This window comes from Hyperolius riggenbachi, chromosome 10, assembly GCF_040937935.1.
Source record: "Hyperolius riggenbachi isolate aHypRig1 chromosome 10, aHypRig1.pri, whole genome shotgun sequence".
NCBI classification, from domain to species: Eukaryota; Metazoa; Chordata; class Amphibia; order Anura; family Hyperoliidae; genus Hyperolius; species Hyperolius riggenbachi.
Window position 1 is genome coordinate 271868429 of NC_090655.1, and position 250282 is coordinate 272118710.

Here is a 250282-nt window from a genome sequence, read left to right on the forward strand (position 1 = left end):
TAGGAAGATGAGATGCCAGCACTGGAGGGACATGGCTATATTCCATATACCTATTCTGTTGTCTCAGTGATGTGACTGAATTATTACTTGGAAGGTGAGATGCCGGCACTGGGGGGACATGGCTGTATTCCATATACATCTTCTCTTGTCTTTGTGATGTGACTGAATTATTACTAGGAAGGTGAGATGCCAGCACTGCAGGGACATGGCTATATTCCATATACATCTTTTTTGTCTCTGTGATGTGACTGAATTATTACTAGGAAGGTGAGATCCTGGCACTGGAGGGACATGGCTATATTCCATATACAGTGGTGTGAAAAACTATTTGCCCCCTTCCTGATTTCTTATTCTTTTGCATGTTTGTCACACTTAAATGTTTCTGCTCATCAAAAACCGTTAACTATTAGTCAAAGATAACATAATTGAACACAAAATGCAGTTTTAAATGATGATTTTTATTATTTAGTGAGAAAAATAATTCAAAACCTACATGGCCCTGTGTGAAAAAGAAATTGCCCCCTGAACCTAATAACTGGTTGGGCCACCCTTAGCAGCAATAACTGCAATCAAGCGTTTGCGATAACTTGCAATGAGTCTTTTACAGCGCTCTGGAGGAATTTTGGCCCACTCATCTTTGCAGAATTGTTGTAATTCAGCTTTATTTGAGGATTTTCTAGCATGAACCGCCTTTTTAAGGTCATGCCACAACATCTCAATAGGATTCAGGTCAGGACTTTGACTAGGCCACTCCAAAGTCTTCATTTTGTTTTCTTCAGCCATTCAGAGGTGGATTTGCTGGTGTGTTTTGGGTCATTGTCCTGCTGCAGCACCCAAGATCGCATCAACTTGAGTTGACGAACAGATGGACGGACATTCTCCTTCAGGATTTTTGGGTAGACAGTAGAATTCATGGTTCCATCTATCACAGCAAGCCTTCCAGGTCCTGAAGCAGCAAAACAACCCCAGACCATCACACTACCACCACCATATTTTACTGTTGGTATGATGTTCTTTTGCTGAAATGCTGTGTTACTTCTACGCCAGTTGTAACGGGACACACACCTTCCAAAAAGTTCCACTTTTGTCTCGTCGGTCCACAAGGTATTTTCCCAAAAGTCTTGGCAATCATTGAGATGTTTTTTAGCAAAATTGAGACGAGCCTTAATGTTCTTTTTGCTTAAAAGTGGTTTGTGCCTTGGATATCTGCCATGCAGGCTGTTTTTGCCCAGTCTCTTTCTTATGGTGGAGTCGTGAACAATGACCTTAATTGAGGCAAGTGAGGCCTGCAGTTCTTTAGATGTTGTCCTGGGGTCTTTTGTGGCCTCTCGGATGAGTTTTCTCTGCGCTCTTGGGGTAATTTTGGTAGGCCGGCCACTCCTGGGAAGGTTCATCACTGTTCCATGTTTTCGCCATTTGTGGATAATGGCTCACTGTGGTTCGCTGGAGTCCCAAAGCTTTAGAAATGGCTTTATAACCTTTACCAGACTGATAGATCTCAATTACAGTACTTTTGTTCTCATTTGTTCCTGAACTTCTTTGGATCTTGGCACGATGTCTAGCTTTTGAGGTGCTTTAGGTCTACTTCTCTGTGTCAGATAGCTCCTATTTAAGTGATTTCTTGATTGAAACAGGTGTGGCAGTAATCAGGCCTGGGGGTGACTACAGAAATTGAACTCCGGTGTGATAAACCACAGTTAAGTTATTTTTTAACAAGGGGGGCAATCACTTTTTCACACAGGGCCTTGTAGATTTGGAGGTTTTTTTTCTCACTAAATAATAAAAACCATCATTTAAAACTGCATTTTGTGTTCAATTATGTTATCTTTGACTAATAGTTAATGGTTTTTAAAGAGCAGAAACATTTAAGTGTGACAAACATGCAAAAGAATAAGAAATCAGGAAGGGGGCAAATAGTTTTTCACACCACTGTACATCTTCTCTTGTCTCTGTGATGTGAGTTATTACTAGGAAGGTGAGATACCAGCCATAATCTATGGCACATGTAGAAAGGGGGGGGGGGCAACTGGAAAACTGGCAAACAAGTCACAGCAGTTATATAAAAAGTCTCTTGTATGGCAATTACTTTAAGGATCAGGATAGTTACAGGTGTACTATGACCTCCTCTGTAACAAAGTATGTGCACCCCGACCCCTGCTCTGCTCAATATATAACAAGTATGTCCACCCCTACCTCTGCTCTTCCCAATTTAAAACAAGTATGACCACCCTGACCTCTGCTCTGCCCGATATATAACCAGTATGTCCACCCCGACCTCTGCTCTGCCCGATATATAACCAGTATGTCCACCCCGACCTCTGCTCTGGATAATATATAACAAGTATGTCCACCCTGACCTCTGCTCTGCCCAATATATAACAAGTATATCCACCCTGACCTCTGCTCTGCCCAATATATAACAAGTATGTCCACCCCGACCTCTGCTCTGCCCAATATATATAACAAGTATGTCCGCCCCAACCTCTGCCCTGCCCAATATATAACAAGTAGGTTCACCCCGACCTCTGCTCCGCCCACTATATAACAAGTATGTCCACCCCGACCTCTGCTCTGCCCAATATATAACAAGTATACCCACCCCGACCTCTGCTGTGGCCAATATATAACAAGTATGTCCATCCCGACCTCTGCTCTGCCCAATATATAACAAGTAGGTTCACCCCGACCTCTGCTCCGCCCACTATATAACAAGTATGTTTACCCCGACCTCTGCTCTGCCCAATATATAACAAGTATACCCACCCCGACCTCTTCTGTGGCCAATATATAACAAGTATGTCCATCCCGACCTCAAGTACATTTGAAATCGGCACCGGTAGACTTGGGCGCAGTATACAGCTGTTATATGGCTGATCCTGCTTCTGCACCTGTCCTGGCCAATTTAATTACTATTCCCCCTCCAGGCCGCCATGGATAGTGGGGAAATGAAATAATTCGGCTTCCAGAGATTGCTGGAGGCCAAATTATTGTGTTTTTTAAGCAACCTCGGCTCCGTCTTCTGACGGTGCCGACGTTACTCAGTGAGCGCTGCAATAGGAGTGATTCCTATTGTAGTCCATGGAGGCGCCGTCTGCTCCCAAATCTAGCAGCGCTGAAAAGCACTGCTCCGCCGACCCTCTGCTCTGCCCAATATATAACAAGTATGTCCACCCCGACCTCTGCTCTGCATAATATATAAGAACAATCACACAATTACCTCTTCCAGCCGTGTGTTCCCTCCTGCAAATTCTCTTCCTGTGTTACATCATTTCCCCCCTGTGGCTCCACTTCATCTTGTTTGTGCGTTCCACCTGGGAGACGTGAGGTCGCCATCTTGTGGTGGATATGCTAACTGCAGCCTCTGTTTGTGGAATTTCCTGGACTCAACTGCTACTACTTATTATTATTATTATTGTTACCCCATTCTTATCTACAGACACATCACATCCCATTATTATTATAATAATTATTAGTCCCCAGACAGTTGCTGAAGATGTAGAGCTGCCATATGGATGTGTCTTCATAGTTACAGGACATGTCAGTTTCTTGCACCAGATTGGGTAGAATTACTGGAGAAATGTTCTGAACTGGGATGTCCACTTAAACCTGACCTGGGGCTTCTGCCAGCCCCCTGCAGCCGCCCTGTGCCCACAACGTTACCAAACAATCCTCCATTCCCCCGCTGCGGCTCACTTTCACTTCTGGCAGTTGCAGTCCACTGCGTCTGTGCTGCCCTGGCCACGAGCGTCCTCATTTACACTCCCTTTGCCAGGAGCATACTGCGCAGGCACATTAGATTTTTTTTTGTACTGCGCCTGTGCAGGACACTATTTACCCCACCTGTGAATTTTTGTGGTTTTCTGCAAAACGTGCACTGATGGTGGTACTGAAGGACAGGGTGGGAAGCCCTGCACCAGAGCACCAGGAATGCCATATGGTGGATGGATATGGGATCTGCTTGACCACCAGGGAATGTTATATGGTCAGGGATAGATTAACCACTAGACACCAGGAAATTCTACAAGGTGTAGCAGGGGGCGGGGGGTACTAAACCACCAGGGAAGCCATATGATAGAGGTAGGCAGAAACCACTAGACACCAGGGAAACAATAAGGCGGGGATAAAAACCATTAGACTAACAGCAAAGCCATATGTGGAGGGGGGTGGCAACTACTAGACCCCCAGGGAAGCCATATGGGAAGGGAGGGGGGAAACCACTAGACACCAGGGAAGCCATAAGACGATAAAACAATCACTAGACCAATAGCAAAGTCATATGGGGAGGGGAGTGGCAACTACTAGACCCACAGGGAAGCCATATGTGAGGGAGGGGGTACCAATAAACCACCAGAGAATCCATTTAGGGAGGGAGAGGGGAACCAATAGACCACCAGGGAAACCATATGGTCGGGGGGGGGGGGCTCTACACCACCAGGACAGCCGTATGAGGATTGAAGGGGCAACCACTAGACACCAGGGAAAGCTATATGGGAAGGAGGAGCAACTACCACTAGACTACCAAGGAAACCATATGAGTAGGATGGGAGGAACCACTAGACCACTAGGGAAGCCATATGGAAGAGGGTGGCATCAATAGACACCAAGAAAGCTATATGAGGAGGGAGGAGGAACCACTGGATACCAAATAACACTATATGGGGGAGGGAGTGGGTAACTACTAGACACCAGGGAAGTTATATTGGAGGAGGGGCCACTAAACTATCAGGAAAACTATATGGGTAGGGGGAACCACTATGTTACAAAGGAATCCATGTGGTGGATGGAGGGGAAGCCTCTAGGCACCAGGGAATGCAATACGATGGAGGGAGGAGGGAACCACTAGACACCAGGGAAGCCTTGTGGGGGGGGGGGGGAACATTAGACCTCCAGAGAAACCATATTGGGGAGGGGAGAGTGAATACTAGTCCACCAGGGAAGCTATATGGGAGAGGAATGGGTAAGCACTGGACCACCAGGGAAAGCTTTATAGAGGTGGTTGGGGGACCACTAGACCACCAGATGAAGTGATACGGGGAGGGGAGACCATTAGTCTACCAGGGAAAACTTTAAAAGGGAGCAGCCTCTAGATTACCAGGAGATACTGAAGAGTAGAGGGGAGCACTAGACCACCAGGGAATACTGTTAAGGGAAGTAAAGACTGCTTGACCAACAGAGGAAATTGTAAGGAGCACAACATAAGGACTGCTATAAGGCTGGGCTGCAGTCCAGAGGCCATTTTATTAAGGGGCTATTCCGTATACAGGTAGTCCCCGGTTTACAGACGCCTGACTTACGAACGACCCTCCAATACGAACAGTCCGATCCCGTCGCAATAATGTCATTTCCGTGGGGGAAGTTTGAAGAAGCAGTTTCAAATGTCCCGACTTAAGAACGGATTCAAGTTAAGAACAAATCTACAGTCCCTATCTCGTTCTTTAACCGGGGACTACCTGTAATTATCTTTATAGTGGACCTGAACTCTTGCACAGGACAGAAGAAAAAACATAGATAAATGCACCCTGTATGTATTTAGAGAGTTTAGCCTGTCTATCTCCCACACATGTGACTAATCATAACTGTAATTCAATCTCTCAGCTTTGTCGGCTCCGAAATTCAGCAGCCTCGGCAGAGAAGCTAATTTGTAAACACAGGAAGTTAACCCTATGTCTGCTTCCATGAAAACAGGAATTAGAAACAGCAAATTTATTGCAAGATTTCTATCAGCTGTAACAAAGAAATGTTTTCTTTAAAGGTTATCGAACTGTTGCTTATCTATTAAAGCAGACAGGAAGTTCTGAGTTCAGGTCCGCTTTAAGGGGACCTTTGCTTATTAATGTGAAATTCTCTCTTTAATAATACCGTATGTGTGGGGAACATGCTGCCTATGTTTCTATTAGGTAGAAAAGCTGCATTTTTGTGTGTGTGTGGGAAACACTGACTAGCTATATTGATTGGGGCTGACACCCAAAGGCTCAAAAAAGGCCTCACTCTCTCCTGGATATTTTCCTATCTCTCTGGAAGGTCTCACAGTCTCTTACTCAGATCAACTCTCATCTCCCTATCCTTTATATGTGGGGGTACTTCAAGGCTCTGTCCTTGGTCCCCTCCTCTTATCCATCTACATGCACGGTCTTGGCAACTCAATCAGTTACTGTAAGGATCCGCTCAGCTGGCTGCACAGGCAGACAGCTGTTTGACCATTCCGCGGGCTCTATTCATAAAACGTTTCCGCAAGTTTTCCACTCAAAACAGCGGACTTTCCCGACCATTTAGCAAAGTGGGCATTCATAAAAGCTGTTCCCGCATGAAAATCTGCAATCCCCCAGCAGAGCGAGACATTTCCGCCTTCTACAGTGTTTTTCTAGATTTATCTAGAAAAAAGTAACAAAATGGCCATTCATAAAGATTAGAGGAAGTGGTATGTGGACGGGAAATACCGCTTCCTCGAAGCCTGCGGATTACATACAAGTGAATGGGACAGACCTCCCAGAGAGAGCAGTGCACGGAGGGACTCTGCCGGAGTAAGTGTTTCCGCAAGCTTTCCAACAGCTTACCTCCAGCCTTCAGCGGGAGATCTCCGCACTTGCATCGCAGCTGCCAACATTTTTATGAATGACCACCCAGAAGTCTAAAATACCGCTGCGGTATTTTCCCACCAGGAGTTTTTTCACCACAATTTTTTTATGAATAGAGCCCCTTGTGTCTGAGGGATGCAGGTCTCTGGATAAGAGAGCAAAGGAAGGATGGAAGTTCCGCACAAAATCCTGTGTAGAATGTAGTCCCAATTTTATTGAAGAATATAAAAGCTGAACAGCCTGGTAGCTACCAGGCTGTTCAGCTTTTAGATTCTTCAATAAAATTGGGACAACATTCTACACAAGATTTTGTGCGGAACTTCCATCCTTCCTTTGCTGTTTACTTGGGTTTAAGTCGCCTTGTTCCGGCACTATCCTAGTTTCCAGGGTGCAGTGGATTTCACCTACTTGTATCTGGATAAGAGACCTGGCTTTGTCTTGCAAGTTCCAGACCTGCTCTGCTGCTGAGAGATTTGCATATATTGGTTATGCAAATCATCTAGCTGCTGGCAGTATAAAGGTTGGGATCACCCACAATCCTTTGCTGGTCATTCCTTCAGGGTTTGTTGAAACACTCCTAGAGTGTCAGCCATGCTATTTTCTTGTTAAAGTTATCTTAGAGTAATTCTTGGAACTGTACTAGGAAGTTTCCTTGTGCAGTTAGATTTCATATCTGTTTTGTCTGTCTGTTGCGATTGTCCTGTCCCAGCGGTGGTCGACAGGAAATCGTTCTGTTTGTCTGGGTGCTAACCGGGGCAGCGATTGCTACCGGTAGCCCCTTCTGATCTGTCTTGCTTGGATCACACTAGCCTCTAGCGGTAGTGGCAGTGGATCCTTCTGATCTGTCTTGCTTGGATCGCACTAGTCTTGCGCTAGCGCTGTGGATCCTTCTGTTCTGTTTTCCTGGATCGCACTAGCCTCTAGCGGTAGTGCTGTGGATCCTTCTGATCTGTCTTGCCTGGATCGCACTAGCCTTGCGCTAGTGCTGTGGATCCTTCTGTTCTGTTTTCCTGGATCGCACTAGCCTTGCGCTAGTGCTGTGGATCCTTCTGATCTGTCTTGCCTGGATCGCACTAGCCTTGCGCTAGTGCTGTGGATCCTTCTGTTTTCCTGGAGTATAGCTGGAGCAGCGGTTGCTACCAGCTATCTCATCTGCCTGTCTTGCTTGGATCGCACTAGCCCCTAGCGGTAGCGGCTGTGGATCCTTCCTAGCTTATTCCTGTTTTCCGTTTGTCTGTCTTGTCTGATACGAACGCTTGCTGTAGGCTCGGTGAGGTAACCGTTAAGCAAGCGCTCGCGTTCTTTGTTTCGTGTTTGTCTGTCAGTGGTTAGTTAGGCGTGCTTGTCTCTGTTGTGCTTATCATGCGGAGACCGCGCTGTAAACGCGTTCGCATTTGCGAATGAGTGCAGTGTTCGCGTTTAGTTAGCGTTTGTTATTTTCGTTACTTCTCATTGTCGTTTGCTGTGCCTTTGCTCCTCTCGTGTTCTGTTTTGACCTGTCTTGTGTCACTTTTGGCGATCGCCCTTCTCGCGATCGCGTTCCTACTTTTGTTTCTGCTGATGTGTGTTCACTGTCGCAGGGTCGCGACTAGATTGGTGAACACACATTCATCCTGTACCTGTGCTCTTTCTCTTTAAGGGCTGTTCAGCCCCGCATTGTCTTGATCTGTACAATCCCCATCTGGAATCTGTGGCCGTGTAGCGGTTGTACTCGTCTGCACTCCACAGCGCCATCTGCCGGTGGGAATTGCCCTCTACTGGTGCTTGCACCAAAGCTGGGTTCCCCCCCCTTCATACGCTTGTGGAGGATTTCCGCCGTGTCAGCGCACGCCTAGTGCGCTGAACACGGAGATATCCCACAATCGTTACAGTTACCATATTTTTCGGACTATGGGCTTGATTCATCAAGCTGCATAGCTAAAGCAGCGCAGCTTAATGTTGTGTAGTGCATGCAATGCATGCCTTAAATAGCTCGCTGCCATGTAAGGAGATTGCCTTCCTTAGTTACACACGTTGCTTCTTTAGCAATGCACCTAACCAAGGGCGTAGCAATGGGGATAGCAACCATAGCGTTGCTATGGGGCCCCTACGTCAGGGGGGACCGCAGGAGGATGCCCCACTAGGTGCTGGAGGGGTCACAGCATGAGGGGAGAGCTTGGTGGCACGTCGGTGGGGAGGGGGGAAGGCCCCCCCCTCCCTCACCTCGGGCTCTCCCCTCTGCGCTCTCCCCTCCAGCATTAAACAAAGATTGTATGCAGGCGGAGGCGGCGGGGCAGCGGCGGCAGATACATACCTTCCGTGCGCTCCACCGATGCGTCTCTCTCTAGCCTCTGACGCGACTTCCTGTTTATACCGGAAGTCGCGTCAGAAGCTAGAGAGACGCATCGGTGGAGGCTGGAGCGCACGGAAGGTATGTATCTGCCGCCGCTGCCCCGCCGCCTCCGCCTGCATACAATCTTTGTGTAATGCTGGAGGGGAGAGCGCAGAGGGGAGAGCCCGAGGTGAGGAAGGGTGGGCCCTTCCCCCCTCCCCACCGACATGCCACCAAGCTCTCCCCTCATGCTGCGACCCCTCCAGCCCTCAAAAACGGCCCTGAGCGGGCCCGGGGGGAGGGGGAGGGGCGGCCTAACCTGGGGGTCCCTGTCACTCACAATCTAACCTGGGGGTCCCTGTCACTCACAACCTAACCTGGGGGGCGCCTGTCACTCACTACTTAACTGGGGGGCACCTGTCAATCACAACCTAACCTGGGGGTCCCTGTCACTCACAACCTAACCTGGGGGCGCCTGTCACTCACTACTTAACTGGGGGGCGCCTGTCACTCACAACCTAACCTGGGGGTCCCTGCCACTCACAACCTAACCTGGAGGTCCCTGTCAGTCACTTCCTAACTGGGGATCACCTGTCACTACTTACACTGGGGGTCACCTGTCACTACTTACACTGGGGGGCTCCTGTCACTGCCTGAACTGGGGGGGCTCCTGTCACTACCTGAACTGGTGGGGCTCCTGTCTCTACCTGAACTTGGGGACTCCTGGCGCTACCTTAACTAGGGTGCACCTGTCACTACCTAAACTATCCAGGCCAGCCAGCCTAGCATCACCACCAGCCAACCAGCCCAGAATCACTGTCAAAAAGGTCACAGCATCACCACCAGTCAGGCCAGCATTTACTTCAACCAGCCAAGCACAGCCCAGCATCACCGCCAGCCAACCCAGCCACAGCATCACCGCCAACCCAGCCACAGCATCGGCCACAGCATCACCGCCAGCCAACCCGGCCACAGCATCACCGCCAGCCAGGCCACAGCATCACTGCCAGGCCTTTCAGCCCACACATTTTACCCAATACAGCCAAAAACAGTATTGCCAGGCACAGCAGCCAGTACAGGAGAATTCAGAAGCCAGGTGAGAGGTGTCTACCATATTAAGGGGGCATTCTGCCTATTTATGTGAAATGCTGTCTATTTATGTGCCTCATGACTGCTGAATCTGTCTTGGTGGGGGCCTCATGATTGCTGAATTTGTCTTGTTGGGGGCCTCAGGATTGCTGAATTTGTCTTGTTGGGGGCCTCAGGATTGCTGAATTTGTCTTGTTGGGGGCCTCAGGATTGCTGAATTTGTCATGTTGGGGGCCTCATTTTTGCTGAATTTGACTTGATAGGGGTCACATGATTGCTGAATTTGTCTTGTTGGGGGTCACATGATTGCTAACTGCGAGACTATGGGAAAAGCTGAATCATCATCATATGAGACAATAGCAGTAAACCTACTTTTTTAACTTTTTAAAACAGAAAATAAAACTGGGAGGTTCTAAAAAAATGAATACATTTTTCAGGAGTAGGATGGATGAAATTGTTTATCTTCACAGTTTATTTTCAACTTGGATTTTCCATAATGTTCATGTATGAGTTAAAACGTTTGTACAGTATTTAGGTTAAATTGCTGTTGCCACAAGGGGGCCCAGTGATTTCTAGTTACGCCCCTGATTACTACCTAAACTGGGGACACCTATAGAGCTGGCTACTGTATACTGTACTTAGAGGGGTGTGGGAATGTTGGGGTGGAGGGTCCTGGAGGAATGTTTGGGTGGGAGGTCCGAGGTTCGTGGGGTTGGAAGGTCGGGGGGGGGGGGCATAACAATTTTTTGCTATGGGGCCCAGTCATTTCTAGCTACGCCCCTGCACCTAACATTAACTGCGGGTGGTCCTGCTCGAGTGAATTACCGCTATCACAATACTTCACTCGCGGCTGCTTCTGTGTTAATTATTCACAAGATCAGGACCACCCGCAGCTAATGTTATGTGCATTGCTAAGGAAGCAACCTGCATAACTAAGGAAGGCACTCTCCTTACATGGCAGCGAGCTGCTATGTAAGGCATGCATAGTGTGCACTACAGAACAAGCCCTATAAGACACACTTTTTCTCCCCTAAAACTAGGGGGGAAAAGTCAGTGCATCTTATAGTCTGAATGTGCCCCCACTAGCAGATGCAGATAGAGCAGCGGAAGTTCGTACATATCCGCACTCTCTTTGTCCTTCCTCTCCAGCAGGTTTGATGATCCCAGGGCAGCAGCAGCGCGATCCCGGCATCTCATTATCCCATCTGTGATAATCCACTCTTCCTGTACTTGGCTGCACAATCCCAGCCGTGGCTGAAGTGTCTGTTCTCCAATCTTCATGTGTTGTGGCGGGGGCCAGAAGAGGGGCGATCCCAGGCTAGCTGCAGTGGCTGTCCTCCAGTCTGCATTTACTACAATTGCAGCAGCTGTGGGGCAGAAGAGAGCGATCCCAGCTGTACAGATCAGGGATGAGCAGAAATTACGCCAGTGCGAATTTACGCATCATACTTCGTAGGTGAAGTTTCAAAACTACGCTTATGAATTTACACGTAGCAAAGTACCGCTACGCGTAGCTTACGCCCACTATGCGTAGCTAACATGTGTATTGCGTAGTGTGTACTACAAATGCGTTACTCGTGGCTAATTTTCCGTGTGCAATTGTATGCTTACAAATTTACGTATTGGAAAGGGGAATGTACGCATTGAAGAGTTCCCTTAACAGAGGAATGAATGCGTACAATTTTCTGCATACGGGCATAATCACCCGCATACACTATGCTTCATGCTACTCGTAATTGCATATTTTAATGCGTAGTCTACGAAATGCATACCAAGCGAATATTTGATTTTGAAGCCATACTTTGGCGAAGCGTAATTGCGTAAAACTACGCGTAGTTCCAGTGTAGCGAAGTTGGCTGACTACGACCATCCCTGCCTCTGTACTATCTTGTACTGCCTTCCCCCATCATATCAGCCACACCGCTCCACCTCCATGTAAGGAATCCATATATCCAATCAGACGGGGGGCGCTGCCCCAAACCACCAATCACAGCCTCACTACTTCCTGCTCAGTTGTTAACAGGATGCGATGGTCTTGAGGGCGGGACCACTTCTCCTTCATTGGGGCCAATTACCCGCACTGTTGCACCTATATTCTGCAAGGGGACACAAGAAGGGGGTCCACGGTGAGGGAGGAATGATGCCAGCTCCCCTCCCTGCGTCCCCACATTATGCATTAGCACCAGAGCCGGTGCTAGCTACAATAGGGCCTCGGGGAAAAAGTAACTTGGGGGCCCCCTTGAGAATGGGTTGAAGGAGCCAGGAAAGTGGACTGGGTGCCCATAGGAGGCAATGTTTATCTGTGTCCCAGTGCCCTGTCCCACATGTAATTGGACTAGAGGTAGAGCCAGACGTGCCACTAACGCCCCCCCCCCCCCACCAGCAAATTTGCATGCATATTCCCAGTGCCCACCCCAGGAAAAGTTGCATGCTTATCCCCTCCCCCCTGCAAAGTTAAATGCTTATCCCCATCCCCTCCCCCCCCAGTATCCACCAACTAAGTTTGATGCACATCCCCCCCCCCCCCCCCAGCAAAGTTGCATGGGTATCCCCAGTCCACCCCACCCCTCCCCAGCAAAGTTGTATGGGTATCCCCAGTCCCCCCCACCCCTCTCTGGCAAAGTTTTATGGGTATCCCCAGTCCCCCCCCACCTCTCCCTGGCAAAGTTGTATGGGTATCCCCAGTTCTCCCCAGCAAAGTTGTGCACTGAGCACATGCTGTCAGGAACCTGCCCACGGCACGCCTGCGTATACGGTTCCCGACTGCGGGTTTGACCAGATCAAGCGGGGAGCAGCCTTATTTAAGCTACAAACAAGGCTGTGACCCCCCCAGAACACTTCTCACTGCCACTACTAGCGATTTGCTAGACACGTCCACTCGGCTGTTGAGTGCTCAGCGCGCAATCCGCGTTTTCGTATTCGGGTCAGCTTTGCGCTTTAGGCCGAATACGGGAACGCCACGTACACACACACAGTTGCAATCTTACACTGTAGTGAAGCAAAACCACTAACAGTCGTTCCGAACGATACTGTTAGCCACTCTGCTGTCGCTACTCACACTGGCGTTTTCATACGTTGGGTCAGCTGCGCGCTTTAGGCCAACGTATGACAAACGCCCCCATACACAATGCAATTACAATTGCATATGGTAGTATTGCTCAAGCAAACAATTAGGCATGGACTTATACACACTTCAATCTCTTCTAGGCTATGAGTGTTAGTTTAGTACGGCAGAAGTCAAGCTTATTAAATAATAATTTAATATTCCAGGGAAAAAAAGTGGAACAATGCAGAACAGAATATATACAAAAGATTACAAAAACAAAGTAAAAATTTACAAAGATAAAAGTACAAAAATACACACAAAGCGATTTTTCTTACCAAAATAAACGGGGAAATAAACGTACCAGCGTATCGATCTGGCATTGTTGCGGGAGTACGCACTTCTGGTCAGGAACCAGGTTAGTTCTAGCCGTGTGTGCTACCTCCAAGAACTACAGGTTGTGGCTATCCTAGCTGCTGTTTTATACTGTGAGCTACGCCTGGAGGCTGCAACTTCCTTGGGGAGGGGAGGAACTAGTTTTTAATTAAATCTCAGACATATTCCATTTCCAGGTAAAAGTCTATACATCAAAAGATTGTGAAGTGAGGCTTTTCAACTCCAGGTGAAAACTTGATTAAGGCTTTTTCCTGTCTCCGTTTTTAAAGTCTGCAGAGATTTCCAACCTCTTCCCATAGATGTGATTTACAGGGTATAGTTTGCACCTCCACCAATAATTCATTTTCCTCACAATGAAATAGTGTTTAACACACATGTCAACTTTTGGTGAAGAGACTCTTCCTGACTTAGTCTAGAGTTCTTCACTTCCTCAACAGAAGTGTAAATGTTTCAAGTGTCAATGACTTCAACACTTCACTTCTGCCATTGTCTGATTACCCCAGCTCTATTCACTGAAGTCCTCTTTAGATGCAAATGTAGGTCTAGTGACCCACCCACACAATCACATGAAAAGTCCATGAATCTAGCCTGCATATCTACACCTTTGACATAATACAGCGGATATAACAATGGGAAAATGAAAATATATTACTGTATTATCCTTAACAGCATCAGCACCCCAATATATCACCACACATGCCATCCCCAGTCGTCATCCCTCCAGCAAAGTTGTATGCACATGATATCCCCAGTCCCCCCCTCCGAAGAGTTGTATGCACATGACATCCCCCCCCCCCCCCAGTAAGGTTGTATTCACATGATATCCCAAACCTACAGTCCCAGCAAAATTGTATGCACATGACATTCACCAACCCCCCCCACAAAGTGTTGTAAGCGTATACCTAGGCCCATTCCAAAGCTATATGCATATGCCATCCCCAGTCATCCCCCCTCCCTTTCCAGCAAAGTTGGATGCACATGAAATCCCCAGTCCCCCCCCCCCCTCCAGAAAAATTGTATGTGACATGACATCCCCAGTCTCCTCTCCAGCAAAGTTGTATGCACATAACATCCCCCAAAACTACCTCCCCTCCCCTGAAGAGTTGTATGTATGTGACATCACCAGCCCCCTCCCCCGTAACGTTGTATGCACATGCACATACCATCCCCAGTTACCCCCCCCCCCAGCAAGGTTATATGCACATGACGTCCCCAGAACCGCCCCTCCCTAGCAAAGTTGTATGGAAGTGACATCCCCAGTTACCATCCCCCCTCCTAGCAAAGTTGTATGCACATGATATCCCCTTCGCCACCAGCACGCCGGGACATGCTCACGTGCCGTCCATACCTGCATCATATCGGGGGGAGTGCCACTGCGGCTGGCTGCGTGTGATGCAGCGTAAGGAGGAAACCATTGAAACTGGGATGTGTCACTCAGAAAAAGGTAATGTATGATTCCAGCCTCCCTCCCCTGCATGTTTCTGCCTCACCTGCACCAACGCCGCCCCTCCGCACCAGAGACCACACACAGAGACACGCAGGCCAGAGCATCCAATGGCCGTGGTGAAGCATTGCGTGACTGGGCTGGTAAATTGAGAGACAATAGGCTAGGGATCTCCAGGGACTTTGGGGCCAATTGCTCCCTTTGCCTTACTGCTAGCGCCGGTTCCGATCAGCGCGACTGGTGCCTCGATCATTTTTCTCCCCCTCCTCTCTGCCCAGCCGAGACAGAAGAGGGTGCTGCGGAACAGAGCCCCAAACCCAGGGCAGTCCCACAGAATTCGGGACGGTTGGGGGGTGTGAATGTCAGATCTGACAAGATAAGAAGAGAACTTGTTTCAGGTGCGATCCAGACACTGCTGCAGCCATATAGAGCAATATCCCTCTCATTAAAGTTGCCCTTTAAAAAGGGTCTAAAAATCTACAATGGGAAGATAATAGTTCTCCAGTGATGTGTCCTCTTTCTCCCAGTTTGCTGCAAGAAATCACCCTTTACTCTAACTATGGAGGCACACATCCATATGGTAGCTTTACAACAATAATAATATGTAATGTAGAAGAAGAAAAGAATAGGCGGCTGAAGGCAGGTGATTCCACAAACAGACACTGCAGTTAGCCTAATTACCACAAGATGGCGAATTCACCTCTCCCAGGTGGAACGCACAGAAAGGAAGTAATTAAGACAAAGACGGGAAGCGATGTAATAACAGGAAAATAAGTTGAAGGAGATGGAGAAAATACACGTCTGGAAGAGGTAATTGTGTGATTGTTATTATATATTGGGCAGAGCAGAGGTCGGGGTGGACATACTTGTTATATATTGGGCAGAGCAGAGGTCGGGGTGGACATACTTGTTATATATTGGGCAGAGCAGAGGTCGGGGTGGACATACTTGTTATATATTGGGCACAGCAGAGGTCGGGGTGGACATACTTGTTATATATTGGGCAGAGCAGAGGTCGGGGTGGGCATACTTGTTATATATTGGGCAGAGCAGAGGTCGGGGTGGACATACTTGTTATATATCGGGCAAAGCAGAAGTCGGGGTGGACATACTTGTTATATATTGGGCAGAGCAGAGGTCGGGGTGGACATACTTGTTATATATTGGGCAGAGCAGAGGTCGGGGTGGACATACTTGTTATATATTGGGCAGAGCAGAGGTTGGGGTGGAGATACTTGTTATATATTGGGCAGGGAAGAGGTCGGGGAGGACATACTTGTTATATATTGGGCAGAGCAGAGGTCGGGGTGGACATACTTGTTATATATTGGGCAGAGCAGAGGTCGGGGTGGACATACTTGTTATATATTGGGCAGAGCAGAGGTCGGGGTGGACATACTTGTTATATATTGGGCAGGGCAGAGGTCGGGGAGGACATACTTGTTATATATTGGGCAGGGAAGAGGTCGGGGAGGACATACTTGTTATATATTGGGCAGAGCAGAGGTCGGGGTGGACATACTTGTTATATATTGGGCAGAGCAGAGGTCGGGGTGGACATACTTGTTATATATTGGGTAGAGCAGAGGTCGGGGTAGACATACTTGTTATATATTGGGCAGAGCAGAGGTCGGGGTGGACATACTTGTTATATATTGGGCAGAGCAGAGGTTGGGGTGGACATACTTGTTATATATTGGGCACAGCAGAGGTCGGGGTGGACATACTTGTTATATATTGGGCAGAGCAGAGGTCGGGGTGGGCATACTTGTTATATATTGGGCAGAGCAGAGGTCGGGGTGGACATACTTGTTATATATCGGGCAAAGCAGAGGTCGGGGTGGACATACTTGTTATATATTGGGCAGAGCAGAGGTCGGGGTGGACATACTTGTTATATATTGGGCAGAGCAGAGGTCGGGGTGGACATACTTGTTATATATTGGGCAGAGCAGAGGTTGGGGTGGAGATACTTGTTATATATTGGGCAGGGAAGAGGTCGGGGAGGACATACTTGTTATATATTGGGCAGAGCAGAGGTCGGGGTGGACATACTTGTTATATATTGGGCAGAGCAGAGGTCGGGGTGGACATACTTGTTATATATTGGGCAGAGCAGAGGTCGGGGTGGACATACTTGTTATATATTGGGCAGAGCAGAGGTCGGGGTGGACATACTTGTTATATATTGGGCAGAGCAGAGGTTGGGGTGGAGATACTTGTTATATATTGGGCAGGGAAGAGGTCGGGGAGGACATACTTGTTATATATTGGGCAGAGCAGAGGTCGGGGTGGACATACTTGTTATATATTGGGCAGAGCAGAGGTCGGGGTGGACATACTTGTTATATATTGGGCAGAGCAGAGGTCGGGGTGGACATACTTGTTATATATTGGGCAGGGCAGAGGTCGGGGAGGACATACTTGTTATATATTGGGCAGGGAAGAGGTCGGGGAGGACATACTTGTTATATATTGGGCAGAGCAGAGGTCGGGGTGGACATACTTGTTATATATTGGGCAGAGCAGAGGTCGGGGTGGACATACTTGTTATATATTGGGTAGAGCAGAGGTCGGGGTAGACATACTTGTTATATATTGGGCAGAGCAGAGGTCGGGGTGGACATACTTGTTATATATTGGGCAGAGCAGAGGTTGGGGTGGACATACTTGTTATATATTGGGCAGAGCAGAGGTTGGGGTGGACATACTTGTTATATATTGGGCAGAGCAGAGGTCGGGGTGGTCATACTTGTTATATATTGGGCGGAGTAGAGGTCGGGGTGGACATACTTGTTATATATTGGGCAGAGCAGAGGTCGGGGTGGACATACTTGTTATATATTGGGCAGAGCAGAGGTCGGGGTAGACATACTTGTTATATATTGGGCAGAGCAGAGGTCGGGGTGGTCATACTTGTTATATATTGGGCGGAGTAGAGGTCAGGGTGGACATACTTGTTATATATTGGGCAGAGCAGAGGTCGGGGTGGACATACTTGTTATATATTGGGCAGAGCAGAGGTCGGGGTGGACATACTTGTTATATATTGGGCAGAGCAGAGGTCGGGGTGGACATACTTGTTATATATTGGGCAGAGTAGAGGTCAGGGTGGACATACTTGTTATATATTGGGCAGAGCAGAGGTCGGGGCGGACATACTTGTTATATATTGGGCAGAGCAGAGGTCGGGGTGGGCATACTTGTTATATATTGGGCAGAGTAGAGGTCAGGGTGGACATACTTGTTATATATTGGGCAGGGCAGAGGTCGGGGTGGACATACTTGTTATATATTGGGCAGAGCAGAGGTCGGGGTGGACATACTTGTTATATATTGATAGCAGTAGGGTATTGTACCGTGTTAGCCATCAGTAACAGCAAGAAGTTTTAAACCAGGATGATAAATGGTATCATCCTGGTTTAAAACTTCTTGTTATATATTGGGCAGAGCAGAGGTCGGGGTGGGCATACTTGTTATATATTGGGCAGAGCAGAGGTCGGGGTGGACATACTTGTTATATATTGGGCAGAGCATAGGTCGGGTGGACATACTCGTTATATATGGGCAGAGCAGAGGTCGGGGTGGACATACTTGTTATATATTGGGCAGAGCAGAGGTCGGGGTGGACATACTTGTTATGTATTGGGCAGAGCAGAGGTCGGGGTGGACGTACTTGTTATATATTGGGCAGTGCAGAGGTCGGGGTGGACATACTCGTTATATATGGGCAGAGCAGAGGTCGGGGTGGACATACTTATTATATATTGGGCAGAGCAGAGGTCGGGGTGGACATACTTGTTATATTGGGCAGAGCAGAGGTTGGGGTGGACATACTTGTTATATATTGGGCAGAGCAGAGGTCGGGGTGGACATACTGTCAGGAACCGGCCCGCCTGCGTATACGGTTCCCGACTGCGGGTTTGACCAGATCAAGCGGGGGACAGCCTTATTCAAGCCACAAACAAGGCTGTGACCCCTAAAAAGCTTCTTACTGCCACCACTAGCGGTTGCTAGACACGTCAACTCGAGGGCTCAACACACAATCTTCGTTTTCGTATTCGGGTCAGCTTTGTGCTTAGGCCGAATACGGGAACGCCACGCACCCACACACGCAGTACAGTTGTACAGTAACACACCACAATCAGGCACTGACTTGTAATGCAAGTTACACTGTCGTGCAGCAAAACCACTAACAGTCGTTCCGAACGATACTGTTAGCCACACTTGTTATATATTGGGCATAGCAGAGGTCGGTGTGGACATACTTTTTATATATATTGGGCAGAGCAGAGGTCGGGGTGGACATACTTGTTATATATTGGGCAGAGCAGAGGCCGGGGTGGACATCCTTGTTATATATTGGGCAGGGCAGAGGTCGGGGTGGACATACTTGTTATATATTGGGCAGGGCAGAGGTCGGGGTGGACATACTTGTTATATATTGGGCAGAGCAGAGGTCGGGGTGGACATACTTGTTATATATTGATAGCAGTAGGGTATTGTACCGTGTTAGCCATCAGTAACAGCAAGAAGTTTTAAACCAGGATGATAAATGGTATCATCCTGGTTTAAAACTTCTTGTTATATATTGGGCAGAGCAGAGGTCGGGGTGGGCATACTTGTTATATATTGGGCAGAGCAGAGGTCGGGGTGGACATACTTGTTATATATTGGGCAGAGCATAGGTCGGGTGGACATACTCGTTATATATGGGCAGAGCAGAGGTCGGGGTGGACATACTTGTTATATATTGGGCAGAGCAGAGGTCGGGGTGGACATACTTGTTATGTATTGGGCAGAGCAGAGGTCGGGGTGGACGTACTTGTTATATATTGGGCAGTGCAGAGGTCGGGGTGGACATACTCGTTATATATGGGCAGAGCAGAGGTCGGGGTGGACATACTTATTATATATTGGGCAGAGCAGAGGTCGGGGTGGACATACTTGTTATATTGGGCAGAGCAGAGGTTGGGGTGGACATACTTGTTATATATTGGGCAGAGCAGAGGTCGGGGTGGACATACTGTCAGGAACCGGCCCGCCTGCGTATACGGTTCCCGACTGCGGGTTTGACCAGATCAAGCGGGGGACAGCCTTATTCAAGCCACAAACAAGGCTGTGACCCCTAAAAAGCTTCTTACTGCCACCACTAGCGGTTGCTAGACACGTCAACTCGAGGGCTCAACACACAATCTTCGTTTTCGTATTCGGGTCAGCTTTGTGCTTAGGCCGAATACGGGAACGCCACGCACCCACACACGCAGTACAGTTGTACAGTAACACACCACAATCAGGCACTGACTTGTAATGCAAGTTACACTGTCGTGCAGCAAAACCACTAACAGTCGTTCCGAACGATACTGTTAGCCACACTTGTTATATATTGGGCATAGCAGAGGTCGGTGTGGACATACTTTTTATATATATTGGGCAGAGCAGAGGTCGAGGTGGTCATACTTGTTATATATTGGGCAGAGCAGAGGCCGGGGTGGACATCCTTGTTATATATTGGGCAGAGGAGAGGTCGCGGTGGGCATACTTGTTATATATTGGGCAGAACAGAGGTCGGGGTGGCCATACTTGTTATATATTGGGCAGAGCAGAGGTCAGGGTGGACATACTTGTTATATATTGGGCAGAGCAGAGGTCAGGGTGGACATACTTGTTATATATTGGGCAGAGCAGAGGTCGGGGTGGTCATACTTGTTATATATTGGGCAGAGCAGAGGTCAGGGTGGACATACTTGTTATATATTGGGCAGAGCAGAGGTCAGGGTGGACATACTTGTTATATATTGGGCAGAGCAGAGGTCGGGGTGGTCATACTTGTTATATATTGGGCAGAGCAGAGGTCAGGGTGGACATACTTGTTATATATTGAGCAGAGCAGTGGCATAGCTGAGGAGCTCTGCGCCCCAGTGCACTCTATACATAACAATTAATACAGCCCACTAAAACATGCCAAGGACAAACACAGTGTCAGAGGTGCAAGAAGGTGATGGGAAACAGTTTTTTTAATGATTACTTACATTCAAAGTATCTATAGAATTGATAAGCACAGGACCTATAAAGAGCTAATACTGTAGTTGAGGGAGGGTCCTACGGGGCCCCTCTACAACCGCTTTATGGTGATATGAAGGGTGTGAGCAGAATCCAGCTGCATACATCTCTCAGGAGAGAGCTTGCAGGGAGTAGTAGTGTTACTGTAGGGTAGTCGGCCTTTATTCCTGAGAATGGTACAAATTATCTATATGGGGGATTAGGCTAGATAATTTCCCCTCAGGGATGGAGACATAGAGAGGAATATAAAGAAACTAGCTGAAGTTGGCGCTGAGAGGGTTAACTAAGCTGCACGTTCCAAAGAGGGAAGCCCCAAACCCTCAAATGAAATAAAACAATTTATACAATAGAGGAACACGCGCTAATACCAATCACTTGATGCTTTAATCCACAACTTTGTTAAAAAATGTAACATTAAAAACTAAAAACCACACTAGTAAATCCAACGCTTGCACACACACACACCACAATCTCACCATACCATCCGTTTTACTCTACAAAATCCACACCACAATTCATGTAAAGCCCACAGTAAAACTCTCACTAACTCCACGTAGTGCACAATGCCTAATGATTTCCTGATTCCATATATAAAAAACCAGCAGTTACCCGATCTTACACCTTAAATTGCAGTCCCAGCAGAAGCGATTTTCTAATACTGTGTGTAAAAAGATAAAAGTTGGCCCAGTAATTGCTTACGGGTTGCAGTCCCAGTAGTTGTCACATTAACTCCAGCGGGATCAGTCTATTTGCATAAGCTTGGCAGACTTGCTATGCAGTCTTATAAAATCTTCAGAGTAAAAACAAGTTCAATCACAATACCTCTGTGCAGTAAAGAAACTCCTCTCCCGGTATCTTGGACTGTGCGCACAGCCGAGCACTTCGGAGCTCTCCTATCCATTCGGCTGTCGGCGTTGGTTGGCTGCCTACGTCACTTCCTGCAGTCAGGTCCAGAGTGACGCTCGCTCCAACTTCCCATTCGCCGCAAGCAGTCTCTAGCGGTGACGTCACCTTAAAGCTATAGGAACTTTCAATGTGCGGATTGCCGCTAAGCGCTTTCACTGCTTCCCACATTCCTAAATGCTTGAGATATGGATCTTATAGTTTCATGATGAATGTATTAGCGCGTCTTCCTCTATTGTATAAATAGAGAGGAATATAATCTGTGAATAGTGTGGAGTGGAGCTGTGACTGGCTGATCCTGTATGCCATGGAATACTGAGCCCATAAGATCCTCATGGAGCAGCTACCATCTTGTGTGGCTGGATAGTGTACTGGTAACTGGGCACTGCCTTTGTCATGGGAGAGCAGGGTTGGAATCCTGGCTAGGGTCAGTATCTATTCAGTAAGGAGTCCATAGGCAAGACTCCCTATTACTGCAGGGTGGACCCTTGTGCGTGCCCTTAGTGGCTGCAGCTCTTGAGCACTTTGAGCCCAACAGGAAAAAAAGCACTATACAAATGTCAGGATTATTATTATTATTATCTTCAGCTGGTGCCTTTCACATATGCTTACTCTCTGTTTTACCTTATTTATCTTACTTATTATGTTCTAAAACAAGCATTTAAATAAACCTGTTAACATTTTGTGTTTATTACTGCAGTCAGAGAAGGTTTATGTTTATCTCAGCTGGTATGGAAGGCTGACCTGTATCTCTTCCCTGTGAAGGAGGGCATTTCCCCTGATAGCTTTCCCAGCAGCTGTTCATAGCAACAGTCACTAATGCCGGAAGCCAATAATATGTTTTACAATCAGGTTGTTGCAGATCAGTGGAGGTCTTGGGGAGGGAGGTCTCTGAAGGAGCAGGATCTGTCCATTGTGTCCATTTTCATAAGATAGTCCCACCGGATAACCATACTAAATGTGCAGAAAACCACAGCTTATGGGATATTATCACCCCCTTTTCTGTGCTCTGGTAATTACTGCTAATACCTTACTGCAATAATATGTGATCATTTTTAGAACTAAGATCTGACCTCAAAGAACAAGAGACGTATGTGAGGAGTGAGCAGATGTTTACAACAGGAGTGACTACCAGTCTATGGAGGAGGGTGGCATGATGGTGGCAATTAAAGAGGAAGAAGAAGAGAAGTATGTAAGGATTGATCAGCAGTCTATGGAGGAGGGTGACATGATGAGGACAATTAAAGAAGAAGAAGAAAATACATATGTGAGGAGTGATCAGCAGTCTATGGAGGAAGGTGACAAGATGGGGACAAATAAAGTGAGAGAAGAGGAGACGTATGTGAGGAGTGATCAGCAGTCTATGGAGGAGGGTGATATGATGAGTACAATTAAAGAGGAAGAAGAGACATATGTGAGGTGTGATCAGCAGTCTATGGAAGAAGGTGACATGATGAGGACAATTAAAGAGGAAGAAGAGACGTATGTGAGGAGTGATAAGCAGTCTATGGAGGAGGGTGACATGATGAGTACAATTAAAAAGGAAGAAGAAGAGGCATATGTGAGGAGTGATCAGCAGTCTATGGAGGAAGGTGACATTATGGGGATGATTAAAGATAAAGAAGAGATGTATGTGAGGAGTGATCAGCAGTCTATGGAGGAGGGTGACATGAGGACAATTAAAGAGGAAGAAGAGGAGATGTATGTGAGGGGTGATCAGCAGTCTATAGAGGAAGGTTTAATAATTAGAGTGATTAAAGAAGAGACGTATGTGAGGAGTGATCAGCGGTCTGCAGAGGAGGGTGACATGATGGGGACAACTATGGAGAAGGACCCTCTTACAGAGAGCAGAACAGGTGAGGGATCAGCATTAATATGTGTTTGGCTGCAGCTGATAGAGAATATAGTCACATGCACTGTTACACTGCACACCTCTCACCTTGCTGCTGTACTGTATGTGGAAGGCCTCTCCTTACACACAATGATAATGGCTGCAGCTGATAGAGAATATAGTCACATGCACTGTTACACTGCACACCTCTCACCTGGCTGCTGTACTGTATGTGGAAGGCCTCTCCTTACACACAGAGATAATGGCTGCAGCTGATAGAGAATATAGTCACATGCATTGTTACACTGCACACCTCTCACCTGGCTGCTGTACTGTATGGGGAAGGCCTCTCCTTACACACAGAGATAATGGCTGCAGCTGATAGAGAATATAGTCACATGCACTGTTACACTGCACACCTCTCACCTTGCTGCTGTACTGTATGGGGAAGGCCTCTCCTTACACACAATGATAATGACTGCAGCTGATAGAGAATATAGTCACATGCACTGTTACACTGCACACCTCTCACCTTGCTGCTGTACTGTATGGGGAAGGCCTCTCCTTACACACAGAGATAATGGCTGCAGCTGATAGAGAATATAGTCACATGCACTGTTACACTGCACACCTCTCACCTTGCTGCTGTACTGTATGTGGAAGGCCTCTCCTTACACACAGAGATAATGGCTGCAGCTGATAGAGAATATAGTCACATGCACTGTTACACTGCACACCTCTCACCTTGCTGCTGTACTGTATGTGGAAGGCCTCTCCTTACACACAGAGATAATGGCTGCAGCTGATAGAGAATATATTCACATGCACTGTTACACTGCACACCTCTCACCTTGCTGCTGTACTGTATGTGGAAGGCCTCTCCTTACACACAAAGATAATGGCTGCAGCTGATAGAGAATATATTCACATGCACTGTTACACTGCACACCTCTCACCTTGCTGCTGTACTGTATGTGGAAGGCCTCTCCTTACACACAAAGAAAATTGCTACATACAAATATTGTAAGCACAGAGCGCCTGGGGCTGTTCGTATCCCTAATGTCCAATGATGTAAATAATACAATGGTATTCTTGTTTATTACTTTTTTTTTTTTTACTTTTTACAAGAAAGCAAAGACACTTTTTTTTTTTTTTTTTTTTTTTTTTTTTTTTTACTCTTTTATTGCTCAGATGATCGTTAAAATCATTTTTTTTTATGATTTTGATGATCTGACCAATGATGAATCAGAATCAATTTTATTTGGCCAAATAAGTTTAAGTGTACAGTACAAAGAATTTGACTTTACGGTGACTTAACAGAACAGCAAAACAGCAATAATTCCTTGATGGTGATATAATAAAATGTAACTTTTAATCACTACAGTAAAATAAATGTTCACAAGGTTTGGCGCTTAGAATATCAGAAACAACTTGCTAGTGATGTAGGGACTGCAGTATATGCATGTTTCTAGGTTTACCAACCTAAGTCCACAATCATCACAAGATAATCATTATTTACACCCCCCCACCATAATACCCAACATGTTTCACTTCATAACGAAGCTTTTTCAAGGGAAAGTGCAAAAGTCCAAGTGCTAAGGTGCAAATAAACATTATGGATACATTTAGTATTAAGACATAGCGTGTGTGCTAGATTAGTAGCAGCCAAATAGATATGGCGTTTTATACTTTCTATCCAGGGTGGAGTCCTCCACTCCTCCCATTGATGTCTCCACCCACAGAAATGTACACAGTGATTGGATAGAGCATGTGTCAATTAACCCTAGAGCCAATCATATAGGAATCTAATCTCTTTCAGTGTACCTAAAATAGTACCGTATAACATGTGTCATATCCCAAATGAATGCCTGCCCGGATAATAAAGCATATAGTTTATCCTTGACGCTGACCACTCTCATTGCAGCCCATAGTTTTTATGTAGAAGGCAACAAAACGCTTACTCCTGAGATTCAAGCGCTTTGATTGGTCAGCCGTCGTCGGTGTGCTCTGCGTGCGCCAGCCAATCAAGTAAGGTGCACGTATCCAATCTACCGAGACGTCATCCGGGAGGGTGTGCCATTGTCCAGAGTACGCATCACATGCGTGCCAGCTGTATCAGCTGTTCACGTACAGTTGCGGAAGCTGCTTCCAGTCTCCTCACCCGAGGGCAGAACCTGCTGCAAACTGCAGCCAATCGGGTGGTGTTGCCATGGCAAACTTTATATACAAACAAAAAGTGCACACAGCCCATTCTGTAGTGATTACTGGGGTATCGCACAGCATATCAATCACCGGGGCCAGTTCTTTATTAAAGGAAAAAAGAAACTATCCTTTATATCACTTAGGACAGACAGATCACTTATATATTTGGTGAGATTCACCTACATGTATATTTTTTAACAGCAGGAATCCGCACATTAAAAGGGTTCTTATCACTATTACTATTTAAGGTGACATTGTAAAGATTATATAGCAGATAATGGGATACTACAAACTTATGTAGCAAGGAAGGGCGAGGAATAGATTGTGGGGGAGCTGAATTTCTCACAAGAGATATGGGTGTTCAGTATTACATATCAAGCAGTACCCTATATATCAGTGATGGCTAACCTTGGCACTCCAGCTGTGGTGGAACTACAAGTCCCATGTGGCATTGCAATGCTCTGACAGCTCTAAGCATAGCTCTGGGAGGCAGAGGCATGATGGGATTTGTAGTTTTGTCACAGCTGGAATGCCAAGGTTAGTCATCACTGCTATATATACTTGATGTGGTACCAACTATGGGTGGAAGCCAGAGACTACATATCTTATAGATATGGTAGAGGGAGCGATTGGAGATAGGATGTATAATATCCTTCAAAGATATATCCATCCTCCTCATAAATACGGGGAGAAGGTAAATCCCTCATTCAGGCCACCTGGGTTTAAAGTGCCCAGTCTATAGATCCATTTAGAATTAAGTTGTCTCATTTTTTGGTGCAAATTTCCCCCACGGGGTCCGAGATGCCATTGTTGTATTACCCAGAATTTTACCAACTCAGGGTTACCATCATGGATCTCATGGAAATGTCTGGACACAGATGTATTCCGTCTGTGTTTAATATCCCCCAAGTGTTCCAGGATTCGTTTTTTTTACAGCTTTCGTTGTTTCATCAATATATAATAGGGGCAGCGGCATTGTATGGCATAAATAACCCCCTCCGTGTCACAATTGTAAAGTCCAGTAGGTCAAATGACCGGCCATCTTTTGTGGAACAAAAATGTCAGCATTGCAAAACATGTGAGCAGGCCTTACATCTCCCACACCTATGTATACCATTTACATTGGAATCTAACCAGGTCTTTTTCTTTACATTATTCAGTTGTCAAATTACCTTCTTTTTCAACGGTAGGAAGGAATGCATAAGGGAATCGCCTAAATTTGAGCCCCTTCTGTAGGTGACTTGTGGATTAGAGGGTATACATTTTTGTAGTTGGGAATCAAGTTGGAGAATCGACCAGTGTTTGTTGATAATCCTTTTAATGGAGGGTGATTCTTTGGAGTAGGTACTTATAATCCTCGTTCCTCCTCCATCTTTCCCAGTCCTCTCCCTTGGTTTTAAAGAGAATCTGTACTCTAAAATTTTACAGCAAAAAGCATACCATTCTATTCATTATGTTCTCCTGGGCCCCTCTGTGCTGTTTCTGCCATTCCCTGCTGCAATCCTGGCTTGTAATTGCCAGTTTTAGGCAGTGTTTACAAACAAACTAACCAGCTTGTGATAGGCTCACATAAGCAGAGTGTGTGAGTCATACAGAGCCTGCAGGGGGCCTGCAGAGGGTGTGTATTGCTTCTATCCAATCACAAGCAGCCCTGCACATTCCACACATTCAAGCTTTAGCCCGACAGAGCCGACAGAAGAGAGAAGATTAGAACAGAAATAACACAGCCACTGTGCAATTAGGAAAGGCTGCAGTAAGCCAGAACACATTAGAACAGGCATAGGAACTTATAGGATAGATGAACTAAGGCTAAAAATTTTGTTACAGAATCTCTTTAATAACTCTTCTCTCTCTACTTCTCTCGCATTGACTTCTGCCTTATCCAAAATACTTTTGGGATACCCTCTATCCCGTAATCTACACATTCTTGATTAAAATCTTCATAATTAGAGCAGTTCCTTGGTGCTCGGAGGAATTGTCCCTTTGGGATTCCACATTTCAGGGGTTCGGGATGGAAGCTATCTCATGCCAAAAGTGAATTAGTTGCTGTTGGTTTCCGGAAGATCCTTGTGTCCAATCCCCCAGTACTATTTTACTCAATATGGACATCTAGGAAATAGATATGATGTAAATCCATTTCAGAGGTAAAAAACATGCCTATACAGTGGCTTGCAAAAGTATTCGGCCCCCTTGAAGTTTTCCACATTTTGTCACATTACTGCCACAAACCTGCATCAATTTTATTGGAATTCCACATGAAAGACCAATACAAAGTGGTGTACACGTGAGAAGTGGATCGAAAATCATACATCATTCCAAACATTTTTTACAAATAAATAACTGCAAAGTGGGGTGTGCGTAATTATTCGGCCCCCCGAGTCAATACTTTGTAGAACCACCTTTTGCTGCAATTACAGCTGCCAGTCTTTTAGGGTATGTCTCTACCAGCTTTGCACATCTAGAGACTGAAATCCTTGCCCATTCTTCTTTGCAAAACAGCTCCAGCTCAGTCAGATTAGATGGACAGCGTTTGTGAACAGCAGTTTTCAGATCTTGCCACAGATTCTCGATTGGATTTAGATCTGGACTTTGACTGGGACATTCTAACACATAGATATGTTTTGTTTTAAACCATTCCATTGTTGCCCTGGCTTTATGTTTAGGGTCGTTGTCCTGCTGGAAGGTGAACCTCCGCCCCAGTTTCAAGTCTTTTGCAGTCTCCAAGAGGTTTTCTTCCAAGTTTGCCCTGTATTTGGCTCCATCCATCTTCCCATCAACTCTGACCAGCTTCCCTGTCCCTGCTGAAGAGATGCACCCCCCGAGCATGATGCTGCCACCACCATATTTGACAGTGGGGATGGTGTGTTCAGAGTCAAGTGCAGTGTTAGTTTTCCGCCACACATAGCGTTTTGCATTTTGGCCAAAAAGTTCCATTTTGGTCTCATCTGACCAGAGCACCTTCTTCCACATAGTTGCTGTGTCCCCCACATGGCTTGTGGCAAACTGCAAACGGTACTTCTTATGCTTTCTGTTAACAATGGCTTTCTTCTTGCCACTCTTCCATAAAGGCCAACTTTGTACAGTGCATGACTAATAGTTGTCCTATGGACAGAGTCTCCCACCTGAGCTGCAGATCTCTGCAGCTCGTCCAGAGTCACCATGGGCCTCTTGACTGCATTTCTGATCAGCGCTCTCCTTGTTCGGCCTGTGAGTTTAGGTGGATGGCCTTGTCTTGGTAGGTGTACAGTTGTGCCATACTCCTTCCATTTCTGAATGATCGCTTGATCAGTGCTCCGTGGGATGTTCAAGGCTTTGGAAATCATTTTGTAGCCTAAGCCTGCTTTACATTTCTCAATAACTTGATCCCTGACCTGTCTTGTGTGTTCTTTGGACTTCATGGTGTTGTTGCTCCCAATATTCTCTTAGACAACCTCTGAGGCCCTCACAGAGCAGCTCTATTTGTACTGACGTTAGATTACACACAGGTGCACTCTATTTAGTCATTAGCACTCATCAGGCAATGTCTATAGGCAACTGACTCCACTCAGACCAAAGGGGGCTGAATAATTACGCACACCCCACTTTTCAGTTATTTATTTGTAAAAAATGTTTGGAATCATGTATGATTTTCGTTCCACTTCTCACACGTACACCACTTTGTATTGGTCTTTCACGTGGAATTCCAATAAAATTGATTCATGTTTGTGGCATTAATGTGACAAAATGTGGAAAACTTCAAGGGGGCCGAATACTTTTGCAACCCACTGTACTGTGTGTTTATACTTATAGTGTGGTTACTTAACAGACACAGATAAAATACAAGGAGAGACAGTATAGATATTACAAGAAAAGGACAGTATATAAGTTATAGTGGTAGTAAACATGGAGAGAAGTGTTCATTTTCAGTTCTATGCTGTAATGCTTTCCAGTCCTAGCAGCTCTAGCGTGGTTCTGCATTAAGCATGGCTTCTGCCTGAGGAAAGGAGCTGTTCTGTGCCTGGAAGTCTTTGTTGTGACTGACCAGTATGTCACTCCTGAAGGCATAAGCTGGAGGATGGAGTGAGCAGGGTGAGGGGATCAGAGGCAATCTTGGTCACTCTCTTTCTCCACCCGCTAGCATTAAGATCTTGCATGGAAGGTAAGGTGCAGCCAATTATTCTTTCTGCTGATTGGATGATGTGCTGCAATCTCACCTTTTCTCATACGGAGCATGAGCCAAACAGTCATGGTTGATGTTGTGATGGATTTGATGATCACAGTAAAGACCTGCAGCATTAATTTTTGTAGTAGGCAAAACGTATTCAGCTGCCGTAGGTGGTACATCCTCTCTTGCACTTTCTTGATAGTGACTTTATTGTTATCCCATTTAAAGTTGTTAGAGATTAAGGACCCAAGAAATTTGAATGCCTCTACTTGGGTCTCTGTAGATCCATGTATGATTATGAGGAGATATTATCATCCCCATGGGCTGAAGAACATTAAGTTCCAAGTTGTTGTTACTGCACCAGGAAGCTAGTCTAACCTTCTGTCTCCTGATGATGGAAGAAATGGGTCATCCATTTGTAGATGGATTCAGGTGTGCTTAGCTGGGAGAGCTTGCTGTGTAACAGTGATGGTTTTATGGTGTTGAATGCAGAGCTGAAAAGCTGAAATCCACAAATAGAATTCTGTCATATGTTCCTGAGGAGTCCAGATGCTCTAGTAAATAATGAAGACACATGCTTACAGCATCCTCTGCAGACTTATTTCACCTATATGCAAATTGCTGAGAGTCCAGCAGGGGGATCTGTGAGGGGTGTCAGATAAGCCATTATCCATTTTTCAAATGATTTTATGACCAATAATGCAACGACAACTGCCCTATAGTCATTTATACATATAAATGCTGATATTTTTTAAGAACTGTGACAATGGTTGAGCATTTAAAACAGGCAAGTAAGAGGTCCGGTGACTGTTCAAAATGTTCAGAGTTCCATCTGCAGGTGAGCCAAAGAACTGCAGTTTCCAATATGAGGTGAGACATCTGCTGGTGGATAGCGGAAGTCCATGCAAAAGTTACCCAGTGCTGCCACCAGCAGGCTACTAACAGCAAAGGTCATCACATCCGGGTTTGTCTTCGTAATACAAGTCTCTCCACAAAAAAAAGGAATATGTTTTCACAGCATCAGTATATTTATTTAGATCACTGGGGGAGTCTTTGAATATGTTCCAGTCTGTTGAATCAAAGCAGCTCATTTCTTACCTGTGGACACTACAGGTTTGGCAGTTTTTAGTCTCAGTATGTTGGGATGGGCTGTATCACAGCATGATCAGAGCTCCCCAGAGCTGCTGTGCAGACAGAGTGATATGAGTCCTTAGCCATAGTGTAACAGTGATCAGGTGTTTTACCTCCTCTAGTTGCTTGTATTGTGGAAGTTCTCTGTTTAGGTTGGCACTGTTGAAGTCCTCTAGAATGATGAGAAAAGAATCAGGGTGTCCCCTCTCCACCTCAGTGATCTGATCTGCGAGTTCCTGGAGTGCAGGCTGCATGCATGTTTGTGGAGGGATGTACACAGCAACCAGAATAAATGAAGAAAGCTCACGGGGTGAATAGGAGGGTCTGCAGTCTATGAAGAGTGTTCCCAGCCCAGCTAAGCATGTCCTCCTAACAACTGTGACATCCTTACACCACTTATCATTGATATAGAAACAGAACCCTCCACCTTTGCCAGAAATAAGCGGGTCCTGGTCAGATCTATAGAGTGTAAATCCATTAATCTGCAGAGCATTGTCTGGAATCAGCTCAGACAGTGTTACACTCACCATGGCGGCCATCTGCAGCGTTCCCGGAGATTCTCGCGTGTGCGCACGCGCAGGGGCTCATTGGCATGACTCTGTTTGTTTTCTGCACGGCGCGTGCGCGCAAAGTATTGCGCGCGCATAAGGTTGCGCGGGAGCCGCGGGGCGCGTGTGCACGCGCGCAAAGGGTTGCGCGCGTTCTGCGCATACGCAGAGCGTTAATTTTGGCACCAATCTAGAGTATATAAGCAGCACTGCCCTTAGATGCAGTGCTGCTCGTTCTGACAGCTTGTCTACCTGTTGGTGAACCGTGTTCCTGTTTATTGGATCCTGATCTTCCGTTGTGACCTTGGCCTGTGACCCCGACTACTGCTTTATCTCTGCCTGCCCCGACATCGGTTCTGTCTACTGGATATTCTCTGTCTGCTGCCTGCCCCGACCCCTGGCTTGTGACCCCGACCACCGTTGATCTCCGCCTGCCCCGACCACTGGCTTGTGACCCCGACTTCAGCAATACTCCGCCTGTCTTAGAACTCCAGCCTTCGTCTGACCAGGTCTTCTCCACAATCAGTGTCACCTTTTCTCCCGACCACTCGCTGAGGCAATCCCAGTAGTGACCTGGTAGGGCACTAGGCAGCTAAGTTCCACATCCCCCTCCTGGGGTTGTGGTCCTGCACTCCCCTCAAGGGGGTGTGGGTGAAGACCCGTGGTCACCTAGACTCCACTACTGGGTAACGCCTCTTCCTTCGTGGAAGGGTCAACAGGGACTGAAGAGAATCGTAACAGTAACGAGCAGCCAAGATGGACACTGGTGGAACTCGTTCTCCCGTAGAGATTCTATATGACCTTGTGACACAGCTACGTGTTTCTATGGATGAAGTCCAGAAGGGTTATCAGGAGATCCGGGATCAGCTCCGAAGTACAATACCTGTTTCTGATAGTGCTGCAGCTCCTCCTGCCGTTCCTGCGGCTGCCCCTGTGGTTCATCCTCCAGTCGGAGAGGGTGCTGCTGCTGCTCTTCCTGAACCTAGGTTACCTTTGCCTGAGCGTTTCTCGGGGGATCGCTCTAAATTCCGATGGTTTCAAAGTGCCTGTCGTCTGCATTTCTCCCTGTTACCTAGGACCTTTGCCAGTGAAGAAACCAGGGTAGGAGCTGTGATATCCCTTCTTCAAGGGGAACCCCAGGCATGGGCCCTTCGTCATCCAGCATTACAAAGCCTTGATACTTTCTTTGAGACCATGGCAGAGATCTATGACGGTCCCGGTAGAGCCGCTTCCGCTGAAAGCGCCCTCCAGTCCCTTCGGCAGGGCAGAAGGCCAGTCGAGGATTATGTGATGGAGTTCCGCCGCTGGGAAGCGGATGTCTCATGGAACGATTCTGCCCTGAGGTTCCAGTTTCGGCAGGGGCTCTCTGACACCCTTAAGGACGAGCTGGCTCGGGTTGGGGTTCCGGACTCTCTGAAGGATCTCATCCAGCTTGCTATACAAATAGACAGACGCCTCAGAGAGCGACGTTCTGAAAGAGCTGGAGCTACTAGACCAGCTTGGAGCCTGCCAAGCCCGAGACCTGCTGCTACTCCTCCGCCGTCAATCCCTCCTGTTCAGGATGAGCCCGAGCCAATGCAGATAGGTCTGGCCCGTCCCGCTCTCTCGCTGGAAGAAAGACAGCGTCGAAGGTCTGCCAACTTGTGCCTATACTGTGGAGCTTCAGGCCACTTTCGGATCAACTGCCCGGTCAGACCACCCGGTGAGCTTGAGTTTATAGTATGTGCAAGTGGTTCCCCTGCTCCTCCGCTTGCCTCCTCTCATATTCCGCTCACTCTTTCGTTACAGGGCCCCCAAGGAAGGAGCGTTACGATTAAGGCCATCGTGGACTCTGGAGCCTGCTCGTGTTTTTTGGACATCCAGTTGGCGCAACAGCTCCTGCTTCCTACCTGCCGCAAGCGCCAACCCCTGGTCATCCAGTTGGCAGATGGATCCGCCATTGGTTCCGGTCCTATTACTACTGAAACCCTGCCACTTCTGGTCACCATTCAAGAAGAACATCAGGAATATCTGAGTTTTGATCTATTACCTTCTCCTTTGTTTCCAGTGATCCTTGGGATGCCGTGGCTAAAGACTCATAACCCTGCTATCAATTGGGTTTCTCATGAAGTCTCATTCCATTCAGATTACTGTCTGCGTTCCTGCTTCCCTCGTGCAGGAACGTTGTTCTGTATGAACTCTCCTCAGAAAGACATAATTCCTGCAGTCTACCATGATTTCCTGGATGTATTCGACAAGTCCAAAGCGGACGCCTTACCTCCGCATCGGCCATATGACTGTCCCATTGACCTCCAACCGGGAGCTCCCATTCCCTTCGGGAGAACTTACCCTTTATCTGAGCCCGAGACTCTTGTTCTTAAGGAGTACATTCAAGAGAACCTCACCAAGGGTTTCATCCGTCCTTCTACTTCTCCCGCTGGGGCCGGAATATTTTTTGTTGAGAAGAAAGACGGTTCCTTGCGGCCCTGCATCGATTATCGGGAGCTCAATAAGATCACCATTAAGAACCGCTATCCCCTTCCATTAATGCCCGACTTGTTCCGGAGACTCCAGTCCGCCTGCATCTTTTCCAAACTGGACTTGCGTGGAGCCTACAATCTGATCAGAATCCGAGAGGGGGATGAGTGGAAGACGGCCTTTCGCTCCCGTTTTGGACACTTCGAATATCTGGTAATGCCTTTTGGGCTATGCAACGCTCCAGCTACTTTCCAACATTTTGTCAACGACATCTTCAGGGATTTTATCGACCATTTCATGGTAGTATACCTGGATGACATCCTTATCTTCTCTTCATCCCAAAGAGAGCATCACCTTCATGTAAGAAAGGTTTTAGCTCGTCTCCGTGTTCATGGATTATATGAAAAGCCGGAGAAATGTGAATTCGACCAAGTAAATATACAGTTCCTAGGTCTGAAGATCTCTCCAGGAGGAGTCGAGATGGATCCTCAGAAGGTCACGGCTATCTTAGACTGGCCAATACCTGTGGATCGTAAGTCCGTCCAACGCTTTATTGGCTTTGCTAATTTTTACAGGCGGTTTATTAAGAATTTCTCCCAGATTGTGGCTCCCATTACCCAGTTGACCAGCACGGCTCGTGCGTTTCATTGGACCCCTGCTGCCCAGTCTGCCTTCGAAAAACTAAAGTCCTGTTTCACGTCCGCACCTATCTTAAAACATCCTGATCCTGCTAAGGCTTTCGTTCTGGAGGTGGATGCCTCAGAGATTGCTGTGGGTGCCGTCTTGACTCAGCGGTTTGGTCCAAAATCCATCCTCCACCCAGTGGCATTCTTTTCCCGAAAACTAAGCACGGCCGAAAGGAACTACGACGTCGCGGACCGGGAACTTCTAGCCATTAAAGCCGCTCTCGAGGAATGGCGATATCTTCTAGAAGGGGCAGAGCAACCAATCCTAATTCTTACAGACCACAAGAACCTGGAATACCTACGTTCAGCCAAGAGGCTGAGGCCACGTCAGGCTCGATGGTCGCTCTTCTTTTCCAGGTTCAACTTCCACTTAACCTATCGCCCTGGATCCAAGAACGTTAAGCCGGACGCGCTATCAAGGATGTTTCAACCTGAGTCTGCTCCTGATCCAGCGCCCGAAACCATTCTATCTCCACAACAGTTCCTACTCTTGCAGTCTAATCTCATGGAACTCATCAAACAAGCTTCCTCTCAACTCAGTACGCCTCCGGATCTACCAATTAAAGAGGGGCTTTACTACTTTCGGAACAAGATCTTTGTTCCTACCGAAACACGTATGCTGGTACTTCAGGCCTGCCATGACAATAAATTAGCAGGACACTTTGGGGTTCACAGGACTCAGGAACTCTTACAAAGAAAGTTTTGGTGGCCTGAACTGGTCAAGGACTGCAAATCCTACGTTACCTCTTGTGAGACATGTGCCCGGTCCAAGAACCTCCGTACCCGTCCTTGGGGCCTCCTGAACCCTCTTCCTGTTCCAACCCAGCCATGGAGCGACATCGCAATGGATTTTATAGTGGATCTACCTCCTTCCGAAGGCTTCACCACTATCCTGGTCGTGGTGGATCGCTTCTCTAAGATGGCCCATTTTCTCCCGTTGAAGCAGGTTCCCTCAGCCGCAGAGACTGCCCAAGTTTTTATCCGAGAGATAGTGCGACTTCATGGTCTGCCTTCCAATATCGTGTCCGATCGGGGTTCACAATTTACCTCACGGTTTTGGCAAGAACTTTGCAAAGGTCTCCAAATCAAACTGTCCCTCTCTTCAGGTTACCATCCACAGACCAACGGTCAAACAGAGAGGACGAACCAAACATTGGAGCAATATATCAGATGCTTCACTGCTGCTTCCCAGGATGACTGGTATTCCCTGTTGGCCACCGCTGAGTTTGCCTTCAACAATTCAGTTCACTCATCCACCCATCAGTCGCCATTCTTCATTAATTATGGTATCCATCCCACATTCCTGCCTGGCCTGGATGTTTCTTCTGATTGCCCTGGGGTACTAGAAAGAATTTCAAATATCAAACGGAACTTTGACACGGTTCACAGTGCTCTTAAACAGACTCAGGAGAGAGGTAAAGGGTCTGCCAATAAGCACAGAAGAAAAGGACCAGACTTGTCTCCAGGGGATCTAGTTTGGCTTTCCACCACTAATCTTAAACTCTACTGTCCCTCTAAGAAGTTTGCTCCTAGGTTCATCGGCCCTTTCCCTGTGGTACAAAGGATCAATCCGGTAACCTTTAAGTTGACTCTGCCAGCTTCACTTCGAGTTCATCCGGTGTTCCATGTCTCCTGCTTAAAGAAAGTATTACCTAACACGTTTCCCGGTCGTTCCTCTGATCCTCCTCAACCAATTCTCGTCGAAGGTACGGAAGAATTCGAGGTGGAGAAAATACTGGATAGCAGGAGGGTAAGAAATTCCCTGCAGTATTTAATCAAGTGGAGAGGCTTTGGAATTGAAGAAAACTCCTGGGAACCCGCTGCTAATATACATGCTCCCTTACTAATAAGAAGATATCACCAGAGATTTCCTAACAAGCCAGGTCCTAGGGGCACCCGGAGGTTGCCCCTCGGGGGGGGGGGCAATGTTACACTCACCATGGCGGCCATCTGCAGCGTTCCCGGAGATTCTCGCGTGTGCGCACGCGCAGGGGCTCATTGGCATGACTCTGTTTGTTTTCTGCGCGGCGCACTGCGTGTGCGCGCAAAGTATTGCGCGCGCATAAGGTTGCGCGCGTGAGCCGCGGGGCGCGTGCGCATGCGCAGAGCGTTAATTTTGGCGCCAATCTAGAGTATATAAGCAGCACTGCCCTTAGATGCAGTGCTGCTCGTTCTGACAACTTGTCTACCTGTTGGTGAACCGTGTTCCTGTTTATTGGATCCTGATCTTCCGTTGTGACCTTGGCCTGTGACCCCGACTACTGCTTGATCTCTGCCTGCCCCGACATCGGTTCTGTCTACTGGATATTCTCTGTCTGCTGCCTGCCCCGACCCCTGGCTTGTGACCCCGACCACCGTTGATCTCCGCCTGCCCCGACCACTGGCTTGTGACCCCGACTTCAGCAATACTCCGCCTTTCTTAGAACTCCAGCCTTCGTCTGACCAGGTCTTCTCCACAATCAGTGTCACCTGTTCTCCCGACCACTCGCTGAGGCAATCCCAGTAGTGACCTGGTAGGGCACTAGGCAGCTAAGTTCCACATCCCCCTCCTGGGGTTGTGGTCCTGCACTCCCCTCAAGGGGGTGTGGGTGAAGACCCGTGGTCACCTAGACTCCACTACTGGGTAACGCCTCTTCCTTCGTGAAAGGGTCAACAGGGACTGAAGAGAATCGTAACAGACAGCCAGGTCTCTGTGAAGCAAAGAGCAGCAGAGAGGTAACAGTCCTTCTTAGTCCTGATCAGTAGTTGCAGGTCATCTAGTTTGTTGCATATTGACCTGACATTAGAGAGTATGATTCCAGGTAGTGGTGAACACAGTCCTCTATGCCAAAAGTGCACCTGGATCCCGGAGAGCTTGCCTCTTCTTCTAAGCCTCACTGCCTGATTCAGCACTGTAGCTCCACTGGTCAGAATCCCCAGAAGGCTAAGAGTAGATGAAATATCCAGGGGTAGATCAGGTACAGCTGAGTCCTGAATGCTCAGTATTTGTTTGCTGGGGAAGGTTATCCGGGTTGGGTTGCACAAGGCAATATTAAAAAACAAATAGAGCAACTTTCTGAGGCTGCCATCTCCAGGCTCCTCCTCCTCATAGCCCAGTGGGTGGGTACAGTGCCTTGCTATAGTAGTCACCCCTCCCTCCTATATCCCCCCCCCCCCCCGGCTTGGTACTTATTTTGTTAAATTCAAACCTGTCATTTTATTGTTTCTTAATCTTATTTTATGTGATGGATCTGCACAAAATAGCCTAAGTTGCTTAAAATAATGGTCCAAGGTAAAAAAATAAAATAAAAAGATCCACTTACCTGGGGCTTCCTCCAGCCCGTGGCAGCCGTCCTGCGCCTCGCTGCGGTGAGGGCGCAGGACGGCTGCCATGGGCTGGAGGAAGCGTTAGGTAAGTGGATCATTTTTTTTTTTTTTTACCTTGGATGTTTCCTTTAAGTGAGATGAGAAATTATGCATCAACTTGGAATTATCAGCAGCTCACTGACCCTCCCTAATGATAATTGTCCCTCCCCCCAGAACTAACAGGAAGTAATGATGTTTCTCTATTTGCAGGGCGGAGTCCCAGCATCAGGAACCTCCCAGAGACTAGTCTCTCTGTATCCACAGACTGTACAACGGATGATGTCACTGGACAAGAGTCTCCTGCAGATATCCTGGTTACCCCAAATATCCCCCGAGACTCCCCTCACCTGTCTAACCCTGAGGAGCCTCATACCCTGCACAGCTCTCCCCCTGTTGGAGGGTCTTATTCCTGTTCTATGTTTTGTTTGGAAATCACGTCTTTTCATACATGAGAGATCTCACACTGGTGAGAAGCCCTATTCATGTGCTGAGTGTGGGAAATGTTTTGTTCGGAAAGCCTATCTTGTCATACATGAGAGATCTCACACTGGTGAGAAGCCCTATTCATGTGCTGAGTGTGGAAAGTGTTTTGGAGAAAAAGGAACCCTTGTCGTACATGAGAGATGTCACACTGGTGAAAGGCCCTATCTATGTGCTGAGTGTGGGAAATGTTTTGCACATAAATCTCATCTTGTCACACACAAGAGATCTCACACTGGTGTAAAGCCATATTCATGTGCTGAGTGTGGGAAATGTTTTGCTCACAAATCAAATCTTGTCAGTCATGAGAGATATCACACTGGTGAGAAGCCCTATTCATGTGCTGAGTGTGGAAAATGTTTTGGAGTTAAAGAAACCCTTGTCACACATGAGAGATCCCACACGGGTGAGAAGCCTTATTCATGTGCTGAGTGTGGGGAATGTTTTACACAGAAATCAACCCTTGTCACACATGAGAGATCTCATACTGGTGAGAAGCCCTATTCATGTGCTGAGTGTGGGAAATGTTTTGGTGAAAAAAGAAACCTTGACAGGCATGAGAAAATGCACACTGGTGAGAAACCATATTTATGTGTTGAGTGTGGGAGATGTTTTATACAAAAGTCAAATTTTGACATACACAAGAGATCTCACACTGGTGAGAAGCCCTATTCATGTGCTGAGTGTGGGAAATGTTTTTGTGATAAAAGAAGCCTTGTCACACATGAGAGATCTCACACTGGGGAGAAGCCCTATTCATGTGCTGAGTGTGAAAAATGTTTTGGCGATAAAGGAACCCTTGCCAGACATGAGAGATCTCACACTGGTAATAAGTAAGGAGCAGGGAAACATAGCTTCACCTTCAGTGAACCTGAACTGGCCACAGCATACTGCTCTCCATCTCCCCAACATAGATGGAAGTAGGGAGGCTGGAGAGAGGAGTGCAGCAGCCAATAAAAAGGCTTGTCCAGCTCCGCTTATCCCTCTCTCATTGCTGGTGAGAAGCTCTATTACTGCAGTCTGGGTCGGATCTCTGTCACATTTCTTGTAGTGATATTTACAGTTGAATTGTAGCATAGCTCCACCCACATTCTGTGCCCTGACCTGCCCTGGACCACAATGGCCCCTCCTTTGGTGATTTGAGGGCTCAGCACATTTGGCCAAGTAAGGTGGAATGTGACGGTGTCGGGAGTTTTGGTCAGTAAGATGATAGGAATGAGTTACGACGAGCTTGTCCTGTGGAAGGTCAGTGGGGAGGTCAGAGCTATTGATAGATGGAGCTTATTGCTTCCCAAGGTAAAAACAAGTCTGCACTTATACCCTTTATGTGTGGCTACAGTCATCTGTTTGAGCGTATTTGCTCTGTGGTTGGTAAATTCTGGCTGATCCTGAGCCAAGATCCTACCTATGGGAATCACTTCAGTGATCTGCTGGTTTCTGAGTACAGCCGAGGTTGGAGAATTAAGAGTTGGATATGCAAATCAGATATTTTGTCCAGAAAGAAAGGGAATGTAGCTAAAGATAGAAGGGGCTCTGTACCTTGTCTCAGGTGTAATTGCTGCAATGTAATAATGAAAGGTGCTACCATTTCACATCCATCCACCAGTGAACGGTTTGAAGTAAGAGGCAGATTTTAATGCTTGAGCTCATATGCTGTGCAGTGTTCTCCCCAGAGAGCGCCCACCTGAAATTGTCCTCCGCCCGGCTGCCGTTTGCCCTGGTCTGTGGCAGAATGACTTTCCTCCTCTTCTCCTCCTCTCATTACAGCGGACAGTGCTATGTCTGTGCAGCCTGCCAGCTGTCACTCAGAGATGCTATCTCCGCCCTCCTCCCCAGCTCCTGTGTGTAGTGTGGAGGGGCGGGGAAAGCTCAGTGATGTTACAAGCAGCAGGGGAGATGAAGTTAGAAGAGGACGCACTGCTGTGTTCACAGACATGTCTGCATCTTTCCCCCGTCATGAAGTACGTGGGAAGCTCCGGTGAATTACAGCCAGCACGGGTGATATTACAGCCAGCATAGGAGCAAGGAGCTGAAGTTTGCGTTGCTTTAGTCTTTCAGGCATGTCTTCCTCTCCCCCCCCCCCCCCCCCAGTAAAGTGCCTGTAAGAGCAATAATTACCGGCCCTGCTGCCTGGCCGCTGTGTATCTGGATGTGCTGCACTCGTGTCCCTCTAGACAGGTGGGGGTGGAGATGTTAGCCTGTGCTGTCTCCTGCTGAAGAATAGATCCCAGGTCAGGTACGAGGCTGCACAAGGGTACACATTAGCACTTATCAGCCCCCTGCACAATGTGCTATATGGGGGGGGGGGGAGGGGGCTCACACTGGCTGCTGCTAATAGAGGAGGGGGGAGTCTCCCTTTGGCTGGAGAGGTCTCATAGATGCAATGCTGTTGGAGAGGGACATCCGCAGAGTGCTGCTGGTGGATAGGGGGTCAGAGAGGTCTTCCAACCCACCAGCAGCATCCTGACTGAGAATGCCCCTCCCCCAACAGCATCACTCTGTATGAGACCCCCACCCTTCCTCTATTAGCAGCAGCCAGTGTTAACCCTTTTTCTCCCACCCAGTAACACCCAACATGATTAACCCCTCCCACCAGCAGTACCCAGTGTGATCACCTCTACCCCCCGCATCACACACACAGTCCCCCTCTCCCCACCGAATAGCCCCCAGCCTGATTCCCTGCCACACAGTGTGATCCTTTCACCACCCAGTAGCACCTGGTGTGATTCCCCCACTGAGTAGCCCCCAGCGTGACCTTCCCCCACCCGGCTATTTTATCATGCCACCCAGCTGGGAAAACATTCTGGGGAGAACACTGCTGTGTGTGTGGGCTGACGGGCCCCTGTGGACTTGTTTATATTGGTGAAACAGGAAGAGCAGTGAGACAGCGGATACAGGATCAGAACAGAAGTATTGCTAATTGTACATTGGGAGAGAGAGAGTATGAGCTAATAACTCTATACAGAGGTGCGATCTATGGCAGTGCTGTACTGGGGACAGCCATGTGACACAGCTGCTCCCCTGGGGGACACAGGAGCGATCCGCTGTGATAGGCTGGCGGGGGGAGGGAGGAAAAAATAATAAAAAAATAAGCAATTTTATTAAAAAATAAAACTATTTGTAAAAAAATAAATAAACATTGGGGGGAGCGATCAGACCCCACCAACAGAGCTTAGCTCTGTTGGTGGGGAGAAAGTGGTGGTGGTGGGGGGATCACTTGTGTGCTGAGTTGTACGGCCCTGCAGAGAGGCCTTAAAGCTGCAGTGGCCCAATTAAGAAAAATGGCCTCATCACTTGGGGGGTTTAACACTGCGGTCCTCAAGAGGTTAAAAGGAAATAAACATGGCAGCCTCCATATTATTATTTAGCGCCAACATCTTCCGCAGCGCTGTACAGAGTATATATAGTTTTGTCACTAACTGTCCCTCGGAGGAGCTCACAATCTAGCCCCTACCATAGTCCTATATCTATATTGTGTAGTGTATGTATTGTAGTCTAGGGCCAATTTAGGGGGGAAGCCAATTAACGTATCTGTATGTTTTTGTGATGTGGGAGGAAACCGGCGTGCCCAGAGGAAACCCACGCAGACACGGGGAGTACATACAAACTCCTTGCAGATGTTGACCTGGCTGGGATCCAAACCAGGGACCCAGCGTTGCAAGGTGAGAGCGCTAACCACTACGCCACCATGCTGCCCATATCCCTCTTGTTACAGTTGCCTTTAGGTCAGGTGGCACATGACAGACATTTTTATTTGAAGACTGATCCTGACTGCAAGAGGTAGTAGAGGTCATGGTGGGGTGACATCCTGTGGCTGTGGCATATGTGCTAATCTGAAAAAGGGATGTGCTATTACTTCCCAAACATGTTGTAAGGCTTAGTGGTATAATTCTCGGAGTCAGCATAAGAGGTCTCGCTCTTCACCTAGCTATCCCTGCCTGGCACAGCACTAACTGGCACCCACACTGTCCCTGCCTGGCACAGCACTAACTGGCCCTAATTAGGACTTAGGCGAGCAAGGCATACAAGCTGACGTAGAAGGCAGATATACCACCAGGAGCCACTAATGAGGCTAGTAACACAGTTCAACAGTTCAGAAGTATCACATGCAAAGTTCAGGTAATAAGTAATCCAGATATGACAACTCTTCATGCAAAGTTATTCAACAGTAATGATGATTGATCTGAGTTATGAAATAGTTCAAGCAGACTTACATGCAGTATTTAGCGACAGGTAATAGTTGACGCAAGTTATGACACAGTTCCTTTTAGTCTGCATGCAAAGTTATACAACAGATAGCAGAAGTTACAGATGATATGTGACAAAGTTATGCGAGACTTTATGCACACTGTAGTTGACTGATAAGGAAAGTAGACTTATACTTATCGTCCAGTTCAAGTGGCATACAAGGAGTATCTGGTAACAGTCCAAGATCCGTCCAGGCAGCAAGCAAGGGATGTCCAGTAACTAGGAGAGGGCGGTCCATGCGGCAAGTAAGGGATGTCCAGTAACTAGCAGAGGTTGGTCCAGGCGGCAAGCAAGGGATGTCCAGTAACTAGCAGAGGTCGGCCAGGCGCCAAGCAAAGGGTTTCCAATAACAGGCAAGATCGGTCCAGGCAGCAAGCAAGGGTTTCCAGGAATCAAGCAGAGGTTAATCACAACAGAGTAGTCAAATACAAGCCAAGGTCAATATCCAGAATATCAGTAACAATTGAGTGCACATCCAGCAACTAGCCAAAGCTATGCTTATCACGGGCGATGACTGAGAGCACTCTGCAGGTTTACATACAATACAGCATCCAATCAGTGGCCGGCCACACTCTGCACAACCAATCACACGGCAAGGCCCTGCCTAGGTGTCAGCTGTGGAATCAGCTGACACCGCTCTGTCAGCTGACTGGAGTCAGCTGACTACTGTTTACCTTTGCGGAGGGTGTATTGGAATTGTACCCCCCGCCTATTAGAATGTGCGGCCTGTGAGCCACCGGCAGCATCATCAGTGGGGAACGAGCACCGAGACACTGACGCGGCAGATTCTGATTGGGTCTCGGTGGAATCAGCGTTGACAGGTATATTCCTTATACATGTACAGGCAGGTAAAGCTCAGCATGCCACATATGTAAGGCCTCTGCTACAGTGGCTGCAAATCACAGTTACTCATTTATTCAATAAAAATAGAAATTAAAAATGTAACAATTTAATTTGCCAAATATTTAAGGCCTACAGTGGGTGCAACTAAATATGGTTTAGGCAGGAAAATGCCACATGTTTGTGATGCAAATTGTTCATACAGGATGATGTAACTTCCGAATGCAAATATATGCGGCTTGAAAGTGGACCAAGGAATTTACACCTTGGTAGGACTTCATTGGTCCATTTTCCAGCTCCATAAATTGGCATACAACATTTACATAATCCTGCATGAAGTCAGAATTATTTGCATCTCATTAATCATCCCTAGTATGGGCCTTGTTATGTCTACATATGTTTTATTACTAAGAGGGTTTTTTTGTGTGATTTGTTTGTTACAAATATTTTCTAATAAACCTTTTATACTTGACCTTTGTGTGCGCTAATTCTAAACTGTCCCCGAGTCCCTAACTTCCCTTATTACCCCTCCCTTGTCCTATGGACTGTACTCCATAACCAGCCTGACACCCTATGGACACACCATAATGTATAGTAATGTGTGAGTGTGTGTATATTTATATACACCATGATGTTATATGAAAAATTCAGAACGGGATTTCATGAACAATAATCTGACTAAAGATGTGGAGTGTTTCTCCAATCTAAAGGCGGCCATAGCGGATTTCACCCGGAGTCACAAAACGCATGAGACCCCGCCCACATTAAATGGGAGGCCTTGCAATGCGTCCTTTGTGGCATTTTATTCTCCAGAGAAGGAGAGAAGCTCCCAATTAGAAGAACTGTTCAGGGAGGTCGCTACATTGGAAAACACCTTAAAAGATAAAAAGGGCAAAGATGCGGAAGTGGAACTGAAGTCATCTAATACCAGGCAGAGGCTCCATGGGACTAACAATCACCAGCTGATAGAGAGAGGTTCAGGGCTGCACTATATGACAAAGCTGGGAAATGTGACACTCTAGCAAACTGCCTACACCCCAGACAGGTGACACCTGTATCCCAGCAGCCAAAGCCCCTCTAGCCATCTAAAGTATAAACCCACTGACATTGCAGAAGATTGCAGATCCTATTACCAGGGTCTGTACTCCCTGCAGGGCAAATACCACCACCTCCCACCTGAGAAAATGCAACAGGAAATAAATACCTATATAGAGCAAACTAATCTCTGCTATGACTTTACTGACCTAGAAATTCAAGCAGCCATTAAAATCCTCAAACCAGACAGAACTCTATGCAAAAATTATAGCAGACAGACTGAAGCCCATTCTGCCCAGGGCTCTCCACACTGACCAGGCGGGTTTCACACAATATAGAAAGGCAAGAGACAACACAGGCAACATAGTGTGATAGCATGGGCAAGGAAACAGGAGATACCCCATGTATTCTCTCGATTGATGCTGAGAAGGTTTTCGATGGGAAACATTGGGGGTTCCTACAAAGAACACTAAACCAGATCGGGCTGGGACCACAGTGGATCCATAGAATAATGGGCCTCTATCATAACTCCACGACCAGAGTTAGAGTTAAAGGTATCCTTTCAGAAGCCTTTACCATCCGGAATGGCACCAGGCAGGGGTGTCCCCTTTCACCCCTATTGTTTGTGTTATGCATGGAACATTTTGCCAACACCCTCACAGCAAACACCAACATTTCAGGGATAAAAATTCACAACCTCGATTTTAAGTTAGCACGTTATGCAGACGATCTGCTCCTTTACCTCACTAAACCATTTATCTCGATACCAAACTTTCTTAAAAAGGCAGAAGCATTCTCTGCAGTTACAAACTTCAAACTGAATCTCTCCAAAATGGAGGCCCTGAACGTGATAGGCTAGAGGGGTAGTGCAGACTCTGTCCAACGCTTTCCTTCAAATGGAGATCCGATAACATTAAATACCTGGAGATACTGATCTCTTCAGAACTCACTATCCTCTACAACCTAAACTGTCCCCCACTACTTCATAAAATATCTAGAGATCTCTCCTATTGGAGCACACTTAAACTCTCCTGGCTGAGCACAATGAATGTCCTCAAGATCAACGTCCTACCAAGACTGCTACATGTTTTCCAGGCTCTTCCATTAGACATTCCAGGTTCATCCTTGCAGATACTGCGTTCCACCCTGCTTAGGTTCATATGGCTGGCCAGGAAATAGAGAATAAGCTACAATCTGCTTACTAGGTGGTGTGGGCTTCCCTGATATGCTGCGGTATCACCAAGCTGTAAGACTCCTACTTATAAAAGATTGATTTCATAATAAAGACCAAAAACAATGGGCCCAGATTGAGAGGGAGTGGGTGGGATTAGACCCCAGAGCCCTCCCATGGATGACAAAGCAAAAAAGTCCCGACCCAGACAAACTTCCCTTCTGGACCTCCAGAACGCTCCTTCTGTGGGATAAGATATTCCTCTCCAGTGGTCTGTCCTTCATTGCCGGTCCATTAACCCCTATGCTAAACAACACTGATTTCCAAACAGGGATGGACGCACCCTCAGTAGTAGGTCTAAATAGATCACTGGCCCCTTTTGAGGCAACTGCCGATGAATTCTAGACAAAAGGATTAGCCAAATCTAAACCCCAACTATAAACCTAACTTGTTGGCTAAACACCAATTAATTGAATTCTGTAACCATACCCATCCCAAGACATTGGTCCATAGATCTTTGACCTCTTTTGAAAGTCTCTGTGCACAGTCTGAGGCCCCCAGCTTTGCTTCTTGGACTGACAGATGCTCCACAATATAGCCTGAAGAAGTGGGTTGTCCCACAAAACGCGACGCAGTGGAATCTTTTACCTTTTTGTGATTGTGAACAATAAAGAGATATATATTTTCTTAAATATAAACATCCGATCCTTGGCCTATTATCTGGATGTAAGTCCACCTCTACCACACATTTAAACTGTTTTTAGTGTATTTTCTCCTACAATGCAGCATCTGTTTGCTACTTGCATGACATAGTTTTATCCACCCTTGGTGCAGCGGTGCGTCACCCTTCTTCCTGCTACAAAGAGTGACTTCTTACCTAAGATGTCTTTCCCCATCTGCTTATACAGTGGTTGCCTTGGTGGTAACCCATGTTTGTGAGTATTACTCCTCACTATACATTTGATTGTCATTTGCCTCAACACACTACACTATATTGGCCTCTTGTTTTTTTCCAACCCATCTGGCAGACAGTCTTTAGCCTCAGCAAAGCCCTCTATCTGAAGGAAAAGATTTGGTCCTTGACGGTTACCCGTAACCTCCAAGCCTCTGTGAATGAGAAAGACCCGGAGCCCAATGGTGCAGTATGGTTACAGAAAGGGATGTAAGCACACGTGTATACGTATTATGACATATATATATAGGGATAAATATGCACTCCTCAATGATTCTGGCGTGCAAGCCTCAGGATTAATACAACCATGTAATGACCAAAGAGATAGAAAGATGAAAGATGAGTTAGAAGAGATAGAAAGGTGTATACGTATTATACTCACAAGGGCGGGGTGCAGAACTTGCCACCACTGTGTGAGCCTGCGGGATATAACTGTCCGTGCTCAGTATCCCGGGTCTGTTGCTGCAGATGCTGATTGGTCGCTCTCCAATTTATGCAGCTTAAAAATGAACCAATTGAAATTTTACCCCAGCAGGATTTGATTGGTTCATTTTCAAGATGGATACATTTGCAGAAAAATTAGCGCAAATTTGCATCAACCCAAAATAATTTGCATCTCCTTGACCATCCCTAGTCCTATCTATACCGCCCTGCAATCTACTGAACTCTGTATGAGCTGAAATATATCTGTAGTCCATAAGTGTGGGCAATCTTCCAGTACATAAGATGGCACCTGACTGAAATATCCAGTGACTGTGGTGGTGATTACCCCGGAATTTTTGGTCAGCCACATCCTAATGAATCCCTCTCTGATAGGACAATATGTGTGGGGGGGTGTAGCCTGTGTGTGAGCTAGGCAGAGGCGTCACACTGATGGCTGGCGGGTAGATTGTGTCACATACAGCAGCAGCACTAGCATACATGTAAGAGGCGGAGACCTAACATAGGGGAGGGGACATATGGGCAGTATGCGAGGACAAATGCTGGGAAACTCTGACGCTTGAAGTACGTCTTGATGGTGAACCACAAGCCTATAGGAGCCTTTCTCCTTAGCCTCTAATATGTATTTATAGCAGAGAGAGTCGCCACCACTAAGGTAATGTATAGCTCTATAATGTATTATTATAGCATTACATACAAGCAAGCGCAGCAACAGGCTGCTGTTTCCAGATGTTATCCCTTTTTGTCATGCTGAGTACAAAGTGTAATGAAAGCACACACATGTCTATATATCACAAATGGCTGAGGAGTAGACCAATCACACACCTTCAAACCTTACCGGGGGCGGGGCCACCAGGGGACCTGATGGAGAACTGAACTCTTGCACAGGACAGAAGGAAAACATAGAGAAATGCACCCTGTATGTATTTAGAGAGTTTAGCCTGTCTATTCCCCCTCATCTGTGACTAATCACAAGTTGTAATTTGATATCTCTGCTGCCTCAGCCTAGCCAAAGCAGCTAATTTGTAAACACAGGATGTTAGCCCTATGTCTGCTTTCTTGAAACACACTGTAGATTTATTGCTGGATTTTTTATTTTCTATTATGATGTTGTTGCTATGTACAGCACTAGTGAAGATGTTGGTGCTGTATAAACAAATAATAATAATAATCTCTCAGGGTCTCTGGTGTTTAGATCTCTGTGCGCCTGAGTTAAAAGCTCTGCCCATAGCACAATTTATACATTTATTACACGATAATAAGGGCCTCAGCATATGGCTGCCCTGGTGGTCAGCAGCACAAGTGGCCGTGCGTTTTACAGACACTCCCCAGCTTACACCCTTCTAGAGACTCAGGCAGGGGGCACACTTGTCATGATTTGTCTGCAGCACAAGTGGCCGTGCATCTTACAGAACACCCCCCAGCTTACACCCTTCTAGAGACTCAGGCAGGGAGCGCACGTGTCAGGATTTGTCTGCAGCACAAGTGGCCGTGCATCTTACAGACACCCCCAGCTTACACCCTTCTAGAGACTCAGGCAGGGAGCACACTTGTCATGATTTGTCTGCAGCACAAGTGGCCGTGCGTCTTACAGAACACCCCCCAGCTTACACCCTTCTAGAGACTCAGGCAGGGAGCACACTTGTCATGATTTGTCTGCAGCACAAGTGGCTGTGCGTCTTACAGACACCCCCCAGCTTACACCCTTCTAGAGACTCAGGCAGGGAGCACACTTGTCATGATTTGTCTGCAGCACAAGTGGCCGTGCATCTTACAGAACACTCCCCAGCTTACACCCTTCTAGAGACTCAGGCAGGGAGCACACTTGTCAGGATTTGTCTGCAGCACAAGTGGCCGTGCATCTTACAGACACCCCCAGCTTACACCCTTCTAGAGACTCAGGCAGGGAGCACACTTGTCATGATTTGTCTGCAGTACAAGTGGCCGTGCATCTTACAGAACACTCCCCAGCTTACACCCTTCTAGAGACTCAGGCAGGGAGCACACTTGTCATGATTTGTCTGCAGCACAAGTGGCCGTGCATCTTACAGAACACCGCCAGCTTACACCCTTCTAGAGACTCAGGCAGGGGGCACACTTGTCATGATTAGTCTGCAGCACAAGTGGCCGTGCATCTTACAGAACACCCCCCAGCTTACACCCTTCTAGAGACTCAGGCAGGGAGCGCACGTGTCAGGATTTGTCTGCAGCACAAGTGGCCGTGCATCTTACAGACACCCCCAGCTTACACCCTTCTAGAGACTCAGGCAGGGAACACACTTGTCATGATTTGTCTGCAGTACAAGTGGCCGTGCATCTTACAGAACACTCCCCAGCTTACACCCTTCTAGAGACTCAGGCAGGGGGCACACTTGTCATGATTTGTCTGCAGTACAAGTGGCCGTGCGTCTTACAGACACCCCCCAGCTTACACCCTTCTAGAGACTCAGGCAGGGAGCACACTTGTCATGATTTGTCTGCAGCACAAGTGGCCGTGCATCTTACAGAACACTCCCCAGCTTACACCCTTCTAGAGACTCAGGCAGGGAGCGCACTTGTCAGGATTTGTCTGCAGCACAAGTGGCCGTGCATCTTACAGACACCCCCAGCTTACACCCTTCTAGAGACTCAGGCAGGGAGCACACTTGTCATGATTTGTCTGCAGTACAAGTGGCCGTGCATCTTACAGAACACTCCCCAGCTTACACCCTTCTAGAGACTCAGGCAGGGGGCACACTTGTCATGATTTGTCTGCAGTACAAGTGGCCGTGCGTCTTACAGACACCCCCCAGCTTACACCCTTCTAGAGACTCAGGCAGGGAGCACACTTGTCATGATTTGTCTGCAGCACAAGTGGCCGTGCATCTTACAGAACACTCCCCAGCTTACACCCTTCTAGAGACTCAGGCAGGGAGCGCACTTGTCAGGATTTGTCTGCAGCACAAGTGGCCGTGCATCTTACAGACACCCCCAGCTTACACCTTTCTAGAGACTCAGGCAGGGAGCACACTTGTCATGATTTGTCTGCAGCACAAGTGGCCGTGCGTCTTACAGAACACCCCCCAGCTTACACCCTTCTAGAGACTCAGGCAGGGAGCACACTTGTCATGATTTGTCTGCAGCACAAGTGGCCGTGCATCTTACAGAACACTCCCCAGCTTACACCCTTCTAGAGACTCAGGCAGGGAGCGCACTTGTCAGGATTTGTCTGCAGCACAAGTGGCCGTGCATCTTACAGACACCCCCAGCTTACACCTTTCTAGAGACTCAGGCAGGGAGCACACTTATCATGATGTGTCTGCAGCACAAGTGGCCGTGCATCTTACAGAACACCCCCAGCTTACACCCTTCTAGAGACTCAGGCAGGGGGCACACTTGTCATGATTTGACTGCAGCACAAGTGGCCATGCATCTTACAGAACACCCCCAGCTTACACCTTTCTAGAGACTCAGGCAGGGAGCACACTTGTCATGATTTGTCAGCAGCACAAGTGGCCGTGCATCTTACAGAACACCCCCCAGCTTACACCCTTCTAGAGACTCAGGCAGGGGGCACACTTATCATGATGTGTCTGCAGCACAAGTGGCTGTGCATCTTACAGAACACCCCCAGCTTACACCCTTCTAGAGACTCAGGCAGGGAGCACACTTGCCATGATTTGTCTGCAGCACAAGTGGCTGTGCGTCTTACAGAACACTCCCCCAGCTTACACCCTTCTAGAGACTCGGGCAGGGAGCACACTTGTCATGATTTGTCTGCAGTACAAGTGGCCGTGCATCTTACAAGTACCCCCCAGCTTACACCCTTCTAGAGACTCAGGCAGGGAGCACACTTGTCATGATTTGTCTGCAGCACAAGTGGCCGTGCATCTTACAGAACACCCCCAGCTTACACCCTTCTAGAGACTCAGGCAGGGAGCACACTTGTCATGATTTGTCTGCAGCACAAGTGGCCGTGCATCTTACAGAACACTCCCCAGCTTACACCCTTCTAGAGACTCAGGCAGGGAGCACACTTGTCATGATTTGCCTGCAGCACAAGTGGCCGTGCATCTTACAGAACACCCCCCAGCTTACACCCTTCTAGAGACTCAGGCAGGGAGCACACTTGTCATGATTTGTCTGCAGCACAAGCAGCTGTGCGTTTTACAGAACACCCCCCAGCTTACACCCTTCTAGAGACTCAGGCAGGGAGCGCACTTGTCAGGATTTGTCTGCAGCACAAGTGGCCGTGCATCTTACAGACACCCCCAGCTTACACCTTTCTAGAGACTCAGGCAGGGAGCACACTTATCATGATGTGTCTGCAGCACAAGTGGCCGTGCATCTTACAGAACACCCCCAGCTTACACCCTTCTAGAGACTCAGGCAGGGGGCACACTTGTCATGATTTGACTGCAGCACAAGTGGCCGTGCATCTTACAGAACACCCCCAGCTTACACCCTTCTAGAGACTCAGGCAGGGAGCACACTTGCCATGATTTGTCTGCAGCACAAGTGGCTGTGCGTCTTACAGAACACCCCCCAGCTTACACCCTTCTAGAGACTCAGGCAGGGAGCACACTTGTCATGATTTGTCTGCAGCACAAGTGGCCATGCATCTTACAGAACACTCCCCAGCTTACACCCTTCTAGAGACTCAGGCAGGGAGCACACTTGTCATGATTTGTCTGCAGCACAAGTGGCCGTGCATCTTACAGACCCCCCCCCCCCCCCCCCAGCTTACACCCTTCTAGAGACTCAGGCAGGGAGCACACTTGTCATGATTTGTCTGCAGTACAAGTGGCCGTGCATCTTACAGGTACCCCCCAGCTTACACCCTTCTAGAGACTCAGGCAGGGAGCACACTTGTCATGATTTGTCTGCAGCACAAGTGGCCGTGCATCTTACAGAACACCCCCAGCTTACACCCTTCTAGAGACTCAGGCAGGGAGCACACTTGTCATGATTTGTCTGCAGCACAAGTGGCCGTGCATCTTACAGAACACTCCCCAGCTTACACCCTTCTAGAGACTCAGGCAGGGAGCACACTTGTCATGATTTGCCTGCAGCACAAGTGGCCGTGCATCTTACAGAACACCCCCCAGCTTACACCCTTCTAGAGACTCAGGCAGGGAGCACACTTGTCATGATTTGTCTGCAGCACAAGCAGCTGTGCGTTTTACAGAACACCCCCCAGCTTACACCCTTCTAGAGACTCAGGCAGGGAGCACACTTGTCATGATTTGTCTGCAGCACAAGTGGCCGTGCTTCTTACAGAACACCCCCCAGCTTACACCCTTCTAGAGACTCACGCAGGGAGCACACTTGTCATGATTTGTCTGCAGCACAAGTGGCCGTGTATCTTACAGAACCCCCCCCCCAGCTTACACCCTTCTAGAGACTCAGGCAGAGGGCACATCTGTCATGATTTGTCTGCAGCACAAGTGGCCGTGTGTCTTACAGAACACCCCCCAGCTTACACCCTTCTAGAGACTCAGGCAGGGAGCACACTTGTCATGATTTGTCTGCAGCACAAGTGGCCGTGCGTCTTACAGAACACCCCCCCAGCTTACACCCTTCTAGAGACTCAGGCAGGGAGCACACTTGTCATGATTTGTCTGCAGCACAAGTGGCTGTGCATCTTACAGAACACCCCCAGCTTACACCCTTCTAGAGACTCAGGCAGGGAGCACACTTGTCATGATTTGTCTGCAGCACAAGTGGCTGTGCATCTTACAGAACACCCCCAGCTTACACCCTTCTAGAGACTCAGGCAGGGAGCACACTTGTCATGATTTGTCTGCAGCACAAGTGGCTGTGCATCTTACAGACACCCCCCAGCTTACACCCTTCTAGAGACTCAGGCAGGGAGCACACTTGCCATGATTTGTCTGCAGCACAAGTGGCCGTGCATCTTACAGAACACCCCAGAGCTTACACCCTTCTAGAGACTCAGGCAGGGAGCACACTTGTCATGATTTGTCTGCAGCACAAGTGGCCATGCATCTTACAGAACACCCCCCAGCTTACACCCTTCTAGAGACTCAGGCAGGGAGCACACTTGTCATGATTTGTCTGCAGCACAAGTGGCCGTGCATCTTACAGACCCCCCCCCCCCCCCCCAGCTTACACCCTTCTAGAGACTCAGGCAGGGAGCACACTTGCCATGATTTGTCTGCAGCACAAGTGGCTGTGCGTCTTACAGAACACTCCCCCAGCTTACACCCTTCTAGAGACTCAGGCAGGGAGCACACTTGCCATGATTTGTCTGCAGCACAAGTGGCTGTGCGTCTTACAGAACACTCCCCCAGCTTACACCCTTCTAGAGACTCAGGCAGGGAGCACACTTGTCATGATTTGTCTGCAGTACAAGTGGCTGTGCGTCTTACAGAACACTCCCCCAGCTTACACCCTTCTAGAGACTCAGGCAGGGAGCACACTTGTCATGATTTGTCTGCAGTACAAGTGGCTGTGCGTCTTACAGAACACTCCCCCAGCTTACACCCTTCTAGAGACTCAGGCAGGGAGCACACTTGTCATGATTTGTCTGCAGTACAAGTGGCTGTGCATCTTACAGAACACCCCCCAGCTTACACCCTTCTAGAGACTCAGGCAGGGAGCACACTTGTCATGATTTGTCTGCAGCACAAGTGGCCGTGCATCTTACAGACCCCCCCCCCCCCCCCAGCTTACACCCTTCTAGAGACTCAGGCAGGGAGCACACTTGCCATGATTTGTCTGCAGCACAAGTGGCTGTGCGTCTTACAGAACACTCCCCCAGCTTACACCCTTCTAGAGACTCAGGCAGGGAGCACACTTGTCATGATTTGTCTGCAGTACAAGTGGCCGTGCATCTTACAGAACACTCCCCCAGCTTACACCCTTCTAGAGACTCAGGCAGGGAGCACACTTGTCATGATTTGTCTGCAGCACAAGTGGCCGTGCATCTTACAGAACACCCCCAGCTTACACCCTTCTAGAGACTCAGGCAGGGAGCACACTTGTCATGATTTGTCTGCAGTACAAGTGGCCGTGCATCTTACAGAACACTCCCCAGCTTACACCCTTCTAGAGACTCAGGCAGGGGGCACACTTGTCATGATTTGTCTGCAGTACAAGTGGCCGTGCGTCTTACAGACACCCCCCAGCTTACACCCTTCTAGAGACTCAGGCAGGGAGCACACTTGTCATGATTTGTCTGCAGCACAAGTGGCCGTGCATCTTACAGAACACTCCCCAGCTTACACCCTTCTAGAGACTCAGGCAGGGAGCGCACTTGTCAGGATTTGTCTGCAGCACAAGTGGCCGTGCATCTTACAGACACCCCCAGCTTACACCTTTCTAGAGACTCAGGCAGGGAGCACACTTGTCATGATTTGTCTGCAGCACAAGTGGCCGTGCGTCTTACAGAACACCCCCCAGCTTACACCCTTCTAGAGACTCAGGCAGGGAGCACACTTGTCATGATTTGTCTGCAGCACAAGTGGCCGTGCATCTTACAGAACACTCCCCAGCTTACACCCTTCTAGAGACTCAGGCAGGGAGCGCACTTGTCAGGATTTGTCTGCAGCACAAGTGGCCGTGCATCTTACAGACACCCCCAGCTTACACCTTTCTAGAGACTCAGGCAGGGAGCACACTTATCATGATGTGTCTGCAGCACAAGTGGCCGTGCATCTTACAGAACACCCCCAGCTTACACCCTTCTAGAGACTCAGGCAGGGGGCACACTTGTCATGATTTGACTGCAGCACAAGTGGCCATGCATCTTACAGAACACCCCCAGCTTACACCTTTCTAGAGACTCAGGCAGGGAGCACACTTATCATGATGTGTCTGCAGCACAAGTGGCTGTGCATCTTACAGAACACCCCCAGCTTACACCCTTCTAGAGACTCAGGCAGGGAGCACACTTGCCATGATTTGTCTGCAGCACAAGTGGCTGTGCGTCTTACAGAACACTCCCCCAGCTTACACCCTTCTAGAGACTCAGGCAGGGAGCACACTTGTCATGATTTGTCTGCAGCACAAGTGGCCATGCATCTTACAGAACACTCCCCAGCTTACACCCTTCTAGAGACTCAGGCAGGGAGCACACTTGTCATGATTTGTCTGCAGCACAAGTGGCCGTGCATCTTACAGTACACCCCCCCAGCTTACACCCTTCTAGAGACTCAGGCAGGGAGCACACTTGTCATGATTTGTCTGCAGTACAAGTGGCCGTGCATCTTACAGGTACCCCCCAGCTTACACCCTTCTAGAGACTCAGGCAGGGAGCACACTTGTCATGATTTGTCTGCAGCACAAGTGGCCGTGCATCTTACAGGTACCCCCCAGCTTACACCCTTCTAGAGACTCAGGCAGGGAGTACACTTGTCATGATTTGCCTGCAGCACAAGTGGCCGTGCATCTTACAGAACACCCCCCAGCTTACACCCTTCTAGAGACTCAGGCAGGGAGCACACTTGTCATGATTTGTCTGCAGCACAAGCAGCTGTGCGTTTTACAGAACACCCCCCAGCTTACACCCTTCTAGAGACTCAGGCAGGGAGCACACTTGTCATGATTTGTCTGCAGCACAAGTGGCCGTGCTTCTTACAGAACACCCCCCAGCTTACACCCTTCTAGAGACTCACGCAGGGAGCACACTTGTCATGATTTGTCTGCAGCACAAGTGGCCATGCATCTTACAGAACACTCCCCAGCTTACACCCTTCTAGAGACTCAGGCAGGGAGCACACTTGTCATGATTTGTCTGCAGCACAAGTGGCCGTGCATCTTACAGACCCCCCCCCCCCCCCCCCCAGCTTACACCCTTCTAGAGACTCAGGCAGGGAGCACACTTGTCATGATTTGTCTGCAGTACAAGTGGCCGTGCATCTTACAGAACACCCCCCAGCTTACACCCTTCTAGAGACTCAGGCAGGGAGCACACTTGTCATGATTTGTCTGCAGCACAAGTGGCCGTACGTCTTACAGACACTCCCCAGCTTACACCCTTCTAGAGACTCAGGCAGGGAGCACATCTGTCATGATTTGTCTGCAGCACAAGTGGCCGTGTGTCTTACAGAACACCCCCCAGCTTACACCCTTCTAGAGACTCAGGCAGGGAGCACACTTGTCATGATTTGTCTGCAGCACAAGTGGCCGTGCATCTTACAGAACAGCCCCCAGCTTACACCCTTCTAGAGACTCAGGCAGGGAGCACACTTGTCATGATTTGTCTGCAGCACAAGTGGCCGTGCATCTTACAGACACTCCCCCAGCTTACACCCTTCTAGAGACTCAGGCAGGGAGCACACTTGTCATGATTAGTCTGCAGCACAAGTGGCCGTGCGTCTTACAGAACACCCCCCAGCTTACACCCTTCTAGAGACTCAGGCAGGGGGCACACTTGTCATGATTTGTCTGCAGCACAAGTGGCTGTGCATCTTACAGAACACCCCCCAGCTTACACCCTTCTAGAGACTCAGGCAGGGAGCACACTTGTCATGATTTGTCTGCAGCACAAGTGGCTGTGCATCTTACAGAACACCCCCCAGCTTACACCCTTCTAGAGACTCAGGCAGGGAGCACACTTGTCATGATTTGTCTGCAGCACAAGTGGCCGTGCTTCTTACAGAACACCCCCCAGCTTACACCCTTCTAGAGACTCAGGCAGGGAGCACACTTGTCATGATTTGTCTGCAGCACAAGTGGCCGTGTATCTTACAGAACCCCCCCCCAGCTTACACCCTTCTAGAGACTCAGGCAGGGAGCACACTTGTCATGATTTGTCTGCAGCACAAGTGGCCGTACGTCTTACAGAACACTCCCCAGCTTACACCCTTCTAGAGACTCAGGCAGGGAGCACACTTGTCATGATTTGTCTGCAGCACAAGTGGCCATGCATCTTACAGAACACCCCCCAGCTTACACCCTTCTAGAGACTCAGGCAGGGAGCACACTTGTCATGATTTGTCTGCAGCACAAGTGGCTGTGCATCTTACAGAACACCCCCAGCTTACACCCTTCTAGAGACTCAGGCAGGGAGCACACTTGTCATGATTTGTCTGCAGCACAAGTGGCTGTGCATCTTACAGAACACCCCCAGCTTACACCCTTCTAGAGACTCAGGCAGGGAGCACACTTGTCATGATTTGTCTGCAGCACAAGTGGCTGTGCATCTTACAGACACCCCCCAGCTTACACCCTTCTAGAGACTCAGGCAGGGAGCACACTTGCCATGATTTGTCTGCAACACAAGTGGCCGTGCATCTTACAGAACACCCCAGAGCTTACACCCTTCTAGAGACTCAGGCAGGGAGCACACTTGTCATGATTTGTCTGCAGCACAAGTGGCCATGCATCTTACAGAACACCCCCCAGCTTACACCCTTCTAGAGACTCAGGCAGGGAGCACACTTGTCATGATTTGTCTGCAGCACAAGTGGCCGTGCATCTTACAGACCCCCCCCCCCCCCAGCTTACACCCTTCTAGAGACTCAGGCAGGGAGCACACTTGCCATGATTTGTCTGCAGCACAAGTGGCTGTGCGTCTTACAGAACACTCCCCCAGCTTACACCCTTCTAGAGACTCAGGCAGGGAGCACACTTGTCATGATTTGTCTGCAGTACAAGTGGCTGTGCGTCTTACAGAACACTCCCCCAGCTTACACCCTTCTAGAGACTCAGGCAGGGAGCACACTTGTCATGATTTGTCTGCAGTACAAGTGGCTGTGCGTCTTACAGAACACTCCCCCAGCTTACACCCTTCTAGAGACTCAGGCAGGGAGCACACTTGTCATGATTTGTCTGCAGTACAAGTGGCTGTGCATCTTACAGAACACCCCCCAGCTTACACCCTTCTAGAGACTCAGGCAGGGAGCACACTTGTCATGATTTGTCTGCAGCACAAGTGGCCGTGCATCTTACAGACCCCCCCCCCCCCCCCCCAGCTTACACCCTTCTAGAGACTCAGGCAGGGAGCACACTTGCCATGATTTGTCTGCAGCACAAGTGGCTGTGCGTCTTACAGAACACTCCCCCAGCTTACACCCTTCTAGAGACTCAGGCAGGGAGCACACTTGTCATGATTTGTCTGCAGTACAAGTGGCCGTGCATCTTACAGAACACTCCCCCAGCTTACACCCTTCTAGAGACTCAGGCAGGGAGCACACTTGTCATGATTTGTCTGCAGCACAAGTGGCCGTGCATCTTACAGAACACCCCCAGCTTACACCCTTCTAGAGACTCAGGCAGGGAGCACACTTGTCATGATTTGTCTGCAGTACAAGTGGCCGTGCATCTTACAGAACACTCCCCAGCTTACACCCTTCTAGAGACTCAGGCAGGGGGCACACTTGTCATGATTTGTCTGCAGTACAAGTGGCCGTGCGTCTTACAGACACCCCCCAGCTTACACCCTTCTAGAGACTCAGGCAGGGAGCACACTTGTCATGATTTGTCTGCAGCACAAGTGGCCGTGCATCTTACAGAACACTCCCCAGCTTACACCCTTCTAGAGACTCAGGCAGGGAGCGCACTTGTCAGGATTTGTCTGCAGCACAAGTGGCCGTGCATCTTACAGACACCCCCAGCTTACACCTTTCTAGAGACTCAGGCAGGGAGCACACTTGTCATGATTTGTCTGCAGCACAAGTGGCCGTGCGTCTTACAGAACACCCCCCAGCTTACACCCTTCTAGAGACTCAGGCAGGGAGCACACTTGTCATGATTTGTCTGCAGCACAAGTGGCCGTGCATCTTACAGAACACTCCCCAGCTTACACCCTTCTAGAGACTCAGGCAGGGAGCGCACTTGTCAGGATTTGTCTGCAGCACAAGTGGCCGTGCATCTTACAGACACCCCCAGCTTACACCTTTCTAGAGACTCAGGCAGGGAGCACACTTATCATGATGTGTCTGCAGCACAAGTGGCCGTGCATCTTACAGAACACCCCCAGCTTACACCCTTCTAGAGACTCAGGCAGGGGGCACACTTGTCATGATTTGACTGCAGCACAAGTGGCCATGCATCTTACAGAACACCCCCAGCTTACACCTTTCTAGAGACTCAGGCAGGGAGCACACTTATCATGATGTGTCTGCAGCACAAGTGGCTGTGCATCTTACAGAACACCCCCAGCTTACACCCTTCTAGAGACTCAGGCAGGGAGCACACTTGCCATGATTTGTCTGCAGCACAAGTGGCTGTGCGTCTTACAGAACACTCCCCCAGCTTACACCCTTCTAGAGACTCAGGCAGGGAGCACACTTGTCATGATTTGTCTGCAGCACAAGTGGCCGTGCATCTTACAGAACACTCCCCAGCTTACACCCTTCTAGAGACTCAGGCAGGGAGCGCACTTGTCAGGATTTGTCTGCAGCACAAGTGGCCGTGCATCTTACAGACACCCCCAGCTTACACCTTTCTAGAGACTCAGGCAGGGAGCACACTTGTCATGATTTGTCTGCAGCACAAGTGGCCGTGCGTCTTACAGAACACCCCCCAGCTTACACCCTTCTAGAGACTCAGGCAGGGAGCACACTTGTCATGATTTGTCTGCAGCACAAGTGGCCGTGCATCTTACAGAACACTCCCCAGCTTACACCCTTCTAGAGACTCAGGCAGGGAGCGCACTTGTCAGGATTTGTCTGCAGCACAAGTGGCCGTGCATCTTACAGACACCCCCAGCTTACACCTTTCTAGAGACTCAGGCAGGGAGCACACTTATCATGATGTGTCTGCAGCACAAGTGGCCGTGCATCTTACAGAACACCCCCAGCTTACACCCTTCTAGAGACTCAGGCAGGGGGCACACTTGTCATGATTTGACTGCAGCACAAGTGGCCATGCATCTTACAGAACACCCCCAGCTTACACCTTTCTAGAGACTCAGGCAGGGAGCACACTTATCATGATGTGTCTGCAGCACAAGTGGCTGTGCATCTTACAGAACACCCCCAGCTTACACCCTTCTAGAGACTCAGGCAGGGAGCACACTTGCCATGATTTGTCTGCAGCACAAGTGGCTGTGCGTCTTACAGAACACTCCCCCAGCTTACACCCTTCTAGAGACTCAGGCAGGGAGCACACTTGTCATGATTTGTCTGCAGCACAAGTGGCCATGCATCTTACAGAACACTCCCCAGCTTACACCCTTCTAGAGACTCAGGCAGGGAGCACACTTGTCATGATTTGTCTGCTGCACAAGTGGCCGTGCATCTTACAGTACACCCCCCCAGCTTACACCCTTCTAGAGACTCAGGCAGGGAGCACACTTGTCATGATTTGTCTGCAGTACAAGTGGCCGTGCATCTTACAGGTACCCCCCAGCTTACACCCTTCTAGAGACTCAGGCAGGGAGCACACTTGTCATGATTTGTCTGCAGCACAAGTGGCCGTGCATCTTACAGGTACCCCCCAGCTTACACCCTTCTAGAGACTCAGGCAGGGAGCACACTTGTCATGATTTGCCTGCAGCACAAGTGGCCGTGCATCTTACAGAACACCCCCCAGCTTACACCCTTCTAGAGACTCAGGCAGGGAGCACACTTGTCATGATTTGTCTGCAGCACAAGCAGCTGTGCGTTTTACAGAACACCCCCCAGCTTACACCCTTCTAGAGACTCAGGCAGGGAGCACACTTGTCATGATTTGTCTGCAGCACAAGTGGCCGTGCTTCTTACAGAACACCCCCCAGCTTACACCCTTCTAGAGACTCACGCAGGGAGCACACTTGTCATGATTTGTCTGCAGCACAAGTGGCCATGCATCTTACAGAACACTCCCCAGCTTACACCCTTCTAGAGACTCAGGCAGGGAGCACACTTGTCATGATTTGTCTGCAGCACAAGTGGCCGTGCATCTTACAGACCCCCCCCCCCCCAGCTTACACCCTTCTAGAGACTCAGGCAGGGAGCACACTTGTCATGATTTGTCTGCAGTACAAGTGGCCGTGCATCTTACAGAACACCCCCCAGCTTACACCCTTCTAGAGACTCAGGCAGGGAGCACACTTGTCATGATTTGTCTGCAGCACAAGTGGCCGTACGTCTTACAGACACTCCCCAGCTTACACCCTTCTAGAGACTCAGGCAGGGAGCACATCTGTCATGATTTGTCTGCAGCACAAGTGGCCGTGTGTCTTACAGAACACCCCCCAGCTTACACCCTTCTAGAGACTCAGGCAGGGAGCACACTTGTCATGATTTGTCTGCAGCACAAGTGGCCGTGCATCTTACAGAACAGCCCCCAGCTTACACCCTTCTAGAGACTCAGGCAGGGAGCACACTTGTCATGATTTGTCTGCAGCACAAGTGGCCGTGCATCTTACAGACACTCCCCCAGCTTACACCCTTCTAGAGACTCAGGCAGGGAGCACACTTGTCATGATTAGTCTGCAGCACAAGTGGCCGTGCGTCTTACAGAACACCCCCCAGCTTACACCCTTCTAGAGACTCAGGCAGGGGGCACACTTGTCATGATTTGTCTGCAGCACAAGTGGCTGTGCATCTTACAGAACACCCTCCAGCTTACACCCTTCTAGAGACTCAGGCAGGGAGCACACTTGTCATGATTTGTCTGCAGCACAAGTGGCTGTGCATCTTACAGAACACCCCCCAGCTTACACCCTTCTAGAGACTCAGGCAGGGAGCACACTTGTCATGATTTGTCTGCAGCACAAGTGGCCGTGCTTCTTACAGAACACCCCCCAGCTTACACCCTTCTAGAGACTCAGGCAGGGAGCACACTTGTCATGATTTGTCTGCAGCACAAGTGGCCGTGTATCTTACAGAACCCCCCCCCAGCTTACACCCTTCTAGAGACTCAGGCAGGGAGCACACTTGTCATGATTTGTCTGCAGCACAAGCAGCTGTGCGTTTTACAGAACACCCCCCAGCTTACACCCTTCTAGAGACTCAGGCAGGGAGCACACTTGTCATGATTTGTCTGCAGCACAAGTGGCCGTGCTTCTTACAGAACACCCCCCAGCTTACACCCTTCTAGAGACTCACGCAGGGAGCACACTTGTCATGATTTGTCTGCAGCACAAGTGGCCATGCATCTTACAGAAAACTCCCCAGCTTACACCCTTCTAGAGACTCAGGCAGGGAGCACACTTGTCATGATTTGTCTGCAGCACAAGTGGCCGTGCATCTACAGACCCCCCCCCCCCCCCCCAGCTTACACCCTTCTAGAGACTCAGGCAGGGAGCACACTTGTCATGATTTGTCTGCAGTACAAGTGGCCGTGCATCTTACAGAACACCCCCCAGCTTACACCCTTCTAGAGACTCAGGCAGGGAGCACACTTGTCATGATTTGTCTGCAGCACAAGTGGCCGTACGTCTTACAGACACTCCCCAGCTTACACCCTTCTAGAGACTCAGGCAGGGAGCACATCTGTCATGATTTGTCTGCAGCACAAGTGGCCGTGTGTCTTACAGAACACCCCCAGCTTACACCCTTCTAGAGACTCAGGCAGGGAGCACACTTGTCATGATTTGTCTGCAGCACAAGTGGCCGTGCATCTTACAGAACAGCCCCCAGCTTACACCCTTCTAGAGACTCAGGCAGGGAGCACACTTGTCATGATTTGTCTGCAGCACAAGTGGCCGTGCATCTTACAGACACTCCCCCAGCTTACACCCTTCTAGAGACTCAGGCAGGGAGCACACTTGTCATGATTAGTCTGCAGCACAAGTGGCCGTGCGTCTTACAGAACACCCCCCAGCTTACACCCTTCTAGAGACTCAGGCAGGGGGCACACTTGTCATGATTTGTCTGCAGCACAATTGGCTGTGCATCTTACAGAACACCCCCCAGCTTACACCCTTCTAGAGACTCAGGCAGGGAGCACACTTGTCATGATTTGTCTGCAGCACAAGTGGCTGTGCATCTTACAGAACACCCCCCAGCTTACACCCTTCTAGAGACTCAGGCAGGGAGCACACTTGTCATGATTTGTCTGCAGCACAAGTGGCCGTGCTTCTTACAGAACACCCCCCAGCTTACACCCTTCTAGAGACTCAGGCAGGGAGCACACTTGTCATGATTTGTCTGCAGCACAAGTGGCCGTGTATCTTACAGAACCCCCCCCCAGCTTACACCCTTCTAGAGACTCAGGCAGGGAGCACACTTGTCATGATTTGTCTGCACACAAGTGGCCGTACGTCTTACAGAACACTCCCCCAGCTTACACCCTTCTAGAGACTCAGGCAGGGAGCACACATGTCATGATTTGTCTGCAGCACAAGTGGCCATGCATCTTACAGAACACCCCCCAGCTTACACCCTTCTAGAGACTCAGGCAGGGAGCACACTTGTCATGATTTTGTCCTGCAGCACAAGTGGCTGTGCATCTTACAGAACACCCCCAGCTTACACCCTTCTAGAGACTCAGGCAGGGAGCACACTTGTCATGATTTGTCTGCAGCACAAGTGGCTGTGCATCTTACAGAACACCCCCAGCTTACACCCTTCTAGAGACTCAGGCAGGGAGCACACTTGTCATGATTTGTCTGCAGCACAAGTGGCTGTGCATCTTACAGACACCCCCCAGCTTACACCCTTCTAGAGACTCAGGCAGGGAGCACACTTGCCATGATTTGTCTGCAGCACAAGTGGCCGTGCATCTTACAGAACACCCCAGAGCTTACACCCTTCTAGAGACTCAGGCAGGGAGCACACTTGTCATGATTTGTCTGCAGCACAAGTGGCCATGCATCTTACAGAACACCCCCCAGCTTACACCCTTCTAGAGACTCAGGCAGGGAGCACACTTGTCATGATTTGTCTGCAGCACAAGTGGCCGTGCATCTTACAGACCCCCCCCCCCCCCCCCCAGCTTACACCCTTCTAGAGACTCAGGCAGGGAGCACACTTGCCATGATTTGTCTGCAGCACAAGTGGCTGTGCGTCTTACAGAACACTCCCCCAGCTTACACCCTTCTAGAGACTCAGGCAGGGAGCACACTTGTCATGATTTGTCTGCAGTACAAGTGGCTGTGCGTCTTACAGAACACTCCCCCAGCTTACACCCTTCTAGAGACTCAGGCAGGGAGCACACTTGTCATGATTTGTCTGCAGTACAAGTGGCTGTGCGTCTTACAGAACACTCCCCCAGCTTACACCCTTCTAGAGACTCAGGCAGGGAGCACACTTGTCATGATTTGTCTGCAGTACAAGTGGCTGTGCATCTTACAGAACACCCCCCAGCTTACACCCTTCTAGAGACTCAGGCAGGGAGCACACTTGTCATGATTTGTCTGCAGCACAAGTGGCCGTGCATCTTACAGACCCCCCCCCCCCCCCCCAGCTTACACCCTTCTAGAGACTCAGGCAGGGAGCACACTTGCCATGATTTGTCTGCAGCACAAGTGGCTGTGCGTCTTACAGAACACTCCCCCAGCTTACACCCTTCTAGAGACTCAGGCAGGGAGCACACTTGTCATGATTTGTCTGCAGTACAAGTGGCCGTGCATCTTACAGAACACTCCCCCAGCTTACACCCTTCTAGAGACTCAGGCAGGGAGCACACTTGTCATGATTTGTCTGCAGCACAAGTGGCCGTGCATCTTACAGAACACCCCCAGCTTACACCCTTCTAGAGACTCAGGCAGGGAGCACACTTGTCATGATTTGTCTGCAGTACAAGTGGCCGTGCATCTTACAGAACACTCCCCAGCTTACACCCTTCTAGAGACTCAGGCAGGGGGCACACTTGTCATGATTTGTCTGCAGTACAAGTGGCCGTGCGTCTTACAGACACCCCCCAGCTTACACCCTTCTAGAGACTCAGGCAGGGAGCACACTTGTCATGATTTGTCTGCAGCACAAGTGGCCGTGCATCTTACAGAACACTCCCCAGCTTACACCCTTCTAGAGACTCAGGCAGGGAGCGCACTTGTCAGGATTTGTCTGCAGCACAAGTGGCCGTGCATCTTACAGACACCCCCAGCTTACACCTTTGTAGAGACTTAGGCAGGGAGCACACTTGTCATGATTTGTCTGCAGCACAAGTGGCCGTGCGTCTTACAGAACACCCCCCAGCTTACACCCTTCTAGAGACTCAGGCAGGGAGCACACTTGTCATGATTTGTCTGCAGCACAAGTGGCCGTGCATCTTACAGAACACTCCCCAGCTTACACCCTTCTAGAGACTCAGGCAGGGAGCGCACTTGTCAGGATTTGTCTGCAGCACAAGTGGCCGTGCATCTTACAGACACCCCCAGCTTACACCTTTCTAGAGACTCAGGCAGGGAGCACACTTATCATGATGTGTCTGCAGCACAAGTGGCCGTGCATCTTACAGAACACCCCCAGCTTACACCCTTCTAGAGACTCAGGCAGGGGGCACACTTGTCATGATTTGACTGCAGCACAAGTGGCCATGCATCTTACAGAACACCCCCAGCTTACACCTTTCTAGAGACTCAGGCAGGGAGCACACTTATCATGATGTGTCTGCAGCACAAGTGGCTGTGCATCTTACAGAACACCCCCAGCTTACACCCTTCTAGAGACTCAGGCAGGGAGCACACTTGCCATGATTTGTCTGCAGCACAAGTGGCTGTGCGTCTTACAGAACACTCCCCCAGCTTACACCCTTCTAGAGACTCAGGCAGGGAGCACACTTGTCATGATTTGTCTGCAGCACAAGTGGCCGTGCATCTTACAGAACACTCCCCAGCTTACACCCTTCTAGAGACTCAGGCAGGGAGCGCACTTGTCAGGATTTGTCTGCAGCACAAGTGGCCGTGCATCTTACAGACACCCCCAGCTTACACCTTTCTAGAGACTCAGGCAGGGAGCACACTTGTCATGATTTGTCTGCAGCACAAGTGGCCGTGCGTCTTACAGAACACCCCCCAGCTTACACCCTTCTAGAGACTCAGGCAGGGAGCACACTTGTCATGATTTGTCTGCAGCACAAGTGGCTGTGCATCTTACAGAACACCCCCAGCTTACACCCTTCTAGAGACTCAGGCAGGGAGCACACTTGTCATGATTTGTCTGCAGCACAAGTGGCTGTGCATCTTACAGACACCCCCCAGCTTACACCCTTCTAGAGACTCAGGCAGGGAGCACACTTGCCATGATTTGTCTGCAGCACAAGTGGCCGTGCATCTTACAGAACACCCCAGAGCTTACACCCTTCTAGAGACTCAGGCAGGGAGCACACTTGTCATGATTTGTCTGCAGCACAAGTGGCCATGCATCTTACAGAACACCCCCCAGCTTACACCCTTCTAGAGACTCAGGCAGGGAGCACACTTGTCATGATTTGTCTGCAGCACAAGTGGCCGTGCATCTTACAGACCCCCCCCCCCCCCCCCAGCTTACACCCTTCTAGAGACTCAGGCAGGGAGCACACTTGCCATGATTTGTCTGCAGCACAAGTGGCTGTGCGTCTTACAGAACACTCCCCCAGCTTACACCCTTCTAGAGACTCAGGCAGGGAGCACACTTGCCATGATTTGTCTGCAGCACAAGTGGCTGTGCGTCTTACAGAACACTCCCCCAGCTTACACCCTTCTAGAGACTCAGGCAGGGAGCACACTTGTCATGATTTGTCTGCAGTACAAGTGGCTGTGCGTCTTACAGAACACTCCCCCAGCTTACACCCTTCTAGAGACTCAGGCAGGGAGCACACTTGTCATGATTTGTCTGCAGTACAAGTGGCTGTGCGTCTTACAGAACACTCCCCCAGCTTACACCCTTCTAGAGACTCAGGCAGGGAGCACACTTGTCATGATTTGTCTGCAGTACAAGTGGCTGTGCATCTTACAGAACACCCCCCAGCTTACACCCTTCTAGAGACTCAGGCAGGGAGCACACTTGTCATGATTTGTCTGCAGCACAAGTGGCCGTGCATCTTACAGACCCCCCCCCCCCCCCCAGCTTACACCCTTCTAGAGACTCAGGCAGGGAGCACACTTGCCATGATTTGTCTGCAGCACAAGTGGCTGTGCGTCTTACAGAACACTCCCCCAGCTTACACCCTTCTAGAGACTCAGGCAGGGAGCACACTTGTCATGATTTGTCTGCAGTACAAGTGGCCGTGCATCTTACAGAACACTCCCCCAGCTTACACCCTTCTAGAGACTCAGGCAGGGAGCACACTTGTCATGATTTGTCTGCAGCACAAGTGGCCGTGCATCTTACAGAACACCCCCAGCTTACACCCTTCTAGAGACTCAGGCAGGGAGCACACTTGTCATGATTTGTCTGCAGTACAAGTGGCCGTGCATCTTACAGAACACTCCCCAGCTTACACCCTTCTAGAGACTCAGGCAGGGGGCACACTTGTCATGATTTGTCTGCAGTACAAGTGGCCGTGCGTCTTACAGACACCCCCCAGCTTACACCCTTCTAGAGACTCAGGCAGGGAGCACACTTGTCATGATTTGTCTGCAGCACAAGTGGCCGTGCATCTTACAGAACACTCCCCAGCTTACACCCTTCTAGAGACTCAGGCAGGGAGCGCACTTGTCAGGATTTGTCTGCAGCACAAGTGGCCGTGCATCTTACAGACACCCCCAGCTTACACCTTTCTAGAGACTCAGGCAGGGAGCACACTTGTCATGATTTGTCTGCAGCACAAGTGGCCGTGCGTCTTACAGAACACCCCCCAGCTTACACCCTTCTAGAGACTCAGGCAGGGAGCACACTTGTCATGATTTGTCTGCAGCACAAGTGGCCGTGCATCTTACAGAACACTCCCCAGCTTACACCCTTCTAGAGACTCAGGCAGGGAGCGCACTTGTCAGGATTTGTCTGCAGCACAAGTGGCCGTGCATCTTACAGACACCCCCAGCTTACACCTTTCTAGAGACTCAGGCAGGGAGCACACTTATCATGATGTGTCTGCAGCACAAGTGGCCGTGCATCTTACAGAACACCCCCAGCTTACACCCTTCTAGAGACTCAGGCAGGGGGCACACTTGTCATGATTTGACTGCAGCACAAGTGGCCATGCATCTTACAGAACACCCCCAGCTTACACCTTTCTAGAGACTCAGGCAGGGAGCACACTTATCATGATGTGTCTGCAGCACAAGTGGCTGTGCATCTTACAGAACACCCCCAGCTTACACCCTTCTAGAGACTCAGGCAGGGAGCACACTTGCCATGATTTGTCTGCAGCACAAGTGGCTGTGCGTCTTACAGAACACTCCCCCAGCTTACACCCTTCTAGAGACTCAGGCAGGGAGCACACTTGTCATGATTTGTCTGCAGCACAAGTGGCCATGCATCTTACAGAACACTCCCCAGCTTACACCCTTCTAGAGACTCAGGCAGGGAGCACACTTGTCATGATTTGTCTGCAGCACAAGTGGCCGTGCATCTTACAGTACACCCCCCCAGCTTACACCCTTCTAGAGACTCAGGCAGGGAGCACACTTGTCATGATTTGTCTGCAGTACAAGTGGCCGTGCATCTTACAGGTACCCCCCAGCTTACACCCTTCTAGAGACTCAGGCAGGGAGCACACTTGTCATGATTTGTCTGCAGCACAAGTGGCCGTGCATCTTACAGGTACCCCCCAGCTTACACCCTTCTAGAGACTCAGGCAGGGAGCACACTTGTCATGATTTGCCTGCAGCACAAGTGGCCGTGCATCTTACAGAACACCCCCCAGCTTACACCCTTCTAGAGACTCAGGCAGGGAGCACACTTGTCATGATTTGTCTGCAGCACAAGCAGCTGTGCGTTTTACAGAACACCCCCCAGCTTACACCCTTCTAGAGACTCAGGCAGGGAGCACACTTGTCATGATTTGTCTGCAGCACAAGTGGCCGTGCTTCTTACAGAACACCCCCCAGCTTACACCCTTCTAGAGACTCACGCAGGGAGCACACTTGTCATGATTTGTCTGCAGCACAAGTGGCCATGCATCTTACAGAACACTCCCCAGCTTACACCCTTCTAGAGACTCAGGCAGGGAGCACACTTGTCATGATTTGTCTGCAGTACAAGTGGCCGTGCATCTTACAGAACACCCCCCAGCTTACACCCTTCTAGAGACTCAGGCAGGGAGCACACTTGTCATGATTTGTCTGCAGCACAAGTGGCCGTACGTCTTACAGACACTCCCCAGCTTACACCCTTCTAGAGACTCAGGCAGGGAGCACATCTGTCATGATTTGTCTGCAGCACAAGTGGCCGTGTGTCTTACAGAACACCCCCCAGCTTACACCCTTCTAGAGACTCAGGCAGGGAGCACACTTGTCATGATTTGTCTGCAGCACAAGTGGCCGTGCATCTTACAGAACAGCCCCCAGCTTACACCCTTCTAGAGACTCAGGCAGGGAGCACACTTGTCATGATTTGTCTGCAGCACAAGTGGCCGTGCATCTTACAGACACTCCCCCAGCTTACACCCTTCTAGAGACTCAGGCAGGGAGCACACTTGTCATGATTAGTCTGCAGCACAAGTGGCCGTGCGTCTTACAGAACACCCCCCAGCTTACACCCTTCTAGAGACTCAGGCAGGGGGCACACTTGTCATGATTTGTCTGCAGCACAAGTGGCTGTGCATCTTACAGAACACCCCCCAGCTTACACCCTTCTAGAGACTCAGGCAGGGAGCACACTTGTCATGATTTGTCTGCAGCACAAGTGGCTGTGCATCTTACAGAACACCCCCCAGCTTACACCCTTCTAGAGACTCAGGCAGGGAGCACACTTGTCATGATTTGTCTGCAGCACAAGTGGCCGTGCTTCTTACAGAACACCCCCCAGCTTACACCCTTCTAGAGACTCAGGCAGGGAGCACACTTGTCATGATTTGTCTGCAGCACAAGTGGCCGTGTATCTTACAGAACCCCCCCCCAGCTTACACCCTTCTAGAGACTCAGGCAGGGAGCACACTTGTCATGATTTGTCTGCAGCACAAGTGGCCGTACGTCTTACAGAACACTCCCCAGCTTACACCCTTCTAGAGACTCAGGCAGGGAGCACACTTGTCATGATTTGTCTGCAGCACAAGTGGCCATGCATCTTACAGAACACCCCCCAGCTTACACCCTTCTAGAGACTCAGGCAGGGAGCACACTTGTCATGATTTGTCTGCAGCACAAGTGGCTGTGCATCTTACAGAACACCCCCAGCTTACACCCTTCTAGAGACTCAGGCAGGGAGCACACTTGTCATGATTTGTCTGCAGCACAAGTGGCTGTGCATCTTACAGAACACCCCCAGCTTACACCCTTCTAGAGACTCAGGCAGGGAGCACACTTGTCATGATTTGTCTGCAGCACAAGTGGCTGTGCATCTTACAGACACCCCCCAGCTTACACCCTTCTAGAGACTCAGGCAGGGAGCACACTTGCCATGATTTGTCTGCAGCACAAGTGGCCGTGCATCTTACAGAACACCCCAGAGCTTACACCCTTCTAGAGACTCAGGCAGGGAGCACACTTGTCATGATTTGTCTGCAGCACAAGTGGCCATGCATCTTACAGAACACCCCCCAGCTTACACCCTTCTAGAGACTCAGGCAGGGAGCACACTTGTCATGATTTGTCTGCAGCACAAGTGGCCGTGCATCTTACAGACCCCCCCCCCCCCCCCCCCCCAGCTTACACCCTTCTAGAGACTCAGGCAGGGAGCACACTTGCCATGATTTGTCTGCAGCACAAGTGGCTGTGCGTCTTACAGAACACTCCCCCAGCTTACACCCTTCTAGAGACTCAGGCAGGGAGCACACTTGTCATGATTTGTCTGCAGTACAAGTGGCTGTGCGTCTTACAGAACACTCCCCCAGCTTACACCCTTCTAGAGACTCAGGCAGGGAGCACACTTGTCATGATTTGTCTGCAGTACAAGTGGCTGTGCGTCTTACAGAACACTCCCCCAGCTTACACCCTTCTAGAGACTCAGGCAGGGAGCACACTTGTCATGATTTGTCTGCAGTACAAGTGGCTGTGCATCTTACAGAACACCCCCCAGCTTACACCCTTCTAGAGACTCAGGCAGGGAGCACACTTGTCATGATTTGTCTGCAGCACAAGTGGCCGTGCATCTTACAGACCCCCCCCCCCCCCCCCCAGCTTACACCCTTCTAGAGACTCAGGCAGGGAGCACACTTGCCATGATTTGTCTGCAGCACAAGTGGCTGTGCGTCTTACAGAACACTCCCCCAGCTTACACCCTTCTAGAGACTCAGGCAGGGAGCACACTTGTCATGATTTGTCTGCAGTACAAGTGGCCGTGCATCTTACAGAACACTCCCCCAGCTTACACCCTTCTAGAGACTCAGGCAGGGAGCACACTTGTCATGATTTGTCTGCAGCACAAGTGGCCGTGCATCTTACAGAACACCCCCAGCTTACACCCTTCTAGAGACTCAGGCAGGGAGCACACTTGTCATGATTTGTCTGCAGTACAAGTGGCCGTGCATCTTACAGAACACTCCCCAGCTTACACCCTTCTAGAGACTCAGGCAGGGGGCACACTTGTCATGATTTGTCTGCAGTACAAGTGGCCGTGCGTCTTACAGACACCCCCCAGCTTACACCCTTCTAGAGACTCAGGCAGGGAGCACACTTGTCATGATTTGTCTGCAGCACAAGTGGCCGTGCATCTTACAGAACACTCCCCAGCTTACACCCTTCTAGAGACTCAGGCAGGGAGCGCACTTGTCAGGATTTGTCTGCAGCACAAGTGGCCGTGCATCTTACAGACACCCCCAGCTTACACCTTTCTAGAGACTCAGGCAGGGAGCACACTTGTCATGATTTGTCTGCAGCACAAGTGGCCGTGCGTCTTACAGAACACCCCCCAGCTTACACCCTTCTAGAGACTCAGGCAGGGAGCACACTTGTCATGATTTGTCTGCAGCACAAGTGGCCGTGCATCTTACAGAACACTCCCCAGCTTACACCCTTCTAGAGACTCAGGCAGGGAGCGCACTTGTCAGGATTTGTCTGCAGCACAAGTGGCCGTGCATCTTACAGACACCCCCAGCTTACACCTTTCTAGAGACTCAGGCAGGGAGCACACTTATCATGATGTGTCTGCAGCACAAGTGGCCGTGCATCTTACAGAACACCCCCAGCTTACACCCTTCTAGAGACTCAGGCAGGGGGCACACTTGTCATGATTTGACTGCAGCACAAGTGGCCATGCATCTTACAGAACACCCCCAGCTTACACCTTTCTAGAGACTCAGGCAGGGAGCACACTTATCATGATGTGTCTGCAGCACAAGTGGCTGTGCATCTTACAGAACACCCCCAGCTTACACCCTTCTAGAGACTCAGGCAGGGAGCACACTTGCCATGATTTGTCTGCAGCACAAGTGGCTGTGCGTCTTACAGAACACTCCCCCAGCTTACACCCTTCTAGAGACTCAGGCAGGGAGCACACTTGTCATGATTTGTCTGCAGCACAAGTGGCCGTGCATCTTACAGAACACTCCCCAGCTTACACCCTTCTAGAGACTCAGGCAGGGAGCGCACTTGTCAGGATTTGTCTGCAGCACAAGTGGCCGTGCATCTTACAGACACCCCCAGCTTACACCTTTCTAGAGACTCAGGCAGGGAGCACACTTGTCATGATTTGTCTGCAGCACAAGTGGCCGTGCGTCTTACAGAACACCCCCCAGCTTACACCCTTCTAGAGACTCAGGCAGGGAGCACACTTGTCATGATTTGTCTGCAGCACAAGTGGCCGTGCATCTTACAGAACACTCCCCAGCTTACACCCTTCTAGAGACTCAGGCAGGGAGCGCACTTGTCAGGATTTGTCTGCAGCACAAGTGGCCGTGCATCTTACAGACACCCCCAGCTTACACCTTTCTAGAGACTCAGGCAGGGAGCACACTTATCATGATGTGTCTGCAGCACAAGTGGCCGTGCATCTTACAGAACACCCCCAGCTTACACCCTTCTAGAGACTCAGGCAGGGGGCACACTTGTCATGATTTGACTGCAGCACAAGTGGCCATGCATCTTACAGAACACCCCCAGCTTACACCTTTCTAGAGACTCAGGCAGGGAGCACACTTATCATGATGTGTCTGCAGCACAAGTGGCTGTGCATCTTACAGAACACCCCCAGCTTACACCCTTCTAGAGACTCAGGCAGGGAGCACACTTGCCATGATTTGTCTGCAGCACAAGTGGCTGTGCGTCTTACAGAACACTCCCCCAGCTTACACCCTTCTAGAGACTCAGGCAGGGAGCACACTTGTCATGATTTGTCTGCAGCACAAGTGGCCATGCATCTTACAGAACACTCCCCAGCTTACACCCTTCTAGAGACTCAGGCAGGGAGCACACTTGTCATGATTTGTCTGCTGCACAAGTGGCCGTGCATCTTACAGTACACCCCCCCAGCTTACACCCTTCTAGAGACTCAGGCAGGGAGCACACTTGTCATGATTTGTCTGCAGTACAAGTGGCCGTGCATCTTACAGGTACCCCCCAGCTTACACCCTTCTAGAGACTCAGGCAGGGAGCACACTTGTCATGATTTGTCTGCAGCACAAGTGGCCGTGCATCTTACAGGTACCCCCCAGCTTACACCCTTCTAGAGACTCAGGCAGGGAGCACACTTGTCATGATTTGCCTGCAGCACAAGTGGCCGTGCATCTTACAGAACACCCCCCAGCTTACACCCTTCTAGAGACTCAGGCAGGGAGCACACTTGTCATGATTTGTCTGCAGCACAAGCAGCTGTGCGTTTTACAGAACACCCCCCAGCTTACACCCTTCTAGAGACTCAGGCAGGGAGCACACTTGTCATGATTTGTCTGCAGCACAAGTGGCCGTGCTTCTTACAGAACACCCCCCAGCTTACACCCTTCTAGAGACTCACGCAGGGAGCACACTTGTCATGATTTGTCTGCAGCACAAGTGGCCATGCATCTTACAGAACACTCCCCAGCTTACACCCTTCTAGAGACTCAGGCAGGGAGCACACTTGTCATGATTTGTCTGCAGCACAAGTGGCCGTGCATCTTACAGACCCCCCCCCCCCCCCAGCTTACACCCTTCTAGAGACTCAGGCAGGGAGCACACTTGTCATGATTTGTCTGCAGTACAAGTGGCCGTGCATCTTACAGAACACCCCCCAGCTTACACCCTTCTAGAGACTCAGGCAGGGAGCACACTTGTCATGATTTGTCTGCAGCACAAGTGGCCGTACGTCTTACAGACACTCCCCAGCTTACACCCTTCTAGAGACTCAGGCAGGGAGCACATCTGTCATGATTTGTCTGCAGCACAAGTGGCCGTGTGTCTTACAGAACACCCCCCAGCTTACACCCTTCTAGAGACTCAGGCAGGGAGCACACTTGTCATGATTTGTCTGCAGCACAAGTGGCCGTGCATCTTACAGAACAGCCCCCAGCTTACACCCTTCTAGAGACTCAGGCAGGGAGCACACTTGTCATGATTTGTCTGCAGCACAAGTGGCCGTGCATCTTACAGACACTCCCCCAGCTTACACCCTTCTAGAGACTCAGGCAGGGAGCACACTTGTCATGATTAGTCTGCAGCACAAGTGGCCGTGCGTCTTACAGAACACCCCCCAGCTTACACCCTTCTAGAGACTCAGGCAGGGGGCACACTTGTCATGATTTGTCTGCAGCACAAGTGGCTGTGCATCTTACAGAACACCCTCCAGCTTACACCCTTCTAGAGACTCAGGCAGGGAGCACACTTGTCATGATTTGTCTGCAGCACAAGTGGCTGTGCATCTTACAGAACACCCCCCAGCTTACACCCTTCTAGAGACTCAGGCAGGGAGCACACTTGTCATGATTTGTCTGCAGCACAAGTGGCCGTGCTTCTTACAGAACACCCCCCAGCTTACACCCTTCTAGAGACTCAGGCAGGGAGCACACTTGTCATGATTTGTCTGCAGCACAAGTGGCCGTGTATCTTACAGAACCCCCCCCCAGCTTACACCCTTCTAGAGACTCAGGCAGGGAGCACACTTGTCATGATTTGTCTGCAGCACAAGCAGCTGTGCGTTTTACAGAACACCCCCCAGCTTACACCCTTCTAGAGACTCAGGCAGGGAGCACACTTGTCATGATTTGTCTGCAGCACAAGTGGCCGTGCTTCTTACAGAACACCCCCCAGCTTACACCCTTCTAGAGACTCACGCAGGGAGCACACTTGTCATGATTTGTCTGCAGCACAAGTGGCCATGCATCTTACAGAACACTCCCCAGCTTACACCCTTCTAGAGACTCAGGCAGGGAGCACACTTGTCATGATTTGTCTGCAGCACAAGTGGCCGTGCATCTTACAGACCCCCCCCCCCCCCCAGCTTACACCCTTCTAGAGACTCAGGCAGGGAGCACACTTGTCATGATTTGTCTGCAGTACAAGTGGCCGTGCATCTTACAGAACACCCCCCAGCTTACACCCTTCTAGAGACTCAGGCAGGGAGCACACTTGTCATGATTTGTCTGCAGCACAAGTGGCCGTACGTCTTACAGACACTCCCCAGCTTACACCCTTCTAGAGACTCAGGCAGGGAGCACATCTGTCATGATTTGTCTGCAGCACAAGTGGCCGTGTGTCTTACAGAACACCCCCCAGCTTACACCCTTCTAGAGACTCAGGCAGGGAGCACACTTGTCATGATTTGTCTGCAGCACAAGTGGCCGTGCATCTTACAGAACAGCCCCCAGCTTACACCCTTCTAGAGACTCAGGCAGGGAGCACACTTGTCATGATTTGTCTGCAGCACAAGTGGCCGTGCATCTTACAGACACTCCCCCAGCTTACACCCTTCTAGAGACTCAGGCAGGGAGCACACTTGTCATGATTAGTCTGCAGCACAAGTGGCCGTGCGTCTTACAGAACACCCCCCAGCTTACACCCTTCTAGAGACTCAGGCAGGGGGCACACTTGTCATGATTTGTCTGCAGCACAAGTGGCTGTGCATCTTACAGAACACCCCCCAGCTTACACCCTTCTAGAGACTCAGGCAGGGAGCACACTTGTCATGATTTGTCTGCAGCACAAGTGGCTGTGCATCTTACAGAACACCCCCCAGCTTACACCCTTCTAGAGACTCAGGCAGGGAGCACACTTGTCATGATTTGTCTGCAGCACAAGTGGCCGTGCTTCTTACAGAACACCCCCCAGCTTACACCCTTCTAGAGACTCAGGCAGGGAGCACACTTGTCATGATTTGTCTGCAGCACAAGTGGCCGTGTATCTTACAGAACCCCCCCCCAGCTTACACCCTTCTAGAGACTCAGGCAGGGAGCACACTTGTCATGATTTGTCTGCAGCACAAGTGGCCGTACGTCTTACAGAACACTCCCCAGCTTACACCCTTCTAGAGACTCAGGCAGGGAGCACACTTGTCATGATTTGTCTGCAGCACAAGTGGCCATGCATCTTACAGAACACCCCCCAGCTTACACCCTTCTAGAGACTCAGGCAGGGAGCACACTTGTCATGATTTGTCTGCAGCACAAGTGGCTGTGCATCTTACAGAACACCCCCAGCTTACACCCTTCTAGAGACTCAGGCAGGGAGCACACTTGTCATGATTTGTCTGCAGCACAAGTGGCTGTGCATCTTACAGAACACCCCCAGCTTACACCCTTCTAGAGACTCAGGCAGGGAGCACACTTGTCATGATTTGTCTGCAGCACAAGTGGCTGTGCATCTTACAGACACCCCCCAGCTTACACCCTTCTAGAGACTCAGGCAGGGAGCACACTTGCCATGATTTGTCTGCAGCACAAGTGGCCGTGCATCTTACAGAACACCCCAGAGCTTACACCCTTCTAGAGACTCAGGCAGGGAGCACACTTGTCATGATTTGTCTGCAGCACAAGTGGCCATGCATCTTACAGAACACCCCCCAGCTTACACCCTTCTAGAGACTCAGGCAGGGAGCACACTTGTCATGATTTGTCTGCAGCACAAGTGGCCGTGCATCTTACAGACCCCCCCCCCCCCCCAGCTTACACCCTTCTAGAGACTCAGGCAGGGAGCACACTTGCCATGATTTGTCTGCAGCACAAGTGGCTGTGCGTCTTACAGAACACTCCCCCAGCTTACACCCTTCTAGAGACTCAGGCAGGGAGCACACTTGTCATGATTTGTCTGCAGTACAAGTGGCTGTGCGTCTTACAGAACACTCCCCCAGCTTACACCCTTCTAGAGACTCAGGCAGGGAGCACACTTGTCATGATTTGTCTGCAGTACAAGTGGCTGTGCGTCTTACAGAACACTCCCCCAGCTTACACCCTTCTAGAGACTCAGGCAGGGAGCACACTTGTCATGATTTGTCTGCAGTACAAGTGGCTGTGCATCTTACAGAACACCCCCCAGCTTACACCCTTCTAGAGACTCAGGCAGGGAGCACACTTGTCATGATTTGTCTGCAGCACAAGTGGCCGTGCATCTTACAGACCCCCCCCCCCCCCCCAGCTTACACCCTTCTAGAGACTCAGGCAGGGAGCACACTTGCCATGATTTGTCTGCAGCACAAGTGGCTGTGCGTCTTACAGAACACTCCCCCAGCTTACACCCTTCTAGAGACTCAGGCAGGGAGCACACTTGTCATGATTTGTCTGCAGTACAAGTGGCCGTGCATCTTACAGAACACTCCCCCAGCTTACACCCTTCTAGAGACTCAGGCAGGGAGCACACTTGTCATGATTTGTCTGCAGCACAAGTGGCCGTGCATCTTACAGAACACCCCCAGCTTACACCCTTCTAGAGACTCAGGCAGGGAGCACACTTGTCATGATTTGTCTGCAGTACAAGTGGCCGTGCATCTTACAGAACACTCCCCAGCTTACACCCTTCTAGAGACTCAGGCAGGGGGCACACTTGTCATGATTTGTCTGCAGTACAAGTGGCCGTGCGTCTTACAGACACCCCCCAGCTTACACCCTTCTAGAGACTCAGGCAGGGAGCACACTTGTCATGATTTGTCTGCAGCACAAGTGGCCGTGCATCTTACAGAACACTCCCCAGCTTACACCCTTCTAGAGACTCAGGCAGGGAGCGCACTTGTCAGGATTTGTCTGCAGCACAAGTGGCCGTGCATCTTACAGACACCCCCAGCTTACACCTTTGTAGAGACTTAGGCAGGGAGCACACTTGTCATGATTTGTCTGCAGCACAAGTGGCCGTGCGTCTTACAGAACACCCCCCAGCTTACACCCTTCTAGAGACTCAGGCAGGGAGCACACTTGTCATGATTTGTCTGCAGCACAAGTGGCCGTGCATCTTACAGAACACTCCCCAGCTTACACCCTTCTAGAGACTCAGGCAGGGAGCGCACTTGTCAGGATTTGTCTGCAGCACAAGTGGCCGTGCATCTTACAGACACCCCCAGCTTACACCTTTCTAGAGACTCAGGCAGGGAGCACACTTATCATGATGTGTCTGCAGCACAAGTGGCCGTGCATCTTACAGAACACCCCCAGCTTACACCCTTCTAGAGACTCAGGCAGGGGGCACACTTGTCATGATTTGACTGCAGCACAAGTGGCCATGCATCTTACAGAACACCCCCAGCTTACACCTTTCTAGAGACTCAGGCAGGGAGCACACTTATCATGATGTGTCTGCAGCACAAGTGGCTGTGCATCTTACAGAACACCCCCAGCTTACACCCTTCTAGAGACTCAGGCAGGGAGCACACTTGCCATGATTTGTCTGCAGCACAAGTGGCTGTGCGTCTTACAGAACACTCCCCCAGCTTACACCCTTCTAGAGACTCAGGCAGGGAGCACACTTGTCATGATTTGTCTGCAGCACAAGTGGCCGTGCATCTTACAGAACACTCCCCAGCTTACACCCTTCTAGAGACTCAGGCAGGGAGCGCACTTGTCAGGATTTGTCTGCAGCACAAGTGGCCGTGCATCTTACAGACACCCCCAGCTTACACCTTTCTAGAGACTCAGGCAGGGAGCACACTTGTCATGATTTGTCTGCAGCACAAGTGGCCGTGCGTCTTACAGAACACCCCCCAGCTTACACCCTTCTAGAGACTCAGGCAGGGAGCACACTTGTCATGATTTGTCTGCAGCACAAGTGGCCGTGCATCTTACAGAACACTCCCCAGCTTACACCCTTCTAGAGACTCAGGCAGGGAGCGCACTTGTCAGGATTTGTCTGCAGCACAAGTGGCCGTGCATCTTACAGACACCCCCAGCTTACACCTTTCTAGAGACTCAGGCAGGGAGCACACTTATCATGATGTGTCTGCAGCACAAGTGGCCGTGCATCTTACAGAACACCCCCAGCTTACACCCTTCTAGAGACTCAGGCAGGGGGCACACTTGTCATGATTTGACTGCAGCACAAGTGGCCATGCATCTTACAGAACACCCCCAGCTTACACCTTTCTAGAGACTCAGGCAGGGAGCACACTTATCATGATGTGTCTGCAGCACAAGTGGCTGTGCATCTTACAGAACACCCCCAGCTTACACCCTTCTAGAGACTCAGGCAGGGAGCACACTTGCCATGATTTGTCTGCAGCACAAGTGGCTGTGCGTCTTACAGAACACTCCCCAGCTTACACCCTTCTAGAGACTCAGGCAGGGAGCACACTTGTCATGATTTGTCTGCTGCACAAGTGGCCGTGCATCTTACAGTACACCCCCCCAGCTTACACCCTTCTAGAGACTCAGGCAGGGAGCACACTTGTCATGATTTGTCTGCAGCACAAGTGGCCATGCATCTTACTGAACACTCCCCAGCTTACACCCTTCTAGAGACTCAGGCAGGGAGCACACTTGTCATGATTTGTCTGCTGCACAAGTGGCCGTGCATCTTACAGTACACCCCCCCAGCTTACACCCTTCTAGAGACTCAGGCAGGGAGCACACTTGTCATGATTTGTCTGCAGTACAAGTGGCCGTGCATCTTACAGGTACCCCCCAGCTTACACCCTTCTAGAGACTCAGGCAGGGAGCACACTTGTCATGATTTGTCTGCAGCACAAGTGGCCGTGCATCTTACAGGTACCCCCCAGCTTACACCCTTCTAGAGACTCAGGCAGGGAGCACACTTGTCATGATTTGCCTGCAGCACAAGTGGCCGTGCATCTTACAGAACACCCCCCAGCTTACACCCTTCTAGAGACTCAGGCAGGGAGCACACTTGTCATGATTTGTCTGCAGCACAAGCAGCTGTGCGTTTTACAGAACACCCCCCAGCTTACACCCTTCTAGAGACTCAGGCAGGGAGCACACTTGTCATGATTTGTCTGCAGCACAAGTGGCCGTGCTTCTTACAGAACACCCCCCAGCTTACACCCTTCTAGAGACTCACGCAGGGAGCACACTTGTCATGATTTGTCTGCAGCACAAGTGGCCATGCATCTTACAGAACACTCCCCAGCTTACACCCTTCTAGAGACTCAGGCAGGGAGCACACTTGTCATGATTTGTCTGCAGCACAAGTGGCCGTGCATCTTACAGACCCCCCCCCCCCCCCCAGCTTACACCCTTCTAGAGACTCAGGCAGGGAGCACACTTGTCATGATTTGTCTGCAGTACAAGTGGCCGTGCATCTTACAGAACACCCCCCAGCTTACACCCTTCTAGAGACTCAGGCAGGGAGCACACTTGTCATGATTTGTCTGCAGCACAAGTGGCCGTACGTCTTACAGACACTCCCCAGCTTACACCCTTCTAGAGACTCAGGCAGGGAGCACATCTGTCATGATTTGTCTGCAGCACAAGTGGCCGTGTGTCTTACAGAACACCCCCCAGCTTACACCCTTCTAGAGACTCAGGCAGGGAGCACACTTGTCATGATTTGTCTGCAGCACAAGTGGCCGTGCATCTTACAGAACAGCCCCCAGCTTACACCCTTCTAGAGACTCAGGCAGGGAGCACACTTGTCATGATTTGTCTGCAGCACAAGTGGCCGTGCATCTTACAGACACTCCCCCAGCTTACACCCTTCTAGAGACTCAGGCAGGGAGCACACTTGTCATGATTAGTCTGCAGCACAAGTGGCCGTGCGTCTTACAGAACACCCCCCAGCTTACACCCTTCTAGAGACTCAGGCAGGGGGCACACTTGTCATGATTTGTCTGCAGCACAAGTAGCTGTGCATCTTACAGAACACCCTCCAGCTTACACCCTTCTAGAGACTCAGGCAGGGAGCACACTTGTCATGATTTGTCTGCAGCACAAGTGGCTGTGCATCTTACAGAACACCCCCCAGCTTACACCCTTCTAGAGACTCAGGCAGGGAGCACACTTGTCATGATTTGTCTGCAGCACAAGTGGCCGTGCTTCTTACAGAACATCCCCCAGCTTACACCCTTCTAGAGACTCAGGCAGGGAGCACACTTGTCATGATTTGTCTGCAGCACAAGTGGCCGTGTATCTTACAGAACCCCCCCCCAGCTTACACCCTTCTAGAGACTCAGGCAGGGAGCACACTTGTCATGATTTGTCTGCAGCACAAGTGGCCGTACGTCTTACAGAACACTCCCCAGCTTACACCCTTCTAGAGACTCAGGCAGGGAGCACATCTGTCATGATTTGTCTGCAGCACAAGTGGCCGTGTGTCTTACAGAACACCCCCCAGCTTACACCCTTCTAGAGACTCAGGCAGGGAGCACACTTGTCATGATTTGTCTGCAGCACAAGTGGCTGTGCATCTTACAGAACACCCCCAGCTTACACCCTTCTAGAGACTCAGGCAGGGAGCACACTTGTCATGATTTGTCTGCAGCACAAGTGGCTGTGCATCTTACAGAACACCCCCAGCTTACACCCTTCTAGAGACTCAGGCAGGGAGCACACTTGTCATGATTTGTCTGCAGCACAAGTGGCTGTGCATCTTACAGACACCCCCCAGCTTACACCCTTCTAGAGACTCAGGCAGGGAGCACACTTGCCATGATTTGTCTGCAGCACAAGTGGCCGTGCATCTTACAGAACACCCCAGAGCTTACACCCTTCTAGAGACTCAGGCAGGGAGCACACTTGTCATGATTTGTCTGCAGCACAAGTGGCCATGCATCTTACAGAACACCCCCCAGCTTACACCCTTCTAGAGACTCAGGCAGGGAGCACACTTGTCATGATTTGTCTGCAGCACAAGTGGCTGTGCATCTTACAGAACACTCCCCAGCTTACACCCTTCTAGAGACTCAGGCAGGGAGCACACTTGTCATGATTTGTCTGCAGCACAAGTGGCCGTGCATCTTACAGACCCCCCCCCCCCCCCCAGCTTACACCCTTCTAGAGACTCAGGCAGGGAGCACACTTGTCATGATTTGTCTGCAGTACAAGTGGCCGTGCATCTTACAGGCACCCCCCAGCTTACACCCTTCTAGAGACTCAGGCAGGGAGCACACTTGTCCTGATTTGTCTGCAGTACAAGTGGCCGTGCGTCTTACAGAACACCCCCCAGCTTACACCCTTCTAGAGACTCAGGCAGGGAGCACACTTGTCATGATTTGTCTGCAGTACAAGTGGCCGTGTGTCTTACAGAACACCCCCCAGCTTACACCCTTCTACAGACTCAGGCAGGTAGCACACTTGTCATGATTTGTCTGCAGTACCAGTGGCTGTGCGTCTTACAGAACACTCCCCCAGCTTACACCCTTCTAGAGACTCAGGCAGGGAGCACACTTGTCATGATTTGTCTGCAGCACAAGTGGCCGTGCATCTTACAGAACACCCCCAGCTTACACCCTTCTAGAGACTCAGGCAGGGGGCACACTTGTCATGATTTGTCTGCAGCACAAGTGGCCATGCATCTTACAGACACTCCCCAGCTTACACCCTTCTAGAGACTCAGGCAGGGGGCAAACTTGTCATAATTTGTCTGCAGTACAAGTGGCCGTGTGTCTTACAGACCCCCCCCCCCCCCCAGCTTACACCCTTCTAGAGACTCAGGCAGGGAGTACAGTTGTCATGTTTTGTCTGCAGCACAAGTAGCCGTGCATCTTACAGAACACCCCCCAGCTTACACCCTTCTAGAGACTCAGGCAGGGAGCACACTTGTCATGATTTGTCTGCAGCACAAGTGGCCGTGCATCTTACAGACACCCCCAGCTTACACCCTTCTAGAGACTCAGGCAGGGAGCACACTTGTCATGATTTGTCTGCAGCACAAGTGGCTGTGCATCTTACAGAACACTCCCCAGCTTACACCCTTCTAGAGACTCAGGCAGGGAGCACACTTGTCATGATTTGTCTGCAGCACAAGTGGCCGTGCATCTTACAGACCCCCCCCCCCCCCCAGCTTACACCCTTCTAGAGACTCAGGCAGGGAGCACACTTGTCATGATTTGTCTGCAGCACAAGTGGCCGTGTGTCTTACAGAACACTCCCCCAGCTTACACCCTTCTAGAGACTCAGGCAGGGAGCACACTTGTCATGATTTGTCTGCAGTACAAGTGGCTGTGCGTCTTACAGAACACTCCCCCAGCTTACACCCTTCTAGAGACTCAGGCAGGGAGCACACTTGTCATGATTTGTCTGCAGTACAAGTGGCTGTGCGTCTTACAGAACACTCCCCCAGCTTACACCCTTCTAGAGACTCAGGCAGGGAGCACACTTGTCATGATTTGTCTGCAGCACAAGTGGCCGTGCATCTTACAGAACACCCCCAGCTTACACCCTTCTAGAGACTCAGGCAGGGGGCACACTTGTCATGATTTGTCTGCAGCACAAGTGGCCATGCATCTTACAGACACTCCCCAGCTTACACCCTTCTAGAGACTCAGGCAGGGGGCAAACTTGTCATGATTTGTCTGCAGTACAAGTGGCCGTGTGTCTTACAGACCCCCCCCCCCCCCCAGCTTACACCCTTCTAGAGACTCAGGCAGGGAGTACAGTTGTCATGATTTGTCTGCAGTACAAGTGGCCGTGCGTCTTACAGAACACCCCCCAGCTTACACCCTTCTAGAGACTCAGGCAGGGGGCACACTTGTCATGATTTGTCTGCAGCACAAGTGGCCGTGCGTCTTACAGAACACCCCCCAGCTTACACCCTTCTAGAGACTCAGGCAGGGGGCACACTTGTCATGATTTGTCTGCAGCACAAGTGGCCATGCATCTTACAGAACACCCCCCAGCTTACACCCTTCTAGAGACTCAGGCAGGGAGCCCACTTGTCATGATTTGTCTGCAGCACAAGTGGCCGTGCGTCTTACAGAACACCCACCAGCTTACACCCTTCTAGAGACTCAGGCAGGGAGCCCACTTGTCATGATTTGTCTGCAGCACAAGTGGCCGTGCATCTTACAGAACACCCCCAGCTTACACCCTTCTAGAGACTCAGGCAGGGAGCACACTTGCCATGATTTGTCTGCAGCACAAGTGGCCATGCATCTTACAGAACACCCCCCAGCTTACACCCTTCTAGAGACTCAGGCAGGGAGAACACTTGTCATGATTTGTCTGCAGCACAAGTGGCCGTGCATCTTACAGAACACCCCCAGCTTACACCCTTCTAGAGACTCAGGCAGGGGGCACACTTGTTATGATTTGTCTGCAGCACAAGTGGCCGTGCATCTTACAGAACACCCCCAGCTTACACCCTTCTAGAGACTCAGGCAGAGGGCACACTTGTCATGATTTGTCTGCAGCACAAGTGGCCGTGCGTCTTACAGAACACCCCCCCAGCTTACACCCTTCTAGAGACTCAGGCAGGGAGCACACTTGCCATGATTTGTCTGCAGCACAAGTGGCTGTGCGTCTTACAGAACACTCCCCCAGCTTACACCCTTCTAGAGACTCAGGCAGGGAGCACACTTGTCATGATTTGTCTGCAGTACAAGTGGCTGTGCGTCTTACAGAACACTCCCCCAGCTTACACCCTTCTAGAGACTCAGGCAGGGAGCACACTTGTCATGATTTGTCTGCAGTACAAGTGGCTGTGCGTCTTACAGAACACTCCCCCAGCTTACACCCTTCTAGAGACTCAGGCAGGGAGCACACTTGTCATGATTTGTCTGCAGCACAAGTGGCCGTGCATCTTACAGAACACCCCCAGCTTACACCCTTCTAGAGACTCAGGCAGGGAGCACACTTGTCATGATTTGTCTGCAGCACAAGTGGCCGTGCATCTTACAGAACACCCCCCAGCTTACACCCTTCTAGAGACTCAGGCAGGGGGCACACTTGTCATGATTTGTCTGCAGCACAAGTGGCCGTGCGTCTTACAGACACTCCCCAGCTTACACCCTTCTAGAGACTCAGGCAGGGGGCAAACTTGTCATGATTTGTCTGCAGTACAAGTGGCCGTGCATCTTACAGTACACCCCCCAGCTTACACCCTTCTAGAGACTCAGGCAGGGAGCGCACTTGTCATGATCTGTCTGCAGCACAAGTGGCCGTGCATCTTACAGACACTCCCCAGCTTACACCCTTCTAGAGACTCAGGCAGGGGGCAAACTTGTCATGATTTGTCTGCAGTACAAGTGGCCGTGCATCTTACAGAACACCCCTCAGCTTACACCCTTCTAGAGACTCAGGCAGGGGGCACACTTGTCATGATTTGTCTGCAGCACAAGTGGCCGTGCATCTTACAGACACCCCCAGCTTACACCTTTCTAGAGACTCAGGCAGGGAGCACACTTATCATGATGTGTCTGCAGCACAAGTGGCCGTGCATCTTACAGAACACCCCCAGCTTACACCCTTCTAGAGACTCAGGCAGGGAGCACACTTATCATGATGTGTCTGCAGCACAAGTGGCCGTGCATCTTACAGAACACCCCCAGCTTACACCCTTCTAGAGACTCAGGCAGGGGGCACACTTGTCATGATTTGACTGCAGCACAAGTGGCCGTGCATCTTACAGAACACCCCCAGCTTACACCCTTCTAGAGACTCAGGCAGGGAGCACACTTGCCATGATTTGTCTGCAGCACAAGTGGCTGTGCATCTTACAGAACCACCCCCCAGCTTACACCCTTCTAGAGACTCAGGCAGGGGGCACACTTGTCATGATTTGTCTGCAGCACAAGTGGCTGTGCGTCTTACAGAACACCCCCAGCTTACACCCTTCTAGAGACTCAGGCAGGGAACACACTTGCCATGATTTGTCTGCAGCACAAGTGGCCGTGTATCTTACAGAACCCCCCCCCCAGCTTACACCCTTCTAGAGACTCAGGCAGGGAGCACACTTGCCATGATTTGTCTGCAGCACAAGCGGCCATGCGTCTTACAGAACACTCCCCCAGCTTACACCCTTCTAGAGACTCAGGCAGGGAGCACACTTGCCATGATTTGTCTGCAGCACAAGTGGCCGTGCATCTTACAGAACCACCCCCCAGCTTACACCCTTCTAGAGACTCAGGCAGGGGGCACACTTGTCATGATTTGTCTGCAGCACAAGTGGCCATGCATCTTACAGAACACTCCCCAGCTTACACCCTTCTAGAGACTCAGGCAGGGAGCACACTTGTCATGATTTGTCTGCAGCACAAGTGGCCATGCATCTTACAGACCCCCCCCCCCCAGCTTACACCCTTCTAGAGACTCAGGCAGGGAGCACACTTGTCATGATTTGTCTGCAGCACAAGTGGCCGTGCATCTTACAGGCACCCCCCAGCTTACACCCTTCTAGAGACTCAGGCAGGGAGCACACTTGTCATGATTTGTCTGCAGCACAAGTGGCCATGCATCTTACAGAACACTCCCCAGCTTACACCCTTCTAGAGACTCAGGCAGGGAGCACACTTGTCATGATTTGTCTGCAGCACAAGTGGCTGTGCGTCTTACAGAACACTCCCCCAGCTTACACCCTTCTAGAGACTCAGGCAGGGAGCACACTTGTCATGATTTGTCTGCAGTACAAGTGGCTGTGCGTCTTACAGAACACTCCCCCAGCTTACACCCTTCTAGAGACTCAGGCAGGGAGCACACTTGTCATGATTTGTCTGCAGTACAAGTGGCTGTGCGTCTTACAGAACACTCCCCCAGCTTACACCCTTCTAGAGACTCAGGCAGGGAGCACACTTGTCATGATTTGTCTGCAGCACAAGTGGCTGTGCGTCTTACAGAACACCCCCAGCTTACACCCTTCTAGAGACTCAGGCAGGGGGCATACTTGTCATGATTTGTCTGCAGCACAAGTGGCCGTGCATCTTACAGAACACCCCCAGCTTACACCCTTCTAGAGACTCAGGCAGGAAGCACACTTGTCATGATTTGTCTGCAGCACAAGTGGCCGTGCATCTTACAGAACACCCCCAGCTTACACCCTTCTAGAGACTCAGGCAGGGGGCACACTTGTCATGATTTGTCTGCAGTACAAGTGGCCGTGCATCTTACAGAACACTCCCCAGCTTACACCCTTCTAGAGACTCAGGCAGGGAGCACACTTGTCATGATTTGTCTGCAGCACAAGTGGCCATGCATCTTACAGACACTCCCCAGCTTACACCCTTCTAGAGACTCAGGCAGGGGGCAAACTTGTCATGATTTGTCTGCAGTACAAGTGGCCGTGCACCTTACAGAACACCCCCCAGCTTACACCCTTCTAGAGACTCAGGCAGGGAGCACACTTGTCATGATTTGTCTGCAGCACAAGTGGTCGTGCGTCTTACAGACACTCCCCAGCTTACACCCTTCTAGAGACTCAGGCAGGGGGCAAACTTGTCATGATTTGTCTGCAGCACAAGTGGCCGTGCATCTTACAGACACCCCCAGCTTACACCTTTCTAGAGACTCAGGCAGGGAGCACACTTATCATGATGTGTCTGCAGCACAAGTGGCCGTGCATCTTACAGAACACCCCCAGCTTACACCCTTCTAGAGACTCAGGCAGGGGGCACACTTGTCATGATTTGACTGCAGCACAAGTGGCCGTGCATCTTACAGAACACCCCCAGCTTACACCCTTCTAGAGACTCAGGCAGGGAGCACACTTGCCATGATTTGTCTGCAGCACAAGTGGCTGTGCGTCTTACAGAACACCCCCCAGCTTACACCCTTCTAGAGACTCAGGCAGGGAGCACACTTGTCATGATTTGTCTGCAGCACAAGTGGCCATGCATCTTACAGAACACTCCCCAGCTTACACCCTTCTAGAGACTCAGGCAGGGAGCACACTTGTCATGATTTGTCTGCAGCACAAGTGGCCGTGCATCTTACAGAACACTCCCCAGCTTACACCCTTCTAGAGACTAAGGCAGGGAGCACACTTGTCATGATTTGTCTGCAGCACAAGTGGCCGTGCATCTTACAGAACACCCCCCAGCTTACACCCTTCTAGAGACTCAGGCAGGGAGCACACTTGTCATGATTTGTCTGCAGCACAAGTGGCCATGCATCTTACAGAACACTCCCCAGCTTACACCCTTCTAGAGACTCAGGCAGGGAGCACACTTGCCATGATTTGTCTGCAGCACAAGTGGCTGTGCGTCTTACAGAACACTCCCCCAGCTTACACCCTTCTAGAGACTCAGGCAGGGAGCACACTTGTCATGATTTGTCTGCAGTACAAGTGGCTGTATGTCTTACAGAACACCCCCCAACTTACACCCTTCTAGAGACTCAGGCAGGGGGCACACTTGTCATGATTTGTCTGCAGTACAAGTGGCTGTGCGTCTTACAGAACACTCCCCAGCTTACACCCTTCTAGAGACTCAGGCAGGGGGCACACTTGTCATGATTTGTCTGCAGCACAAGTGGCCATGCATCTTACAGACACTCCCCAGCTTACACCCTTCTAGAGACTCAGGCAGGGGGCAAACTTGTCATGATTTGTCTGCAGTACAAGTGGCCGTGCATCTTACAGAACACCCCCCAGCTTACACCCTTCTAGAGACTCAGGCAGGGAGAACACTTGTCATGATTTGTCTGCAGCACAAGTGGCCGTGCATCTTACAGACATTCCCCCAGTTTACACCCTTCTAGAGACTCAGGCAGGGAGCACACTTGTCATGATTTGTCTGCAGCACAAGTGGCCGTGCATCTTACAGACACGCCCAGCTTACACCTTTCTAGAGACTCAGGCAGGGAGCACACTTGTCATGATGTGTCTGCAGCACAAGTGGCCGTGCATCTTACAGAACACCCCCCAGCTTACACCCTTCTAGAGACTCAGGCAGGGAGCACACTTGTCATGATTTGACTGCAGCACAAGTGGCCGTGCATCTTACAGAACACCCCCAGCTTACACCCTTCTAGAGACTCAGGCAGGGGGCACACTTGTCATGATTTGACTGCAGCACAAGTGGCCGTGCATCTTACAGAACACCCCCAGCTTACACCCTTCTAGAGACTCAGGCAGAGAGCACACTTGTCATGATTTGTCTGCAGCACAAGTGGCCATGCATCTTACAGATCACCCCCCAGCTTACACCCTTCTAGAGACTCAGGCAGGGAGCACACTTGTCATGATTTGTCTGCAGCACAAGTGGCCATGCGTCTTACAGAACACCCCCAGCTTACACCCTTCTAGAGACTCAGGCAGGGAGCACACTTGTCATGATTTGTCTGCAGCACAAGTGGCCGTGCATCTTACAGAACACCCCCAGCTTACACCCTTCTAGAGACTCAGGCAGGGAGCACACTTGTCATGATTTGTCTGCAGCACAAGTGGCCGTGCGTCTTACAGAACACCCCCCAGCTTACACCCTTCTAGAGACTCAGGTAGGGAGCACACTTGTCATGATTGGTCTGCAGCACAAGTGGCCGTGCATCTTATAGAACACCCCCAGCTTACACCCTTCTAGAGACTCAGGTAGGGAGCACACTTGTCATGATTTGTCTGCAGCACAAGTGGCCGTGCATCTTACAGAACACTCCCCAGCTTACACCCTTCTAGAGACTCAGGCAGGAATCACACTTGTCATGATTTGTCTGCAGCACAAGTGGCCGTGCATCTTACAGAACACCCCCCAGCTTACACCCTTCTAGAGACTCAGGCAGGGAGCACACTTGTCATGATTTGTCTGCAGTACAAGTGGCCGTGCATCTTGCAGAACACCCCCCAGCTTACACCTTTCTAGAGACTCAGGCAGGGAGCGCACTTGTCATGATTTGTCTGCAACACAAGTGGCCGTGCATCTTACAGAACACCCCCCAGCTTACACCCTTCTAGAGACTCAGGCAGGGAGCGCACTTGTCATGATTTGTCTGCAGCACAAGTGGCCGTGCATCTTACAGAACACCCCCCAGCTTACACCCTTCTAGAGACTCAGGCAGGGGGCACACTTGTCATGATTTGTCTGCAGCACAAGTGGCCGTGCGTCTTACAGAACACCCCCAGCTTACACCCTTCTAGAGACTCAGGTAGGGAGCACGCTTGTCATGATTTGTCTGCAGCACAAGTGGCCGTGCATCTTACAGAACCTCCCCAGCTTACACCCTTCTAGAGACTCAGGCAGGGAGCACACTTGCCATGATTTGTCTGCAGCACAAGTGGCCGTGCGTCTTACAGAACACCCCCCAGCTTACACCCTTCTAGAGACTCAGGCAGGGGGCACACTTGTCATGATTTGTCTGCAGCACAAGTGGCCGTGCATCTTACAGAACACCCCCCAGCTTACACCTTTCTAGAGACTCAGGCAGGGAGCACACTTGCCATGATTTGTCTGCAGCACAAGTGGCCGTGTGTCTTACAGAACTCCCCCCAGCTTACACCCTTCTAGAGACTCAGGCAGGGAGCACACTTGCCATGATTTGTCTGCAGCACAAGTGGCCGTGCGTCTTACAGAACACCCCAGCTTACACCTTTCTAGAGACTCAGGCAGCGAGCACACTTGTCATGATTTGTCTGCAGCACAAGTGGCCGTGCGTCTTACAGAACACCCCCCAGCTTACACCCTTCTAGAGACACAGGCAGGGAGCACACTTGTCATGATTTGTCTGCAGCACAAGTGGCCGTGCGTCTTACAGAACACCCCCCAGCTTACACCCTTCTAGAGACTCAGGCAGGGAGCACACTTGTCATGATTTGTCTGCAGCACAAGTGGCCGTGCGTCTTACAGAACACCCCCCAGCTTACACCTGTGATGATTTGCTCAGCTGCCTGTGCAGACAGGCAGCCTTTTGACCATTGTGTAGGTTTTCATGCTGCAGGACTCTGGAAAGGAGTCCTTCTGTCAGTTTTGCAGCTTGTGCTTGCTGAGGAATTTGCATACGTTGTCATGCAAATTGCCTGGCCACATTCATTGGAGGCGTGTACTATAAGTACTATGTGTGTCCCACAATGCTTTGCTGGCCATAATGGAGTCTTCCTGTGAAACACTCTGTAGAGTGTCAGCCATGCTCTTTGTTTGAAGATCAGCTTAGAGTAATTCCTGGAAACTGTGCTAGGCGGATTCCCTTGTGCAGTTAGGATTGTTTATCTGTTTGTTTATCCGATGCCATTGTCTTGTCCCAAAGGTGGTCGACAGGAAATGGTTCTGATTTCTGTTCTTGGAGTATAGCTGGTGCAGCGGTTGCTACCAGCTATCTCTTCTGTTCTGTCTGTCTGTGGGGTGCTAACCAGAGCAGTGGTTGCTACTGGTAGGCCCTTCTGTTCTGTCTCCTGGGATCGCGCTAGCCACTTTTCGCTAGCGCTGTGGATCCTTCTGTTCTGTCTCCTGGGATCGCGCTAGCCACTTTTCGCTAGCGCTGTGGATCCTTCTGTTCTGTCTCCTGGGATCGCGCTAGCCACTTTTCGCTGGCGCTGTGGATCCTTCTGTTCTGTCTACCGGGATCGCACTCGCCGTTCGCTAGTGCCGTGGATCCTTCTGTTCTGCCTCTCTGGATCACACTGGCATCCTGCGCTAGTGCTGTGGATCCTGTCTCTCGCTTGTTCCTGTTTTCGTGTGTCTGTCTTGTCTGCTACAAGCGCTTGCTGGAGGCTCGGTGAGGTAACCGTTAAGCAAGCGCTTGCGTCCTCTGTTTTACGTTTGTTTGTCGTTGGTTAGTTAGGCGTGCTTGTCCCTGTTGTGCTTATCACGTGGGGACCGCGCACGAACGCGTGCACTGTTGCGAATGAGTGCGGGGTACGCGTTCAGTTAGCGTTTGTTGTTTTCCGTATCTCCTCATTGTATGATTTGCTGTGCCTTTGCTACTCTCGTGCTCTGCCTTGCTGTAGCCTTGTGTCACTTCTGGCGATCGCACCTCTCGCGATCGCGTTCCTGTTTCGTATCTGCTGTTGTGTGTGCGCGGTCGCGGGGTGGCGACTAGATTGGCGCACACACATACAACCTGTCCCTTTGCTCGTTCTCATTCGCAATCGCTTCTCTTGCGATTGCGTTCTGCGCTTCGTACAATTCCTGTCTGGCATTTGTGGAGGTACAGAGGATTGGTTCCTCTGCACTCCCCAGCGCCATCTGCCGACAGGAATTTCCCTCTACAGGTGCGTAGCACCTTTTGCTGGGTGCCTGCAATTACACGCTTGTGGAGGATTTCCGCCGTGTCAGCGCACACGTTGTGCGCTGATCACGGAGAAAGTTCCACAATCGTTACAACACCCTTCTAGAGTCTCAGGCAGGGAGCACACTTGTCATGATTTGTCTGCAGCACAAGTGGCTGTGCATCTTACAGAACACCCCCCAGCTTACACCCTTCTAGAGACTCAGGCAGGGAGCACACTTGTCATGATTTGTCTGCAGCACAAGTGGCCATGCGTCTTACAGAACACCCCCCAGCTTACACCTTTCTAGTAGTGTTGGGCGAACAGTGTTCGCCACTGTTCGAATTCTGCAGAACATCACCCTGTTCGGGTGATGTTCGAGTTCGGCCGAACATCTGATGGTGTTCGGCCAAACTGTTCGGCCATATGGCCGAACTAAGAGCGCATGGCCGAACGTTCCCCGAACGTTCGGCTAGCGCTGTGATTGGCCGAACGGGTCACGTGTAGTGTTGGGCGAACATCTAGATGTTCGGGTTCGGGCCGAACATGGTCGCGATGTTCGGGTATTCGAGCCGAACTCCGAACATAATGGAAGTCAATGGGGACCCGAACTTTCATGCTTTGTAAAGCCTCCTTACATGCTACATACCCCAAATTTACAGGGTATGTGCACCTTGGGAGTGGGTACAAGAGGAAAAAAAAAATTAGCAAAAAGAGCTTATAGTTTTTGAGAAAATCGATTTTAAAGTTGTTTCAAAGGGAAAACTGTCTTTTAAATGCGGGAAATGTCTGTTTTCTTTGCACAGGTAACATGCTTTTTGTCGGCATGCAGTCATAAATGTAATACAGATAAGAGGTTCCAGGAAAAGGGACCGGTAACGCTAACCCAGCAGCAGCACACGTGATGGAACAGGAGGAGGGCGGCGCAGGAGGAGAAGGCCACGCTTTGAGACACAACAACCCAGGCCTTGCATGAGGACAAGAAGTGTGCGGATAGCAATTTGCATTTTGTCGCCATGCAGTCATAAATGTAATACAGATGAGAGGTTCAATAAACAATAAACAGTAATTGGTGTTGTCCAGAATGCGCACAATGCATGGGTCGCGTTCAATGCAGTCCTAGGCCGAAGAGGTCATAGCCTAGGGTCACAAAAACCTGTTTATTTGGGCAATTTCAATGGTGGCAAGTCTGACGTACATAAATCGCAGCAATGGCCGTTAGCAACGTCTGAATCTCACGAAATGTCTCATGCAGGTAGAAGACATATTGTTAGACTTGGGCTCCAAAGATGGGTTCCCTACATCTCTGCAAACCAGAGTTACAGGGCTCCAAATTTGGTAAAATCTCCCATAGGCTTTCATTGGGCCTCCTATTTACAGTTCCAAAATCTCACATCTTTTCAAAGGGCAATTGCTCAGCAGTGGCAAATTTTCTAGCATTGTAGGAACTGTTAGGGGGATTATAACTGGTGAGTTTCGGACCCCTAGGCCGAAGAGGTCATAGCCTAGGGTCACAAAAACCTGTTTATTTGGGCTATTTCAATGCTAGTGATGCTGACGTACATAAATCTCAGCCATGGCCGTTAGCAACGTCTGAATTTCACGAAATGTTTCATGCAGGTAGAAGACATATTGTTAGACTTGGATTCCAAAGATGGGGTCCCTACATCTCTGCAAACCAGAGTTACAGGGGTGCAAAATTGGTAAAATCCCCCATAGGCTTTCATTGCCTCCCTATTTCACTTTCCAAAATCTCACATCTTTTCAAAGGGCAATTGCTCAGCAGTGGCAAATTTTCTAGCATTGTAGGGACCGTTAGGGGGAACATGACTGGTGAGTTTCGGGCCCCTAGGCCAAAGAGGTCATAGCCTAGGGGCACAAAAACCTGTTTATTTGGGCAATTTCAATGGTAGTGATGCTGACGTACATAAATCTCAGCCATGGCCGTTAGCAACGTCTGAATTTCACGAAATGTCTCATGCAGGTAGAAGACATATTGTTAGACTTGGATTCCAAAGATGGGGTCCCTACATCTCTGCAAACCAGAGTTACAGGGGTGCAAAATTGGTAAAATCCCCCATAGGCTTTCATTGCCTCCCTATTTCACTTTCCAAAATCTCACATCTTTTCAAAGGGCAATTGCTCAGCAGTGGCAAATTTTCTAGCATTGTAGGGACCGTTAGGGGGAACATGACTGGTGAGTTTCGGGCCCCTAGGCCGAAGAGGTCATAGCCTAGGGTCACAAAAACCTGTTTATTTGGGCTATTTCAATGGTGGCGAGTCTGACGTACATAAATCGCAGCAATGGCCGTTAGCAACGTCTGAATCTCACGAAATGTCTCATGCAGGTAGAAGACATATTGTTAGACTTGGATTCCAAAGATGGGGTCTCTACATCTCTGCAAACCAGAGTTACAGGGCTCCAAATTTGGTAAAATCCCCCATAGGCTTTCATTGGGCCTCCTATTTACAGTTCCAAAATCTCACATCTTTTCAAAGGGCAATTGCTCAGCAGTGGCAAATTTTCTAGCATTGTAGGAACTGTTAGGGGGATTATAACTGGTGAGTTTCGGACCCCTAGGCCGAAGAGGTCATAGCCTAGGGTCACAAAAACCTGTTTATTTGGGCTATTTCAATGCTAGTGATGCTGACGTACATAAATCTCAGCCATGGCCGTTAGCAACGTCTGAATTTCACGAAATGTCTCATGCAGGTAGAAGACATATTGTTAGACTTAGATTCCAAAGATGGGGTCCCTACATCTCTGCAAACCAGAGTTACAGGGGTGCAAAATTGGTAAAATCCCCCATAGGCTTTCATTGCCTCCCTATTTCACTTTCCAAAATCTCACATCTTTTCAAAGGGCAATTGCTCAGCAGTGGCAAATTTTCTAGCATTGTAGGGACCCTTAGGGGGAACATGACTGGTGAGTTTCGGGCCCCTAGGCCGAAGAGGTCATAGCCTAGGGGCACAAAAACCTGTTTATTTGGGCTATTTCAATGCTAGTGATGCTGACGTACATAAATCTCAGCCATGGCCGTTAGCAACGTCTGAATTTCACGAAATGTCTCATGCAGGTAGAAGACATATTGTTAGACTTAGATTCCAAAAATGGGGTCCCTACATCTCTGCAAACCAGAGTTACAGGGGTGCAAAATTGGTAAAATCCCCCATAGGCTTTAATTGCCTCCCTATTTCACTTTCCAAAATCTCACATCTTTTCAAAGGGCAATGGCTCAGCAGTACCAAATTTTCTAGCATTGTAGGGACTCTTAGGGGGATCATGACTGGTGAGTTTTGCCACTGCTGAGCTATTGCCCTTTGAAATGGTGTGAGATTTTGGAACGGTAAATAGTAGGCCCAATGAAAGCCTATGGGGGATTTTACCAATTTTGCACCCTTGTAACTCTGGTTTGCAGAGATGTAGGGACCCCATCTTTGGAATCCAAGTCTAACAATATGTCTTCTACCTGCATGAGACATTTCGTGAGATTCAGACGTTGCTAACGGCCATGGCTGAGATTTATGTATGTCAGCATCACTAGCATTGAAATAGCCCAAATAAACAGGTTTTTGTGACCCTAGGCTATGACCTCTTTGGCCTAGGGGCCCGAAACTCACCAGTCATGTTCCCCCTAACGGTCCCTACAATGCTAGAAAATTTGCCACTGCTGAGCAATTGCCCTTTGAAAAGGTGTGAGATTTTGGAAAGTGAAATAGGGAGGCAATGAAAGCCTATGGGGGATTTTACCAATTTTGCACCCCTGTAACTCTGGTTTGCAGAGATGTAGGGACCCCATCTTTGGAATCCAAGTCTAACAATATGTCTTCTACCTGCATGAGACATTTCGTGAAATTCAGACGTTGCTAACGGCCATGGCTGAGATTTATGTACGTCAGCATCACTACCATTGAAATTGCCCAAATAAACAGGTTTTTGTGACCCTAGGCTATGACCTCTTCGGCCTAGGACTGCATTGAACGCGACCCACGCATTGTGCGCATTCTGGACAACACCAATTACTAGGTTTATACCCTTCTGGATCCACGGTACAAACACAATGTTCCAAAACTGCTTGAAGAAAGAGTCAGACAGGTCAAAATGGAAGAATACCAGCAGGCCCTTGTGGAGACTTTAGAGAGGAGATTGACATCCTCCCCCTCCTCTAGCCAGTTGTACGCCGACAGACTGACTTCCGCAAACCCAGGACGACCAGGAGGGCAGCAAACAACACAAGCCGCAGCTAGTGCCCAAAAGGGAATGGTATCGGCAGTGTCCTTGGAGTGGGAAAATTTTCTGACACCCATGCAGCAGCACACAGAACAGCAAGCGTGCAGATCCACCTCCAACACCGATCGCCTGGAGAAGATGGTCAAGGACTACATGTCAGATGGCATAGCTGTGTTGAACAATCCATCTGCACCCTTCAACTATTGGGTATCGAAGCTAGACACCTGGCACGAACTGGCAATGTACGCAATAGAGGTGCTGGCTTGCCCGGCAGCCAGCGTTATGTCGGAACGCTGTTTCAGTGCTGCCGGAGGCATCGTCACAGATCGGCGTATCCGCCTCTCCACAGAAAATGCAGACCGTCTGACTCAAATTAAAATGAATCAATCCTGGATTGGAAACGACTACGCAACACTCCCGGACCCCAACCAAGTAACATGAACAATGAACATCTGTGATGGGTTAGCGTTTCCGGTCCCTGTTTATTGAACCTCTCATCTGTATTACATTTATGACTGCATGGCGACAAAATGCAAATTGCTATCCGCATGCTTCTTGTCCTCATGCAAGGCCTGGGTTGTTGTGTCTCAAAGCGTGGCCTTCTCCTCCTGCGCCACCCTCCTCCTGTTCCATCACGTGTGCTGCTGCTGGGTTAGCGTTACCGGTCCCTTTTCCTGGAACCTCTTATCTGTATTACATTTATGTCTGCATGCCGACAAAAAGCATGTTACCTGTGCAAAGAAAACAGACATTTCCCGCATTTAAAAGACAGTTTTCCCTTTGAAACTTTAAAATCGATTTTCTCAAAAACTTTAAGCTCTTTTTGCTAATTTTTTTTTCCTCTTGTACCCACTCCCAAGGTGCACATACCTTGTAAATTTGGGGTATGTAGCATGTAAGGAGGCTTTACAAAGCACGAAAGTTCGGGTCCCCATTGACTTCCATTATGTTCGGAGTTCGGCTCGAACACCCGAACATCGCGGCCATGTTCGGCCTGTTCGGCCCGAACCCGAACATCTAGATGTTCGCCCAACACTACTTTCTAGAGACTCAGGCAGGGAGCACACTTGTCATGATTTGTCTGCAGCACAAGTGGCCGTGCATCTTACAGAACACCCCCCAGCTTACACCCTTCTAGAGACTCAGGCAGGGAGCACACTTGTCATGATTTGTCTGCAGCACAAGTGGCCGTGCATCTTACAGAACACCCCCCAGCTTACACCCTTCTAGAGACTCAGGCAGGGAGCACACTTGTCATGATTTGTCTGCAGCACAAGTGGCCGTGCATCTTACAGAACACCCCCCAGCTTACACCCTTCTAGAGACTCAGGCAGGGAGCACACTTGTCATGATTTGTCTGCAGCACAAGTGGCCGTGCGTCTTACAGACACCCCCAGCTTACACCCTTCTAGAGACTCAGGCAGGGAGCGCACTTGTCATGATTTATCTGCAGCAGAGCAGGGACAAGGTCCTCCAGCACCCAAGGCTGAGACACCAAAGTGCGCCCCTCCATCCCTCCCACCTCAGCTGTCACACACGGATTGCTATTAGACTAAGAGGGCCACAGGGCCCACAACCTCCCCAACACCTTAATATCTAGTTATCTGGCTTGCAGTCACTGCTATGTATCCCCTTTTCTTATTTCTTTCTGCTTCATACACAATTAGGAATGACAGCTGAATGAATTGTGCGCCCCCTCCTACACTGCGCCCTGAGGCTGGAGCCTCTCCAGCCTATGCCTCGGCCCGGCCCTGATCTGCAGCACAAGTGGCCGTGCATCTTACAGAACATCCCCCAGCTTACACCCTTCTAGAGACTCAGACAGGGAGCACACTTGTCATGATTTGTCTGTAGCACAAGTGGCCGTGCATCTTACAGACACCCCCCAGCTTACACCCTTCTAGAGACTCAGGCAGGGAGCACACTTGTCATGATTTGTCTGCAGCACAAGTGGCCGTGCATCTTACAGACCCCCCAGCTTACACCCTTCTAGAGACTCAGACAGGGAGCACACTTGTCACAATACACAAAACAATTTTCCATAATTGTTTGTGATGTTTTGAATGTAGCAAAATACATTATAATTCAGAAAGTGCATATCATGCGATGCGGGAAGGAGCGGTAAGCTATTTAAAACCAAGGAAAAACATGACATGTGCTACTCGAGTTGTCCCTGTCTACAATGACCAGAGCAGCAGTCCGTGTATTTGTGGCAAAATGCACATGATTAAAAAAAATGCTCTCTGCCTTAAAGTTATTGGGAAGTGCTTGATAAAGAAAGAAACCAGATACTTACCTAAGGAGAGGGAAGGCTCTGGGTCCTAATGAACCGTCTGCTCTCCAGGTGCCCTCGGTGCTGCGCCGTCCCCGGAGCAGTTTTTGGCTAAATTAGTCAAATACTGCTCCTTCTGCCAGTGGAGGAGATTTCGGAAAGTCTTCGGGAGCCTGAGTACTCCTGAAGAATGGGCCGCTCCATACTGCGCACGAGCGAACGCCCTCTATAGCGCATGCGCAGTGTGGAGCCGCCTATCTTCGGGAGGACTCGGCTCCCCTGAAGACTTCCGAAGTTCCCCCCAGCGAGGGATTTGAATGGGGGAGCCAGCGCTGCACCAAGAGCACCGACAGCGGAGAAAGAAGGCTCATTAGGACCCAGAGCCTTCCCTCTTCTTAGGTAAGTATCTGGTTTCTTTCTTTATTACGTGGATCCCAATGACTTTACACAAAACATACTGTATTATTTTTTCTTCAAATCTTTTAAATGCAACAAATTTTCTTAATTGATTGTTTTATTGAAAAATCAAACAAATCCATCATACCAATGTCTGTACTAATCCCCCCACTGTAACCTATCCTACATTCTGGCAATGCCCAACAGGCATACATATGCTAATGCCAGTAATAAAAATGGGAGGCGATGAGGATGTAGTTGGGGTTGTGCAGTTATAGAGAATAATAATAATAATACAAAATACAATAGCATAGCACTGGATGGCTGAGTTCAGGTGATTCCACAAACAGATGCTGCAGTTAGCCTAATTAACACAAGATGGCGACATCACACCTCCCAGGTGGAACGCACAGACAGGAAGTAATAGTGGAGCCAAAGACAGGAAATGATGTAAACAGGTCAGGCATAAAATTATTAGGACACGGAGAGGAGACCTGGCTAGAAGAGGTAATTGTGTGATAGTTGTTATATATTGGGCAGAGCAGAGGTCGGGGTGGACATACTTGTTATATATTGGGCAGTGCAGAGGTCGGGGTTGTCATACTTGTTATATATTGGGCAGAACAGAGGTTGAGTGGACATACTTGTTATATATTGGGCAGAGCAGAGGTCGGGGTGGACATACTTGTTATATATTGGGAGAGCAGAGGTCGGGGTGGACATACTTGTTGTATATTGGGCAGAGCAGAGGTTGGGGTGGGCATACTTGTTATATATTGAACAGAGCAGAGGTTGGGGCGGGAATACTTGTTATATATTGGGCAGAGCAGAGGTCGGGGTGGTCATACTTGTTATATATTGGGCAGAGCAGAGGTCGGGGTGGACATACTTGTTATATATTGGGAGAGCAGAGGTTGGGTGGACATACTTGTTATATATTGGACAGAGCAGAGGTCAGGGTGGACATACTTGTTATATATTGGGCAGAGCAGAGGTCGGGGTGGACATACTTGTTATATATTGGGAGAGCAGAGGTCGGGGTGGACATACTTGTTATATATTGGGAGAGCAGAGGTCGGGTGGACATACTTGTTATATTTTGGGAAGAGCAGAGGTCGAGGTGGTCATACTTGTTATATATATTGGGCAGAGCAGAGGTCAGGGTGGACATACTTGTTAAATTTTGGGCAGAGCAGAGGTCAGGGTGGACATACTTGTTATATATTGGGCAGAGCAGAGGTCGGGGTGGACATACTTGTTATATATTGTTAGAGCAGAGGTCGGGTGGACATACTTGTTATATATTGGGCAGAGCAGAGGTCGGGGTGGACACACTTGTTATATATTGGGCAGAGCAGAGGTCGGGGTGGACATACTTTATATATATATTGGGCAGAGCAGAGGTCGGGGGTGGACATACACAGAGGAGGTCAGTGTGGAGCTGTGACTGGCTGATCTTGTATGCCATGGAATACTGAGCCCATAAGATCATCGTGGAGCAGCTATCATCTTATGTGGCTGGATAGTGTACTGGTAATTGGGCACTGCCTTTGACATGGGAGACCAGAGTTTGAGTCTATTCTGGGGTCAGTATCTATTCAGTATGGAGTCCTTAGGCAAGACTCCCTAACACTGCAGGTTGGCCTCCTGGGCAGGGTGGCTGCAGCCCTTGAGCGCTTTGAACCCAACAGGAAAAAAGGCACTAAACAAATGTCAGGATTAATATTCTGTTCAGCTGATGCTTCTCACATATGCTTACTCTCCGTTTTACCTTATTTCTATCTATTTCTCATATGTATTATGCTATAAATCATGCATCTAAATACACCTGTTATCATCTGTGTTTATTACTGCAGTCACAGGAGGTTTATGTTTATCTCAGCTGTTATGGAAGGCCGACCTGTATCTCTTCCATGTGAAGGAGGACATTTCCCCTGATAGCTTTCCCAGCAGCTGTTCATAGCAACAGTCACTAATGCCGGCAGCCAATAATATGTTGTACAATCAGGTTGTTGCAGATCGAGGGAGGTTCTGAAGGGGCAGGATCTGTCCATTGTGTCCATTTCCTTAAGACAGTGCCACCGGATAACCATACTGAATGTGCCGAATACCGCAGCATATGGGATATTATCACCCTCTAGCATTATGCTCTTTCTGTGCTCTGTTTACTACTGCTAATATCTTACTGCTGTACTATGTTATCATTTTCAGAACTAAGATCTGAGCTCAAAGAACAAGAGACGTATGTGAGGAGTGAACAGCAGTCTGCAGAAGAGAAAGACAGGAGTGACTACCAGTCTATGGAGGAGGGTGACATGATGAGGGCAATTAAAGAGGAAGAAGAAGAAACATATGTGAGAAGTGATCAGAAATCTATGGAGAAGGCTTATGTGATGAGGACAAAGAAAGAGGAGGAAGAAGAGATGTATGTGAGGAGTGATCAGCAGCCTATGGAGGAGGGAGACATGATGAGGGCAATTAAAGAGGAAGAAGAAGAGACCTATATGAGGAGTGATCAGCAGTCTAAGGAGGAGGGAGACATGATGAGGCCAATTAAAGAGGAAGAAGAAGAGACATATGTGAGGAGTGATCAGCAGTCTATGGGGGAGGGAGACATGATGAGGCCAATTAAAGAGGAAGAAGAAGCGACATATGTGAGGATTGATCAGCAGTCTGCAGAGGAGGGTGACATGATGGGGACAACTATGGAGAAGGATCCTCTTACAGAGAGCAGAACAGGTGAGTGATCAGCATTAATATGTCTTTGGCTGCAGCTGATAGAGAATATATTCACATGCACTGTTACACTGCACACCTCTCACCTTGCTGCTGTACTGTATGGGGAAGGCCTCTCCTTACACACAGAGATAATGGCTGCAGCTGATAGAGAATATAGTCACATGCACTGTTACACTGCACACCTCTCACCTTGCTGCTGTACTGTATGTGGAAGGCCTCTCCTTACACACAAAGAAAATTGCTACATACAAATATTGTAAGCACAGAAGCGCCTGGGGTTGTTCAAATCCCTAATGTCTAATGATACAAATAATACAGTGTTCTTCTTGTTCAGTTCTTTTCTTTTTTTTTTAGTAAGCAAACCCTTTTCTTTTTACTATTTTATTGTTCAGATGATCGTTAAAATCCTTTTTTTATGATATTGATGGTCATCTGAACAATCATGAATCAGATTCAATTTTATTTGGCTAAATAAGTTCACCTGTACAAAGAATTTGACTTTACGGTACTTAACAGGCACAGATGAAATACAAGGAGAGACGGTATAGATATTACAAGTCAAGGACAGTATATAAGTGATAGTGGTAGTAAACATGGTGAGAAGTGTTCATTTTCAGTTCTATGCTGTAATGCTTTCCAGTCCTAGCAGCTCTAGCGTGGTTCTGCATTAAGCATGGCTTCTGCCTGAGGGAAGGAGCTGTTCTGTGCCTGGAAGTTTTTGTTGTGACTGACCGGTATCTCACTCCTGAAGGCATAAGCTGGAGGATGGAGTGAGCAGGGTGAGGGGGATCAGAGGCAATCTTGGTTGCTCTCTTTCTCCACCTGCTAGCATAAAGATCTTGCAGGAAAGGTAAGCTGCAGCCAATTATTCTTTCTTCTGATTGGATGATGCGCTGCAGTCTCACCTTTTTCTCATACGGAGCATGAGCCGAACAGTCATGGTTGATGTTGTGATGGATTTGATGATTGTAGTAAAGACCTGCAGCATTCATTTTTGTAGTAGGCAAAACATATTCAGCTGCCGTAGGAGGTACATCCTCTCTTGAACTTTCTTGATAGTGACTTTATTGTTATCCCATTTAAAGTTGTTAGAGATTAAGGACCCATGAAATTTGAATGCCTCTACTTGGGTCTCTGTAGATGCATGTATGATTATGAGGAGATATTGTCATCCCCATGGGCTGAAGAACATTAAGTTCCAAGTTGTTGCTGCTGCACCAGGAAGCTAGTCTAACCTTCTGTCTCCTGATGGTGAAGAAATTGGTCATCCATTTGCTGATGGATTCAGGTGTGCTTAGCTGGGAGAGCTTGCTGTGTCACAGTGATGGTATTATGGTGTTGAATGCAGAGCTGAAAAGCTGAAATCCACAAATAGAATTCTGTCATAGGTTCCTGGGGAGTCCAGATGCTCTAGTAAATAATGAAGACACATTCTTACAGCATCATCTGCAGACTTATTTCACCTATAAGCAAATTGCAGAGAGTCCAGCAGGGGGATCTGTGAGGGATTTCAGATAAGCCATTATCCCTTTTTCAAATGCTTTTATGACCAATGATGCAACAGCAACTGGCCTATAGTCATTTATACATATAAATGCTGATTTTTTTTTAAAGAACTGGGACAATGATTGGGCATTTAAAACAGGCAAGCAGGGGCATAACTAGGCCCCACCGGGCCCCCCTGCAGAATTTCTGAGCGCCCCCCCCCCCCCCCGGGCCGTTTTGTGGGGGTTGGAGGGGACGCAGCATGAGGGGAAAGCCGTGCAGCAATTCGGCGGGGAGGGGGGGAAGGTCCCCCCCTCCCTCACCTCGGGGCTCTCCCCTCTGCACTCCCCTCTGCCTTAAATCTAAGTCCGGGCAGTGTCTGGGCAGCGGCGGGCAATCTTCGGGTGATCCGGATAGTAGTTATCCGGATGACACCCAGTACTGCTGTGCTGTGCGGGCTGGGTGGAGGATCAAGCTTACCCTTCTGACGTCTTCTCCGGCCGTCCCTCGGCGCCTCCCACGATGCGTTCCACTCGGCGCTCACGTGACTTCAAACACTTCCTCCTTCCCCAGAAGGCTAAGCGTAGATGAAATATCCAGGGGTAGATCAGGTATAGCTACAGTGCTGACCGTAATTATTCATACCCCTTGCAAATTTTGACTTAAAGTTACTTTTATTTTACCAGCAAGTAATTTTGTGATGGGAAATGACATAGGTGTCTCCCAAAAGAGGCATTATGGTGGGAAAAAAACATTTCTCAGCTTTTATTTACATTTGAGCAAAAAGTGTCCAGTCCAAAATCATTCATATCCTTCATAAACTGTCACAATCTGTGGGAAAATCCAAAGTTCTATACCATTCCAAATAGTCCAAGCCTTTCTACAGCATCCTAATTACCCTGATTAATTGGGAACAGCTGTTTTAATCAACTGAACAGGTGAAAAACGTCAGGTCTCTGCAGTTAGTTTGTGGATGGTCATGGCTAAGACAAAGGAGCTCAGTGAGGACCCGCGGCTCCGCATTGTGGCTGCTCACAAGTCAGGAAAGGGCTACAAGGCCATTTCTAAAGGTTTTCAAGTTCCAGTGGCTACAGTGCAAAGTAGTATTAAAAAATACAAGATGTTCCGCACTGTGACAAATCTCAGAGGACCTGGTCGGAAGCCAAAAGCGACACTTGTACTTGCCAGGAGGATAGTGAGAGAGGTGAAAAAGAATCTAAGGATCACCACCAAGGCCATCCTGGTGAATCTGGGCTCTGCTGGTGGCAATGTCTCAAGGCAGACAATCCAATGGACACTGCTCACTGCTGGGTTCCACGGATGCAGACCAAGGAGGACGCCACTTCTTCAGATAAGGCACACAAAGCTCACGTTGCCTTTGCAGATGCTCCTCTGGACAAAGAAGAGGATTCTGGTCTTTTGTGTTATGGTCAGATGAAATAAAAATGTAATTGTTTGGTCACAATGATGTTTCCTTCATTTGGCATGTAAAAGGAGAAGCCTTCAACCCAAAGAACACCATCCCCACTGTGAAACATGGTGGTGGGAACCTAATGCTTTGGAAGTATTTCACATCCTCCACTTGGAGCCCCGATTAGAAGAAAGTGCAGGAGGGATTTGGTGCAGACTGGAGCCTGTGTGGGTGAAGGCAGGACCGGCAGAAGCAGCTCTTTCCCCTTCACTTTCCTTTATGTCCTCCTCCCCCCATAGTGTGTCCCTATCAGTATGGGCTCTCCTGACCTCCTGCTCATAGTGGGATTATTCCTCAGACTCCCTCAGGAGAGCAGCTCTGCCTTAGTTTCCGGTGCACTGTGAGATGCATCTAATTCTGGAGAACATCTCCTCTGTGTCACTACAGACTTACGGTCCTGTAAGTGGCTCATCCATGCCTCGCTGCTGCTGAGGATGTGACTTGCTGGAACTTTACTGTGATCTTTTCTTCTCTTCCAGGTGCATGGGGGGATGGGCGACACTAATCACATACAGCTCACTGACTGTTCATCCTGCCAGTTGTCATTGTGCTGCTGTTGAACTTTTCTTAATCCTTTTGTAATGCCTGGTACACACGATGCAACTTTCCATCAGATTGACGGTCAAATCAATTTGCAGATTCCCCGTTCCTGGCTCCCCCTCTCAGTGGTAAGCTACAGCACTGGTTTTTCACTTGTTTATCACTGTATTATTCATTTGTTTTTTTTGTCCACAGGTTTTTATGGTACTCTATTCATATTGCTGCATACCCTTTCTTCATATACAGCACTTTTTTGTAGCACGAGTGAGCGCTGTGTATGTATACAGTATATACACACAGGCAGCTCTCAGATATTTGAGGGACTTTATGCTGTTCTTTACAGATATACATGTGCCAAACACGCACATATATATTTTGCACTTATTAGAGAATTTATGTGTGCATCAAACCAAGTAACACCTGACAAATCTGGCTTTGCAAATTTGGCCTAATTGGCTACTCACGAGACATAGCTCATGCAAATATGCATTTGCTTTCGCATGCCAAAGTTTGCAGGGTTAAAACCAATACCGCAAAGCGGTTGCCCTGCGGGAATTAGTTCATGCTACATTAGCACTATCCAGGAGCGCCACGGGGAGGCTTCCCAATGCCCCCATACAACCGGGGGGACTGCGGGGTCCCAGGCTCTCTCACTGCCTGGAAACCACAGCGGCATCCCAGAAGGGGAGGCTGGGAGGTGCAGGCGACCCCCCCCCCCCCCCCAAGCGTGGCCAGCGCCGTGAAGAGCCGCCCGCACCTGCCTCCCAAAATTTATAAACCGGCACTCACCTTAACGTCCATTGCGTTCTGCTACATAAGCGCGACTTGGGAGCGAACACAAGAGAAAGGAGTGAAGCATGGGCCACTCCAAGCTTTGGAGCTCAGAGCTGGCTTTCACACAACACTCTAAAGGGGGGGGGTTCAGTCGCAGACAGACTGCTCCAGGGCTCTCACCTCTTAGAACATATATATTTTGCCACAGAATAATACTATATATTTAATATATTTTTTTTCATTCCTTTTTCTGGACTTTTTACACGTTTTTGATTTTTGGGTATCTAGCAATGTTATTTGCGGTCTAGTTGACTCCACCTCTGGGCACTTAAGTTTTTTGTGCACACCTCTCAGCTTACCATTGATAGTAACTAACTATATCCACATTTAAGCTATTATTAATTGTAGGGACAGCTACCCAGGAATTCTGATTATAATCACCACTAGGGGAACATTTTATTGCTTTTAATTGTCTGTCCATGTGTGTTTTTTTTGTTTTTGTTTTTTTTTTTTTTGATGATAAATAAATATTGGAACTTTTTGCAACTTTATTTACCTTTTGCTCATAGAAGGTACTTTTCTCTGGTAATTACAACCTGATTTCCAATCGTTTTTCCAATTTGATTTTTCGATCCCTTCTATAAAAAAATGATTGGAAATCAGATTGGACCTGTTGGATATAGTAGATGATATCCTGGTGTACTGGTCCGGAACATGTGATGCCCTGAAGCAGTTTGTCCAATATCTAAATGATGGGAAGGAAAATATGCAGTTTACATATGAATGGAGTGAAGAGAAAGTTGCGTATTTAGATGTGGAATTAATGATTAGTGAGAATAAGTTCATTTCAAAGGGATACAGGAAACCTGTGAGTGGGAATCTTTTCCTCCATAGAAAAAGCTATCACCCGGAACACACTTTCAAGTCCCTACCGTATGGACAATTTCTTAGGTTGAGACGAAATAATACTGGACTTGAAGATTTCCACGGGCAAGCGGAGGAATTAAAGCAAAAGCTAGAAGGGAGAGGGTATGAGGTGGACAATCTAGATATAGCCCTTGAAAAAGCACAAAAAGTGGATAGAGATAAAATTATAAAAGGAAAAGGGGAAAAAAAGAAAAAACTAATGTGCAACCAAGCAACAGATTAACCTTTGTTTTTGACTTCACACCAATGCATAAGGAAATAAAACAGAGCATCATTGTAATGATCCGCCCAGCTGCCTGCGCAGGCAGGCAGCTTTTTGACCATTTTCCAGGTCTGTATGCTGCAGGTTCCTGGAAAGGAGACCTGTTTTCACTCTGCAAGTTCAGACTTGCTGTTCGGGTGAGGGATTTGCATTCACTTATCTGGTTATTGGTGGCTCTGCCTCTTTTGAAGGCTTGCAGTATAAAAGCGATTTTCTCCCAGAATTCCCTGCTGGTCATTAAGGTTTGATTCTGCTGGACTTACCTTGAGTTACAGCCCCTCTGCTATTGTTTGCTAATATTATCTTAGTGTAGTTAATTCCAGTGAAGTGCACCTAGCATTCCCATTAGCGCAGTCAGGTTGTATTATCTGTATTGCCTGTTCTGTCTTGTCTTGTATTTGCGATTTCACTGTCGCCAGCGGTTGGCGATGGTGAATCGTTTTGTCCGGAACCTGGATCGCATTTGCCCTAGCGTTAGTGGCAGTGGATCCTTCTAGTCTGTGTTTTGGAGTCTTACCAGAGCTGCGGTTGCTACTGGTTACTCCTTCAGTCTGTCTTGCCGTGTGGATCGCACTTGCTCTGGCGGATTGAGCAGTGGATTCTTCCTCTCCTGTTCTTGTACTTGGATCACACTTGCTCTGGCGGAAAGAGCAGTGGATCTTTCCTCTCTTGTTCTTGTACTTGGATCACACTTGCTCTGGCGGAAAGAGCAGTGGATCTTTCCTCTCCTGTTCTTGCACTTGGACCGCACTGGCTCTGGCAGAAAGAGCAGTGGATCCTACTAGTCCTGTTCTTACCTGGATCACACTCGCTCTTTCGGAAAGAGCAGTGGATCCCTCCTGTCATGTTCTTATACTTGGTTCGCACTGGTTCTGGTGGAAAGAGCAGTGGATCCTGCTAGTTCTGTTTCTGTACTTTGTTCACACTCGCTCTGGCAGAAAGAGCGGTGGATCCTATCGCTCCTGTTCTTGTTAACTGTGTGTCTGTCAGTCTGGAGCAACGCTTGCTGTTGCCTGAGGTAAGGTAACCGATTAGCAAGCGTTCCTGTTATCTGTTTGTATGTTTGTGTTCATTGTTAGGGCGGAGTGCTTGTCTCTGTTGCGCTTATCGTGCGAAGATCACGCCTTAAACGTGCTTGTCGCTGTTGCGCATAACGCGCGGCGATCACGTTTAGCTAGTGCGTTCGTTATTTTCCTTGACGTTCTCATTGTATGATTTGCTGTGCCTTTCTCACTACACCTGTGTTCAACCTTTACTGAGTCAGCCACTCTCGCGATTGCATTCTCACTTTGGTCTTCGCTGTTGTATGTCAACCGTCGCCGGGTGGCGACTAGATTGGTGGACATACATACATTCTGTCTCTGTGCTCTCTCTCGAGAGAGAGACTATCCTGCTCAGCCTTTTGTCGCTGCTGGCAATCGCCATTCTCACGATTGCCTTCTCACTTTGGTTTTCGCAACTAGATTGGGGGACATACATACATTCTGTCTTTGTGCTCTCTCTCTCTCTCTCTCTCTCTCTCTCTCTCGAGAGAGAGAGAGAGAGAGAGACTATCTTGCTCTGTATAGCGCCATTACGTACAATTCTTATCTGACATCTGTGGCTGTGCAGAGGATTTGTTCCTCTGCACTCAACAGCTCCATCTGCCGGTTGGAATTCCTCTCTACGGGTGCATTCGCACCTTAGCTGGGTTCTCTTATCCAAATGTTTGTGGAGGGTTTCCGTAGTGTCAGCGCGCAGGTTGTGCGCTGACCACGGAGATAATTCCACAATCGTTACAATCATGAAGAATTGGAGAATAATCCAGAGGGACCCAATCCTAAGGGAAATATACAAACAACCTCCATTAATTACATTTAAGAGGGCACCCACGATAGGGAATAAACTCACAACCAGTGAATTTAAGATTCCAAGGAAGTTAACCTGGCTGAATCAGGGACAATCAAGGGGAAACTATAAGTGCAGACACTGCTCCTTTTGTCCCCAAATGGAATCAGGAAATATATTGAGAGTGGGACCCATATATACAGGCATGACGACTAGGCAGATGAGGTAACGAATACGAGAACATATAAAATCAGTAGGGTAAAGGATGTAGTAGATTGATTGAGCACTTTAGGAATGAGCATGGAGGGGATACAACTTGTCTACGTTTTGCAGGTCTAGAGCAGGTACCTACCCCCAAAAGAGGAGGGGACAGAGAACGGTCACTCTTAAGAAGAGAAAGTAGGTGGATTATAAGTAGCGATGCACTTGGACCTTTGGGTTTGAACGACCATTTGGACATGGCGTGTTTCTTGGATCCTTAGTGAGAGTAGGGTATATTTCATGTGTAATGAAGTTAGTTTGCATCTTTGTCCAGAATCCTTTAATGTGTTTTTAATGTATCTATTGTATTGTATTTGTAGGGGTCAATATGGAGAGGAATTGTATGGTGCTAAATGGAGCAGTGATGGCTCAAGAAAATTTATAGAAAATGTTCCCACAATCCCACTCCCACTCTAAACAAATGAAGGAGGATGCCCCTTTAAATACTATGGTTACTTTGTTTTTTAGGTTTAGAATCTTTGAAGAATTTATATATTTTAGATGTTTCAATAAAAATGTGTTTTAATGCAACAAGGAGGAATGTCCATTATAACATCTGATGTGCAGAGCCTTTTCTTACATTAAGCACCATCTTGTGGTGAATCTGCATATGTCCAATGGCCTGGACTATGCGAGAACCACTGTGGAGCGCACATCACTTCCTGTCAGATGGTCGCGTGGCACGTGAGCAGTAGTATGTGTGCGCGCTACATTAGATGGCGGAAGTGACGTGCTGCGACGTCAATAGCCCGATAGTTAAATTTTCCCTGGGATGGGAAATTGCTTGCGTACGGAGCCTCAGAGGAAGCTTATAGTAAGGGTGTAACGATCGGTGTAACACAGAGAGGGTCTGATTACCGGTGATCTGCAGTATCACCGAGAATACAGATATACCAGGTTATTGATGATCTGCAGTATCACCGATAATCAGATATATCTCTAACCTCTGGACACCTGAGTAATAAGAGTGTTTTGGTGCAACTGTAATACTTTGAGGACTGCACCTGAGGAGCAGGTGCACTGCAGTAAGGAGTACTGCACAAGCACTTTCCTTCCGTGAGCCTGAACTCTCCCGGGGGAGGAGTCAGGCTCAGAGTGGGAAGGACAGAACGAGATTGACACCAAGGACGGGGTGTCACTAACAGATTAATTGAACTATCTCCAAATGAGGGAGATAGCTCTCGAGGTCGGGCAGGCCAGGTCGTCAACACACAGACAGATCAGGTACAGAGACAGGAGACAGATGCGGAATCCTAAGACAGGCAGAGTTTGGCAACAGGGTATCAGAATAGCGAGGTACACAATCAGAGATCAGGAGAGTAGTCAGGAAAGCATAAGGTCATAACAAATAATCAACAATGCCTAGTCTTGGGTGTGAGTTCCGTGATCATCAACACCCTGGAACTAGCCTAGTGAATAACACAGATGATGACAGATTCCTAATCTGGGTGTGAGTTCCGTGATCATCAACACCCCGGAACTAGCCTAGTAAATAACACAGATAATGCACAGAAACTGACAAAGGGTCTGAGTGCTACCACGTAGTGATCGCAACGCCAGACACCAGATGAATGACCAGCACCCAGTATATATACTAGGGCGCTCTCCAGCGCCTCCCCTAAGTGCTGGACCAATGAGAAGTGGTGGAATTGTCAGCTGACCGGCTGACTGTCATATAAACCCTGCCTCTCAGCGCGCGCGCGTCATTCTGAACCTGTGTGGACTATCAGTCCCAGCCACACCAGTCACGTTTTGCAATGTCTTTGCTAGCCTGTGCGCGGGGTTGTTCGCACCGCTATCTGTACATGCGGCGGCCTCCCCGCGTTTGGTCAGACTGTCAGCAACAGCCTCATGCGCGCAAACCGCCGCATCGGACGCGGTGGTTTCTCCGCGTTCAGCTATGCCAGCCGCGGAAACAGCCGCCTCACACTGAGTCCATGCAGCGGCTTTTCCGCGTTTCTTCACAAAGCGAAATGGTCATCAGGTGGACCGCTGCTCCCACATTGCCCCACGGCTGTCACGTCAATAGGGTATGTCAACCAATTCTGCAATGTTATTTGCTGTAATGGATGTATAGTCACGAGGACTGTTATTAAATATATGGAGTCTACAAACCTTACAGTAGTGCCGGGTATTCACTCTACTTTGCATATTGAATCATGTATACCACACATAAAGATAGAAGCTGGTTACCGGTTTATTTTGTACACACATTCTTCAGTGGGTTTGTGTAGTAAAGCCTGGTTCACACTGTGCATTTTTCACTTCTGATCCTATTCCAGCGAGTGATCAGATCGATAATCAGATCTGAGATCGATTGGATTTAGAAAGCTAGCCTACGCATGTATGCCATTTTTACAATTCCTGATCCCATTTCAGCAATTGGATATCAAAAGGGCATTTACTCGGAATGCTAGCCAGTATTTTGATTGATATTTTCCAGAGGGGGAACAAAGCTTGATTTGAAAGAAATAGTGATTTGAATCAAAATTGCGTTTTTGGACAGAAATCACTCGATTCAATGTTTTCCTAAAATCGTTCCGGCCTACTGTGGAGACATGCAAAAAGCTGATCTGCAATTATAGGAAGCGTTTGATTGCTGTAATAGCCAATAAATGCTTTTCTGTTGATTATTAACCACTTCAGGATTACAGGTTTTTTCACCTTCAGGACCAGAGCAATTTCATTTGCCAATAACTTCATTGCTACTTATCACACTGACATGATCTATATATTATTTTTTGCAGGACAAACTAGGCTTTCTCTGGGCAGTGCTTTTTGCTATCCATTATTTTATTTATATGTATTTTGCAAGGAAGAAGTAGAAAAAAATGAAAAAAAAAATCACCATTCAGTTTTCAGCCATTGTAGTTTAAAAATAAAATGTGCTATTGATGATGTAACAGACACATTTTATTTGCTAATTTGTCCCGGTTATTACAACAATTAAATTGTGTCCCTAGTACAAAGTACGGCGATAATATTTTAATTGGAAATAAAGGTGTCTATTTTTCCGTTTAGTGTTTTTTATATTATAATTATTCCAAGACTTTAATTACAAAATCCACAGTAATGACATACATATTAACAAATTCCCTAAGGTAACCATTTATATATATTTTTTTAATGGTGTATTTTTTTTTTTTTTTACAAGTGTTTTTGGTAACTATGCATTTTGGTAACTATGGGGTGCGGAAGAAGAGGTTAAAAATATTTTTTAAAAAACTATTTCATTACCCTATGGGTTAGTGTATTAGACAGTTTTTGGATGTATTTTTACTTTTTGGCCACAAGACGGCGCTATGGAGTTCTTTGTTCCGTAAATCTAACTCGGAACAAAATATTTTGTTACTTCACACTGTGAGTCATCGCAGACTCAGTGATCGGGGATGGAAGCATTCCCCGATCACGGAGGGACAGGACAGTGGCGATTGCGGACGGGAGAAGTGCGGCGATCGTGGCGGCGACGGTAAACAAACATACTGCAGACACTTATCTACTGCAGGGGCGTAGATAAGCATCTGTAGAATCTGGAAGTGGTTAAGAAGGGTATGAATAATTTTGGACTGGACACTTTTGCTCAAATGTAAATAAAAGCCGTGAAATAGTTTTTTCCCACAATAATGGCTCTTGTACATCAGTATATTATCTTTTGTGAGACACCTATGTCATTTCCCATCACAAAAATTACTTGCTGGTTCAATAAAAGTAACTTTTTAAGCCACAAATTGCCAGGGATATAAATAATTATGGGCAGCACTGTAAGTCCCGAATGCTCGGTATTTGTTTGCTGGGGAAGGTTATCCGGGTTGGGTTGCACAAGGCAATATTAAACAAAAACAGAGGGAGTAACTTGCCAAGGCTGCCATCTCCAGGCTCCTCCTCCTCATAGCCCAGTGGGTGGGTACAGTGCCTTGCAAAAGTATTCACACACCCCCCCCCCCCCCCTCCCCTGGCTTTGTACCTATTTTGTTACATTCCGACCTGTCATTTTATTGTTTCCTGATATTACGTTATGTGATGGATCTGCACAAAATAGCCTAAGTTGATTAAGTGAAATGAGAAATGATGCACCAACTTGGAATTATCAGCAGCTCACTGACCATCACTAATGAAAATTGTTCCTCCCCTCAGAATTCTCTAACAGGAAGTGATGATGTTTCTCTATTTGCAGGGCGGAGTCCCGGCATCAGGAACCTCTCAGAGACTCGTCTCTCTGTATCCACAGACTGTACAACGGATGATGATGTCACTGGACAAGAGTCTCCTGCAGATATCCTGGTTACCCCAAATATTCCCCCAGACTCACCTCACCTGTCTAACCCTGAGGAGCCTCATACCCAGCACACCTCTCCCCCTGCTGGAGGGTCTCATTCCTGTTCCACATGTGGGAAATGTTATGCATGGAAATCACATCTTGTCAGGCATGAGAGATCTCACACTGGTGAGAAGCCCTATTCATGTTCTGAGTGTGGGAAATGTTTTGGAGAAAAAAGAACCCTTATTCTGCATAAGAGATCTCACACTGGTGAAATTCCCTATTCATGTGCTGAGTGTGGGAAATGTTTTAGAGCTAAAGAATCCCTTATCAGACATGAGATATTTCACACTGGTGAGAAGCGATATTCATGTGCTGAGTGTGGGAAATGTTTTGCATGTAAATCATACCTTTTCAAACATGAGAGATCTCATGTTGTTGAGAAGCCCTATTCATGTGCTGAGTGTGGGAAGTGTTTTGGAGAAAAAGGAACCCTTGTTGTACATGAGAGATCTCATACTGGTGAACGGCCCTTTTCATGTGTTGAGTGTGGGAAATGTTTTGCGTGTAAATCATACCTTATCAGACATGAGAGATCTCATGCTGTTGAGAAGCCCTATTCATGTTCTGAGTGTGGGAAATGTTTTGGAGAAAAAAGAACCCTTATTCTGCATAAGAGATCTCACACCGGTGATAAGCCCTATTCATGTGCTGAGTGTGGGAAATGTTTTGGAGAAAAAAGAACCCTTATTCTGCATAAGAGATCTCACACTGGTGAGAAGCCCTATTCATGTGCTGAGTGTGGGAAATGTTTTGTGCATATATCTCATCTTGTCACACACAAGAGATCTCACACTGGTGAGAAGCCTTATTCATGTGCTGAGTGTGGGAAAGGTTTTGCGCACAAATCAAATCTTGTCAGTCAAGAGAGAAATCACACTGGTGAGAAGCCCTATTCATGTGCTGAGTGTGGGAAATGTTTTGGAGCTAAAGAAACCCTTGTCACACATGAGAGATCACACACGGGTGAGAAGCCATATTCATGTGCCAAATGTGAGAAATGTTTTGCACAGAAATCAACCCTTGTCACACATGAGAGAACTCACACTGATGAGAAGCCCTATTCATGTGCTGAGTGTGGGAAATGTTTTGGTGATAAAAGAAACCTTGGCAAACATGAGAGAAGGCACACTGGAGAGAAGCCCTATTCATGTGCTGAGTGTGGGAAATGTTTTGGTGATAAAAGAAACCTTGACAGACATGAGAGAAGGCACACTGGAGAGAAGCCCTATTCATGTGCTGAGTGTGGGAAATATTTTGCTGATAAACAAAGCCTTGTCACACATGAAAGATCTCACAGTGGAGAGAAGCCATATTCATGTGCTGAGTGTGGGAAACGTTTTGGTGATAGAGGAAACCTTGTCAGACATGAGAGAACTCACACTGGTAATAAGTAAGGAGCAGGGAAACATAGCTTCACCTTCAGTGAACCTGAACTGGCCACAGCATACTGCTCTCCATCTCCCCAGCATAGCCGGAAGCAGGGAGGATGGAGAGAGGAGTGCAGCTGCCAATAACAGGCTTGTTCAGCTCTGCTTATCCCTCTGTCATCGCTGGTGAGAAGCTCTATTACTGCAGTCTGGGTTGGGTCACTTTTCTTGTAGTGATATTTACAGTTGAATTGTAGCATAGCTCCACCCACATTCTGTGCCCTGGCCTGACCTGGACCCCTCCTTTGGTGATTTTTACATTTGGCCAAGTAAGGAGGATTGTGACAGTGTCTGCTGTTTCAGTCAGTAAGATGACAGAAATGGGCTATGATGAGCATGTCCTGTGGAAGGTCAGTGGGGAGGTCAGACCTATTGATAGATGGAGCTTATTGCTTCCCAAGGTAAAAACAGGTCTGCACTTATACCCTTTATGTGTGGCTACAGTCATCTGTTTGAGCGTATTCACTCTGTGGTTGGTAAATTCTGGCTGATCCTGAGCCAAGATCCTACCTATGGGAAACACTTCAGTGATCTGCTGGTTTCTGAGTACAGCCAAGGTCGGACAATTAAGAGTTGGGTATGCAAGTCGGATACTTTGCCCAGAAAGACAGTGAATGTACCTAAAGATAGAAGGAGCTTTGTACCTTGTCTCAGGTGTAATTGCTGCAATGTAATAATAAAAGGTGCTACCATTTCACATCCATCCACCAGTGAACGGTTTGAAGTAAGAGGCAGATTTTCATGCTTGCGCTCATATGTTGTGCAGTGTTCTCCCCAGAGCCTTTCAGCTGTGCGGAGCGCCCACCTGAAATTGTCCCCCGCCCGGCTGCCGTTTGCCCTGGTCTGTGGCAGAATGACTTTCCTCCTCTTCTCCTCCTCTCATTACAGCGGGCAGTGCTATGTCTGTGCAGCCAGCCAGCTGTCGCTCAGAGATGCTATCTCCGCCCTCCTTCCCAGCTCCTGTGTGTAGTGTGGAGGGGTGGGGAAAGCTCAGTGATGTTACAAGCAGCAGGGGAGATGAAGTTAGAAGAGGACCCGCTGCTGTGTTCACAGACATGTCTGCATCTTTCCCCCGTTATCAAGTATGTGGGAAGCTGCGGTGAATTACAGCCAGCACGGGTGACGTTGCAGCCAGCATAGGAGCTGAAGTGTGCATTGCTTTAGTCTTTCAGGCATGCCTGTCACCCCCCCCCCCCCATAAAGTGCCTGTAAGAGCAATAATTACTGGCCCTGCTGCCTGGCCGCTGTGTATCTGGATGTGCTGCACTCGTGTCCCTCTAGACAGGTGGGGGTGGAGATGTTAGCCTGTGCTGTCTCCTGCTGAAGAATAGATCCCAGGTCAGGTACGAGGCTGCACAAGGGTACACATTAGCGCTTATCAGCCCCCTGCACTATGTCATATATGGGGTGGGGAAGGGGGCTCACACTGGCTGCTGCTAATAGAGGAGGGGGGAGTCTCCCTTTGGCTGGAGAGGTCTCATAGATGCAATGCTGTTGGAGAGGGACATCCGCAGAGTGCTGCTGGTAGATAGGGGGTCAGAGAGGTCTTCCAACCCACCAGCAGCACCCTGACTGAGAATGCCCCTCCCCCAACAGCATCACTCTGTGTGAGACCCCCACCCTTCCTCTATTAGTAGCAGCCAGTGTTATCCCCTTTTCTCCCACCCAGTAGCACCCAGCGTTACCCCCCCCCCCCCCGCAGTACCCAGTGTGATCACCTCTACACCCCCCCCCCCCCCCCCCACACACACACACACACACACACACACACACACCACCAAATAGCCCCCAGCCTGATTCCCAGCCACACCTTTCACCACCCAGTAGCACCCGGTGTGATTCCCCCACTGAGTAGCCCCCAGCGTGACCTTCCCCCACCCGGCTACTTTTTCATGCCGCCCAGCTGGAAAAACATTCTGGGGAGAACACTGTTGTGTGTGGGCTGAAGGGCCCCTGTGTTTATATTGGTGAAGCAGGAAGAGCAGTGAGACAGCGGATACAGGAACAGAACAGAAGTATTGCCAATTGTACATTGGGGGAGAGAGAGTATGAGCTAATAACTCTATACAGAGGTGCGATCTATGGCAGTGCTGTACTGGGGACAGCCATGTGACACAGCTGCCCCCCTGGGGGACACAGGAGCGATCCGCTGTGATAGGCTGAAGGGGGGAGGGAGGGAAAAATAATAATAAAATAAGCAATTTTGTTAAAAAAGACAAATATTTGTAAAAAATAAACATTGGGGGAGCGATCAGACCCCACCAACAGAAAGCTCTGTTGGTGGGAAGAAAAGGAATGGGGGGATCACTTGTGTGCTGAGTTGTATGACTCTGCAGCAAGGCCTTAAAGCTGCAGTGGCCCAATTGAGAAAAAATGGCCTGGTCACTAGGGGGGTTTAACCACCCTGGCGTTCTATCAACATCGCCAGGGTGGATGCGCAGCAGTATTTTTTTTTTTTTTTTAAATCCCCATCATGTAGCTAGCCTAGCACTAGCTACATGATGCCCCCCTCCCTGCGCTATCCCTCCCACCTCTCCGATCGCTGCCGGCGCACTCGCCCGCAAGGAAATCCCGTTCTGAACGGGATTTCCTTGAGGGCTTCCCCGTCACTATGGCGACGATGGTGATGACGTCATCGATGTCATGACGTCATCCGGAATTCCGATCCACCCCGCAGCGCTGCCTGGCACTGATTGGCCAGGCTGCGCACGGGGTCTGGCGGGGGGACCTCTATTGCGGTGCGTAGCGGCGCATCGGCTGCGGGCGGCGGCGATCAAATCGGCCCAGCGGGGCCTGAGCGGCGCCCTCCGGCGGTAATGGACGAGCTGAGCTCGTCCATACCGCTAAGGAGGTTAATACCGTAGTCCTCAAGAGGTTAAAAGGAAATAAACATGGCAGCCTCCATATCCCTCCCATTACAGTTGCATTTAAGTCAGGTGGCACAAGACAGACTTTATTTGAGGACTGATCCTGACTGCAAGAGGTAGTAGGGGTTATGGTGGGGTGACATCCTGTGGCCGTGACACATGTGCTGATCTGCAGAAGGGATGTGCTATTACTTCCCAAACATGTTGTAAGGCTTAGTGGTATAATTCTCAGAGTCCGCATAAGAGGTCTCGCTCTTCACCTAGCTATCCCTGCCTGGCACACTACTAACTGGCACCCACACTGTCCCTGCCTGGCACACCACTAACTGACACCCACACTGTCCCTGCCTGGCACACCACTAACTGGCACCCACACTGTCCCTGCCTGGCACACCACTAACTGACACCCACACTGTCCCTGCCTGGCACACCACTAACTGGCCTTAATTAGGACTTAGGCGAGCAAGGCATACAAATTGACGTAGAAGGCAGATGTACCACCAGGAGCCACTAATGAGGCTAGTAACACAGTTCAACAGTTCAGCAGTATCACATGCAAAGTTCAGGTAATAAGTAATGCAGATATGACAAGTCTTCATGCAAAGTTATTCAACAGTAATGATGATTGATTTGAGTTATGAAATAGTTCAAGCAGACCTGCATGCAGTATTTAGCAACAGGTAATAGTTGACGCAAGTTATGACACAGTTCCTTTTAGTCTGCATGCAAAGTTATGCAACAGATAGCAGAAGTTCCAGATGATATGTGACAAAGTTATGCGAGACTTTATGCACACTGTAGTTGACTGATAAGGAAAGTAGATTTATACTTATCGTCCAGTTCAAGTGGCACACAAGGAATATCCAGTAACAGTCCAAGGTCGATCCAGGTGGCAAGCAAGGGATGTCCAGTAACTAGCAGAGGTCGGTACATGTGGCAAGTAAGGGATGTCCAGTAACTAGCAGAGGTCGGCCAGATGGCAAACAAGGGGTTTGCAATAATAGGCAAGATTGGTCCAGGCAGCAAGCAAGGTTTTCCAGGAATCAAGCAGAGGTTAATCACAACAGAGTAGTCAAATACAAGCCAAGGTCAATATCCAGAATATCAGTAACCATTAAGTGCGCACCCAGTAACTAGCCAAAGCTATGCTTATCACGGGCGATGACTGAGAGCACTCTGCAGGTCTACATACAATACAGCATCCAATCAGTGGCCGGCCACACTCTGCACAACCAATCACATGGCAAGGCCCTGCCTAGGTGTCAGCTGTAGAATCAGGTGAGACCGCTCTGTCAGCTACTGTTTACCTTTGCGGAGGGTGTATTGGAATTGTAGCCGCCGCCTATCAGAATGTGCGGCCTCTGAGCCACCGGCAGCGTCATCAGCGGGGAACGAGCACCGAGACACGGACGTGGCAGATTCTGACTGGGGTCTCGGCGGAATCAGCATTGACAGGTATATTCCTTATACATGTACAGGCAGGTAAAGCTCAGCATGCCACATATGTAAGGCCTCCTCTACAGTGGCTGCAAATAACAGTTACTCATTTATTTAATAAAAATAGAAATTAAAAATGTAACAATTTAATTTGCCAAATATGTAAGGCCTACAGTGGGTGCAACTAAATATTGTTTAGGCAGGAAAATGCCACATGTTTGTGATGCAAATAGTTCATACAGGATGATGTAACATCCAAATGCAAATATATGCGGCTTGAAAGTGGACCCAGCAGTTTACACCTTGGTAGGACGTCATTGGTCCATTTTCCAGCTGCATAAATTTGCATACAACATTTACATAAACCTGCATGAAGTCAGAATTATTTGCATCTCATTAATCATCCCTAGTATGGGTCTTGTTATGTCTACATATGTTTTATTACTAAGAGGGTTTTTTTGTGTGATTTGTTTGTTACAAATATTTTCTAATAAACCTTTTATACTTGACCTTTGTGTGCGCTAATTCTAAACTGTCCCCGAGTCCCTAACTTCCCTTATTAGCCCTCCCTTGTCCTATGGACTGTACTCCATAACCAGCCTGACACCCTATGGACACACCATAATGTATAGGAATGTGTGAGTGTGTGTATATTTATATACACCATCATGTTATATGAAAAATTCACAACGGGATTTCATTGGCGTATGAAGAATAATCTGTTGAAAGACGTGGATTGTGTCTCCAATCTAAAGGCGGCCATAGCGGATTTCACCCGGATTCATGAAGCTGATGAGACCCCGCCCCCAATAAATAGGAGGCCTTGCAATGTGTCTTTTGCAGCATTTTAATCTCCCAAGAAGGAGAGAAGCTCCCAATTAGAAGAACTGTTCAGGGAGGTCGCTACATTGGAAAACGCCTTAAAAGATAAAAAGGGCAAAGATGCGGAAGTGGAACTGAAGTCATCTAATACCAGGCAGAGGCTCCATGGGACTAACAATCACCAGCTGATAGAGAGAGGTTCAGGGCTGCACTATATGACAAAGCTGGGAAATGTGACACTCTTCTAGCAAACTGCCTACACCCCAAACATGATCGAACATGTTGGAAATAATCGAATCGATGGAATCGATCCCGCGAATTGCGCGGGAAAACGCAACGTGTGTATCCAGCATTAGCTTCTTTAACTGCAATCTCACAGGAAATCCTCTTCCCACCGCCGGCTCACAGGATATCCCCTTTTCACCCCAGGCTCACAGAATACCCCCTTCCCAACCCAGGCTCACAGAATACCCCCTTCCCAACTCAGGCTCACAGGATACCCCCTTCCCACCCCAGGCACACGGGATACCCCCCACCCCAGGCACACGGGATACCCCCCACCCCAGGCACACAGGATACCGCCACCCCAGGCTCACAGGATACCCCCTCGCCACCCCGGGTTCACAGGATATCCCCTCCCCAGGCTCAAAGGATACCCCCTTCCCACCCCAGGCTCACAGGATACCCCCTTCCCTCCCCAGGCTCACAGGATATTCTCTCCCCAGAGTCCCCACCCCAGGCTCACAGGATACCCCCTTCCCACCCCAGGCTCACAGGATACCCCCTTCCCACCCCAGGCTCACAGGATACCCCCTTCCCACCCCAGGCTACCCCCTTCCCACCCCAGGCTCACAGGATATCCCCTTCCCACCCCAGGCTCACAGGATATCCCCTTCCCACCCCAGGCTTACAGGATATCCCCTTCCCACCCCAGGCTCACAGGATATCCCCTTCCCACCAGAGTTAAAGTTAAAGGTATCCTGTCAGAAGCCTTCACCATCCGGAATGGCACCAGGCAGGGGTTTCCCCTTTCACCCCTATTGTTTGTGTTATGCAAGGAACATTTTGCCAACACCCTCACAGCAAATGCCCACATTTCAGGGATAGAAATTCACAACTTCGATTTGAAGTTAGCACATTATGCAGATGATCTGCTCCTTTACCTCACTAAACCACTGATCTCAATACCAAACTTCCTTAAAGAGGCAGAAGCATTCTCTACAGTTAGCAACTTCAAAATGAATCTCTCCAAAATGGAGGTCCTGAACGTGTCGTTGGCTGGAGGGGTAGTGCAGGCTCTGTCCAACTCTTTCCTTCAAATGGAGATCCGATAACATTAAATACCTGGAGATACTGATCTCTTCAGAACTCACTATCCTCTACAACCTAAACTGTCCCCCACTACTTCATAAAATATCTAGAGATCTCTCCTATTGGAGCACACTTAAACTCTCTTGGCTGGGCAGAATGAATGTCCTCAAGATTAACTTCCTACGAAGACTACTATATGTTTTCCAGGCATTTCCACTGGACATTCCAGGTTCATTCTTGCAGACACAGCATTCCACCCGGTTTAGTTTCATATGGCTGGCCAGGAAATCGAGAATAAACTATAATCTACTTACTAGGTGGTGTGGGCTTCCCTGATAAGCTGCGGTATCACCAAGCTGCAGGACTCCTACTTATAATTGGTTTCATAACAGAGACCAAAAACAATGGGTCCAGATTGAGAGGGAGTGGGTGGGATTAAGACCCCAGAGCCCTCTCATGGATGACAAAACAAAAAAGGCCTGACCCAGACAAACTTCCCTTCTGTACCTCCAGAACGCTCCTTCTGTGGGATAAGATTCCTCTCCAGTGGTCTATACTCCATTCCCAACCCATTAACCCCAATGCTAGACAACACTGATTTCCAAACAGGGATGGGTGCACCCTCAGAACTAGGACAAAATAGGTATCACTGGCCCCTTTTGAGGCAACTGCCAATGAATTCTAGACAAAAAAGATTAGCCAAATCAAAACCCCAACTATAAACCCACCTGGTTGGCTAAACACAAACTCAGTGAATTCTATAACCATACCCATCCCAAGACATGGGTTCCAAGATATTTGACCTCTTTTGAAAGTCTCTGTGCACAGTCTGAGGTGCCTGGACTGACAGATGTTCCACAATATTTTCTGTAGAAGTGGGTTGTCCCACGAAATGCGTCGCACTGGAGTGTTTTACCTGTATTTCTGTGATTGTGAACAATATAGAGGTGTGTTTTTGAATATAAACATCCTTGGCCCTATTACCTGGAGGTAAGTCCACCTCTACCTCCCTTTTAACCACTTCAGCACCTCAGGGTTTTTAGCTTAAAAACCAGAGCAATTTTCACATTTCAGCGCTCCTCCCATTCATTCACCAATAACTTTATTGCTACTCATCAGATGTAAATGATCTATATCTTGTTTTTTTTGCCACAAATTATGCTTTGTGAGGGTGATATTTGCTTTTAGTAATTATGCTATTATCTGTGCATTTTAAAGGGAAAAATGAGAAAAAAAAAGAAAAAATACACTATTTCTCCATTTCCATGCACTATAGTTTTCAAATAAACAATGTTACCATAGGTAAAACCCACACATTGGGCTCGATTCACAAAGCGGTGATAACTCAGTTATCACGCCTAAAAGACTTTAGGCGTGATAAGCCGTGCAATGCTGAGTTAGCACCGCTTTTGCCCTTTATCGCGCGCAAAGTCCCGCGCGCAAAGTTTTGCATGCGCAATCGCGCAGTTCCGCGCGCAGCGCCCATAGGCTTTAATGGGCACATCGCGCGAACTGCACCGTGCGCCGGGCGATTGCGCGCGCAAAACTTTGCGCGAGTTTCATTTTATCACGCCTAAACTGAGTTTAGGCGTGATACAGGGGTTTTCACAGGCGTGCAAACACTTTGCACCGCTTTGTGAATCAGGCCCATTGTATTTGCTAATTTGTCCTGGTTATCTCAACATTTAAATAATGTTCCTAGTATAATGCATGGCGATAATATATTCGTTTCTGGTTTGTGTTTTTTGTTTTCTCATTGTACTCTATCAGTAATTAAAAGCCCTTATCTTCATGATTAACAGTAATACACTCTCATGGCATACATATTTTAAAAGCTAAGTCCCTAGGGTAACTACAGTGGTGTGAAAAACTATTTGCCCCCTTCCTGATTTCTTATTCTTTTGCATATTTGTCACACTTAAATGTTTCTGCTCATCAAAAACCGTTAACTATTAGACAAAGATAACATAATTGAACACAAAATGCAGTTTTAAATGATGTTTTTTATTATTTAGTGAGAAAAAACACTCCAAATCTACATGGCCCTGTGTGAAAAAGTGATTGCCCCCCTTGTTAAAAAATAACTTAACTGTGGTTTATCACACCTGAGTTCACTTTCTGAAGTCACCCCTAGGCCTGATTACTGCCACACCTGTTTCAATCAAGAAATCACTTAAATAGGAGCTATCTGTCACAGAGAAGTAGACCAAAAGCACCTCAAAAGCTAGACATCATGCCAAGATCCAAAGAAATTCAGGAACAAATGAGAACAAAAGTACTGTAATTGAGATCTATCAGTCTGGTAAAGGTTATAAAGCCATTTCTAAAGCTTTGGGACTCCAGCGAACCACAGTGAGAGCCATTATCCACAAATGGAAAAACATGGAACAGTGATGAACCTTCCCAGGAGTGGCCGGTTAACCAAAATTACCCCAAGAGTGCAGATAAAACTCATCCGAGAGGCCTCAAAAGACCCCAGGACAACATCTAAAGAACTGCAGGCCTCACTTGCCTCAATTAAGGTCAGTGTTCACGACTCCACAATAAGAAAGAGACTGGGCAAAAACGGCCTGAATGGCAGATATCCAAGGCGCAAACCACTTTTAAGCAAAAAGAACATTGAGGCTCATCTCAATTTTGCTAAAAACATCTCAATGATTGCCAAGACTTTTGGGAAAATACCTTGTGGACCGACGAGACAAAAGTTGAACTTTTTGGAAGGTGCGTGTCCCGTTTCATCTGGCGTAGAAGTAACGCAGCATTTCAGCAAAAGAACATCATACCAACTGTAAAATATGGTGGTGGTAGTGTGATGGTCTGGGGTTGTTTTGCTGCTTCAGGACCTGGAAGGCTTGCTGTGATAGATGGAACCATGAATTCTACTGTCTACCTAAAAATCTTGAAGGAGAATGTCCGGCCATCTGTTCGTCAACTCAAGCTGAAGCGATCTTGGGTGCTGCAGCAGGACAATGACCCAAAACACACCAGAAAATCCACCTCTGAATGGCTGAAGAAAAACAAAATGAAGACTTTGGAGTGGCTTAGTCAAAGTCCTGACCTGAATCCTATTGAGATGTTGTGGCATGACCTTAAAAAGGCGGTTCATGCTAGAAAACCCTCAAATAAAGCTGAATTATAACAATTCTGCAAAGATGAGTGGGCCAAAATTTCTCCAGAGCGCTGTAAAAGACTTGTTGCAAATTATCGCAAACGCTTGATTGCAGTTATTGCTGCTAAGGGTGGCCCAACCAGTTATTAGGATCAGGGGGCAATTTCTTTTTCACACAGGGCCATATAGGTTTTGAGTTTTTTTCCTCACTAAATAATAAAAACCATCATTTAAAACTGCATTTTGTGTTCAATTATGTTATCTTTGACTAATAGTTAACGTTTTTTTGATGAGCAGAAACATTTAAGTGTGACAAACATGCAAAAGAATAAGAAATCAGGAAGGGGGCAAATAGTTTTTCACACCACTGTATGTATTCTCTTTTCAATGCTGTCACTTTTTTTTTTTTTTTTACAAGTATTTATTTAGGGGTATAGAGTACATGAAAATAACAGTTTTATTGCTTTTCATTCAGTTTTCCGGTAAAAAAAATCACATGACTTAGCCCTCAGTTGTCAAACAACACAAAATCTATTCTCTCACTTGTCACGGTTAAAATGATACCCTATATACATAATCAGATAGCTTATTGGGCATACAGCACACTGTTTACCACATGTACGCCTATCTACTCCCCTGAGCTTCAAGTAAAGTTTTGTGGGGAGTAGATAAGCGTAGCAAGGGAGGTGAAGTGGTTAAACTGTTTTTAGTGTATTTTATCCTGAACTTTCACCACTGTTTCCTACTTGCCTGACATAGTTTTATCTACCCTTGTTGGAGGATGGCTTCCCCCTTTATCCTCCTACAGAGAGCAACTTCTTACCTGAGTGAGGACAGGTGTCTTTCCCCATCTGCTTACGATAGTGGTTGTCTTGGTGGTAACCCACGTTTGTGATTATTATTCCTCACTATACATTTGATTGTCATTTGCCTCAACATACTACACTATATTGGCCTCTTGTTTTTTTTCCAACCCATCTGGCAGACCGTCTTTAGCCTTTAGCCTATTATGTTTCCTCTTCATATCAGCCGGGTCGCTCTGCAGTGACAGGCAGATCTGAACTGTGGAAGTCTTCTATGATGGAGGAGAGGGGCCTGGGAGGAACAGAGAGGAAGTGGTCACCAGCTCAGAAGGTAACAGAGCAGTGACCGCGGGGAGGGAGGGGGTGGGGGGGGGGGGGTCAGGATGCCGCCCCATGGCCCATTGCCACACGAAGAACCTGCCTCATTCGGCATCATGGGCCACCCAACGCTGCTAAAGTCCCTGACTGTCTGTCCGCTGTATCTGCATTCATGTCATTCCGTTTCCTTAAATTTAGAGAAACATGAGAAAAATGGAGATTGTGATATTTCCACCCTCACTCTCTGTTCCACCTTCCATATTCACAATCAATGTAGAAAACACCCCAATAACCTCAACTCCTAAAGCTCTCTGTCTGGGGGTAATTCTGGACTCTGAGCTTTCATTTACACCACATATTAATGCAGTAACTACCTCCTGCTAGGCTGCTACTTCCATCTCAAAAATATTTCTAGAATTTATCCCTTCCTGTCAGAATAGGCAACCAAAAGGCTTGTACATGCACTAATCATTTCCTGCCTTGACTATTGTAACACTCTACTCTGGGGTTTACCAAAAAGCAGGCTGGCACCTCTCCAGTCCCTGCTATACTCTGCTGCCCATCTCACCCACCTCTCTTCCCGCTCCTCTGAGGCAGCCCCTCTCTGCCAATCTCTCCACTGGTCACCAATTCCCTAAAGGATCCAGTTTAAACTTCTCACACTAGCATACACAGCTCTACACAAGTTATCACCTCCATACATTTCCTCAATTTCTAGTTCCCTGTCCACCCTGAACAGGAGACCCTCTTGTTCTCTAGCTTGGTCACCACCTCTCACTATCGCATCCAGGACTTCTCACGGGTGGTCCTTCTCCTTTGGAACTCTCTCCCACAGCCTGTCCATCATGCTCCAAGTCTGGAAACGTTCAAACGCACTCTGAAAACACACCTATTCAGACAAGCCTATAATTTGCTAAAGGTAGCATTGGAAGTTCACTGCTCCATCCCCTATGTTTCCTTACCCATTGTTTCTACCCCACCACCCTCCAGATTGTAAGCTCACAAGGGCAGAGACCTCCTCCTATTGTTTCTTATTTTGCTGTAATTTACTATATGAACACGTACAAATGTTGGTGATATCTCAATCCACACATTAATTTTGTATGTATTTGTACTTATATTACTGGATGTCTTCTCATGTATACATGTTCCCCAATATTTGTTTTGTACTATGTACAGTGCTACAGAAGATGTTGGCGCTATATAAATAAAAAACCATAATAATCTTTCAGGCTTTGTTCACATCTAAAATTGCAATCACTGACGCCAGCGTTTTGCGATTTTGTGCGCAATTATTTTTTAGCGCCTCCCGGCACTTACCTGCGCGTTGCGATTTATTGTAAAGTGCTTATCTAAGCGCTTTTGCAGGGCAATTAGTTTTTTCACTGCCTGACATCAGTCATGAAGTGAACCAGAGAGAGAGGCCACAAGCATGGCAAACATGTAGGAAACCGCCTGCCCCACGAAGGGGGTCTATTTGAAAAGGGCTCCTGGAAAAAAGGGCTCCTGGTGTAGCCCATATATACCAAATTCGGCTACAAAAAGGGCACGTGGTGTAGCCCATATGCCAACTTCGGCTACAAAGGGCACGTAGTGTAGCCCAAATATGCAAACTTCGGCTATAAAGGGCGCCTGGTGTAGCCCATATATGCCAAATTTAGCTACAAAGGGCACCTGGTGTAGCCAAAAAAGCTAGTTTTAGTTTATTGAAAAGGATGCTGTTATAGGCAAAATTTGTTGGGCTATAAAAGGGCTCTAGATATAGCTAAGAAAAGTGATTATTATGACCTAACTGCTCCCTACTCTCACACAGAACCCTCCCCTGATGGTGCATACCCTAACCCCCTAGGTAGTGCCTAACCCTAAGACCCCCAGGTGGTGCCTAACCCTAAGACTCCCCTGGTGGTGCCTAACCCCAAGACCCCCCCAGGTGGTGCCTAACCCCAAGACCCCCCTAGGTGGTGCCTAACCCTAAGACTCCCCAGGTGGTGCCTAACCCTAAGACTCTCCAGGTGGTGCCTAACCCTAAGACCCCTCAGGTGGTGCCTAAACCTAAGACCCCCGCTCCCCGCTTCTGATGCCTAATCCTAACCTCCCCTGCGCCCTTGAATCAAAAATCTCGGCTATAAAAGGGTCCCCTTTTGTAACAGAATCAAAAACCTTGTAGCCTAAAACCTTGTATCTGAATAAAAAAATATGGGCTACAAAGGGGCGCCCTACTGTAGCCGAAAACCTTGTAGCCAAATAAAAATATGGGCTACAAAGGGGCACCCTTTTGTAGCCAAAAACCTTTAAGCTGAATAAAAATATGGGCTACAAAGGGGCACCCTTTTGTAGCCAAAAACCTTTAAGCTGAATAAAAATATGGGCTACAAAAGGGCGCCCGCTTGTAGCCTATATCAAAACTCGGGAGCCCTTTTCACCACCTTGTAGCCCATATTTGCAGAAATAACATTGATGTCTATAGAGGAACCCTCTTCATACAGGCAGCTCAGGAGCCCTTTTCAACGGATCCCACAATGGCAACACAAAGCAACAGAGAGTAGCATCATGGCAGAAATCAGAACTTTTGCTTATCAACATACAAAGCAGATTGAGGTGACACCCACAACAGTGTCCACCCTCCCCCCGAAAATACTGAGTCCTATGAAAATTTCTGCTCATTACAAGGTAAACCGGCTCAAAATGACATCCCTTATCATCAGTAGCTGGAACATCCAAGGGCTGAACGCCTCAGCTTTTGGATCCAAAACAAATGATCCAGACTTTATAAAGAGACTTGAAAACATTGATATCCAAATCCTCCTGGAGACATGGACCCGGGCAGAGGATGAATCTTTCGTACCCATAGGGTACCGGGAATTCTCCATATCTGCCCAGAAAAACAGGAACATTAAACAGGGCCGCCGTTCAGGAGGCATACTAATCTGGTATAAGGAGGAGCTTACAGAGCACATCAAAGCAATCAAACGAGGAGACAGCCACATCTGGATCAAAATAAACCGCTCCATCCTCACCTCTCAGTCTGACATGTACCTGTGTGCAGCATACATCCCCATCTATGGAGACCTCAACGCCAGAACAGGCACAGAGAAGGACTATCTGACCTCTGAGGGAAACACATACATACTTGGAGGAGAGAGCTACTACCAGGAACCAATGCAGACAGCAAGAAATAGCTATGACAAGACAGTAAACAAAAGTGGGAAAGCCTTGCTGAACCTGTGCCGGAGCCTCGGCCTATACATAATGAATGGGCGAACTAGGGGTGACTCTCTTGGGAGATTTACTATGCACTCACATGTAGGCAGCAGTGTGGTAGATTATGCTGTCACAGATACAGACCCCATAAACATCAATGCCCTCATAGTCACCCCTGAAACACACCTGTCAGACCACAACCAAATCTTGCTGTACCTGAAATCCACTGATAAACCAACCGCACAGCAACCTCAAGAGACCGGTCTCTACAAGCTGCCACCATCCTTCAAATGGCCCAAAGAGTCTGCCATCAAATTCACCAACATGACCAACACTGCCAAAATCCAAGAACTGCTGACAAACTTTCATACCAACCTATATGAACCAAACCAACAAGGTGTCAACCGTGCAGTGAAAGACTTCAGCAACATCTTATATAACATGGCAGTACTCGCTGGTCTCAAGCAGACCAACTTTAAGAGATCCACAAATAAACAGTCCCAAAAATGGTTTGACAGTGAGTGCAAGGCTCTACGTAATTCTCTAAGGGCATCCTCTAACCAAAAGCACAGAGACCCCAACAACCAGGACCTAAGAGAAGCCCATGACCACCTACAGAGACAATACAAAGACACCCTCAGGCGGAAAAAACAAAGCCACATCTCCCACAAACTCCAACAGCTGGAGGACTCCCTCCAAGACAACTCATTCTGGGAGACCTGGAACCACATTGGGACAAAGCCCAAGAAAAGCCCTCTACACATCCAAAATGGCCACATCTGGCTCCACTACTTCAGGGACCTCTACAGAGACATCCCAGAAAATGCCCAAACCCCGGAACAGAAACAACTAGCCGCAAAGCTGAAGGACATGGAGGAGACAATCAAGGACTTTCAAAACCCTCTGGATACACCAATCACGATGGAGGAAATAAGAGAAAGAACAAAGCTGATAAAATGTAAGAAGGCTAGCGGTACCGATGGCATCCTGCCAGAGATGATCAAATACAGCCCCCCGGACATACATAAGGCACTCGCAAGACTATTCAACCTTATCCTTGAGTGCGGGCTCCTTTCCTCAGGCCTGGAGTGAAGGCCTCATAACACCCATCTACAAGAATGGGGACAGATATGATCCAGCAAACTACAGAGGAATCTGTGTCAGCAGCACACTGGGGAAACTGTTTAACAGCATCATCAATAAAACGATCCTCTCCTTCCTCACACAGCAGGACGTACTCAGCAAAAGCCAAGTTGGGTTCATGCCAAACCACTGCACAACCGACCACATCTACACACTGCACAGCCTTATCAAGACCCATGTCCACAGCTCACGCGGCAAAGTACACACTTGCTTTGTGGATTTTAAGAAGGCGTTTGACTCGGTGTGGCACCCAGGCCTTTCCCTAAAACTCCTAGAAAGCGGAATAGGAGGTAGAATCTATGATGTCATCAAGAGTTCATATACTGGGAACCAATGCAGTGTGAAAGTGGACGGAAAGAGAAGCGCGTTCTTCAAGCAGGGTCGAGGAGTCAGGCAGGGCTGCAGTTTGAGCCCAACACTCTTTAACATATTCATTAACCAACTGGCTGTAGCCCTGGAATCCTCCCCAGCACCAGGCCTCCTCCTGCATGACCACGAGGTGAAGTTCCTGCTGTATGCAGATGATCTCCTGCTGCTCTCCCCAACAGAAAGGGGCCTACAGGACAGCCTGGCAGTACTGGAGAGTTTCTGCACCACATGGGCACTGCCCATCAACCCAAAGAAGACAAAAGTGATGGTGTTCCAGAGAAAAAATCTAAAAACGCCCACCTCCTCATTTATATTAAATGGCTGCCCACTGGAGACCACAAACAGTTACACCTACCTGGGGCTGGAAATTAACCAAATGGGGAGCTTTAAACCAGCAGTAGAGGCCCTGAAGGAAAAAGCCTGTAGAACGTTTTATGCCATCAGAAGACAACTTTACCACCTAAAACCACCGGTGAGAGTCTGGGTAAAGATATTCAACAGCATCATCACCCCAATCCTGCTCTATAGCAGTGAGGTATGGGGCCCGGTCACCTACCCTGACCAATCAAAATGGGACTCCAGCCCAACAGAAATCTTCCATCTAGAGTTCTGCAAGTATCTTCTCCAAGTCCATCGCAGCACTTCAAACTCAGCCTGCCGGGCAGAGCTAGGCAGATTCCCACTATGGCTGACTATCCAGCAGAGGGTGCTCTCATACTGGGCGCATATACAGAGCAGCAGCCCCAGCACTTACCACCATAAAGCCTTACTGAGCCAGGGTGGCGAGGCCATACCACGCGCTTTGAAACAAAGCGTCAACAGCCAGCCCAGCCAAGACCACCAACACAGGCTGACAAAAGCCCAAATAAAAGGAATGATAGAAAGCTGCAAGGACCGATACCTAGAGGAATGGAGAAGTGACATAAAGAACTCCCAGAAACTCACTATCTACCAATCACTACAGAGGGAGTACACAATGGCTCCATATCTGGAGAGGCTACACCACCACAAAGACAGACAGGCCTTGAGCCTGTACCGTCTGAGCGCCCACAACCTGGAGATAGAGACAGGACGACACAGACAGACATGGAAGCCCCAGGAGGAGAGACTGTGCAGGCAATGTGACCAGGGGGTCCTGGAGGATGAGGCCCACTTCCTGCTACACTACAGCAAATATACACCGTTGAGGACCGCCCATTTCCAAAGACTCTCCGCAGATTTCACCTCCACAGATGAGGAGAGGAAACTCTATATCCTACTGGGGGAAGAGGAAAAAACTGTGCAAATAGCAGCCCGATATATCACTGCCTGCCACCAACTGAGAGGAACATGATACCACATGAACTGTATAACCCCATACTCCCCTCCCCTATGGACTGTATGCCTATACCCCCCTCCCCTATGGACTATATATCCCATCCCCCCCCATACCATCCATTACATCCTCCACCCTCCTATGGACTGTAGACATATATCCTTCCCTTATTACCCCCCCGCCCCCCCACACACACAAACACGTTAATGTTCTGTTTTGTTTTGCTTTGGCAATGCTAAATGTATTTGGTCCTACCAATAAAGCTTTTTGGATTTGGATTGGAACTCTTTGACCCGGAAAAGAATAAATACAATGTATTCTTAAAGGCGCTGGGGAAATCGCTATACAAAGCGCTTTTTCAAGCGTTTTGTAATTTCCCTATACCTTCCATTGAGGCAAATCACCCAGAAAATGGTCCAGGCAGTGCTTTGGTGAGCGAATCGGAATGAAACCACTCAGATGTGAACTCTCTCATAGGGAATCATTGCACAATCGCTTTTAGGGTGATTGTGAAAATCACCGGCGCTTAAAGCCAAAAGCGCTGTTAGTGTGAACAGGTCCTCAGGGTCTCTGGTGTTCAGATCTTTGTGCGCTTGAGTTAAAAGCTTTGCCCATACCACAATTCATACATTTATTACACAATAATGAGGGCCTAAACAAAACATACAGTGGTTTGCAAAAGTATTCGGCCCCCTTGAAGTTTTCCACAATTTGTCACATTACTGCCACAAACATGAATCAATTTTATTGGAATTCCACGTGAAAGACCAATACAAAGTGGTGTGCACGTGAGAAGTGGATCGAAAATCATACATCATTCCAAACATTTTTTACAAATAAATAACTGCAAAGTGGGGTGTGCGTAATTATTCGGCCCCCTGAGTCAATACTTTGTAGAACCACCTTTTGCTGCAATTACAGCTGCCGGTCTTTTAGGATATGTCTCTACCAGCTTTGCGCATCTAGAGACTGAAATCCTTGCCCATTCTTCTTTACAAAACAGCTCCAGCTCAGTCAGATTAGATGGACAGCGCTTGTAAACAGCAGTTTTCAGATCTTGCCACAGATTCTCGAATGGATTTAGATCTGGACTTTGACTGGGCCACTATAACACATGGATATGTTTTGTTTTAAACCATTCCATTGTTGCCCTGGCTTTATGTTTAGGGTCATTGTCCTGCTGGAAGGTGAACCTCCGCCCTAGTCTCAAGTCTTTTGCAGTCTCCAAGAGGTTTTCTTCCAAGATTGCCCTGTATTTGGCTCCATCCATCTTCCCATCAACTCTGACCAGCTTCCCTGTCCCTGCTGAAGAGATGCACCCCCCGAGCATGATGATGCCACCACCATATTTGACAGTGAGGATGGTGTGTTCAGACTGATGTGCAGTGTTAGTTTTCTGCCACACATAGCATTTTGCATTTTGGCCAAAAAGTTCCATTTTGGTCTCATCTGACCAGAGCACCTTCTTCCACATGGTTGCTGTGTCCCCCACATGGCTTGTGGCAAACTGCAAACGGGACTTCTTATGCTTTCTGTTAACAGTGGCTTTCTTCTTCCCACTCTACCATAAAGGCCAACTTTGTACAGTGCATGACTAATAGTTGTCCTATGGACAGAGTCTCCCACCTCAGCTGTAGATATCTGCAGCTCGTCCAGAGTCACCATGGGCCTCTTGACTGCATTTCTGATCAGCGCTCTCCTTGTTCGGCCTGTGAGTTTAGGTGGACGGCCTTGTCTTGGTAGGTTTACAGTTGTGCCATACTCCTTCCATTTCTGAATGATCGCTTGAACAGTGCTCCTTGGGATGTTCAAGGCTTTGGAAATCTTTTTGTAGCCTAAGCCTGCTTTAAATTTCTCAATAACTTTATCCCTCACCTGTCTTGTGTGTTCTTTGGACTTCACAGTGTTGTTGCTCCAAATATTCTATTAGACAACCTCTGAGGCCCTCACAGAGCAGCTGTATTTGTACTGACATTAGATTACACACAGGTGCACTCTATTTAGTCATTAGCACTCATCAGGCAATGTCTATAGGCAACTGACTGCACTCAGATCAAAGGGGGCCAAATAATTACGCACACCCCACTTTGCAGTTATTTATTTGTAAAAAATGTTTGGAATCATGTATGATTTTCGTTCCACTTCTGATGTGTACACCACTTTGTGTTGGTCTTTCACATGGAATTCCAATAACATTGATTCATGTTTGTGGCAGTAATGTGACAAAATGTGGAAAACTTCAAGGGGGCCGAATACTTTTGCAACCCACTGTATGTGAGGGAACACTTGTCACAATACACAAAACAATGTTTCACAAATTTTTGCGTTGTTTCAGATGTAGCAAAATACATTGGAATCCAGAAAGTGCACATCATGTGGGAAGGAGCAGTAAGCTGATTTAAAATCAAGGGAAAAAATGACATGCAGTTCTCGAGCTGAGCACTGACTGCAATGGCCAGTGTGTGTATTGCCGTTTGTGGCAATAACTAAGTGCTCTCTGCCTTAAAGAGAAACTCCAGTGAAAATAATGTAGTAAAAAAAGTGCTTCATTTTTTTACCATAATTATGTATAAATGATTTAGTCAGTGTTTGCTCATTGTAAAATCTTTCCTCTCCCCGATTTACATTCTGACATTTATTACATGGTGACATTTTTACTGTGGGCAGGTTATGTAGCTGCTGCTAGCTGTTTTGGCTGTTAGAGACAGCTGTAAACAGCTAATTCCTGTCTGTGAACATTGTTACATTGTGGCAGTTTGCCCAGAGTACCTCGGTACTCAGAGCTTCTTGTGGGAGGGGTTTCAGCACAAAATCAGTCATACAGCGCCCCCTGATGGTCTGTTTGTGAAAATCATTATATTTCTCATGTAAAAGGGGGTATCAGCTACTGATGGGGATAAAGTTCAATTCTAGGTTGGAGTTTCTCTTTAAAGTCACTATATCATTTTTTTTCTGCAGATCTTTTAAATGCAACACATTTTCTTGATTGATCCGTCATACCCATGCCTGTAATAATCCTCCCCACTGTAACCTCTCCTACATCCTGGCAATGCCCAACAGGCATACATATGCTAGTAATAAGAAAGGATGAGGCTGTAGATGTGTCCATGCAAAAAAGGCGTTGGGTAAAAAAGGGCGCGTGGTGTAATAAGCGCTAATAGCGTTTATAACAATATTGTATTGTATTTTGTGTACTATAGTGGTTTACAAATTGAAAACCTTTAATAGTGTCTATAAAATCGCAAATTGTGAATAAGATAATCTTCCCTGTTTTGAAAGTGAAACTTATAATTACGTTTGTTAAAAAACAATAATATATGTTGTGAGAGAAATGCTGGGTTAGAGGTAGAAGGTGTGTATATTTCTCCCAGATTTCTCTCTTATATATGTTAAAACTCCAGGGCAGCAAGAATTTCAGCAGTGAAAGGGTGTTCTTTCACTGCATTTGGCTTTTTGGAAAAGCCGGTAAAAGGGGCCCTGGAGTGAATGGAAGTGAGCGGGTGGGACTTCCATTCACCAGGCTATCCAGGCTTTTGAAGAAGCCTGGCTAATTAATTGCCTCATTAGGCTTCAGGGGAAACCCTTTAAATATGGTGTCTCCAGTGTTAGTCTCTCTCTCTTCCTGGGATCTGCCTGCCTGCAGTAAGGAGAGAGCCAGACACAGTGAGTAACCAAACTTAATCATACTGTTTGTAGAGCTGGATGCTAGATCCTCTCTCTTGCATAGAGAGGGAATATTTGTATGTTAGTTAGAGCCGGACAGGCTAGGGTTTATTTTTATGTTTTGTTTTTGTTGTACTCCTGTGTTTTGGATTTGTAAATAAAGCTGATGCTATCAGCTTAAAACTTGGTCTGCTGACTGAACTGTTGTTTCTGAGACCAAACTGATCCCTGCAATCTGCCTAAATCCCCTGAGACTACACAAATTGGACTCGTTCCCTTACATGTGGTGGAGGATGCTTTGGCATTAAAAAAAAAAAAAAAAAAAAAAAAAAAAAAAATTTTTTTTTTTTTTTTTTTTTTTAAAGGGCTTGAAACCTAATTGCAAAACATCATTATAAAGTGTTTTGTTGCATGTCAATATGGATGACATTGTCAAGGCTCTGGTACAGGCTACGGCTGCCCAGCAAGAGGCCACCAGAGTCCAGCAACAACAGCTGATTGCAAACAGAGAGGAACAGCGTCAAGATCATGAGCTCCTCAAAGAGGTGGTGCAGCAGCTAGCTGCAAGGAGTGCAGCAGCACCGCCTACAGAAACCGCTAAGTCAAGTGCTATTCGTGCTAGCTACTATCTGCAAAAGTTGACTACAAATGATGATGTTGAAGCTTACCTTTCCACATTTGAGAGGATTGCAGAGCGTGAGGAGTGGCCTAGAGAGCAGTGGGCGGGTCTGGTGGCCCCCTTTCTATCTGGGGAACCCCAAAAAGCCTATTTTGATTTGGATCACCTAGCCGCTAAAGATTATGACAAACTAAAAGCTGAGATTCTGGCCCGACTGGGGGTTACGCTCTCAGTCCGCGCCCAGCGTGTTCATCAGTGGATGTTTATAACAGAAAAGCCTCCCCGCTCCCAGATGCATGATCTAATTCATCTAACTAAAAAATGGCTGCAACCGGAGACTCTAACCGGACCACAGATCGTGGAGAGAGTAGTGATGGACCGGTTCCTTAGGTCTCTACCGACACCTTTGCGCAAATGGGTAAGCCATGCAGAGCCAAAAACTGCTGATCAACTTGTGGAAATGGTGGAGAGGTACGTTTCTGCTGAGGAGCTACTCAGCCTTCAACAAGTGGAGCGAACCCCTGTTCCCAAGGGAAAGCTTCCTGCATGGAAAAAAGGATCTACTACTGATAAGAGCATGCTCCAACGTGGAGAATCTACTAGCGCTAGACTCAGAGAGTACCAAAATGTGTCAGGAGGGCCCCCTCCTCGCCGAGGACCTAATAAAGAGTTAGTGCGGTGTTTCAGGTGCAATATGCTGGGACACTTTGCTGCAGACTGCAGCCTAACTGATGAACCTATGCAGTGTGATATGGCCTTAACAAATAGACGTACGTCAATGTATGCTCAGATTGTGTGTACTGCCCTTCCACAGACAGGGAATGATAAGCACCTGTGTAATGTTGTTGTGGAAGGAAAACAAGTAAATGCATTGTTGGATTCTGGTAGTCAGGTTACCCTGATGAAATCTGTGTTGGTTGAAACTCCTCAATATGTGCACGATAAAGTAGGGGTTACATGTATACATGGGGATACTCGCGAGTATTCTATTGCGGAAGTGGAAATCAAAACTGCCTACGGGACATTAATGTACCCCGTAGGGTTGGTTCCCACTTTACCACACGATGTCATTTTGGGTAGAAACTTCCCACATTTTTGGAAATTGTGGGAGACAGACAAGGTTATGAACCAATCTGGCTCAAAGGGAAGCTCCCCTGATTCCGGTACTAATGTGTCTGAGGGTGTATCGGAGGCTGGGGCTACTAGAGATTTTCCGTTCTCTGTTTTAGCAGGGGAAGCTGATGAGGTAGACATGGAACCCCAGGTTGACCAGGTGATACCAAGGGGGGAAGTCCATGTAGACTCAGTTGAGGAAGAGAATGACATGCCTGATTTGGAGATTAGGAGGGATAATTTTGCTTCAGAACAGTTAAAGGATCCCACTTTATCTAGAGCAAGGGCTAATGTAAAAGTTATAGATGGGAAACCCGTAAACCCTGACTCCACGCCCTCTTGTCCCTACTTAGCCCTCCAAAATGACCTGTTGTATCAGGTAGTAGAAAAGGGAAATGATCGGGTGGAGCAACTGGTTGTCCCGAAACCATACCGACGTATGGTACTTGACCTTGCACATAAACATGTGATGGGTGGACATTTAGGGGTAGAGAAGACAAAGGAGCGAATTTTGCAACGGTTTTTCTGGCCAGGACTACATTGTGAAGTTGAGGAATACTGTAGTTCCTGTCCAGACTGCCAGTATTCGGCTCCTAGGCCACATTTTCGTAGCCCTTTTGTCCCTCTCCCTGTGATAGAGACACCATTTGAAAGGATAGCAATGGATTTGGTAGGCCCGATAGTAAAATCTGCACGGGGACACCAACATATATTAGTAATAATGGATTATGCTACCCGATACCCCGAGGCCATTCCTCTACGTAATACCTCATCTAAATCCATTGCTAGAGAGTTGGTACATGTCTTTAGCCGGGTGGGAATCCCAAAGGAAATACTTACTGACCAAGGTACCCCATTTATGTCCCGGGTCATGAAGGAGTTGTGCAGATTGTTCAAAGTGGACCAACTTCGCACTTCTGTATACCACCCCCAGACTGATGGGTTAGTAGAAAGGTTCAATAAAACCCTCAAAAATATGCTTAAGAAAGCGGTTGACAAAGATGGGAAAAATTGGGACTACTTATTACCCTATCTAATGTTTGCTATAAGAGAGGTTCCCCAATCCTCTACAGGATACTCACCTTTTGAATTGTTATATGGTAGACACCCTAGGGGCCTGTTGGACATAGCCAAGGAGACCTGGGAGGGTCAACCCACCCCCTTTAAAAGTGTCATTGAGCATATATGCCAAATGCAGGACAGGATAACTGCAGTGCTGCCCATAGTAAGAGAACACATGGAGCAGGCGCAGGAAGCCCAACGGAGGGTGTATAATAGGGGTGCTAAAATACGTAATTTTTCCCCTGGTGATCGAGTACTAGTTCTAATACCCACAGTAGAAAGCAAATTTTTGGCAAAGTGGCAAGGACCCTTTGAAATTCTTGAGAAGATTGGCGAGGTAAATTATAAGGTTCGCCAGCCAGGTAAAAGGAAACCTGAGCAGGTTTACCACGTCAATCTTATCAAACCTTGGAAAGAAAGGATGTCACTGTTCACCAAGCCTACTTCATCCCTAAGTGCAGAACCCTTAGTGCCAGAGGTTAAGGTGGCAGACTCCTTGTCCGACACTCAGAGGAAAGAAGTACAGGCCTTTGTAATGAAGAATAGGGATGTTTTTTCGGAGGAACCGGGTCTAACCTTTTTGGTAAAACATGACATCATAACTGAACCTGGGGTAAGGGTTAACGTAAAACCTTATAGGGTGCCAGAAGCTCGACGAGAAGCCATATCTCAGGAAGTTAAAAAAATGCTGGAGTTGGGGGTCATTGAGGAGTCGCATAGCGATTGGTCCAGTCCAATTGTCTTAATTCCTAAACCAGATGGGAGCTGGCGCTTTTGCAATGACTTTCGAAAATTAAATGCTGTCTCAAAATTTGATGCCTACCCTATGCCTCGTGTGGATGAATTAATTGAGAGACTAGGAACAGCCAGATATCTGACGACCTTAGATTTGACCAAGGGCTATTGGCAGATCCCCCTGACAAACCAAGCCAAAGAGAAAACTGCTTTCAGCACTCCCGAAGGTCTGTTCCAGTATGTTGTGTTGCCATTTGGGTTACATGGGGCCCCGGCCACCTTCCAACGTACCATGGACCAAATCTTAAGGCCCCATAGACAGTATGCAGCAGCGTATCTGGATGACGTGGTTGTCCATAGCACGGATTGGCAATCCCATCTACCTAGGGTACAGGCCGTGCTGGACTCCATACGTATGGCTGGACTGACAGCCAACCCAAAAAAATGTAGCATAGGCCTGGAAGAAGCCAAATATTTGGGGTATAACATTGGCAGAGGGCTAGTTAAGCCTCAGCTTAACAAGGTGCAAGCAATTCAGGACTGGCCTAGACCATTGACAAAGAAACAGGTTCGAGCTTTTTTGGGAATCACTGATTACTACAGACGGTTCATAGCTAATTTTGCCACTATAGCGGTCCCCCTGACTGACCTTACAAAAGGGACCAAGTCTATAATGATCAAGTGGAACTCTGAGGCAGAACAGGCCTTTCAGACCCTTAAAAAAGCTTTATGTAGCCAACCAGTGCTGATTACCCCAGACTTCACACAAAACTTTATTGTGCAGACGGACGCATCCGATGTGGGAGTGGGAGCAGTACTATCCCAAATCAGAGAAGGTTCAGAGCATCCTGTGGTTTTCCTGAGTAAAAAGCTGAACATCCATGAAAGAAACTACGCTACAGTAGAGAAGGAATGTTTAGCAGTTAAATGGGCTCTGGAGGAGCTTAGATACTATCTGTTAGGCCGCCAGTTTACATTAGTTACTGATCACGCCCCCCTAAAATGGATGTGTGAAAATCGGGAAAAGAATAGAAGGGTGACAAGATGGTTCCTGGCCCTTCAGAACTACAAGTTCACAGTGGAGCATAGACCCGGGTCCCAGCTGGGAAATGCAGATGCCTTGTCCCGGGTACACTGTCTTGGGGCTAGTTATGTTCCGACCCCTACGTCGAAACAGAGGGTGAGGGTGTGTGAGAGAAATGCTGGGTTAGAGGTAGAAGGTGTGTATATTTCTCCCAGATTTCTCTCTTATATATGTTAAAACTCCAGGGCAGCAAGAATTTCAGCAGTGAAAGGGTGTTCTTTCACTGCATTTGGCTTTTTGGAAAAGCCGGTAAAAGGGGCCCTGGAGTGAATGGAAGTGAGCGGGTGGGACTTCCATTCACCAGGCTATCCAGGCTTTTGAAGAAGCCTGGCTAATTAATTGCCTCATTAGGCTTCAGGGGAAACCCTTTAAATATGGTGTCTCCAGTGTTAGTCTCTCTCTCTTCCTGGGATCTGCCTGCCTGCAGTAAAGAGAGAGCCAGACACAGTGAGTAAACCAAACTTAATCATACTGTTTGTAGAGCTGGATGCTAGATCCTCTCTCTTGCATAGAGAGGGAATATTTGTATGTTAGTTAGAGCCGGACAGGCTAGGGTTTATTTTTATGTTTTGTTTTTGTTGTACTCCTGTGTTTTGGATTTGTAAATAAAGCTGATGCTATCAGCTTAAAACTTGGTCTGCTGACTGAACTGTTGTTTCTGAGACCAAACTGATCCCTGCAATCTGCCTAAATCCCCTGAGACTACACAAATTGGACTCGTTCCCTTACAATGTATAATCATTATAATTGTATAATATTCTATTTAACCTTCATTTATTGTTTCTTCATGTAATAAAATCTGAAAATATTGTTTATAACCAGGAAAGATAGTATAAGTAGGTTCGTAATAACTGTAGTAAAGCATTAGTAAATATTACTAACATTTTACTACAACTAAACCTAACTCTACTCTCACACAGAACCCTCCCTCTACCTATCCCTAACACTACGACCCCCTGGTGGTGCCTAACCCTAATACCCCCCTGGTGGTACCTAGCCCTAATTCTCCCCTGGTGGTGCCTAACCCTAAGACCCCCCCCCCCCCGGTGGTGCCTAACCCTAAATCTCCCCTGGTGGTGCCTAACCCTAAGACCTCCCCCCGGTGGTGCCTAACCCTAAACCTCCCCTGGTGGTGCCTAACCCTAAGACCTCCCTGGTTGTGCTTAACCCTAAATTCCCCCTGGCGGTGCCTAACCCTAAGACCCCCCTTAGTGATTGCTTTATTGAGCTCTATTCATAAAACATTTGCAGGGAAAACACTGCATCGGTATTTTAGACTTTTGTGTGCTAATTCATAAAAAAGTTTACACTTGCGATTAAAGGTCGGGGAATTCCGGCAATAAACTAGCGGTGCTGCCTGAGTTGATACATTTTCTCTGTGCAGAGACAGAGTTACTATAAAGGAGGTAGCCCCAACTTCCCTTTACATGTGCATATTTTTAAAACTGCCTCTCCTTGCCCTGAATCTGCGCTGAATCTGTCTATTAGTCTTTCTAAACAATCTATTTAATTGCTGCAGCTTAGAAGAACTTCAAAAAATGTTACACATGCAGGCTTTCTGATGTGAAATTTATCTAAAAACAGGTACCCAAGGGGTTAAAAAACACAGCCTGGGTATTCTGGGATGCCTTTTTTTGTTCTGCTCTCACTGCTGCTGCCTGGGAGGTCTGTCTCCATTAGCTTGCCTGTTATCTTGCCTGTTATCGCTGGCTTATCTCCTTTTTTAAACAGTATTCTCAGTTCCCATTCCGCTTGCTCTAATCTTTATGAATTGACATGTAGTGACTAGAGATGGCCCGAACGGTTCACCGGCGAACGGTTCCAGGCGAACTTCGGGTGGTTCGCCTTCGCCAGCGAAGGCGAACTTTCCCGGAAGTTTGATTCGCCCCATAATGCTCTATGAGGGTCAAATTTGACCCTCTACATCACAGTCAGCAGGCACATTGTAGCCAATCCGGCTACACTCAGCCCTAGAGCCCCCCCCTTATACAAGGCAGGCTCGCCGGCCATCACACTTACTCGTGTGCCTTCACATAGACAGACTAAGGCGAGCTGCTGCAGACTTTTTCTCCTAGGGACAGATTAGTCAGGCTGTTGGATTGTTAGCTTGCTCCTGGCTGAATCTTATTGCTTTAATAGCAATATTTATGTTTAGGGTCATTGTCCTGCTGGAAGGTGAACCTCCGCCCCAGTCTCAAGTCTTTTGCAGACTCCAAGAGGTTTTCTTCCAAGATTGCCCTGTATTTGGCTCCATCCATCTTCCCATCAACTCTGACCAGCTTCCCTGTCCCTGCTGAAGAGATGCACCCCCCGAGCATGATGCTGCCACCACCATATTTGACAGTGGGGATGGTGTGTTCAGAGTGACGTGCAGTGTTAGTTTTCCGCCACACATAGCGTTTTGCATTTTTGCCAAAAAGTTAAATTTTGGTCTCATCTGACCAGAGCATCTTCTTCCACATGTTTGTTGTGTCCCCCACATGGCTTGTGGCAAACTGCAAATGGGACTTCTTATGCTTTTCTGTTAACAATGGCTTTCTTCTTGCCACTCTTCCATAATGGCCAATTTTGTGCAGTGCACAACTAATAGTTGTCCTATGGACAGATTCCCCCACCTGAGCTGTAGATCTCTGCAGCTCATCCAGAGTCACCATGGGTCTCTTGGCTGCATTTCTGATCAGCGCTCTCCTTGTTCGGCCTGTGAGTTTAGGTGGACGGCCTTGTCTTGGTAGGTTTACAGTTGTGCCATACGCCTTCTATTTCTGAATGATTGCTTGAACAGTGCTCCGTGAGATGTTCAAGGCTTTGGAAATCTTTTTCTAGCCTAAGCTTTCTTTAAATTTCTCAATAACTTTATCCCTGACCTGTCTGGTGTCTTCTTTGGACGTCATGGTTGTGTTGCTCCCAATATTCTCTCGGACAACCTCTGAGGCCGTCACAGAGCAGCTGTATTTGTAATGACATTAGATAACACAGGTGCACTCTATTTAGTCATTAGCACTCATTAGGCAATGTCTATGGGCAACTGACTACACTCAGACCAAAGGGGATAAATAATTATGCACACCCCACTTTGCAGTTATTTATTTGTAAAAAAAAGTGTTTGGAATCATGTATGATTTTCGTTTCACTTCTCATGTGTACACCACTTTGTATTGGTCTTTCATGTGGAATTCCAATAAAATTGAGTCATGTTTGTGGCAGTAATGTGACAAAATGTGGAAAACTTCAAGGGGGCCGAATACTTTTTCAAGCCAACCTTTGTGTTGAGTGAACTCACCTCACTGCATTTAACTACCTTTGTGTTGAGTGAACTCACCTGACTGCATCTAACTACCTTTTGTGTTCAGTGAACCCACCTCACTGCATACCTTTGTGTTCAGTGAACCCACCTCACTGCATATAACTACCTTTGTGTTGAGTGAACTCACTTCACTGCATATAACTACCTTTGTGTTGAGTGAACTCACCTCACTGCATATAACTAACTTTGTGTTCAGTGAACCCACCTCACTGCATATAACTACCTTTGTGTTGAGTGAACTCACCTCACTGCATATAACTACCTTTGTGTTGAGTGAACTCACCTGACTGCATCTAACTACCTTTGTGTTGAGTGAACCCAACCTCACTGCATACACCTAGCATCCCCCCGAGATGGATAAAATGGACAAACCAGGTAGAGGAAGAGGTAGAGGCAGACCCAGAGGAAGGCCACCTGGCACCGGCAGGTCTGCGCGAGGTGGTGTTGCTGTGATTTAGGGATGGTCGGAAAATTCTGCGGAATTATTAATTCCGGCCGGAATTAGCTAATTCCGATTCCAGTGGTCGGAACGGAATTCCTATACCTCTTAAACGGAATTCCATACTTCGGTCTGAATTTTCCGGAATAACACCCAAAAAAAATCTCTCTCTCTCTCTCCCCTTATTTCATCCAGTAGGGAATTGCAGATTTTCAAAACAGCTTATATACCATAGCTGGGATTTGAACCCAGGATGCAGTGTGTAGTAGGTATCTGTCTTACCCTCTAGACCATGAACCACACTACATGGTAAAGCTGGCCTAGCATAAACCATACTACCATTATGATCAATTCAATGGAAAAAGTAGCATGATTAAGGATTGGTACTTTTTGAAAAGCATGCTTATATACCATAGCTGGGATTTGAACCCAGGATGCAGTGTGTAGTAGGTATCTGTCTTACCCTCTAGACCATGAACCACACTCCATGGTAAAGCTGGCCTAGCATAAACCATACTACCATTATGATCAATTCAATAGAAAAAGTAGCATGATTAAGGATTGGAACTTTTTGAAAAGCATGCTTATATACCATAGCTGGGATTTGAACCCAGGATGCAGTGTGCAGTAGGTATCTGTCTTACCCTCTAGACCATGAACCACACTACATGGTAAAGCTGGCCTAGCATAAACCATACTAATATTATTATCAATTCAATAGAAAAAGTAGCATGATTAAGTAGTATGGTTTATGCTAGGCCAGCTTTACCATGTAGTGTGGTTCATGGTCTAGAGGGTAAGACAGATACCTACTACACACTGCATCCTGGGTTCAAATCCCAGCTATGGTATATAAGCATGCTTTTCAAAAAGTTCCAATCCTTAATCATGCTACTTTTTCTATTGAATTGATCATAATGGTAGTATGCAATTCCCTACTGGATGAAATAAGAAGATGGAGAGAGAGGATGGAGGGAGGGGGAGAGAGAGATTTTAAAATTTTTCCGACGGAATTCCGTATACCTCGGAATTCCGCGGAACAGCTCAGGAATACCGTCGGAATGAAACGGTAGCGGAATTTCGGTAGTGGCGGTATGCGGAATTACCGTGGAATCGGAAATTGGCTCTTCCGACCATGCCTGCTGTGATTTCGTGCGGTCCTGGCCCAAAGTACTGTGCTCAGAAGAAGGCACGTGCCATCACTTCCCAAAATTGTAAGGACGTGGTTGAGTATTTAACACAGAACACTTCATCTCCCGCAGCCACCAGCGCTACAACAAGCACCACATCCGCTGCATTTGACACTTCGCAGGAGTTATTTGGTGTGGAAATCACTGATTCACAGCCAATAATGCTACAACAAGATGAAGGGGGCTAAGCAAGTTACAACACCTCATACGTCTGAGTTAGGTGGCAATAGTATGGATGTAACGTGTGAGGAAGGGGATGATGAAGCACCTGATGTTGTGGAGGTGTCTGAGGAAAGCGAAGCTGGGCAGGAGGATTATGATGACGATTATACGGATGCCACGTATGTTCCCAATAGAGGAAATGACCAGGGGGACAGTTCAGAGGGGGAGCCAGAGAGGAGTAGGAGGATACGAGTCCATGAAAGAAGCAGAGGGAGCTCGTCCTCAGAAACAGCTGGTGGCAGTGTCCGGAGCCATGTATCGCCAGCTATGGACAGCCAGCCAACATGCCCTTCAAGGTCAGTTGCTGATGCCACCATAGTGCCATCACCCCAGGGGGGCTCAGCGGTTTGGAAATTTTTTAACGTGTGTACCTCAGATCGGAGCAAAGCCACCTGTTGTCTCTGCCTCCAAAAATTGAACCATGGAAAGGCCAACACTCACGTAGGGACAAGTGCCTTACAAAGGCACTTGGAGAAAAGGCACAAACAGCAATGGGAAGAACACCTGAGGAAAAGCAGCACCCAAAAGACAAGCCACCCTCCTTCTCCTCTTCCTCCTTCAGGTGCAGCATCTTCAGCCGCTTTCTCCCTTGCACCTTTACAGCCACCCTCCTCCACACCGCCTCTACCCTTGAGCGGTTCCTGCTCCTCTGCCCACAGCAGTAGCCAGGTGTCCGTGAAGAAAGTCTTTGAGCGGAAGAAGCCAATTTCTGCCAGTCACCCTCTTGCCTGGCATCTGACAGCTAGCATGGCGGAACTATTAGCTCGGCAGCTATTACCATACAAACTGGTGGAGTCAGAGGCTTTCTGTAAATTTGTGGCCATTGGAACACCGCAGTGGAAGATACCAGGCTGCAATTATTTTTCACAAAAGGCCATACCCAAACTGTACCGTGCAGTTGAGAGGCAAGTGGTGTCATCTCTTGCGAAGAGTGTTGGGTCAAGGGTCCACCTGACCACGGATGCCTGGTCTGCCAAGCACGAGCAGGGCCGCTACATTATGTACACAGCCCATTGGGTCAACCTGGTGACCGATGGCAAGCAGGGAGTACGTGGCTGCGCAGCGGTGACACCTCCTCGTCTTGCAGGCAGGCCTCCTGCCACCTCCTCTCCTTCTCCTCCTGCTACATCCTCTTTGCTGTCATCCTCCTCCTCCACCTTGGCTGAGTGGCAGTTCAACTCTAGTGGTGCTGCCATCTCCTCCTCTCCAGCTACACAGCCCCATCTCCCCAGAGCCTACGCTGCATGCCAGGTACGATGGTGTCACGCCATTTTAGACATGTCTTGCCTCAAAGAGGAGAGTCACACTGGACCAGCTCTCCTGGCTGCTCTTAACAAAGAGGTGGAGCAATGGCTGACCCCGCACCAGCTGGAGATCGGCAACGTGGTGTGTGACAACGGCAGCAATCTCCTTTCCGCTTTGAATTTGGGAAAGCTGACACATGTACCCTGCATGGCACATGTGCTGAATCTTGTTGTGCAAAGATTTGTGTCAAAGTACCCAGGCTTAGAGGACGTCCTGAAGCAGGCCAAGAAGTTGTGTGGGCATTTCAGGCGGTCTTACACGGCCATGGCACGCTTTGCGGACATTCAGCGGAGAAACAAGTTGCCGGTGAGCCGCCTCATTTGCGATAGCCCGAATCGCTGGAATTCCACCCTGCTCATGTTCTCTCGCCTGCTAGACCAGGAGAAAGCCGTCACCCAGTACCTGTACAATTACAGTAGAAGGACACAATCTGGGAAGATGGGGATGTTCTGGCCACCGAACTGGACACTGATGCGAAATGCATGCAGGATCATGCAGCCGTTTGAGGAGCTGACCAACCTGGTGAGTCACGCTGAAGGCACCATCAGCGACTTGATCCCCTACGCTTACTTCCTGGAGCGTGCCATGTGTAGAGTGGTGGCTGAAGCTGTGGAGGAGCGTGAACAGGAACAGTTACTGCAGGAGGAGTCGTGGGAGCGATTTTCAGCTGAACCAGATGTTTCCTCGACACCTGCGGCAGCACAGAGGGGGGAGGAGGCGGAAGAAGAGGAGTCATGCGGGGAAGGAGAGGAGTCAGACTCGGATGAGGATGAGGAAGGTGTTTCTGTGGAGGAGGAAGAGGTGGCGGCAGAAGAACAACCGCAGCAGCCGTCAGAGGGGGCTTGTGCTGCTCCACGTTCCCGTGGTATTGTTCGTGGCTGGGGGGAGGAAGAGGAGTTGCGTGACGTCACTCAGGAAGAGCAAGAGGAGATGGAGAGTACGTCTGGATCCAACTTTGTGCAGATGGCCTCTTTCATGTTGTCCAGCCTGTTGAGGGACCCCCGTATCAAAAAACGCAAGGGGAATGACCTGTACTGGGTGGCCACGCTACTAGACCCTCGGTACAGGCACAAAGTGGCAGACCTGTTACCAACTCAACACAAGGCGGAAAGGATGCAGCACTTGCAGAACAAGCTGGCAATGATGCTTTACAATGCGTTTAAGGGTGATGTGACAGTACAACGCAATAAAGGTACCACTGGCAGTAATCCTCCTCCTCCTCCCAAGTCCACGCAGGCAAGGACAGGACGCTCCAGCGATCTCGGGGTGATGTTGGACATGCGGACATTCTTTAGTCTAACACCTCGCCGTAGCCCTTCTGGATCCACCCTCCACCAACGCCTGGACCAGCAGGTAGCCGACTACCTGGCCTTAACTGTGGATGTAGACACTGCGAGCAGCGATGATGAACCCTTGGTCTACTGGGTGCGCAGGCTTGACCAGTGGCCAGAGCTGTCCCAATTTGCCATCCAACTTCTCTCTTGCCCTGCCGCAAGTGTCCTGTCAGAAAGGACCTTCAGTGCAGCTGGAGGCATTGTCACTGAGAAGAGAAGTCGCCTAAGTCACAACAGTGTTCAGTACCTCACCTTTATCAAAATGAATGAGGCATGGATCCCGGAGGGCTACTGCCCGACCGAAGACTAAGTCAGTCCCCACACACAGCATCTCTGCCTGCAGGCCGCTTGACTGCCTTCTCCGCCACCACCAACAGGGTCCAGGACTCTAGGCGGATTCCTGAATTTTTAAGGTCGCTGCTAGCAGCGGCCGCTATACTAATTTTTCTGGTGCGTGTCCATGCCTGCCTAATTTTTCTGGCTGCACTGCGGGCGGCTGCAACAAGAAAACAAAAGGCATGCACATGTGCCCATCCTCCTTTGTGATCATTACCTTGCCGCGGTGAAGGGGCTTGCGTATCACAATGAAGCAATGACCGCCGGCAATATGAGTGTCTCGGGTGGGGGTGGCACACCAAAGATAATAAGGTCGTTGTTTCATTGTGGTCAGACCAAATTTGATCAGCTGGACAGTCACTGTTCTGTCATTCAGCTACATCAGCCGGGCGACCATATGGGCTGTAAAGCCACCATCACCTGCACTCTTGTCATGGTGCGCACCAGTCCAGCACAGCCGTCACTACACAAACGGCTGTTTGCAGTCACTGCATACCTTTCACTGCATCTGTGACTGCACATTGTATTATACCTGGCAGTCAGTGCATACCTTGCACTTGAATGGATGGCAGACTTGCCCTCCATAACTGATTCTCGTGAAAGGCAAGTGGTGTCATCTTTGTCCGCCATAACAGATTCTCGTTAAAGGATTTAAAGTGAATTCATTTCAAAAATAGCAGGTCCTCCCGAGTCCCGTATTGTTATTTTTGGTCACTACCTCGGGGCGGGCATGCCATGCCTGCTGCCTTCCTTACCTGGATGTGTGGTGGTAGCTGTTCCTTAGGCTCCAACTCCGAAATGGAATAGAAACCGGATTCCCTGGCCATTACCCGTGGTCAGTCACCATGGTACTGAGAAACTAGTACCATCGAAAGTTTCACACACTTCAAGGAATGGCAGACTTGCCCTCCATAAAACATTCTTGGCAAATGCTTTCGAGTTGATTTGTCTTCCGCTGGGTCAAGGGTCCATCTGACCACAGATGCCTGGTCTGCAAAGCACAGTCAGGGCAGGTACAGCATGGGTCTCAGCAGGCTCCCACTTCGGACCGGAATCGAACCTTGATTCCCCGGCCATTATCCGTGGTGACAATGGCAGACTTGCCCTCCATAACTGATTCTCGTGAAAGGCCAGTGGTGTCGTCTTTGTCTGCCATAACAGATTCTCGTTAAAGGATTTAAAGTGAATTAGTTTCAAAAACAGCAGGTCCTCCCGAGTCCCGTATTGTTATTTTTGGTCACTACCTCGGGCTGGGCATGCCTGCTGCCCTCCTTGCCTGGATGTGTGGTGGTAGCCATTTGTTAGGCTACAACTCCAGACCGGAATCACACCAGGAAGGGTTCCCCCGCCATTACCTTTGGTCACACGGGCACACTTGCCCTCCATAATAGATTCTCGTTGCAGGTACTGAACAGCAAGTAGAAAATGTAATGTAAAAAAAATAGATGTAAGCTTTAACAATGGTAGAGAAAGAACCATCGAAAGTTGATAAGGCAGATGTAACTAACGGTGGAGCACAGAGAGGATCTGATTACCGGTGATCTGCAGTATCACTGGGAATACAGATGTATACCAGATTATAAGTGATCTGCAGTATCACCGATAATCCGATATACCAGCTAACCTCTGTACTTGAGTAGAGTGTAGTGTTTGGTGTGACAGTAACACTTAGAGGACTGAGCCTCCGTGCAGTGGGGAGTACTGCATGGCTTCCTTCCGAAGACCTGAACTCTCCAAGGTGGGAGGAGTTAGGCTGCGAGTAGGAAGGTAAGTCTGAGAATGACACTCAGGAGAAAGTGTCACTAACAGGACGGGGAACGGCCTCCAAGAGTGAGGTTGGTTCTCGAGGTCAGACAAGGCAGATCGTAACACATGGACAGATAAAGTACAGATACAGAAGGCAGAGGCGGAGTCTAGGTACAGGCAGAGTTCGGCAACAGGGTATCAGAAATATCGAGGTACAAGATCAAGAGGCAGAAGCAGAGTCTAAGGACGAGCTGGGGTTCGGCAACAGAGTATCAGAATAGCAAGGTACAAGATCAGAATACAAGAGGATGGTCAGGCAGGCAGAAGGTCATAACAAATAATCACAATCAAAGTAGTACTTTAAGCTATCAACAGAATCTAGCTAAGTGTAGGATTACAGCTCCAGCTGGTCCCGGCACACTTAAGGATCTGACTACGGGTCTGAGTGCTACCACGTAGTGATCGCAACGCCAGACAAAGAGCAAGTGAACAGCCAGTGGTATATATACACAAGGACCTCTCCAGGACCTCCCTAATTGCTGGACCAATGAGAGTAGTGGAAAATGTCAGCTGACCCGCCTGGTCAGCTGACTCCCTTCTGGCTGTTATTTAAGCTCTGCCTCTGTGCGCGCGCGCGTGTCACTCTGAATCTAGGTGGACTATCAGTCCCAGCCACACCAGTACTGTTCTGCAATGTATCCAGTGAACCGAGTGCGGATTCCGTCGTTACCAATGCGGATTCCGCCGATCCCAATGCGGATTCCGCCGCTCTGCCTATGCGGCATGCGGCGTTTTTTCTGCGTTGTGACGCCATGCTGGACGCGGAAACAGCCGCCTCACCTTGAGAGGCAGCGGCTTTTCCGCGTTTCATCACAGCAGACAGACATTACCTAACCAGACATCACTGAGTGAGGAAGAGCAATCTCGCCATGGTGTGCACTGCGCAGTAGTCCACCACGGCCGTCACAACACAGACAGCTGTTTGCGGTGCATTACACAGTGAGTTTGGTGTGTCAGTGTGAAGCAGTACACTAAGTACACTCCCTGATTGATGTATACACATGCAAGATGTTTGAAAGCACTTTAGGCCTGCAATTTAGCATTCAATGTGATTTCTGCCCTTAAAACGCTGCTTTGCATCAAATCCTGATTTTTCACTGGGACTTTTGGCATGTATCCCACTCCGCCATCTGGGGGTCCAGGTGTTAGACCCCTTGAAACATGTTTTCCATCACTTTTCTGGCCAGCATAAGTGTTTCTAGTTGTACAAGTTCGCCTCCCCATTGAAGTCTATTGCGGTTCGAGAACTTTTCCACGAACTGAACCTTCTGCGGAAGTTCGCGAACAAGGTTTGCGAACCGAAAGTCGGAGGTTCAGCCGATCTCTAGTAGTGACATGTGTTGTGATAATCGCGGCATAAGGCAGTAATTTCCCCGCACTGCTCAGGAATGTCAGCTTTTCATGCGGAAGCTTTTATGAATTGACATTTTGCGAAATGGTCGGTAGAGTCAGCTGTTTTAAGCATTACCGCATGCGGGAATGCTTTATGAATAGAGGCCTAGTGTGGATAATAATATTTTACAAATAGTGACTGTAAAAAATATATTACGATTTACTTCCTGATCACTTTATTATGTGGATAATAATGTTTTACAAACAATAAGTGATAAAATGTTAAAAAACGGTTTAGTTAAATACAATAGATATGTTTAGTATATTTGTAAACGTGATTTGTAAACTTAAATCATCACAAGCGAAGTTTGAAAACGTTAATAATCTCCGCCTTTTTTTCCTGTTGAGCGATAACGATATTTAATATGGGAGTGAATGGTGGCACCCATTTTGTCTACTTGCCTCATGCTCCCAAATTTCCCGCTTCCACTGTAGATGGAGTTGTGCAGTTATAGAGAGTAATAATAACAATAATAACAATAATACAATTTACTAGGTAATAACAATAATACAATTTACTAGGTAATGCCTAATGATGTTGATCCAGGGATTTGATCTGATTGCCATCTGGAGTCGGGAAGGAATTTTTCCCTTTTGGGGCTAATTGGACCATGCCTTGTAAGGGTTTTTTCGCCTTCCTCTGGATCAACAGGGATATGTGAGGGAGCAGGCTGGAGTTGTACTTTGTACTGGTTGAACTCGATGGACGTATGTCTTTTTTCAACCAAAATAACTATGTAACTATGTAACCTATCTAGATTTGTACCGTTTCACCTATATTGACATCACAATTATTTATAAAGCATAGGGAGCCTAGGTAATCAACAAGTATAAACCTTTTATTGAAATATAACCTAATGCCAGCTAAATCTCACAAACTTTTAAAACCATGTAAAACTCTCTTGAATATAGCGATGCAATGATAGGGGTGACCCAGAAGCTTTCCATATCGGTGCACCTATTGATAACAGTCTACCGGTATTCAGTTCTCTTCAGGCCCCTTTAGGCTGGGCTCACATATGACATAGCGTGAAAAAGGTTTTATGGGGGTGCGTTTTCGTTTTTGAATTGCTTTTTTATTGCTTGAACTCGATGGACGTATGTCTTTTTTTCAACCAAAATAACTGTAACTATGTAACAATAGCACTAGATGGCTTAGTGCTGGTGATTCCACAAACAGGCGCTGCAGTTAGCCTAATTGACACAAGATGGCGACATCACACCTCCCACGTGGAAAACACAGACAGGAAGTAATGAGGAAGCCAAAGACAGGAAATAATGTAAAACAGGCACAAAGTGATGCGACAGTCACAGACGTTACAGAGGTTGCAAGTGGTGGAGGGAACGTCTGGAAGAGGTAATTGTGTGATTTTTGTTATGTATTGAGCAGAGCAGAGGTCAGGGTGGACATACTTGTTATATATTGGGCAGAGCAGAGGTCAGGGTGGACATACTTGTTATATATAGGGCAGAGCAGAGGTCGGGGTGGAAATACATGTTATATATTGGACAGAGCAGAGGTCGGGGTGGACATAATTGTTATATATTGGGCAGAGCAGAGGTCGGGGTGAACATACTTGTTATATATTGAGCAGAGCAGAGGTCGGGGTGGACATACTTGTTATACAGTATATTGGGCAGAGCAGAGGTCGGGGTGGGCATACTTGTTATGTATTGGGCAGAGCAGAGGTCGGGGTGGACATACTTGTTATATATTGGCCAGAGCAGAGGTCAGGGTGGACATACTTGTTATATATTGGGCAGAGCAGAGGTCAGGGTGGATATATACTTGTTATATATTGGGCAGAGCAGAGGTCAGGGTGGGCATACTTGTTATATATTGGCCAGAGCAGAGGTCAGGGTGGACATACTTGTTATATATTGGGCAGGGCAGAGGTCGGGGTGGACATACTTGTTATATATTGGGCAGAGCAGAGGTCAGGGTGGACATACTTGTTATATATTGGGCAGAGCAGAGGTCGTGGTGGACGTACTTGTTATATATTGGGCAGAGCAGAGGTCGGGGTGGACATACTTGTTATATATTGGGCAGAGCAGAGATCGGGGCGGGCATACTTGTTATATATAGGGCAGAGCAGAGGTCGGGGTGGAAATACATGTTATATATTGGACAGAGCAGAGGTCGGGGTGGACATAATTGTTATATATTGGGCAGAGCAGAGGTCGGGGTGAACATACTTGTTATATATTGAGCAGAGCAGAGGTCGGGGTGGACATACTTGTTATACAGTATATTGGGCAGAGCAGAGGTCGTGCTGGACATACTTGTTATACAGTATATTGGGCAGAGCAGAGGTCGGGGTGGGCATACTTGTTATGTATTGGGCAGAGCAGAGGTCGGGGTGGACATACTTGTTATATATTGGGCAGAGCAGAGGTCAGGGTGGATATACTTGTTATATATTGGGCAGAGCAGAGGTCAGGGTGGATATGCTTGTTATATATTGGGAAGAGCAGAGGTCGGGGTGGACATACTTGTTGTGTATTGGGCAGAGCAGAGGTCGGGGTGGACATACTTGTTATATATTGGGCAGAGCAGAAGTCAGGGTGGGCATACTTGTTATATATTGGCCAGAGCAGAGGTCAGGGTGGACATACTTGTTATTTATTGGGCAGGGCAGAGGTCGGGGTGGACATACTTGTTATATATTGGGCAGAGCAGAGGTCGGGGTGGGCATACTTGTTATATATTGGGCAGAGCAGAGGTCGGGGTGGGCATACTTGTTATATATTGGGCAGAGCAGAGGTCCGGGTGGGCATACTTATTATATATTGGGCAAAGCAGAGGTCGGCGTGGACATACTTGTTATATATCGGGCAGAGCAGAGGTCAGGGTGAACATACTTGTTATATATCAGGCAGAGCAGAGGTCGGGGTGGACATACTTGTTATATATTGGGCAGAGTACAGGTCGGGGTGGACATACTTGTTATATATTGGGCAAAGCAGAGGTCGGGGTGGACATACTTGTTATATATTGGGCAGAGCACAGGTCGGGGTGGACATACTTGTTATATATTGGGCAAAGCAGAGGTCGGGTTGGACATACTTGTTATATATTGGGCAGAGCAGAGGTCGGGGTGGACATACTTGTTATATATTGGGCAGAGCAGAGATCAGGGTGGACATACTTGTTATATATTGGGCAGAGCAGAGATCAGGGTGGACATACTTGTTATATATTGGGCAGAGCAGAGGTCAGGCTGGACATACTTGTTATATATTGGGCAGAGCAGAGGTCGGGGTGGACATACTTGTTATATGTTGGGCAGAGCAGAGGTCAGGGTGGACATACTTGTTATATATTGGGAAGAGCAGAGGTCGGGGTGGACATACTTGTTATATATTGTGCAGAGCGGAGGTCGGGGTGGACATACTTGTTATATATTGGGCAGAGCGAAGTCGGGGTGGACATACTTGTTATATATTGGGCAGAGCAGAGGTCGGATGGACATACTTGTTATATATTGGGCAGTGCAGAGGTCGGGGTGGACATACTTGTTATATATTGGGCAGAGCAGAGGTCAGGGTGGACATACTTGTTATATATTGGGCAGAGCAGAGGTCGGGGTGGACATACTTGTTTTATATTGGGCAGAGCAGAGGTCGGGGTGGACATACTTATTTTATATTGGGCAGAGCAGAGGTCGGGGTGGACATACTTTGTTACAGAGGAGGTCATAGTACACCTGTCACTATCCTGATCATCCCCCTTGCTGTAATTGCCATACAAGAGACTTTTATATAACTGCTGTGACTTGTTTGCCAAACATCTAGTGGCCCCCCTACACGTGCCATAGATTATGGCTGGCATCTCACCTTCCTAGTAATAACTCACATCACAGAGACAAGAGAAGATGTATATGCAATATAGCCATGTCCCTCCAGTCCTGGCATCTCACCTTCCTAGTAATAATTCAGTCACATCACAGAGACAAGAGAAGCTGTATATGGAATATAGCCATGTCCTTCCAGCACTGGCATCTCACCTTCCTAGTAATAATTCACATCACAGAGACAAGAGAATATGTATATGGAATATAGCCATGTCCCTCCAGTGCCAGCATCTTACCTTCCTAGTAATAATTCACATCACAGAGACAAGAGAAGATGTATATGGAATATAGCCATGTCCCTCCAGTGCCGGCATCTCACCTTCCTAGTAATAATTCAGTCACATCACAGAGACAAGAGGAGATGTATATGGAATATAGCCATGTCCCTCCAGTGCTGGTGTCTCGCCTTCCTAGTAATAATTCAGTCACATCACAGAGACAAGAGAAGATGTGTATGGAATATAGCCATGTCCCTCCAGTGCCGGCATCTCACCTTCCTAGTAATAATTCAGTCACATCACAGAGATAAGAGAAGATATATATGGAATATAGCCATGTCCCCCCAGTGCTGGCATCTCGCCTTCCTAGTAATAACTCACATCACAGAGACAAGAGAAGATGTATATGGAATTTAGCCATGTCCCTCCAGTGCTGGCATCTCACCTTCCTAATAATCAGTGATGCTCGGGTAGTGCTTTTCATTACCCGCCCGGATCCAGATCCGGGTACCCAGATATCCGGATCCGGGTATCCGGATCCGACCTTGCGGATATCCGGATCCGATCCGGATATCCGACCAAATTACCCGCGGGTACCCGACCTATTCGGGTATCCGGATAGAAAACCCGGAAGTGCCCTTTAAATAGCTTTAAAATGGTTTTTAGGGTAAATGATGCATGTAGCATCATGTTTTTTTTAAAGGGAAATACTAATTAATTATTTGGTGGACATAAAATGAAAAAAAAAAAAAAAAAAGCTGTCAATTAACATTACTAGGTTCCAGACAGCCTTCGTGCAGCCCACATTGTGTCCAAAGTCCAATCGCACAACTGGGACATGACAGTTTTCAGCCCAGACACCTCCAAAAAAATGACAGCGCAATTGTGTTTTGGGTTGAATATAGGTGGCGGTATCAGCAGCAGTGGCCTGTGGCACCGTGGCGGCCAGATTGGGAAGGTGAAGATTCCCCTGCGGCCTGAATGGGATGCTGCGGCTTTTCTCCCTGTGGCGGTTGGGGGTTGAGTGGTGCGGCTGGTGGTAGCGGCAGAAGGATGTGGTGGGTCCCGCATTCCACGGCCACTGTCTGCAATGCTGATCCTCCGTGCCAAACCCACCGACGCATCCTCCTCCTCAGAGTCAGAGCTGACATCCCCATCCTGTGGATGGTAGTCACGGTCCTTCATCCCATCATCAACATCATACCCCCCCTCCTCAAAACCCAGAACATCCTCCTCAAACTCCCTGCGGGCGGCTAACAGCCCTGAGTTCAATCGTGGCGCCTGGATCGAAAAGCTCGCTGATTGAGGGTAGGCTGCCCGCTGGGGGCGACACTGACACGGCAGACCTTCTGAGGGTGGACGTAATGTTGCTCCTAGAGATGAGCGTAATGACGTAATTACAATTTCGTGAAATTTCGCATAATTAGTGTAATTACGATTATGGCCGTAAGTACATAATCGTAATGAAGAGGGATTTCGCAAAATTTCGCGTAAGCGTAATTTTCGCATTACAGTGGGTATTACGAAATGAATGCGTATGGCCATGCTCCCAAGCGGAAAAGTTGACGCATGGATCAATGTTAGGTAGCCGCCGACTTTAAGGGTTAATAGCAAAGCCCCCTTAAATGCTAAGAGCCTCAAATTTGGAGAATATATTAAGGAGATCAGAAGGAATAAGAGAAATTTTTTTTTTTTTTCAAAAAGACCTTATAGTTTTTGAGAAAATCGATTTTTTAAGTTTCAAGGGGAAAAATGTCTTTCAAATGCGGAAAATGTCAGTTTTTTTTGCACAGGTAACAATAGTGTATTATTTTCATAGATTCCCCCAAGTGGGAAGAGTTTTACTTACTTCGTTCTGTGTGGGAAATATATAAAAAAAAACGACGTGGGGTCCCCCCTCCCAGACCTCTTTAACCCCTTGTCCCCCATGCAGGCTGGGATAGCCAGAATGCGGAGCACCGGCCGCGTGGGGCTCCGCACCCTGACTATACCAGCCCGCATGGTCCATGGATTGGGGGGTCTCGGAAGGGGAGGGGCAGCCAAGCTTTCCCCTCCCCCTCCGAGCCCTTGTCCAATCCAAGGACAAGGGGCTCTTCTCCACCTCCGATGGGCGGTGGAGGTGGAGGCCGTGATTTCCTGGGGGGGGGGGGGGGGGGTCATGGTGGCATCTGGGAGTCCCCTTTAAAAAGGGGTCCCCCAGATGCCCACCCCCCCTCCCAGGAGAAATGAGTATAGAGGTACTTGTACCCTTTACCCATTTCCTTTAAGAGTTAAAAGTAAATAAACACACAAACACTTAGAAAAAGTATTTTAATTGAACAAAAAACATAACCACGAAAAAAGTACTTTAATATTCTTAATTAACCATTAATACTTACCTGTCCCTTTAAATAAATGATCCCTCGCAATAGCCTCGGAAATGTTCTATCAGTTACAATGTAACAAAGTTATTACAATGTAACAACTTTGTTACATTGTAACTACGCCGCACCCGACGTCACTCGCCGCTCAGCCGCCGCATACGCGTCCTGCACGGACCCGACAGAGCTCTGAGCTATATAACTCAGAGCTCTAAGCATCTTTGAATTTGGGCTCCAAGGAGGAGCCCCATTGGTCCTTAGCAGACCAATGGGGTTCCTTCAAATCAGAAGGAACCCCATTGGTCTGCTATGGGGCTCCTTGGAGCCCAAATTCAAAGATGCTCGCTGTATAAAGCATAAGGGGGTGTACACACATTTAATGTTAATTGGACAATCTTACCCCTTCCATGTAGTATGAGGGCTTGCCTGCACCATCTGTTCATTGTATTTAAAAATGTTTGTCCTCATACTACCTGAATGTGGTCAAATTGGCCAATCAATACTGGATGTGTGTAAGTGTTCCAAATACTGAAATTGGCATATCAGACCAGATTCATCACTGTGTTACCAATGGCTGGAGTGACACAGACTTTACAGTATATAGCTGAGATATGTGTGACTGTTATACCAGGTAATGGGGGAATGTTTAGTGATATGAAGGGTGTGAGCAGAATCCAGGCACATACATCTCTCAGGAGAGAGCTTATGTTATCAGTGACTGGCTTTATATGGCTGAGAAGTGGCTGATGGGAATGTTATACCAGGTAATGGGGGAATGTTTAGTGATATGAAGGGTGTGAGCAGGATCCAGGCGCATACATCTCTCAGGAGAGCTTATGTTATCAGTGACTGGCTTTATATGGCTGAGAAGTGGCTGATGGGAATGTTATACCAGGTAATGGGGAATGTTTAGTGATATGAAGGGTGTGAGCAGAATCCAGCCGCATACATCTGTAAGGAGAGCTTGTGTTATCAGTGACTGGCTTTATATGGCTGAGAAGTGGCTGATGGGAATGTTATACCAGGTAATGGGGGGATGTTTAGTGATATGAAGGGTGTGAGCAGAATCCAGGCGCATACATCTGTAAGGAGAGCTTATGTTATCAGTGACCAGCTTTATATGGCTGAGAAGTGGCTGATGGGAATGTTATACCAGGTAATGGGGGAATGGTTAGTGATATGAAGGGTGTGAGCAGAATCCAGGTGCATACATCTGTAAGGAGAGCTTATGTTATCAGTGACTGGCTTTATATGGCTGAGAAGTGGCTGATGGGAATGTTATACCAGGTAATGGGGGGATGGTTAGTGATATGAAGGGTGTGAGCAGAATCCAGGCACATACATCTCTCAGGAGAGCTTATGTTATCAGTGACTGGCTTTATATGGCTGAGAAGTGGCTGATGGGAATGTTATACCAGGTAATGGGGGAATGTTTAGTGATATGAAGGGTGTGAGCAGAATCCAGGTGCATACATCTGTAAGGAGAGCTTATGTTATCAGTGACTGGCTTTATATGGCTGAGAAGTGGCTGATGGGAATGTTATACCAGGTAATGGGGGAATGGTTAGTGATATGAAGGGTGTGAGCAGAATCCAGGCACATACATCTGTAAGGAGAGCTTATGTTATCAGTGACCAGCTTTATGTGGCTGAGAGATGCTTGATGGGAATGTTATACCAGGTAATGGGGGAATGTTTAGTGATATGAAGGGTGTGAGCAGAATCCAGGCGCATACATCTGTAGGGAGAGCTTATGTTATCAGTGACTGGCTTTATATGGCTAAGAAGTGGCTGATGGGAATGTTATACCAGGTAATGGGGGAATGTTTAGTGATATGAAGGGTGTGAGCAGAATCCAGGCACATACATCTGTAAGGAGAGCTTATGTTATCAGTGACCAGCTTTATATGGCTGAGAAGTGGCTGGTGGGAATGTTATACCAGGTAATGGGGGAATGTTTAGTGATATGAAGGGTGTGAGCAGAATCCAGCCGCATACATCTGTAAGGAGAGCTTATGTTATCAGTGACCCGCTTTATATGGGTGAGAAGTGGCTGATGGGAATGTTATACCAGGTAATGGGGAATGTTTAGTGATATGAAGGGTGTGAGCAGAATCCAGGCGCATACATCTGTAAGGAGAGAGCTTATGTTATCAGTGACTGGCTTTATATGGCTGAGAAGTGGCTGATGGGAATGTTATACCAGGTAATGGGGGATGGTTAGTGATATGAATAGTGTGAGCAGAATCCAGGCGCATACATCTGTAAGGAGAGCTTATGTTATCAGTGACTGGCTTTATATGGCTGAGAAGTGGCTGATGGGAATCTTATACCAGGTAATGGGGGAATGTTTAGTGATATGAAGGGTGTGAGCAGAATCCAGGCGCATACATCTGTAAGGAGAGCTGATGTTATCAGTGACTGGCTTTATATGGGTGAGAAGTGGCTGATGGGAATGTTATACCAGGTAATGGGGGAATGGTTAGTGATATGAAGGGTGTGAGCAGAATCCAGGCGCATACATCTGTAAGGAGAGCTTATGTTATCAGTGACCGGCTTTATATGGCTGAGAAGTGGCTGATGGGAATGTTATACCAGGTAATGAGGGAATGTTTAGTGATATGAAGGGTGTGAGCAGAATCCAGGTGCATACATCTGTAAGGAGAGCTTATGTTATCAGTGACTGGCTTTATATGGCTGAGAAGTGGCTGATTGGAAAGTTATACCAGGTAATGGGGGAATGTTTAGTGATATGAAGGGTGTGAGCAGAATCCAGGCGCATACATCTGTAAGGAGAGCTTATGTTATCAGTGACTGGCTTTATGGCTGAGAAGTGGCTGATGGGAATGTTATACCAGGTAATGGGGGAATGTTTAGTGATATGAAGGGTGTGAGCAGAATCCAGGCGCATACATCTCTCAGGAGAGAGCTTATGTTATCAGTGACTGGCTTTATATGGCTGATAAGTGGCTGATGGGAATGTTATACCAGGTAATGAGGGAATGTTTAGTGATATGAAGGGTGTGAGCAGAATCCAGGCGCATACATCTGTAAGGAGAGCTTATGTTATCAGTGACTGGCTTTATATGGGTGAGAAGTGGCTGATGGGAATGTTATACCAGGTAATGGGGGAATGTTTAGTGATATGAAGGGTGTGAGCAGAATCCAGGCGCATACATCTGTAAGGAGAGCTTATGTTATCAGTGACCGGCTTTATATGGCTAAGAAGTGGCTGATGGGAATGTTATACCAGGTAATGGGGGAATGTTTAGTGATATGAAGGGTGTGAGCAAAATCCAGGTGCATACATCTGTAGGGAGAGCTTATGTTATCGGTGACTGGCTTTATATGGCTGAGAAGTGGCTGATGGGAATGTTATACCTGGTAATGGGGGAATGTTTAGTGATATGAAGGGTGTGAGCAGAATCCAGGCACATACATCTGTAAGGAGAGCTTATGTTATCAGTGACTGGCTTTATATGGCTGAGAAGTGGCTGATGGGAATGTTATACCAGGTAATGGGGGAATGTTTAGTGATATGAAGGGTGTGAGCAGAATCCAGGCGCATACATCTGTAAGGAGAGCTTATGTTATCAGTGACTGGCTTTATATGGCTGAGAAGTGGCTGATGGGAATGTTATACCAGGTAATGGGGGAATGTTTAGTGATATGAAGGGTGTGGGCAGAATCCAGGCGCGTACATCTGTAAGGAGAGCTTATGTTATCAGTGACTGGCTTTATATGGCTGAGAAGTGGCTGATGGGAATGTTATACCAGGTAATGGGGGAATGTTTAGTGATATGAAGGGTGTGAGCAGAATCCAGGCGCATACATCTGTAAGGAGAGCTTATGTTATCAGTGACTGGCTTTATATGGCTGAGAAGTGGCTGATGGGAATGTTATACCAGGTAATGGGGGAATGTTTAGTGATATGAAGGGTGTGAGCAGAATCCAGCCACATACATCTCTCAGGAGAGCTTATGTTATCAGTGACTGGCTTTATATGGCTGAGAAGTGGCTGATGGGAATGTTATACCAGGTAATGGGGGAATGTTTAGTGATATGAAGGGTGTGAGCAGAATCCAGGCGCATACATCTCTCAGGAGAGAGCTTATGTTATCAGTGACTGGCTTTATATGGCTGAGAAGTGGCTGATGGGAATGTTATACCAGGTAATGGGGGATGGTTAGTGATATGAATAGTGTGAGCAGAATCCAGGCGCGTACATCTGTAAGGAGAGCTTATGTTATCAGTGACTGGCTTTATATGGCTGAGAAGTGGCTGATGGGAATGTTATACCAGGTAATGGGGGAATGTTTAGTGATATGAAGGGTGTGAGCAGAATCCAGGCGCATACATCTGTAAGGAGAGCTTATGTTATCAGTGACTGGCTTTATATGGCTGAGAAGTGGCTGATGGGAATGTTATACCAGGTAATGGGGGAATGTTTAGTGATATGAAGGGTGTGAGCAGAATCCAGCCACATACATCTCTCAGGAGAGCTTATGTTATCAGTGACTGGCTTTATATGGCTGAGAAGTGGCTGATGGGAATGTTATACCAGGTAATGAGGGAATGTTTAGTGATATGAAGGGTGTGAGCAGAATCCAGGCGCATACATCTGTAAGGAGAGCTTATGTTATCAGTGACTGGCTTTATATAGCTGAGAAGTGGCTGATGGGAATGTTATACCTGGTAATGGGGGGATGGTTAGTGATATGAAGGATGTGAGCAGAATCCAGGCACATACATCTGTAAGGCGAGCTTATGTTATCAGTGACTGGCTTTATATGGCTGAGAAGTGGCTGATGGGAATGTTATACCTGGTAATGGGGGGATGGTTAGTGATATGAAGGATGTGAGCAGAATCCAGGCGCATACATCTGTAAGGAGAGCTTATGTTATCAGTGACTGGCTTTATATGGCTGAGAACTGGCTGATGGGAATGTTATACCAGGTAATGGGGGAATGTTTAGTGATATGAAGGGTGTGAGCAGAATCCAGGCGCATACATCTGTAAGGAGAGAGCTTATGTTATCAGTGACTGGCTTTATATGGCTGAGAAGTGGCTGATGGGAATGTTATACCAGGTAATGGGGGAATGTTTAGTGATATGAAGGGTGTGAGCAGAATCCAGGCGCATACATCTCTCAGGAGAGCTTATGTTATCAGTGACTGGCTTTTTATGGCTGAGAAGTGGCTGATGGGAATGTTATACCAGGTAATGGGGGAATGTTTAGTGATATGAAGGGTGTGAGCAGAATCCAGGCGCATACATCTGTAAGGAGAGCTTATGTTATCAGTGACTGGCTTTATATGGCTGAGATGTGGCTGATGGGAATGTTATACCAGGTAATGGGGGGATGGTTAGTGATATGAAGGGTGTGAGCAGAATCCAGGCACATACATCTGTAAGGAGAGCTTATGTTATCAGTGACTGGCTTTATATGGCTGAGAAGTGGCTGATGGGAATGTTATACCAGGTAATGGGGGGATGGTTAGTGATATGAAGGGTGTGAGCAGAATCCAGGCGCATACATCTCTCAGGAGAGAGCTTGCAGGGAGTAGTAGAGTGTTATTGTAGGGTAGTCGGCCTTTATTCCTGAGAATGGTACAAAGTATCTATATGGTGGATTAGGTTAGATAATTGCCCCTCAGGGATGGAGACACAGAGAAGAATATAATCTGTGAATAGTGCGGAGTGGAGCTGTGACTGGCCGATCCTGTATGCCATGGAATACTTAGCCCATAAGATCCTCGTGGAGCAGCTGCCATCTTGTGTGGCTGGATAGTGTGCTGGTAACTGGGCACTGCCTTTGTCATGGGAGAGCAGGGTTGGAATCCTGGCTAGGGTCAGTATCTATTCAGTAAGGAGTGCTTAGGCAAGACTCGCTAACACTGCAGGGTGGACCCTTGTGCTTAGCCTTAGTGGCTGCAGCCCTTGAGCGCTTTGAGCCCGACAGGAGAAAAAGCACTATACAAATGTCAGGATTATTATTATCTTCAGCTGGTACTTCTCACATATGCTTACTCTCTGTTTTACCATATTTCTATTTATTCCACTGTTTCTCATATGTATTATGCTATAAATCATGCATCTAAATACACCTGTTATCATCTGTGGTTATTACTGCAGTCACAGGAGGTTTATGTTTATCCCAGCCATTATGGAAGGCCGGCCTGTATCTCTTCCTTTTTCCTAGCAGCTGGTCATAGCAACATTCACTAATGCCGGCAGCCAATAATATGCTTTACAATCAGGTTGTTGCAGATCAGGGGAGGTCTCAGGGAGGGAGGTTCTGAAGGAGCAGGATCTGTCCATTGTGTCCATTTCCATAAGATAGTCCCACCGGATAACCATACTGAATGTGCAGGATACCGCAGCTTATTGGATATTATCACCCCCTAGCAAATTATGTTATTTTCTGTGTTCTGTTTATTACTGCTAATATCTTACTGCAATACTATGTTATCATTTTCAGAACTAAGATTTAAGTTCAAAGAACAAGAGCGGTATGTGAGGAGTGATCAGCAGTCTATGGAGGAGGGTGACACGATGGGGACAATTAAAGAGGAAGAAGAAGAGACATATGTGAGGAGTGATCAGCAGTCTATGGAGGACGGTGACATGATGAGGGCAATTAAAGAGGAAGAAGAAGAGACCTATGTGAGGAGTGATCAGCAGGCCGTGAAGGAGGGTGACATGATGAGGGCAATTAAAGAGGAAGAAGAAGAGACATATGTGAGGAGTGATCAGCAGTCTATGGAGGACGGTGACATGATGAGGGCAATTAAAGAGGAAGAAGAAGAGACCTATGTGAGGAGTGATCAGCAGTCTATGGAGAAGGGGGACATGATGGGGGCAATTAAAAAGGAAGAAGAGGAGACGTATGAGGGAAGTGATCAGAAATCTATGGAGGAGGCTTATGTGATGAGGACAAAGAAAGAGGAGGAAGAAGAGATGTATGTGAGGAGTGATCAGCGGTCTGCAGAGGAGGGTGACATGATGGGGACAACTATGGAGAAGGACCCTCTTACAGAGAGCAGAACAGGTGAGTGATCAGTATTAATATGTCTTTGGATGCAGCTGATAGAGAATATAGTCACATGCACTGTTACACTGCACACCTCTCACCTTGCTGCTGTACTGTATGTGGAAGGCCTCTCCTTACACACAAAGATAATGGCTAAATGAAAATATTGTAAACACAGAAGCGCCTGGGGCTGTTCCTATCCCCAATGTCCAATGATATAAATAATACAATGTTCTTCTTGTTCATTTCTTTTCTTTTTTTTTTTTCAGAATCAGAATCTTTTATTTCGCCAAGCACGACTGGGTCGTGCCCGGAATTGGGCTTGGCACGTACAGGGTACTGATACACAATATAGTTACAGATACAGGACAGGACATGCAGTAGGAACATAACATTTACAGAATACAGAACATTATATGACCTTTATGCGGAGGAGGACAGTGTGGCATAGGTTATAATACAAAAAAAGCCAAAAGGTATGCTTTAGCTGGAGCGCAGTCTATGTGCGGAGTGCTTCAGTGTGTGTGTCATGGTATTGTGGGGTGGGGATGGCCATTTCCATGGAGAGAGTTCAGGAGGTTGACAGCCGATGGAAAGAAGCTGTTCTTGTGTCTTGAGGTCCTGGTGTAGATGGAGCGGAACCGGAGCTTCCGGCTCGAGGGGAGCTGGTTAAAGAAGCGGTAGCCTGGGTGTGAGCGGTCATTTGCGATCTTTAATGCTCTGGTGTTCAGCCTGGAGTGGTAGAGGAGGTCCAGAGTGGGAAGGGATCTTCCGATGATTCTCTCCGCAGATCTGATGACCCTCTGCAGTTTGAGCCTGTCGCTGGCGGAGGAGCTGGCGTACCAGACCAGGATGGATGAGCATAGGACGGATTCGATTGTGGCTGAGTAGAAGTTTGTCAGAAGTTTTTGGACCACACCGAACTTTTTCAGTTGGCGGAGAAAGAAAAGTCTCTGTTGGGCTTTCCTCTGTGTTAAGGCAGTGTTGGCGTTCCACCTCAGGTCATTTGAGATAGTTGTGCCCAGTAGGCGGACACTGGGGACTCTTTCTACTTCCTTGCCATCAATGTGGATTGGAGGTGGGGTAGAGGCGTGTCTCCTGAAATCAACGATCATCTCTACCGTTTTCGCTGTGTTTAGGACCAGACCGTTCTCTCTGCACCAGCAGCATATATTTCCGACCTGGTGGCGGTACGCCTTCTCATCATTTTTGGTGATGAGACCTACAATGGTCGTGTCATCAGCAAATTTGATTACCTTTACTGAGTCTGACGTGGATTTGCAGTTGTTCGTATACAGCGAGAACAGAAACGGCGACAGGACGCAACCTTGTGGAGCCCCTGTGTTTGTGATTCTAGGTTGCGAGGAGATGGTGCCTAACCTGACGACCTGGGACCTGTTGGTGAGGAAGTCCGTGATCCACAGGCGTAGGGTGGGGTGGACTCCCAGCTCAGCAAACACTTTTTTTTTTTTTTTTTTTTTACTATTTTATTGTTCAGATGATCGTTAAAATCCTTTTTTTAATGATCATCTGAACAATCATGAATCAGATTCAATTTTATTTGGCCAAATAAGTTCACCTGTACAAAGAATTTGACTTTACGGTTACTTAACAGACACAAATGAAATACAAGGAGAGACAGTATAGATATTACAAGTCAAGCACAGTATATAAGTTATAGTGGTAGTAAACATGGTGAGAAGTGTTCATTTTCAGTTCTATGCTGTAATGCTTTCCAGTCCTAGCAGCTCTAGCGTGGTTCTGCATTAAGCATGGCTTCTGCCTGAGGGAAGTTCTGTGCCTGGAAGTTTTTGTTGTGACTGACTGGTATCTCACTCCTGAAGGCATAAGCTGGAGGATGGAGTGAGCATGGTGGGAGGGGATCAGAGGCAATCTTGGTCGTTTTCTTTCTCCACCTGCTAGCATAAAGTTCTTGCGTGGAAGGTAAGCTGCAGCCAATTATTCTTTCTGCTGATTGGATGATGTGCTGCAATCTCACCTTTTCTCATACGGAGCATGAGCCAAACAGTCATGGTTGATGTTGTGATGGATTTGATGATCACAGTAAAGACCTGCAGCATTAATTTTTGTAGTAAGCAAAACGTATTCAGCTGCCGTAGGTGGTACATCCTCTCTTGCACTTTCTTGATAGTGACTTTATTGTTATCCCATTTAAAGTTGTTAGAGATTAAGGACCCAAGACATTTGAATGCCTCTACTTGGGTCTCTGTAGATGCATGTCTGATTAAGAGGAGATATTATCATCCCCATGGGCTGAAGATCATTAAGTTCCAAGTTGCTGCTGCTGCACCAGGAAGCTAGTCTAACCTTCTGTCTCCTGATGGTGAAGAAATTGGTCATCCATTTGCAGATGGATTCAGGAGTGCTTAGCTGGGAGAGCTTGCTGTGTAACAGTGATGGTTTTATAGTGTTGAATGCAGAGCTGAAAAGCTGAAATCCACAGATAGAATTCTGTCATAGGTTCCTGGGGAGTCCAGATGCTCTAGTAAATAATGAAGACACATTGTTACAGCATCATCTGCAGACTTATTTGACCTCAGTGTTCTCCCCAGAATTTTTCTCCAGCCGGGTGGCATGGAAAAGTAGCCGGGTGGTGCGAGACGGGGAAATTTGGTGGTTATGGAGGTTATTGCTGTGCTCCACACGGGAGTGTTTGTTGCATGTCAGATGTTAATGCTGCTGAGAGAAAAGTAAGGGTGGTCGGGGGTGGGGGGGATGTGGCGGGTCAAGGGGTATTGCATATCTCATAGTGCGCATACCTTGTAGTCTCTCTACACTGGCTCAAGAGTTCATTCTTTACTTTGTGCAATGGACCACTTTGCACAGACTTTTGCTGGACAGTTTTCACAGCACAGAGTAACTGCCAGAGTTAGCTCACAGGCTGACATTATAAGGAAAAAAAAACAAAAACAAAACATATACCAGAAGGTCAGATGATAATGGCCAATATGGGGGATATGTGCAGGAGTAAACTAACCTATCACTAACAATGATCAGAAAAAAAAAAGACCACAATTAATCACAAGCCTGATCATCATTCAGAAAATGTTGTTTTGCAGTTTAGGTGCACACCATATTGGCCAACACAATGCACACCGCAGCACCGAGAGATAGCTTAAAAAAAAAGCAAATAAATAAGTGTTGTTGGTTATTAGCAGCTGTGTTACAAAATGCTGGGTAAGCTGATCAGACCTCCAACGCAATCCAGTACTAAATAACAAAACCGAGATCAGCGCACAAGGAAAACTTCTAAAGGGCAACCTACACTCCCACAGAGTGAGAAATAACACTAGCAAAATGAAGGTGACAGCCAAAAGCAGAGTGAAAGAAGATCGGCAACTTACCCACGTATAAGACTCAAGGAGATAAGCTCGCTATTCTAGCTGACTGGCTGTCACGCTGCTAAACTTCTCGTTCGTGGAGGAACGCTCCCAGCCGCCCACAGCATTCAGAACAGATAGTCCCGCCTCTTATGCCACCAAGCCAATGAGCATTCTCGAGGCACCAGGCATCACAAATACAGCCTGCCAGGAAGTGCGAGGTCTCCTACGTAGAGGAGAGTGGCTCACGCAGCGCACGCGGAGCGCAGTACTTTTCCTATGCCCGCCGGGAACATCTAAAAATGTATGTGCATAAAAGCCAGGTGCGAGATGACTGCCCAGCGCGAGATGGCATCCGGGTGGGCGCCCAACTTACCCGGGCGGAGCGCCCACCTATTTGATGCTGGGGAGAACACTGGACCTATAAGCAAATTGCAGAGAGTCCAGTAGGGGATCTGTGATGGGAGTCAGATAAGCCATTATCCATTTTTCAAATGATTTTATGACCAATGATGCAATGGCAACTGGCCTACAGTATAGTCATTTATACATATACATTTTGATTTTTTTTTTTAAGAACTGGGACAATGAGCATTTAAAACAGGAGATTAAGAGGCCAGGTGACTGTTCAGAGTTCCATCTGCAGGTGAGCCAAAGAAATGCAGTTTCCAATATGAGATGAGACATCTGCTGGTGGATAGCGGAAGTCCATGCAAAAGGTACCCAGTGGTGAACACAGTCCTCTACGCCAAAAGTGCACCTGGATCCCGGAGAGCTTGCCTCTTCTTCTAAGCCTCACTGCCTGATTCAGCACTGTAGCTCCACTGGTCAAAATCCCCAGAAGGCTAAGAGTAGATGAAATATCCAGGGGTAGATCAGGTACAGCTACAGTGCTGACCGTAATTATTCATACCCGTGGCAAATCTTGACTTAAAGTTACTTTTATTCTACCAGCAAGTAATTTTGTGATGGGAAATGACATAGGTGTCTCTCAAAAGATAGTAAGGCGATGTACAAGAGGCATTATGGTGGGGAAAAAAAAAAACATTTCACAGATTTTATTTACATTTCAGCAAAAAGTGTCCAGTCCAAAATCAGTCATATCCTTCATAAACTGTCACAATCTGTGGGAAAATCCAAAGTTCTATCCCATTCCAAATAGCCCAAGCTTTTCTACAGCATCCTAATTAGCCTGATTAATTGGGAACAGCTGTTTTAATCAACTGAACAGGTGAAAAACAGCAGCTCTCTGCAGTTGGTTTGTGGACAGTCATGGCTAGGACAAAGGAGCTCAGTGAGGACCCGTGGCTGCGCATTGTGGCTGCTTACAAGTCAGGAAAGGGATACAAGGCCATTTCTAAAGGTTTTCAAGTTCCAGTGGCTGCAGTGCAAAGTATTATTAAAAAAATACAGGATGTTCTGCATTGTGGAAAATCTCAGAGGACCTGTTGGAAGCCAAAAGCGACACTTATACTTGCCAGGAGGATAGTGAGAGAGGTTAAAAAGAATCTAATTCCAATGTCATCCTGGTGAATCTGTGCTCTGCTGATGGCAATGTCTCAAGGCAGACAATCCGACGGACACTGCTCACTGCTGGATTCCATGGATGCAGACCAAGGAGGACGCCGCTTCTTCAGATAAGGCACACAAAAGCTCACGTTGCCTTTGCAGATGCTCATCTGGACAAAGAAAAGGATTCTGGTCTTTTGTGTTATGGTCAGATGAAATAAAAATTGAATTGTTTGGTCACAATGATGTTTCCTTCATTTGGCGTGTAAAAGGAGAAGCTTTCAACCCAAAGAACACCATCCCCACTGTGAAACATGGTGGTGGGAACCTAATGCTTTGGAAGTATTTTTCAGCCAATGGACCATGGAACCTAATCACAGTAAATGGCACCATGAAAAAAGAGCAATAGTGTACGAGGATTCTCAATGATAACATCCGGCAGTCTGCAGAGAAACTTGGCCACCAGTGGACATTTCAGCATGGCAGTAGCCCAAAGCACACAGCAAAAGTGGTGAAGAAATGGTTAGCAGACAACAACATTAACGTATTGGAGTGGCCCAACCAGAGTCCTGATTTGAATCCAATTGAGAATCTGTGGAGGGAGCTAAAGATCAGGTTGATGGCAAGAAGACCCTTCAACCTGAAAGATTGGAGCTCATTGCTAAAGATGAATGGGAAAAAATACCTGTGGAGTAGGGCTGAACGATTTCCGATTTTAAACCAAAAATCGTGATCAGGCCCAAGACGGTCTTCAGATTGTCAAAGTAGCGGTTATGCAGCGGTTTTCGCCACCGCTGCTGGTACCTACACTGCTCCCGGGCCTCCTCCTCCTCCACTCCCGGGATCTGCCCCCTCCTCCAGTAAGTTCTGATCCCATTCAGCATTTGGCATGCTCACATCAGCCTCGCCCACTAGATGGCGCCTGAGCTCCTGTGTATGCAGCACAAAGTGTCACACCCTCCACTTGGAGCCCCGTTTAGAAGAAAGTGCAGGAGGGATTTGGTGCAGACTGGAGCCTGTGTGGGTGAAGGCAGGACCGGCAGCAGCAGCTCTTTCCCCTTCACTTTCCTTTATGTCCTCCTCCCCCCATAGTGTGTCCCTATCAGTATGGGCTCTCCTGACCTCCTGCTCATAGTGGGATTATTCCTCAGACTCTCTCAGGAGAGCAGCTCTGCCTTAGTTTCCGGTGCACTGTAAGATGCATCTAATGCTGGAGAACATCTCCTCTGTGTCACTACAGACTTACGGTCCTGTAAGTGGCTCATCCATGCCTCGCTGCTGCTGAGGATGTGACTTGCTGGAACTTTACTGTGATCTTTTCTTCTCTTCCAGGTGCATGGGGGGATGGGCGACACTAATCACATACAGCTCACTGACTGTTCATCCTGCCAGTTGTCATTGTGCTGCTGTTTGAACTTTTCTTAATCCTTTTGTAATGCCTGGTACACACGATGCAACTTTCCATCAGATTGACGGTCAAATCAATTATTTCCTACAGGTCCAATCTGATTTCCAACACCCATACTTTGAGCAATCTATGATTATTCCAATAGTTTAGCTCGAAGGCAATGCAAGAGACATAATTACCAGAGAAAAGTACCTTCTGTGAGCAAAAGGTAAATAAAATTGCAAGCTTACTACAATGAAGTTGCAAAAAGTTCCAATATTTATTTATCATCAAAAAAACACACATGGACAGACAATTAAAAGCAATAAAATATTCCCCTAGTGCTGATTATAATCAGAATTCCTGGGTAGTTGTCCCTACAATTAATAATAGCTTAAATGTGGATATAGTTATCATTGGTAAGCTGAGAGGTGTGCACAGAAAACTTTAGTGCCCAGAGGTGGAGTGAATTAGACCGCAAATAACATTGCTGGACACCCAAGAATGAAAAAATATAATATAAAAATATATATATATATATATATATATATATATATATATATATATATATATATATATATATAGTATTATTCCATGGCAAAATATATATGTGCGTGTTTGGCACATGTATATCTGCAAAAAACCTCAAAAAGTCCCTCAAATATCTGAGAGCTGCCTGTGTGTATATGCTGTATACATACACAGCGCTCACTCGTGCTACAAAAAAAAGTGCTGTATATGAAGAAAGGGTATGCAGCAATATGAATAGAGTACCATAAAAACCTGTGAACAAAAACAAATAATACAGTGATAAACAAGTGAAAAACCAGTGCTGTAGCTTACCACTGAGAGGGGGAGCCAGGAACGGCGCATAGAAGGTACTTTTCGCTGGTAATTACGATTTCCAATCATTTTACAGATTGATTTTTCGATCCTTTCTATAAAAAAATGATTGGAAATCAGATTGCACCTGTTGGAAAATAATCGATTTGACCGTCAATCTGATAGAATATTGAATCATTTATGCTTTCAAAAGAAGAAAAAGAAAAGTGACCGGCACGGCGTCGCCTAGGAATTCAGGGGAAGGGGGGGGGGGCACACCTCCGGAATACAGTTGGTAGGGTATGCACCTTCAATGTGCTCAGGATAGAAACAATACACAGTATTCCATATGCAAAGTAGAGTGAATACCAGGCACTACTGTAAGGTTTGTAGCCTCGATATATTTAATAACAGTCCTCGTGACTATACATCCATTACAGCAAATAACATTGCAGAATTGGTTGACATACCCTATTGACGTGACAGCCGTGGGGCAATGTGGGATCAGCGGTCCACCTGATGACCATTTCGCTTAACATAAGCTTCTTCTAAGGCTCCGTGCACAAGCGATTTCCCATCCCAGGGCAAATTTAACTATCAGGCTTCCGACGCTGCACTTGTGACGTCGCAGCACGTCCCTTCCGCCATCTAATGTAGCGCCCACGCGTACTATTGCTCACGTGCCACGCGACCATCTGACAGGAAGTGATGTGCGCTCCACAGTGGTTCTCGCATAGTCCAGGCCCTTGGACATATGCAGATTCACCACAAGATGGTGCTAAATGTAAGAAAAGGCTCTGCACATCAGATGTTATAATGGGCATTCCTCCTTGTTGCATTAAAACACATTTTTATTGAAACATCTAAAATATATAAATTCTTCAAAGATTCTAAACCTAAAAAACAAAGTAACCAGAGGCCTTTGCTCAGGCAGGTGCCATCCCACTTGCAGGACACCCGTGACGTGCTGAAAAGCATCGAGAGGGAGTCTTGGAAAAACGGCGTCATCTTGGTTACTATCGACGCAGTAAATTTGTATAATAGGATCCCTCATGAAGCAGGAGTTGAGGCTGTCAGAACCTTCCTCCTGAGAAGTAATAAGGATGAAGAATATGTTGAGTTTATATGTGAGTGCCTCATGTTTGTTTTGACGCATAATGCATTTACATTTGATGGCAGGTGGTACTGGCAGCTGTCGGGCACAGCCATGGGGACATCGGTGTCATGCACGTACGCCAACTTGTTTTTGGCATGGTGGGAGGTGAAGTACATGTATGGCCCTGATGTACCCCATGGTAGTTGCCTCAGGAGATGGTCCAGATTTGTAGATGATATCCTGGTGTACTGGTCCGGAACATGTGATGCCCTGAAGCAGTTTGTCCAATATCTAAATGATGGGAAGGAAAATATGCAGTTTACATATGAATGGAGTGAAGAGAAAGTTGCATATTTAGATCTGGAATTAATGATTAGTAAGAATAAGTTCATTTCAAAGGGATACAGGAGACCTGTGAGTAAGAATTTTTTCCTCCATAGAAAAAGCTATCACCCGGAACACACTTTCAAGTCCCTACCGTATGGACAATTTCTTAGGTTGAGACGAAATAATACTGGACTTGAAGATTTCCTCGGGCAAGCGGAGGAATTAAAGCAAAAGCTAGAAGGGAGAGGGTATGAGGTGGACAATCTAGTCCTTGAATAAGCACAAAAGGTGGATAGATATAATATTATAAAAGGAAAAGGGGAAAAAAGAAAAAACTAATGTGGAACCAAGCAACAGATTAACCTTTGTTTTTGACTTCACACCAATGCATGAGGAAATAAAACAGAGCATCATGAAGAATTGGAAAATAATCCAGAGGGACCCAATTCTAAGGGAAATATACAAACAACCTCCATTAATTACATTTAAGAGGGCTCTCACGATAGGGAATAAACTCACAACCAGTGAATTTAAAATAGAAATGAAGGAGGCACTCAACTGGCATATAAACTTGCGTTTATCAATACAGTAGCGCACACGACATGTTTCGGGGTTTCCCCCTTCCTCAAGTGTACATGCAACCTCACCAACACAGCAAACTTATGAACATCAATAGTCCACACCCAAATTGCAAGACCCTCCTCCTTGGTCAGCTGACCAACCTCTAAATTAACCCCTTAGGGTAAGTCCAAGTTTATCATTTTGGGCACCACTATTAGATGTCTACCCAACGAAACACCTTTTTGGAACATAAGTGTAAGCAAACATTTAGGCAATGCCTTATTGACACACAGCTATTACGGGACATACAAAGCATAGACTCACTGCACCAACGATGCAGACGTTCCCTCTCTCCACCACCCACCATAGCGATGACAATTCATCACAACCTGTAAGAAAGAAACAACATACTGTCCTATACCTACAAGAAACATTTCATACTAAACATTTCATTAAGGCCCTTAGGCACAATTGAGTCTAGTTTCCTCATTCACCGGGCTTCTTTTTGTAGCAGTAATCTGTCCCTATCTCCTCCTCTTTTAGGTGGGGGCACATGGTCCAGCACCATCCACTTGAGCTGCGAAACCCCATGTCCACGGGCAAAAAAAATGTTTGCCCACCGGGGTATGGCTGCTCAACTCCGATGGCTTGAATCCACGTATGGAGCCTCTGTGTTCCTGCACTCTGGTCTTGACGTCCCTTGTCGTCGTTCCCACGTACAGGAACCCACATGGGCATTTCAGTGCATACACAACATATTTCTCCCGTATAGGGGTGACTGATATGATCCCCTTTGATGATCGCCCCACAGCAGTTGCAATTCATACAAGGGAAGGTACCCCTTTTCCTTGTGAGTTTGTGCATCTCAACACATCGTTCTGCAAGATCTACCCTGCTGACTATGTTTCCAACGGTTCTCCCCCATTTAAATGAGAACAATGGGGCATGTTTAAAGATCTCTCCATATACAGGATCCTGCTGCAATATTGGCCAATACCTATTGACCACTTGTCTTGTGATGAATTGTCATCGCTATGGTGGGTGGTGGAGAGAGGGAACGTCTGCATCGTTGGTGCAGCGAGTCTATGCTTTGTATGTCCCGTAATAGCTGTGTGTCAATAAGGCATTGCCTAAATATTTGCTTACACTTATGTTCCAAAAAGGTGTTTAGTTGGGTAGACATCTGATAGTGGTGCCCAAAATGATGAACTTGGACTTACCCTAAGGGGTTAATTTAGAGGTTGGTCAGCTGACCAAGGAGGGGAGGGTCTTGCAATTTGGGTGTGGACTAATGATGTTCATAAGTTTGCTGTGTTGGTGAGGTTGCATGTACACTTGAGGAAGGGGGAAACCCCGAAACATGTCGTGTGCGCTACTGTATTGATAAACGCAAGTTTATACGCCAATTGAGTGCCTCCTTCATTTCTATTTGGAATTACCGTGGTGGAGTGGTGATCCACGGAGGGATTGTGCACCGGCGGACCAGGTGTCAGGCCTGGAGTGGAAACCCAGCTCAGCAAACCCCCTGCTTGTTGCAGTGAATTTAAGATTCCAAGGAAGTTAACCTGGCTGGATCAGGGACAATCAAGGGGAAACTATAAGTGCAGACACTGCTCCTTTTGTCTCCAAATGGAATCAGGAAAGCTCTTGAGTGGTACCCATAGAAAACAAAACGATGGACTTTATAGCCTGGCCATCAGTCTACATAGTCTGTTGTATGGTGCCCGTGCCATAGATTTTATATAGGCATGACGACTAGGCAGATGAGGTAACGAATACGAGAACATATAAAATCAGTAGAGACGGGTAAAGGATGTAGTAGATTGATTGAGCACTTTAGGAATGAGCATGGAGGGGATACAACTTGTCTACGTTTTGCAGGTCTAGAGCAGGTACCTACCCCCAAAAGAGGAGGGGACAGAGAACGGTCACTCTTAAGAAGAGAAAGTAGGTGGATTATAAGTAGCGATGCACTTGGACCTTTGGGTTTGAACGACCATTTGGACATGGCGTGTTTCTTGGATCCTTAGTGAGAGTAGGGTATATTTCATGTGTAATGAAGTTAGTTTGCATCTTTGTCCAGAATCCTTTAGAATCTTTGAAGAATTTATATATTTTAGATGTTTCAATAAAAATGTGTTTTAATGCAACAAGGAGGAATGTCCATTATAACATCTGTTGTGCAGAGCCTTTTCTTACATCTAGCACCATCTTGTGGTGAATCTGCATATGTCCAATGGCCTGGACTATGCGAGAACCACTGTGGAGCGCACATCACTTCCTGTCAGATGGTGGCGTGGCACGTGAGCAGTAGTACGCGTGGGCGCTACATTAGATGGCGGAAGTGACGTGCAGCGACGTCACGAGCGCAGCGTCGGGGCAGAAGCCTGATAGTTAAATTTGCCCTGGGATGGGAAACCGCTTGCACACGGAGCCTCAGAGGAAGCTTATATTAAGCGAAATGGTCATCAGGTGGACCGCTGCTCCCACATTACCCCACCTCTGTCACGTCAATAGGGTATGTCCACCAATTCTGCAATGTTATTTGCTGTAATGGATGTATAGTCACAAGGACTGTTATTAAATATATGGAGTCTACAAACCTTACAGTAGTGCCGGGTATTCACTCTACTTTGCATATTGAATCATGTATACCACGGTGCAGCACGGTGGCGTAGTGGTTAGCTCTCTCGCCTTGCAGCACTGGGTCCCCGGTTCGAATCCCAGCCAGGGCACTATCTGCAAAGAGTTTGTATGTTTGTATGTTCTCTCCGTGTCTGCGTGGGTTTCCTCCGGGCACTCCGGTTTCCTCCCACATCCCAAAAACATACGGATAAGTTAATTGGCTCCCCCTAAAATTGGCCCTAGACTACAGTACTTACAGTACATAATATAGACATATGGCAATTGTAGGGATTAGATTGTGAGCTCCTTTGAGGGACAGTTAGTGACAAGACAATAAATATATATATATATATATATATATATATATATATATATATATATATATATATATATATACACTGTACAGCGCTGCGTAATATGTCGGCGCTATATAAATACTAAATAATAATAATACCACACATAAAAATTAGAAGCTGGTTACCGGTTTATTTTGTACACACATTCTTCAGTGGGTTTGTGTAGTAAAGCCTGGTTCACACTGTGCATTTTTCATTTCTGATCCTATTCCAGTGAGTGATCAGATCGATAATCAGATCCGAGATCGATTGGATTTAGAAAGCTAGCCTACGCATGTATGGCATTTTTACAATTCCTGATCCCATTTCAGCAATTGGATATCAAAAAGGCATTTACTCCAGAGGGGGAACAAAGCTTGATTTGAAAGAAATTGTGAATTGAATCTAAATTGCAATCTGCAATTATAGGAAGCGTTTGATTGCTGTAATAGCCAATAAAGGCTTTTCTGTTGATTATTAAGAAGGGTATGAATAATTTTGGACTGGGCACTTTTGCTTAAATGTAAATTAAAAGCCGTGAAATTGTTTTTTTTCCACAATAATGCCTCTTGTACATCAGTATATTATCTTTTGGGAGACACCTATGTCATTTCCCATCAAAAAAATTACTTGCTAGTTGAATAAAAGTAACTTTAAGCCAAAAATTGCCAGGGGTATGAATAATTATGGGCAGCACTGTAAGTCCCGAATGCTCGGTATTTGTTTGCTGGGGAAGGTTATCCGGGTTGGGTTGCACAAGGCAATATTAAAAAACAAAAACAGAGAGAGCAACTTGCCAAAGCTGTCATCTCCAGGCTCCTCCTCCTTATAGCCCAGTGGGTGGGTACAGTGCCTTGCAAAAGTATTCACCCCCTCCCCCTGGCTTTGTACCTATTTTGTTACATTCCAACCTGTCATTTGATTGTTTCCTGATATTACGTTATGTGATGGATCTGCACAAAATAGCCTAAGTTGATTAAGTGAAATGAGAAACGATGCACCAACATGGAAGTATCAGCAGCTCACTGACCTCTGCTAATGAAAATTGTTCCTCCCCTCAGAATTCTCTAACAGGAAGTGATGATGTTTCTCTATTTGCAGGGCGGAGTCCCAGCATCAGGAACCTCCCAGAGACTCATCTCTCTGTATCTACAGACTGTACAACGGATGGTGATGTCACTGGACAAGAGTCTCCTGCAGATATCCTGGTTACCCCAAATATTCCCCCAGACTCCCCTCACCTGTCTAACCCTGAGGGGCCTCATATCCTGCACAGCTCTCCCCCTGCTGGATGGTCTTATTCCTGTTCCACATGTGGGAAATGTTTTGTGCGGAAATCTAATCTTGTCAGACATGAGAGATCTCACACTGGTGAGAAGCCCTATTCATGTTCTGAGTGTGGGAAATGTTTTGCATGTAAATCATACCTTATCAGACATGGGAGATCTCACACTGGTGAGAAGCCCTATTCATGTTCTGAGTGTGGGAAATGTTTTGCATGTAAATCATACCTTATCAGACATGGGAGATCTCACACTGGTGAGAAGCTCTATTCATGTTCTGAGTGTGGGAAATGTTTTGCATGTAAATCATACCTTATCAGACATGGGAGATCTCACACTGGTGAGAAGCCCTATTCATGTTCTGAGTGTGGGAAATGTTTTGCATGTAAATCATACCTTATCAGACATGGGAGATCTCATGCTGTTGAGAAGCCCTATTCATGTTCTGAGTGTGGGAAATGTTTTAGAGTAAAAGGAGCCCTTGTTGTACATGAAAGATCTCATACTGGTGAAAGGCCCTATTCATGTGCTGAGTGTGGGAAACGTTTTGTGCATAGAAAAAGTCTTTCCGATCATGAGAGATCTCACACTGGTGAAAAGCCCTATTCATGTGCTGTGTGTGGGAAATGTTTTGCGTACAAATTAAATCTTGTCAGTCATGAGAGATATCACACTGGTAAGAAGCCCTATTCATGTGCTCAGTGTGGGAAATGTTTTGGAGCTAAAGAAACCCTTGTCATACATGAGAGATCCCACACGGGTGAGAAGCCCTATTCATGTGCTGAGTGTGGGAAATGTTTTGTTGATAAAAAAAACCTTGACAGACATGAGAGAACGCACACTGGAGAGAAGCGTTATTCATGTGCTGAGTGTGGGAGATGTTTTATACAGAAATTTCACCTTGTCACACATGAGAGATCTCACACTGGTGAGAAGCCCTATTCATGTGCTGAGTGTGGAAAATGTTTTGGATTGAAAGAAAGCCTTGTCAGACATGAAAGATCTCACACTGGAGAGAAGCCCTATTCATGTGCTGAGTGTGGGAAATGTTTTGGTGATAAAAGAAACCTTGTCACACATGAAAGATCTCACACCGGAGAGAAGCCATATTCATGTGCTGAGTGTGGGAAACGTTTTGGTGATAAAAGACAACTTGTCAGACATGAAAGATCTCACACCGGAGAGAAGCCATATTCATGTGCTGAGTGTGGGAAACGTTTTGCTGATAAAGGAAACCTTGTCAGACATGAGAGATCTCACACTGGTAATAAGTAAGGAGCAGGGAAACATAGCTTCACCCTCAGTGAACCTGAACTGGCCACAGCACACTGCTCTCCATCTCCCCAACATAGCCAGAAGTAGGGAGGATGGAGAGAGGAGTGCAGCTGCCAATAACTGGCTTGTTCAGCTCTGCTTATCCGTCTCTCATCACTGGTGAGAAGCTCTATTACTGAAGTCTGGGTTGGGTCTCTGTCATATTTTTTGTAGTGATCTTTACAGTTGAATTGTAGCATAGCTCCACCCACATTCTGTGCCCTGGCCTGACCTGGACCACAATGGCCCCTCCTTTGCCCTATTTGGTGATTTGAGGGCTCAGCACATTTGGCCAGATAAGGTGGAATGTGACGGTGTCGGCAGTTTTGGTCAGTAAGATGATAGAGAAGGGTTATGATGAGCATGTCCTGTGGAAGGTCAGTGGAGAGGTCAGAGCTATTGATAGACAGAGCTTATTGCTTCCCAAGGTAAAAACAAGTCTGCACTTATACCCTTTATGTGCGGCTACAGTCATCTGTTTGAGCGTATTCACTCTGTGGTTGGTAAATTCTGGCTGATCCTGAGCCAAGATCCTACCTATGGGAATCACTTCAGTGATCTGCTGGTTTCTGAGTACAGCCGAGGTCGGAGAATTAAGAGCTGGGTATGCAAGTCGGATACTTTGCCCAGAAAGAAAGTGAATGTACCTAGGGATAGAAGGGGCTCTGTACCTTGTCTCAGGTGTAATTGCTGCAATGTAATAATAAAAGGTGCTACCATTTCACATCCATCCACCGGTGACCAGGTTGAAGTAAGGGGTAATATGTTGTGCAGTGTTCTCCCCAGAGCCTTTCAGCTGTGCGGAGCGCCCACCTGAAATTGTCCCCCGCCCGGCTGCCGTTTGCCCTGGTCTGTGGCAAAATGACTTTCCTCCTCTTCTCCTCCTCTCATTACAGCGGGCAGTGCTATGTCTGTGCAGCCGGCCAGCTGTCACTCAGAGCTGCTATCTCCGCCCTCCTCCCCAGCTCCTGTGTGTAGTGTTGAGGGGTGGGGAAAGCTCAGTGATGTTACAAGCAGCAGGGGAGATGAAGTTAGAGGACGCACTGCTGTGTTCACAGACATGTCTGCATCTTTCCCCGTCATCAAGTACGTAGTAAGCTCCGGTGAATTACAGCCAGCACGGGTGACGTTACAGCCAGCACAGGAGCAAGGAGCTGAAGTTTGCGTTGCTTTAGTCTTTCAGGCATGCCTGCACCCCTCCCCCCCCCCAATAAAGTGCCTGTAAGAGCAATAATTACTGGCCCTGCTGCCTGGCCGCTGTGTATCTGGATGTGCTGCACTCGTGTCCCTCTAGACAGGTGGGGGTGGAGATGTTAGCCTGTGTTGTCTCCTGCTGAAGAATAGATCCCAGGTCAGGTACGAGGCTGCACAAGGGTACAAATTAGCACTTATCAGCCCCCTGCACAATGTGCTATATGGGGTGGGGAAGGGGGCTCACACTGGCTGCTGCTAATAGAGGAGGGGGAGTCTCCCTTTGGCTGGAGAGGTCTCATTGATGCAATGCTGTTGGAGAGTGACATCCGCAGAGTGCTGCTGGTGGATAGGGGGTCAGAGAGGTCTTCCAACCCACCAGCAGCACCCTGACTGAGAATTCCCCTCCTCAACAGCATCACTCTGTGAAACCCCCCACCCTTACTCTATTAGTAGCAGCCAGTGCTAACCCCTTTTCTCCCACCCAGTAGCACCCATCATTACCCCCCCCCCCCGCAGTACCCAGTGTGATCACCTCCAGACACCCCCCCCCCCCCCCACACACACACACACACACACACACACACACACCACCAAATAGCCCCCAGCCCGATTCCCAGACACACCATGTGATCCTTTCACCACCCAGAAGCACCCAGTGTGACCTTCCCCCCACCCGGCTACTTTTGCATGCCGCCCAGCTGGAAAAAAAATCTGGGGAGAACACTGTTGTGTGTGGGCTGAAGGGCCCCTGTGTTTATATCGGTGAAGCAGGAAGAGCAGTGAGACAGCGGATACAGGAACAGAACAGAAGTATTGCTAATTGTACATTGGGGGAGAGAGAGTATGAGCTAATAACTCTATACAGAGGTGCGATCTATGGCAATGCTGTACTGGGGACAGCCATGTGACACAGCTGCCCCCCTGGGGGACACAGGAGCGATCCGCTGCTGATCGATGTAATAGGCTGACGGGGGAAGGAGGGAAAATAATAAAAGAATAAGCAATTTTATTAAAAAATAAAAATATTTGTAAAAAAAATAAACATCGGGGGAGCGATCAGACCCCACCAACAGAAATCTCTGTTGGTGGGGAGAAAAGGGGGGGGATCACTTGTGTGCTGAGTTGTATGGCCCTGCAGCGAGGCCTTAAAGCTGCAGTGGCCCAATTAAGAAAAAATGGCCTCATCACTTGGGGGGTTTAACACCACGGTCCTCAAGAGGTTAAAAGGAAATAAACATGGCAGCCTCCATATTATTATTATTTAGCGTCGACATCTTCCGCAGCGCTGTACAGAGTATATATTGTCTTGTCACTAACTGTCCCTCGGAGGAGCTCACAATCTAGCCCCTACCATATTCATATATCTATATTGTGTAGTGTATGTATTGTAGTCTAGGGACAATTTAGGGGGAAGCCAATTAACGTATCTGCATGTTTTTGGGATGTGGGAGGAAACCGGAGTACACGGAGGAAACCTACTCAGACACGGGGAGAACATACAAACTCCTTGCAGATGTTGACCTGGCTGGGATTCGAACCGGGGACCCAGCGATGCAAGGTGAGAGCGCTAACCACTACGCCACCATGCTGCCCATATCCCTCTCGTTACAGTTGCCTTTAGGTCAGGTGGCACATGACAGACATTTTTATTTGAGGGCTGATCCTGACTGCAAGAGGTAGTAGGGGTCATGGTGGGGTGACATCCTGTGGCCGTGGCATATGTGCTAATCTGAAAAAGGGATGTGCTATTACTTCCCAAACATGTTGTAAGGCTTAGTGGTATAATTCTCAGAGTCAGCATGTATGTCCTAGGCTAGAGGTCTCGCTCTTCACCTAGCTATCCCTGCCTGGCACAGCACTAACTGGCACCCACACTGTCCTTGCCTGGCACACCACTAACTGACACCCACACTGTCCCTGCCTGGCACACCACTAACTGGCACCCACACTGTCCTTGCCTGGCACACCACTACAAGCTGATGTAGAAGGCAGATATACCACCAGGAGCCACTAATGAGGCTAGTAACACAGTTTACCAGTTCAGAAGTATCACATGCAAAGTTCAGGTAATAGGTAATCCAGATATGACAAGTCTTCATGCAAAGTTATTCAACAGTAATGATGATTGATCTGAGTTATGAAATAGTTCAAGCAGACTTACATGCAGTATTTAGCGACAGGTAATAGTTGACACAAGTTATGACACAAGTTCCTTTTAGTCTGCATGCAAAGTTATGCAACAGATAGCAGAAGTTCCAGATGATATGTGACAAAGTTATGCGAGACTTTATGCACACTGTAGTTGACTGATAAGGAAAGTAGACTTATACTTATCGTCCAGTTCAAGTGGCATACAAGGAGTATCCGGTAACAGTCCAAGATCGGTCCAGGCGGCAAGCAAGGGATGTCCAGTAACTAGCAGAGGTCGGTCCAGGTGGCAAGCATGTCCAGTAACTAGCAGAGGAGGGTTTGCAATAATAGGCAAGATCGGTCCAGGCAGCAAGCAAGCGTTTCCAGGAGTCAAGCAGAGGTTAATCACAACAGAGTAGTCAAATACAAGCCAAGGTCAATATCCAGAATATCAGTAACAATTGAGTGCGCACCCAGCAACTAGCCAAAGCTATGCTTATCACGGGCGATGACTGAGAGCACTCTGCAGGTTTACATACAATACAGCATCCAATCAGTGGCCGGCCACACTCTGCACAACCAATCACATGGCAAGGCCCTGCCTAGGTGTCAGCTGTAGAATCAGCTGACACCGCTCTGACAGCTGACTGGAGTCAGCTGACTACTGTTTACCTTTGCGGAGGGCGTACTGGGAATGCACCCACCGCCTATCAGAATGTGCGGCCTGTGAGCCACCGGCAGCATCATCAGTGGGGAACAAGCCCTGAGACACGGACGCGGCAGATTCTGATTGGGTCTTGGCGGAATCAGCGTTGACAAGTATATTCCTTATACATGTACAGGCAGGTAAAGCTCAGCATGCCACATATGTAAGGCCTCCTCTACAGAGGTTGCAAATAACAGTTACTCATTTATTTAATAAAAATAGAAATTAAAAATGTAACAATTTAATTTGCCAAATATTTAAGGCCTACAGTGGGTGCAACTGAATATGGTTTAGGCAGGGAAATGCCACATGTTTGTGATGCAAATAGTTCATACAGGATGATGTAACTTCCGAATGCAAATATATGCGGCTTGAAAGTGGACCAAGCAATTTACACCTTGGTAGGACTTCATTGGTCCATTTTCCAGCTGCATAAATTTGCATACATTTACATAATCCTGCATGAAGTCAGAATGATTTGCATCTCATTAATCATCCCTAGTATGGGCCTTGTTATGTCTACATATGTTTTATTACTAAGATGTTGTTTTATTTGAGTTTTGCTTGTTACAAATATTATTTAATAAACCTTTTATACTTGACCTTTGTGTGTGCTAATTCTAAACTGTCCCCGAGTCCCTAACTTCCCTTATTACCCCTCCCTTGTCCTATGGACTGTACTCCATAACCAGCCTGACACCCTATGGACACACCATAATGTATAGTAATGTGTGAGTGTGTGTATATTTATATACACCATCATGTTATATGAAAGATTCAGAACGGGAGTTCATGAACAATAATCTTACTAAAGATGTGGAGTGTTTCTCCAATCTAAAGGCGGCCATAGCAGATTTCACCCGGAGTCACAAAACGCATGAGACCCCGCCCACATTAAATGGGAGGCCTTGCAATGCGTCCTTTGTGGCATTTTATTCTCCAGAGAAGGAGAGAAGCCCCCAATTAGAAGAACTGTTCAGGGAGGTCGCTACATTGGAAAACACCTTAAAAAGATAAAGAGGGCAAAGATGCAGAAGTGGAACTGAAGTCATCTAATACCAGGCAGAGGCTCCATGGGACTAACAATCACCAGCTGATAGAGAGAGGTTCAGGGCTGCACTATATGACAAAGCTGGGAAATGTGACACTCTAGCAAACTGCCTACACCCCAGACAGGTCACAACTGTATTCCAGCAGCCAAAGCCCCTCCAGCCATCTAAAGTATAAACCCACTGACATTGCAGAAGATTGCAGATCCTATTACCAGGGTCTGTACTCCCTGCAGGGCAAATACCACCACCTCCCACCTGAGAAAATGCAACAGGAAATAAATACCTATACAGAGCAAACTAAACACCCAACCATCCCCCTAACTGATAGGACAGATCTCGGCTATGACTTTACTGACCTAGAAATTCAAGCAGCCATTAAAATCCTCAAACCAGGCAGAACTGACACCTCACCTCTTAGCTTCTTTCAATGCAATCTCACAGGATACCCCCTTCCCACCCCAGGCTCACAGGATACCCCTTTCCCACCCCAGGCTCACAGGATAATCCCACCCCAGGCTCACAGGATACCCCCTTCAAACTCCAGGCTCACAGGATACCCCCTTCCCACCCCAGGGTCACAGGATACCCCCTTCCCACCCCAGGCTCACAGGTTATCCCCTTCTCAACCCAGGCTCACAGGATATCCCCTCCCCACCCCAGGCTCACAGGATACCCCCTTCCCACTCCAGGCTCACAGGATACCCCCACCTCAGGCTCACAGGATACCCCCAGGACCACAGCATATCCCCTTCCCACCCGAGGCTCACACGTAACCCCCTTCCCACCCCAGACTCACAGGATACCCCCTTCCCACCCCAGGCTCACAGAATATCCCATTCCCACACCAGGCTCATAGGATACCACCTTCCCACGCCAGGCTCACGGGATACCCACTTCCCACGCCAGGCTCACGGGATACCCCCTTCCCACGCCAGGCTCACGGGATACCCCCTTTCCACGCCAGGCTCACGGGATACCCCCTTCCCACCCCAGGCTCACAGGATACTCCCTTCCCACCCCAGGCTCACAGGATATCCCCTTCCCCCCCAGGCTCACAGATTACCCCTTTCCACCCCCAGGTTCACAGGATACCCCCTTCCCACCCCAGACTCACCGGTTATCCCCTTCTCAACCCAGGCTCACAGGACACCCTCTTCCTTCCCCAGGCTCACAGGATACCCCCTTCCCTCCCCAGGCTCACGGGATACCCCCTTCCCACCCCAGGCTCACGGGATACCCCCTTCCCACCCCAGGCTCACGGGATACCCCCTTCCCACCCCAGGCTCACGAGATACCCCCTTCCCACCCCAGGCTCACAGGATACCCCCTTCCCACCCCAGGCTCACATGATACCCCCTTTCCCTAGGCTCACAGGATATCCCATTCCCACCCCAGGCTCACATGATACTCCCTTTCCCTAGGCTCACAGGATATCCTCTTCCCACCCCAGGCTCACAGGATACCCCTTCCCACCCCAGGCTCACAGGATACCCCTTCCCACCCCAGGCTCACAGGATACCCCTTCCCACCCCAGGCTCACAGGATACCCCTTCCCACCACAGGCTCACATGATACCCCCTTCCCACCCCGGGCTCACAGGATATCCCCTTCCCACCCCAGGCTCACAGGAAACCCCCTTCCCACCCCAGGCTCACAGGATATCCCCCTCCCACCCCAGGCTCACAGGAAACCCCCTTCCCACCCCAGGCTCACAGGATATCCCCTTCCCACCCCAGGCTCACAGGATACTCCCTTCCCACCCCAGGCTCACAAGATACCGCCTTCTCACCCCAGGCTCACAGGATACCACCTTCCCACCCCAGGCTCACTGGATACCCACCTTAACACCACAGGCTCACAGGATACCCCCTCCCGCCCACACCAAGGCTCACAGAAAACTCCCCACCCCAGGCTCACAGGATACCCCCTTCCCACCCCAGGCTCACAGGATATCCCCTTCCCACCCCAGGCTCACAGGATATCCCCTTCCCACCCCAGGCTCACAGGATACCCCCTCCCCACCCCAGGCTCACAGGATACCCCCTCCCCACCCCAGGCTCTCCAAGCTTATACTTCAGCCATCCCAAAACCAGGGAAAGCTGTGGCAATCCTGTGGCAACTACTGCCCAATTTCGCTCATCAACTTAGATGTTAAGCTCTATGCAAAAATGATAGCAGACAGATTGAAGCCCATCCTGCCCAGGGCTCTCCACACTGACCAGGTGGATTTCACACAATATAGAAAGGCAAGGGACAACACAGACAACGGTGTGATCGCATGGGCAAAGACACAAGAGATACCCCGTGCCTTCTCTCGATTGATGCTGAGAAGGCTTTCGATGGGAAACATTGGGGGTTCCTACGAAGAACACTAAACCAGATCGGGCTGGGACCACAGTGGATCCATAGAATAATGGGCCTCTATCATAACTCCACGGCCAGAGTTAAGGTTAACGGTATCCTTTCAGAAGCCTTCACCATCCGGAATGGCACCAGGCAGGGGTGTCCCCTTTCACCAGTGATGCTCGGATGTCCCGATCCACGAATCCGGCAATCACGGTCGTTGCCAAAAAAAATCCCGCATTCGGCGTTATTGGATCCGGATTTCGATACGCGTCCACGGAACGACGCAAATTTTCGGTCGTGAATGACGCGATCACGGCCGGATCCGGATTTTTTTTAACGTTAATAGCAAAGCCCCCATACATGCTACAATCCCACAAATTGCATGGATTATCAAGGTGATAAGGGCCTAAAACTTCAACATCAAAAATTCCAAAAATGTTTTTTTTTTTTTTTTTTTTTTGAGAAAATGGATTTTAAAGTGAAATCAACACTTGAAATGGGGCTATTAATTGGTAATAAGTGTGGTTTTAAACAGGGAAATGCACGTTAAGCAATCACAGAGGTGAAGGTGAGTTCCAATGGCACTTGGCGGTGATGGTACCACTGGAGGAGGAGGAGTGGCCGACTGACGCCAAAAAGGCCCAGAGAGGTTTTTGTAATTTGTTGGGGTTTTTTTTGCAGCGATTAGCAATGACATAACAGCAGAGTTGTCAGTGGACCCGGGCAGTGTGAACGCAGACTTTGTAGCGACTGAGTCAGGAGGACAAAGCGGATGGTCAGTTCAGCAGCACAGAAGGACTATGGCAACTCACTGGTAGTATCACAGTGTAATAGTGCTGCCCCAAACATTAGATGCGCCCGGTCACCCGGGCAGAATGAACGCAGAGTAGTACTAGTAGCGACTGAGTCAGGAGGACAAAGCGGACGGTCAGTTCAGCAGCATAGAAGGACCATGGCAGGTTAGTAGCACCACAGTGTAATAGTACTGCCCCAAACATTAGATGCACCCCTTGACCCGGGCAGAGTGAACACAGAGTGTAGTAGCAGCGACTGAGTCAGGAGGACAAAGCGGCCGGTCAGTTGAAAGGCAAGGCAGGCATGGTTAACATATTGCAGCAGCTACTTCATGTCCCCCTGTGTCCGACAATAGGGGCCAGGAAGTTAACTCACCTTCCACCCAAGCCTGGTTGATTTTCAGGAAGGTGAGTTTGTCCACATTGGCGTGGGAGAGCCGAGAGCACTTCTCGGTGACTACGCCACCGGCCACACTGAAGCATCTCTCGGAGAGGACACTGGAAGGGGGGCAGGACAGGAGTTTGAGGGCGTACTGGGCAAGCACCCTCCAGATGTCCAGTCTCTTGACCCAGTACTCCAAGCGGTCCACGGGGCTGTCGGTGTCATTGAGCCAGCTGAATGACCCCATGTAGTCAGCCATCATGCTGGTTATTCGCTGCTGGTGCTGGTTGGAGGTGGATCCTGTGGCTGGCACCTCTGCTGTGGGCTGCTGCACTGCATACAGGCTCTTGCTTAGGCTCTTCAGATCTCCGGGGCGCCAGTTGCTGCTGCTGCTGGTGGTGGTTGTGCTGCTGGTGGCGACGTCAGGCACCTGTTGCTGGGTTGGCAGAGCAGTTTCAGTGGAGGTGGAAGGCTGCTGGAATGCTTCCAGTAGTCTGCACACAAGGGCCTCCTGCAACTCCCTTGTGCGTCGCTCGGTGGTGCATGTTGTCATGAACTCTCCCAGCTTCCCCTTCAGACGTGGGTCCAGCTTCAAGGTGATTCAGATGTCCTCCCTTGAATGCATCTGATCACCCGGGGTCCCTGCGAAGGCAGCGCAACATGTGCACACCCATGGGAAACAAGTGGGCCTTGGCAGCGCAACATGTGCACACCCATGGGAAACAAGTTGGCCTTGGCAGCAAGATCTTCATTGTCCTCATCGTTGTCCCATATCCCATGCCTGTCCTCTTCCTGTGCCGTGTCGTCCTCCCCAAGCTGCGATCCCCGTACAATGCCTGCGGCGCTCTGCTCCTCCTCCTCATCATCATTAAGGTTAGGGACCTCCAACTCCTCCACTACCCGTGAGCCCTCCTGTGCTGCCATCTGGTCCTTTTCCAGCTGCCTCAGGGCTTCCTCCCCATGGTCAATTAAATTGCCCATTGCCTGCTCCAGCAGACAAACCATGGGCACCCACTGACACACAGAGGCCCGCTCCTCGCTGACCATCTTGGTTGCCTCCAGGAAGGGATTCAGCACCAGGCATATTTGCAACTCAGTGTCCACTGAGTTGCAGTGATGATGGGGACTTGCTGGTTGCTGGGGACACTTGGGTCTAGCGTATAGGCGCGCCTGTGCTGACACAGCCGCTCCACCATGGCCAGAGTTGAATTTCACCGAGTTGGCATGTCGATAATCAGGGCGGTGTAGCTTGCCATATTGCTGCTGTAAGGTGGACAGGAGTGCAGAAGCAGTGGCTGAGAGGCGGGAAAAGCGTACCACCGCCCGGGCATCTTGCAGCAGGTCGCTCATCCCCTGGCACCACAAGATTGAGCATGTGGGCCAAGCAGGGGATGTGCTGGAGGTTTCCCTGCTGCACTGCGGCCACCAGGTTGGCCCCGTTATCAGCTGTCACATACCCCAATTCCAGGCCTCTGGGGGTCAGCCACCTCCGCTCCTGCTTCCTGAGAGCGGCCAGGACTTTGGCGGCCGTAAGCCTCTCCTTCCCCAGGGTCACCAATTTTAGCAGCGCTTGGCAGTGCCGAGGCTTGGCGCTGCTGCTGCCGAGGCGGGCTTGCTTCCCATGTGTTGAGGGAGTGGGATGAGAGGAGCCTGCTGCATCCCCCCTGATCCCGCATGGTAGCACCACTAACTGGGCTGCTGCGCTCTTGTCCTCTCTCCCTTCCACCAGTGTCACCCAGTGGGCCGTGAAGGACAGGTAGCGACCTGACCCAAATCGGCTACTCCATGGTGACGTGGACCCGCTCGCCCACAGAGTAGTCGAGCAAACGGGCCACGTTTTCCACCACAAACTTGTGGAGTGCTGGGATGGTGTTCCTGCTGAAATAGAGCAGCGCAAACTGGAGCAGCGTCCGCATATCGTTCCCCTCCTGTACCAGGGAGTAGGGAAGGAGCTGTGATGCCATGGCCCGGGCCAGCAAGCCATTTAGATCCGCCTGTGGCTTGGAGGCAGAGGCTTGGTCAGACCCTGAAAGGTGTCGCTCAGCAGGATCTGATGAGGATGGGATGCAGGGGAGACACAGGAGAGAGACGACTGTCTGCCAGCCTCAATTTCTGTGTCCGGAGTAGCCGAGGTGGATGAGCACTTGCGTGCTAGTACTGTGGCGGGGGATTCACGACCCTGAGGGAGAGATGATGCTGCTGCAGTGGTGGGCCTTGTGCTCTCAGCACCCCCTGCTTGCAGTGCCTGCCTCCTCTTGAACTCCTGACACTGATGGCAGTGGGGGCTCTTCATGTGGCCCTGAAGGGATGAGGTACCCATCTTGGACATATTTTTCCCACAGCTTAATTTTTTTGCTGCATAACTTGCACACCGCATATTTTTTGTCGTGGCTTAACACCTCAAAATACTTCCATACCGGTGACTTTAATTTACTGTGGCCCCCGCTAGTAGAGGGTGCAGCGGAACAATGTGTGGTAGTTGGGGGTTGCATGGTGGTGGTGCCGGCTGAAGCAGTGTCCTACTTCCTCCACGCCCACTGCTGCACCTGCCCCTGCCTGACATATGGCGAAATCCTTGCCTAGGCCTAGGTGACTCGTCATCCTGCTCCGACCATTCTTACCCGGACTCAGGCTGCACATACGGAGGGTCCACCACAACGTCATCATCGGCATCATGGTCATCATCATCATAATCAAGAGACCCCTCTTCATCAACATCAGCTAACAACAGTTGTGATTGTGGCCTGAGCTCAATCTCTGCCATATCAGTCCCCAGTATGTCCTGAGCTTCTTCCATCAGTATGTTCCCAGATTCCGGACTGAGGGACAGAACACTGTCATCCTGGGAGGGCTGCTGACCACTGGGTGCTGGGGTGGATGTCACATCAAGCGTGGGGCGTTGGCTGCTGCTGCTGCTTGGAGTGCTGCTCACAGTAGAGGTCTGGGATGTAGTCATCATGTCCATCAACACCTCAGGTTCCATCTGCTCAACCACCACACGGGGATCAGAAACTTTAAAATATTGTGAAAATGGTGTCGGCTGACTCGGCCCAGGCTGTGCTGCCCTTTCTGCTGCACCACAACCCCGTACAGCTGGGCATCCTCTCCCTGGCCGTGGAGCAGTCCCAGAAGTGGCTGAGGCAATGGAACGCCCTTTCCAGACACCACGAACCCTGCCAGACATGTTGCTAATGAATCACTGGCTAATGAGATGATTAATACCAGTGAGCAGTGAGCACAGTAGTACAACCTACGTGAAGGGTATCACTGGGTAATGAGATGATTAATACCAGTGAGCAGTGAACACAGTACAACGTAAGTGAAGGGTATCACTGGGTAATGAGATGATTAATACCAGTAAGCAGTGAACACAGTAGTACAACCTAAGTGAAGGGTATCACTGGGTAATGAGATGATTAATACCAGTAAGCAGTGAACACAGTAGTACAACTTAAGTGAAGGGTATCACTGGGTAATGAGATGATTAATACCAGTGAGCAGTGAACACAGTAGTACAACCTAAGTGAAGGGTATCACTGGGTATTGAGATGATTAATACCAGTGAGCAGTGAGCACAGTACAACGTAAGTGAAGGGTATCACTGGGTAATGAGATGATTAATACCAGTGAGCAGTGAGCACAGTGCAACCTAAGTGAAGGGTAGCACTGGGTAATGAGATGATTAATACCAGTGAGCAGTGAACACAGTAGTACAACGTAACTGAAGGGTTTCACTGGGTAATGAGATGATTAATACCAGTGAGCAGTGAACACAGTAGTACAACCTAAGTGAAGGGTATCACTGGCTAATGAGATGATTAATACCAGTGAGCAGTGAACACAGTACACAATGTAACTTACTAAATAAACTGCACTGGCAGTGTGACTGTCTGTAAGTAGTAGCTGAAGTGTATGGCTGGCTAGCTGAATACAAGTGAGCAGCACACTCTGACCCTGCATGCCGGCCTGCACTACACACACTAATCACCACCAGTACACTCTGACTACACTGACTACAGCAATGACTCACTGGCTACCTAACTAAATACAACTGACAACTAAAGTATAACAGCACTGTTAGCAGTTAAAACGCTGGGTTTTCACACACAAAACTCTCTTGCTTTAGCTACAATGGCCTGGAGATAATCCTCTCAGTGCCACAGTCTAGCAAGGACGGAGCTTTCCATCATGGCCGCCGCTTTATATACAGGAGGGGAGGGGAGGGCATAGCCTCCCCTCCTATGATTGGTTGCTAGGGCCTGGCTGGGAGCCTATGATTGGCGCCAGGGAAATCACTTCCGCCATTCACGAGTCACGACCTAACCACGACCTATGCGCTGTTTTCACGAGCGTGAATGCGATCGAATGTATGCATTCACGGTCTGCCGAAGCGGATTTTAGGGATTGAAAATTGGTCCACGGTGACGAATACCCGTGGCGGATAGCTTAAAAATGGTCGTGAAATCACGGCAACTCGTGATCACGACCTGTCGGTGAGCACCACTGCCTTTCACCCCTATTGTTTGTGTTATGCATGGAACATTTTGCCAACACCCTCACAGCAAACACCAACATTTCAGGGATAAAAATTCACAACCTCGATTTTAAGTTAGCACGTTATGCAGACGATCTGCTCCTTTACCTCACTGAACCATTGATCTCGATACCAAACTTCCTTAAAGAGGCAAAAGCATTCTTTGCAGTTACCAACTTCAAAATGAATCTCTCTAAAATGGAGGCCCTGAACATGTCATTGGTTAGAGGGGTAGTGCAGACTCTGTCCAACGCTTTTTCCTTCAAATGGAGATCCTTCAAAAAATATCTAGAGATCTCTCCTATTAGAGCGCACTTAAACTCTCCTGGCTGAGCAGAATGAATGTCCTCAAGATCAACGTCCTACTAAGACTACTATATGTTTTCCAGGCACTTTTATTGGACATTCCAGGTTCATTCTTGCAGACATAGCGTTCCACCCTGTTTAGGTTCATATGGCTGGCCAGGAAATTGAGAATAAGCTACAATCTGCTTACTAGGTGGTGTGGGCCTCCCTGATATGCTGCGGTATCACCAAGCTGCAGGACTCCTACTTATAATAGATTGGTTTCATAATAGAGACCAAAAACAATGGGTCCAGATTGAGAGGGAGTGGGTGGAATTAGACCACAGAGCATGGATGACAAAACAAGTCCTGAGCCAGACAAACTTCCCTTCTGGACCTCCAGAGCGCTCCTTCTGTGGGATAAGATATTCCTCTCCAGTGGTCTGTCCTCCATTGCCAGCCCATTAACCCCTATGCTAAACAACACTGATTTCCAAACAGGGATGGATGCTCCCTCAATAGTAGGTCTAAATAGATCACTGGCCCCTTTTGAGGCAACTGCCGATTAATTCTAGACAAAAATATTAGCCAAATCAAATCCCCAACTATAAACCTAACTTGTTGGCTAAACACAAACTCATGGAATTCTATAACCATACCCATCCCAAGACATGGGTCCATAGATCTTTGACCTCTTTTGCTTCTTGGACTGACAGATGCTCCACAATATTGCCTGAAGAAGTGGGTTGTCCCACAAAACGCGACGCAGTGGAATCTTTTACCTTTTTGTGATTATGAACAATAAAGAGATATATATTTTTTTTTAAATATAAACATCCGATCCTTGGCCTATTATCTGGATGTAAGTCCACCTCTACCACACTTTTAAACAGTTTTTAGTATATTTTCTCCTACAATGCAGCATCTGTTTGCATTGAGATAGTTTTATACACCCTAGTTGGGGGGTGCATCCCCCTTCTTCCTGCTACAAAGAGTGACTTCTTACCTAAGTGGGGACGGATGTCTTTCCCCATCTGCTTATACAGTGGTTGCCTTGGTGGTAATCCATGTTTGTGAGTATTACTCCTCAATATACATTTGATTGTCATTTGCCTAAACATACTACACTATATTGGCCTCTTGTTTTTTCCAATCCATCTGGCAGACAGTCTTTAGCCTCAGCAAAGCCCTCTATCTGAAGGAAAAGATTTGGTCCTTGACGTTTCCTGTAACCTCCAAGCCTCTGTGAGTAAGAGAGACCCGGAGCCCAATGGTGCAGTATGGTTACACAAAGGGATGTAAGCACATGTGTATACGTATTATGACATATATATAGGGATAAATCTGCAGTGCACTCCTCAATGATTCTCTCGTGCAAGCCTCAGGATTAATACAACCATGTGAGGAACAAAGAGATAGAAAGATGAGATAGAAGAGATAGAAAGGTGTATACGTATTATACTCACAAGGGTGGGGTGCAGAACTTGCCACCACTGTCTGAGCCTGCGGGAATATAACTGTCCGTACTCAGTGTCCCGGGTCTGTTGCTGCAGATGCTGGTTGGTCGCTTTCCAATTTATGCAGCTTGAAAATGAACCAGTTGAATTTTCTTCAGCAGGATTTGATTGGTTAATTTTTAAGCTGCATACATTTGTATACAAAGTAGCATAAATTTGCATCAACATGAAATTATTTGCATCTCCTTGATCATCCCTAGTCCTACCGTGTTTCCCCGAAAATACGACAGTGTCTTATATTAATTTTTGCTCCCAAAAATGTGCTAGGGCTTATTTTCAGGGGATGTCTTATTTTGGGAGAAACACACTAAGGAAGAACACATGGCTATTGGGAAAACTTAAACAGTGGTATTTGTGCACAATATGTGAGTTTTATACAACATCTGAATCTCACTTCACATTTGCTGATAAAAGACAAATGATAGAGTACAATGGCGAAGTCACTGTACTGTTTGCTGAGGTTCTGAATTCTACTCCCAGACTCACATCTAATTCAGATCTGTAGTAAGGAGAGGACAGCCACATGCTTGAGATTCCTGCCACTGCTGTATTGTCTGAGGCACAAGCTGAGCAGAAGAGAGAGAGAGGACAGCTAGCATATGCAGCGAAAGAAAGAGTAACATCTTTCTCCATACCACCGCTGCTGAGCCTATGGTAGCAAAGTGGTGCTGGCAGAAGCTCCCTCTCCATACAGTTTCCTTCTTCCTCACACACAGCAGCTCTTTCTCACACCCTCCCACTGTCCCAGAGCAAATAAAAGAGATGACAGTAGCCAGCACATCTCGCTCACCAGGGGGGGCTTGGGGAGGGGAGAGAGTGACAACAACACTGGTGGATGGGAAGGGACAGAGACATCTGAGGCTGACATTGTCCAGGGATGACTCATCCACACACTGCTTCCCTGGCTGCTTCTTCCTATTGCACAGCTGTGTCCCCTCCTCTCTGCCACTAGGGTTTATTTTCAGGGTAGGGCTTACATTTCCAGCCTGCTTGAGCTAGGTTTTACTTTCGGGGGAGGTTTTACTTTCAGGGAAACACAGTATCTATACCGCCCTGCAACCTGCTGAGCTATGTATGAGCTGAAATATATCTGTAATTTATAAGTATGGGCAATCTGCCAGTACATAAGATGGCACCTGACAGAAATACCTCTGATAGGGCAATATGTGTGTGTGGGGGGGGGGGGGGGTGGAGCCTGTGTGTGAGCGGGGCAGAAGCGTCACATTCCACACTGATGGCTGGCAGGTAGATTGTGTCACATACAGCAGCAGCACTAGCATACATGTAAGAGGCGGAGACCTAACATGGGGGAGGGGTATATTGGCAGTATGTGAGGACAAATGCTGGAACACTCTGACATTGAAGTATATCTTGATGGTGAACCACAAGCCTATAGGAGACTTTCTCCTTAGCCTCTAATATGTATTTATAGCAGAGAGAGTCGCCACCACTCAAGTAATGTATAGCTCTATAATGTATTATAGCATTACATACAAGCAAGTGCAGCAACATGCTGCTGTTTCCAGATGTTATCCCTTTTGTCATGCTGAGTACAAAGTGTAATGAAAGCACACACATGTCTATATATCACAAACAGCTGAGGAGTAGACCAATCACACACCTTCAAACCTTACCGGGGCGGGGCCACCAGTGGACCTGATAGAGAACTGAACCACAACGTTAAAGTGGACCTGAACTCTTGCAGAAGACAGAAGGAAAACAGGGAGAAAAGCACCCTGTGTATATTTAGAGTTTAGCCTGTCTAACTCCCCCTCATCTGTGACTATTCACAAGTTGTAATTTGATATCTCTGCTGCCTCAGCCTAGCAAAAGCAGCTAATTTGTAAACACGGGATGTTAACCCTATGTCTGCTTTCTTGAAACACACTGCAGATTTATTGCTGGATTTTTATCAGCTGTAACAAAGGAATGTTTTTCTATAAAGGTTATTATGTAGTTGCTTATATTTTAGAGCAGAGAGGAAATTCTGAGTTCAGGTCCGACTCCGCTTTAAACAACGAATAAGCAGGCTTACTAAAGTTCAGCCATGGCTCATAAAGCCGACACCCCCCTCTCATCTGCTGATAGGCTGCTCATGCACCATAACATGGTGACGTGGAGTGGCTTAGTAGCAAGGGGAAAACAAACCCAAAAGAGCAGAACGCCGCCCACACACTGCGCAGCATCACCATGGCAACCAACAACAACACAGAGGAGCGACAGTACAATGAACCTATATGAGACCCAGTAACTGAACATAAAATAGAGAAAACAACTCTCTATCCTACCGCCCCCCCCCCCCCCACCCATTACTCCCAACCGACCACTCCACCAGGCTTCACATTCTGCCTGCCACATAGGGGAAACACCATCATTAGCAGCTACCCTCATTTGTGCTATCCGATCATTACAAGAAAATAAATTGATCAGCTAATGCTTGATCCCTATGCCCATTATGGATGGCAGAGATGTTATCTTTCAGCATCTGTTCAGTCTTGCCCACACATGCCAACCCACAAGGGCATTTGTGTTTGTATTATCAGATGTCATGACTGTACAGTGTTGTGAACTTCTCACATGTATATATGTTCCACAATATTTGTTTTGTACTATGTACAGTGCCACTGAAGATGTTGGCGCTATATAAATAAATAATAATCTTTCAGGGTCTCTGGTGTTCAGATCTCTGTGCACGTCAGCTCATAGCTCTGCCCATACCACAATTCATTATTCATACATTTATTACACAATAATAAGGGCCTCAGCATACGGCTGCCCTGGAGGACTGCAGCACAAGTGGCTGTGCGTATCAGAGACACTCCCTTAGCTTACACCTTCCTAGAGACTCAGGCAGGGAGCACACTTGTCACAATACACAAAACTATTTTCCATAATTGTTTGCGATGTTTCAGATGTAGCAAAATACATTGTAATCCAGAAAGTGCACATCATGCGGGAGGAGCAGTAAGCTGATTTAAAAATACAAGAAAAAATGATATGTGCTTCTCAAGCTGACCACTGAGTACAAAGACCAGAGGAGGAGCAGTGTGTATATATTGTGGCAACATGCAGATGATTAAATAAGTGCGCTCTGCACTTATTTCCACTATTTCCATTCTTTTCTTCAGATCTTTTAAATGCAACACATTTTCTTGATTGATCCGTCATACCCATATCTGTACTAATCCCCCCACTGTAACCTGTCCTACATCCTGGCAATGCCCAGCAGACATACACATGCTAGTAATAATAATAATAAGAGGTGATGAGGCTGTAAATTGGGTTATGCAGTTAGAGAGAATAATAATAATAAATTAATAATACAATAGCGATAGATGAGTGCTGGTGTTACACAAACAGATGCTGCAGTTACCCAATTTACCACAAGATGGCGACATCACACCTCCCAGTTAGAACACACAGACAGGAAGTAATGATGAAGCGAAAGACGGAAATTATGTAAAACAGGCAGATAATGATGCGACAGTCACAGACACTTATTACAGAAGTTGCAGGAGGTGGAGGGATCACACGGATGGAAGAAGTAATTGTGTGACTCTTGTGATATAGTGGGCAGAGCAGAGGGCGGGGTGGTCATACTTGTTATATATTGGGCAGAGCAGAGGTCAGGGTGGGCATACTTGTTACATATTGGGCAGAGCAGAGGTCGGGGTGGACATACTTGTTACATATTGGGCAGAGCAGAGGTCGGGGTTGGCATACTGGTTATATATTGGGCAGAGCAGAGGTGGGGTGGACATACTTGTTATATATTGGGAAGAGCAGAGGTCGGGGTGGACATACTTGTTATATATTGGGAAGAGCAGAGGTCAGGGTGAACATACTTGTTATATATTGGGCAGAGCAGAGGTCGGGGTGGACATACTTGTTACATATTGGGCAGAGCAGAGGTCGGGGTTGGCATACTTGTTATATATTGGGCAGAGCAGAGGTCGGGGTGGACATACTTGTTATATATTCGGCAGAGCAGAGGTCGGGGTGGACATAATTGTTATATATTGGGCAGAGCAGAGGTAGGGGGACATACTTGTTATATATTAGGCAGAGCAGAGGTTGGGGTGGACATACTTGTTATGTATTGGGCAGAGCAGAGGTCGGGGTGGACGTACTTGTTATATATTGGACAGAGCAGAGCTCGGAGTTGACATTCTTGTTATATATTTGGAAGAGCAGAGGTCGGAGTGGACATACTTGTTATATATTGGGCAGAGCAGAGGTCGGGTGGACATACTTGTTATATATTGGGCAGAGCAGAGGTAGGGGTGGACATACTTGTTATATATATTGGGCAGAGCAGAGGTCGGGGAGGACATATTTGTTATATATTGGCCAGAGCAGAGGTCGGGGTGGATATACTTGTTATATATTGGGCAGAGCAGAGGTCGGAGTGGACATACTTGTTATATATTGGGCGGGGCGGAGCAGAGCTCGGGGTGGGCATACTTGTTATATATTGAGCAGAACAGAGGTCGGGGTGGACATACTTGTTATATATTGGGCAGAGCAGAGGCCGGGTGGACATACTTGTTATATATTGGGCAAAGCAGAGGTCTGGGTAGACATACTTGTTATATATTGGGCAGAGCAGAGGTCGGGGTGGACATACTTGTTATATATTGGGCAGAGCAGAGGTCGGGGTGGACATACTTGTTATATATTGGGCAGAGCAGAGGTCGGGGTGAACATACTTGTTATATATTGTGTAGGGCAGAGGTCGGGGTGGACATACTTGCTATATATTGGGCAGAGGTCGGGGTGTACATACTTGTTATATATTGGGCAGGGCAGAGATCGGGGTGGACATACTTGTTATATATTGAGCAGAGGTTGGGGTGGACATACTTGTTATATATTGGGCAGAGCAGAGGTCGGGGTGGACATACTTGTTATATATTGGGCAGAGCAGAGGTCGGGGTGGACATACTTGTTATATATTGTGTAGGGCAGAGGTCGGGGTGGACATACTTGCTATATATTGGGCAGAGGTCGGGGTGTACATACTTGTTATATATTGGGCAGGGCAGAGGTCGGGGTGGACATACTTGTTATATATTGGGCAGAGCAGAGTTCGGGGTGGGACATACTTGTTATATATTGGGCAGGGCAGAGGTCAGGGTGGACATACTTGTTATATATTGGGCAGAGCAGAGGTCGGGGTGGACATACTTGTTATATATGGGGCAGAGCAGAGGTTGAGGTGGACATACTTGTTATATATTGGGCAGAGGTCGGGGTGGACATACTTGTTATATATTGGGCAGAGCAGAGGTCGGGCTGGACATACTTGTTATATATTGGGCAGAGCAGAGGTCGGGGTGGACATACTTGTTATATATCGGGCAGAGCAGAGGTCAGGGTGGACATGCTTATTATATATTGGGCAGAGCAGAGGTCGGGGTGGACATACTTGTTATATATTGGGCAGGGCAGAGGTCGGGGTGGACATACTTGTTATATATTGAGCAGAGGTTGGGGTGGACATGCTTGTTATATATTGGGCAGAGCAGAGGTCGTGGTGGACATACTTGTTATATATTGGGCAGAGCAGAGGTCGGGGTGGACATACTTGTTATATATTGTGCAGGGCAGAGGTCGGGGTGGACATACTTGCTATATATTGGGCAGAGGTCAGGGTGTACATACTTGTTATATATTGGGCAGAGCAGAGGTCGGGGTGGACATACTTGTTATATATCGGGCAGAGCAGAGGTCGGGGTGGACATACTTGTTATATATTGGGCAGAGCAGAGGTCGGGGTGGACATACTTGTTATATATTGGGCAGGGCAGAGGTCGGGTGGACATACTTGTTATATATTGAGCAGAGCAGAGGTCGGGGTGGACATACTTGTTATATATCGGGCAGAGCAGAGGTCGGGGTGGACATACTTGTTATATATTGGGCAGAGCAGAGGTCGGGGTGGACATACTTGTTATATATTGGGCAGGGCAGAGGTCGGGTGGACATACTTGTTATATATTGAGCAGAGCAGAGGTCGGGGTGGGACATACTTGTTATATATTGGGCAGGGCAGAGGTCAGGGTGGACATACTTGTTATATATTGGGCAGAGCAGAGGTCGGGGTGGACATACTTGTTATATATTGGGCAGAGCAGAGGTCGGGGTGGACATACTTGTTATATATTCGGCAGAGCAGAGGTCGGGGTGGACATGCTTGTTATATATTGGGCAGAGCAGAGGTCGGGGTGGACATACTTGTTATATATTGGGCAGAGCAGAGGTGGGGGTGGACATACTTGTTATATATTGGGCAGGGCAGAGGTCGGGGTGGACATACTTGTTATATATTTAGCAGAGCAGAGGTCGGGGTGGGACATACTTGTTATATATTGGGCAGGGCAGAGGTCAGGGTGGACATACTTGTTATATATTGGGCAGAGCAGAGGTCGGGGTGGACATGCTTGTTATATATTGGGCAGGGCAGAGGTCGGGGTGGACATACTTGTTATATATTGGGCAGAGCAGAGGTCAGGGTGGACATACTTGTTATATATTGCGCAAAGCAGAGGTCGGGGTGGACATACTTGTTATATATTGGGCAGAGCAGAGGTCGGGGTGGACATACTTGTTATATATTGCGCAGAGCAGAGGTCAGGGTGGACATACTTGTTATATATTGGGCAGAGCAGAGGTCGGGGTGGACATGCTTGTTATATATCAGGCAGAGCAGAGGTCGGGGTGGACATACTTGTTATATATTGGTCAGAGCAGAGGTCAGGGTGGACATACTTGTTATATATTGGGCAGAGCAGAGGTCGGGTGGACATACTTGTTATATATTGAGCAGAGCAGTGGCATAGCTCAGGAGCTCTGGGCCCCAATGCAAGTTTTACAGCCCCCCCCCCCCAAGCACTCTATACATAACAATTAATACAGGCCACTAAAACATGCCAAGGACAAACAGTGTCAGAGGTGCAAGAAGGTGACGGGAAACAGTTTTTTTTAATGGTTACTAACATTCAAAGTATCTATAGAATTGATTATTATATGCACAGGACCTCTAAAGAGCTAATACTGTATTTGAGGGAGGGTCCTACAACCTTTACAACCGCTTTATGGTGATATGAAGGGTGTGAGCAGAATCCAGCCGCATACATCTCTCAGGAGAGCTTATGTTATCAGTGACCAGCTTTATATGGCTGAGAAGTGGCTGATGGGAATGTTATACCAGGTAATGGGGGAATGTTTAGTGATATGAAGGGTGTGAGCAGAATCCAGCCGCATACATCTGTAAGGAGAGCTTATGTTATCAGTGACTGGCTTTATATGGCTGAGAAGTGGCTGATGGGAATGTTATACCAGGTAATGGGGGAATGTTTAGTGATATGAAGGGTGTGAGCAGAATCCAGGCGCATACATCTGTAGGGAGAGCTTATGTTATCAGTGACTGGCTTTATATGGCTGAGAAGTGGCTGATGGGAATGTTATACCAGGTAATGGGGGAATGTTTAGTGATATGAAGGGTGTGAGCAGAATCCAGGCGCATACATCTCTCAGGAGAGCTTATGTTATCAGTGACTGGCTTTATATGGCTGAGAAGTGGCTGATGGGAATGTTATACCAGGTAATGGGGGAATGTTTAGTGATATGAAGGGTGTGAGCAGAATCCAGGCGCATACATCTCTCAGGAGAGCTTATGTTATCAGTGACTGGCTTTATATGGCTGAGAAGTGGCTGATGGGAATGTTATACCAGGTAATGGGGGATGTTTAGTGATATGAAGGGTGTGAGCAGAATCCAGGCGCATACATCTCTCAGGAGAGCTTATGTTATCAGTGACTGGCTTTATATGGCTGAGAAGTGGCTGATGGGAATGTTATACCAGGTAATGGGGGAATGTTTAGTGATATGAAGGGTGTGAGCAGAATCCAGGTGCATACATCTGTAAGGAGAGCTTATGTTATCAGTGACTGGCTTTATATGGCTGAGAAGTGGCTGATGGGAATGTTATACCAGGTAATGGGGGAATGTTTAGTGATATGAAGGGTGTGAGCAGAATCCAGGTGCATACATCTCTCAGGAGAGCTTATGTTATCAGTGACTGGCTTTATATGGCTGAGAAGTGGCTGATGGGAATGTTATACCAGGTAATGGGGGAATGTTTAGTGATATGAAGGGTGTAAGCAGAATCCAGGCACATACATCTGTAGGGAGAGCTTATGTTATCAGTGACTGGCTTTATATGGCTGAGAAGTGGCTGATGGGAATGTTATACCAGGTAATGGGGGATGTTTAGTGATATGAAGGGTGTGAGCAGAATCCAGGCGCATACATCTGTAAGGAGAGCTTATGTTATCAGTGACTGGCTTTATATAGCTGAGAAGTGGCTGATGGGAATGTTATACCAGGTAATGGGGGAATGTTTAGTGATATGAAGGGTGTGAGCAGAATCCAGGCACATACATCTGTAGGGAGAGCTTATGTTATCAGTGACTGGCTTTATATGGCTGAGAAGTGGCTGATGGGAATGTTATACCAGGTAATAGGGGATGTTTAGTGATATGAAGGGTGTGAGCAGAATCCAGGCGCATACATCTGTAAGGAGAGCTTATGTTATCAGTGACTGGCTTTATATGGCTGAGAAGTGGCTGATGGGAATGTTATACCAGGTAATGGGGGAATGTTTAGTGATATGAAGGGTGTGAGCAGAATCCAGGTGCATACATCTGTAAGGAGAGCTTATGTTATCAGTGACTGGCTTTATATGGCTGAGAAGTGGCTGATGGGAATGTTATACCAGGTAATGGGGGAATGTTTAGTGATATGAAGGGTGTGAGCAGAATCCAGGCGCATTCATCTGTAAGGAGGGCTTATGTTATCAGTGACCGGCTTTATATGGCTGAGAAGTGGCTGATGGGAATGTTATACCTGGTAATGGGGGAATGTTTAGTGATATGAAGGGTGTGAGCAGAATCCAGGCGCATACATCTGTAAGGAGAGCTTATGTTATCAGTGACTGGCTTTATATGGCTGAGAAGTGGCTGATGGGAATGTTATACCAGGTAATGGGGGGATGGTTAGTGATATGAAGGGTGTGAGCAGAATCCAGGCATATACATCTCTCAGGAGAGAGCTTGCAGGGAGTAGTAGAGTTTGTTTGTAGGGTAGTCGGCCTTTATTCCTGAGAATGGTACAAAATATCTATATGGTGGATTAGGTTAGATAATTGCCTCTCAGGGATGGAGACATAGAGAAGAATATAATCTGTGAATAGTGCGGAGTGGAGCTGTGACTGGCTGATCCTGTATGCCATGGAATACTGAGCCCATACGATCCTCGTGGAGCAGCTGCCATCTTGTGTGGCTAGATAGTGTACTGGGAACTGGGCACTGCCTTTGTCATGGAAGACCAGGGTTTGAATCCTGGCTAGGGTCAGTATCTATTGAGTAAGGAGTCCGTAGGCAAGACTCCCTATTACTGCAGGGTGGCCTCCTGGGCGTGCCCTTAGTGGCTGCAGCTCTTGAGCACTTTGAGTCCAACAGGAAAAAAAGCACTATACAAATGTCAGGATTATTATTATTTTCAGCTGGTGCCTTTCACATTTGCTTACTCTCTGTTTTACCTTATTTCTATTTATTTCTCTTACCTATTATGTTATAAAACAAGTATTTTAATAAACCTGTTAACATTTTGTGTTTTACTGCAGTCACAGGAGGTTTATGTTTATCCCAGCTGTTATGGAAGGCCGACCTGTATCTCTTCCCTGTGTAGGAGGACATTTTCCCTGATGGCTTTCATAGCTACACTAATTAGTCACTAATGCCGGCAGCCAATAATATGTTGTACAATCAGGTTGTTGCAGATCAGGGGAGGTCTCTGGAAGGGAGGTTCTGAAGGAGCAGGATCTGTCCATTGTGTCAATTTCCATAAGATGGTGCCACCGGATAACCATACTGAATGTGCAGATGCCACAGCTTATGGGATATTATCACCCCCTAGCAAATTATGTTCTTTTCTGTGCTCTGTTTATTACTGATAATATCTTACTGTAATAATCTGTTATCATTTTCAGAACTAAGATCTCAGCTCAAAGAACAAGAGACATATGTGAGGAGTGATCAGATGTCTACAACAGGAGTGAGTAACAGTCTATGGAGGAGGGAGACAGGATGAGGACAATTAAAGAAGAAGAAGAAAATGCATATGTGAGGAGTGATCAGCAGTCTATGGAGAAGGGTGACATGATGAGGACAATTAAAGAGGAAGAAGAGGAGGAGACGTATGTGAGGAGTGATCAGCAGTCTATGGAGGAGGGTGACATGTTAGGGACAATAAAAGAGGAAGAAGAAAAGACATATGTGAGGACTGATCAGCTGTGTACAGAAGAGAAAGACATGATGAGGGCAGTTAAAGAGGAAGAAGAGACATATGTGAGGGGTGATCAGCAGTCTATGGAGGAGGGTGTAATAATAAGAGTGATTAAGGAAGAAGAGGAGACGTATGTGAGGAGTGATCAGCGGTCTGCAGAGGAGGGTGACCTGATGGGGACAACTATGGAGAAGGATCCTCTTACAGAGAGCAGAACAGGTGAGTGATCAGCATTAATATGTGTTTGGCTGCAGCTGATAGAGAATATATTCACATGCACTGTTACACTGCACACCTCTCACCTTGCTGCTGTACTGTATGTGGAAGGCCTCTCCTTACACACACAGATAATGGCTGCAGCTGATGGAGAATATAGTCACATGCACTGTTACACTGCACACCTCTCACCTTGCTGCTGTACTGTATGTGGAAGGCCTCTCCTTACACACACAGATAATGGCTGCAGCTGATAGAGAATATAGTCACATGCACTGTTACACTGCACACCTCTCACCTTGCTGCTGTACTGTATGTGGAAGGCCTCTCCTTACACACAGAGATAATGGCTGCAGCTGATAGAGAATATAGTCACATATACTGTTACACTGCACACCTCTCACCTTGCTGCTGTACTGTATGGGGAAGGCCTCTCCTTACACACAGAGATAATGGCTGCAGCTGATAGAGAATATAGTCACATATACTGTTACACTGCACATCTCTCACCTTGCTGCTGTACTGTATGTGGAAGGCCTCTCCTTACACACAGAGATAATGGCTGCAGCTGATAGAGAATATAGTCACATGCACTGTTACACTGCACACCTCTCACCTTGCTGCTGTACTGTATGGGGAAGGCCTCTCCTTACACACAGAGATAATGGCTGCAGCTGATAGAGAATATAGTCACATGCACTGTTACACTGCACATCTCTCACCTTGCTGCTGTACTGTATGTGGAAGGCCTCTCCTTACACACAGAGATAATGGCTGCAGCTGATAGAGAATATAGTCACATGCACTGTTACACTGCACACCTCTCACCTTGCTGCTGTACTGTATGTGGAAGGCCTCTCCTTACACACATAGATAATGGCTGCAGCTGATAGAGAATATAGTCACATGCACTGTTACACTGCACACCTCTCACCTTGCTGCTGTACTGTATGTGGAAGGCCTCTCCTTACACACAGAGATAATGGCTGCAGCTGATAGAGAATATAGTCACATGCACTGTTACACTGCACACCTCTCACCTTGATGCTGTACTGTATGGGGAAGGCCTCTCCTTACACACAGAGATAATGGCTGCAGCTGATAGAGAATATAGTCACATGCACTGTTACACTGCACACCTCTCACCTTGCTGCTGTACTGTATGTGGAAGGCCTCTCCTTACACACAATGATAATGGCTGCAGCTGATAGAGAATATAGTCACATGCACTGTTACACTGCACACCTCTCACCTTGCTGCTGTACTGTATGTGGAAGGCCTCTCCTTACACACAGAGATAATGGCTGCAGCTGATAGAGAATATAGTCACATGCACTGTTACACTGCACACCTCTCACCTTGCTGCTGTACTGTATGGGGAAGGCCTCTCCTTACACACAGAGATAATGGCTGCAGCTGATAGAGAATATAGTCACATGCACTGTTACACTGCACACCTCTCACCTTGCTGCTGTACTGTATGTGGAAGGCCTCTCCTTACACACAGAGATAATGGCTGCAGCTGATAGAGAATATAGTCACATGCACTGTTACACTGCACACCTCTCACCTTGCTGCTGTACTGTATGGGGAAGGCCTCTCCTTACACACAGAGATAATGGCTGCAGCTGATAGAGAATATAGTCACATGCACTGTTACACTGCACACCTCTCACCTTGCTGCTGTACTGTATGTGGAAGGCCTCTCCTTACACACAGAGATAATGGCTGCAGCTGATAGAGAATATAGTCACATGCACTGTTACACTGCACACCTCTCACCTTGCTGCTGTACTGTATGTGGAAGGCCTCTTCTTACACACAGAGATAATGGCTGCAGCTGATAGAGAATATAGTCACATGCACTGTTACACTGCACACCTCTCCCCTTGCTGCTGTACTGTATGTGGAAGGCCTCTCCTTACACACATAGATAATGGCTGCAGCTGATAGAGAATATAGTCACATGCACTGTTACACTGCACATCTCTCACCTTGCTGCTGTACTGTATGGGGAAGGCCTCTCCTTACACACATAGAAAATGGCTGCAGCTGATAGAGAATATAGTCACATGCACTGTTACACTGCACACCTCTCACCTTGCTGCTGTACTGTATGTGGAAGGCCTCTCCTTACACACAGAGATAATGGCTGCAGCTGATAGAGAATATAGTCACATGCACTGTTACACTGCACACCTCTCACCTTGCTGCTGTACTGTATGGGGAAGGCCTCTCCTTACACACAGAGATAATGGCTGCAGCTGATAGAGAATATAGTCACATGCACTGTTACACTGCACACCTCTCACCTTGCTGCTGTACTGTATGTGGAAGGCCTCTCCTTACACACAATGATAATGGCTGCAGCTGATAGAGAATATAGTCACATGCACTGTTACACTGCACACCTCTCACCTTGCTGCTGTACTGTATGGGGAAGGCCTCTCCTTACACACAGAGATAATGGCTGCAGCTGATAGAGAATATAGTCACATGCACTGTTACACTGCACACCTCTCACCTTGCTGCTGTACTGTATGTGGAAGGCCTCTCCTTACACACAGAGATAATGGCTGCAGCTGATAGAGAATATAGTCACATGCACTGTTACACTGCACACCTCTCACCTTGCTGCTGTACTGTATGTGGAAGGCCTCTTCTTACACACAGAGATAATGGCTGCAGCTGATAGAGAATATAGTCACATATACTGTTACACTGCACACCTCTTACCTTGCTGCTGTACTGTATGGGGAAGGCCTCTCCTTACACACAGAGATAATGGCTACAGCTGATAGAGAATATAGTCACATGCACTGTTACACTGCACACCTCTCACCTTGCTGCTGTACTGTATGTGGAAGGCCTCTTCTTACACACAGAGATAATGGCTGCAGCTGATAGAGAATATAGTCACATATACTGTTACACTGCACACCTCTTACCTTGCTGCTGTACTGTATGGGGAAGGCCTCTCCTTACACACAGAGATAATGGCTGCAGCTGATAGAGAATATAGTCACATGCACTGTTACACTGCACACCTCTCACCTTGCTGCTGTACTGTATGTGGAAGGCCTCTCCTTACACACATAGATAATGGCTGCAGCTGATAGAGAATATAGTCACATGCACTGTTACACTGCACATCTCTCACCTTGCTGCTGTACTGTATGTGGAAGGCCTCTCCTTACACACAGAGATAATGGCTGCAGCTGATAGAGAATATAGTCACATGCACTGTTACACTGCACACCTCTCACCTTGCTGCTGTACTGTATGTGGAAGGCCTCTCCTTACACACATAGATAATGGCTGCAGCTGATAGAGAATATAGTCACATGCACTGTTACACTGCACACCTCTCACCTTGCTGCTGTACTGTATGGGGAAGGCCTCTCCTTACACACATAGAAAATGGCTGCAGCTGATAGAGAATATAGTCACATGCACTGTTACACTGCACACCTCTCACCTTGCTGCTGTACTGTATGTGGAAGGCCTCTCCTTACACACAGAGATAATGGCTGCAGCTGATAGAGAATATAGTCACATGCACTGTTACACTGCACACCTCTCACCTTGCTGCTGTACTGTATGTGGAAGGCCTCTCCTTACACACATAGATAATGGCTGCAGCTGATAGAGAATATAGTCACATGCACTGTTACACTGCACACCTCTCACCTTGCTGCTGTACTGTATGGGGAAGGCCTCTCCTTACACACAGAGATAATGGCTGCAGCTGATAGAGAATATAGTCACATGCACTGTTACACTGCACACCTCTCACCTTGCTGCTGTACTGTATGTGGAAGGCCTCTTCTTACACACAGAGATAATGGCTGCAGCTGATAGAGAATATAGTCACATACACTGTTACACTGCACACCTCTCACCTTGCTGCTGTACTGTATGGGGAAGGCCTCTCCTTACACACAGAGATAATGGCTACAGCTGATAGAGAATATAGTCACATGCACTGTTACACTGCACACCTCTCACCTTGCTGCTGTACTGTATGGGGAAGGCCTCTCCTTACACACAGAGATAATGGCTGCAGCTGATAGAGAATATAGTCACATGCACTGTTACACTGCACACCTCTCACCTTGCTGCTGTACTGTATGTGGAAGGCCTCTCCTTACACACAGAGATAATGGCTGCAGCTGATAGAGAATATAGTCACATGCACTGTTACACTGCACACCTCTCACCTTGCTGCTGTACTGTATGGGGAAGGCCTCTCCTTACACACAGAGATAATGGCTGCAGCTGATAGAGAATATAGTCACATGCACTGTTACACTGCACACCTCTCACCTTGCTGCTGTACTGTATGTGGAAGGCCTCTCCTTACACACACAGAGATAATGGCTGCAGCTGATAGAGAATATAGTCACATGCACTGTTACACTGCACACCTCTCACCTTGCTGCTGTACTGTATATGGAAGGCCTCTCCTTACACACAGAGATAATGGCTGCAGCTGATAGAGAATATAGTCACATGCACTGTTACACTGCAAACCTCTCACCTTGCTGCTGTACTGTATGTGGAAGGCCTCTCCTTACACACATAGATAATGGCTGCAGCTGATAGAGAATATAGTCACATGCACTGTTACACTGCACACCTCTCACCTTGCTGCTGTACTGTATGGGGAAGGCCTCTCCTTACACACAGAGATAATGGCTGCAGCTGATAGAGAATATAGTCACATGCACTGTTACACTGCACACCTCTCACCTTGCTGCTGTACTGTATGTGGAAGGCCTCTCCTTACACACAGAGATAATGGCTGCAGCTGATAGAGAATATAGTCACATGCACTGTTACACTGCACACCTCTCACCTTGCTGCTGTACTGTATGGGGAAGGCCTCTCCTTACACACAGAGATAATGGCTGCAGCTGATAGAGAATATAGTCACATGCACTGTTACACTGCACACCTCTCACCTTGCTGCTGTACTGTATGGGGAAGGCCTCTCCTTACACACAGAGATAATGGCTGCAGCTGATAGAGAATATAGTCACATGCACTGTTACACTGCACACCTCTCACCTTGCTGCTGTACTGTATGTGGAAGGCCTCTCCTTACACACAGAGATAATGGCTGCAGCTGATAGAGAATATAGTCACATGCACTGTTACACTGCACACCTCTCACCTTGCTGCTGTACTGTATGGGGAAGGCCTCTCCTTACACACAGAGATAATGGCTGCAGCTGATAGAGAATATAGTCACATATACTGTTACACTGCACACCTCTCACCTTGCTGCTGTACTGTATGGGGAAGGCCTCTCCTTACACACAGAGATAATGGCTGCAGCTGATAGAGAATATAGTCACATGCACTGTTACACTGCACACCTCTCACCTTGCTGCTGTACTGTATGTGGAAGGCCTCTCCTTACACACAGAGATAATGGATGCAGCTGATAGAGAATATAGTCACATGCACTGTTACACTGCACACCTCTCACCTTGCTGCTGTACTGTATGGGGAAGGCCTCTCCTTACACACAGAGATAATGGCTGCAGCTGATAGAGAATATAGTCACATGCACTGTTACACTGCACACCTCTCACCTTGCTGCTGTACTGTATGGGGAAGGCCTCTCCTTACACACAGAGATAATGGCTGCAGCTGATAGAGAATATAGTCACATGCACTGTTACACTGCACACCTCTCACCTGGCTGCTGTACTGTATGTGGAAGGCCTCTCCTTACACACAGAGATAATGGCTGCAGCTGATAGAGAATATATTCACATGCACTGTTACACTGCACACCTCTCACCTTGCTGCTGTACTGTATGTGGAAGGTCTCTCCTTACACACAGAGATAATGGCTGCAGCTGATAGAGAATATAGTCACATGCACTGTTACACTGCACACCTCTCACCTTGCTGCTGTACTGTATGTGGAAGGCCTCTCCTTACACACAGAGATAATGGCTGCAGCTGATAGAGAATATATTCACATGCACTGTTACACTGCACACCTCTCACCTTGCTGCTGTACTGTATGTGGAAGGCCTCTCCTTACACACAGAGATCATGGCTGCAGCTGATAGAGAATATAGTCACATGCACTGTTACGCTGCACACCTGTCACCTTGCTGCTGTACTGTATGGGGAAGGCCTCTCCTTACACACAGAGATAATGGCTGCAGCTGATAGAGAATATAGTCACATGCACTGTTACACTGCACACCTCTCACCTTGCTGCTGTACTGTATGTGGAAGGCCTCTCCTTACACACAGAGATAATGGCTGCAGCTGATAGAGAATATATTCACATGCACTGTTACACTGCACACCTCTCACCTTGCTGCTGTACTGTATGGGGAAGGCCTCTCCTTACACACATAGATAATGGCTGCAGCTGATAGAGAATATAGTCACATGCACTGTTACACTGCACACCTCTCACCTTGCTGCTGTACTGTATGTGGAAGGCCTCTCCTTACACACAGAGATAATGGCTGCAGCTGATAGAGAATATAGTCACATGCACTGTTACACTGCACACCTCTCACCTTGCTGCTGTACTGTACGGGGAAGGCCTCTCCTTACACACAGAGATAATGGCTGCAGCTGATAGAGAATATAGTCACATGCACTGTTACACTGCACACCTCTCACCTTGCTGCTGTACTGTATGTGGAAGGCCTCTCCTTACACACAGAGATAATGGCTGCAGCTGATAGAGAATATAGTCACATGCACTGTTACACTGCACACCTCTCACCTTGCTGCTGTACTGTATGTGGAAGGCCTCTCCTTACACACAGAGATAATGGCTGCAGCTGATAGAGAATATAGTCACATGCACTGTTACACTGCACACCTCTCACCTTGCTGCTGTACTGTATGTGGAAGGCCTCTCCTTACACACAGAGATAATGGCTTCATGAAAACAATGTAAGCACAGAAGCACCTGGGGCTGTTCATATCCCTAATGTCCAATGATATAAATAATACAATGTTCTTCTTGTTTGTTTGTTTCTTTTTTTTCTTTTTTACAAGAAAGCAGACAATTTTTTTTACTCTTTTATTGCTCAGATGATCGTTAAAATCAGGGTTTTTTTGTGTGATTTTAATGATCATCTGACCAATGATGAATCAGAAACAATTTTATTTGGCCAAATAAGTTTAAGTGTACAGTACACATAATTTGACTTTACGGTTACTTAACAGAACAGCAAAGCAGCGTTAATTCCTTGATGGTGATATAATAAAATGTAACTTTTAATCACTACATTAAAAGAAATGTTCACAAGGTTTGGCGCTTAGAATATCAGAAACAACTTGCTAGTGATGTAGGGACTGCAGTATATGCATATTTATAGGTTTACCAACCTAAGTCCACAATCATCACAAGATAATCATTATTTACACACCCCCCACCATAAAACCCAACATGTGTCACTTCATAACGAAGCTTTTTCAAGGGAAAGTGCAAAAGTCCAAGTGCTAAGGTGCAAATAAACATTATGGGCTTGATTTACAAAAGCATGCTAGGTGTTAGCATGCCTGTGAAAAGGCTCTTAGCATGCCTAAAGAGCTTTAGGTCACGTTAAGCTTCGCGCGTGTAACGCTCACAGAGGCAGCTGCGGCGAACAGCACCGCCGCCGCAGCTGCCTCCGTGCCCCTGCCCGTCCCACCGGCGTCTAGGACGCCAAGGACGGGACTGTCTTTTGCTCATAAGGTCACTGTGTCGCGCACACAGACAGGACCTTTATGCTAGGAGGAGGCTCGTCAACTGACCTGCTGGTCGGCTGACGTCAGAGGAGCCTCACGGCTCCCAGGATTGGCTGACTGCAGGGGGCGTGCCAGTGAGGTCTCCTCTGCTTCTTAAGCCTCCGGGCTTCATTCAGGCGCTGTCTGCTGTCGTGAATACATAGTGTAGCGCTTAGACCTTGGACTAGTGTCCGGTGTGTTTTGATCTGGGAGGAAACCAGGGATTTCACACAAGACCAGGATTACTGTTTATATTGTATTGATTATCTGTGTTTGACTCTGGCTATACTCTGACTTCGCACTGGCTTACTGATTCTGTACTTCTGCCTATCTGCCTATAGTTGCTGAACCTCTGCCTGATTACCGATTACTCTTCTGCCTTTACGATTTCTGTACCTCTCTGTTGCCGAACCTTGCCTGTCTAACCATTCTACTCACCAGTGGGCCCTCGCCACTGGTGATTTTTGCTATATACCCACCAGCTCCTCTGGTGCGGTATCGCTACTCTTCCTTAAAGTGACTAATAGTACCTTACCAGCTCCACTGGTAAGGTCTAGCTAAACTATACAGTCACAAGCCCTGCTAATACCTTTTCAGCTCTTCTGGAAAGGTCTGCTCAAATTATATTGTCACTTAAACTGATAATACCTTACCAGCCCTCTGGTAAGGTCTGACCAAATTATACGCTTTCTCTAACTGATAGTACGTTGCCAACCCCTCTGGGAAGGTCTAGCCAAACTATACTATGAAAGGTCTGGCCGTACCGATCAGTGCTCTTGCAGCTAGTGCCCACCAGCACCCCTGGAGAGGCCTAGTCTTATTGGTTTCTGAGGCTCTTCAGCTCCACTGATGAGCACTCGTTATTTACTTGTTATTCCCACCAGCTCCACTGGTGAGGTGTTGCTTAGTGACTGATAGTACCTTCCCAGCTCCTCTGGAAAAGTCTAGCGTAGCTACTCTCGCTACCTGTTTAACTAGTTCCTTGCCAGCTCCTCTGGTAAGGACTAACTATACTATTTCTGTACTCTCTGTTGGTACCTTTCCCAGCTCCACTGGAAAGGTTCGGTCTCTCTATCAGTCAGTGTACTAATTGTACCTTACCAGCTCCTCTGCTAAGGTCCCGCAAAACTATTAAAGTTACTGGTGCACCAAGCACTACACACTCAGCTCCTTGTGCTACTATACTGGTATTATTGGTGATTCTGCAGATCACACATAATCAGGTATAGCGTCTGCATTATCGGTGATTCTGCAGATCACCGAATAATCAGACATCTGAGTTGCGACACCCAACCATTACAGTGCGCAAAGTTTAGCGTCGCGCGGAACATCGCAACTGGTGCGCCGAAAATGGCGCTCTGGGTGCGCCTGAATCGTAGCACGGTGCGACGCTATAGGCATACCCGGTGCGACGCTATGGGCATACCCAGTGCGATGCTATAGGCATACCCAGTGCGACGTTCTGCGCGCACCGCGCACGATGAGTAAAAGCTGTGAGCGTGCTAACTGTAGTTAGCACGCCCAACTAACTACAACGCCTAACTAAGTTAGCACGCTTTTGTGAATCGAGCCCTATGAATACATTTAGTATTAAGACATAGCGTGTGTGCTAGATTAGTAGCAGCCAAATAGATATGGCAGTGAGCTCCCGTTTTATACTTTCTATCCAGGGTGGAGTCCTCCACTCCTCCCATTGATGTCTCCACCCACAGAAATGTACACAGTGATTGGATAGAGCATGTGTCAATTAACCCTAGAGCCAATCATATAGGAATCTAATCTCTTTCAGTGTACCTAAAATAGTACCGTATAACATGTCATATCCCAAATGAATGCCTGCCCGGATAATAAAGCATATAGTATATCCTTGACGCTGACCACTCTCATTGCAGCCCATAGTGTTTATGTAAAAGGCAACAAAACGCTTACACCCGAGATTCAAGCGCTTTGATTGGTCAGCCGTCGTCGGTGTGCTCTGTGTGCGCCAGCCAATCAGGTAAGGTGCACGTATCCAACCTCACGAGACGTCATCCGGGAGGGCGTGCCATTGTCCAGAGTACGCATCACATGCGTGCCAGGATGCGTCTCAATGTATCAGCTGCTCATGTACAATTGCGGAAGCGGCTTCCAGTCTCCCCACCCGAGGGCTGAACCTGCTGCAAAATGCAGCCAATCAGGTGGTGTTGCCATGGCGAACTTTATGTACAAACAAAAAGCGCACACAGTCCGTTCTGTAGTGATTACTGGGGTATCGCACGGCATATCAATCACCAAGGGAAGTTCTTAAAGGAAAAAAGAAACTATCCTTTATATCACATAGGACAGACAGATCACTTATATATTTGGTGAGATTCACCTACCTCTACAACTTTTAACAGCAGGAATTCGCATGTTAAAAGGGTTCTTATCGCTATTACTATTTAAGGTAACATTATAAAGATTATATAGCAGATAATGGGATACTACAAACTTATGTAGCAAGGAAGAGCGAGGAATAGATTGTGGGGGAGCTGAATTTCTCATAAGAAATATGGGTGTTCAGTATTACATATTAAGCAGTACCCTATATATCAGTGATGGCTAACCTTGGCACTCCAGCTGTGGTGGAACTACAAGTCCCATGAGGCATTGCAATACTCTGACAGCTCTAAGCATAACTCGGAGAGGCAGAGGCATGATGGGATTTGTAGTTTTGTCACAGCTGGAGTGCCAAGGTTAGTCATCACTGCTATATATACTTGATGTGGTACCAACTATGGGTGGAAGTCAGACACTACATATCATATAGATATGGTAGAGGGAGCGATTGGAGATAGAATGTATAATATCCTTTAAAAATATATCCATCCTCCTCATAAATACAGGGAGAAGGTAAATCCTTCATTCAGGCCACCTGGGTATAAAGTGTCCAGTCTATAGATCCATTTAGAATAAAGTTGTCTCATTTTTTGGTGCAAATTTCCCCCACGGGGTCAGAGATGCCATTGTTGTATTACGCAGAATTTTACCAACTCAGGGTTACCATCATGGATCTCATGGAAATGTCTGGACACAGATGTATTCCGTCTATGTTTAATACCCCCCAAGTGTTCCAGGATTCGTTTTTTTACAGCTCTCGTTGTTTCATCAATATATAATAGGGGGCAGGGGCATTGTATGGCATAAATAACCCCCTCCATGTCACAATTGTAAAGTCCAGTGGGTCAAATGACCGGCCATCGTTTGTGGAACAATAATTTCAGCATTGCAAAACATGTGAGCAGGCCTTACATCTCCCACACCTATGTATACCATTTACATTGGAATCTAACCAGGTCTTTTTCTTTACATTATTCAGTTGTCAAATTACCTTCTTTTTCAACGGTAGGAAGGAATGCATAAGGGAATCGCCTAAATTTGAGCCCCTTCTGTAGGTGACTTGTGGATTAGAGGGTATACATTTTTGTAGTTGGGAATCAAGTTGGAGAATCGACCAGTGTTTGTTGATAATCCTTTTAATGGAGGGTGATTCTTTGGAGTAGGTACTTCTAATCCTCGTTCCTCCTCCATCTTTCCCAGTCCTCTCCCTTGGTTTTAATAGCTCTTCTCTCTCTACTTATCTCGCATTTACTTCTGCCTTATCCAAAATACTTTTGGGATACACTCTATCCTGAAATCTACACATTCTTGATCATCAGAATTAGAGCAGTTCCTTGGTGCTCGGAGGAATTGTCCCTTTGGGATTCCACATTTCAGGGGTTCGGGATGGAAGCTATCTCATGCCAAAAGTGAATTTGTATCTGTTGGTTTCCGGAAGATCCTTGTGTCCAATCCCCCAGTACTATTTTACTCAATATGGACATCTAGGAAATCGATATGATGTAAATCAATTTCAGAGGTAAAAAACATGCCTATAGTGTGTGTATATACTTATAGTGTGCTTACTTAACAGACACAGATGAAATACAAGGAGAGACAGTATAGATATTACAAGTCAAGGACAGTATATAAGCTATGGTGGTAGTAAACATGGTAAGAAGCATTTATTTTCAGTTCTATGCTGTAATGCTTCCCAGTCCTAGCAGCCCTAGCGTTGTTTGGCATTAAGCATGGCTTCTGCCTGAGGAAAGGAGCTGTTCTGTGCCTGGAAGTTTTTGTTGTGACTGACCGGTATGTCACTCCTGAAGGCATAAGCTGGAGGATGGAGTGAGCAGGGTGAGGGGATCAGAGGCAATCTTGGTCACTCTCTTTCTCCCTCTGCTAGTATAAAGATCTTGCAGGAGAGGTAAGCTGCAGACAATTATTCTTTCTTCTGATTGGATGATGCACTGCAGTCTCTCCTTTTCTCATACGGAGCATGAGCCGAACAGTCATAGTTGATGTCATGGTGGATTTGATGGTCGCAGTAAAGACCTACAACATTAATTTTTGTAGTAGGCCAAACTTTTTCAGCTAGCATAGGTGGTACATCCTCTTTTGCACTTTGTTGATAGTGACTTTATTGTTATCCCATTTAAAGTTGTTAGAGATTAAGGACCCAAGAAATTTGAATGCCTCTACTTGGGTCTCTGTAGATCCATGTCTGATTATGAGGAGATATTATCATCCCCATGAGCTGAAGAACATGTAAGTTCCAAGTTGTTGCTGCTGCACCAGGAAGCTAGTCTAACCTTCTGTCTCCTGATGGTGAAGAAATTGGTCATCCATTTGCTGATGGATTCAGGTGTGCTTAGTTAGGAGAGCTTGCTGTGTAACAGTGATGGTTTTATGGTGTTGAATGAAAAGCTGAAATCCACAAACAGAATTCTGTCATTGGTTCCTGGGGAGTCCAGATCTCTAGTAAATAATGAAGACACATGCTTACAGCATCATCTGCAGACTTGTTTGACCTATAAGCAAATTGCAGAGAGTCCAGCAGGGGATGTGTGATGGGAATCAGATAAGCCATTATCCGTTTTTCAAATGATTTTATGACCAATAATGCAACGGCAACTGGCCTATAGTCATTTATACATATAAATGCTGATATTTTTTAAGAACTGCGACAATGGTTGAGCATTTCAAACAGGCAAGTAAGAGGTCAGGTGACTGTTCAAAATGTTCAGAGTTCCATCTGCAGGTGAGCCAAAGAACTGCAGTTTCCAATAGGAGGTGAGACATCTGCTGGTGGATAGCGGAAGTCCATGCAAAAGTTACCCAGTGCTGCCACCAGCAGGCTACTAACAGCACAGGTCATAACACCAGGGTTTGTCTTCGTAATACAAGTGTCTCCACAAGAAAAAAAAAAAAAATGTTTTCACAGCATCAGTATATTTATTTAGATCACTGGTGGAGTCTTTGAATATGTTCCAGTCTGTTGAATCAAAGCAGCTCTGTAGCTTTTCCACCGTGTTGCTGGTCCATTTCTTACCTGTGGACACTACAGGTTTGGCAGCTTTTAGTCTCTGTATGTTGGGATGGGCTGTATCACAGCATGATCAGAGTTCCCCAGAGCTGCTCTGCAGACAGAGTGATACGAGTCCTTAGCCATAGCGTAACAGTGATCAAGTGTTTTACCTCCTCTAGTTGCACCTCAGTGATCTGATCTGCGAGTTCCTGGAGCACAGGCTGCATGCATGTTTGTGGAGGGATGTACACAGCAACCAGAATAAATGAAGAAAGCTCATGGGGTGAATAGGAGGGTCTGCAGTTTATGGAGAGTGTTCCTAGCCCAGCCAAACAAGTCCTCCTAATAACGTGACATCCTTTCACCACTTATCATTGATATAGAAACAGAACCCTCCACCTTTGCCAGAAATAAGCAGGTCCTGGTCAGATCTATAGAGTGTAAATCCATTAATCTGCAGAGCATTTTCTGGAATCAGGCTGCGCATCCCTAAACACATGTTGCAATTGAATGGTTAATCGCACAGGCATACACCGCCTCTGCCAGACTGAAAAATGCATGCCCTGCATCCAAGTCAAGTGCTAACATTTATTAAACTAGGAGGAACTTTAGCTTCCAATATGGTTTGCATGCAAAGTATATTGGAAGCTAAAGTTCCTCCTAGTTTAATAAATGTTAGCACTTAACTTGGATGCAGGGTGTCAGGAATATACTGGGGTGCTGATGATGTAAGGATAACAGGAACATATTTCTTTCATTTTTCTATCTGCTATATATTTTGTCAGAGGTGTAGGTATGTCAGCCAGTCTGGCTTTTGGAAGGTGTCACCTGTATGTAGATTAAATTTGCATTCAGGGCAGAGATCAAGGGAACTGCCATTGTCTTCATTGAATAGACCAGTCACCTTCAATAGGCAAAGGAACCTGGACAGTAATTAGGAACTGTCTACCTAGCCACTAGCCAGGAAACACTTACTTAGACATTTACCCGACCAGGTTGAAGCCCACACAGGCGTTCGGCTACCTCTTAGTCTGAATAGTGGGCTGGAAGTGGAATTGCTTTGAAATCTGTAAGTGTAAACAGGATACTTGTTGTTCTCAGGATACAATCTTACCTGTGAAAACTGCAACCTTCAAAAAGCAGAAACAGGAACCTTTTGAAGTTCGCATATCACAGGAAGATTATGACAAGCGTTCGGTGATGTCACAAACGGGGAAATTGCATTAGTTCCTGGTGGCTGGACATTAAATGCCCCAGGGGACACTTCAGACTATTTAAGGTGGTCCAGAACAGTCACAGGGATCTTCTCCTGGAGGTAGCGCATAGCTAGGGATGATCGCGACTCCTGGTCGAAAAACGGCGTCCTCCCGTCAAACAACGTTCTAACCTAAGCTGGTAACGTTCTTTTTTTTCCCCCGTTTATTCTTACGCAAATATCCTTGTGTGTATCTTTGTAAACTCTTAATTTTGTAACTTTTTATTTTGTTTTTTGTAATCTTTTGTATATATTCTGTTCTGCATTGTTCCACTTTTTTTCCTGGAATATTAAATTATTATTTAATAAGCTTGACTTCTGCTGTACTAAACTAACACTCATAGCCTAGAGGAGACTGCAGTGTAGCTGTCTATAAGTCCATGCCTAATTGTATGCTTGAGCAACACTACCATATGAAATTGTAATTGCATTGTGTGTATGGGGCACTTCTGCGCTCGACAGCAGAGTGGGAGTGGCTAACAGTATCGTTCGGAACGACTTTTAGTGGTCTTGCTGCACGACAGTGTAACTTGCATTACAAGTCAGTGCCTGATTGTGCTGTGTTACTGTACAACTGTACTGCGTGTGTGGGTGCGTGGCGTTCCCGTATTCGGCCTAAGCACAAAGCTGACCCGAATACGAAAACGCAGATTGCGTGTTGAGCACTCGACAGCTGAGTTGACGTGTCTAGCAACCGCTAGTGGTGGCAGTAAGAAGCATTTTAGGGGTCAAAGCCTTGTTTGTAGCTCGAATAAGGCTTCTCCCCGCTTGATCTGGTCAAACCCGCAGTTGGGAACCGTATACGCAGGCGTGCCGCGGGCCGGTTCTTGACACAGGGCATGCATTTTTCAGTCTAATAGAGGCAGTGTATGCCTGTGTGATTAACCATTCAATTGCAACATGTGTTTAGGGATGCGCAGCCTTTCCCCCCACCTTTCCTTAACTTTGTAACTATGTAACTGTCAGGTTAGCTGCTCCCAGCCCCTCCTCCTGAGTTTTCTATTTGCATGATAAGTAGTAGCAGATTTGCATATGATTTGCATCTGAATTTAATGAGAAGTGTGCAGAAAATCTATTTAGGTGCTGCACACGGAGCTGGTGGTCATTTGAGATGCAGCCTTAGTGGTATGCGCTGGCGTTCTCCTCATTGTCTGGAATCAGTTCAGACAGCCAAGTTTCTGTGAAGCAAAGAGCAGCAGAGAGGCGAAAGTTCTTCTTAGGCCACATACACACATCAGACCATAGTTTTTTGAAAATGAAAGACCACAGACCAATTTTGCCCCCTTCCATGTAGTATGAGAGCCATACCTACACAGTCTATTCTATGGAGCTGAACTCCCCATCAGACAGAAATCTTTGCAAGATGCTGCACACAAAAATGCTGTAGACATTCAAAAGATCAGTATCTGCAAAAGATCTGTTCCTGCAAAAGATCCGTTCCTGCAAAATGCATTCATAGTCTATGATATCTGCAGATCATCATACACACATTCATCTGCAGATCAGACAATCATCTGCAGATCTGAAAATCCATCCTGGTGGATCTGATCTGCAGATGAATGTCTGTTAAACAAGGTGTGTATGATGATCTGCAGATATCATAGACTATGAATGCATTTTGCAGGAACAGATCTTTTGCAGATACTGATCTTTTGAATGTCTACAGCATCTTTGTGTGCAGCATCTTGCAAAGATTTCTGTCTGATGGGGAGTTCAGCTCCATAGAATAGACTGTGTAGGTATGGCTCTCATACTACATGGAAGGGGGTAAGATTTCTGTCTGATGGGGAGCTCAGCTCCATAGAATAGACTGTGTAGGTGTGGCTCTCATACTACATGGAAGGGGGTAAGATTTCTGTCTGATGGGGAGTTCAGCTCCATAGAATAGACTGTGTAGGTATGGCTCTCATACTACATGGAAGGGGGTAAAATTGGTCTGTGGTCTTTCATTTTCCAAAGACTATGGTCTGATGTATGTATGAGCCTTTAGTCCTGATCAGTAGTTGAAGCTCATCTAGTTTGTTGCATATTGACCTGACATTAGAGAGTATGATTCCAGGTAGTGGTGAACACAGTCCTCTACGCCAAAAGTGCACCTGGATCCCGGAGAGCTTGCCTCTTCTTCTAAGCCTCACTGCCTGATTCAGCACTGTAGCTCCACTGGTCAGATTCCCCAGAAGGCTAAGAGTAGATGAAATATCCAGGGGTAGATCAGGTACAGCTGAGTCCTGAATGCTCAGCATTGCCGAGGCTGCCATCTCCAGGCTCCTCCTCCTCATAGCCCAGTGTGTGGGTAGATCAGGTACAGCTACAGTGCTGCCCATTTTATACAGTGCAAAGTATGATTAAAAAATACAACAGTGTTCTCCCCAGAAATTTTTTCCAGCCGGGTGGTATGAAAAAGCAGCCGGGTGGGAAAGGTTATGCTGAGTGCTACTAGGTGGGAAATCGCGCGCACCCCCCCCCCCTCCCCACACCATTAAATTGACAGACTAGGGTCTTGTTGTAGTGGAATCTCTTAAAGGGATACTTAACTGAAGAAAAATTAGGCTAGTTACTTTCCTGGGGATTCTTCTAGCCTCCTAAAGTCCTCCTGCTGCCCTCACCTCCATTCCACGCTGCTCTGTTACTTAGCCTCACACCTCCTCGATCATGCTCCTGTGGTCGGGGGCGCTTTGCCCATGTGCAGTAGCAATTTTTAGTTACTGCGCAAGTGCAGAATGCTACCGGTCACGGGAATATGATGGAGGAGGCGAGTGACACTTGGCTGCGCATGCAGCGTTCAGAGAGGAACCAAAGCGGTGCGGAATGACTGCAAGGGACAAGAACAACTTAAGGGGCTGGAAGAAGCCCCAGGTAAGTAACTGGCCATTTTCCTTTACCAAGTTAAAGTGTCCTTTAAAATTCTAACTACCCTTCTGCTAATTTAACCATGAAACTAGCAGCTTTTCCCATATACATGGGTGGTCCCAGTGTGGAAATGAGGATTTTTGGGCTATAGCATGATATTGATAAGCAGGCAGCTTATCAATATCATGCTATAGCCTCAGATATCCCCTTACACCACCCATGTACATAAGAAACATGGGGAAAAAAATCTTGGTAGTTACACTGTCAAATCTGGAGATTGAACCTAGCTGCTGGTTGTAATGGGACACTGTCAGTCACACGAGATATTGCTGGCTATGTGGCTGTAAAGGGGCCTGGGTGTCTCTCACTAATCACTCCATGCCTCCCCCCACAAGCTGCAGCTCCCTCTCACCAGTGACACTCACCTCTGGCATTAATCAGGGCCCGGGGAAGGCAGTGACAGGACAAGATAATCATGGTGGTAAAAGGGTCAAGGCAACATCATAAAGTTCTGGCTGGCAGCAGCTGAGTTAGAAGCCCCCTCCTCCATTAGAAGCAAGCGAGACTCGCACATACACAAACACGCTGCGGCTGGAAGCAGGACCAGTATAGGGAGAGCAGGAAGTGTCTGGCAAAACATTCTACAAAGCACACAGCTGTGCGTTATCTCCAGCTCATATGAGCTGCGCGTACTGGGAGAGGATGAGGAGGACAGCGTCTGGCTGTACATTCCGAGAGCCGCGCTTCCTCTCTCTTCAGCTCAACTGAGCTGCGTGTCTGACGTCCCTGCATTCCCCGCCCCTCCACACAACAGACGGGAACTGAAGAGGAGGGCGGAGGCAGCGTCCCTGAGTGACAGCGGCTGGCTGCAATGATGCAGCCACCGCTGCTCACTAATGAGCCGCACAGAACGGGATAACTTTACCCGGGCGCGCGGGGGAGACCAGCCGGGCGGCCCTCCCAGGTAAATGGCTCTGGGGAGAACACTGTACAAGATGTTCCGCACTGTGAAAAATCTCAGAGGACGTGGTCAGAAGCCAAAAGTGACACCTGTGCTGGCCAGGAGGATAGATAGAGAGGTGAATAAGAATCCATGGATCACCACCAAGGCCATCCTGGTGAATCTGGGCTCTGCTGGTGGCAATGTCCAAGGCAGACAATCCAACGGACACTGCACACTGTTGGGTTTCACAGATGCAGACCAAGAAGGACACCACTTCTCCAGATATGGCACACAAAAGCTTGCTTAACCTTTGCAAATGCTTATCTGGATGAAGAGGAAGACTTCTGGTCTTTTGTGTTGTGGTCAGATGAAACAAAAATTGAATTGTTTGGTCACATTAATGTTTCCTTCATTTGGCGTGTAAAAGGAGAAGCCTTCAACCTAAAGAACACCATCCCTTCTGTCAAACATGGTGGTGGAAACCTAATGCTTTGAAGGCATTTTTCAGTCATTGGGCCAAGGGAACCTAATCACAGTAAATGGCACCATGAAAAAAAGAGCAATATGTGAGGATTCTCAAGGACAACATTAGGCAGTCTGCAGAGAAATTTGGCCTAGGGCACCAGTGGACATTTCAGCACGACAATGACCCGAAACACACAGCAAAAGAGTTGAAGAAATAGTTAGCAGACAACAATATTAACGTTTTGGAGTGGCCCAGCCAGAGTCCTGATTTGAATCCAATTGAGAATCTGTGGAAGGAGCTAAAGATCAGGGTGTTGGCAAAAAGAACCTCCAACCTGAAAGATTTAGAGCTCATTGCTAAAAATGAATGGGCAAGAATACCTGTGGAGACACGCATAAAGCAGGTCTGCAATTATAGGAAGCATTTGATTGCTGTAATAGCCAATAAAGACTTTTCTATTGATTATTGAGAAGGGTATGAATAATTTTGGACTGGACACTTTTTGCTCAAATTTAAATAAAAGCTATGAAATGTTTTTTGTTTTTTTCCCCCACAATAATGCCTCTTGTACATCCGCTTATTATCTTTTGGGAGACACCTATGTCATTTCCCTTCAAAAAATTTCTTGCTGGTTGAATAAAAGTAGCTTTAAGTCAAATTTTGCCAGGGGTATGAATAATTATGGGCAGCACTGTAAGTTCTGAATGCTCTGTATTTGTTCACTGGTGAAGGCTTATCTGGGTTGTGTTGCACAAGGCAATATTAAGAAAAAACAAAGACAAACAGATGAACTTGCCAAGGCTGCCATCTCCAGGGTCCTCCTCCTCATAGCCCAGTGGGTGGGTACAGTGCCTTGCAAAAAATATTCAACACCCCCCTCCCCCATTGACTTTGTACCTATTTTGTTACATTCCAACCTGTAATTTTATTGCTACTTAATATTATTTTATGGGATGGGTCTGCACAAAACAGCCAAAGTTGGTTAAGTGAAATGAGAAATGATGCACCAACATGGAATTCTCAGCAGCTCACTGACCTTCCCTAATGATAATTGTTCCTCCCCTCAAAATTCTCTAACAGGAAGTGATGATGTTTTTCAATTTGCAGGGCGGAGTCCCGGCATCCGGAACCTCTCAGAGACTCGTCTCTCTGTATTCACAGACTGTACAGCGGATGATGATGATGACATTGGACAAGAGTCTCCTGCAGATATCCTGGTTACCCCAAATACACCCCCAGACTCCCCTCACCTGTCTAACCCCGAGGGGCCTCATTCCCAGCACAGCTCTCCCCCTGCTGGAGGGTCTTTTTTCTGTTCCATGTGTGGGAAATGTTTTGTTCAGAAATCAAGTCTTGTCAGACATCAGATAACTCATACTACTGAGAAGCCCTATTCATGTGATGAGTGTGGGAAATGTTTTTCTCAGAAATCATACTTTGTCAAGCATAAGAGATCTCACACTGAGGAGAATCCCTTTTCATGTGCTGAGTGTGGGAAATGTTTTGGAGTAAAAAGAACCCTCGTTCTGCATAAGAAATCTCACACTGGTGAAAGGCCCTATTCATGTGCTGAGTGTGGTAATTGTTTTGGAGCTAAAGAAACCCTTGTCAGACATAAAAGATCTCACACTGGTGAAAAACTATATTCATGTGCTGAGTGTGGAAAACGTTTTGCACATAAATCAGACCTTGTCAGACATGAGAGGTCTCACGCTGGTGAGAAGCCCTATTCATGTGCTGAGTGTGGAAAGTGTTTTGGAGAAAAAGGAACCCTTGTCGTACATGAGAGATGTCACACTGGTGAAAGGCCCTATCTATGTGCTGAGTGTGGGAAATGTTTTGCATGTAAATCTCATCTTGTCACACACAAGAGATCTCACACTGGTGTAAAGCCATATTCATGTGCTGAGTGTGGGAAATGTTTTGCTCACAAATCAAATCTTGTCAGTCATGAGAGATATCACACTGGTGAGAAGCCCTATTCATGTGCTAAGTGTGGAAAATGTTTTGGAGTTAAAGAAACCCTTGTCACACATGAGAGATCCCACACAGGTGAGAAGCCTTATTCGTGTGCTGAGTGTGGGGAATGTTTTACACAGAAATCAACCCTTGTCACACATGAGAGATCTCATACTGGTGAGAAGCCCTATTCATGTGCTGAGTGTGGGAAATGTTTTGGTGAAAAAAGAAACCTTGACAGGCATGAGAAAACGCACACTGGTGAGAAACCATATTTATGTGTTCAGTGTGGGAGATGTTTTATACAAAAGTCAAATTTTGACATACACAAGAGATCTCACACTGGTGAGAAGCCCTATTCATGCGCTGAGTGTGGGAAATGTTTTTGTGATAAAAGAAACCTTGTCACACATGAGAGATTTCACACTGGTGAGAAACCATATTTATGTACTGAGTGTGGGAAATGTTTTTGTGATAAAAGAAACCTTGTCAGACATGAGAGATCTCACACTGGTGAGAAGCCCTATTCATGTGCTGAGTGTGGGAAATGTTTTGGTGATAAAGGAACCCTTGCCAGACATGAGAGGACTCACACTGGTGGTAAGTAAGGGTCAGTGAAACATAGCTTAACCTTCAGTGAACCTGAACTGGCCACAGCATGATGCTCTCCATCTCCCCAGCATAGATGGAAGTAGGGAGGATGGAGAGAGGAGTGCAGCAGCCAATAACAGGCTTGTTCAGCTCCGCTTATCCCTCTCTGATTGCTGGTAAGAAACTCTATTACTGCAGTCTGGGTTGGGTCTCTGTCACATTTCTTGTAGTGATTTTTACAGTTGAATTGTAGCATAGCTCCACCCACATTCTGTGCCCTGGCCTGACCTGGACCACAATGGACCCTCCTTTGTCCGCTTTGGTGATTTGAGGGCTCAGCACATTTGGCCAGATAAGGTGGAATGTGACGGTGTTGGCAGTTTTTGGTCAGTAAGATGGTAGGAAAGGGTTATGATGAGCTTGTCCTGTCAGTGGGGAGGTCAGAGCTATTGATAGACGGAGCTTATTGCTTCCCAAGGTAAAACAAGTCTGCACTTATACCCTTTATGTGTGGCTGCAGTCATCTGTTTGAGCGTATTTGCTCTGTGGTTGGTAAATTCTGGCTGATCCTGAACCAAGATCCTACCTATGGGAATCACTTCAGTGATCTGCTGGTCTCTGAGTACAGCCGAGGTCGGAGAATTAAGAGTTGGGTATGCAAGTCGGATACTTTGCCCAGAAAGAAAGTGAATGTACCTAAAGATAGATGGAGCTCTGTACCTTGTCTCAGGTGTAATTGCTGCAAAATAATAATAAAAAAAATGTGCTACCATTTCACATCCATCCACCGGTGACCGGGTTGAAGTAAGGGGCAGATTTTCATGCTTGAGCTCATATGCTGTGCAGTGTTCTCCCCAGAGAGCGTCCACCTTAAATTGTCCCCCGCCCGGCTGCCGTTTGCCCTGGTCTGTGGCAGAATGACTTTCCTCCTCCTCCTCCTCTCATTACAGCGGGCAGTGCTATGTCTGTGCAGCCTCTAGACAGGTGGGGGTGGAGATGTTAGCCTGTGCTGTCTCCTGCTGAAGAATAGATCCCAGGTCAGGTACGAGGCTGCACAAGGGTACACATTAGCGCTTATCAGCCCCCTGCACAATGTGCTATATGGGGTGGGGAAGGGGGCTCACACTGGCTGCTGCTAATAGAGGAGGGGGAGTCTCCCTTTGGCTGGAGAGGTCTCATAGATGCAATGCTGTTGGAGAGGGACATCCGCAGAATGCTGCTGGTGGATAGGGAGTCAGAGAGGTCCTCCAACCCACCAGCAGCACCCTGACTGAGAATGCCCGTCCCCCAACAGCATCACTCTGTGTGAGACCCCCACCCTTCCTCTATTAGCAGCCGCCAGTGTTAACCCCTTTTCTCCCACCCAGTAGCACCCAGCATGATTAACCCCTCCCGCCAGCAGTACCCAGCGTGATCACCTCTACCCCTCCCCCCCCCCCCCCCCCCACACACACACACACACACACACACACACACACACACACACACACACACACACACACACACACAGACACACACACACTCTCCCCACCAAATAGCCCCCAGCCTGATTCCCAGCCACACAGTGTGATCCTTTCACCACCCAGTAGCACCCGGTGTGATTCCCCCACTGAGTAGCCCCCAGTGTGACCTTCCCCCACCCGGCTACTTTATCATGCTGCCCAGCTGGAAAAAACATTTTATTTGAGGACTGATCCTGACTGCAAGAGGTAGTAGGGGTCATGGTGGGGTGACATTCTGTGGCCATGGCATAATCTGCAGAAGGGATGTGCTATTCCCAAATATGTTGTAAGCCTTAATGGTATAATTCTCAGAGTCTACATGTATGTCCCAGGCTAGAGGTCTCGCTCTTCACCTAGCTATCCCTGCCTGGCACAGCACTAACTGATACCCACACGGTTCCTGCCTGGCACACCACTAACTGACACCCACACTGTCCCTGCCTGACACACCAGTAACTGACACCCACCCTGTCCCTGCCTGACACACCAGTAACAGATACCCACACGGTCCCTGCCTGGCACACCACTAGCTGGCCCTAATTAGGATTTAGGCGAGCAAGGCTTACAAGCTGACGTAGAAGGCAGATATACCACCCGGATCCACTAATGAAGCTTAGTAACACAGTTCAACAGTACAGCAGTATCACATGCAAAGTTCAGGTAATAAGTAATGCAGATATGACAAGTCTTCATGCAAAGTTATTCAACAGTAATGATGATTGATCTGAGTTATGAAATAGTTCAAGCAGATTTGCATGCAGTATTTAGCGACAGGTAATAGTTGACGCAAGTTATGACACAGTTCCTTTTAGTCTGCATGCAAAGTTATGCAACAGATAGCAGAAGTTACAGATGATATGTGACAAAGTTATGCAAGACTTTATGCACACTGTAGTTGACTGATAAGGAAAGTAGACTTATACTTATCGTTCAGTTCAAGTGGCATACAAGGAGTATCCGGTAACAGTCCAAGATCGGTCCAGGCAGCAAGCAAGGGATGTCCAGTAACTAGCAGAGGTCGGTCCAGACGGCAAACAAGGGGTTTGCAACAACGGGTACGATCGGTCCAGGCAGCAAGCAAGGGTTTCCAGGAATCAAGCAGAGGTTAATCACAACAGAGTAGTCAAATACAAGCCAAGGTCAATATCCAGAATATCAGTAACAATTGAGTGCACACCCAGCAACTAGTCAAAGCTATGATTATCACGGGCGATGACTGAGAGCACTCTGCAGGTTTACATACAATACAGCATCCAATCAGTGGCCGGCCACATTCTGCACAACCAATCACATGGCAAGGCCCTGCCTAGGTGTCAGCTGTAGAATCAGCTGACACCGTTCTGTCAGCTGACTGGAGTCAGCTGACTACCGTTTACCTTTGCGGAGGGTGTATTGGAATTGTACCCACCACCTATCAGAATGTGCTGCCTGTGAGCCACCGGCAGCATCATCAACGGGGAACGAGCACCGAGACACAGACGCGGCAGATTCGAATTGGGTCTTGGCGGAATCAGCGTTGACAGGTATATTCCTTATACATGTACAGGCAGGTAAAGCTCAGCATGCCACATATGTAAGGCCTCCTCTACAGTGGCTGCAAATAACAGTTATCCATTTATTTAATAAAAATAGAAATAAAAATGTAACAATTTAATTTTCCAAATATTTAAGGCCTACAGTGGGCGCAACTAAAGCGGCTTGCTAAAGTATTTGGCCCCCCTTAAGTTTTCCACATTTTGTCATATTACTGCCACAAACATGAATCAATTTTATTGGAATTCCACATGAAAGACCAATACAAAGTGGTGTACACGTGAGAAGTGGAACGAAAATCATACATGATTCCAAACATTTTTTACAAATAAATAACTGCAAAGTGGGGTGTGGGTAATTATTCAGCCCCCTTTGGTCTGAGTGCAGTAAGTTGCCCATAGACATTGCCTGATGAGTGCTAATGACTAAAGAGAGTGCACCTGTGTGTAATATAATGTCAGTACAAATACAGCTGCTCTGTGACGGCCTCAGAGGTTGTCTAAGAGAATATTGGGAGCAACAACACCATGAAGTCCAAAGAACACACCAGACAGGTCAGGGATAAAATTATTGAGAAATTTAAATCAGTCTTAGGCTGCAAAAAGATTTCCAAAGCCTTGAACATCCTACGGAGCACTGTTCAAGTGATCATTCAGAAATGGAAGGAGTATGGCACAACTGTAAACCTACCAAGACAAGGCCGTCCACCTAAACTCACAGGCTGAACAAGGAGAGTGCTGATCTGAAATGCAGTCAAGAGGCCTATGGTGACTCTGGATGAGATCTACAGCTCAGGTGGGAGACTCTGTCCATAGGACAACTATTAGTCATGCACTGTACAAAGTGGGCCTTTATGGAAGAGTGGGAAGAAGAAAGCCATTGTTAACAGAAAAGCATAAGAAGTCCCATTTGCAGTTTGCCACAAGCCATGTGGGGGACACAGCAAACACGTGGAAGAAGGTGCTCTGGTCAGATGAGACCAAAATGGAACTTTTGGGCCAAAATGCAAAACGCTATGTGTGGTGGAAAACGAACACTGCACATCACTCTGAACCCACCATCCCCACTGTCAAATATGGTGGTGGCAGCATCATGCTCTGGGGGTGCATCTCTTCAGCAGGGACAGGGAAGCTGGTCAGAGTTGATGGGAAGATGGATGGAGCCAAATACAGGGCAATCTTTGAAGAAATCCTCTTGGAGTCTTCAAAAGACTTGAGACTGGGGCGGAGGTTCACCTTCCAGCAGGACAACGACCCTAAACATAAAGCCAGGGCAACGATGGAATGGTATAAAACAAAGCATATCCATGTGTTAGAATGGCCCAGTCAAAGTCCAGATCTAAATTCGATAGAGAATCTGTGGCAAGATCTGAAAACTGCTGTTCACAAACGCTGTCCATCTAATCTGACTGAGCTGGAGCTGTTTTACAAAGAAGAATGGGCAAGGATTTCAGTTTCTAGATGCGCAAAGCTGGTAGAGACATACCCTAAAAGACTGGCAGCTGTAATTGCAGCAAAAGGTGGTTCTACAAAGTATTTACTCAGGGGGGCTGAATAATTACGCACACCCCACTTTGCAGTTATTGATTTGTAAAAAATGTTTGGAATCATGTATGATTTTCGTTCCACTTCTCACGTGTACACCACTTTGTATTGGTCTTTCACGTGGAATTCAAATAAAATGTATTCATGTCTGTAGCAGTAATGTGACAAATACTTTTGCAAGCCACTGTAAATATGGTTTAGGCAGGAAAATGCCACATGTTTGTGATGCAAATAGTTCATACAGGATGATGTAACTTCCAAATGCAAATATATGCGGCTTGAAAGTGGACCAAGCAATTTACACCTTGGTAGGACTTCATTGGTCCATTTTCCAGCTGCATAAATTTGCATACAACATTTACATAATCCTGCATGAAGTCAGAATGATTTGCATCTCATTAATCATCCCTAGTATGGGCCTTGTTATTTCTACATATGTTTTATTACTGAGAGGTTTTTTTTGTGTGATTTGCTTGTTACAAATATTTTCTAATAAACCTTTTATACTTGACCTTTGTGTGTGCTAATTCTAAACTTTCCCCGAGTCCCTAACTTCCCTTATTAGCCCTCCCTTGTCCTATGGACTGTACTCCATAACCAGCCTGACACCCTATGGACACACCATAATGTATAGTAATGTGTGAGTGTGTGTGTATATTTATATGCGTGGCAGCACGGTGGCGTAGTGGTTAGCTCTCTCGCCTTGCAACGCTGGGTCCCTGGTTCAAATCCCAGCCAGGGCACTATCTGCAAAAGAGTTTGTATGTTCTCTCCGTGTCTGCGTGGGTTTCCTCCGGGCACTCTGGTTTCCTCCCACATTCCAAAAACATACAGATAAGTTAATTGGCTTCCCCTAAAAATTGCCCTAGACTACAGTACTTACACTACATAATATAGACATATGGCAATGGTAGGGATTAGATTGTGAGCTCCTTTGAGGGACAGATAGTGACAAGACAATATATATATATATATACACTGTACAGCGCTGCGTAATATGTTGGCGCTATATAAAATACTAAATAATAATAATAATATACACCATGATGTTATATGAAAAATTCAGGACAGGATTTCATGAACAATAATCTGACTAAAGATGTGGAGTGTTTCTCCAATCTAATGGCGGCCATAGCGGATTTCACCCGGAGTCACAAAACGCATGAGACCCCGCCCACATTACATGGGAGGCCTTGCAATGCGTCCTTTGCGGCATTTTATTCTCCAGAGAAGGAGAGAAGCCCCCAATTAGAAGAACTGTTCAGGGAGGTCGCTACATTGGAAAACACCTTAAAAGATAAAAAGGGCAAAGATGCAGAAGTGGAACTGAAGTCATCTAATACCAGGCAGAGGCTCCATGGGACTAACAATCACCAGCTGATAGAGAGAGGCTCAGGGCTGCACTATATGACAAAGCTGGGAAATGTGACACTCTTCTAGCAAACTGCCTACACCCCAGACAGGTCACACCTGTATCCCAGCAGCCAAAGCCCCTCCAGCTGAAAGTATAAACCCACTGACATTGCAGAAGATTGCAGATCCTATTACCAGGGTCTGTACTCCCTGCAGGGCAAATACCACCACCTCCCACCTGAGAAAATGCAACAGGAAATAAATGCCTACATAGAGCAAACTAAACACCCAACCATCCCCCTAACTGATAGGACAGATCTCAGCTATGACTTTACTGACCTAGAAATTCAAGCAGCCATTAAAATCCTCAAACTAGGCAGAACTGACACCACACCTCTTAGCTTCTTTCAATGCAATTTCACAGGCTATCCTCTTCCCACCCCAGGCTCACAGGATACCCCCTTCCCACCCCAGGCTCACAGGATACCCCCTTCCCACCCCAGGTTCACAGGATATCCCCTTCCCACCCCAGGCTCACAGCATACCCCCTTCCCACCCCAGGCTCACAGGATACCTCCTTCCCACCCCAGGCTCACAGGATATCCCCTTCCCACCCCAGGCTCACAGGATATCCCCTTCCCACCCCAGGCTCACAGGATATCCCCTTCCCACCCCAGGCTCACAGGATATCCCCTTCCCACCCCAGGCTCACAGGATATCCCCTTCCCACCCCAGGCTCACAGGATATCCCCTTCCCACCCCAGGTTCACAGGATATCCCCTTCCCACCCCAGGCTCACAGGATACCCCCTTCCCACCCCAGGCTCACAGGATACCCCCTCTCCCTAGGCTCACAGGATATCCCCTTCCCACCCCAGGCTCACAGGATACCCCCTTCCCTCTCCAGGTTCACAGGACACCCCTTCCCACCCCAGGCTTACAGGATACCCCCTTCCCTCTCCAGGTTCACAGGATATCCCCTTCCCACCCCAGGTTCACAGGATATCCCCTTCCCACCCCAGGCTCACAGGATACCCCCTTCCCACCCCAGGCTCACAGGATACCCCCTCTCCCTAGGCTCACAGGATATCCCCTTCCCACCCCAGGCTCACAGGATACCCCCTTCCCTCTCCAGGTTCACAGGACACCCCTTCCCACCCCAGGCTTACAGGATACCCCCTTCCCTCTCCAGGCCCACAGGATATCCCCTTCCCACCCCAGGTTCACAGGATATCCCCTTCCCACCCCAGGCTCACAGGATACCCCCTTCCCACCCCAGGCTTACAGGATACCCCCTCTCCCTAGGCTCACAGGATATCCCCTTCCCACCCCAGGCTCACAGGATATCCCCTTCCCACCCCAGGCTCACAGGACACCCCTTCCCACCCCAGGCTTACAGGATACCCCCTTCCCTCTCCAGGCCCACAGGACACCCCTTCCCACCCCAGGCTCACAGGACACCCCTTCCCACCCCAGGCTCACAGGATACCCCCTCCCTCCCACCCCAGGCTCACAGGATACCCCCTCCCTCCCACCCCAAGGCTCACAGGATACCCCCTCCCTCCCACCCCAAGGCTCACAGGATACCCCCTTCCCACCCCAGTCTCACAGGATACCCCCCTCCCCACCCCAGGCTCTCCAAGCTTATATTACAGTCATCCCAAAACCAAGGAAAGATCACAGGGCCTGTGGCAACTACCGCCCAGTTTCGCTCATCAACTTAGATTCTAAGCTCTATGCGAAAAATTATAGCAGACAGACTGAAGCCCATCCTGCCCAGGGCTCTCCACACTGACCAGGCGGGTTTCACACAATATAGAAAGGCAAGAGACAACACAGGCAACACGGTGTGATAGCATGGGCAAGGAAACAGGAGATACCCCGTGCATTGTCTCGATTGATGCTGAGAAGGCTTTTGATGGGAAATATTAGGGGTTCCTATGAAGAACACTAAACCAGATTGGGCTGGGCCCACAGTGGATCCATAGAATAATGGGCCTCTATCATAACTCCACGGCAAGAGTTAAAGTTAACGGTATCCTGTCAGAAGCCTTCTCCATCCGGAATGGCACCAGGCAGGGGTGTCCCCTTTCACCCCTATTGTTTGTGTTATGCATGGAACATTTTGCCAACACCCTCACAGCAAACACCAACATTTCAGGAATAAAAATTCACAACCTCGATTTTAAATTAGCACGTTATTTACCTCAGTAAACCATTGATCTCGATACCAAACTTCCTTTAAAGAGGCAGAAGCATTCTCTGCAGTTACAAACTTCAAAAAGAATCTCTCCAAAATGGAGGCCCTGAACGTGATAGGCTAGAAGGTTAGTGCAGACTCTGTCCAAAGCTTTTTCCTTCAAATGGAGATCCTTCAAAAAATATCTAGAGATCTCTCCTATTGGAGCACACTCAAACTCTCCTGGCTGAGCACAATGAATGTCCTCAAGATCAACGTCCTACCAAGACTGCACCATGTTTTCCAGGCTCTTCCATTGGACATTCCAGGTTCATCCTTGCAGATACTGCGTTCCACCCTGCTTAGGTTCTTATGGCTGGCCAGGAAATAGAGAATAAGCTACAATCTGCAAACTAGGTGGTGTGGGCCTCCCAGATATGCTGCAGTATCACCAAGCTGCAGGACTCCTACTTATAATAGATTGGGTTCATAATAGAGACCAAAAACAATGGGCCCAGATTGAGAGGGAGTGGGTGGGATTATACCCCAGAGCCCTCCCATGTATGACAAAACAAAAAAGTCCCGACCCAGACAAACTTCCCTTCTGGTCCTCCAGAATTCTCTTTCTGTGGGATAAGATATTCCTCTCCAGTGGTCTGTCCTCCATTCCCAGCCCTTTAACCCCTATGCTAAACCCCTATGCTAAATGACACTGATTTCCAAACAGGGATGGATTCGCCCTCAGTAGTAGGTCTAAATAGATCACTGGCCCCTTTTGAGGCAACTGCCGATGAATTCTAGACAAAAAGATTAGCCAAATCAAAACCCCAACTATAAACCTAATTTGTTGGCTAAACACCAATTCATTGAATTCTATAACCATACCCATCCCAAGACATGGGTCCATAGATTTTTGACCTCTTTTGAAAGTCTCTGTGCACAGTCTGAGGCCCCCAGCTTTGCTTCTTGGACTGACAGATGCTCCACAATATTGCCTGAAGAAGTGGGTTGTCCCACAAAACGCGACGCAGTGGAATATTTTACCTTTTTGTGATTATGAACAATAAAGAGATATATATTTTTTTAAATATAAACATCCGATCCTTGGCCTATTACCTGGATGTAAGTCCACCTCTACCACACTTTTACACAGTTTTAGTGTATTTTCTCCTACAATGCAGCATCTGTTTGCTACTCAGTGGTGCTCAGATGTGCCTCATCCACGAATTCGGCAATCCGCGTGGTTGCAAAAAAAAATCCGCATTTGGCCCCGCCGCATGCGGATTTTCGTCCGCGTCCACGCAACCACGCGGATTTTCTGCCGTGAATGGCGTAATCACGCGTGGATTCCCGCCCGGAGGTGGAATTTCTTTTAACGTTAATAACAAAGCCCCTATACATGCTACAATCCCCCAAATTGCATGGATTATCGAGGTGATAAGGGGCAACATAACTTCAACATAAAATCCCCCCCCCAATTTTTTTTTTTTATTTAATGGCTTTTAAAGACAAATCATCACTGTAAATGGGGCTATTAATTGGTAATACGTGGTTTTAAAAAGGGATATACGCATTAAGCAATCAAAGAGGTGAAGGCGAGTTCCAATGGCACTTGGCGGCGAAGGTACCGCTGGAGGAGGATGAGTGGCTGACGCCAAAAAGGCCCCAGAGAGGTTTTTGTAATTTTTTTTTTTTTTTTTTTGCAGCAATTAGCAATGACATCGCAGCAGAGTTGTCAGTGGACACGGGCAGTGTGAACGCAGAGTGCAGTGGTGGTAGCGACTGAGTCAGGAGAAGGACTATGTGGGCGGTCAGTTCAGCAGCACAGAAGGACCACGGCAACATACTGGTAGTAGTAGTAGCAGCACAGCGTCATAGTGCTGGCCGCAAAAATTAAATGCACCCGGTGACCCGGGCAGTGTGAACGCAGACAGAGTACATTGGTGGAAGCGACTGAGTCAGGAGGAGGACAATGCGCGCGGTCACTTCAGCAGCAGCAGCACAGAAGGACCATGGCAACATACTGGTGGTAGTAGTAGCAGCACAGCGTCATAGTGCTGGCCAAAAAATTAAATGCACTGACTCGGCCCAGGCTTTGCTGCCCCCCTTTCTGCTGCATCACGACCACGTACAGCTGGGCGTCCTCTCCCTGGACGTGGAGCAGTCCCAGAAGTGGCTGAGGCAATTGAACTCCCTTTCCTCTCACCCCGCAAAACCCTGCCAGACATGTTGCTAATAATGAATCACTGGATGCAGTGGGCACAGTACAAGGTCACTGAAGGATGCACCAGGCACAGTACAATGGCACTGAAGGATGCAGTGGGCACAGTACAAGGTCACTGAAAGATGCAGTGGGCACAGTACAAGGTCACTGAAGGATGCAGTGGGCACAGCAGTGGGCACTGGATATACAACTAGGTCACTGAAGGATGCAGTGGGCACAGTACAAGGTCACTAAAGGACGCAGTGGGCACTGGATATACAACTAGGTCACTGAAGGATGCAGTGGGCACAGCAGTGGGCACTGGATATACAACTAGGTCACTGAAGGATGTAGTGGGCACAGTACAAGGTCACTGAAGGATGCAGTGGGCACAGCAGTGGGCACTGGATATACAACTAGGTCACTTAAGGATGCAGTGGGCACAGTACAAGGTCACTGAAGGATGCAGTGGGCACTGGATATACAACTAGGTCACTGAAGGATGCAGTGGGCACAGTACAAGGTCACTGAAGGATGCAGTGGGCACAGCAGTGGGCACTGGATATACAACTAGGTCACTGAAGGATGCAGTGGTCACTGGATATACAACTAGGTCACTGAAGGATGCAGTGGGCACAGTACAAGGTCACTGAAGGATGCAGTGGGCACTGGATATACAACTAGGTCACTGAAGGATGCAGTGGGCACACAAGGATGTCACACTGTGTAATGAGATGCTTATATGCCAGCGAGTGAGCAGTGGGCACTGGGCACGGCACAAGGTCACTGACAGAATGAATGAACAGCGCTGGCAGAGAGTGGCGGTGCCGGCGGTGTGACTGGCTGCCTGCAAATAGTACAAGTGAAGTGTATAACTGTCACTGAAATAATATACAAGTGTGTAATGAGATGCTTATATGCCAGCGAGCGAGCGAGCAGTGGGCACTGGGCACGGCACAAGGTCACTGACAGAATGAATGAACAGCGCTGGCAGAGAGTGGCGGCGCCGGCGGTGTGACTGGCTGCCTGCAAATAGTACAAGTGTATAACTGTCACTGGAATATACAAGTGAACACTGCAGCTGCACTAACCTGCCTGCCTGCACTACACACAGATAATCCCCACTCCCACTACACTGACTACACTGCAGCACTGAACCTGCCTGCACTACACACAGTTAAATAATCACTAGACTCCCACACTCCCACTACACTACACTGACTACAACTAACTACAGCAATCACTCACTGACTAGCTAACTGTGTACAGTATAAGAGCAGTGTTAGCAAAAAAAACGCTTTGTTTTTAACACAATAAATGCACTTGCTCAAACAACAATGGCCTGGAGATAATCCTCTCAGCACCACAGTCTAGCAAGGACAGAGCTTTTCCATCATGGCCGCCGCTTTATATTCAGGAGGGGAGGGCATAGCTCCCCTCCTGTGATTGGTTGCTAGTGCCTGGCTGGGGCCCTCTGATTGGCCTGCAATGTGTCACTTCTGCATAGTTTGACGCATTTCCGCTAACCACGACTTCAGCGCCGGGTTTCACGAGCGTGAATGCGGATTTCTGTCCGCATTCACGCGAAGCCGAAGCAGATTTTCGTGGTTGAAAATCTATTCACGGCTTAGCGTGTCCGAGGCGGAATGCGTCAAAATGGTCGTGAATCCACGCGTAAGCGTGATCACGACCTGGCGGTGAGCACCACTGTTGCTACTTACATGACATAGTTGTATCCACCCTAGTTGGGGGGTGCGTCCCCCTTCTTCCTGCTACAAAGATTGACTTCTTACCGAAGATGTCTTTCCCCATCTGCTTATACAGTGGTTGCCTTGGTGGTAATCCATGTTTGTGAGTATTACTCCTCAATATACATTTGATTGTCATTTGCCTTAACATACTACACTATATTGGCCTCTTGTTTTTTTCCAATCCATCTGGCAGACAGTCTTTAGCCTCAGCAAAGCCCTCTATCTGAAGGAAAAGATTTGGTCCTTGACGTTTCCTGTAACCTCCAAGCCTCTGTGAGTAAGAGAGACCCGGAGCCCAATGGTGCAGTATGGTTACACAAAGGGATGTAAGCACATGTGTATACGTATTATGACATATATATATAGGGATAAATCTGCACTCCTCAATGATTCTGGCGTGCAAGCCTCAGGATTAATACAACCATGTGATGACCAAAGAGATAGAAAGATGAAAGATGAGATAGAAGAGATAGAAAGGTGTATACGTATTATACTCACAAGGGCGGGGTGCAGAACTTGCCACCACTGTCTGAGCCTGCGGGAATATAACTGTCCGTTCTCAGTGTCCCGGGTCTGTTGCTGCAGATGCTGGTTGGTCGCTTTCCAATTTATGCAGCTTAAAAATGAACCAATGGAATTTTACCTCAGCAGGATTTGATTGGTTCATTTTCAAGATGGATACATTTGCAATAAAATTAGCGCAAATTTGCATCAACCCAAAATAATTTGCATCTCCTTGACCATCCCTAGTCCTATCTATACCGCCCTGCGATCTGCTGAACTCTGTATGAGCTTAAATATATCTGTAGTCCATAAGTGTGGGCAATCTGCCAGTACATAAGATGGCACCTGACTGAAATATCCAGTGACTAAGGTGCTGATTACCCCGGGATTTCTGGTCAGCCACATCCTAATGAAGCCCTCTCTGATAGGGCAATATGCATGGGGGGTGGAGCCGGTGTGTGAGCTGGGCAGAAGCGTCACATTCCACACTGATGGCTGGCAGGTAGATTGTGTCACATACAGCAGCAGCACTAGCATACATGTAAGAGGCGGAGACCTAACATAGGGGAGGGGACATATGGGCAGTATGCGAGGATAAATGCTGGGACACTCTGACGCTTGAAGTATATCTTGATGGTGAACCACAGGCTTATAGGAGACTTTCTCCTTAGCCTCTAATATGTATTTATAGCAGAGAGAGTCACCACCACTAAAGTAATGTATAGCTCTATAATGTATTATAGCATTACATACAAGCATGTGCAGCAACAGGCTGCTGTTTCCAGATGCTATCCCTTTTGTCATGCTGAGTACAAAGTGTAATGAAAGCACACACATGTCTATATATCACAAACAGCTGAGGAGTAGACCAATCACACACCATCAAACCTTACCGGGGCGGGGCCACCAGTGGACCTGATGGAGAACTGAACTCTTGCACAGAACAGAAGGAAAACAGAGAGAAATGCACCCTGTATGTGTTTAGAGAGTTTAGCCTGTCTAATCCCCCTCATCTGTGACTAATCACAAGTTGTAATTTGATATCTCTGCTGCCTCAGCCTAGCCAAAGTAATTACTGGTAATTTGTAAACACAGGATGTTAACCCTATGTCTGCTTCCTTGAAACACACTGTAGATTTATTGCTGGATTTTTATCAGCTGTAACCAAGGAATTATTTTCTATTATTATGTTGTTGCTATGTACAGCACTAGTGAAGATGTTGGTGCTGTATAAACAAATAATAATAATAATCTCTCAGGGTCTCTGGTGTTTAGATCTCTGTGCGCCTGAGTTAAAAGCTCTGCCCATAGCACAATTTATACATTTATTACACGACAATAAGGGCCTCAGCATATGGCTGCCCTGGTGGTCTGCAGCACAAGCAGCTGTGCGTTTTACAGACACTCCCCAGCTTACACCCTTCTAGAGACTCAGGCAGGGAGCACACTTGTCATGATTTGTCTGCAGCACAAGTGGCCGTGCATCTTACAGAACACCCCCCAGCTTACACCCTTCTAGAGACTCAGGCAGAGGGCACACTTGTCATGATTTGTCTGCAGCACAAGTGGCCGTGCATCTTACAGAACACCCCCCAGCTTACACCCTTCTAGAGACTCAGACAGGGAGCACACTTGTCATGATTTGTCTGCAGCACAAGTGGCCGTGCATCTTACAGAACACCCCCCAGCTTACACCCTTCTAGAGACTCAGGCAGGGAGCACACTTTTCATGATTTGTCTGCAGCACAAGTGGCCGTGCGTCTTACAGAACACCCTCCAGCTTACACCCTTCTAGAGACTCAGGCAGGGAGCACACTTGTCATGATTTGTCTGCAGCACAAGTGGCCATGCGTCTTACAGACATCCCCCAGCTTACCCCCTTCTAGAGACTCAGGCAGAGGGCACACTTGTCATGATTTGTCTGCAGCACAAGTGGCCGTGCATCTTACAGAACACCCCCCAGCTTACACCCTTCTAGAGACTCAGGCAGGGAGCACACTTGTCATGATTAGTCTGCAGCACAAGTGGCCGTGCATCTTACAGACATCCCCCAGCTTACACCCTTCTAGAGACTCAGGCAGGGGGCACACTTGTCATGATTTGTCTGCAGCACAAGTGGCCGTGCATCTTACAGAACACCTCCCAGTTTACACCCTTCTAGAGACTCAGGCAGGGAGCACACTTGTCATGATTAGTCTGCAGCACAAGTGGCCGTGCATCTTACAGAAGCCCCCAGCTTACACCCTTCTAGAGACTCAGGCAGGGAGCACACTTGTCATGATTTGTCTGCAGCACAAGTGGCCATGCATCTTACAGAACACCCCCCAGCTTACACCCCTCTAGAGGCTCAGGCAGGGAGCACACTTGTCATGATTTGTCTGCAGCACAAGTGGCCGTGCATCTTACAGAAGCCCCCCAGCTTACACCCCTCTAGAGACTCAGGCAGGGGGCACACTTGTCATGATTTGTCTGCAGCACAAGTGGCCGTGCATCTTACAGAACACCCCCCAGCTTACACCCTTCTAGAGACTCAGGCAGGGAGCACACTTGTCATGATTAGTCTGCAGCACAAGTGGCCATGCATCTTACAGAACACCCCCCAGCTTACACCCTTCTAGAGACTAAGGCAGGGGCACACTTGTCATGATTTGTCTGCAGCACAAGTGGCCGTGTGTCTTACAGAACACCCCCCAGCTTACACCCGTTCTAGAGACTCAGGCAGAGGGCACACATGTCATGATTTGTCTGCAGCACAAGTGGCCGTGTGTCTTACAGAACACCCCCCAGCTTACACCCTTCTAGAGACTCAGGCAGAGGGCACACTTGTCATGATTTGTCTGCAGCACAAGTGGCCGTGTGTCTTACAGAACACCCCCCAGCTTACACCCTTCTAGAGACTCAGGCAGGGAGCACACTTGTCATGATTTGTCTGCAGCACAAGTGGCCGTGCGTCTTACAGAACACCCCCAGCTTACACCCTTCTAGAGACTCAGGCAGGGAGCACACTTGTCATGATTTGTCTGCAGCACAAGTGGCTGTGCGTCTTACAGAACACCCCCCAGCTTACACCCTTCTAGAGACTCAGGCAGGGAGCACACATGTCATGATTAGTCTGCAGCACAAGTGGCCGTGCGTCTTACAGAACACCCCCCAGCTTACACCCTTCTAGAGACTCAGGCAGGGAGCACACTTGTCATGATTTGTCTGCAGCACAAGTGGCCGTGCGTCTTACAGACACCCCCCAGCTTACACCCTTCTAGAGACTCAGGCAGGGAGCACACTTGCCATGATTTGTCTGCAGCACAAGTGGCCATGCGTCTTACAGAACACCCCCAGCTTACACCCTTCTAGAGACTCAGGCAGGGGGCACACTTGTCATGATTTGTCTGCAGCACAAGTGGCCGTGCATCTTACAGAACACCCCCAGCTTACACCCTTCTAGAGACTCAGGCAGAGGGCACACTTGTCATGATTTGTCTGCAGCACAAGTGGCCGTGCATCTTACAGAATGCCCCCCAGCTTACACCCTTCTAGAGACTCAGGCAGGGAGCACACTTGTCATGATTTGTCTGCAGCACAAGTGGCCATGCGTCTTACAGAACACCCCCAGCTTACACCCTTCTAGAGACTCAGGCAGGGAGCACACTTGTCATGATTTGTCTGCAGCACAAGTGGCCGTGCATCTTACAGAACACCCACAGCTTACACCCTTCTAGAGACTCAGGCAGGGAGCACACTTGTCATGATTTGTCTGCAGCACAAGTGGCCATGCGTCTTACAGAACTCCCCCAGCTTACACCCTTCTAGAGACTCAGGCAGAGGGCACACTTGTCATGATTTGTCTGCAGCATTAGTGGCCGTGCATCTTACAGAACACCCACAGCTTACACCCTTCTAGAGACTCAGGCAGGGAGCACACTTGTCATGATTTGTCTGCAGCACAAGTGGCCGTGCGTCTTACAGAACACCCCCAGCTTACACCCTTCTAGAGACTCAGGCAGGAATCACACTTGTCATGATTAGTCTGCAGCACAAGTGGCCGTGCATCTTACAGACCCCCCCCCCCCCCCAGCTTACACCCCTCTAGAGACTCAGGCAGGGGGCACACTTGTCATGATTTGTCTGCAGCACAAGCGGCCGTGCATCTTACAGAACACCCCCCAGCTTACACCCTTCTAGAGACTCAGGCAGGGAGCACACTTGTCATGATTTGTCTGCAGCATAAGTGGCCGTGCATCTTACAGAACACCCCCCAGCTTACACCCTTCTAGAGACTCAGGCAGGGAGCACACTTGTCATGATTTGTCTGCAGTACAAGTGGCCGTGCGTCTTACAGAATGCCCCCCCCCCCCCCCCAGCTTACACCCTTCTAGAGACTCGGGCAGGGAGCACACATGTTATGATTAGTCTGCAGCACAAGTGGCCGTGCATCTTACAGAACACCCCCCAGCTTACACCCTTCTAGAGACTCAGGCAGGGAGCACACTTGTCATGATTTGTCTGCAGCACAAGTGGCCGTGCATCTTACAGAACACCCCCCAGCTTACACCCTTCTAGAGACTCAGGCAGGGAGCACACTTGTCATGATTTGTCTGCAGCACAAGTGGCCGTGCCTCTTACAGAACACCCCCAGCTTACACCCTTCTAGACACTCAGGCAGGGAGCACACTTGTCATGATTTGTCTGCAGCACAAGTGGCCGTGCATCTTACAGAACACCCCCCAGCTTACACCCTTCTAGAGACTCAGGCAGGGAGCACACTTGTCATGATTTGTCTGCAGCACAAGTGGCCGTGCATCTTACAGAACACCCCCCAGCTTACACCCTTCTAGAGACTCAGACAGGGAGCACACTTGTCATGATTTGTCTGCAGCACAAGTGGCCGTGCATCTTACAGAACACCCCCCAGCTTACACCCTTCTAGAGACTCAGGCAGGGAGCACACTTGTCATGATTTGTCTGCAGCACAAGTGGCCGTGCATCTTACAGAACACCCCCCAGCTTACACCCTTCTAGAGACTCAGGCAGGGAGCACACTTGTCATGATTTGTCTGCAGCACAAGTGGCCGTGCGTCTTACAGACACCCCCCAGCTTACACCCTTCTAGAGACTCAGGCAGGGGGCACACTTGCCATGATTTGTCTGCAGCACAAGTGGCCGTGCATCTTACAGAACACCCCCCAGCTTACACCCTTCTAGAGACTCAGGCAGGGGGCACACTTGTCATGATTTGTCTGCAGCACAAGTGGCCTGAGCGTCTTACAGAACACTCCCAGCTTACACCCTTCTAGAGACTCAGGCAGGGAGCACACTTGTCATGATTTGTCTGCAGCACAAGTGGCCATGCGTCTTACAGAACACCCCCCAGCTTACACCCTTCTAGAGACTCAGGCAGAGGGCACACTTGTCATGATTTGTCTGCAGCACAAGTGGCCGTGCATCTTACAGAACACCCACAGCTTACACCCTTCTAGAGACTCAGGCAGGGAGCACACTTGTCATGATTTGTCTGCAGCACAAGTGGCCATGCGTCTTACAGAACTCCCCCAGCTTACACCCTTCTAGAGACTCAGGCAGGGAGCACACTTGTCATGATTTGTCTGCAGCACAAGTGGCCATGCGTCTTACAGAACACCCCCCAGCTTACACCCTTCTAGAGACTCAGGCAGGAATTACACTTGTCATGATTAGTCTGCAGCACAAGTGGCCATGCGTCTTACAGAACACCCCCAGCTTACACCCTTCTAGAGACTCAGGCAGGGAGCACACTTGTCATGATTTGTCTGCAGCACAAGTGGCCATGCGTCTTACAGAACACCCCCAGCTTACACCCTTCTAGAGACTCAGGCAGGGAGCACACTTGTCATGATTTGTCTGCAGCACAAGTGGCCATGCGTCTTACAGAACTCCCCCAGCTTACACCCTTCTAGAGACTCAGGCAGAGGGCACACTTGTCATGATTTGTCTGCAGCATTAGTGGCCGTGCATCTTACAGAACACCCACAGCTTACACCCTTCTAGAGACTCAGGCAGGAATCACACTTGTCATGATTAGTCTGCAGCACAAGTGGCCGTGCATCTTACAGACCCCCCCCCCCCCAGCTTACACCCCTCTAGAGACTCAGGCAGGGGGCACACTTGTCATGATTTGTCTGCAGCACAAGCGGCCGTGCATCTTACAGAACACCCCCCAGCTTACACCCTTCTAGAGACTCAGGCAGGGAGCACACTTGTCATGATTTGTCTGCAGCATAAGTGGCCGTGCATCTTACAGAACACCCCCCAGCTTACACCCTTCTAGAGACTCAGGCAGGGAGCACACTTGTCATGATTTGTCTGCAGTACAAGTGGCCGTGCGTCTTACAGAATGCCCCCCCCCCCCCCCCCAGCTTACACCCTTCTAGAGACTCGGGCAGGGAGCACACATGTTATGATTAGTCTGCAGCACAAGTGGCCGTGCATCTTACAGAACACCCCCCAGCTTACACCCTTCTAGAGACTCAGGCAGGGAGCACACTTGTCATGATTTGTCTGCAGCACAAGTGGCCGTGCATCTTACAGAACACCCCCCAGCTTACACCCTTCTAGAGACTCAGGCAGGGAGCACACTTGTCATGATTTGTCTGCAGCACAAGTGGCCGTGCGTCTTACAGAATGCCCCCCCAGCTTACACCCTTCTAGAGACTCAGGCAGGGAGCACACATGTCATGATTAGTCTGCAGCACAAGTGGCCGTGCATCTTACAGAACACCCCCCAGCTTACACCCTTCTAGAGACTCAGGCAGGGAGCACACTTGTCATGATTTGTCTGCAGCACAAGTGGCCGTGCATCTTACAGAACACCCCCCAGCTTACACCCTTCTAGAGACTCAGACAGGGAGCACACTTGTCATGATTTGTCTGCAGCACAAGTGGCCGTGCATCTTACAGAACACCCCCCAGCTTACACCCTTCTAGAGACTCAGACAGGGAGCACACTTGTCATGATTTGTCTGCAGCACATGTGGCCGTGCATCTTACAGAACACCCCCCAGCTTACACCCTTCTAGAGACTCAGGCAGGGAGCACACTTGTCATGATTTGTCTGCAGCACAAGTGGCCGTGCATCTTACAGAACACTCCCCAGCTTACACCCTTCTAGAGACTCAGGCAGGGAGCACACTTGTCATGATTTGTCTGCAGCACAAGTGGCCATGCGTCTTACAGAACACCCCCCATCTTACACCCTTCTAGAGACTCAGGCAGGGGGCACACTTGCCATGATTTGTCTGCAGCACAAGTGGCCGTGCATCTTACAGAACACCCCCCAGCTTACACCCTTCTAGAGACTCAGACAGGGAGCACACTTGTCATGATTTGTCTGCAGCACAAGTGGCCGTGCGTCTTACAGACACCCCCCAGCTTACACCCTTCTAGAGACTCAGGCAGGGGGCACACTTGCCATGATTTGTCTGCAGCACAAGTGGCCGTGCATCTTACAGAACACCCCCCAGCTTACACCCTTCTAGAGACTCAGGCAGGGGGCACACTTGTCATGATTTGTCTGCAGCACAAGTGTCCGTGCATCTTACAGAACACCCCCCAGCTTACACCCTTCTAGAGACTCAGGCAGGGAGCACACTTGCCATGATTTGTCTGCAGCACAAGTGGCCATGCGTCTTACAGAACACCCCCCAGCTTACACCCTTCTAGAGACTCAGGCAGGGGGCACACTTGTCATGAGTTGTCTGCAGCACAAGTGGCCGTGCATCTTACAGAACACCTCCCAGTTTACACCCTTCTAGGGACTCAGGCAGGGAGCACACTTGTCATGATTTGTCTGCAGCACAAGTGGCCGTGCATCTTACAGAACACCCCCCAGCTTACACCCTTCTAGAGACTCAGGCAGGGGGCACACTTGTCATGATTTGTCTGCAGCACAAGTGGCCATGCGTCTTACAGAACACCCCCCAGCTTACACCCTTCTAGAGACTCAGGCAGGGAGCACACTTGCCATGATTTGTCTGCAGCACAAGTGGCCATGCGTCTTACAGAACACCCCCCAGCTTACACCCTTCTAGAGACTCAGGCAGAGGGCACACTTGTCATGATTTGTCTGCAGCACAAGTGGCCGTGCATCTTACAGAACACCCACAGCTTACACCCTTCTAGAGACTCAGGCAGGGAGCACACTTGTCATGATTTGTCTGCAGCACAAGTGGCCATGCGTCTTACAGAACTCCCCCAGCTTACACCCTTCTAGAGACTCAGGCAGGGAGCACACTTGTCATGATTTGTCTGCAGCACAAGTGGCCATGCGTCTTACAGAACACCCCCCAGCTTACACCCTTCTAGAGACTCAGGCAGGAATCACACTTGTCATGATTAGTCTGCAGCACAAGTGGCCATGCGTCTTACAGAACACCCCCAGCTTACACCCTTCTAGAGACTCAGGCAGGGAGCACACTTGTCATGATTTGTCTGCAGCACAAGTGGCCGTGCGTCTTACAGAACACCCCCAGCTTACACCCTTCTAGAGACTCAGGCAGGGAGCACACTTGTCATGATTTGTCTGCAGCACAAGTGGCCATGCGTCTTACAGAACACCCCCCAGCTTACACCCTTCTAGAGACTCAGGCAGGAATCACACTTGTCATGATTAGTCTGCAGCACAAGTGGCCGTGCATCTTACAGAACACCCCCCAGCTTACACCCTTCTAGAGACTCAGGCAGGGAGCACACTTGTCATGATTTGTCTGCAGCACAAGTGGCCGTGCATCTTACAGAACACCCCCCAGCTTACACCCTTCTAGAGACTCAGACAGGGAGCACACTTGTCATGATTTGTCTGCAGCACAAGTGGCCGTGCATCTTACAGAACACCCCCCATCTTACACCCTTCTAGAGACTCAGGCAGGGAGCACACTTGTCATGATTTGTCTGCAGCACAAGTGGCCGTGCGTCTTACAGAACACCCCCCAGCTTACACCCTTCTAGAGACTCAGGCAGGGAGCACACTTGTCATGATTTGTCTGCAGCACAAGTGGCCGTGCATCTTACAGAACACCCCCCAGCTTACACCCTTCTAGAGACTCAGGCAGGGAGCACACTTGTCATGATTTGTCTGCAGCACAAGTGACCGTGCGTCTTACAGAATGCCCCCCCCCCCCAGCTTACACCCTTCTAGAGACTCAGGCAGGGAGCACACATGTCATGATTAGTCTGCAGCACAAGTGGCCGTGCATCTTACAGAACACCCCCCAGCTTACACCCTTCTAGAGACTCAGGCAGGGAGCACACTTGTCATGATTTGTCTGCAGCACAAGTGGCCGTGCATCTTACAGAACACCCCCCAGCTTACACCCTTCTAGAGACTCAGACAGGGAGCACACTTGTCATGATTTGTCTGCAGCACAAGTGGCCGTGCATCTTACAGAACCCCCCCCTGCTTACACCCTTCTAGAGACTCAGGCAGGGAGCACACTTGTCATGATTTGTCTGCAGCACAAGTGGCCGTGCGTCTTACAGACACCCCCCAGCTTACACCCTTCTAGAGACTCAGGCAGGGAGCACACTTGTCATGATTTGTCTGCAGCACAAGTGGCCATGCGTCTTACAGAACACCCCCAGCTTACACCCTTCTAGAGACTCAGGCAGGGAGCACACTTGTCATGAGTTGTCTGCAGCACAAGTGGCTGTGCGTCTTACAGAACACCCCCAGCTTACACCCTTCTAGAGACTCAGGCAGGGAGCACACTTGTCATGGTTTGTCTGCAGCACAAGTGGCCGTGCATCTTACAGACACTCCCCAGCTTACACCCTTCTAGAGACTCAGGCAGGGAGCACACTTGTCATGAGTTGTCTGCAGCACAAGTGGCTGTGCGTCTTACAGAACACCCCCAGCTTACACCCTTCTAGAGACTCAGGCAGGGAGCACACTTGTCATGATTTGTCTGCAGCACAAGTGGCCATGCGTCTTGCAGAACACCCCCAGCTTACACCCTTCTAGAGACTCAGGCAGGGAGCCCACTTGTCATGATTTGTCTGCAGCACAAGTGGCCGTGCATCTTACAGAACCCCACCCCCCAGCTTACACCCTTCTAGAGACTCAGGCAGGGAGCACACTTGTCATGATTTGTCTGCAGCACAAGTGGCCGTGCATCTTACAGAACACCCCCCAGCTTACACCCTTCTAGAGACTCAGGCAGGGGGCACACTTGTCATGATTTGTCTGCAGCACAAGTGGCCGTGCATCTTACAGAACCCCCCCCTGCTTACACCCTTCTAGAGACTCAGGCAGGGAGCACACTTGTCATGATTTGTCTGCAGCACAAGTGGCCGTGCGTCTTACAGACACCCCCCAGCTTACACCCTTCTAGAGACTCAGGCAGGGAGCACACTTGTCACAATACACAAAACAATTTTCCATAATTGCTTGCGATGTTTTGGATGTAGCAAAATACATTATAATCCAGAAAGTGCATATCATGCGATGCGGGAAGGAGCGGTAAGCAATTTAAAACCAAGGAAAACCATGACATGTGCTACTCGAGTTGTCCCTGTCTACAATGACCAGAGCAGCAGTCCGTGTATTTGTGGCAAAATGCACGTGATTAAAAAAAATGCTCTCTGCCTTAAAGTTATTGGGAACCGCTTGATAAAGAAAGAAACCAGATACTTACCTGAGGAGAGGGAAGGCTGTGGGTCGTAATGAGCCGTCTGCTCTCCAGGTGCCCTCGGTGCTGCGCCGTCCCCGGGAGAAGTTTTTGGCTAAATTAGTCAAATACTGCTCCTTCCGCCAGTGGAGGTGATTTCGGAAAGTCTCCGGGAGCCTGAGTACTCCTGAAGATGGGCCGCTCCATACTGCACACGACGAGCGCCCTCTATCGCTCATGCGCAGTGTGGAGCCGCCTGACTTCGGGAGCCTGAGTACTCCTGAAGATGGGCCGCTCCATACTGCACACGAGCGAGCGCCCTCTATCGCACATGCTCAGTGTGGAGCCGCCCGACTTCGGGAGCCTGAGTACTCCTGAAGACGGGCCGCTCCATACTGCACACGAGCGAGCGCCCTCTATCGCACATGCTCAGTGTGGAGCCGCCCGACTTCGGGAGCCTGAGTACTCCTGAAGACGGGCCGCTCCATACTGCACACGAGCGAGC

General features: G+C 47.8%; 1 protein-coding gene across 1 annotated transcript; it reads left to right on the plus strand.

Annotated features, from left to right (window-relative positions):
- The first annotated feature begins 99934 nt into the window (after positions 1 to 99934).
- On the plus strand, positions 99935 to 227967 carry LOC137537203 (uncharacterized). Its single transcript, XM_068259310.1, is given in 11 exon segments — positions 99935 to 99988; positions 101693 to 102220; positions 113942 to 115594; positions 129553 to 129830; positions 136323 to 140531; positions 153102 to 153171; positions 164731 to 165300; positions 178387 to 179832; positions 204877 to 204911; positions 204953 to 205391; positions 225133 to 227967. Coding segments are annotated over 10 exon segments (10599 nt in total). The 5' UTR covers positions 99935 to 99988; positions 101693 to 101781; the 3' UTR covers positions 226593 to 227967.
- Positions 227968 to 250282: the final 22315 nt, after the last annotated feature.